We start from the raw sequence: 251,793 nt of genomic DNA on the forward strand, positions 1-251,793 counted from the left end.
TATATTAAAGTAATAGAAAGGGAGGAAGAGGCGAGAGCCTAATTTTTTATTTAGGATTTTTTTGCATTAATATCCTCATAAATATTGAATTTTGCATGAATATCTTTCCAAAATTAATATTTATATATATATCCTCGTAAATCACTTGTTTTGCTATTCTACTTTTTTTTTATTCATGTTTTTATATATGTATCCAGGCCATTTAAAGCCGTTAAAAAATTAACAGTTTCAAATTAAAATAACTAAAATATTCTTTAATGGAAGGCAAAATGGATCGTCCTACTCCAGTGTGGAACCACCCAATTCCTGTCGAGCAGGCTAAGCTCGGCCTCGCTAGTCGAGCCAACCTCGAAACCTATCGAAAGTTGAGCCGACCTCGGCTAGAGGCCAGGCCGACCTCAGACCTTGCTGAAGGCTGAGCCGACCTCGGCCTTGTCAACCTTGATCTTGTTGAAAATCCCGCGAATCCTCAGAACAAAAGGAATGGTTCATCGCTAAGGCCTTATATAGCCTATCTCAACGGCTCTAATCGGCCTGCCTGGGTGGCCGAGCAGCTAGATCATGCCATGTGGCAGAGTGAGAAGCTCCCTCAGCAGATCTTCCAGAATCGTGATGTTAAAGGCCGGTCATCATGATGGCCGCCTCGGAGAGCGGGGCATCGATGATTGATACCTCGCATACCATCAGGTAACGCCTCAAGAGGGAGTGTGCACACAACACATTGAAGAGCTTCTTCAACCACTTCCACTTGAAATGACATAGCGGATCCTCAAAATAGATCTGAAAAGATATCTCCTGAATCCTCCGCCCGCAGGATTGATCTTCGTGATTCATGCCGCTCCAGCTAATGGCCAGCTGATCACAAATCGGCTCGAGACTTCAGGTAACGGCTGAAACCCTCACCCTATAAAAAGGGGTAGGAAAAGGCCTTCGGTAAGGGAGGAGAAACAAAACAAAGCAATTCAAAATACTCAGAAACCTCTTCAAAAACACGGCTAACTTAGCCATCGGAGGGTCTTCGCTGGAATCCCTGGCCAAGGCGTTGTGCAGGTACCCCGAAGCGCAGGAAGTGGCTCCCCTTTCTCCGTCCTGGCTGCTGTCTTCTCGGCTCCCTCCAGTGTGGTCACCCTCGAGCCAATTTTCAACCACAACATCTGGCGCTGGAGGAGGGGACTGAGTCGTAATCATGAGGCTGAGGAGTCGAGGAGCTTTTAATGCATCGAGGCGCCGGGCACCAACTCCCGGCAACTCGCTCCAAAGCCACCTCCTGCGGCACCGGCGGATCAAATTCCTCATGTCATGTCAGACAGTTTAATCTACTCGTCCAGCAAGTCCAAACCTCACCGTGGCCGTTCAAGGCCTGCAGCAGGCGGGAGCCTAGCCTGCATCCCCTCCTCGCGGGCGCGAGTCCATAGGACGACACTCGCGACGTCATTCCCCGGCCAGGCAACGCACGATGGTCGACGAAAGGGAGCGTCACTACTACCGAAGCTCCCACCGAACTCGATCTCTAAGCCAGAAGGGCTTGTCGTGTGGCCATCACTCCGAGAGCCTGCGTCGAAGTCTGAAGCTGCGAGCACGGGAACAACCATCTGAGGCGGGGTCTACCCCATGTCGAGCTGCAACAAGAGCCCCGCCCGTAGCCGAATTTCAACCACAACATCTTTAAAGGGGTAGATGTGCGGAAAAAAATATTTATAAAGCGATCGCGATAGGGGGATAAAAAATAATTTCAAAATTTTATTCTATTTTTAATTAAAATAAATATAATTTTTATTAAAAGAAACCATTATATTAGGAGTATTTATGTACAAAAAATATTTTATGAAGGTACATAAATAAATATAAATTTGAAGAGGGTATTTACATAAATTTAAATTTTTAGAAGGGCTAATTGGCAAGATGTTTTAGAGTATGAAATACTCCATAATCAGCCTTAAATTTGAGTATTTCACACTCCACCAGGCTGACATTTCTTCTTGGATTCACATCTTCCAAGCCAACCGGCCACTCCATGCCCCATCATTGGCTTAATTATTCACCCCCTTTCACATACTTCTCATCTCCTTAAAATCCTAATCCATAGCTTCGCTAGTTTTCAGCCGAAGGTAAGCCCCCCCTTTCAGGCAATGAAAACTTTTGACCTTCAGATTTGCGGCATTTGCCTCTACTTCAGCCGAACCTCATCCCATACTTTTTATTAGGATCTTTGATTTTTTTTTTTTTTTAAAAAAATCAATGATAGTGATGAGATTCGGTGCAAGGTTTTGTATGGTTTTGATTCCTTTTTATTGATGGTGGTGCTGAGCTTTGGTGCAAGGTAGGGACACTATAGTTAAGAACGACCTGATTGATATATATTGCATTCAAACTTGAGCCATCGAGTCTAAAGTTCTTTGACTTCTACTAAAAGAAAGTAAGTCCCGTTCAAGTAAAAATCAATCTTCAAGTTTTGTGTTTTGATGTTCTTTAATGAAAACTCTTGTCATTACCGAAAAATTATATTTTTCAGTTCAATTCTATTAAATAGAAGGATGTTATAGAATCTCCCACACATAGCGATCTCTTTCATCTAATAAACTCCAGTATTTTTATAGGTTTGAACCTAAACATAATCCAACAACCCCACATCCCACTCTAATCAAGTATTAATTATAGAGATCATATTTTAGAAGCTAAAGTTTGGAAAGGTAAGAAGAAGAAAACAAAGGGAGCCTAGGTACCTTGAGATGCTGCAATTATATGGCTGCCACTTATGGGTCATATGGTCTATATATCCATTCTCCCATTAACCTCAACTAAATCCTTTGGACTTCTTTGGTATGCGGAAAAAAAAAAAGGAAAAAAAAAGTATGATTAATAGAAAAATAAAAAAATACTTTATATTTGATGGAAGTTAGAAAAAAAAAAGTGACTTTCTCATGAGAATAAAATTTGTATATTTTATAAAAAAAATTTGAAATATGAAAAAGTCCAATTATCATAGGTTAAAAATTGTCATTTTCCCCCAAAATACCCTTGGGTTTTAAATGAAATGGGATAAAATTTTTCTCTTTATTAAAATCATAGTATGCATTTTACATAATTTTTTTTAAAAATATAGATGCCCAATAAAATATAAACTTTATAAACTATGCTATTTTCTATTATATATATATATATATATATACACATATTCAAACCAAATAAATTTTTTATTGATCAATAAAGGGGCATGAATTGTTTGTGTGGAGATGATAACTCATCGAATACTAGCCTCTTTATTGCATGGAGATGGTATTTTGTTTTTAGATTTTATTAAGTGTATTCGTAGTGGTGACGCTGAGGGGCCCTTTGAAAAAAAAAAAAAAAACACACCAGTCTCTTTCGTCGAATCAACTCCAAAATATAATCCAGCAACCCGGATAAGTAGGTGCTGTCAGATTCAACAAGGGCGGCGGATTTTGTTTTTCCGTCAAGATCGAGAGGCGTGCGAGAGCGTCCATCCCTTCCTCTAAGGGCCCAAACAGCACCCATTTCCTCGTCGTTCAGAGCTCGACCGGCACCACTCGATCCTCGACGTCACGCCTTCCGGTCAAGGTACGGCCGCCGTCCATCCCTGCTCTCTCTCTATCTCTCTCTCTCTCTCAAGTGCCTTGACGGCCGCCGAGGCCTGACGGCCCTTCCGATCGGACGCTTAGCTCGCCGATTTTGTGATGATAAGGGTTTTCTTCTTTTGGTTGGGAAACAGGGGAGGGGAGGAGAGGAGAAGGAGGGAGTGAGAGTCTGGTGCTATTTGGAAGCAGGAAGAGTGAAGGGTATACAAACACGCACGCGCGCGCGCGCGCGCACAGAGAGAGATAGAGGGAGAGAGTTCTGATCATTTGTTCTATTATGCAGTCGATTCATACCATGAATCTAGAGGAATGAGAACGGCAATGAGTTCGACTTACATCCATTTTTTTTAGCTCATGCAAGATGGAAAAGTGAATTTTTAATATAAAAAGATTGAATTCATTCATCTAAGAAACTAGGGTTTGCAAGCTTCATTTTTCTCATTGTAAACGATCAATTATTGTTTTATTATTGGTAGCTGGGATTCTTTAGATATTCTGACCGTACTGCTTTTCTAGTTTCTCCTGCAAATACTTTGTTGCTTTGCCAAAAAAAACCCGGGAAAATTTCTTTCCAAGGCTTGGAACTTAATAATGGGGAACCTCAAGTTGTTGGATCAGAAGTTTGAGTATTTGAAATTACAAGCAAAGGGAAGGGGAGAGAGAGAAAGTAGAGTGGCTATGGAATTTGACAAACATAGGAAATGTGGCAGATCTCAGTAATGTGAGGCTGAACATTCTAGGAGTCACAGATTATTAAATGGGGAGGCATCGTCTCTAGAAATTGTATTGGTCATCAAATCTTTTTTTTTTTGAAAGAATATCCTGGTAACATTAGTCATAAAATATTGTATTCTATTATACAAACCTAACTTGATTGTTAAGGCATGCTTTCCTTTTGTGTGGCACTTTACTGTGGAAATGCTATTACTCTTCTTTTATATGACAAAGATTTAAAGGAATGACATAATATTATGCAATATATGTATGTATGTATGTATGTATGTATGTATGTATGTATGTATGTATGTATCAATGTATGTATGTTTCTGGCCGACAAATTTAACTGTATAGAATTACAATAATGCTAAATGATATTTATGTTGATAACTGTGTGAAGGAATTTATCTTTTGTATCCAGTATTTCTTGTAGAGAGGCCTCCTAGGATGTGCCAAAAATTCTCATAACCTTTGTTAGTTTATGGTTAGTTGGCAGAATACAGAATATACTTCTATTAAAAGAGAAAAAAGATGAAGAATGTAGTGGTGGATTAATGGCATAACATGACAAGATGCTTATTATTGGGTCAATTGAGGTTGTAGATTAGACCTAGTCACAATTGATGAATTCAACTCATGACAATCATTACAAAAATATAAATGAATTCACATGCATGCCAACCTTATTTGGTTTACTATTTGGTTTTATGATAAATAGTATCACCTGCTGAAGCTGATGGTATATAATTAGGCATTTGTATACCATATTAAAATAGTTTCTGTAAGTGTATGGTTGCGAGGAACCTGAGAACGCTGAACAAAGTTATGTATAATGGGACTCTCCTTTTAACTGTTGTATTGCTGACAGTTATTCAATTTTGACTAGATAATTGTATAATAAACTCCAATTCTTGTTTAACGACATTGTGCATTCCATCATTCCAGGATAATCACTGCTACTGCTGCAACCAAGAAGTTCAGGGTTAGAGGAGCTCACTCATGCCTAAATTCTCATGAGTGCTGAAACTGTAATTCATAGTGGTGGATGCCACTGCGGGCATGTCAGGTGGCAGGTTGAGGCATCACCAAGTGTTGTTGCATGGAGTTGCAACTGCTCTGACTGTTCCATGAGGGGCAACGTTCACTTTATTGTACCATCTGCCAAATTCAAGCTTATTGGAGATTCCGAGAAGTTTCTTACTACCTATACCTTTGGCACACACACAGCCAAGCATACTTTCTGCAGAGTCTGTGGCATAACCTCTTTCTACTTCCCAAGATCAAATCCTGACGGTGTTGCTGTGACATTTAAGTGTGTTGACTCTGGTACACTCAGACATATCGAAATCAGGTGTTTTGATGGAAGAAACTGGGAGAAGTCCTATGATCAAAGTTCCGTATCATCATTTTCCAAATTGAGTGGTGAAAGCCACCACCATCAGTAATTGGGTTTTGATGAACAAGCATGCTGATTGGGATCCTAGTTGGCTCTCGAGGATTTGAAATATCAGATCACTATTGTTTAATGTTTAGCTTGTCGAGAGTTCTTATGTCGTTTTGTGAAATTGAGAAAGATTATCATTAATCATGATTGTCGTACTCAGGTTTCCGTCTAATGTGTTCTCTGGTATTCTCACATATGTCAGCATTTGAATGGGAGAAACTGGGAGAGTAGTATGTTGTATTATGTTGTGTTTGCTTTTATAGTTTGATGATGAGAGCCTTTTTATTTTATAGTTGTGTATATTTGTCTTGATCTTTTAATAGGGCATCCAAACAGGCTGTACACCATTAGTGAATGCTCCGAGTATTTATTTCAAATCCTAAGCTTCCACTGCAGCACCGTTTCACTCTTTTCGATTATGCCATAAAGACTGCATCCAGATAATTGCCATTTAAATAGCTGTTTTCAACTGTTGCATAGGGAGTTGGCACTGTTACTTGGCAATTTGTCTCTCTCTCTCTCTCTCTGCGACTCAACATGGATATTCTCCAGCAATGGTGAACAGACCGAGATGATGAGGCTTAGAACTGAAAGATGATGCATAGGGATTTTTTTTAAAAAAAAGAAAAAATTGTTATTTGAGCTTCCCTTTCTACACAATAATTTTCAATTATTGATATGGTCCCTCAATTCTCATCAAAGATATTAGTTTACATGAGGTTTTTATTTCAGCCTGGATCTTGATTTGTATCAATATCAGGCATCCTATATGATATATACAAAATTCTTGACCATAATATCTTTTCTGATATTACCGGATAAAATTCAAGATTTTGACCTTTATGATGCATTCATATTGAATGATATTTCCTAAACAATTTTTTTACTTTATTTAGTTGTCTTTTTTAGTTAATAAATATCAAAATCCATACTTAAATATAGTCCTCAATCTTAGATTCTGTATGTTGGCTGAGATTTCAATGTCGCAGTTCGAAAATATCGGTCCGGATAGGTTGCCTCCAAATTCCCACTTACCATGCCAGTTGAGATAAACCGAGTTCTCGATTCATCTCAATCTTGGCTACTTACCAAGATAACTGATATACCAAAACTCAAGAACCTTGTTTGCATCAAAGAATTTTTGCAAGGCTGCCAAAACTTTTTATACTTTGTAAATTAGAAAATATGATGGATGGGTATTTGTAAAACATTTGAATTTTATGTATTGTTATAAACTCTTAATATGCCACATTGTGGGTCTTGCTAATGGAGTTTATATATTAGCACTTTAATCATTTTGAAATTGAGCTTAATATTAGACATATTCTACAAGAATTAAATATGTTATTTTGGACCTACTTCATGGAGATTAAATACAAATATTTTGGACTTACCCTGGGTTAAAATATGGTATATTGGCCATGTCGCAGAGATCATATGGCCGTAGTCTTGTAGATTGATTATATGGTCTTGCTCATTGGATGTGATAATAGAAGAGATAAAAATTAATAAGAATCACAAATTCACAATAATTGCAGCTCAGCATTTGCATTGCAAATGTAGCCATGGGCAAGTTCCAAACCAAGCATGTTTATAGATAGGCCAATAGGGCCACGGATTGAGTGGTCTCTTACGTGACTAGTTATTCAGGCGGTACTCTATGGACGCAGGGTGGAGAGCTGCCCAAGGCTCTCTGCAATATTTTGTTTTCAGATTTTATTAAGTGTGTCCGTACTCGAATACTATGAGGCGTCCATTTAAGCAAAAAAAATAAAATAAAGTAAATAAAAATAATATAGCTAAGGATAAGGAGGGAGGCACAATGAAGAAAATGGATGACTAAGACCACGTTGGGATCTCCGCCATGACTTGCCCTCATGATACACCACGTGTCCAAGTTGAACTACATGAACGCCGGCCCCGCCTCCTTTCGCTGCCGTCTCGCGCCAAAAGGGAAAGAGCTGCAACCGAGAAGAAAAACACTAAAATATCCACATTGGTTCTTCTCCCTCTCGTTCCCATCGCCGGCTTGCATCGATGCTCTTCTTTGACGCCCTTCGCTATGATCGCTTCCACCAGAACCACTTCTGGGCCTTAGGCCGAACCTCTCGCCACCAGCCATGGCCACCCCACGCCCGGATTTCTCGCAGGACTCAGAGGTACTCCCTCCCCCTTCGGTGTTTGCCTTCACTGAACTATTTTCTTAAGCAATTCTTTTTAACTTGTGATATCTGGGATTATGTTAGCGAGTTTAGATTTCGACGTCAGCGAAGGATTGATTCTTGTGGCATGTTGTGGCTGAATTTCTGATTTGAGGTTATTAGAGATGGGTTATATATTATTTTGGTATATGGAGAGGATGAGTCTTGGCCCGAAGGTCGGGTTCGGAGTCCGGATAAACAAATTAAATGGAGTTTACAAAAGGGAAGAGAAAGCAGTCAGGAGCTCCGTGTTTTATAATCTGTGCCTCAGAGATAAATGCAGTTGTTTGTATCCAAACTTGCTAACTTCCTTCTCCAAGTATACTCATTTAAATTTAAAAATTTGCTGGATGCTTTCTTGTTGCCTGAACTTTAAGAAAGGCTGCTCTCCTTGCCTGTTAATTGGATGTCATGGTTTCACCCTAATGTCCGTGAGGACCAAGAATTCAGGGCAAGATCTCAGAGTTGTATTAGGTTAACGATCGTCGTAAGAACCTAGTCGATCTTTCCTCCAAGTGGTCTTTTTTTTTAAAAATTTAGTCTGCAAATTTTTAGAAGCTTGGCCAGTCGACGAAATTCGCTTTTAAAGATGGCAATTTTATGTTGCCTGCCCACCCCCATGCGAGACTTTTAGGCATCGGAATTGTCATCCAAAGCTGTTTGTTTTACTGTTACAAAGAATCGAAATAGATTTACTTGTAGCGCATTGATGAACTAACTCCTTCTGGCTTCGCGAAAGCCAACTGCCCTGGTGGAGATTTTGGTTATTCATTAATTGGGGGTTTCTAATTCGTGGAGTTTGATCTAAATGAACACTAGAACTGGATAATGCTATGGGGCCCAAACCTATTACCAAAACTTTTCGCTGCTTCACTAGCATGCCATATGACCTGAGGGGAGCACCAATCTCCTCATGCCATGTGGCATTCCAAAGGAGCAGGGGAAAAATCTCTGAATCACCCAACTCTTTTTGAGCAAAGAAACTATCCATTTTAAGGAACATAGAATTCAGTTTATTAGATTTGAACACTAAAATATGTGTTATTCTCCTCAAGAGTCTAATCTTCTTGCTTTGCTTAGGATAATAAATCTCTGCACTCTTATCTTTATATATAATTGATTCCTTCTGCTTCATGCAGGTACATATGGATACGTGGAAGCACACACTGCTGCTATCGTTTCAAAGCCTTGGTGTAATTTATGGTCATCTGAGCATTGGTCCCCTATATGTGTTCTATACTGTTGCTCAACATGGTGTAGTATCTGAGGAGAACTTATATGGACTCATGTCCTTCATATTTTGGACTATGACTTTAATACCTTTGATTAAATATGTCCTTGTAGTTTTAAGGGCTGATGACAATGGAGAAGGTATATAGCTATATCTACAGTTTCAATACCTTTTGATCCATATCCCACGAAGAACTCTAATGCTATAATTGAATTAATGCGTCAATGAAGGTGGGACATTTGCTTTGTACTCACTCTTGTGTAGGCATGCCAAAGTTGGCCTGCTCCCTAATAATAAGGGTGATGATCATGAACTTCTTGCTTATGAAATGGGAAGCTTTTACAAGAGTAGTCTTGGATCCAAGGCTAAAAGGGCCATTGAAAATAATAAGAGTAGTCACTATCTGATGCTGCTCATGGCCTTGCTCGGCTCTTGCATGATCATTGGCAATGGAGTTCTAGTTCCAGCTATCTCTGGTCTGAAATCCTTTCAGAGATCACCTTGGTTTAAAAAATTATTGTTTTCTTTTTCCTAACTTGTGTGATAAATATATTTTCAGTGTTATCAGCTTCAATAAATCTGGAGAAATCTTTGGCATCAATTTCTTTCAAATGTAAGATTCTGTGGCGTACTTCTCTTGATTTTGTGATGCTACCAATATTACTTCATTTTATAATTTAAGTTCACTTGTTTGGTTTGCTCTTTCAATCTTTTTCTCCAGCTTCAAGATGGCAGTAAGAATTTAAAAATTTAAGGTTTCTGTTATACATCTTGCTCTTTGACTGAAAGTATGCAAGTAATTTGTAATATGTTTCCATTATTCATGTAATTGGGGGGATATCATCTTTACGTATTTGACATACTATCTGTGCAATTAGATGTATAAAATTAATTATCTAAAGCAGCGATAATTTATACATCAATGTTACAGAAAGCTTCAGCAATTAAACTAGAATTATGGCCTATATGTATTGTTTCTTGGAAATATTTTACAATTCCTTCATGTCTAGTATGGACTTATTTAAAGCCCTTTTGCTTATTTATTTACTGGCTGGGAATGTATATGGCATTCCTGAAAAATTAGTAGGTGCTTCAGCCATAAAAAATGACAGATAGAATCTGGAAGGAATATTTTCTTGTTTCAAAATCATTATTTTTTAACATATAATGCATGCGAGCATCATGGCAAATATTGCCTTTGGTTTGCTTTTGCAAGATAAGAGCGTGCACTTTGCATGCATAGTGGTGAGGTGAGCAGACAAGGTATGCGTGGAGACGCACCATGATAATTCGTTATACTGGACATGAGGTGGCCCTTTTTAAATATATTTTGTGGACAATCTTATATGTTAATTTTTGTGATCTTTATCATGTGGAAGGGGCTCATCTTCCAAATGGGTAACAAGTAGTAAATGACTACTAGCTCTGTTTTCTTTACATCTCTTGGTACCATTGACCCCCTGTTCATAGATGAGTTGAGGTTGAACAACTTAATCTAATACTTTATCTTCACTTATAATTGCACCTATTTTCAATTTTTTCTGTTTATAATGTTTTAGTTTATCTGGGACTTGTGTCATTATAAGCAAGATATTCTGAACTGGTACTGGGTACGTATTGGTGAGGAAGCAGGTCGATACGGTACACCATACCATGCTGTACCAACAGGTACTGGTCTATGAGAAACGAGAGACGAAAGACACCAGAATGACCTTCTTCTCTGTTTTAGCCCATGATAGGCCTGGTACAGGCAAGAACAGGTCAAACTGAGCTGACTTGAGCACAACCAGGTGGTTCCGCTCGATTTGGACCAGTTCCTGCCTTGTCCCGAATCGAAACCAGGAACTGTCCCAGTTCCAGTCCGGTTTGGTACGCCCTAGGTGCTTCATGACAGTTTCACCTCCTTGACTATAAATTCAACCCACCCTTTTTATGAAACTAGTTATTATTATGACAAAGTTTCTTAAAATAAATGAATTTATTTTGTCTTGACATTTTTCTTTACTTTATTACTTCATGTTTGCAGATATGTCCGTCAGCATTTCATGTCCCATTTTGGTAGGCCTCTTCGTGTTGCAACATTATGGGACACATAAAATTGGTTTTTTGTTCGCACCTGTAATGGTTGTGTGGCTTCTCTTCATCAGTGGAGTTGGTGTTTATAACATCTTTCACTGGAACACTGACATAATACGTGCTCTTTCACCTGAATACATGTACAAGTTTATAAAAAGTAAAGACATAAAAAGCTGGAGGTCATTAGGTGGTATCCTTTTATGTATAGCAGGTAATCTCCAGAACTTCTAACCTACTTTCGTTAGGATTCTACACTGAATAGCTACTAAAGGTATTTGTTGCAGGGTCTGAGGCAATGTTTGCTGATCTGGGTCATTTCTCTAAAAGGTCAATCAAGGTAAGCGCGCATGCCCAGGATCCATAACCCTAGAATCCAAGATATGCTCCTGTGTATTTTTGATTTTTTGATCTGTCATGATATATGTTTAATGAAGTTCTTGACTCTTTTGTTTAAACTTGACCTTTGAAGATTGCTTTTGGGCTTCTGGTATATCCTTCCCTTATATTCTGTTACATGGGTCAGACTGCATTCATATCTAAGAATTGGAATCCTACTAGAGAAGCATATGTTACTCACCTTGGAGCATCTGTACCTGGTAAGTCATTTTCTAATGCAAGCATAATTTTGTAAGCATGTTTATCGCTGTACTGCTTTTTAAATTCATGATATTTAGCTGTGGACTATTGCTAAAATAAGATATTTACTTGTGGACTGCAAAATGGAAGCGCAGGAAAACTTCATCACTTTTATGCATGGCTATCTCTGCTAGCTTCTGTTGTAGGAAGCCAAGCAACTATTACGGCTACCTTTTCAATTATAAATCAGTGCCAGGCTTTTGGTTGTTTTCCCAAAGTGAAAGTTGTTCGCACCTCTGATAAGATACATGGGCAGGTGTACATTCCAGACATCAACTGGATTTTAATGGTCCTTTGCCTCATTTTAACTATAGCCACCAAAAATGTTGCCCCTATTGGCAATGCTACTGGTAAATTGTTCAACATCCTGTGCTTTTAATAGCTTGAGGTACTGGAGTTAATGCTTACAATGAAAGCATTCGCCCAAACTGATCTTATAGTGGTTCAATGTCTGCAGGCCTTGCTATAATTACAAGTATGCTGATAACAACCTGCTTCATGTCACTGATCATTTCTCTATATTGGAATAGGCCACGGCTGTCAGCATTTTTTCTGATTTTCTTTGGGTCTATTGAGGTTACATATTTCTTGGCTTGTGTTCTAAATTTTCATTGGAGCGAGTGCTTACTCTTCGTGCCTATACAGATAACCTTGTTAATTATGCTGTCATGGCACTATGGCACCATGAAGAAGCATGAATTTGATTTGCACAATAAAGTTTCTATTGAATGGCTGACAAATCTAGGCCCAAGCCTCGGAGTTGCCCGAGTTCCTGGCATTGGGTTTATCTATACTGATGTAACCTCCGGAATTCCAGCTTTCTTCTCCCACTTTGTTACCAATCTTCCTGCTTTCCATCAAGTGCTTATCTTTGCATCCTTTAAATCAGTGCCAGTGCCATATGTTCCACCAAGCATGCGGTATATCATTGGAAGGCTGGGGCCAAAGGATTACAGGGTATATAGGTGCATTGTAAGATGTGGGTATCTTGATAGGATAAGAGACATAGATGACACTGAGGATGAAATTATTTGCGGGATCGGTGAGTTCATCTCAATGGACAATGGAAATTCTGAGACTTTGTCTTCACCAGAGGATAAATTGATTGTTACTGGAAGCTTGAAACAGGAGGGTAATGGCTGTATTACTCAGGATGCCACAGATTCAACTACCTGCTCACCAAATTCAGTGGATATAGAATATCCTACAATCAATAGTGAGCAATTGCAGATTGGGCAGCCTACGGGAAGGACAAAGAAGGTGCGGTTCGTTTTGCCTCCAGAAAGTCCTCAGATGACTTCATCAGTAAGGGAGGAGCTGCAAGAGCTGGTGGATGCAAGGGAACATGGTATGACATATATACTAGGTCATTCACATATCTCTTCTCACAAGGGGTCAAATTTTCTGAAAAGGTTTACGATCAAGGTCTACAGTTTCCTTGTCAAGAATTCCCAAGAGCACACAGTGGTGCTAAACATTCCTAATGCTGCTTATGTAGAGGTTGGCATGACATACTCAATATAAGCAATCATAAGATGACTTGCTTGTATCAGGAAATCCTTGACACTGATATGGGAATCTCCTGCATCCCCAAGAAAAAAGTGATGGTTCTATACATCAAACACCTAATATCTATGTGGCAAACATCTGTGTTTCTCTAGAATTTAGCATATGTCAGCATAAAGTAACAACGGTATGTTCTGTATTGTTGATGTCTGGGTTTTATAAATGGTGTTCTTGGTTGTTTTCTGATGCTGATTTAGTTTAAAATATCTTAGATTTTTGCTGATAAGTGTGAGTAAAACTAGGAGAAACCTACTGAATTATTTTTTAACTCAATTATTGGATCAATTAAGTGCTTCCTAATCCTATATTTTTGCGGAATTATAGGGTCTCTTGGGGCCCATAGACATCCATTGCAGTACAGTAAGTTGTTAAATATCTTGTAGTCACCATATCTTTCTACCTGGTTCTACTTTAATAACTGTTTCTGCCTCACTGTGGCCATCTAGTAGGAGCAAACAGATTTACTTTTTAAGGAATGAATCTGCGCTTGCCAAGATTTCCCTAAATTGCTGAGGAAACCTCTGTATGTTTAATCACTGTTTTTCATTATTCTTCTCTTTATTTGAAATGAACTATTGTTTTAAGTTCTAATAAGTATGTTTCAGATGAAAATTTCAAACTTTAACCAAATAAACATATGGTATAGCGTAGAAACTTTGCCTTAATGAACCAATTAAGATTTATTTTTTACAACTCCTAACTATCTCATCACATACTTTATCATAAAAGAGATGATTACATGCCTTTTGCACATGTGAGCAAAGCAATTTATCGAGCACTATATAGAGTTTGGCTAAATCTTTGCAAAGTAGTACATACAGCAATCATATTTTTCTCAAAAATAAAACTATTCTTTTGTAGGATCACAAAAAAAAAAAAAAAAAGTATCAAACCAAACATATTTTTTATCTCAAGTTCTATAATTTTATTTTAAAAAGAAAAAGAAAAATAGAAGCGATGCTAAATAGACCTAGGTGTTGTTCGGCATCATTTTTATTTTTTTATTTTTCAAAAATAAAAAACAAAAATTGCTGAATCGGTATTGGTCGGCGTACCGGTTGGCTACCGGACCGGTTCAACAGAAGTACTAAAGCGGCCAAAAAGATGCGCGGTGTGGCCAAAAAGGCCACAACCCCTATGGCTGTTGCATTTAATGCTACAGATCGAACCAATTAAAAATTGTTTTTTACAACTCCGAGACAACTCCATATCTATCTCATCATATACTTTATCATAAAAGATATGATTACATGCCTTTGCACATGTGAGTAGAGCAAATTATGGAGCACCATATAGAGTTTGGCTAAATCTTTACAAAGTAGTACACAAATTTTTCTCAAAAATAAAATTATTCTTTCGTAAGATCACAAATAGGAAATAAAAATAATAGTACCAAATCAAACATATTTTTTATATCAAGTCCCATAATTTTATTTTAAAAAGAAAAAGAGAAATAGAAGTGATGCCAGATGGACCTAGGTGCTATTTGGCATCATTTTTATTTTTCTTATTTTCAGAAATAAAAAATAAAATTTACATTTACATTTATATTTATATTTTAATAAATAAATGTATTTTTAAATAAAAATTTTAAAAAAAATAACCCTGATGACGGTGTCTGAAATGGTGATAATGTGGCGGAGATAATAAAACTATAATAGTGGTGGTGGTAATGATGGTGGCGATAGGAGGTACTAGCAATTTAGCAGTTGCGATAGTAGTGATAGGGGGCATCGATAATATGATGACGACGGGCAGTGATGTTGGTGGTGGTGTGGTAAGGGCTATAGTGGTAGTGTAGGTGATTGAGGTGGTGAAAATGACGACGGCAATGATAACGATGATAAAGACAAATGTAGTGGTGGCGTGGCAATTGTGACGGCAGAGGAGTGATAATGATAGTATTAGTGATGGCGGCGCCGATGAAGATGGTGCTAATGGTGGCAATAAAAGATATGATTTTCTTATTTTCAAAAACAGTGAAAGCAAAACTTTCTTGTTTTTATTTTTAGAAATAATCAAAATAACTTAATAAGAAAAAAAACAACAGTACCAAATATATATTTTTCTCGATTCTATGATTTTATTTTTAAAATAAAAAATAAAAAATAAATGCAATGTCAAAGGAGAGTTTTACTTTATCTTTGAAAGTTTTCTCTATTGTTTCAGAAGTTGTTTATAAATTCATGATGGTCCAACTCCATGCGTTTGTTCACAAGATTTGTGGTTATTTATTTTTGTAAAATAACTTATTATTCCTCAATTTCATATTATTATTATATAAAAATGTTAACTTATATATTTATTTATAATTATTAAGTAATGTATTTATTATAATATGATAGTGTCATGTTTCAATTCGGATTTATTATAACTTATTATAAGTCGGTCTTTGACCCACATATTTTTTTCAGTTCGATCACCAGTCGGATTTTCAGAACATCGGTAGTGTTATTTTAATTTCCCACCAGCCCTAACCAGATCCAGCTGCAACCCGACATTGACATGACCAGTAGTGCCGGCCTGGTTGGGTGCTCAAACATGCCGATGGTTGTAACTAAGGTAGTAGCCTGGTGGTAAGGGGGCGATAATTTCACCCAGTTGCCTGAGTTCGAAACGCATCGGGCGTCGATAAATTAGGGGACCGGATGCCCCACGTCCGGCTGGTTTGTTGGCGGTTATGCTTTTCTTCCTTCTGTACCAAGGTGGTGCTGGAGTGATGTACTCACATATGAGGCGGTGAGCCCATAGGTCGAAGAAGACACGCGAAACCTGCGATCTGTATCGAACATTTTCTGGTGGAAGGTGGGCCAGTAATAGGGCTGCTACGCGGGTGGGCTGGTCCCTCCCTCTCCCCTCCTATTATTTACCCAAAAAAAAAAAAAAACATGCCACACGGTCGCAATTCACACGGAACCTATTATGAAACAGCAGAGGTCAAAGATCCCCTGACGGCTGTTAGATTTGATCAGCATTAGGACATCACACTGGCGACGCTTGGAATTTTTGCTAGATCTCGTTGGTGATCGCTTGCCCACGCGATCCCGCGGGCCATTTTTTATTAGATCTCGTCGATTTATTCCCACTCCACCTGCCCACGCGATCCCGCGGGCCATTTTACCGCCTCCCACTGAGCGAATCAGGTACCAGAAGCCGACACACCGTAACGCGAAAGCGACTCCATTGGTCACCGGACACCTAAACTATTTATGTGGGCCCCACTCGAGTACAAGACAAACGCGCGCCTCATCTTCGCGTGACACGTGGATCCCTGTTTCGTGGACAATTACATTTGCATACAAATATCTCTGCGGGGTTGGATCGTACGAACGGTCCAGATGAATTTGTGGGGCGGAACCGATGGACGTGAGCGGGCCCCGACACGTGGCGTTTAGCAAGCACAACTCCTAAAGCAAAATCCAGCGCCCTAAGTCCTATGCGAGCGGATGCAATAAAGCATCGTCCGATCCAGCCTCGTTTCTTCCTCCGTCACTCCGACCCCAATAACTTCCGGTATTATTCCTTCCAACCTCCATCTCCTTGTTTGTCGGTGCTGTTCCCGCTGACCGCCGTTAATCGTCCCGACGACGACGCCTCCGTCCGCCGTCCACTGTCCGTCTCCGGCGGGCCTCAGCTGGTGAGTTCGTCTGATTAGAGTTCTGATCCATCGAAAGTCCTGATTGATTAAAATCTTAAAGATGTAATTTTGAAGTCATTGCACTCCCATTTTTGGATGATTTGTTATCATTTGGGGTTTTATTTTCTTGTGTTTTCCTTGAAATTTGTTCTGGGCGGGTGCGGTTTCGATACAGTATAAGTGATCCAAGATGAAAAGGTTGTGGCTTTAGGTTGCGTTCTGGTTCCGAGGCGACTCATTTGGATTCCTTTTTTACTTTTGATGAAAAAAGTGAGGCTTTGTTTAAAATTTTGGCTTGAATTTCAGGCGCTGTGTGTATATTTCTTTCTTTTCTGCCCCTATTTTAGGATTTGAAGGATGATTTTTTTGGTAACAACTGTTACCATTTTTTGCCTGAAGAAAAAAGAGTTGGGCTTGTTCTTGTTGGTATTCAAGGAATTTGCTTTGCTTATATAATTAAAGGTGTGGGTTTTAGACTGGTATGAGTATTTGTCAGGGATTTGATTATAGGTCTGCTGGTGGAGTGCTAAGGTAAAATACCCAGTTAGAAAATTCTGTGTTAAGGTTATTAGGATTTGAATCTTCTTGACTTTTTTGTTTCCTTTTCAATTTGTTTGGTTGATTTTGGATCTGAGAAATTTTGGTGAGTTTAGTGGTTATGATGCCGTATCGGGGAGCATTGGTAACGTTTGTGCTGGTGACCATGCTTGATCCAATGCCTCATCCTTTGGCTGCTGTCTTCCTTCTCTACTGGTACTCATGCTGTCTTTTGCCATTACTAGTTCGCCTATTTGCTAATTTTTGCATCCATCTTATTCTAAACAATAAATGCAGTTCAATTATATCATTAGGGCTGAAAACAGATCGAATATGGATTGGATATTGATATATTCATATTTGTATCCATAGTTTTCAACGAATATGGATACATGTACAAATACAGATATTAAACGGATATCAAAATTAGTATTCATATTTGTTCTAAATGGACATGGATACGAATCGGATGTTAAGCATATCCATATTTGTTGTAATTGGATACGGATACAAATCGGATACTAAGCATATCCATATTTGTTGTAAATGGATACGGATACAAATCGGATATTAAACATATCCGTATTTTCTTATCCGAATACGGATATAAATTGGATACTTTTTTAGATGGTAATCAAGTGTGAGCAAAATTCAATGATGAAAACTAGTAATAAAGACACGATCATAAAGAAAATATTCAATTAAAAAATATAATTTTAATAAGCATTTATCGATAATATAAACTAACAGTTTTATAAAGAATATACTGCTCAAGGTTGCTTGTCACCGAAGTAGATGGGATCTATGGTGCCTCCAAGGCATCTTACAGCTATAGTCGGTTGCAATCGCTGGGTGGAAACTAAGAGATGGACGAGACCTTTAAAACCTTGGTTGCTTGAAGACGACAAAGAGAAAAGAGGGACGAAATGGATGAACGAGAGGCTTAAGCCTTTTAGGCATGCGGGATGATTCAAAGAATTTTATTTGAATCAGATATTCCGTATTTGGGTTACTAAAGTGATGGTCATCCGATATCTAGATTTTTTTAGTTTAGGTTTGGTTAATCACTTAATTGATTTCTTAATTTAACTTAACTTAAACTTTTTCTTTTTACTTACTCTTGCTATACGGATATTCGGATCCGGATCCTAATTCGGAAAAATCATGTGTATCCGTATCCGTCTCCGTATTCGGAAGATTTTGAACTAACTATCCAAATCCATATTCGAATCTGATCGGACCAAAAAAACAGTATCCGAATTTAATCCGAATCGGACACGAAAACGGATACGGTTGGATATGATCCGACCTGCTTTCAGCCCTATATACCATGTATTTAGCCTTCCCCCTATTATGGTTCCACTTTGCTTCAATAAGAAATTTATTTTAGTTTGTCTGATCTCAAGTTTTGCTGAGTTTGCATTGTGCATCTCCATTCAATCCTTTCTATCCCTTGTCTTCCCATCCTGCACCCTTTCTTTTATTGGGGGTTCTTCCATTTTTTCCTTTCCATTTATACAATAAATAAATTTCTCCATATCATGGGTTTTGGAGAGTTTTCACTCTTCTTTTGGCCCTCTCAGTGATCCTCAGTTGCCTTGATGGATATGCCATCTATTAACATGCTTCTGAGCTGTTTAGGCTTACTCTATCATGATATTTAAAATTCTGGAAAGCTTTCTTCTTTTTTCCATCTTCACCCATGAAGGGACATGTTTTCTTGTTCAACCTTTAGATGTTCTGTTTGTGTTGGAGTATTTTTTTTTCTTTTTTTTTTTTTAATCTGGTGTTTCAGTCTAATTTCGTGGGAATCACTACTGTTGCATTCTTGGTTGTGACTACTTTTGCTTCATCTTTTATTTATTTATTTATGCAAATCCAAGGATGTAATCTGCATGGCCAAAATGGTGGCTTGATTTGAAGTTCTGGTTTTTTTGCTGTCTGCCTGTTCAAGAACAGGAGGAATATTGTAAGATTTTAACCTAAATTGGAATATTGATTGATTGCTCTCTTTTCCCTTACAATTGAAATTGTTTGAGGCTTTCTGCAGATACAGACTCACCTATCCAATCTTTTTATGAAGCGCAGTGTTCATTGTGAGCAAAGCTTCATAGTGACTTTTAGTCTGCTTGATGAGTTGAATCATCATCTTAAAACTTCTGCACTTTTTGTGTTTTCAGCAGCCAGGTCTAGTGAAAGCAGCAGTTGCTTCATCTTACTTGGTGGAGCACCAATGTTTAGTGCCTGGCAACTTTATCAAATCCAATTTAGCCTTTTCCCTAAATTTGTGCCACTTTGGTGTGAATTCATGAAAATCGTTTCCCCATTTTGAGTTTTCTACTTTCATGTTTGTTATCAAGGGTGCATTCGGATGAGTGGTGTTTCTGTCATGCCCCTGATCCGGAACATAACATGGCCCATAAAATGTCACACCCCAGAATCTGGGACATAACATGACCATGCTACCGAGAGGTACAACTCACGGTAACACGAAGCCAACCATTACATATTAGCTTCCAAATCCATCACAAATAAAATATAATAATTAAAAGTTCAATTTCATCAACCATTAAATAAAATCAATATTAGTTTAGAGCATCTAAATCTAAACTTAAATACCAAACCCATAATCCTCAATATTCAAAAAATTATTAACTACAAATTTCATAGTCAATTAAAATACTAAAATTCTTCTACAAAATCGCCAAGCTTGCTAGTGCGACCTCCAAGCCTGGACCATCCTTCGTTTCTCTCAACCCTATTCGTCTGGAGAGAGAAAAATAAAAATAGAAATATATAAGTGACACAACTTAGTAAGTAAAATCCTATTTTATCTTATCGGATCAAGCATAAGTTTTTTCATGTTAATGCATCATCTAAGAAAAAAAAATATTACAAAATAAAGCATTTCATAGTACAACATATTAAAATAGTCATAAAGCTAATCATGTATGCATAAATAATTTATATTTTATAAATATGTTTTCAAGTTTATTTTGCAAATAAATATCTAGCCATATCATAGTTCAAAATATTGCTCACAGATATTTGTACTACGTTTACTTTATACCCATGACAAGGCCTCTGTTCGTAATCGACAAAGATTCTTATTTTGTATGCCAATTTTATATTCATTGGCGGGGCCTGTGTTCGTATGGATGCTAGCTCCGGATGTCAACTTTTTCAATTCTAGGGATCATACATAGCTATCTGAGAGTTTTTAGAAAACTTATATCTTTTTCTTAAAAGATATACATAAATAGATGAAAAATACTAAATGGCATGATCAGATTCATATTTCATAATAAAGCTATTTTCATTAAAATATTCATGAACTATTTTTTATAAAACATGATTTTTATAATACATATGTTGATCCATAATTTTAAGAAAACATAACATCTTTGTTGGCACTATCATATGCACGAAAAACATGATAATTTGAAAAAAATAATAAGAAGTGTAAGATCTACTTACCTCGACTGCCTTGGACTGTCAAACATCACTAGGCAAATCTGCTAAATCTATTTAAAAATATTAAAAGCGAGATTTTAATTTCTATTCGGTGATTTTAATTGAATTAAAATAATAAGAAAAGGAGATAGTTGGTCGGATGACAGTGTTCAGCGGCTTCGGACAAGTCAGGTCTAAGCAACTCAATCAAGGAGTCATAGGGTATGGACTCGATCAGGATCAAGGTCATTCGACAGGGTTCATCATTAGTAGGTTTCAAGGATACTTAATATGGTTGGGGGGATCGGTCTAGCAAGCGGCTCGGGCACCGGAGCAGTTTAGGGACTCTTTCCAAGGGTCAACTCGGGTCTGTAGAATAGGTAGATGGGACCCTTAGGATCCATGAGTTCTGTTTAGAGAGAGAAACATGTAGATGAGAGAGAAAGAAGAGAGAGAATATAAGAGAGAGGAAGAGACCCTTCTCTTCTTCTTATCTTCTTCTTTCTTAGCAAAATAGAGGGGGAAGGGAGGCAGGTTGATGACTGTCATGTTGTGGTCCGGCGAGGTAGTAGCATGCAGCGGTGGCTGCTAGCAGAGAGCGGCCTATGGCGGCGGCCGACTGGTTGAATTCAACCAAAAAAAAACACGGCTGAGCAGGGGGTCTATAATCCAATCAATACCAAGCACCAGTCGACTTGCCGGCGGCTGGAGCTCCAACATCTGGTCAGGCATAACAGCCGAAAGCCTCGATGACGAACACCGGTGGAGGCGGTGGTCGGAAAAAGGAGAAGGCGGAACATAGCAAAACAAGGGATCCTTTTCTTCGAGCAATTTTCAGCCCGATTCCAAGACGTGGCAAGAACAAAGAAAGGATAAGAAGATGATAGTGTTATCTCGACTCCAGAGGCGTCGACGACCCTGATTTCTAGCGAGCACAGTGATAGGCAACCGTGAACTCAATGAAAAAAGGAAGGAGAGGGAAAGAAAGGATAGAGCTTGAGGTGAAGGGCTAAGGGGGGTGGGGATGTGGTTATATAGAGGAGGCAAACCTCCCTTGGCTCTCGAAAGTCGACTCCCACCGGGAGTCGGACGGAGAAGAAGACTCCCTCTGTTTTACTTTTTTTTTTTTGATGTGAGCTTGGGCTAGGCCAAGCTCAGGTCAAGCTGGTCAAGCGGACCGGGCCATCACAGTTTCATTGGGTCCTTATATATTCAATACTTGTTTCTCCTTGATCTAGAGCAGCTTCCTTGAATGGCCTTCACTAGCCTGTCTATTCTAAAATCTCAGGCCTCCACAAGTAAGGTTGCAGGAAACTGCCACATAATTATGCCTGTGCTCAGGGGCGGCCCAATGCATTTGGGGGCCTAAGGCGAACTTTTTAAGAGAGGCTTTTTTTTTAATAATAATAATAATAATAATAATAATAATAAATTTTAATAAGTGCAAAATACTTTAAAAATTTATTTAAAAATAATCCATCTAGCTTTTTGAGATGCAAAATTGCTAATCAAACTTTTGTACTCAAGATTCATTAAAATACTATTTTCAATCGATAATATAGCTAATCCATTTAATCTTTCTTGTGACATAGTTGACCGCAAATAAGATTTTATCAACTTTAATTTTAAAAAACTTCTTTCAGCAGAAGCAACTGTTACAGGTATTGTTAACAATATCTTGTAAGCAATGCATGCATTTGGAAAAGAATCTGTTTTTTTAATAAAACTTAAAGTATCAATAGGGGCACTAGTTTCTATTTGTAAAATTTCTTTTAAAACGTTTAATTTTGAAAACAGATTAAGACCATTAATATCAGAATATTCACCGTGCTTTAAATAGTTTTCAAGATTAAGACAACACCTTTTCAAATTTTCTTCATTCAAAGATTTTAATTTTCTAAAATTAAACAAAAAATTAAAAATATCTTCATATATGGTGAATTGTTCAAACCTACTTTGAATTGAAGAAATAACTTAATCTACTATATATAAAAAGTAATCAATTCTAAAAGATTCTTCAGCTGATCTTGGTGTCTCATCATCAGTATTTTCATCAAATTATTTTTTTCTACGGATCACACGTTTTTCACGAAATGTAGGTTCTATTTTCATTTTATTTGCAATTTCTTTAGATGAATTCAAAGCATTCATAAATCCATTTTCTCTATAACTTTTTAAATAAGAAAGAAGACCTTTTAATTGATCTATAGCAACATCAATATGCATATCTTCAGATTGTAAATTCTTACTAACTGAGTTAACAACAAACAATATATCGTACCAAATATTCATGCCTAATAAGAATTCAAAATTTTCAATCTCATATGTAGCTAAGCATATGGCTTCACTCTTTATTTTAGGATTTTCACTAGTTTTCGCTAATTGAACTAAGGCATCTCTTATTTTAGGAGCTTGATGTTTAATTGCTTTGACATTTTCAATACGACTTTTCCAACATGTCTGTGACAAAAATTTAAGAGTTAAAGTAGATACATTATCTTGTAAAATTTTTCATCGTTTTGTAGAAGAAGAAAATAAGATATAAATTCGTTGTATCACTCCAAAAAAAGATATGACCTTAGGACATGAGTTAGCAGTATTACATAATACTAAATTCAAGTTATGACATCCACATGATGTGTAAAATGCTCTAGGATTTATATCTAATAATCTTCTTTGTACACCTTGATGTTTTCCGTTCATATTAGTTCCATTGTCATACCCTTGTCCTCTTATATCATTAACCTCAAGTTTATGTTTTTCTATTATATTTATAAGTTCATTAAAAATGCCCTTTCCAGAGGTATCATCTACTTCTAAAAATTTCAAAAAATATTTTTCTACTTTTACTGGACTTGTTGAAGTATCTACACATCTTAAAACTAGGATCATTTGTTCCTGATGGCTTGCATCAGGAGTGCAATCAAGTATTACATAAAAGTATTTTGCTTCTTTAATCTTTTTAATTATTCTAGCTTTAATTTCAAACGCTAATATTTGAATCAATTCATTTTGAATATTATGACCTAAATAATGATTGTGAATTTCACCATGTTGAATGCGTCGAACATGTTTTTGCATTACGGGATCAAATTCTGCAATCATTTCAATAAAACTTAGAAAATTTCCGTTATTGCTTTGATAGATCTTTTCATTCTTTCCTCAAATGTTAAATTATTTTTTGCAAGATTTTTTACGACAGCAATAATTCTCAATAGAACTTTTTTCCAATGATCCTTCTCTTGGTTTATTTGTTCTTGGAGACTTTTATCAATTGTCTTATTTTTTAGCAATCTCACTTCTATATCAATCCACCTATTCATGCTAATGATATGTTCATTAGTTGTTTCATGACTTTTAAGCTTGATACCTATATTTTTTCAATCCCTACTTTCTTCATTGACTAATTGACTCGTGCTAGACTTTGAATCAAATAATTTACAACAAAAATAATATACCCTATCCAAATCCTTCGAATACACTAACCATCTTCTATCATATTTTTCGCCATAATCTCTAATTGGACCTCTTTCCACTAATAGATCTCTCATCTCTCAACTTTGTATCAATATTTTTCCATTGACTAGGATCATATATATTTATAGAAATAGAACTAGTTTCATTAAACTCTATACTATCCTTATTTATCCTATCTTCATCTAATTTCTTATTGTGTTCTTCACTATATATTGTTTCAGTAGATATTTGAATACTACTATAAATCTGGTTGTCAATCTCATTTTGTTTCATTCTTTTTATGTCATCTTCCAACTCTATTTCGTTCTGAGTTGAACTTGATGTAGTGTTTTGTTTATTTGTGACAATAAATCTATCTAAAGCACCTTTTTGAGATTGAATGAATTTTTCGATTTTTCTTTTCTTTTTGAGTTTTTCATACCCACATTCAAATTTTCTATTAGACATTTGAATCTAAAAATAATATTATTAAACAAAACAATTAAGACAATCACTACAAACAAATCAAAATAGAATAGAGTTGAAAATGATAAAACCCAATATGTCAATAGAAGCGGTGCCGGACTCGACGACGAACTCAAGTCCCAACAAGCGGTGCCGGACTCAACGATGAACTCAAGTCCCGACAAGCGGTGCCGAACTCAATGGCGAGAAGGGGTGCCGAAGCTACTGTCAACTTTAATGGAGACCCTAGACATGAAAAGCTATTATCAATTTTGAAGAATAGACATAAAAAATTTATTCTCAAGAATCCGACAATAAAAATTTTGATGGCATTGAAATGTAAATAGTAAAGTGGAAATGGGTGCAAAATGGAGCTCCGTAACAGAGAGTACATCATGATATTAAGTTCAAGAATGTTAATTGTAGTTTTTACATCATTAATTGTAACACTAAAAACAAGGTACTAAACTTTTCACCTATTGAAAGGGGGAAATTAGCTAGAAATTAGCTAACCTAGATATCCACATCCAATAAAAACCCAAGAGAATCTGACTAGGGAAAGAACACAAACAGACACCTCTGGATAGAAAAAGTTGGTGTAGAATTATGCTTTATTAATCATTATCTACCCTTTATAACTACTACTTATTTAAGTAGCATTAGCAGTATAATACCAGCTGCAATTTGATTATAAAAAAAGTCTCTTCATCCAATAAAAACCATCAATAAGAGACTTAAGAGTATAAGACCACATTGACACATGTACCAGATATAAAAATAATTTCTATTCTCTCTTCCTCCTGGCTCCTGCACAACTATCAGAAACAGGGAAAGCATCAAACCCCAACTATCATACTCTCAACTTTTCCCTCTATTTCTATGATTCTATCTATCGACAAAGAGGTAAAAGGGGGGAACTAATGATTCAACACAACAAAGCACCAACGATTACTCGAGTTAAAAACGAAAAAAAAGCCCCCGTTGCCCCATAATCAAATGATTCAAAATTTCAAACCACAGTTCCTGGGCCTCGGCAGCCGGCACATTCTGCCCAAAAATTAAAGCCCCCGTTCCCCAGTTTTAGCGAAATTTTCCAACAATCTTTAAAATTATAGTCTCTATTACTATCCATTTATCAACAAAGGGGTTAAAAAATCAGAAAGAATAATGAATTAGGGCTTGTAAGCAGTAAGCTATGTCTGGACTCTCAACTCTGGAATGACAAATTGAAAGTTGAAACAGGGGCGGAGGGCGGAACTGGAGGAGAACTCACCTAGTCCCCTGACACCTGGAGAGGGCGGAGGGCCGAGAAGGAGAACTGGAGAAGAGACGCCGTCAAGAACCGAGTTATCGAGGAACGGAAAGCCGGGAAGGAAGAACTCTTGAGTCAAGAACCGAAGAAGAGCTGAGCTGCTGAAGGAAGAACTCAAGGATGAAGAAGAAGACGCCGTCCTCTTTGGTTATTTGGGATTCTGGTGTCGGTGACTACGGGCTACGGCTAAGATTTAAGAAGTAAGAAGACGGTGGCGGTGCCAGGCGGATGGTTGGATGGAGAAGACGGGCTACGCTGGGGCCTGGGCAGCTGGAGAAGACGGGCTATGGACGGGGGATGGCTAAGATGTCTTGTCCCATTACTCCCGTAAGTGGTAGGCCGTAACTCGTAAGCCCTATCCCCGTTGCCCGTTGGCCTGGATGCCGGTTGCCGGGCCGTTGGTCGCTGCCCGTTGGTCACTGTCCGCTGGTCGCTGGAGGAGGAGCTCTCCCAGAGGCGGAGGCCGGAGGCCTTCCTATGGTCCAAGGCCCTAGGCGACCGCCTCGATCGCCTAGGGCTCAGGCCAGCACTGCCTGTGCTTAGAAGCCCTTCCATGTTGCTTCCACCCTTGAGGTGATTTCGAAGCTCCATGTTTTTGCTGTTGAGCTTGCAGCATTTAGTGACTATAACAAATACGACCGTTACTCTGGTTATTCTTCAAAAAACAAAGTGATACTCCTGTTATTATGTTTGCTGTCTGTTTTCAATGTCTGTCTTATTAGATGTTGGACTTAGGATTACTTATATTAGAAGCTTCTTTCCTATTCTTGGTGCCCTATATTCCCTTATGGATGTCGCGTTTTCCTAATTGTGTTATTCTTCCAAATGCTCTACATTTCTTTGCATGTCCAATAAATTCTTAATAGCTTCAAATTTCTACTATCAGCTTACTGCATCTAGTTTCAGTATCTCATTCAATTCTACTTGTTCTTTGTAGGATTCTTGTTAAGACCTAAAAACTCAAGACTGATCATAGGTGTGATGGTGTGTATCAGAGTCATTCTTTTAAATAATATGTGATTTACAAGTTATAACATGCATAGGTTATTTAAGAGCAAGTTATTGTGGTCAAGCTTTTCAGAACTATGCTTCATAGTGCAAACTCACTTTTTTGTACTAATAAACAAGGTTTTCAATCTTGGTACTGGACCCCTTTGTAGTACCTCATCAGTACCGGTTGGTACGGTCAACTCTTATATTACTTAGTATATGCTAGTGGAGTCAGCACAACAAATGGATCATATGTCTATATGGGGATGTATTGAATCCCCTTACTTATCGGTTCCATGGGTTGGTATCAAAAACTTTGTTTCTAAATGTGCATATAGGAACTTAGGAAGATATAAATGGGATCCATCCAGTCCAACAATGGAGAACTAGTCATGCCATCAGATTTCCCATGCATGGGGGCCTTTTGTATTTATAAATTTTAATAAAACATTTTGTATGTCTGATGGTTATAATTTATATTTGAGCTATTAAGCCTAAGGTTTTAAATCTCCTGGGATGGGAGTGCCCCGGTTTCTTAATGGAACGGACACCCCGTTGTCCTGCCTCGTCCCGACAACAGTCCTGATCAAGAGTCCTATACGTATCCTATGTCTCTCTCCCCTTTTTATCTTTCCTTCTTTTCTTTCTTTCCTTTTCTTGTTTCCTTCCTTTCTTCCTTCTTTCCTCCCTTTTCCCTTGCCTTTCTTTCTTTTCTTTTTCTTCTTATTTCTTTTTCTTATCCCTTCCTTTGCTTCTTTCTTTCTTTTCTTTTTCTTCCTCTTCTCTTTCCTTTCTTCCTTCTTTTCTTCCTTTATTTCTTTTTCTTCTCCCTTTTTCTTCTTCTTGCCTTTTACTTTTCTTTTTCTTTATCTTTCTTCCTTTCCTTTTTTTTTTTCCTTTTTGTTCTTCTTTCTATGCATGAACGGGTTTCAGAGTCCCGACCCTATCCCAGTCCCATTTTCTTATAAGAACAGGATGGGACAGCTAGGATGCTTGTTGTCCTGCTGGGACTTAAAACCTTGATTAAGCCATGATCAGTTGATCTATTTTCTACTGCTCTACGTAGGAAAAAGGTGGGGTTGAGTTCCTATTCAGAACTGCAGTATTAAAAGTAACATAGAAATGAAACAATTCTATACTGGAGTTCTATTTTAACAAGGTTGAAAGAATAAGAATGTACAGAGAGAGAGAGAATGATGGGCGTAGAAATGAGTGAGAAAGGTAAAGCTGGAGCTGCTGGCATAAGCAGTTTAAGATGATTCACAGGTTAGTCAAAATATATGGAAGAGAGGAGAAGAAAAAAGGAAAAAAGAAATGAAATGGTGCTCCTAATAAGATGTCCTTATCCTGATGTCCTTTCAGATTTGCTGTGGTTTAGTGTTACCAATCAGGTTCATTTATTGGCCTTGATATCCGATCATTCTGTTTTCTTTTTGCTGTTATCCTGCTTCTTTTATTCTCCCTGTGCCTTGTTGATAGATATTTATATACTTAATGTTTGGCCTATCGATCTTAACTCAAAAATCTGGTTTTATCTACTGTGAGAAGTTTGTGGGTGGTTGAGGTAATTTTAAGATTGTGTTTGTAGTCCTGATATATATTATAAATTCATGGGTAACATGTGGTACACATGTTCTTTTCCTTGTTAGCCCATTCTCATATTATAAGAGCCTACTACTGAGCTCCACTTGGTGTGATGCCTCGTTCATAGGGTTGTGTGACTTGTAAACTTATTTTATTTGCTCAGTGGCTTCTTAGGAATGTGCACTCACTCTGCTTTCAAATTTCACGTGCACACTCTAATTGTACTCTCTTTTTGTCTCATATAGTAGGTATAAAAGAAATTTTGCTCTCTCTCTATAATTTTAAGCTTGCTGTTGGTAAAGTTGAATTTTGAGTAGTGTACACTCAAAGTAAAGAGAAATTCCCCCTTTTTTGCTCTCTTTACTTTCGAGCTTTCTGTTGATACAGTTGGATTAATTTTATGCATATGGAGTTCCACCATTTTACTAAATTTAATGTAGTATAATTCAAGATTACATTAATAATATTTCATTCTCTCGCAGAGAGGAAATTGGATCAGTCCATGCACAATACTGTTGAGGTACCAAAAAACTCATATTAGTAGGCTAGTTTCTAGATTATCTTTGAAGGGATGAAAGGGGGGAATTTACATAAACTGAGAGGTAATAAACTCTCTCTCAGTCTTATTGCTCTCCTCTGCACGACCCTTGTTGTTTGGGTATGGGAGAAAACCCCAAACCTCTCTACTTTCCTTCCACCTCCAGAGCAGTTTGATATATTTTCTTCAGGTATCACTTTCCATGCCATATCCATCTCCCTTTCAACTTGTTTTGGTTTAGTTGGCACGTGTTCATTCCCCTTCCAAATTTTGTGTTGGGGCTTCTTTTGTAGCAACAGTGGTTCCTGCACGAACTCCAATATCTCTCTCAGAAAATAAAATTGAGACGCCATCTGCAAAGGAAGATTTGTCAGCCATACGCAGACCTGTAAATGCATTACCTGATGAAGGAGGGAAAGTTGTTGTTCTTCCACAAACAGGTTCCTCGATGAGGAGCTCATCGGAGAAGAAAGATAAGGGTAAAGAATCAAAAAACATGCCTGTCGAAAAAAAAGGTGATTATTGCTCTGTTCTTGTTGTTCCTTCTTTCGTTGGTATCTGATTTTTTTTGGATGTGTAATTATAATGATAATTTGCTTGCTAGGAATGTATACCGATTCTTCACTATCAGTTAAAGCTATGCCTATGTCTGTTCTGATTTTTTAATCAATTTTATTTTCTTGATATTGATCCACTCCCCAAGTTTCAATTTATTCATTAACACAGTTGGGCTGAGTATCTTGTTTATGTGTAATTATAATATATGCAGAAAGAAATGCATTTATACATATATACATTGAATTTGCATGTACGAATGTATATTTTACATAGTATTTAAGTACCTATCTGTGTGCGCCCCGGCGCCCATGTGCGTTATGGGTTCATGCAAGTTACTCAGAATGATTTTTTCTGTCGAAGTTTGTTTCTTCAGAATTGTGAGCATCATGCAAGAACCTTACAGACTGGATTTGTTTTTTTTTTAGTAGAGTGTAATTATGCAAAGGGAAAGTGGGTGGCAGACAAAAGACGACCATTATATTCTGGTTTTGGTTGCAAGCAGTGGCTTTCACAAATGTGGGCATGCCGGTTGATGCAACGACCTGATTTTGCCTACGAGAGCTTCCGCTGGCAACCACAAGGTTGTAATATGCCAGAGTTCACAGGATCTGAATTCTTGAGAAGGTATGTTTATCTAATAAGTATATTTTATAAAAATCATTTGCAATTTTTATTAAGCTAAATGGATTATTTGGTAGCCGTCGAGCATATTGTATGCATTGTTTTGCGACAGAATTTTATGCTATTAAAATTTGGTGTTTGATTTCCAGGATGCAGCACAAAACAATTGCTCTGGTTGGGGATTCATTGGGAAGGCAGCAGTTCCAATCCCTGATGTGTATGGTCACTGGTGGTAATTATAGCCCGGAAGTGTTAGATGTTGGAGAGGAATATGGCCTTGTTATAGCACCTGGGGCCATACGACCTAACGGTTGGGCATATCGATTTCCAAGCACCAATACAACCATTCTATTCTACTGGTCCGCTAGTTTATGCGAGTTGGAACCTTTGAAGGAACAGGATCCGGCTACTCATTATGCCATGCATCTTGACCGCCCTGCAATATTTTTAAAGCAGTATCTTCATAGGTTTGATGTTCTACTACTTAACACCGGGCACCATTGGAATAGAGGCAAGTTTACAGCAAACAGATGGGAAATGTATGTTGGTGGAAAACCCAACACCGATAGAAAACTTGCACGGATTTGGAACGCCAGAAATCTTACTGTCTATAGTGTTATCAAGTGGCTTGATGCGCAGCTTCCACAACATCGTCAATTGAAAGCCTTTTTTAGGACAATATCTCCAAGGCATTTTGTCAATGGAGATTGGAATACCGGGGGAAGCTGTGATAATACCATCCCGTTGGCAGGCGGAAGCGAGGTTCTGCAGGATGGTTCGAGTGATACCGTTGCTGAGGGTGCAGTAAGGGGAACGAGGGTGAAGCTCTTGGATATTACTGCTTTGTCACAGCTGAGAGATGAGGGACATATATCCAAATATAGCATTAAAGCCTCAACAGGGGTGCATGATTGCTTGCATTGGTGCCTTCCAGGTATACCTGATACATGGAATGAAATACTTTATGCACAGGTGTAGGCTCATTTTGGTGATGCATGCATATTGCAGCCACTCTCCTATGCTGGGTACCCAAAATATTTGCTATGTGGGGGGTACTCCTAATGAACACACTATCGAAAAAAGGCACCAAGGAAGATCTTGTGAGAAGCACTGTATTGCAACATTTTTCAAGGCCGAGCACCTATACTTCTGCGCTATCTTTTATCTTACATTTCATACTAGAAGATTCTTGATTGAAATCGCCTCCTAAAATTGTTAGTATTTTCTGGCTCAACTTTCCTGGAGGAAATGTTTTTGCCGTCAACGAAAAGCACAATATGTTTCTGAGAATGATGCAGAAGGCACTCTAGCAGTGGTGTATATTTTAGTTGTATAGTTCAGGTTTTTCAAATTATGAGGTCTCGCAAATTGAAAGCCTATTTGTGAGCCTGTATTTTAACTCTATCATCAGAGATTGGGACTAGATTGCTTGTATCACTGTCAACAGTTTGGTGCGAGATCCTTGCAGATTCTGTAAACATATGAAATTTATTGGGTTACCAACTTGTCTTAAGAAGCATCCTTTTTGTTTCTTTTGATCAGTGCATGCAAGACAATGCTAAATTTATTCATCTCAATTTTGCTAGATCATGTTGACAGGTTATGGCATTTCGTTACAGTGGAGGTTTAAATCTTGCAGTGTTTGTGGAAGCTTGTTTTTGCCTTCCAAACAACACTATGATGGCATATTTGTTGTGAGATACTATCATGTTATTAACTCTGAAATTATACTATTCAGATGCCTATACTATTTCTGTTTTTTGGACATTTGTCTGCCTTTTTGGCTCTGCAACATCTGTGCATTGTGACAATCCAGTTGTGGTTAGAACTTTATGTTGTCTTAGATCAGATAACATTGGTCTTTTGCTTGTCCTTTTTAAGCCATGGCCATATCAGCCTAACCACACCTTAGTGTTCCATTAGACCCATGTACATGAGCACAATATTAGTCTAGCATGAAAAGAATGGCAGTGAACACAACATTAAATCTGGATAACTACACCACAACCCAATGGTGGTCGGAAAGGTCTCAATCAAGCCGAGAACGAGAGCAGCAGCACCAGGGTGGAGAGATCGTGTAGGTGGGAAGAGGCTACTCGAGGAGAGGAGGAGCAAACAAGTAACAGGGCTGGATATTCTCTCCCTATTCTGCGGTATAACAATTCAGCTGGTTTGAAACCATGGAATAGAGATATACCATCGGCACGGATTTATCCCATGTCAGAAACTAATGGTATTCTCCCTCTCTTCCCATCCAAAATGGGTGTTTGGTAGTACAACCGGATAATAAGGGCCTTATTCCGCCCTTGCAACGCTGTGCAAACACACCATGGTATTTGGTTGCAGAATAAGTTGGGGGAGGGTTATCCCTGCATCGACGAACCAATTGGTTTATTTTATGGACGTTTTTCGGTATTTGGTTGAAGAATAAATATGAATAACTGCATTTAATACATATTGAACTTTGCAGAATTTGGATTCTATCACAAAGACTGAACCATATTCTCACTTTTTGTTGGAACGTCTATGGAATGGATAAGGGTGAAATAGTCATTGAAGGAAATTGGGATAATCTTATTCTGCATCGTAAGTCTATTTCACCATTTAGCTCGGGCCATGTTATAAGTTCCAAATCTTTGGTATTTGGCAAGAATTTGCAGGTATAACGTTCCCCAACTTATTCCGCAACCAAACACCTAGAACTCCAAAATTCTAACTTATTTATAATATATGCTTTCTTTGAACTAAGAACAGGTTTACAGTACTCCATGCAAATTTGCCAGGTATCCTTGATCCTCTATGAGATGAGGGGCTACATGGGAGCTTTCCAACCATAGTCATCGTTTTCATTTTACCGGCATATGTGAGGTTAAAAATGGTTGTTTAATGGGAGCTTGCATTAGTATTAATTTGCATCATAGAATAAGTGGAGAACAAAAATAACACATTGTACTCCTTCACTCCCCATAAAGCTTTAATTTTTTTTCCTCAAAAACTTGCATTAAATCAATATATCTGCTTCTTTAAGTTCCTTACAACTTTTTCCCTTGAAACTCACACTTTTTAGTATTCACCAGAAAAAAGAATGAGAAAAGAGATTTGATATCCTCCAATTAGTCTCAACTCCGTACAGTTTCAAGGTCAGGAAACAAAAAGTTAGCAGAGAGAACTTGACATGCTGCCCTATCCTAGCCTGCTTCTGGCCTGCATCAGCTATCCACTTATTCCCTTTACTTCATATAACCTATACAGGATGCTGACCACCACCATCACTTTCATCTGTCAAGGGGCAAGGTTCAGGTTCAGGTTGCTTCCAAAGAACCCCATCTTTCAGATATCACTCAAATGTGTTGCAAATCAGGAGCCATTTCTTCCCTCCCATGCATTTAGGGAAGGCTAATCAACCAGCCGACAAATTAGCTAGCAGAGGAGTTATTGAAGCTTACATCTCCCTTTCTTCCATGCCTCAAGATATAAAATTTCTGGTTCAGGCAGATGCAGTAGGAATCTGTTTCGTTAGAACATAATCAGAAAAATCTTCTTCAATGCAGTAAAGAGTGTGTGGACTGTGGAGGATCACATAAATTTGTTTTTCCAGACTTTGGTGCCTCCTAGATCTTATGTTTCGGGAGGATCATAGAATCACAATACACAAATTGACTTCGCCTAATAAATTCAGTTGCTTACAGCTACCTACAGTGACTTGTTTTGTTCCAGACAAACTTGTTGAACACAGTGCATAGATACAGGGGCATAACACCAATCCAACTAGTGTCTTCATTTCTCAGGAGTCCTACACTATGACACCAGCCTAAGAAATAGCAGAAGCCCTGAGTCAAACATCCAATACACCACCATATAGGATCTTTTGTATTGTTCTTCAGATTTTAGCTAAACAAAGACCTAATCATAAATGACCATTGCATTACCACTTCCTGGAGAAAAAGCAATCTCCCAGGATCAGCCTTAAAAAATCAAGGAGCCTAGCCAGTAGAGCAGTAGGCCAGATACAAGTAGCTCTATTGTAAGCACCCTCACCAGAGAGGAAGCTGGCATGCTAGCTCCCTTCACGGCGCACGAGTGGCCTGAAATCCACACAGATGGGAGACCCGATATCGGATATCAAGGAGGCAGGGTTGGTGCCAATCAGCCATAAGATGGCAGCAGCCATCGATTTTGATATTCAGCTAAGAGGGCGAGGAAGGCCGGTGCAGCCGGTGCTCCAGCGGAGAATGATAATTCGTAGCAATGCTGCAGTTCACTGAACTTGGAAGACATGGTGATTGGACAAAGTACAGAAAGTCTATACCAGAAAATCAACTAACAAGAAAAATGATGCTCACTAAAAGGAATAACCTACATCACTTTAGTGAACTCTTAAACCAGCTCCTTGATCCCCACTTTGGATGGGAAAATGTCAGTAGTAGTACATCGATTACAGTTGACATTCAAGTAGGTAAATCAGAAAGAACTGTTTCTGTATTCTTTTCGATTTTCTACTAAATAGTTTCGAATTCCAGCAGCCTCTTGAAAAGAGAATGCTAATAAAGTATATGAATCAAACTCTCCCCCCCACTAGCGCAAGATAGATAGATAGATAGAGAAAGAGTAAATGAGCCAAAGAATGGATGCAGGAAGCTGCTTGTGTCCATGCTTTCATTGAGCTTCTGTTAAACTATCAAATTTCATTAATTTTCAGGCTGTCAGTTCTATTTTGGGCTCATGAAACATAATTGGTTGTGTCAAAGCAACACAATTATGTGAAAGACGTAGAGACATTGTTAGCGAACACCAGCAGCACCAGCACAACAGTATCAGGAGAGGAATTCGCTCAACTAGTAGATCAAAAAAATATCCAAAATGATGCACAAGAGAACTTGGAGGGGGAAAACGACAAAGCTAAAAATTCCTCATGCTATTGCAGTCTAATTGGCATGAAGCCACAGAGCTCAGAGAGTGGAACGAAGCTGTAACTCCCATTCAAAGCATTAAACTACAAAAAAAAGTTGCCAAGAGAATTTGTCAGATAATAAGAAAATCTAAGCATATTGATAATAATAGAACCGAGTGTGGTTAGCTTTAAAACTACAGAAGCAGCACAACTTTGCAAGAAATGGCATCATCAAACTCTATTCACATGTTAATCAGATAGATATCAAGCACTATAAAGGTGCTCGGCAAGGCAATGGTCCCATAAGACTTATATACACCCTAATAAATAAAATAACAGGAAGAAAAGATGATTTGGTTGCAGTTTGCTAACAAGATTGCAACAAAAAGCTGATCAAGCAAGACACTATTCACCTTGCAGTCTTCATTTTGCAAGGCACTGGTTTAGATAGGAAGGGAACTCCCAGGGGCTTGTTGTGAAACAAAAGCCAGGCCTTGCATCAACCTAAAAATCTCTGCTGTATCATCAAGATAATATTTGGCTTTGCTCGGCTTACGACCAACTGTGCAAGCAAACACTTCGGCGTTAGGGGCGAGACATGGCCCAGTTGTAGCAGTGCTGATCACTTCAAACATATCCTCATCAGACCGGTCATCACCAATACAAAGAACGAAGTCCGCCAACAATCCTCTCTCCTGCATGGTGGAAAGCAGGCGCTCAGCTACAACGCCCTTGTTCACACCCTGTAACCATAATTAAATCATTAATTAATTCAATAATGTAGACCTCCGAGTTATGATGTCTAGGGATCTAGGCCCCAAACCTGTGGTTTCACCTCAACATTGTTTGTTCCACTCTTCACAGAAACAGGTTCATTGGCAAGGACACTTTCAAGATGGTCGAGAAGTTCCTTGGCTTGACAAGATCCAAAATCAGGATCGGCATCCTCATAACACCAGACAAGTGCAGTCTCTTTGTCTTCAATGGTTGAACCGTCAGTTGTTTCAGTGTACAGCCTCATAACAGGCTCTGCAATTTGTTTCCAGCTACAATCCGTCACAGGAACACATGTTTGCCAATCAGCATCTCTCCTTAGCCTGAAAATAGACATAAAAAATGGTTATTAACTCCATCAATTATAAAGTAAAATTCATGGTCTAAGTATTAACAAAATATTGCTGACTAAATACCTCAAAAAGTAGCCATGCTCTGCAGCCATTCCCAGATTCTCACAAGGAGAAAACCACTCACTTAGCTTGCCTCGACTTCTCGCACTAACCAGAAAAACGGTGTTGTTTTTGTCACGACACAAGGTGTTTAATATTTCAATAGACTTGGGGCATGGGCTCTTCTTGATGGATGCCTGTGGCATCAAAGTACCATCATAGTCTAAAAGAATGGCACGGGTTCTAGTTCTCCTGTATGCTGAAACAATATGCTCCATTGCAAGCTTCCTGAAGTTAGGATCGAGGGCCACAACTCTAAATCCCAACCCAAACCCAATACCCCAGCACCTCCTCCTGCTATGATCCCTACAGGTCCTTCGCAAGTCCTGCAGAAAACTGTTTGCCCAGTAGCCGACGTCATGCGTGCTTACATACCTGTAGTGCTTCTCGTGCCGCAACTGCTTCTCTCCCTCAGCCATTTCCAAGGCAGAGACCATTGAATCGGTCACTGCATCAATATTCCATGGGTTCACTCGGATGGCACCACTCAAAGAGGGCGAGCACCCTATGAACTCTGAAACCACCAACATGCTCTTCTTCAGGGTCGATGAGCTGATGTGCAAGACTTTATTCAAGTTTTCATTCCCCTGCCGAGCAATGACATACTCGTAAGGGATAAGATTCATACCATCCCTCACCGCTGTCACCAAACAGCACTCCGCCACCACATAGTAAGCCATTCTTTCGTAAAACTGGAGAGGCTTATCAATCAAGATAACTGGTTTGTACCCAGGCTGGCCAAAGGCCTCATTAATCCGTTTTACCATTGCATTGCTCTCTGTCTGGACTTCCTTCACGTCCTTCCCTCGCCCCCTCGCAGGATTGGCGATCTGCACCAAAACCACCCTGCCCCTCCACTCTTCATGCTGCATGAGGAGTTGCTCAAAAGCCAGCAGCTTTAAGCTAATCCCCTTAAATATATCCATGTCGTCAACTCCAAGCAGCATTATCCGATCTCGATCACAAAACTGCTTGATAAGCTCAGCAACCTTCACCTCAGTCTCCGGAAGGCTCAACACAGAACCGAGCTGGCCCATATGAATTCCAACTGGAAGTATCTTGATACTGACAGTCCGACCATAATACTCTAGCCCAATGTAACCCCGCTTCGATTCGTAGGTCAGACCAAGCATCCTACTACAGCATGACAAGAAATGGCGGGCATAATCGAAAGTGTGAAACCCGATTAGATCGGAATTCAGGAGGGATCTCAGGAGTTCTTCCCTTACAGGCAGCGTCCTGTAGATTTCGGACGAAGGAAAGGGACTGTGGAGGAAAAAGCCGAGCTTCACCCGATTGAAACGCTTCCTGAGGAAGGTGGGGAGGATCATGAGGTGGTAATCATGGACCCATACAAAATCATCATCTGGGTTGATCACCTCAAGGATCTTATCTGCAAAGATCTTGTTAACCGAAACATAAGCTTGCCATAGGCTACGGTCGAAGCGGCCGCCAAGGTCAGGGGAGAGGGGAAGCATGTAGTGGAAGAGGGGCCACAACTGCTGCTTGCAGAAGCCATGATAGAACCGGGATAGGAGGTCGGCAGGGAGGAAGGCTGGCACACAATTGAAGGTCTCGAGAAGGATTTTGGCAACCTCATCCTGCTCGGAAAGTGGGATCTCCTCCCGGAGGGAGCCGATATAGATGAATTCCATGTCATTATGGTCACCTATACTGTCCTTGACCTGGTGGAGGATGGAATCCTGGTCCCAGGTGAAGGACCAGCCCCCACCTTCGGGCTGGCGGGCAGCACGAATTGGGAGCTGATTGGCTACAATGATTGTGCGGTCACGGGGCGATGGGGAAGCCAGTTCCGACGACGAATTGGAAGCAGCGTCATCGGATTCATCTAGGTCGGGGACTATACCGGGGGCCGTCACAACCCGAGGGATGCGGCGGCCGATTCGGCCAAGGGATGGGGACTCGCCGGAGGCCACCTCCAGCAGATTGGTGTAGGATTTCGACACCATTGCTGCTGACGATCTAAGTCTATGAGATCGAAAGCCCAAATAAGGAATTCAGGAGAGTCAGGATTTATAAAAGGGGAGTTCCAAGATGGGTTTTTTCTTATCCAAAGCCTAGCAAAGCTCAACAAGGAAGCACCAAGTTCCCCTTTTTTCCTCTTTTTGTTACTAAAGTCAGTTGATACAAGCAAGAATTCCGGTCAGGAAAGCCCAGGTAGGGGGTTTTCATGATTTTTTGTGCTTTCTGAGACGGGAAAACCATAGGAAGAACAGGGGATAAGGATCCAAGAGGCGTTCCGTCTCGGAAGAGTTAGGGTTCAAAGAATCACGCAAGTAAGAAGGCCAAACTAAGAAAGGAAAGGATCAAGAGCAAGAAATCACAAAATGGATAAAATTTCGAGAATTTCGGCAAGGAATCGAATCAGAGCATGATAAAAAAAAAAAACCCCACCTTTTTCCAACAAAAGAACAAACCAGAAGGAACAGAAGAAATCAAACTCAAACCAACCATATACCTCCGATTGAAGACTAATCCACAGCTCTCGAAATCAAGAAAACTTAGGGGAAGTTCCAGAAGAAACTAAACGACTATTGAAATTCGAGACACCACCAGATCCTTCCCACCACGATCGAGAAGGAGAGAGAGAGAAAGAGTGGTCTGATCTCTTGCTGCGGGCCGCTGCGGTTTTATTCCGACAAGAAGCTGGGATTAGAATTCAAAAATATTATATTCTTAAATAACTTCACATTGGTTTACGGAACAACGCATACAACCTTATATGTGGACTACGAAGGATCTTCCGTCCTTTCATACTTCCAAACCAGGTATCCGTTCATCAGAAATGTCGAATTCGAATTTTTTTTTAAAAAAATGACGCCTATGCATGACGGCTGGCGCTAGGTTGTTGTCTCATATCCGCATATACAATTCTATGCGGACGTTTAGGAGGACGGTGGTGTCGCCTCGAAATATCCGCGGGCGAGCGGATTAGGCTTACGCGGGGCCCACCTGCGGGGCCCACCGCAGGTGCCTCCGCCTGATCGCCTCCCACCGAAACGTGTCTCTACCCTGACCGGCCACGGCGCGTGTGCACGTACAGCTGTCCGGTGCTCACGTGGCGGTGCCACCTCACTCTGGGCCCTTGTGGGGCCCGGCGCGAGAAGAGGCGTCACTGAGCCACGTGCACTGGTTAACTTGCTATGGATCCTCTGTTACTCCCAAACAGCAAATACACACACGAGCCTCGCAGTCCCTACTTGATGATGGGTACCGATGTGGGACCCGCACGTCAATGCACAGTGGAAGGCCCGCCCCGTCCCCACCGTCTCCTGCTTTTGTGTTGGGTGGAGGACAGCTGATCCCGGAATCCGGGGAAAGGACAAGAAAAGGGCGCTTCCACCACCCTCGGTGAAGGCGAGGGGAGAGAAAATGGGTTGGGAGTCAAACCGGATAAGGATGATGGAGTTATTATTATATCTATTATTTTTTTTAATTTGGAAAATTTTTAATATTATATATTATTTTTTAATCTCGTAACGATGGGGTTGCTAAGGATGGGAATGTGGGAGGGCTATCCGTAGCTGTGTCGGCTTCCTATTTGATAGCCTAGCCTATGGATAAGGCTCCAATCTTTTCCTGTTTGCCGATGGACTAATAAATTTTTAATAACTTTGTGGGGCTTTTGAGATAAGTTTGAGAGTAAAGTTAGCACTCGTTTGCATAAAAATAATGGACGGAATGTTATATATTTAATTGATGGAAAAAAATAAGTTTGTTCTTGGTCTTAGTTCTGGATTAAAGTAACAATTTCTGTCAGCAACTTCATTGTGTAGAGTTCTGCTTTAAGCCTTTTGTTATCATCTTATGTTTCCATGAAATTTGATATTGAATCTGTGGGTCGATTGTGTGCATAGCTATCTCATACTATGATTTTCCCACGGCTCTGCCCTGTCATCTTCCTATCAATGGATAATGATGCTTAAAATGAAATGATAACGATGCTATGGTGGTTGAGTGGGTTCGAGGCCGGTATATCTTGACGGACAGGCAGTTATTGCTTCGGAGACTTGCGAAAGGATGTGACTCCTTTTGGGCCACTCATGTTTATCAAAAGATGAACGGTGTGGCTGGCTGGATGGCCTCCTTTGCGGCGTATCACTTTATAGAATTCTTTTAGGAAAACCAAGCAAATGTTTCTCGTTGTTGGCTTCTTTTTTCTGTTTTTGTTGGCTACACGCATGCACGTTTCGTGTGAGGCGTTACTGTACCAAAAAAATTGATTATATTTATCATAGTCCTTAGTAACTAATGTTATAAATCTCTTAATAGTATTTTATTATTTTATATTAAATTTTAAATTAATGGTTTTCTATTTATTTTTATTATTATTTTTTTTTTTGGGGGGGGGGGGGGGGTAAAAAATAGGAGGGGAGAGAGGATAACCTCACCCGCATAGCAGCCCCTACTGCCCCTCCCTCTACCAGAAAATGTTCGATGCAGGCTGCAAATTTTCACGTACCCTCCCGACATATGGGCTCCACGTGTGAGTACATCACCCCAGTGCTACCTTAGTACCAGCAGACTAGTAGCGTTCCCATCGGCAGCGTCCAGGCATGGAGCATCCGGTCCTCGAATTTTAATTAACGTCCGCGCGTTTCGAACCTGGACCACCCTGGTGGAGGCCAACGCCCCGTTCAATCTGTGCTACCACCTTGGTGGCAATGGTTTTATGCTCTGGTGCAAACGGTCGATAGTGATTTATTTTCAAGATATCTCAATTTAGTTTTATAAAATCTTTTCTTCATGAGAATGCACTTTTTCATACCGAAAATCTAAATATTATCAATTTCGTTTTAAGAAAAATAAAGATAAAACTTAAAAATTATCTATTTAAAAAATTAATTTATTAAAAAGTCTAACATAAAATTTGATATTCAGATAGATTTATATTTAGTTAAATATTCAACATAAAATTATTTTAAAAATAATAAAATTTTGAATTAAATATTTTATTAATAGACCAACAACTTCAAAGTTGTCAAATCTTATTTCTATGTAACTCCCAGCATTACAACCTTGGCTGCGTCGCTTCTCGAGTTTTTGTAGCCTTTGGCACTTCTTGACGTACTATAAAATTGGCAGCAAACTAGATTGGTTTTCATTGGCATCTTCTGAGGTTGCATTAGATTTAAAAACTAACAAAACTTTTTTTTTAGTGCCAATAATTTGCATCTTTTAAGGTTGCATTAGATTTAAGAACCGACAAATCTTTTCTTGATGGCAGCTATCGACATCTTTTTATCCATGGATATTAAAGCACAATATGTCCAAGTTGAAATCCAAACTTAAAGCTCATGTGTATCAGGATCCAAGGTTTGCATAAAATCAGATCTTTGTTGAAAACTTTTAAAGCTCTTGGAGCAAATGAAAATAGCAGTACAAGAAATTGTGAGATAGCTAAAGACCTTAGTTGACAAGTTAAAATGATGACATGATTTCCCCATCATTGGGCCAAAAAAAAATGCAATCTTTCTATCTACAGGTCACAGCTCTGCACGACTAAAAGCATGAGTTAATTTCTGAAGGAGCGTTTTGCTGATCGTAGGTAGTCCGAAATGGATATTTGGAGTGACTTCAAACCATTCCTTGTCAAAGTCGCTTTTTAACACTTTGCTGAATTGGCATTTTCATTGACGATTTCTACTAAAACAAACACACAGAAGTTGATTTGTTGATTTGATGTCCTTCCAATCTTCGCAAACCAAACAAGCATGCGAAAAGTCGAAAACTAACTATGCTTGCCAAGAAATCTAAATGGAACAAAAGAGTCAGTTCCCATCATTGGCTAACAGATCTTCTCAACACATTAAATAGGGCACTTCACTATCAATTAGTAGTGTAGTGATCTGGTAGTCCCATATCTGAAGCCTTGAATTGATTGGATGGTATCTTATGCAGCACCGCACTGGATCTACCTCATGAGATTCTTCAACAAATATTCTAGTTTAGTTGCTAAAAGTTTTGTTTTCTAATTTATATGTGTTGAAATCATCACATGTCCTAAAAGCTTAAGCTAATAGAATGAGGTAGATTTATTTATATATTTTATATTTTCTTACACTCCCCCACATGTGGGTCGGACTTTTCTTTTAATGGGTGAACCCAACATGTGAAATTTTTAATAATGAAGTTAAAGAGTGCAGATCAAGGTTCGAACTCAGAACCTCTGCTCTGATACCATATTAAAATCACCACTTATTCTAAAAACTTAAGTTGATAGGATGAGGTCGATATATATATATATATATATATATATATATATATATATATATATATATAATTTTCTTACACTATGGATGTATCTATACATGAATGGTTTAATTTATCCAATTTATCCCAAAAAAATAAAAAAGCCTTGAATCAAGCTTGGATTGAATGCCCCAGGGATACTTATAGCAATGAAAGGAGGGTTGAATCAAGCCAAGACTCCTAACTTGTAGCAATGGCAAACCACACCTCCACCCTCCTCCTTTCTCATCACTTTCTATTAAACAAAAAATGATCCTAAGTACCAATTCAACACTTAGGGCTTGTTTGGTTCGCGGGAAAGAAAAGGAAAAATTGTGGTCAATGGAAAAGTAATGAGATGCCTCTTGTTTGGTTGGAGTTTTCAAAGGAGAGAAATGGAAAAATTGTATTCCCATGAAAATATGATTCCCACATTTCGGGCTCGTTTGGTTCGCGGGAAGCATTTTCCCTCCTAAGAATATGATTCCTGGGAAACAAATTTCTAGGAAGAGGATGCCTAGGAAAGTACTTTTGGCATGTTTGGTTGACCATGGAAAAGTGACAAATTTCCAAAGTGCTTATGTTTGGTTAGCTATCCACTTTTCTGGAAAAGTTATGTATAATTCGTATTATGCCCTTAATAAAAATTAGGTATTTAATGCCTCTTTAATGCTTCTTTAATGCTTAAGGGCCTTTTTGGAAAAAAATAAAAATAAAGTGATTCCCGCCTCATGGGAAAGTAACTTTCCCATGTTTCTTATGGGAAAGACTTTTTCATGAAATATGGGAATTATATTCCCATGAGAATACAACTTTCTTATCTTTCTCCTTTGAAAACTCGAACCAAACAAGAGGCATCTCATTACTTTCTCGTTGACCACACTTTCCCCCCTTATTTTCCCGCAAACCAAACGAGCTCGAAGGGGCATTAAAGTGATTCTCATGAGGCAGGAATCACTCCATCTTTATTTTTTTCTCAAAAGGCCCTTCAGCATTAAAGGGGTATTAAAGACCTAATTTTTATTAAGGGTATAATAGGAATTATACATAACTTTTTCAGGAAAGTGGATGGTCAACCAAACATAAGCATTTTGGAAATCTGTCACTTTTCCATGTTTAACCAAACATGTCAAAAGTACATTCCCAGGTATTCTCTTCCTAGGAATCTTCTTTCCAGAAATCATATTCCTAGGAGGAAAAATGCTTCCCACGAGCCAAACGAGCCCTCAAGGAAATGAAGACTTTCTTATACTACCTTACAAATTCCAACATCTTGATAGCTTAATTGTCTCCTCCCAACCATGCCGTTTTTCACATGCACCAGTACGCATGTCAAGAATTCAGCGAGACATAAAGATAACTTTAAAGGACATACTATCACTCATCATATCCATCAAAAATAGTGACGCAAACATGCTCATGTGTCAAGGTGCTGAGCTAAATATAAAACAATTCACCATCCATGCAGCCAATTGACCTGGACTCTAATATTGAAGTTGTCACAAACCATGAGATATCTTAAATGCGAATTAATGGATGATTGAAGTTGTTATAAACCATGCAGCCAATTGACTTAGATTCTAATATTCAAAAGATGCAATGGATACATGCTTGGTCACTATCATTGCATTGACTTGCAGATGATAATGTCTGTGGAGATGGATTTTGATTGGCCATCTGGTTGCATGATCCATGTTCATATTCAATTAATTCAAGGCAAAATCTCTCTCTCTCTCATCGCGTGTGGATAAGGCCAGGGTCGACCCATGATCTCAAGGAACTTTAAAATCCAAAATTAATTAAATTTTGATATTTTGGTCACTTTTGATTTTATTGCAACACTTTACCCTCAACCTAATCCAAATCACTATTTTGGACAAAAATCTTATACCCTCCCAAGAAATTTTCTTCCATGCTTAGGTGAGAGTCATATTTCCTCGTATCCTTCGCATCTTCTTCTTAGTCGAGGAGGGGGGGATAGGTTTTCTTTATTTATGATACCCAACATCATTCCACATCATTTTCCAAGTAGTCCACTATGCTAATAAACTAAGGATTATCTTGTTTCATTGCATGCTAATATACCACCCCTAGCCATCCACTTGCATTTGTAAATTCTTTGTTTAATATGGATGTGGAGACCCTTTTTAAAACAAGCTGTTCAATGATTATTGTTGATGTCAAATGCCAATAAATTAATGGTTTTATTTACCAAACCTAATTGGTTAAGATTGATGATAACTTTGGTAAGCCACTTTGTTTATGTGAATGTGTCAACTTAGCAGTCTTTTTCCAATGATTAGTTTATTCGCAACACTTGGAAATATTTGTTTTCTATTTCTTTGTTGGAGAAACGGTGGCAAGTTTGAGGAGGAACCAAGCTAGCAGGTAAAATTATAATAAAAGGACACCTTATCCATTAGGTAGATCAAAGGTTAGCACTTGGCATCATATTCTTCTGCATTACCCTTGTTTGATTGAAATAAAAGCCATTGAATGGAACCCACCCAATTGAAATGAGTCTTTGTCACCAACCTCCTCTGCCTCCACTACAAACTAGGAGTACACCTAGGTTTTCCACTTTATTCTGGCCATGCAAATTGGATTTCAGCTAAATTTAAAAGCAGAACAGCTTACAAAGTTGAGTTGTTGGAGGAGACTGCCAAGGAAAGCCAGAGAGGATATCCACCCTGGTTCACAGAAAAGGCAAAGGGCACATCCACCTTTTCCTTCAGTGGCTGACACTCTTGAGGCGTAGGGAAACCATTGTCACATTTCTATTTGACCAGAATCACTCTTTTTTTTTCTTTTTTTTTTGGTAGAAACAGCATCACTCTTTCGAGATGCTGCATTTCAGAAGAATGATGCCTAGGGACCTCGTAATTAATTAGTAGATAGATATATCAAGCACCTTAAAATGCTCTCATTGTTGGAATCATCCCATCATAAATAGTGATAAGCTTCTACCACCACATATAGATAAGATAATCATGGAGCCAACTATTTGATAGCTTGACAAATAATACAATCTTTAGATCTGTTACCACACCAAGGTTATTTTCTGTTGGGAAAAATATTGGGTACCTCGATCTACTCCTTTTACTTCGGACAAAATCTGAGGAGAACAACCTCGGCCCCAACCGAGCAACTAACTAGCTGAGGTGAGTACATTCGGTCCTAACCGAGGAGGAGCCATCAGCCAAGAAGAATAACCAACATGTGATGACAAGGGCTGATAGTTCCAATAATCGACAACTCTGGCAGCCTGCAGTCATGGTAGCACCACGACATGCACCCCACCCGTGCTGCTAGTCGTCCACGTGGACTGGTTCCCATGACACGGCCGTAACAGGCCGTTACCTGATCATTATTGCACATCACATCAGGACAGGTAACGACAATGTGGGCACCTGGGGCAGCCCAGGAGATCTCAGGTACGTATGCAATATTACTCATAGAAATCACACTCTGCTAAAATTCTCTTCTTTCTACGCTGTTGCCTCATTATTCTAAGTTAAGCCGCAGGAGATCCATCCTCCGTACCTCAGCGACCCTGCTCAGCTCGTCTCCAGCCAACCTCAGGATCCTCCGAGCCGCACTTCAACCTCAGCTCAAATTCGGCGGCAACACTTTCCAACCCATAAAGATCTCATAAGAGCGGGAACTTCTCTTTATTTTTCAATTGAATGTATTTTGATCGTTTTATCTTAAATTGGAATACCAAATTAGGTATAGTTGGGACTACCTCCCATGAATTGTTTGAATGCAACTGGAGTCTGTAGATCGGCTGGGTAGAGGCAACTTCCTTTTAGATTTCAGCTAGTGGAGAAGGGCCAATGGAGACAGGAGTTTATACTTTATGCCACGGATCCAAGTTCTTTGACCGCTTCCAACATCCTATGACTCCCACCGGGGCAAATGCAGCACCACTTGGCCCCAGGAAGTCCACGGTAGGTGTTGTGGAGAAGCAGGGCATTTCAAGAAGGAATGCACTTCTCTTGCAGAGGGATTGGACACTCATAGGGAGGGCAGGGCATGCTTCAATGAAGCACTCCGCACCGGAGTGGTTCAAGTTTTCACCACCAACAACAGGCAACTCTCCTCCACTTAGATCGCTAGGGGGCTAAAACCTCCATTGCAAGGATATATATAACAACCCAAGATCTCACTTAGAAAAAACTAATCAGAACGTATTATTATGTTCCTTCATTCTGTTTAAGTATCCAAAATTTGTTCCGTAAATAGCCAATGTAGAATTAAACATACATACGTCCGCACAGATCTTTACATACTCATCCCGTTTAAGCCCTAGCTTTCTCGTCAAACTAAGAGTTTAAATCCAATCAAATCTAATCACAAACACCATGATCAACTCATAGTCATCCCCAATAGACCCGTGCTGCATGGACTAAAATTTTAGGACTCTCTCTCAATCACAACTATCTCGTGTTAGACACTAATCCTTCTTCTCGTTTGATGTCGAGAAAAATATCATGGTCGCAATATGTCACACCCATTACTAAGACAATCTTCATGTGAGGGAGCATAAACAATGAGCTAATCCACTAACGTCACCATAGGATACCAATCATCACCAAGCTCCAAGTGTCTCCAAGCAACCATAACCACTGAACATAAAGATAATAATTTCAGTTATAGGAAGTCCTTGGATGATACCTGCTCATGCTGGAGCAGCAGAAAAAGGAAAAAAAAAGGGGAAAAAAACAACCTACAGATCACCTTTTTTTTTTTTCACAACATGATAATGCATGCTATTCATCATTCATCAAGTTTTCATTTCCATCAGTAGGGTGATATTGTGAAGTTTTTATTCATCCTTACTATTGCACATCAGTTGGACACCATGCTTTCAGTCTCTTTAACAAAACCATCCCCTGTCCAATCTTTGTCTGACTTCAAACCCTTTTTAACAGCTTTTCTTTGTCTGATAGCCTCTTGTTGCCGCTGCACTAGATCAGTATGTGTAGTGAAGTACTGAAGGGAGACCCTGAAATGAAGAGAGATGATTATTAGAAACTTAAATTATCAGAGAATTTCAAAACATAAAACTGTAACGTTAATGCACTCAGGAAGAGTGAGGAGAAGAGCTTGCAAATTTAATATTTTAAAATTATGCAATCTGAATATCGGTGCCTTCCGAATGTCGTCATGCCAAGTAAAATCATACCCTCGAAAATCTTCTATGGAAGTGAAGTTGTGCTTTCTCATGAAATCCTTCAGATCAGTACATAGTTTCTTCACAAGGCCATAACCATGCATCATTACTCCTGTGCATACCTGTAGTGAGAAAAAGCAGCACAGTGAGCAAACCACAAAGATGCATCCATGCAAATTGCAACAAATAAGGATACAGAGATAAATGGTGAAGAAATTGAATTGAGAGGTTGACAATATTACCACAATAAACTTTCTAAATATATCTATGCATGTATACATGCATGCGTATATGCAAAAATACATGATGCATACATCTATACACACACACACACACAGAGAGAGAGAGCATAAGTGACTGATTTTACCTAAATATATAATTTTATTGAACCCAACAAACATAAATGCGACCTGATTTGATCACATGAGTTAGCAATTCCATAGTACAGATTTCGGTCATCTTGTTCCCTATCATAAATGACAAAGATAAAGTTTGTATATCATAAAAATTATTTTTATAGGCTGGAAATAGTATCATATACTCCCGCAGGGACATTTTTGGTTATCAATATTCAAAACTTAATGGTTGCAAACCACATAATTTTGGTTTGGTAAAGGCCGATACCACTTCTGAAATCCTCACTAATACTAATCTTGCTGACAACTACATGTAAAAGAACCATCTTTAGGGTAAATGTGATACCGGTGATTAGAAAAGTAAGAAAAGGACTAAATGCTAAATTTCTCCATTCAAGAGAGAAGATGGCTGTAGTTATGCTGACAGAGAGCATTGGTCTTTTCACAGCACAGATAGATCTCTACAAGTGTGTGTACTAGTGTAAAAGCGAACGGAACGAGATATTTATTGAAGCCCTTACAAGTTAACATGATGAAGAATAATAGGGAAAAAATTACTGATTATTTTTCTGGAAAAATGATAGCTGACTTCAATAAGGAACCCAAACAGAATGGGAAACTTGCCTGAACAGTATTTGCACCAAGTAGAATAAATTCTGCAGCATCAGCACCGGTCTCAACCCCTCCAATTCCAGAAAGTGAATGGTCTTTATCACCAAATTCATCTTTCATCATTTTTGCAATCTGCATCACTTTTCCAAGTGCAATAGGATGGACTGCCTTTGCAGAATATCCACCTGGTGTGGAGTACCTACCCATAAAAAAAAAAGGAGAAGAAGAACCGACTCTTATTAATTTAATGTCTTTGTAACACGAAGCAAAGAGTTGTCCTGTTTAACGAGTAATGACAAACCCCTCAACACAAGGTTCCGGGTGTAAAGTGTTGAGATCGATCCCCATCACGCTCATGATTGTGTTTATTGCAGATACTCCCTCACATCCTGATTTCAGAGCCACCCTAGCCGGCTAAAGAGCATAAATTTGCAAGTACATGTAAATAATGAGGACAAGAAACAGAAGGTATACATATTTGACTTACAATGACATAAAAAGTCATAAATCATGAAATTACTAATGGCAAGGAACAAATGACTTGTTCCAAGGGAAATTTGCCATTGAAATTTTCAGATATACAACACACACAGTTCTAACAACATATCATGACTTTTAAGATCTAATGATTGGGTTTAAGATTCAAAAGATCACAGCCAACTTGAATTGAATGTCACTTTCAGATATAGAGCACCCTAAGAGAGTTCTAACAACATATCATGATTTTACAGTATAATAACTAATGACTTGGGTTGACCAAGTTGATTTAATTGAGGCATAGTATGACCAAATTAATGTAGAAGTTGTGTGCTCATTCAAAATTTTTAAATCTTCATCTACTCCCAAATTACTCTTTTTTCAACGGATTAGTATGATTTAGAAGCAACACCTTCAGAGTTTTCAACCTCTTTGGGGAAGAAAATCAGAAATCAAAATTTTGTTGCAAAATGATTGCAAACAGTTTGAATGTTAATGATGAAGTCAAGTTCATCCCCTAATTTTATCCCCCAATACAACTCAGATTAATAATTTCTTTTTCATGTCATAGTAACATATTAGCACAAGGCTTCACATGCTTCATGTAAAATTTGATCTAACATCCTATCTAAAGACAAATCTTTTAGCCCTTCCCAAATTTCTACTTATGAGATGCACTCAGAGAAAACAAAATCTGTAACACATAGGATAGAGAACACCCATTGCTGCACACGAGTAATGGAAGACAAGCTCACAAATAGACTTCCTAATGCATGTGTCCACCAAACAAATACCTTCAAGTTCATGCGTCCACCAAACAAATACTTCTGAGAAACAAGTCTGAGAGCATTGATAGGATAGAGATAAACGAGTAAGTCTCTGATGGAATACGTGCAGGACGCACAAAGGGGAGATGTCCCTTGTATCAATATGGGAGCATAAGACTTGACACTTGAACAGAAATTTATAAGGTAGTTGTAAGACAAACTTCAATGCATAAAACAAAATGTTAGCCTGGGGAGGGCCCATGAGCATAAGATGAGAAATCCGAAGTTCGAGATGGCTATCTCACTAACTCAGGAAATATAAAATTTGAAATGAGTAATCTGAAGAAGGTCAGTAGTACAATAGCAGAGAAAGACAAGGAGGATTAAACCATTCCGACTGAAAAGACGTTTTCACTGTTGATTAGGAGGAGTTATTTACCTTGGCCTTGAATAAAAATCATTTGGGAGATAGGGTTCATATGTTCAAACTCTAATTCAATAATAAAGCTTGTGATTTATGTTTTGACTAATCAAGTCAATAAAGATCACCCAACTTAATTAAGTGCTGAGAAGTAATAGCAAAGTTTGCATTTTTGCATCCGTGTTACCAAAAGGTCTTATTATCATGTAGTGCTATCATCTAATCTATCATATGTGCTTAGTGAAAGGCAATAAGTTTAACATATAGAGCCCATGGAAGATATTGGAACATGTTTCTAAGTAGTTGAACGGCATATTGAGTATAGTTCAGTTAGAGCTAAATGTCTCCATGAGTAACTCATCCCTTTCTAGCACATGTCGTTGCTCTATGAACTAAAAATAGCAAAAGGGTGTCTTGGATATCTGCACAATAATGATCAGCTAGTGAAAACGAAAGGGAATTGGGCAGGCAGAGTGATAGGCTGATATGGTTGGGTTTCACTTTTTTGGATTTTTAGCTCCTGAGGCTCAATATAAAAAATATGAATTGATCATTTACTACTCTTTAAATAGAACATTTGACATGCTTATCTATGGCATGGAAGTAAACATCCATTTTTAATTGTTGTGCTTATTTTTTTAAAGATTTAAAATTGTCAAAGATAAAGAAAAAACAAGCTAAATAAAAGCTTTTCCATTAAAGTATCTAATATACTATTGTCAATTGCATCTTATAAGAATCTTATCACATTTTTATACCAAGTTACCAACTGTTTACCTTTAAAAAAAATAATATGATGTACCAGCCTTAGGCTCACTGCATCATTCTTCAGAAAAAGAAGCTTTATATAACTCCAGATCATGCTATGCAGATAAACAATTTACTACAGGAACTACACAACTGCTATGTTTTATAGTATTACAGCAAGATATCATTTCCTGCATAACATAATACAAACATAATTGATCATGAAAGATATAGCATAACATATGCACCATCTAGATTTTTCCCTATTTAGTGCCAAAAATAAAGTGTGCATAAACATACCAATACAGGAGCGAAGCATAAACGTTATTGATGTAAGTTACTAACCTGGGTAATATCCGTTATATTTGGAGTCATCTTTGCCCAAACAGGTACAGTGGCTTTCTCATTTATCCACCCACATACCTCCTCTAAAAGTGCACAATCTTGGCCCACTGCAGCACCCATCTTTCGCTCCGGCATGCCATGAGGACATGAGAAGTTGATCTCGAGGGCATCCTAATTATGATATTGATTATCCACATGCATTATCTCTTGATGAAGGTTTAAACAGGTGGATCTTGAGAAATGGTTGGAAAAGAGAGAATCAAAAAGAAAATACCACTCCAGTTGCTTCAACTCGCTCAATAAGTTCCTGCCAAGCAGCTTCATTGTATTCCTCCATAATTGAAGCAATAAGTATCCTGTCTGGATACTCTTCTTTAAGTTGCTTAAACTCATTCAACATAGTTTCAAGAGGCCTGTCACTAATAAGTTCAATATTCTCCCACCCAATAATCGGTCCCTTGACTGAACCATTTGATCCTGCTCGGAGCCGAGCATAACGAGGAGTTACATTCACAACTTTAGCAGCATCCAAAGATACCTAGCATGCATAGATCCAGATTTTATTTTTTTAATTAACACAATGGGGAATAACAAAGTTTCTTTTTTTAAAAAAAAACTACTGCTATTAACATATATTGTTGACAATGTCAACAATGTTAGGAGCAAAGGGAGCAAAGAGTTGCAGCAAGTATCATTGAAGTAAAAATTACACTAGGATATGGAGGTGGAAGAAGTTTGGCAACTAATATGGTTTATGTGAAAGCAATCAACCATATGGAACATTTGTTGATTTATGAATGAAGGAAGAACTTACAGAGAAGTGAAGCAATGTCCCAATAGTAAATGAAAAAGTAACTAAATTATGAATAATAGCCCACTGAGCAAAAGTTATAACCAAACTTCTGTTAAAGTTTGCCACTTATATTAACATCCAAAAAAGTGAAAGATCACAAACATCACATGCTTGTAAACATCCATTTGATTATCGAAAATTCATAATTAATTGTTGGAACAAGATTAGTTATTCTGATTTATCAGACTCAAGATTTTGAGATATCAATTTTAGACTCAACAGATTTCGAAGGTCAGGTAGAAATTGTACAGTTTGTACAATTTTGCATGATACGAATCATATTGCCACCTCACTGACAAGATTGAAACCTTCATATTCTATCAGGTCATGTGTAGACCTGTATTCAGCAAGTACTCTAAGTATTGCTAAGTAATATAGAAGTGATGTAGAAGTGATGCACCAACATACATATCAATTTATTTCATCCATTTTATTTGTAATTATCACTTTCTAAAAGGTCTATGTTTCATCAGAGTTGTCCTTCCCAATGTAAATTGTTAAGCATCTGTGATTTTGATGTTTACACAACAACAGAGTATATTTTTGAAAGTTGAACATAAATCTGTAATTATTATATAACAATACTAAATAGTCAAAAAAAGTAAATAAATTTGAAAATCTTGACATAAACTTGATGTTGCTAATAATATATCAGTGTATCACCAATATATCAATGTGGGATAATTGTTGACACCTAACAACTAGGACTAGCATCCTCTGATGACACTAATTAAACACTTATAATATGCACATCAAAGACTTTGAAGTAAATTATATGAGATCTAACCAATATCTTGAACTTATGTTGACAAACTGTGACAAATATTAAAGTTAGGAAAAATTTACAAAGCATGCATATGCATCTATACTAAAATGAAGTCAATTTTTAGGTAAACACAGGATTTCATGAAAAGGACAACATCAAGTATGATGTACAGTTGCCAGAATTAGTGGCCTTTGAAACATCATGATATTATATTAGCAAATAAGATGCACCACATTAATAATTACGTTATGCCTAGCAGCAAAAAGAATCCATGACATCCTTTATATATCCCATTCGATTTCCTTTCACCTTTTAGTATCCATAACATTATAACTTGTGTATTCTTTTTACTACCCTACAAATCAAATTATATCATTTTCACTCAATATTTACTTTTTTAAAAAAAGATCGCAGATGCTTATATCCAAGGATCAAAAATATCTAATCAAATTTTTAGACAAAGTTCACAAAGAAAAAAGCTAACTGTCCACCATTAATTACCACCAGATTTAATGTTAAAGAATACAAAAATAGAAAACTATAGAAAGCAGAGAATTATAAAAAAGTAGGAATTTTGATACAGATTCCAAGAAGAAAAGAAAAAATAAATCTACTTTCAGGCGAAAAGGTTCCTCCTTGAAGCCACATGATATCTCAGTTCCAGAAATTAGAGAAAGGAGTGCCCTTTGGGCTTGTTTGATCCAAAAACGAAATTGTTAGAGGATATCCAACAAAAATAAAAGACTTGAAACGGAGAAGCAACTCAATATACTACTCTTTTAGCATGAAAAAAAGCGACATTTACGAATCTACATGACATCTCCGTCAAGAAAAACAGGAGAACGAGAAATAGATTTGCAGATAGAATCCAAAACGGATCTACGAAAGTCAAAGAACGGAACTCCCAACACCAAGAGTCAAACCATACTACTATCTTGACAAAATTTAATTCAAAAAAGCGATTTTTTTTCCAAGAAAACAGAGCAAGGAAGAGTTAGATCAGGGCAGAGTCGTGGATTCGATCCATACGGTTTTGGAGATGACGGCACCCCATCCCTCGTCGAAGGCTCGCTTCATGACGGTGTGGTTGGTCCCCGGCGGCCCCGATGCGATCACAAAAGGGTTGGGCATCTCCAGCCCGTTCACCCGGACCCTGAGGTCCGGCTCCGGAGCCCCTCCCTCGCCGGCCGCCGCGGCCGCCGAGGCCAAACTCAACCCGAGCCTTCGCGGCCGGAGATCAGGCCATGCGGGCCTCCTCGACTCCAAGAGCGGCCTCCCACCCATCGAACTCCTCAGAGATAGCGACTCCATAGCTATCGCCTCCTCTCTCTGTTTCTCTGTTCTCGTGGAACCTTCAAACAGAGACCAAAGGCTGGAAATCGGAGACGAGAGGGAGGAATCACAAGGCTTTGGACAAAGAAGAGAGAAATGGATGGGTTTGGTATTCTGATGAGTTGGCAGAGAATGGTCTACGTGGGAAAGAATCTTATTTTATAGTCGACAGCACGATGATAAATATCATTAAAAAAAAATCACGAGTATCTTACACGGATCCTAGATTCACCTACCCTCCTCATCCACTGATCGCTTTAGGATCTGTACAAAATAAATAATAGAATGCTTTGAGATCTATGTAGTAGGTGATCTACTGAATGGGTCCGAGCAGAGGATGCAACTACCAACCCTATTGCACTTAATTACTTTGGTAAGAAGGGTAATAGTAATGTAGATTGTATGGTGACATATGTAGTTTATCATGTGAGGACTATTTTGCAAATTGCTATATCATATTTTTTTTGAATTATTAGATATTTTATTTTTTGATTTTAATGAATATATTTACAATAAATTGGTTCAATAAATTCGATATTTCCGAAATATCGACGGCACATTTTATGGTAGCAATTGAGAGTACACTACACATAATTAGTTATATTAGTCGGTATCGTATCGTATCGAATATGCTCTACCGTATCAGTATATAGTCTCGTACAGTATCGATGCTCAGTATGTCTCATCATCTCATACTGTACTATATTTCAATACTATAATAAAATAGTATCGGCACAGAATTTGATACCAAAATGATGAATCTTGACATCATAACTATCGAGTAACATTTTTAGTAGTACCTTTAAGTTTAACAATTTTAGGAATGGATGTTCCTCCTTTTAACTCTTTTCCTTCGTTGTGGTTAAATTTTACGGGTCTGGAAGGGCTAAGACTTGCTCCATTTCCGATTTTTTTTATTTCAAGAATCCACCATACATTAGATTTTAAGAGCAAATACAAGCTAACGTGCATGCAATAATCGCTGTCAATTTTGAATACATTGGGTTGTATATATCTTCTACGCCCCTTATATTGATAGATTCGTAGGGTTTCTTCGAAATTGTGTGACTTAAATAACCTACAACGCAAAGCTTCTAGTCTAAATCCCACACCTTTGGAATGTTTCTGCATGCAAAAACCCTTATGATGATATGAACTACAGCATTAGAACAATCTTGCACCAATTATTATGAAGCCGGAACAATCTCGACCAAATTTGAATCGAGTACAAATAAAACCTAGACTAATATGGCATCAATTTATTGTTAGTTACCTTCTATCTTAGTAGCATCAGTTGACACAACATCTAGGACCTGAAAGCACTCACACAATTTCACTTTTTTGATCATATCTTTTTTATCAAGCTCCAATTAAAGTTTTTCAAGATTCATTGAAAAACTTAGCCGACTTCAAGTGCGGTAGAAGTAGTTTGAACATCAAATTAAATTTATGCTATACATGGTGAAGTCTTCTTTTTAGACAGCTATGCACAGGACTACTTCTAAGATCATGACTTTGACCTAGGATTTACTTATTTCACAAAATTTATAAACATTAGATACTTGTGAGTCACATATCACCTTATATCTTCTTTATTATTAATTTTGGAAGGGTCCGAAGGTTGCCCAAGGCTCTTACAACAGTGAAGAGTTTGGACTCGGCCTTTGGTCTTATTCCAGCACACCTTCCGATGCATACATGATAGTTCCTTCATCGTTGATAGTTTTTGACCTCTTACTTCAGTTCTTTGAGACCCTAAATCATAGAATTTGATATAACAAGATCTTGGATATATATTTTATGATTAAATCTATAGTCTTATTTTGGTGAAATTGATGGATGATTGAGGGTTCAGCCTAATATAATCCAATGAAACTATCTTAAACATTTTCCTGTCTTAAAATTTCTAGTCGATCTGATCTAACCTAATTAACATGTCTCAATGAACCATGTAAATTGAGTTTAAGTTAGGGTTGGATTGGATTGGGTTAGGGAAATACCTAGCCAATCTTGGATTGACTTAGGTTAGGATTAGGGGATTGAGAGATCAGGTTGGCTTATACTTTTTTTTTTTTTTTGGTACATCGGCGGCTCACACCTGACAAGTGTGAAGACGGCCAACAAAATCAGTAAACAAAATGCTGCGCAAAGGCATAGGCACAACCCCGTGGTCTATCCAGAAAAAGCCTCCCTAGTGATGAGCCGCGAAGAAAGCAACCCATCTACAGCATCGTTCGCCTCCCGATATACGTGCGTGGCGATATACGTGCGTGGCCTGGTAGAAGTCAGCCTCCCCCAAAACCCTGCGGATATTGTGAAGCAGCGGTCGGTCCTCAATTGAGCACTCCTCTTCCCGGATCCACTAGTTCACCCGATATACGTGCGTGGCGATATACGTGCGTGGCCTGGTAGAAGTCAGCCTCCCCCAAAGCCCTGCGGATATTGTGAAGCAGCGGTCGGTCCTCAATTGAGCACTCCTCTTCCCGGATCCACTAGTTCATCGTGATCGAGTCCCCTTCGAGAAGGATGCGACCCGCACCTAGTATCCGCCGCATAGGAGACACCCTTCCAGGCCGTCCGAAGCTCCGCGGTCACCACTGACGAATCAAAAATCCTCCGCTCACCTGCCGCTACAAGTCTGGCGTCATGATCCCTGATAATAAATCCCACACCTCCGCAGCTCCCGTCCGCTGCTACGCTGCCATCGAAGTTTACCTTGAGACAGCCAGAGGTGGGGGCACCCAGGATACCACTACTGCAAGAGCAGAATGGGGGCCCCAGATGTTCCTGACCAACCCAGTAGGTGAAGCTTCAATAGTGCCGGTGTTTTCTGCCACATGCCGTAGAGCTCAGTCCGCCACCATCCTCAGATGAAGGCTATCACCGTCGAAAATCCGTGTATTCCTCTCCAATCAGCAGTAATGAGCCAGATAGGCATCACGAGTCCCCCTCTCCTCTCGTACAGACCTCCGGACCGAGGCCTCCAAATATCGTAGGAACTCCTCAGTGGACGCCCACATCTGCCTCTGGTCAGGCTGAGCTGAAACACATCTCCATATCTGACTGGCTCTCGGGCACCCAAAGGTTGGCTTATACTTTGGTAAGCTGAGTTTGCCCTCTACTCGACCAAGCCCTCTACTCGACCAAGCCCTCTTTTAGAAGTAGACTAACTTGGCCGTATTTGATTAGAAATTATGCCTTGTCTAAGAAAATGCTATAGGACTCCACCCGATCACGTAGAAGGTTTCTCATGCCAACATGGCTCTTGCATGATATTTGCTGATTCTACCAACTTTCATGAGTTGCACCTATTCTATGAGCGAAGCCCCAAAAATTTACGCTTTGGGTTACAAGGCCAAAACCGGTCCACCCCAGCCCTTTATTTTCTTCCTTGTTTTATTGAGGAAAGGAGGAACCCAGCCTAAACTAGATGCGGCGAACTTGGTAATATCCTACTTGAATTATGTGTACTCTTTGTGAGGAATACTTAAAAGCTAGCCAATGCGAATGGAAGAGTCGAAAAAATGAGATACACCACCAGCGCATCGTGACTCTCATTGCAACAGAGGAAGCTTAGCATGCCTAAAATGATACATAGCCACATATCACATCAAAGTTAGCCATTTCGGTATCGAACTTCATACCGACACCAATATATTACAGTATCGATATGCTTAGTATAGAGACCAATTCAGCATTCCGAATATCAGTATACTCTATATACCGCATATCGGTTTGGTATAGTAAAGTCTTCCGTCAAGGTAGCATTTGCCTTCCCAGGAATCAATCCCTTTTGGAATCGGGTAAGGCTCCACTATCAACTGGCAAGGATCCAGGTCCAACAGCGCTTCCTGTCTTTTCAAAAATCTCCCCCGTAGCCTACCTAAATGGTCGAGCTTGGCTCCTTCCCTCTTCTGTTGGTCATCTATATCGGTACAGTATGGTATGATTGGTATGAATCGGTACCAATTTGTATTGCATATTTTACATCAGACCTCTGTATAGTGGTGCACTTAAGATTTACCCTATATATCTTATGTGTTGCCACGCACCCAAGTAGAGTACAAATAAAACTGCACCCTAGATTGAGGGCTAGGCCAAGTGGTGATTCTGAATCTCCTTATAAATTGTGAGATACCATATTAGAGCTTAACGAAGGAGCCATAACTTTCTTCTTAAAAATTTCCGATACGTCGCCACAGAAGGCCCCATGTCAGTGGCAAGTGACGAGGACCCCTTTGGAGGCGCACAGGCTTCCATGGATGCAACCTTCTTGAACTATTTACGTTCTCGCATTCCTTCTTTTGTTTATGTTTATCTTCTGAGGTGCATATGATTTAGAGTTGTCTGATAAGGGGAGAAAAAAGCCTTCAACTCATATTAGATCCATTAATAGCCGGCTTGAAAAGATTGAACACAGTTAACTAATTTATTTTCATACACAATCCATCAGTCCATTTAAGACTTCACTTGTCAGCTATATATCCTCAAAAATAAGAATAAAATAGGATCACCAAATGAGGATTTTAGGAGTGGGCATCATAGAATAAGTGGTTATGGGGTGTGGGGAATAAAGTGGAGAAAAAATATTCCAAGTCCATGATATTTTTTTTGTTCTATTTTGTAGCTATATATCATTTTTTATCTTTTGCTGAATCAGTAATTGAATATTGTCGCTAGTCTCTTGAACCAAGCTTTGACTAGTTCATGACTCACTGTATTACTACCACCAGATCCAATCCATTTATAATTGAGTTAATAAGATAATCCGTATCCAATCCAATTATATATATATATATATAAAGTCTTAAACCTGTCCTATATATTTCAAACAAATTAAGAGAGTTTGGTAGGTCTGAGCTAGAAATACTGACTCCTTGTCAGCACCAAGCTTGATTAGAATTAGTTTTAGTTGGTTCTCAGTATGTGAAACTGTAATTGAACGAATTAATATTGATGCCAGATTTTATCAATTCAATCAAAATCGGTCCAAGACTTCCACTAATCAAAATCGGTTTAAGACTTCCACTAATCAGATTTTATCACTTCTCCCTTATCATGCCTACTAACTAGCTGATATCCACTACCCATCCACACCCCACAACCCCAAAACCATTTTCTTTCTGAAGAACAGATTAGGATATCAAAGATCAGAGACAGAAAGCACTTGCCCATACTGTGACCTTAAAGAAAGCTTCTCTATGTTAGCTGTCATTCCTTTCTTTCTGAAAGGTTTACTTGGTTTGTTCCATTCAAATCCCTTTCCTCAAAAAGATTCCCTTATGACATGTTTGTCTCTGCCTACATGTCCACTTCTTTTTCTCCGGAATATTCATTCTCTACACGTGCTACATTCAGTAATAAGACCATGATCTGTCCTCGATAAGTACTGAAGCACTTTTTGTCACTGGGCTTTCTCATACACTAATGTACTCAATTAGTATCAAAGACTATTTTATCTTATATCCAAGATGGTTAGGTCTGTTCAAAGTTTGATATGAAACCACCATAAATATTCCTTCAACACATGCCAAAAAGGTCAAGACACTTTGGCTTACTCCTCTCTTCATTAATTCGGTGAGTGTGATCAGCAGATCCAAGAACAGGATAATTTTATTATAAAGCAGCAGTAAACAATATGCAACTCAAAAAGCCAAATCCTTTAAAAGTACAGTAACTTCACTTATTTAATCTCGCTTATGATAGTAGCTATCTTTTATAAGAAAAAAAACTGCAGCTTTCTGAAAGAAAACCTCATGTGTCCATACGCTGCTGCTGCTGCTGATGCTGATGCTGATGCACCACAGGAAGCAGTACATGAATCATTGAATGTGCTGGCCCTCATGCAGCTTGGAGAACTTTTGCCAAGGCGTAGGCAGCAGCAGAGGCAAGTGCTCCAATGAAGGCTGTTTGGATGGCACTTAGAACAGGGCGGTTGCCAGTGAAGTGGCCCTTGATGTAGCCAAAGAACAAGAGCGCAGTGAGGGTGACACCAATTGATGCCAGCATTGCTTTCTGAGCATTTGGGATGAAGACATAGGGCAAGAGGGGCACCACACCGCCTACTACGTATGCCATGGCAATTGTTAGTGCACTCTGCAGCGCTCTCCTTGGCTCGGGCTTCTCTAACCCTAGCTCAAACCTGAAAGACAAGATCAGTAACAGTCATGGTCATAGCGAATAACTGTTGTTTCATCTCCTTTAAGCTTGCTTCGAGATTTTTTGTTTGCCTTAGTTATCCAAGCATGAATATAAAGCAGACTGTTATTTGGAAAGAGGATTTATAATGCTGCATTTACTCTGATGATGTTCCTCTGGACTTGCCTTACCTATATTGTTTAGGAGGTCAAAAGAAGAGGATGACTGGATCATAAGGCATGGCAAGATTATATTAAACTTATAAGAAAAAATGGACAATTTAAGATTCTTTTTTGGAATGATTCTTCTATGAAATTTGACAAATGACATGAGCATATACCAGATAGAAAGATCTATAAACAGCATATGATTAACAGGTACCACTTTTTGCTCCAGTCATACCTAACTGGTCATGCAGCATTTTAGCATTAGGTATGAGCCTCACAAAAATCAAGAATATTTTTATTCACATGCCTATTGATACATCCGGTGTTTACTATGTATACATACAGTATAAATTGGAAGGACTACCACTCTTCAGTAAAATCTTCCTACTCACCCTTTTTTTTCATTGATATACTTATTATAATAAACGTACTTCCTATTTGCCAATCTCTCTGCAAGACCTGATTTACAGAGGAGGGTATGGTAATAATTTTCATTCATTGATCTTCCCTAGCATATTTTATCCATGGGAAACATTTAATATTTGATGTTTCTTGGCTTATATAGAATGTTCTTATACGAAAATCATATAAGATAGTAAGATACCCTCTGATAATGTGAATATCATGTGAAATTCACTTGCTCGAGATTTAAATATCACATTATCCTTGTTACAGTAATATAATGACAACGTAGTAAAATTATTAAACTAAATATATTGACTCATTATCACCATGTTTATACTGGAAAAATTCCATTTAAAGCACATAACAGAACGCATATACCTCACAAATTGTCCTTTAAACATTTCTTAAAACCTTAATGATATCCAAAAAAATTGAAAATAAAAAACTAGAGAATGTTAATAAGGTAGAGAGATGTAAAAGAAACAAAAGAAGTGTATTCATAAAAGAAGAGCTGTACTGCATATTTCTTGTTAATTTTTCAATGGTAGAACAAACAATTTTTCAACTATAATGTGCAAAAGATTGATACTTATATCAACTCTTAGAGCAGTTTGTGTGTCATTGCTAGTCATTCTACAAGGATCCAACTTGTGAGAACTAAAATCTATGCCCACCAGCAACTGTAAAGTTGTTAACTCTCAAAGATTTAGCAAGAAAGTTGGTAACATTTTTTCTATTAGCAGAAATAGTTAACTTTTTCTATTTGGACTTCATTAATCAATACACCCTGCTCTTAAATGAAGTGCATATTTAGTTAAACAAGGCACACATATTGATAATGGATACACATGCAATATAGGTTGATGTATATCCATAAACATTCTTGCAAACAATCATGAGGATAGGGATATAATGGTCCACTAAAGATCAAACAAAGCATTTCTCCAAAAAATAAAGTGTATTTTGCATAAAATACCTATTTAATTATTGATTTTGCAAGGCAAGATCGGACTTTTTTTCTTATAGAATGCTATACATTTAGAGATCACTTGATGATTTTTCCCTGGGATTTGAGTACGAGATATAGAGTAGACTAAAAGAGGATGAATCTTAGTGCAGCAACAGTAGTTACTTCATACAAGAAATAGTGTCTCTGCATGAATACAAGAATAACTCATGCACTGGGATATATAATAGTTCAAACAAATATGTATCACATATTTAAAATATATATGTCGGGCATTAAATAAATGTGTATCAAGTGCTCGATAAATATCTACCATCTATCTTCTACTTCAGAGCAAAATCATTTAAGAATCCTTAAATGTATATATTTCAGGAAAAGAATAACTCTGACCTTTTTTTTGCAAAATAAATATGCAAAATTTGTGTAAGTAAATAAATTATTTTGAGAGTTAAGTGGATCTCTGCAGTTCAGCCCCATTGTTGCTAATATGAAAATGTAGAGGGCTTTTCTTGCAAAATTCCCTCTCCACTGCAAAGTTCCGGTGTCCTTGCGGAAAAGAATAGTTTAACCGGTTCCACAAACGAAAAGGTCCACTTACTTCATCATGAACTCGAGCCATGCCTGCGGATTCTTCCGGAGGGCGTTGACCACCGGGCTGTAATCGTGCGGCTCCAGACCGTACTGCGACAGAATCTCTTCAATCTCCGCCGCCTCTGATCAAAATCCAACCATCAGATCATAATCAAATGGCCAGACCAAGCCCACGATAAATAATACGGTGTACACGCACTCACCGGTGTCCGGAACCGTGACGATTTCCTCCTGCTCCCGCTTCAACTCCCGCATGTAGTGGTCCGCCTCGCTCTTCGCCGCTAGATACCTGCCACGTGTGCAAATCAAACCGAAAGATCAGTGCATCCGGCAGATCTTGACCGTCGGTGGACCGCTCCGGGAACCTCCCGGTGAGATCTTCTTCACGGATGGAAAGAAGAGACAAAGGTTAATCTCGACTTTTTGATCCATCTTTCCATTTTTGGACGGGTCCGAGGGTGGGGGTAACCACACCGGAGACGAGGGATTCGCGATGGGATCAGGGGTAAAGGGGGAGAAAGGAATTATACCCGCCGAGGCCCATGGAGATGGCGCCGGCCGCGACCTCGGCGAGGCCGGCGGTGAGGATGAGGTAGGAGGGGGCGGAGGCGCCGGAGAGGCCGGCGGCGAGGGCGAAGGGGACGGTGAGGCCGTCGGAGACGCCCATGATGACGTCCCGGACCACATCGCCCGCCGTGAAATGGTTTTCCTTGTGGTGCAGCAGGAGCTTCTCCGTCGCCGACGACGACGCGGTTCTCGTCGCCGCCATACCGTCTTCGAGCGTCATTCCTCCCTTCGGTCTTCTTGGTCGCTTCGAGCCGCTTCCCTTTTTTTTTTTCCCCACACTCGGAGAGAGAGAGAGAGAGAGAGAGAGAGAGGCGCCCGGTGGTATATATAGGGGTGGTCGGATAAATCACCAGTCACGGACGGCTCTTGATCTTTTCCAATTAAAATATCGTAGGGAGCGTGGCGGCCACGAGTCCAACAAGAAAGTCTGGCAGCCGATCGCGCGTTCTTCTTTTTTTAAAAGAAGAAAGTTTTGTTTTTTTTGTTCTTTTTTTTACTAGAAGAAAGAATAAAGCAAAGGTCATACAGCTCATACGAGACATCATAAACCGGGCAATGGCAGCAAGATCATAGACAAAGATGGATCATGACAGATTTGTCCCCTCTGTTCTCAAATTGTATTTAATTCTTATTTTTTTAAAAAATATTCTTCTAAATATAGAGTTTTACATAAATATTCTTCCAAAATTGATATTTACATATATATCTTCGTAAAATACTTATTTTGCTATTTTTTATCCTTATTTTTGCATATGCAGTTAAAAAATTAACAGTTTCAAATTAAAATAACTAAAATATCATTAATGGATATACGTGCACAAAGAAATATTTATAAGATAATCGCAATGAAAAACAACCAAGTAATTTCAAAATTTTATTTTATTTTTAATTAAAATAAATATAGTTTTTATTAATAGTGTTAGAAAAATCATTATATTAGAAGTATTGGTGCAAAAACGGTGTTTTATAAGGGTACAAAATAAATATAAATTATAAGAGGGTATTCGCATAAATTTAAATTTTTAGAAGAATATTCATACAAAAAATTCTATTTTAATTAATACAAATGATAAAATCTCTAATTTATTTTTTTTTAGTATATCTGTCAAAACTTTTCTCTCAATTTTTTTAATCAAGTTAGGCATGAATATTAGAACAATTTCCAACAAAAACTGCAGTTGTTTTTTTTTCCCTCTCTCATATTTAAATTCTTCTGCTAACATAAAAAGTTTGATCTCTCCAACTGAAAGAGAAGGAAAGAATTCTATTCTACATGTGCTCAAGACAAAGTTTGATGGCTTCCAACAGCCAACAAAATGCTGAAGTGGAATTTTGTGAATGTCGTAGTGTTGCACTCCTGCCCTCATGCATTACACTAATCCCCTCTGGCCACATTGGAATGGATATCTGAATAAGCAATAGCAGTCCATGAAATGTTCATAGACTTATTTTGAATCTGTGCAAATATTATGAGCTGAAAATACAAAGGTTGTGAAATTTATGGGCTAAAAACTAAGTACAGGTTTATTTGAGCCTAATGCCTGCTCTGCCTCAAAATAAAGCTGATGTACTTTATTTTAAGACTCTAGAATTTGCACCAAATCAAAACAAAACTTTCTGCTTGTTTCAAGCTTGTATTATTAGCATCAGCTCAAATAAGCTCTTGTGCATTTTGAGCACATAATGTTTGGGGTGACTCAAAAGAAGCTTTTGTACAAATCAAGTTTTGCTATAGATTGCAACTCCCTCATTGATACACTTTACCTGTCTAAGGGTGCTAAAAGGACATTGATAAGATACATGGGTACATGTGTATCATGAAGGTGTCCATCTCCAGTGTCACATCAGAACTAGGTAAAGAAGTAGTAGCCCAAAGAACAATGAACCAGTTTTGATACCTAGGTCTCTCGCTTGAACAGGCTCTGAAAGAGAGGGGCACCAAGGACCAAAGTCTTGTTCTCAGTGAAGGGCTAATTGAACTTTTTTGTTAGTGGTGCAAAAGCACGATTTTTATCGAGAGATTGTGTGAAAGTATAGACTCGCGCTTGTTAAAAGCAAAGTTCCAGATAGGGTAATTTTAAAAGTTTTCTTGGGTCATATGTTAAGATAATTTTTATTTTTTTAGGGAGACAAGAACCTCAAAAAAAAATAAAGAGAATAAATACAAAAATTAAAAAAATAATTAATAAAAAAAAAATTATGTAAACCAAGGGTTGCTAGCAACCAAAGATTTTGGTTCAAGTCTGCGTCTCCAAAAATTTAAACTTGAATAATTATAATACGGATAGATCTCCCTCCCTTTCTCTCAAAAAATAGAAAAAAAAAACCCTACATTCCAAAAGAACTAACATGCAATATGCACTAAAAATAACAAATGTCAATGAGAGCAGCAGCATCCATTAAACAAGTGTGTGACCGAAGAACTAGCACACATAATCTTAGGCACCCTAGAAGAACACATTACAAAGTATCAATGCAAATAATCAAAGATCGTCAGGAGTCCTCGTTAATCAGCCAATGCAAAAGATTTTCAACAAATGCTAAGCAGAATCGAAAATCACAGCTTTATAGTTAGAAGAACACCACAAACATATATCAAGTTCTAATAGGTGTCCAAACTATTTCTCACCAGAACTAATTACTATAATGTGCACAAGCGGCCATAAATTTTGCACTATGAATCTAAAGTGGGCAGATCAATCCCATATACTAGTTTCAGTTATCTAATTTGAACATACAGATTCACTGCTAAGACAAAGGCTGAAAAGCTGAATGATACATATTTCGTTCCCTCCTAATGAAAATGTTTGTGTTAAAAAGATTATGGCAAAAGTTTCTAACTGATACACCATCTCTCTTGCATATCAAGATGGCACCGAGCTCCCACAAGCTCCCTTCTGTCCACAAAGGTGGAAAAATGTTTTTCACCAATACAAGAATCCCGGTGGCCAATGCAAATTCATGGGCAATTTTGTCAGAATGAACATTCCATGGCCAGTCCATGGAACCTGACAAGTGATGGCAAATCAATCATGCTTCAGAGCCTTTGAAAGGCATCCTCTGCTGACAACAATTGCAATGTAAGAGGCAACAGTAATGCCCACTCCAGCAACAAGAATAAGATGGTCATAAGTTGCGCTCTGCACTGTGTAAACTTGGAGACCAATAGCATTCCAAAAGCTTTCGGTCCATATGGGGTCCACTGATCCCATAGGATCAGAGGCATTGGCAGGCATGACATGCCATGAGTTGTCTTTAAATGTCAGCCGGGTGGAGTAAGCAGGAACATACCTGAAATGGTTGAAATATCACCAATATAAACTCCAACAGAAAACTAAGTGGGAGAAAGGCTCAAATAGATCACCAAGAATCAGGAAACACAAATTACCAGCTAATTGGCCATCATGTACAACATTTATGCAAATCAGTAAACCAAGCAATTACCTTGTTAACATATAAACAAATATCAGCATGGGTTGGTTGCATCATGCGTTCTATAGAATTTACTAAGGTTTAACCATGCACAGTGATGGGTGGCAGATATTATTATATCACTACTTCAGACAAAAACTAGCCACTCGGGACAATTATTTATCCTCCATGATCCTAACCTAAGAATTTCTGTCAATTCTTTCTGTGGAACGGCTTTATGTTACTCACAGAAAATATTCACGTGTAAATTTCAGTTACAAAAAGTCATACCGACTGTGAGAGAGAGAGAGAGAGAGAGAGAGAACCACCTGGTTGTAGATATCATGCATCTGCCCTTGCCCTCTATTTCTGCTCCAATGCAAATTTCACCTAAATTACTGCACCTACCAGTGCAGGAAATTGCATTGCCCTTTGGAGTAGATGTTCGATCTGCCAAAAAGTTCCAAACAAACCGAGAAGTATCATCGGCATATCCAGGGTACTGTGTGTCAGAAGGTTGATCAAGGAAGACACCAACATAGTGACTTGGGCAGTTATTGTTTGGAGAAATGAAACTTCTCACAATGCCACAAGAAAGACCAGGTTCACAAGTCAGAAGGCATTGCACTAATTCTTCAACAAGGGACACATTAACCTTTATTGAGTTCAATGCCATGAGATCTAATGTTAAGTCACCACTTGCAAGTATATATAAAGCCCGAGCAACCAGAGCAGCAGCTGCTGCTATTGACGAAGAATTGACATTTGCTGTAAACAAATTATAAGACTACATTATTGATAATATTCCAAGGCGATACATTGACCACATGCATGCTTGTTAAACTTACAAGAATTATCCAGATGACTATGATAAAATTGGTTGGTGAAAGAAGAATCAAAATCCTCCAAAACAACCCCAGAAGTTGAAGCATTCTGCAAAAAGAGAAGACCTATAATATCAGAAATGATGAGTTCTACTACACGTAAAATTGGCTGGAAGAATTAAAATGGTAGGTGATGTTTTAGTTGCAAAACTGCAAGTAGTCTTATGAGTCGGACGTGTGTGTAAAGATAAAAAAGGAGGGAAGCACAAGTGGACGGATAGGAGGAAATAGAGTCCTACCAGTATTACTGGAGCCTGAAACCTATTAGTGAAAATTACACAATGCAATATCTGAATTATATGTTACCTAGAATTTTCAATTTATCCTGCATACCAGTGCTCAACAATTTGATTTTTTTTATTGGGAGGAGGGGGGCAAGGGTGGTGCATGAAACTTGGGTATGAGTGCCCAAGAAGAAAACATTTGAGATTGGAACAACCCAGACAACTGGTTATAGTCTGCAATTTTTTTGATACCTAAAAAACAAAATTAAAATAATTTGGAGGTTTTCACCAATAAGCTGAGGGTTCATAACTAAAAATAAATAGTTAAGGCCAAAAAACAGACAATGATGCTATTGATGTAATCTAGTTTAACATGTGCAGATTCTGATCGAAGGACATGGATTATCAGTTGCTTCCAAGGCTTGAAAATTGGTTCTAGTTTTGGTTTTACTTGGGCTTGTAGAGTTCCAAATTTTCAATTGTAAAAAAAATCAAAAATAAATGAACCAGCAAAAGTTATTATACAATAATTATTTTGTCATATTTAATTTTTTTTATTTGTGTAGTTTTAAAAGGTTTAGGCTGAAGTTAGAACCACAATTAAGTAAAAATTTATAAAGTATGCTAGTATAACACATTATTATTCATTTCTTGAAATTCAATTGTTCGCAATTCAATATATTAGCAATTTTGAAGCTTTTCAATGTTTGCTGCATCAAATTTTTTTCATCAACATTTTTTTCAGTAGAGTTCATAAAAATACTGAATTTGGCATCTCTTTCACCTTTGTTTAAGATTAAGTAACTACTTAATTAACACATGCAGTTATATAGTGTTATATTTGTTTTAATATAAAAACAAATGTCATTACTATGAATGACGGTGCCTTATATTCAGTCCTTTAAATTAGTCTTTATAGAGTGTGGTAATAGGGGACTTTTCAAAGGCCTTGGCCTATCAAGTACCCAAAAAAAAAAAAGCACCAACATGATAGCAAACATTAGAAGTAAAACTTTTAAAAAGCATACATGGCTAATTCAATCTTTTTGGATAGAAATTGGTGGAAACCACTGGAACAAGACTGACACAGAAAACTTTCAGCCAAAACTAACCCAAAATACAGATACTGACCAAAACTTGAAACTAGGGATCAGTTTTCATTCAATCTTGAGTGAAAGTGATCCTTTTCAGCCGAAATGGATTGGTTCTTGCTTCATCGAATCGTAAGAAGCTCTACTGGCACCCTCAGATGTGAAGACATGCCAGAATTAGGTATAGAAGATGGTAGGGATCAAGGTTCGCCGTATCGGTATCGAACCCCGTACCGATGCCGCACTAGTATAGGCGTACCGAGTGTCGGTATGATACACTCGGTATGGTACAGTATGCGGTACGTCAGACGTACCGACATTGGCGTACCGATACCGGTACCCATCGGTACGGATACGGTATGCCCAGTACCGACCGGTACAGCATACCATGGTAGGGATGCTAAAATGGTCAGAGAAATGACTAGCTGTGCAGAAGTTTCATCGCATCAAAATATTAGGCAACAACACATATCTTTTAGTAGATCAGCTAATAGATGCAATAACAACAATCTTAAGACCAGATTAAGTAACAAATAAAAATGAGAGATTTTGACAGTCTAATTGATCACAGAACAAAATTCCATTGAAGAAAAAACAGAATCTATTCCAGTCCCATTACATAAGCATCAAGATCCCTAGGACAGGAGGTCCTTATGGGCAAGCTGGGTTTGCATTCATGACTTCAGAGTTGCAGAAAACCCTGTCAGGAAACTAAGCTACTGGCAAATACAAATTAGGAAATTCAGCTTTCAATTATACCGACCTTTCTTAAAAATGCCATCAATGAAGATGGTGGAATGCCAGGGTTCGATGCATTTGCTGTTTTGACCTTAACATTGTCTGAACCAAGCGAATCACTGGCAGCTTGGAAGGCATTCAACATTTCTTTTGTTACAGATGAAGCCTGCAGTGAACAGCAACTATAATTTTTTAGCAAGAAATAATGATCCACACTTCCAGTATTTCATCTAGTATAGTCTCCATCCTGTATGAAGTTCACAGGGATAGAGCAGTGCATCAAATGACTGTCCAGATTACAAGCTGACCAAAATGAGAAGAGACTAAGTAGCAAAGAAATGAAACGACCACAATCTTCTGCCATATTAATCTTGAACTATCCACAATAGGAACTTCGCGAAATGTCTCATTGTTTGCTACGCCATATATAATGAGGAGTGGAGGCATATTATATAGGCTACCATTCAGGTAAGCCTACATTGTTGCATTCAAACAAGAGAGAAAATTTATAGAATGGAGGATGTTACTGTTTTCATTATTGCATTTCATGCAAATATAAAGGTAAATCAAAAGAAATAATAACAGGCTAAATCAATTATATTTAGCTAAACTTTAAGAAGAAAAAAGATTTGTTGCTTGATTCTTTTCCATAGCATATATTCTTGTTTATTCCTTTTCCTACCATCTTTTTATCCATAAAAGTTCTAGTGCCTTTAATATTTGTTCTTTTTCTCGATAGGTCATCATTTTGTTTACGTCATCATTTTCGTACACTTTGTCAAAGTAACCAATTATCTGTCATTTGTGTTCACATATCTTTTAACTAAATGAGGGTGAGCCTTAGCGCAAGGTGAGGTTGCTCCCCTGTGACCTGGGTGTCACAAGTTCGAAGCACGGAAATAGTGTTGGACGAAATACTACATATGTGACCTTCCCAAAACCACACAGTGGCAGGAGCCTTTGCAGTGAGCCACACTCTTATATCTTTTATCTATAGCTTATTATGTCAAAAATTTCAAGACTAGGGTCAAGTATTCCACAGGTTTGAAATATCGAGGATGAAACACATATCAACCAAGAGTGGCTGCAGCACGTGCCTTGTCAAGGATCATACCAACAACAGGTATTGAATGGCATGTATAGATAAAACCCACATGCCAATGGTACAACTTCTGGTTTTGGCCTTTATATCATACTTTCATCTTAATTGTATCTTTTGCAAGAAATAAGGCATGAGCATCCATTTAAGCGCCTTAGGCATAGTCTTCCATGTGTGCTAACGTCAATGACATGCATATTATCACATAAAATCAAATAACTTGGAATCAAAATTTCATTTATAACATGTATGTGATGAAAATTTATAACATGCATATTTAAAACATAATGAGCTATTAGGAATACCATCAAGATTTTTAAAAGAGAATCATTTTATACGATAACATTATGTAGAAATATCCTAAAGATTTCAATTTTCTCCTCTTCTTGGATAAGCAATTGGTGAAAATCTCTAGATTAGCATGATTCCGCTTTTGTATTGAGTTCGACATCCAACAAAAGGCTGATTTCTACCTAATTCTGAAAGAAATTTCTTAAATTTATGTGCTTTACAACTAGATATTTTTACTTTCCTTGGACTCTAATTCAAACAAAAACATGCTTGTTCTGTCCCCAGAATTTGAAAATCCATGTTTGAATCATGTGAAGATTGGCATAGGATGCTCCTAGGATCATCATGTGCTTGTTCCACCTACAAATTGTGAAGAACAAGCTTTTTTCCCTCACTATTGGCCATTCCCAAGGATTACTAAGTAGTAATGCTCGGTTTGGGCACTGATTCGGCCTCGACACAGGGTGAACTGACCTCGATCTGCCTTGACTGCTAGAATCAGGATTGCTTTGAGTTGTTTGGGTGGTATTTTACTGAACTGAGACCTTCCGTACCATTTTAGGGTCGATGCAGTACATATCGGGCAGTAAATACCAAATCGACCTGTTTTTCAAACCTTGGTCTTCCATTCAAAATATTTAGTAATCTGGTCTTCTTTTCATAATAGAAATTACCATGCTCATCTCTCCTAACACTAAGACTGAGCATCATCATAAACAAGGACACTAAATTAAATAATTTTATACTTTTCTGCTGAAAAGAAAACTTCAAGTCCCTGTTGATATAGTAATGTTTACAACTTCTAATGAGATGCAATTTAATTGCCTCACACCAAATAAAGATTCAAAATAAGGCCATTGAACTACAATTACATATAGGTATACAAGGCCTCAGGGAATAATTGCAAATAATTGCCAACTCTAACATAACCTCAGAAGATGGCTATAAGAGTCTAATATTCACAAAACTCTAAGATATGCTCAAACCAATGCTTAGAACTAAAATAAAATCTTAAAGCATACTTGTACATATGAGCAGGTCATCTCATCTTTTTTGATCTTTTATCACAATTCCATGGCTCAACAAAACAATTGTAAAGCAACAAACAACAATAAGTTTGGAAAATATCCCACTCATGACTGAAAAGTGAAAGTGAAGACTAATGAAGAAATGAGAAGACAGGCATTCATGAATAAAACTAAATATACTGTACATCTGGAGTTGTTAATTATACAATATAATGAGAAAGAGAAGAACTACAAGAAAAATGTAAGGATGTGTTGGTCACAAAATTTGCAAAGTTTTGATTACGTCGTGTATTGGTGATTTTAGTAACAGAAATTAAATAGCAGCTTAGCTGGTGTTATGGCAAAAAGCACTTGGAATGCGTACGCAACGGTTAAACTTGTGTCCTCGAACAAACTTTATCATTGGACAATCTTTTTTCTTTTAACTTTTCAATCCATAGTTTAGTATGAAATAATTGAATTTTAACCTAACCCAAGCATCTGACATAATGGTATGAATGTGTAATATTTGTTAATAACCAAATAAAGAATATACCGTTGAAGGGATTGAAGGCATAATTTATCAATTTACAATAGGCATGTTTCTTTGCCACCCTACATTAAATAAATTAGCAGGAACTTTATCGTTCAGAGGAAACAGTTGCTCGAAGATGCAGAAGCAATATTCTTTGGAAGGAATCAAGAGTTCAAAACCTTCTAGTTACAAAAAAAAAAAAAAAAGTACCGCCCACACATAGTGTGTTAAATAGATCTATGATAAAATGGGTATATGTATGTATGTATGTAATTTATGTATATACATATTTCATTCATGTAATTTACTGAACTAACACCTTGTGCATGTATGTAATCATATTCTGAAACAATGAATTTACCAAAATGTCATTCATGTAATTTACCGAACTAACACCTCCTCTTGCAAATCCATCGGAGGCCACAAAAGGCTTCTGTAAAGCCTTAAATTACTATGGCTTTACATTACTATCAGAATTCATTTAAGGTAAAAAAAATTTGGCATAAGCTGCAGCCTTAATCTCAGTAACTCCATAATTAAATATCAAATAAGTTGCAAAATAGACAGTACAGATGAGAAATTGTCGAGAACAGGCAGAACCCCCTGAAGAAGAAAAATTATTAGTTATTTGCAAACTACAGGCTCAATCTCACCCCATCTGCATGTGCAAAGAAGGTTGTGGAACCTTGACCTAAGCCTTTCCCCACAGATCCAATCTCCAATACCTAAGATAAGACAGAGAAAAACAACTGAGTCGATGAACATAAGAAAATATGCAGTCGTAAAAATCAAAACAATATTGAATAATCACAAGACCAAACTATGAGGTGTACTAGTAGTAATTTGTAGTGCACACCACATCTCCATAACCACTATATTCATCAAGACTATACTAAGCTATAAAGTGTACTACTAGTAGTAGTTACTTGTAGCGATCACCACAGCTCAATAACCACTATATTTTTCAAGACTAGAAAAGTATCTAGCACTCAATTATGGCAAAGGTATTAACACATAAGAGGCTAATAAAAAAATAATTGTCAAGCTTTTGAATCTTAAATGTTATTTTTTTATCAATTAATTAGAAACGGGACAGTTCTCTGCCATAATTTTGCTGGAGAAAATTCATATCAGGAGTGAAGTTTCATTGTTCATAAAATGCCCTTTTCTTTTATTGTCAAAATAATTAAAACTCATGATAAAACTATCAGAAAATTGTAAGGAAAAAAGTCGAAAAGCATGAGCAGAAACACATTGGTTGCATCTAAACTCATTACCAAAATCATTAGCACTGATAATTTTAAGTTTTCTTATGGTTGTTGCACAACTACATCTAAATTAGTTGATATCATTAATATCAATGTGGCACCTTGCTTACAAGAAACTTCATTACTCTATGAACTAAAACTCACCCCACAGTTCTCATCAAGCATTGATGCATTCGTACCAGATAGCTGGAATCTAGCATAAGCGAGCACACTAGCTTCAGAATCTAATTAGTGCCTTGACACCTGTTTGGCTCTTTCTTGGCTATACAAAGGCTCCTTGTATAGCTATACAAAGGTTCTGAAGCTGAGAGATTGTCCAAAAGACTTTAGATATTGAAGACAACTCCACAAGTATGAGAAATACTTTCTACATGAAATTCAGAATATACATCTAGTTAGTGGAAATGCTTCTCCTGGTCATAAAAAACAAAAAGGGATGGGGGACTGGGATAGCAATGAATACTAATCAATTAAAAAGTTTGTTTGAAATGTAGAAAGCTAGGGCTCTGAGGCAAAAGAAAAGAAATAATGTCGCCTTTTGATGACTGGAGGAAATATTTTGACAAAAGTATCCATACTAATTGCATTTCTCCTAGTAATGCTAAGAGTGCATCTAATGAATCAATGGTTTACTCCAAAGAAAAAAGGGAGGTTTCTGCCAAAATGATTGCATCACTTTTGGCTAGGAAAGCATACAAAGCCATATGATTATAAACTTAGTGATACCAGACACTAGAAAGTTTGCTCTCTTCAATCATTCCAATTTATTTTTTGTCAAACTAACAACCGATCCTATTTGCATATAGAATTTAGAGTATGCAGAACTTTTTTAGACATATTGCATAAACCAGATAGTAAATGTTTTCATCTTATCATCTGTGATAATATAGATGATTTTGGGGCACTATGCCCAATAAGAAAGCAGGAAAGCTTGCTTAGGAAGTGGTTTAGGAGGAGGAACAAGGAGAGAGTGAACAATATTATTCACATAAACCTAACTAGGATATAACCCTGTGGAGGTCGAGGTGTCAAAGATTCGAGATTAAGGTCTCCACTCCATGGATTTTAAAATATTTGAGGTCAGAAATTGGTCAATAATATCAAAATATTTAGGTTTTGAGGCACAAGTAACCTAAAGCTGTACAAGAACTGAATTACATAAATGTCGTTAATATCTGAAGTGGAATTCAAATAATGAAAAAGCCTTTTAGGGTTTTAGCTTTTCTATTTCAATCCTAGTCAGCCAGGAAGACTTTGATGCATGATGCTTGAAGACAATTTTTTAAAAAATTGTTTAAAGATAGCTGCAAATCTGGTTCCTAAAAGTTTTTAAAGGATAGGGATCTTGGCAATGTCAGTGTACCAAATTCTTCAGGAATCTGAATAGCTGAGCGAAAAACTGCATAAGTTCCTGGCTATTCTAAGCTCAATCCATTGAGATATAGAAAAATTATATATCAAAGTTACGAGGAAACTTTTTTTCCCAGGGACGTTTCGATTTTTAGATGGCAGAAGTCTTTTAGGGAATATTGGACTTCACCCACTAAGATGCAGACTGCAGAGAAACTGGATGCTAGAGTTTCAAGGACCATTATTCTATAAAAACTTCTTCGAACAATGAGGAGTGTATGACAGCATAAGAATTTAGAATTCTGTTACACTCCAAAGGTGCAAGTCATGAAGTGGCCAATGAATCAGAAGACAACTCCAATCATGAAATTATTTTTAGTGTGAGGTGGAGGATAGACAAGAAATATGACTGCAAGGATTAGGAACTCTGTAAGCCATACGATGTAAGGCTTCCGGTTAACAAAAGAATACGGGTAATTTTGAAATCATAAACTTAATCTGAGTGGTAGGTGTTAAACAAGAAGAGCTGAATTTGAGAAATTGTGGATGAGACAGTGAAATTGCTAAATAACAATATCTCCTGCGCTTTTCTGCATGCTTATTTAGAAGAGAGAGTGTTCTGATCTGACAGGATCCGTTCCCACATCTTTTGACAGACTTTTTTTAGGAGAGGAGATGGAGACAAAAAGGATAAATAATAGACGTATCATTCTGCACACTTTGCTAGTGCATATAAAAGTTAAGGCTCTGGAAGGCATCACTACCTTGCTTTAATTGCAGAAGGGATAAAGAGAAAATTGTCATGAATGATGTTATATTTGCCGTTTCTTTTTTTAATATTATAGTGATTTTCCTTTTATGCTCTCTGCCTCTCTCAATCCTGCAGGATTCCTTGAAGGGGGTTTTAAATGTATGGCTTGATGTCACCGCCCGGTTCTTGCCACCTTAATTTTGTATATAAAATTGGAGGATACCAACTATTTGTCCTTCTAAAAGAATTTAGATTAGTTACTTCTGTGCACTCAGTTATATTATACTTATTAAGTTATATATAATCTTGGAGAATTAAAAGAACTAAAACCTATAAAGAAATGATGGCCACATACCAGGATTATAGCGCCAAATCATTAAGATGCTACAAGTTGACAGGAGAATGCATCAAGAGTGATGATGAATGCCAGACATATCAAAAATCTCAACAAGCTAATGAAAATCAAAATCCTTCATCTTATTTTTAGCCCTATAAAGGCTCTGCTTTAACACTTTGATATATGTTGCGAATCTAGCATGACAACATAGAATTATAAAGTAAATTTCTGCTGGATATTTTTTTTCGATGTCTAATTGCAAATGTCACATCTCTTCTTCATTCATTTTCATCATTCCTATTAAGCAGTATGTCTCCACTAATTTCTTGAAATTTCTAAGAGCATAGCTGTCGCTCCCACATTTTATTCTACTCATTTCACAAGTTTCTATGTTCCATAAAGATGGCAAATCCATGCTTAAACAAAACAAATTATTGTCAAACAAGAACAAAAATTAGAACAAAAACATCATTTCCAGGAGTGCTGATTCAAAGGGGTCAACCTGTTCAATCATTGTGCTGTTCAGTCCCTTCACAGCATCAGCACCAACATCTAATTCTAATAGAAATTTCCTACTACCAAGGTATCCCCATGCTTCTCCTGTGAAAACTACAAAAACAAGCTGCATGATGTATAAAACAGATATCAGAAACATAAAAGGTAAAACCCAACATAGACAGGCAGACCATGTGCAACTAATATGGTAGTTTCAGTGGAAAAAAGAACATGATTCAGAAATAACCATAGAAGAATAAACAACAAAACAGATCTTATAAGAACTGGAAACAGAACTATGCCAATCTCCTTTTTCATGGTTTTGAATATAGTCAATATAACTCAAGTATGAAGAAAGCAAAATAGTGCTCCACGCATCATTTCAGGTCAAGAAATAGCATATATACATATGTATGTATGCTGAACCGGCCCGTACCGGCCGGTTCAGCCCATACCAAACCAGCACCGGCTCTGACCGGTCCGATTCGGTGTTAAAAATCGGTAGCAGCCCGTACCGGTCGGCACCGGCCCGTACTGGCCAATCGTACCGGCCCATACCGGTTCCAAATTTTTTTAGAGCTTTTGGATGCATGAACCAAGCCAAACCAGTGATACCGGTTCGGTACTGATCCGTACCGGTACCAACATCCACCAGTACGTCAGTACGGTCAGTACGGCGGATCTTGGTTATGTGTGTGTGTGTGTATGCGTATATATATGTATGTATGTATATATATAAGTTTGCACCAATTGTTACACCTTAACATTAAAGGACCGAAGTTTACATTAGTATATAGAAGCCATAACATGAGACTTTAGAAATGGAATTGGGATAATCATAATTCACAATTTTTTCAGCCTAATATTTACTCAAGTATTGAACTTATCTGATTCATATCATGATTTAAAATGCTTTTTATGACTGGCCATCAACCTAATGTTAGCCCTCCACCTTTTTCACCTTGGCTTGTTACTTCCCACTGCAATATTTCTAGTCTGTCGTTTGACTGATGCATAACTTGGTTCCTCAAGGGAAAATTAAAATATAAAACAGCGATAATGTCCACAATTTCGTATGGCTTGAAATGTTAAGCTATAAACAGGATCCAAAAAAATATTAAATTAAACACAATTGAGAATGTTGACATGGACATGTAGCATAACTAAGAAGGATAGTGGTCTCAGCATTAAGGCTGCATAAGGCGGATATCTGCTGAAATAAATTTCAGATATGGGTAGTTCTGAATTTCTTTTGACAGTAAAAGAGGAGAAAAGAAAAGGCAAGAAAGTAAAATTGAGAAAAGAGAAGAAGGGTTAGAATATAAGTATAGAAAGAATAAAGGCAATAACAGAGGGCAAAATCTCCACAAAGGCCTTACTTCATTCAATAAAATCCACAAGTCACATAAAATTCGCCACTCTCCATCGGACATATTTATAGACACTTAAATAATCCTAAAACAATGTTTTCTAATCATATAAGGACCACCAACTTGCCTATAATGATCTAGAACTCTGACCTAGAACAGTTTGACTTAAAAACAGGGCTTCTAATCAACATAAAACTCAACCATAAAAAACTATTTACTTTCCTAATTAGAAACTCCATATTATCCAACATACAAGGCCATCAACATATTTCCATCTAATGAACTCAATTTTTTTCCAATCCAACCTGCACCCAAGTAGGACCATCAGATTATAAATATCCTCATAACCGTACTTCAAAACCATTTAAGAAATAGCTCTGAAAATTTATACAAAAACTGCAAGAAAAAAAGAAACTTGCAACCTGCTTACTAAAGACTTAAACAAGACTACTAAAGCTCGAGAGTAAATTAACTGAAAATAAAGATAAAAATAAAATAACTAAGGGCCTATTTGGTGTTGCCGTTGTTTTCTGTTTTTATTTTCAAAATCAAGAAGAAAATTGAACAAGGCTCAACAAATATGTATAGAGAAATCATTTTGTTTTTTATATTATTTGCAAAACCTTTAGAGCTTTTGATAGCAAAGATTTATTGTTTTTTTTTTTGGTGCAACGGCAGCTCACACACTACGGGTGTGAATGCGGCAATATTTATTGTTTTTAAAACAAAGTGAAATAAAAGCAAGGAATGGCATAAGTTCCACATAAATGCTGTCTCCAACATCATCTCCATACGGTATTTCACTAATTTGTAGGGAAAGGAAACAAAAAACAAAAACCAACAGCAGTCCCAAATAGGAAGAGAACCTAATTTAGACCTAAACTACATCAGAAGCTTCTGTTGCATGGATCTCATCCCCACGATCTTTTTATGATGTTTAGATACCCAATGCATCATTGGAACTCCATAATGCGATGATGATTCCCACAAAAGCTTTTCTTGAGATTGATCCATCACAAGATTGCTCTGGTGCATCTGGATCAGTGGGCCCAGGGCTTCTAATCAGACTACATATATATATCAAATAACATGGGCGCATGACCTCAATGTGAATCATCAAAGAAGCATCAAGCTTATTTTAAACAATCGAATTCCTAGTTGTTCAAAGGATACCTTGGCAACAACTAATTTTAGTGTATGCTAAACTGGTCATGGACAACCAACTTTCCAAGCTAGTGGATCTTCAAACAGAAGATTTCTTGAAGTTTGATCATCAACTTTTGGTCTTTGCCTTTGTCTGAAACTCTGAATCTTCAAATCTTTCTCTAGGTGCCTTAAGCATTCCATCTTGTTGTTGCATTGGGAAATGATTCTTCTATACTCCTTTTTAGGACATCAGTCTGCTTCATGCTATTTTCAGTTGCTCCTAATTTAATTTGAATACTACTGATAAGCCATTGGATTTCATTGGTCTCACAATAAAGCTTCTCAAGGTGCTCCTCATGATGTCATTGAAGCCCTTTATCATGATCAGCATTTATTTCCATGTCCACAGCATTTTTTCAAAGAAACTGTTGCATGAACGATCTTTGGATGCTCTAATATCAAAATGGTGAATCCTGTCAGAAGTAGGACAGCAAATAAAGCTGATATGTGCTGAAATAGATTTTACACCTGGGTAGATCTGAATATTCTTCTTTTATGACAGTGAAACAAAAAGGTGACAAAGAGAGTAAAAGTAGAAAAAAGAGAAGAAGGGATCAGAAGAAAAGAGGATAAGTATAGATAAAAGTAAGCAAACCTACAAATTTAATCAGGAACTGAAAAAAAGTTTAGATGATGATGATGATGGAAGATGAAAAAGTTTGATGTATGGAGCTGAATTTATCTCCATGGTGCATATATTAGTCTAAATGTTTTAGAACCCTAAAATACTACCAGGAAAACTTATACTTTGAAAAATCAGAACGTCAGCTACAATCTCAAATTGGCTGAAGTAAGCCAAAGGCTACTCATACTAAAGCATCAAAGCACATGGCACACTCAGTTTCACCATGTGAGGAAACACAAGAAATATACTATAGCCCCAAATTTGCAGAAATCTAATAGTAAAATCGATAATTACCCTTAAACAAAAGATTGACTGTGGTTTAAGTGGTTGAAAAGTGTAGGTTCAAGCCAAACTGCAAAAACAGAGAACATAATTGTTTCCTGCATGTGGCTAGGTCCTGAATTAGTAATTACACCAGAATGCTATCAATTTGGACAACTTATACATTGCCTCTCCTATGTGTGTTGATAGATCCAATTGAACTACTAAAGCAACTTAACAAGTGAATTTTGTGTTAAATTTTACAGATGAGCCCTTTGACAACAACCTGTTGTAGCTGCAAAGAGTATCCAATGGACAAGGATTTAAATATTTCAAATACTTATAGAAATAATGAATAATTTGAGGAAAATTTCCCTAAAAAAACTTCAATATATTTTGATAGTCAATGACATCATATGATTATGGAGAACAGCCTACAAAATTTTGAGTTTTCAATTTTCGCATGTCAGTGATGCAATATGTCAACACTTTCAACACATTAATTCATGTAACTGGATGAATACCTCATGAAAACAAAGAGATAATAAAGGAGCGACTGAGGTATTGCACCCCCCCCCAACACACACACACAAACACACAGAGTGAGACAGAAAGTATGATTTTTTTCCTTTGTGTTTGTCCTTTTATTTTTTTATTTATTTTTATGTTTGTGAATATGTATGTATTTTTCTTTTCTTTTCTTTTCTTTTTTCTCTTTTGGAGGGAGGGAAGGTGATAAGATACCTGTTTCTTAAGCTTGTCTAAACCATCAACATGAGAAAGAGCATCAACTGCAGTCAGCAATGCAATCAGCCCCTGAGCATTGTTCAAGAATTAATCCTTCGATTATCCAAATGATGTGTCAAAAGTAACAAATATATCAACCAAATAAAGAAAAAAAAACTACAAACTAACAGTTGAATGTGCACCTCTGGACAAATAACTTACAGATATGGGAGAATCAGCACCAAGACTTTGGTCGCGGAAAAATGATGCAGAATCCTGAGAGGCCACTGCCATTAAGATAGGTTTGGTTGGTTTGGTTGATGACACATTGATAGGCGGTAGTGAAGACCAGACACTGCCCTTCAGATGTCAGAATCATGCAACTGATGGTTAAAGATCAAAAGCAATCGACTCTTCAACATAATTTGCATGAATACTACAATTGTTACAACAATCTAACATTTTTGGAAGCAAAAACATAGAGGAGTATCATCAAGCTAGAAAACTTGAGTAAGGTAAGAGCTGTCATTCCGATGGAATTCAAAACCAGCAACATTTATTTTATTGCATACCATACCCTATTGGCACCGAATAGGTACGTGGCATTGTACCGTACCGACACTCAACACGATGAACCTTACTATACCATACCGCGTACCAACATTGTAATAGTATGGTATAGTACAGGGCCCAATACTGAGACAGTGAAACTTAGTTAATTTAAGGCATCTTATAGATTCCACTCCCATTTGACTCCTCCCCCCAAGCAAAAGAAAAAACCCTAGTGGACTGCTTTGCTTAAAAATGGGATGATAGAGCAACTTGAGTTTTACCATTTTGCCACCTAATGTTACCATTTAATGACCCCTTATATCTTCTAATCTCAATGATACATTATACAGACTCTGTTAGGAATCAAAATGAAGAGGAAACAGAAAAAAAAAAAAAGGTTAATTTCCAGCAAGTAAGATGTCTGGAATCAATTCTTAGAAATCAAGTTCCCCACAAATGGTGCCTGATGAAAACATGATGCCTCATAGCTCCCTCCTGCATCGATATACAAAATCTAAAAGGATTATCTGAGAAGATCTTCTGAAGAAAACCGTGGATTTTTGTGAAGTTGCTAGATGAACCTGTAGAGCTCACTGACTTCCAAAAACCAGCCATCTTTTTCTCCGGAGGATACATAGTGGGCTTGATGTTAAGTGGAAGGAAATATTGCATGGATGTACCAACAATAGTCGTAAGCTTTGACTTTTTCATCATATATATGTCTAGGCTTTTGGCTTGTGCCTTCTACATGTCAATGGAAACCACTTTCTGGCATCATCCCTCTACTTGGTTATGCATTACCAATGAAGGATGGGATCATAATGGATAAATGTGAACACAATATTAAAAAAGGAGAGACAAGATATCATCAAAGAATGTTGTAATCACTTGTGAGAGCCCAAGGAGCTACAAAAGAAGGCATTGTTCATTGTTTTGGTCTATGAATGCTCTATGAATGGTTAAACAAGAGTCTCCATATAATGGGGCACATAAGTAGCTAAAGTGGCCAAACATTGTATTAATATCTTGGTGTCTTAAGTTTTAACACAAGCTCTCTACAAAGTAAAAATATTTTCATACCATATAAGTCCTATATGAGAATATATAAGTTGAAGCGTTAAATAATATGAAACTAATAATTATTAGGTAATTTCAATTCCAAGTGCCTACCTAGCTGCCTAAGCATTCCATGTATGCATTCAAGGACACCACTGCCTAGGCAATTTAGCAACCTTGCAAATAATAAATCCTAAAACCTTTTTCTTAAGCACTTTTGGCATTAAAATTCTCAGAAATTTAAGCAAAATCTCTAAAACCGTGCATAGATCTAGGAAACCATGAAATCCCTTACATCTCCGTCATTACCTCTGCATCCTAAATCCTAACCCTTACAGAAACCTTGTGACAAATCCTAATCAATGCAGATCCTAGAAAATCCCTACAAACACTTCTTTTCTCCTCAAGACTGAAATCTGTCCTGATTCTGTTATAGACAACAAGACCAAAAGGTTATGTACCCAAGCAATCCCTGGTCCTCTAGGACAGCCAATGCTAGCATATGACATTCAGCAAGCTTCTTGCATCATCAAGTCCCATCAAATAAATATTGCAAATATTCAATCATGCACTATAACTAAAACTACTCAATTGATTTTTTAAAAAAAATCCTTATCGCATTTCCATTTTCAAGAAGGACCCTCTATAGATACTACCCCTACTATGACCAAGAATTGGTGGTACTCCATGAAAATTCGGGTCACCGTTTGTCACAATGTCTGCATTGATACTTCAGGCAATCCAGGAGTAAAATCTAGAGGAACTTTATATTGTATAAAATGGTGATTCGCTAGAAAATTTTGAAGAATATGCAACCATGGTAAACCAAGAGCATGACTGTGGAAATCCTTGAAGCGGAATGCATCATGACCATAGCACACTAAATCTTTCACAGTTCCTTTTCTGGAAAACCATTTGGCGACAAGTAACATACGAATCTCTTAACATCAAGATGTTCTGTATATCACTGTTCAATAAACTTAAAGTTCAAATGTCTACTGATAGCAAGGGAATACAGTACTGGAGCACCTTGCCTGTCCCAGTTAGTGACCAACATGATAGTGCTTTGTAAGACACTAGGATGATACGTAGCATTGGCATGGTATCATGCACGATACTGCTAATAGATACACAGGTGGTGCACTATAATATCGTATAAAAATGTAATTCTTTGCATCTATATATTTTTTTCAAACATGATTTCCTACCTGAATAAACAAATCCGACATTTTAAGGCATACTGAAAGCATATGGTGATTGCTAAAATTAGTTCTTAACATATCTATCACAAGTTATAAAGTAGTTTGATTAATAATTGTATATTAACTAGCATCAGGTAAGACCAAACGACGAAAGGACAATAAACTTGGGATAAGATGAGAGGTTTCAAAGAGGCAATCTAATACATAAAAGCATCCAAATAAAACAATCACTTGGTAAGTTCAACTTTATTTTATGCATGGGTTCATGGACAAATCCATCTATATAGCAGCAAAGTTTGGAAATCCTATTATATGGGCTGATACCAAGGTTCACCGTTTCGGTACCAGACCCCGTACCGGTGCTATATTAGCACAGTATCGGTACGGTACAGAATTTTTTTAACATACCGAATGTCAATATGCCACCTGTACCGGATACCGATACTGAACCAGTACGGTACGCCCCGTACCACCCGATTCAGGCTGGTACGACGTACCTTAGCTGATACAAATTTATCATAACATATACGCCACTACTAAATCTCTACATGATATCAACAACCGATCGATACCATACAGTATAGACAAGATGTAATGTTTGGTTGACCTAGTAAATGGTGATTAGCAACCATGAGTATGCGTGCTGGTAGTAGAGATTTAACTGTGTTGCCCTGATATGAGTGATGCCTTTAGAAAGAAAAACTCTCCATTCATCACTATGAGAAATTTTATGAAATGGTAACTATGAGACATTCTAGGCTTAGAATGTGCAAGATAAATTACTAACAGCTAAAAAGACCCCAAATATTGGGGTTAGGCTTTTCTGTACAATTGGTAGTGGTACACAAGGACAGAGGACATCAGTTTTCTGTTGTTCTAAGTAAATCAGTTTTCTGTTGCATGTGTAACCCAAGTTAGTTTCACACCCATGAAAAGGCATTTGATACTCACTATTTATGAATGAGGGGAGGGGGGCTGAAAACAAGAATCTTCAATATAAAGTCAATATCCTAAGTTCACTAACATCCTGAGATTACTTATATATTCAAATGTGTAACCTATAATCATGCAATATGCTGAATGGTCAGTAACATCTCTTCAGCAAAACAAAAAATGAAAAACTTAGAATAGGTATCAATCAAAAGGCCAAATGATGTCAATTACAAATAAATATTTTGTCCTTTAACAAACCATGCAGCACGTGTCATCTCAGATAATCAAATATATATGAATTTACCAAAACATAATAAGCATCACTAAAACATGCACATAGAAGAAAATTCACCTGTATCCACCTAAGGGTAGACAAGACGTCTCTCTGAGACAAGATTCTGAATCATGGGTACCGAATGTTGTTGTCTGGCATAAAGGATTGTTAAACAAGATACCTGTTATTTCAGTCTAAGCAATTTTGGACTTTATCAAAAGCCTTAGCCAGATTATACATATCAAGATAATCAAAGAACATCAAACCTGCATGACCAGGTCAAATTCAGCAACATTTACTGGATAAGCATCAGTGCTCCTTATATTCTTATTGGCAAGCTGCATTGACCACAGCAAACAATTTAGAAAAGGGAAACATGGTCATACATAAAGGGCAACAGAACCACCCATGAAATGTATGGTTTGATTTATTCAAGGAAAAAAGGGCAATATTCTTCACAGTGTTGTCAACTGAACACAGACCTCAGAGGCTTAAGCTATTAAGGAAGGGTTCAACAATGTATATCAGACATTAACAGCCCGCAACCCCCCCCCCCCCCCCCCTCCCCCTCACCCCCACCCCCAAAAAAAAAATGTGGCGCAGACCATGCATGTGAAGGCATAACAAGTCAAGAATTGACTCAAGATAATGAGTCAAGAATGACTCAAATAATAACTGCAGACGAGTCAAAAAAAGAAAGACTCAAGATAACAAACATGTGATATATAGAATAACTGGCCTGAATTGGGATTTCAACCGTTGGCCTTTGGCTGTGATAACCATGCTAACCTACCCCTAGACCCCAAATGCTGGTCAACAATGTATATCGAGCCTTAATATGTGCAAACACCATTACCTATCCAACTAGGGATTAACCACTAAACAATGATACTCTTTAGGTATAACAGTGAGCAAATAATATAATGATCCCTGTTCAAACTATATGAACATGATAAACTGCAGTTTTTTCCCCTCAAAGCAATAATTACCTCTTGAACAACTAATGTGCTCTCCCCAGAGAGCAAAAATACAGGAAAGTTGTAGTGATTCCACATAATACCAGAACCCTGCACAATGAGAAGTCATGATTAGAGCTTGCTCTACAAAACAATAAAAAGGGGAAAAAAATCATTCCTCAAGAAGGATGGTCACATCTGGAAATGCACCTCCTGTTCAGTAACTTACAGCAGGATTCCATTGATAATTTAAGTTTGTGTATGGCGCAAACTCAGCTTGAGGAAATTTTTCAACTGGTGAGAAACCTGTAAGGCAGAAAAGCCCATTTACTTTAAATATGAGAAACTTAAATCAAGTCCCAGCTCCAATACATTCAAAAACAAGATAAACGGAGATGCAAAGGACCTAAAGACTTGCTTTTGTATCCACTTGAATCAACCAAAACACCAGCTACGTTTTGGGCAAAATCTGGATTGCTGGAAACCCTGAAAAAGAAGATGCAGAAAATTGCATATTTCTGGCATATATTAGGCAATTTTACATATGATATGGAAAATTTGCGAAAAGAAATGGAGCATCAGAAGGGATCATGGATCATTCTCTGTTGTGTCATTTTATAGATTCTGATACCTTTATTAATCTGACATCATGGCATGCACATAGGGTTCCCTCATTAGCAAGCATGCATAAAATGACTATTAGTTTCTCGATTTCAAATAGAGAAGGTAAATGCACAAATATACTTATTAGAAATGATGCACTTGCCAAAACCCTTAAGTAACTGCTTTTTAAGGTTCAAATCTCATTAGACCCTCTGACTTCTTTGTCCATATCTGAATCCCAATTTTATCATCAAGTGGTACCTTATTAAAGCTCTGAGGGAAAAAATCTTCCGGGTTCTTATGGAAGTGGATCTGATTATTCAATCAGAAATTGCAACTATGGATATTTCTCTTTTATGATTCACATGTTCTATTTTTGAATATGCCATAGCAAGTGTTTTTGTTACATTTTCATGATAATAATAAAAGCAGTAACATGCCATTATACAGTTCCGCACAAACAAAATTGCTAGTTCATGCCTATTCCACATTTAGTTCCAAAAGTCAGATTGAAGAACATCAACGTGCAAAAACATGTGTCTTGGTATCAAACTCGATGGTAATGCAAGTCATAACTTAAGGCGTATGACCATTCTACGACCCAAATATGAAGGAATTGGAGCTGCAACTAAAGCCGATTATTTTACAGAAAAATAAGAATAGGATACGTGGTTCTGTGAATTTGTATATACACCTTTACTGACAGCAAAGAGAAGAAAGTTCAGCAATATGTCAATAAAAAGAAAAACCTTCACACCATGGTCTGTTGAACCGGTCGGTTCTACCTAAATAAGAAGGAATTGGAGCTGCAACTAAAGCTGATTATTTTACATAAAAATAAGAATAGGATACGTGGTTCTGTGAATTTGTATTTACACCTTTACTGACAGCAAAGAGAAGAAAGTTCAGCAATATGTCAATAAAAAGAAAAACCTTCACACCATGGTCTGCTGAACCGTCGGAACCGACCGGTTCAACCTGTACCGTACCGGTGCCGAAACTGAACGGCTTCTTACCGGTACCAGTGCGAACCGGTACGGTTCCCACTGGTTCGCACCGGTACAAGCCCGGTACCGGCACCGGAGAAGAAGAAGAGGAAAGAAGAGGAAGAAAGAGGAGGAAAGAAGAGGAAGAAGAAGAGGAAGAAGAAGAGAGAGGAGAAGAAGAAGCCTACCTCCTCCTTCGGGCCGATGAGGATCACCCGTTCTCCGGTGCGGTTCCGGCCCCTTCTTTGCTCGCAAGAGAAGAGGGAAAGAGAGGAGAAGAGAAGAGAAGAGAAGAAAGGAGAGGAGGAGACAGTTCGGAAAGGAGAGGAGGAGACCGTTCGGAAAGAAGAACAGGAGAAGGGGGAAAAAAGAGGAGAGCGGCCTGCGCGCGGGGGCAGTGCGCCCGCGCGCATGGGCGCAGGCACGAGTGGGGAAACGCGCCCCAACTCGCGCATGCGCGCGTTCCACGCGGTGCAAACCGCACGTCCACGTGCAGGGAATCGCGCCCGCGTAGGCTCTCCGCGCGGGGCAGCAAACCCACGCGAGGGGCTTTTAATGCCACAGAGTGGCCGAACGCATTTTTTTTTAAGCGGAACCGGTTCGGTACCGGTTCCAACCGGTACCGGTCTTCACCGGTACGTCGGTTCGGTCGGTTCCGCGTACCTTGCTTCACACTGATATTTACTGGCTTTAACTTATGGTTATATTCTGCATAAGTAGTAATATTTGTCATTTCTGAACACAACAAAATAACCGCACAGAGAATTAGTATTTAGCTGCTTGGAAACCACTAGATAGGGGTGGGGGGATTAGATAGATCACAAATATAAATTTGTATGGAAGTACAAAATTGGCATTAATAGGAAAACTAGAATGAACTACATAGTTACAAAAATAAAAAAGTCCAAAACAATAATTGATGTAAAAACCTACTTTTTTCGTAATAGTTTACATCAATATAGGTCCTAGAATGCAAAGTGTTTCCTTAATTTATTTTGCTTTTGTTCCTTTTAATTATGATGATTTACTTTAGATTTCTTAGTTTTTATTAGCTTTTCAGAATGCAATCAACCTGGCAACCCACTAAGCTCCTACCCCTTTTGCTTAAGCACTGCATCGTCCCCTTGCCACTCACACATTGTAGCTAGCTTTTAATATCAGGGAATGGTCGAATAAAAATTTGGAATTGGGCAATGTGGCGTTTTGTAACAATAGTATTAGAGTGACCATGTTTTGTAATGTATAGCCAATAAACTACTAGAAGAGTTTAATGTAAGTGATGCTAGGTTAAGACATAAATAAATGACCCCCTATACAACTCCAAATGAAACTGTTGAGTTGAGCCCATAACACAACAGTCGTTAGTTAGCTCCTTGTCAACAACTTTCTATACATTGTGACTGTATAAGACAAATGGTGTGACTCAACACCATTTTATACATAGTATTTGTATTAGACAAATGGTTCAACTATGCATTCTAATGTACTATCAATAATTAGCAGACAGAATGATGATGATGCTAGGTCAAGATATATAGTAACATGGTCGCCTTAGAAATTCAGCATGAAACTAATGAAGCTATATTTTGTAGAATTAGTGTGGTAAGTATTTGAAACTTCAAATCATAGCTTATATCATTCGACCAGTGCTGTAAAAAAGGGGATAAGTCATCCAAAAATAATAAAGAAATTTATGTAAATAATGAAGAGGATATATCATATATGGAGAAAACTATAAATAGAGTTGACCGGCCCCAAAAGGTTAAAAATAAAAAAGAATTGAGTAGAATAAGTATCATGCCTGAGAAAGAAATTTTGCATATCTTCCAAAGGAAGCAAAATTGCAGATAAGTGAGTCAGCTGATCATCAGTGTTCTTGAATTTCGTAATGGGTGCAACTACCTTTTCACGACCAGGATCTGATGACATACAGTAAGATTGATAAATTAATAAATTATCTACCATCATAAAATTTTTTGAGGTATAGAAAAGACAGACAGATGTCTATGCTATATGATGATATAATAGGAATGGATTGTCTGCGCAAATCATAAAAATGTATATTTATGTATATGCTTCTTTATCCAAAGCTTTATAACACCTGACAACAGTTAACATTTTTAAATAAGCAGCGAAATGACATTATGCAGACTTACTAGAACAACCAATTTCACCAGACAGATTCAAAAGCCGCACACAAGGATAATTTTCAACATTCAGGTACATTGCCCTCTCAAGATCTGGTACTGACTCCAGTATGTCAATGGCTCCTGATACATTCCAATAAAATTCAGCGAACTTTTCCAAAGAATCTAAAAAACTGCGAAAAGAATAAGGCAAAACAAGTATCGGTTCGATACAGATATGATACACTTCATACAAGACAGCACACACCACTATGGCGAACCTTGGATAGAACCTTTTGCGATATCATGTCCTTATGCATGAAATCAAGCAAGAATCAACATATTTCGAGGGATAAATGGGTTTCAAGAAACCCCAAAGTTTCTTATAATCCAGGAAAAGAAAAAAAATGCAAACTCACCCATGACCTCATGTAGTCAACTCGCTTGGCAATTGTTCATTTATCAATTATACCATTCATACACTCCCTCAGTTTGCATCATCTTAGTATGCCCAGGTAACTACGTGGCTTAACATAGGTTTTCTTAGAACATTGATCTTCTTTTCTTCGCAAACACATTTTATGTAATATATCACTTGTCAATTCTAGATTACATTTTAAAGTCTCTTAAATACTGCAGAAAGCATATTGTGGAAAAATTTTATCAGCAATCAACACGCCTTTTTAGATATGGTTTAGGGTACTAAAAAGTCAAAATGATTTCAGTTTCCGAAAAATTTTGCTTTGCAGACGAATAAATGTGCCCTAAGTGAGAAACATTGGCTTTCTGACATATCTTAAGATTTAGCAATATGTCTGTAATATTTTAATTGTTTTGAAACTATCAAATTTGTGTCTCGAACAAGCCAGTCCAAGGTCAAATATACTGTCCATCCACAAAATATTTTCATGTTACATTATCCTAACTCAAAGTTGATACACCATACATATGTTTTGCTTTAATTCCTTAAATGTGCAATTGATCTCACTAAGCAAAAACACTGCCTCAAAATTTAAGGACCTCAGCTCGAGCATCCGAATCTCCATGGACTACAAGAGCAATCCAGCTGAGAAATTCTTCAAGTCTAAAGTGGTTCATGAAAATCTAAAATATCCAACATCAGCCCATCCTCCAGATCTCGATGAAAATCCTTCTCATGTCAAAGTTCTTCATTCTCATTGCCAACTTTTAGCATGATAGAGAAGAAAATCATTTTTTCTCTTGCAATTTTTAGTTACTTTGCCTTGAATTTCAATAACTAGGTTGAAGATGACTAATCACAATTCTTTGCCTACTTAACAATGGCATAACAAAGTTAAGAAATACCATGCTAATAATTAGATTCAATATGCTTAAACGAAAAGGCACAAATAGTTAACAGATGATTGCTTGGAAAGAAGGAATTTGGATCAGCATAAAACACCAATATATAGGGCATGTTTCCTGTCTTACTACCTAGAGATTAGCAAATGCACAATTCTTCAGTTTAAGAAGTTTAATTGTTGCTGAAAGCTTTCCCTGCAGCTCACTGGGCCATTGAGTCCTAATAAGAAAACACATTCAGAAATTTCAAAAAACCTTCTTTTGCACAAACCGTTAGCTAGATCTTTCCACGGATACCAAAAGTTCTCCAATCTATGAAATTCAACTAAACACGAAACATGACCCAAATCACCACTTCCACAGCATTTGATGCATTCAACTGCCTTCAATTGATACCTTGCTAATCTAGTACATAACTGATGATCTTAGTGATTAATTTGAACCAGAATAGGAGCCTTTTTTTTAAGAACACGAGTCAGATTTTTCAGAAGAACGCTTTGTGATAATTACTTATCCCCATGTTCATTACCACGAACTTAACCGATACATGCTTCGATCCTAAACTAAAAAAGGTTTCACCTCTAATGCACGTACTGATGTCCCACCCAATTGTTTATAATTTCCCTAACATTCATATAAAAGTTCAGATCATCCGATTATACAAAGAAATCTCCATCTCTGAAAGCCTTTCGAGCCGGACAGACAAGGATGAAGAAATAGGTTTTGGTCCTGATGGAATCGGATAATCGATGAGAAAGTCTACGAAGAGAAGATCAAAAAGATTTCACGGAAGGAGCAGGGAGGGCTCACCGGCGGGCGGGAGGAGAGGAGAAGCGAGAAGAAGCGCGACGGCGGCGAGGAGAAGCCTGGGGGCCATGGCGGAGGGGCAGAACCAGCGCAGGAGGAGGAGGAGAAGGCCTGAGAGGTTGCAGGCGGCACTCGGTGTTCGACGACGGTCCTCTCTCTCCCCCCACCTCTACTTTGCCCGGTTTTGGTGACTTTCTGGAGCGTGGAGAAGACCCTATACTTTGGAAATCACCGTGCAAAGTGTCATTAAACCTGTCCCGATATCTAATTTTGCCATAACTTTAGTCGAATTTACCAAGGGAACGCTCGGCTAGGGCTGGAGGTGGGCTCGGGGAGGCCAAGGCCATCAGGTCGGGCCGACTTTAGGTCAGGCTATGGGCCAAGATCTAAGGCAATTGGATCAAATTTAGGTCTAAAATTAGGGCATCCAGAAATTTAGGGATGCACCCAGATCGATACTTAGCTTGACATTTTTTTTTGTTAGGGTTCAAGGTAAGAACCATTTTCCTTTGATAGTTCATCAGTATTTTTTGTAGTTATTATATCATTAAGTGCATGAGTTCGACAGCCCAACAAGCAATGTAACATTTTTTTCTAGATTTATCGGTAAATTATATAATATTTATGTCATTGAATTTTGAGTTATATTATTTATAATTTATGAATTTGAAGCATAGTGTTTATTTATTGAATATATTTTATTATGAAATGTTATTTTATGTATGATTTTGATGTCCGGTGCTTTATTATTGAATATGCTTTTATATCTGACTTATCCAAAAAAATGTTTTTATTTTGGAATATTATGATGATGCATGATTGAAAGAATTGATCTTCTTATGGATTATGCTTGAAATATCGCATAGTTCTTATATATTTTATCAAAGTAAAATATAAAACTGTATAATTGTTTTGAACTCTTAACATGATTATGTTAAGGACCTGCCAATGGAGAGTTAATATATTGGCACTTGATTAGTCCTAAAAGATTTATATCACAGAAAGATGTGCGGCATCTCGCAAACAGTTATGTGGTTCTAAAATACTTTTCCGCAATATGATGTGCGGCACACCGTAAGAAAATATGCGGCATCATGATCTTACCATAGGAAATATATGGTTATAGCTCATAGTTGATGAGATGAACTTGATGTTTCGAAAGAATTTGGATTTATGAATAAAAAATGATTTTGAGGAAGATTTAATTTGGCATGCACAATACTTTAATAATGCCACGTATCTGGATTCGATTTTGGATTAATGAATTCTATTTACTTGATTTTTATAAATAATTATTTAATTTATCGCTTGATTAATCTAGTTAAAATGTTCATTGCTTATTGGGTTATCTAGCTCTTTATTCCATATATTACTATTTACAGATTCTGAGAACTAAAATGGCACGGAGTTATAATCAAGAGAGTGACTAGAGGTAGATTTTGACATCTTTGATTTAGATCAGGATTTGACTAGAGTTTGATGTAAGAGCTTTTGAATATTGTTGCTTTCTTGAGATATTAAAATTTGATTATAGATATTTAAATTTAAGTTGGAACATTGATTATTTAAACTTATTTTGTTGTTTGCTTTATGATATTGTGATGAGTTGCCTTGCATGCTTGTAGGAAGAGTTTTCTACGGATATGCGGTGGTTGCCACGATTTCGGATCACGATCTTAGATCGGGGATGTGACAATTGATCATTACGAAAGCCCAACTCATAAAATACTATTTTCATTTTATTGTTCTCCAAGGAAGCAATAGCAAGTTTTACAGGAAAGTTGTTGCCAGCCAAGAAACCCTTAATTTGCTTGCTGATCTCTGCCATCCTCCACCACAAATTTGCTTGCTGTTTAATTTGTTCCTTTAAAATTATTTGAAAGCCACTTGCTCGATCTATTAAATCGAAGCCTATCATACAATTGTAAATGGCATGATAGCAGGTCATCAAGTAGTAATATTAGATCACTACAATGCTTAGGAGTAGAAATTATAGAGCAAAGCATTAATAATATTCGATGTTTTCACCAAATGAATAGACTAAGTGAGCATGACTGAGTGGATGAATATGGTAGGTCTAAACTTTCATTTTGAAACTATGGAATCCATTTAACTCCTTCCAAAAAAAAAACAAAAATCAAATTAGTACAAAAAGTAAAAACTATAATTCTAATCTATATGGTAGGAAGAAGAACTTGCAAGGCACCTCAACTTTCCCTACAATTTTTCTTAATAAATGCGATCATCAACCACACAACTTCACAAGGATACAACAACAAATGCCAACCATTAACATACAAATCTAATTTTCAATAAATAAAGAAAGATAAAATTATGCAAACAGAGATAAATTATCTTTTAATAAAATGGTGGTCTTATTTTTGCCTATGGCATGGCCGGTTATATACTAAAAAAATTCCACAATTTATAGAAAAAGAGCCTAAAATCTTAATGAGTCAATCTCGTCGCTGGATCAAGGAGGAGCTCCTGAAGCACCATTTTCGACTCAACCTGGTACCAGCCGACGATGAAGAGGTGGCCGAGGAGCTCGGCCCAAGGGGGCCGGCAGTGGCAGATTTTTTGTTTTTTTAGATACCACCATTGATTTTTTTTTTTCAAATTTTCCGAGGCCGGGCTATCTGCAAAAAGCATGTGATTATTATTATTATTTTTTTTTGGTACAGCGGCGCTTACATCATACGAATATGAGTAGAACCAATAAAATTAGAAAAAAGAAACTGGCTAAACGAGCAGGAAACGTTCGCCTAGTTCCTCTAAAGGAAGCTCCAGAGTGATGCGCTACATAGAAGACCACCCAATCCGTGACTGTGTTTGCCTTATGATAAATATGTACGGGATCAGAATAATTCATAATAGAATTGTTCTTCCTCCGGGTCTCTCTGATTAAAATCCAAACCCCGCCTGGTTACATAAATCCCTTTGTTAATCCAAACCCTGCCCGATTAAAACATAAGACCTTCGCTCAAAAGTCTCAAACCCGTTTGAGCTGCGTAGTTCGGCTTGGTTAGCGGGTTCGGGTTACAAAAATCCACCCGTACGGCCTTAACCCGTTCTCTTCTCTGCTTCTACCCCGATTCCCCCCGTCCCCACTCCTATTTACTCCTCCTCTCCGCCGCCGCCGCCGCCGCCCCTCCTCACCTCCGCCTCCTCCAGTCGCCGTTCGGGTCCTCTCTCTCTCTCTCTCTCTCGCCATGGCTCCTTCCGCGGGAGACGGATACGTGGAGGTGGAGCGGGTTTTCATCGGCGCAGGTTGCAATAGAATCGTGAACAACGTTTCTTGGGGCCCTTCGGGCATGGCCGCCTTCGGCGCTCAGAACGCAGTCGCCATCTTCTGCCCCAAGGTTTTCTTTCTTGTCTTCTTTAAGCGCTCTCATTTTCTCACTTAGTATAGATTTCTAGTACTTTTCCGAATCCTGAGCGTGGTTTTTTGTTGTGTTCTGGTGCAGAGTGCTCAGATTTTGACTACGCTTCCCGGGCACAAGGCCGTGGTCAATTGCACGCAGTGGCTTCCAAGCAGTAAAGATGCATCCAAAGGTGCCGCCTTTCTTCGTCTCATAATTTTGGGTTTATTTTTTCGGTATATAAGATCAGTATATGGTTGTAGTCGCTGTAGCATTCGAAACATAACACTGCGGCGACGCTCATGTTAATTAGGTAAGAATTTGAAGTATTATGCCTGATTTTTAGCAAGGAGGACTGATAAAAGTATTGTATTTTCCCCCTTAACCGTGCCATTAGTATTATCAGGTTTAATTGCTTTTGATTTTTTCTTTGTTGAGTTTGAGAGAATTAGTAAAGGTGTCAGCTTTTTGCTCGCAACCTGATAGATTGGATTTTTTTGGTATTGACTTTTTGGTCTTATTCTTTGATGGATCTCAGTAGAATGTGTAAGGGAAACAACTTTTTGCTTTTTGAACCTAATGCTCTAATGCTTTGGTGATTGACTACCGCATAGAAGGGAAAAGGAGGCTAAATTAATAGGTTTTGAATTTTAATAGCCTCTTCGGAACTTTTGCTAGGATGGAAAGACTAAGGGAGTTTGTGGAGATTTGAGGACACATGGTCAGCAGAAGTTTTCCGTTAGTTTCTATATATTATCTTAAGTTTGAGGGAGCTGTCATAATTTGAAGAAGAAGGTTTAGAACTCACTCATTGAGGGGCTGAAACCCTCAACACCTTTAAAGGCCTTTATGTCATTCAGAAATGAGAAACCACTCACTAAAATTGTATCCAAAAGCTGATAAGAAATCGAGATTTATGAAATCCAGCCCATTGTATTTGTTGAATATATGTATGTTACATTCATGAGCTTTGGAACAACATTTAGGCCCTTTTTGGAAGTTCAACACCTTGCCCGTTGGGTATTATCTGCAGAGCTGCAGACGGCTGAAAAAATGAGGTGGCATGGTGGCAAGATTGAAGGTAGGTGCAAGGTCAATGAATTCCACAATTCTGAAATTTTAGGGATTTGAGCCACCATTTTAATGCTTCACCTTATTTACAGATTCGAGAACTAAGTAATTAGGGGCTCAAGGCACCAAGCTTTCTTGGAGGGTGGCGCTTGTGCAAGACCCAATATATAAATATCTATGTATTTCCATACCAATGCCTTACGTATTTGTATAAATGTTTGTATATATCTACATGTATGTATATGTGTGTCTTTTTTGGTATAGTATATATATATGTATCTAGATTTTCATGCATGTCATATATGTTATATATCTATACATACATGTATGTAACATATATGCGTTCATGTGTGTGTAACGTGTATGTGTGCATGTATTTATTTACCTATAAGTACATGTGCGTTATACATGTGTATGTATGTACACACATATAAATATGTATATATGTAAAATACATGTTTATATCTTTAATGATTTGTCACAAGGTCCGCCGTACCAGTACCGGTCGGTGTACCGGTGGCGGCCCGGACCGGTACAAAACCGGTCCCATACCGGTCCGTACCGGTGGCGTACCGGTCCCGTACCGGTCCGTATCGGTCCCGTACCGGTCCGAACCGGTCCCGTACCGGTTCTTCAACAATAAACTACTGGTACCGGATTCCACGCTGATCCGGTACCGGCCGGTACGGACCGGTGCGGCAGACCATGATTTGTTATCTTTTTTTTTTTGAAGGGAGTTTCTTTAATGAATTCAAGATGTGCGAACATTTTTGAGAATAAAATGAACATAAACAAACACAGCACAATGACACACATACAAATACGTTCAAGCACCTAAATAATTTCAGCTACGTCCAAAGAAAATTATACAAACACACATTAGAATTCCCAAAATACACAACAAACTTGTAGCCACCCATGGTCACATTATCATGCAACACACAGTCACGTTTTTTTTGTCTATTGTGCACTTTTTAAGTGCGTTGATGGAGTTGCCTTGCCTTTGGGTAGATGAAATATTGGGTTTGTGCCTAGGCGTGCCTTGAGCCTTAGGCTTGCCTTGAACAACACTGTTTCAAGATTAATAAATTCGAAGACTCCTCTACTTTCTATAACTCTACTTAAGTATCATTACTTGGCAACTCCTACTGAATAGGATATCTCCAACAGGGTCATTTACCTAGTCTAACTCGTTAAGCATCACTATTCAGTACTCAGATTTATGCAATTTCCAGATTAATGGAAACAAACAGCAGGGCAGACACTAATAGACTGGAAAGAGGGTTAAATAGAGTAGATCACAGACAAAAAAATCAGAGGAGGAAGAATGTCTAGACCTTGGCTTCTTTTTTTTTTTTTAAACCCCTCTGTTCTCAGATTTATTTAGTCTCTTCTTCCAAAATAATCAAAGAGCCATCTAACCAACTGGTTAGATCTGCCATTTATATCTTGAAAACCAGCCCCTTTGTTTCCCACTTGAGTCCCTTTTGAAGTCCATGATGATAGGAATAACCCCACATCCAAGGTTCGCCGTACCGGTACCGAACCCCGTACCGGTGCCGCACTAGTATAGATGTACCGAGTGTCGGTACGGTACAGTATGCGGTACGCCAAGCGTACCGACATTGGTGTACCGATACCGGTACCCATCGATACGGGTACGGTACGCTCGGTACCGACCGGTACCGACCGGTACAGCAAACCTTGCCCACATCTTTGGTTGCCCAACCTGGTCCCTATGGGACATGCTGAACTTTTGGAAGAAGATACTAAATAAAGAAAAGAAAGCGATGCAATCTTTCCAAAAATATTCCTGAAGTACATTTAAGATTTTTCTAAATGGCATTGGCAGAAATCTTCAAACACAATGAGTGATTTGTGCCATATTTGATCCTAATGTGCACCATTAGGCCTCCATAGCCTGGATATGAACCAGCGTCCTGCCATGGTTTTCTGGTTGCTCATTTGGACCATATATAGGATGGAACAATGAGCTAATGGTCTCTTTCTTGCTCCACATGCTTTCGCAAGCGACTGCAACCTTCTTTGACAACTTACTCCTTTCACTAGTTGCATCAGCCTTTGTTCTTCATGAGTCAGTCCTTATTGATGACATTAGGAAGGCGTCACATCTCTGATATTGTTGGTATTAGTTGCTGGCAGTGTATTATATCATGTGTTACGTATCTCGTCTATAGAGTTTAGAGGTGTGCCATCATTTGATTATGTGCCGACAAAGTCTAATTTTCTGCAGACTTTATTCTGTAAGTACGAGTAGAAATGCTCGGTTGAAGCAGGTCCTTTCTAATTTTTCTTACAACTCACTTCCATGCTTTTCATCTTTCCAACCTTTTCACATAAATTCCTGTTCCCACTTCCCTCCTCCTTTTGGGGCCCCTGGTCTGCATCATGCATGACTTTATCATCCCAATTGGGACCTAACCCATTGTAAGCCTTTATCTTCATTAGTGTGTCCTGTTGCAATATTTTCACAATTGAAGATGATTCAGCTGACTGATTATGGGGTACAATAAATTTGTACCACAGAGCTGTATCACTGATAAAATGTTAGTAAAAATGACATGATATTTTTTTCCAGAAGAAGGATAAATTATCATCACGAGTAGTGTTACTAATTTATCTGTGAAGTCTATACATATCAGTTAATAATTTATCTGTATTTGTCTCAATGTCATGCTTAGTTAGTATTCAATCTGGTGTAATGATTTAACTGAGAAAATTCTTCTTCAACACAAGTTTTAACTGCTCATTTGTTGTATTAAAATTGTGTATGTGATGTATGCTATTTTGAAGTCCTGATTGATCTGGTAAATGCCTATTTGTATAGATTTCTTCGGTTTTAATGAATCATCCCACCTTGAAAAAAGAGTAAATATATGGAGAAAATTGTACAATAGTCATCATTGGTGTCGTTCTCATGACCCAGGCATACTAACTTATCTCTTATATGTATATAACAGTTAAAGATTTAGAGATGCATTATCTGCTCTCAGGAAGTGCTGATGGTGCTATCATGGTGTGGGAGGTACACCTCAAGCAAAGAGAGGTACAAATTTGAGTTTTTTTTTGTTACAATTGGACAATAATTCTAATTTCTGGAAGGTATTTTTTTGTCATTCTTGATGAATATGATATGTTGTATGTTCTTTTGTTTTTTCCATTTTTGTTTTTGATTGTTTCCTTTAAATCAAGAAATAAGAGGCCTATTTATTGACCATATTTGCGTAATTGAACTCTTCATCTGTCAATATGGAAGCCATCATTTTGCTTGAGTCCTTCAAAGGTAATAATAATTCTAGTTGCAAGACATGTGAAATTCTCTGTGAAGAAAAATCTGGAAATTAGATCACATTAACATGAGCAAAGAAAAACAATAAGCTACATTTCCAAATTCTGTTTTTTCTGAGAGGTGGAGACGAACATTGTAGACTTTTAACTGTTCGTAACATCTAATACTCAGTATGTGTATCAATGCATAAAATTTGGCAACTAGTGTGTGTTGTTTGGGTTCTTAATGTGATAAAGCAGTAGTCTGATGATGTAAGATAAAAATCTCATGGATTTTATTGTTGCAAAAAAGTAAATAGAAAAAGCTCTGCAAATTTATGCGATAATAGCTGGTTAAAGTATATTAATGTTGTGTATGGGCTCGGTTATCGAACGTTGGTGAATGAAGAACTGATTGCATTTGCAATGTAATCTTGAAAGAAATCTATCAAAATGAGCTTTCTGAGATTCAGTATAACTATGTATCTAGAATCATTAAAAAAAATGTAAAAGTTTTAAGAATAGATATTTCTGCATGAGATTTAGAATCCTTAGACAGGATCATCAAGAAAAATAAATGAAAGATCTGTTATTTCACTCTCATAGGGCAAAAAAGAACTCTCCTCTTTCTTTCTCTAGTAAATTTTATTCATACATCCCTAAGTGATGATAGGCTGTTGTTGAGGTTTCTTTTGAGGGATATTTTAGATCAGATCTGAATTATTTTTAGTTGTAGATCACTTCAATAGTCTGCCAAAAGATACAGGAATATTGCAGTAGAAGAGAGGAGAAAGAGGAAGAAGATGGAGAGACAAAGATTTAAAGGTGAATAAAAAGGGCACCTGTTGTTAAAAGAAGAAGAAGAAGAAAAGCTTTATTGTCTATTCTTAATCCTCAACCCTCATGCATGTAGTAAACTTATGATTTCCTCTTTAATGACAGGCCCTCACAAACTTTTCATATGGAGAACAAAATACCCATCTGAGTGGCTTTTTTGAGGGGAATAGGAGATTGAAGGACTTGGGTATTGAGGGGTTAAAAAGTTGTTTGTGGCACATAACTTAAGCTATGGCTACATAAGCACGCATCTAAACCTGCACATGCATCTTAGATCGTCTAATCTTCACCATGACACAAAAAAAGAAGAAGAAACACAATGATTTAAATGAAAACAAAATAATGGCTTGTGGGCTCTCTGAAATTGTTTGTGTCATCTGCTTTTCTTGTGCATCCTGTTGAACTTGTTCCAACCTACACACTGACCCAAAATTCCCTCTCCATGATAAAGTGCAGCCTTTCTAGATAAGCATGTCAATTTCCTCTCTCTTTTTCTCCCTTTTTTTTTGGTAGTTAAAAAGAAGAAGCTGCTGCGGCAGCTTCTTGTTGGTGGAAGAAATCATTGGTGGGATGAACTGTTAAGATTTGCTTGTGAAAACAAGTTTTACATGCTGGCTGGCATCATGCCAAAGAGTTTTATTTTGTAATCATGGCTACTGCAATGGCATGTGTGCAGCTGAAATGTGTACTGCTTAACCCCATTAGGTATCCTCATTGAAAACTGAACCATAGATTGAAATTTGATCATTCATCACATGTAGTCATTATACCATGCCTTCTAGAATGGTTAACCCTTGCATGTCATCCTCATATTCAATTTCTTGACTAATTTGGTGCAGACCTTGGTTCTATCTTTTGGCAAACTATTGATTTGTTATTTCACTCTCATTGCCAAAAGATTGGTTCCACATCCAGCCAGCCAATCTGCTGGTTGGTTCCCCTCTCTGATATTGTGTACAGCGGCAATTCATTTTTCTGCATTTTTTCTGGTTGCTTTCCTTATACATCATGAAAATTAGACTAGCCGTCATCCCATGAATATGGAGAAGGGATATCTGATTTACCTTGTTCTAGTAGCTTCAGGATTTCCATAATTTCATCAAATGGTTACTTAGGTTATTCACATGCAAAGTAGTTGCTCCTAAGTCATAACAAGCATTTTACATCACCAATATGTCACCAACATCTGTTGGAGGTCGCTGATTGAATGATCAACAGGCTCAAGGTGAAGCCTCCTGGGGCGCTTTGTGCAAGTCCCCACATTGTTTGATGTTGAAGATTCCTTCTTAGGATATGAAGCTCTATATAATGCCATCTGCTGCAACCCTAATTGATGATAGGGCTCATATCAAAATTTCTTCTTCTTTATTAAAATTTCATATTCAATATGAATTAATTTCAGCTGCAAGTTGCAGTTATGTTCTATCTAAATTCTAAAGAGAGAGGGTTATCGTAATAGAAGATGGAGGAAAGAGGACAAGGATGGAGAGTCGAAATTTAGAGGGGAAGAAGTGGGTACCTATGGTTTGAAAAAGAAGAGAAGCTTAAGTTTTATTCTTAACTTCATGCTCAGAATAGCAAAAATTCCCTTTTTGATAGCACACTGTAACAAAATCTGATTCAAAGAGAACAAATATATCTCTTTTAGTGGCTGGCAAGGAGAGAGGATGTGGTTGTGGACTGTGGAGGTGCTTATGGATGCCTCTCTTATAGGTCCCAACAACCTTACTAGTTGCTATATGCCTATATGGCCACAAGCCCCATATGGATCTTAGCTTGAAAAGCCCTACAAACACACACTCTTGTTTTTTTTTTTGGGCTGTGAAAAAGCTTTACGAAGTGTTAAAATAAAAGTAAAATATCTAATGTAAACTATAAATAATTAAAAAACAGTAAAGAGGCTTCTCGAATTCATGTGCATGATTTTCTTCTTCTTCTCTTCTGTTCTTTTTTTTTTGGGGTACAATATTGTTGAAACACTGAAAGGGAAACAACTGATCTGTTCATTTTGTTTTAAGAAACACAATTATGCAAATTTTCCTTCTCTTTTATTCAGATTTCTTGATTAGAAATGGTATGGACTCCACAAATTTGATCGCATCAGCTAGTAGAAAAAACTGGTGGAAGAACTTTCTTATAGTAGGAGATATGCTTATAAAAGGGGCTGTTTTCTTCTTCAGTCAATGTACTACCATGCAAGCTAATGCCGTATCTTTTTCTCCTTGCAGCTGAAGGAGCACTTTTTCCCTTCAAAGTTTTGCATTAACTTAGAAATTTCTATAGCACTACTAGGGTTCTTAAACTCATAATGTTTTTGATCATTGTTTATTCCAGATTTATTATCTCATATAAACTTAAATGCTCTTTCAATTGTTAGCTCATGGGACCTGCACAGTAAATAGCTTATCTTGAATTGTCTGGATTCATGGTTCTTTTGTTTATAGCACTACGAGGGTTCTTAAACTCATAATGTTTTTGACCATTGTTTATTCCAGATTTACTATCTCATAAAAACTTCAATGCTCTCTCATTTGTTAGCTCATGGGACCTGCACAGTAAATAGCTTATCTTGAATTGTCTGGATTCATGGTTCTTTTGAAATATGCTCTTATTTTGTTTCTCCAATATTTCCTTTCTTTTTCATTTTTCCTTCTGTATTCTGTGACCATATTGAGCAATGTGTGAGAGCCTGGTAGAACACACTATGGAAGGAACATCATCTGCCCTCCACATCAGCTTCTCTGTGAAAGGCATATACCTCTCACTTTAGTTTTCTTTTACTACTAGCTGGGTGACAGTTTAAACTTCTTGACCCAGGCCATTATTTTTCCACAGTATATACTAGATATTCTATTAGTTCTGCTCTTTTTAGACATTCATTTCAATAACTTGCTATCAGATCATATTTTTAATATTCAATTTTTAATCAATATATACTGATTAAAATGATAACTTCATCAGACTTTTCCAGCTTCTCAGATTTTCATTTAGATGCCATCATGCTCAACTTTATCATTATATGTAAATACACACATCATGGTTAACATTTTGTTGCAATGGTTATGGCATATTTAACAGTGGAGACGTGTTTTGCAAGTTCCAGAAATGCATAAGAAGGGTGTTACATGTCTTACTGGCATGATGATTTCTCATACTGTTGCTATATTTGCTTCCACCTCTTCGGATGGTATTGTTCTTGTGTGGAAAATGGTTCTTCCGTCTACTGCAGGGGGTAAGTTGATTTACAAAATGAATTTAAATTTTTTGTATGGTTTATAATAATCCTGTTTACGGGCTGAGTGGCCTGCCCGGCTTGCTCAAATCTCAAGTCTTTTGGGCGGGCTTGGGCCTGAAAAATTACGCTTGTTTGTTAAACGGGCCGGACTTGGGCTTGGGGTTTAAAGCCTGGCCTAGCTCAAAATTTTCTAACTGTCGATTTTGTTGATATAAACTTTATGGGAAAAGATCTAGAATTTTAGAGTACCTTATTTTAGTTATTGAGTATAGAAATTGCTGTTGGCAATATTTAACTATTCATATTTACCATTTGTTAAAACATTTTAAAGGTTTTGAAGCAATTTTTTAGAAGTTGGTAAAAATGGTTAGGAAGCGCGATGCCCGGCTTGGAGCCCAGAGCCCAAGTAAGGGCTGGGCTTGGGATTGGACAGTAGGCTCGAAGGCTGGGCCAGGTCAGCCCCGGGCCTAAGTACATTGTGTTAACCTTTGGGGAAAGCCCAACCTGAACCCAACCTAGCCTGACGCATCAACAACCCTAGTTTATAATTTCCACAATAAACTTGTATGCTTAACTATAGTAATTAAACATGATAAGTGCTATCACTTGTAAGTACTGCTTAGATGTGTGTGAAGGTCTATTACTTACATTTGACAGCGAAAATAATTGCCTAGATTATTTGGCTAGCTGCCATCAATGCTGCCTGACTTGTGATTTGCTATCCACTCTTTAAGTGTTTGCTAAGATGATGATTCACATAATGTACTCTTCCAAATTTTCTGTCTTGCTGTAAAATACTGGAAGTAATATAGTGTGTATGTGAATACACCATATCCTGGAGTCTTATTGAGCACTATATTTATTTTGTTTGTGACAGTTGACTGTAAAGTTTCTTGCCTGGAGTCTCTTTCTGTGGGTTCAAAACCTATGGTTGCATTGTCGTTAGCAGAACTACCAGGAAATACTGGGACCACAGAGGATTTGGTTTTGGCAATGGGAGGGTTAGACCAGAAGGTTCATCTTTACTGCAGTGATCAGACTGGGAAGGTTTGGAAAGTTGTGAACTTGGTTTTTCTTTTTGCATTCCCCTGTCTTCATAACTTCTTAATGTGATAACTAATAAGAGTTTTACACATCCAGTTTGTTCGTGCTTGTGAACTGAAAGGACACACAGACTGGATCAGAAGTTTGGACTTTTCATCACCTGTTTGTTTAGGGAGTGAAAATAAAAACCTTTTCCTTGTAAGTTCATCTCAGGACAGAAGCATACGCATATGGAAGATGGTGTCTCATGTTTCTTCTGCTAATTCTGAGCTGCCATCCAAGAGAGAAGATATCGGCTTGACATCATATATTGAAGGTCCTATATTTGTTATTGGTTCTACCTGCTATCAGGTTTCCCTTGAGTCTCTGCTTATTGGTCATGAAGATTGGGTGTATTCAGTTGAATGGCAACCTCCTTTGATGCTAAATGGGAGTGAGTATCGTCAGCCCATGAGCATTTTATCTGCATCTATGGACAAAACAATGATGATATGGAGACCTGAACGAACCACTGGTATCTGGATAAATGCGGTGACTGTTGGTGAATTAAGTCACTCTGCCTTGGGTTTTTATGGTGGCCATTGGGCCCCTGATGGTGAATCAATTCTTGCTCATGGTTATGGTGGATCTTTTCACATGTGGAGAAATATTGGCATGGATGCTGAAAATTGGCAACCACAGAAAGTTCCCTCTGGCCATTTTGCTTCTGTGTCTGATGTTGCATGGGCCAGATCTGGTGAATATCTACTGTCTGTTAGCTATGACCAGGTAAGATTTTCATTTCTAGTCTTTTAGCTTTCTTACTTATCCTTCTTCTTCTTCTTCTATGACCATTTTTGGCATCTACTCTCTTGACGATATGAATGCCATGTTAAGGTAATTCTGTCCGCGGTCCATTTTTCAAAAAATGTATTTTTAAAATTTTAAATTTAAAATCCTTGTCTTGATTTTTAGGAATATGATAAATTTGCAGACTACTCGTATTTTTGCACCATGGAGAAATGAAATATGGCTTGGGAATAAGGCTTCTTGGCATGAAATTGCCCGTCCACAAGTTCATGGACACGATATTAACTGTGTGGCCATTATACAAGGGACTGGAAACCACCGATTTGTTTGTGGTGCTGATGAAAAAGTTGCTAGAGTATTTGAAGCTCCTTTATCATTTTTGCAAACCCTTAACCATGCAAATTTCCAAAAGTCTAGCTGCATCAATGATTTTCCGGAAGGTGTACAGATCTTGGGTGCAAACATGTCTGCTCTTGGACTATCACAAAAGCCTATTTATGCCCATGGTAAGGTTTCTCTCTTCGCCTCAGTTCATAGATGCAATGAAAATGCTTTGGAAGTAGAACTGGACCAGCTCATGGAATTATCCAATCCGTGCCCAATCCCGCGTTCCTTGGTTCATTCTGGTCTAAATTGAGATCCATTTGAGAAAATGGTCAGGCATATTGACACAAGAATTGGCCTGAACTAATTCTGTTATATAATTTTAAAATCTAACTCAGTTGTTAAATGGGTCTAGCTTATGGTCTGCTGAACCGGTACCAATAGGCATGCCGGTGGCCTACTGGACCAGTTTGGTACTGGTTCGGACGGGTGCTAAACTGGTCTGCGCTGCCCACAGCACGTGTGGGCGCGGTGCCTTGCGGTTTCCAGGGCGGGCGCGCAGTTTCTAGTAGGCATGCGTACCGTGCGTACCGGTACGAACCGGTCCAGTTCCAACCGGTACGCCTCCGTACTTGTCGGTTCTGGTCCTTCTAGGACCGGAACCATTTTCCACCGCCATAATGTACCGGTCAGAAGTCGGACCGGTAGTACGGTATGTGCTGAACCAGCCGGTACGGGCTGGTTCAACATACCATGGTCTAGCTTATGATGAAATTTTAGAGCTGATTAATAATGTCAGACCTGAAGTGCATAGATCTTCACTTGACTATTCATTTGCAGATTGCTGCTCATCTCTTAGTAAGAGATTTTCATTATTTGCAAGAATGAACAAGAGCTTAAAATGTGTCAAATTGTGCGTTGTTCAAACTGCTTGCTTGAAGAACATTCTAGTTAATCTCTTTGGGATTCTATCATATAACATGGCCATTGGGGACTTGGATACCTTCATAGACATGAGCATGGAATACAATGAATTTCTAAGAAGGTTGAAATGCTACTACTCTAATGAATAACTAATGAGGTTTAATTTATTAATTTTATATATCTTGATACCTTATACTAGCTACATTCGCGAGGTTTGCGACTCAGGCTGTGCAAGTGATGTATCCAGACTGTGTAACATTGGCTCCATATTAAACCATTAAGTAACCCAAATGGTATTAGAGTTGAGCCCTATAATATAAAATACTATAAGACAAAAAGGAAAAAAAAAGGTCAAGTAATTAACAACTCAAGTAATTAAGTAATTAATTACTAAAATTAATTACTAATGCGCCAACTTGGTGTCCAACTTCTTATCAGCAAAGGATCTAACAGATATATACTTGAAACCTTTTCTGCACTCACTCGTCAATGCTTATAAAGTTTTCAGCAAGGATTTTAGGTGTAATATGCTAAGGTTTTTTTCCTCCTAGCTAGTTTGGACCTTTTTTTTTTTTGTTGGATGTTATTGCATGTTTACTACATTTGACATCTTTCTCGTTATTTTAATACGTGCAGCTGACAGTGAAGCCCCCAGCAGGCTCCATAATGATATGCCAGACTCTCTGGAGACAATTCCTGATGCAGTGCCTACTGTTTTGACTGAGCCTCCTGTCGAGGAAAAACTAGCATGGCATACATTGTGGCCTGAATCCCATAAGCTTTATGGCCATGGGAATGAGCTATTATCTCTATGTTGTGACCATGAGGGGAAGCTTGTCGCTTCGTCATGCAAGGTATAACTGGGAATTGATATGCTTCCCAATCATTATGTCAAAAAGTCTTTCAACACTGTCATTTTTCACTGCTATCTTCACTTTGTTAGCACCTACATTTCTAGGGGGATCATTAAGTAATTTGCTAATCGGTAGCTATTATTAGGTGTTTAAAATTTTTTATGTTGTTATTTAGGGTTCGCTGATAAGTGATTAGTGATTAAAGTAAGCATACCTGACCAATACTGCTGTAAAATTTGTGATATTTTGGCGCTGGTTATCTAAAAAGAGAAATGTATAAAATTGGACAGCAGAAGCATCATGCGGTTGGCTAGTTGAAAATAGTACAGCCCAAGGTCCACCGTACCGGGTCCGGTAGGCGTACCGGTTGCCTACCGGACCGGTACGGGCCGGTTCATACCGTGCTCCGGGCGGTACGAACCGGGAAGCTCTTCCCCGCCAGAACCGGGGAAGAAGAAGAGAACCAGAGAGAGCGCGGGGAAGAGAGGGAGAGAGCCCACCTTCGGCCGCCATCGGAGAGCCGCGGAGGGGCGTCGGAGGCCGGTGGGGGGCGGCGGAGGCCGGCGGGGGGCGGCGGAGCCCGCGGCCGTGTCACTGTTTCGAAAGAAACAGGGGACGCGGCCGCGTTTTTTAATATGGGGATTTTAAGTGAAGTCGGCAAATCGGTTGCCGACTTCACTTAAAAATTCCCAAATTTTTAAGTGAAGTCGGCCGCGGCCGCGGCCTCCGCAGCGCCCCCGCGGGCTCCCCCGTCCCCCGCCGGCCTCCGCCGCCCCCCACCGGCCTCCGACGCCCCTCCGCGGCTCTCCGATGGCGGCCGAAGGTGGGCTCCCTCCCTCTCTTCCCCGCGCTCCCTCTTTTTCTCCTCGTCTTCTTCGTCTCCGGCAAGGAACCGGCCTGTACCGGTACGGGCCGGTTCGGCATACGCTGGTACAGCCAATCCTAAGTTCAGATTTTTTTTTTTTTTAATGGTTAAGTCTTGATATCTCTTTAAATGATTGCTATTCAAAGTTCTATCATGGATATCATATAAGGGGGAACTGGGCATTTCATTGGTGGGAGTGGGAAAAATAATTCCTGATGCTTTTTAATGGAAAATCTGAAAGGAGAGAAATATCAGAACTTCTAGGGACAACCTAAACAATTGGAACAAGATATCGATGAGATGAATAATGTTAGTGGTCGCTAGGGCATGGGCCTTTAGGAATTTAAACAATTAACTTGGTAAACAAAATTAAATATTGTTTACCTTGATGAGGAAATCCAAGATAGATGCATTGTGATTTGGCTGCTAAAATATCACTTGTTCTGATATCGACTAGTTTTATGATATAATTTCAGTTTCATGATTACTTACATTTTCTCTGTGGTGCTGGTGATAAAATTGATGTCCTCTGCTCTCCTGTCTTATTGTACTGTTGTAAATTTTATGCTCCACCCTTCCTAAATGATAGGGATTTGATAATAATTAGGCAATATAATTAGATAGTTCATAACAATATTTTGTTTATGTTAAAATCGAACTTATTGTGCCATTATGTTTGACAAAGATGGAGGTGCATTGAGAGCTAAAATTATCTTTGTATAGTTAATTTTTTCATCAGCACATTTTAGCTTCTCCTTTGGTCATGTTGCATGGTAGGAGAACCTACATTGCATCATTTGCCCATTTCGGTCCATCCTAGCCATCCTTGATCAGAATAGTGAGAGTTTACTTTTCCACATAGGAGCATATTTGATAGACTTAGAGACCTTTTTCACTTTTTGTAATATAACATTGTTTCAACAGGTAAAAATGCTGAATCACCTCTACTTGTTGATTAGACTGTCATTCTTGACAAGACTGACAAAGCCTAAATGGTCAATTCAACTTGTATTAACTTGCTTCAATTATTCCTTTGTGTTTAACTTTACTCTTTGGCTTATTTGTGTTTAAATGTGGTTCTATTTTATTAATCTTACTTTTGCCGGCTTCTCCTCTTCATCTAGACTCAACCTAGGTCTGTGGTAACCTTGGTTTGTTGTTCTGAAATTATATAAGCTCAAACTAGTCAGACAAGAAATTATATCTCCTATAACTATCTCCCCACTTGTCTTCTCACAAATTTCTTTCTAGGTTTTGAGGAAGGTTGTCTTCTTGTCCAAACTTCATAGGTGTCAGGTTGAAATTCAATCATAAAACATTCTCAGCCTTTGATGGATTGTTCATTCATCCTAATAGCTGACTTGGTCAAATTAAACTTTATATCTGGCTTGAGAGTTACACTACCAATAACCAAGTCTCAAGCTGGAAGTCAACATATTTTGTCCAACAACTATGTGCAGTGATGGTGCTACAATCTTGTTATTCTTCCATGTATACATGTGATGGGGCTACAGTCTTGTTATTCTTCCATGTATACTTTTCATTATACTTCAAGATATGAAAATTTGTGTTAGGCCATTATAGTGTTCCCAGAGATTGGCTGGATAGAAAGCATTTTTATCCAGTTTGCTATTGCATGGCATCTCTTATTGCTTTGGGGCAGACATGAAGCTTCAGCACCTCTGTTAAGATCTGACTCTCGAGTTTTCATGTGATTTTCTACTCAAACTTGATAGCATCTTATATTTCCTGATAACAAGTGACTAATGAATACTTAGGATTGTTGTATAAATGACAGCAACATTCAATCAAGTATCAGGAATATGTCTGCATTTTGAGTTGTCCTAACATTTCTATCCAGATTTACTATATTTTTGTTGATCCATCTTGCAGTCACAGTCAGCAACAGTTGCAGAAATATGGCTATGGCTGGTCGGATCATGGAAGGCAGTTGGTCGCTTGCAATCTCACAGCCTAACAGTCACACAGATGGAGTTTTCTCATGATGACTCTTTTCTCCTGTCTGTTTCAAGGGATCGACAGTTCTCAGTCTTCTCGATCAAGAAATCTGGTGTGTAGATTTGTTCATAGACCAGCAAGTAAAATTTTTAGTTGTTAATGATGCATGACTATCTTATAATTACATTTAAATACCTCAATGATGATGGAGAACATAATAGGCAAAATAATCAAGTAATATTCGCAACCAAATAAACGTATAGGAAGAAAAGTGATCCTTGGAAACCTTTTAGATTATTTTGCTTTTAAATTTTGGCTTTCTTCAGGCATAATCATCAATTTCTGTAGGTAATGTGAATATTCGTCCTTAATGCATGACAAATGCTCTTGATAATACTGTGTAGTATTTGGTTCTCTGATCTTATCACCTCTGCAGGTTAGCACTTTTCCACCTAAAGCAATCATTTTTTTAATAATAAAAAATGGCTGTCCTGGCCTCCTAGGAACCTGCCTAAGTACTCACTTTGATGTTTTCCATCATATATATCTGTGAAGGATGAGATCAATTTATGTATTAACGATGAATGTTGGTATGTTGGTATTTCCCTTTAACTTGTTCATCTTATCAGATTAGTGATGTTTCATTTTCGGATTTTAACGTTTTCTTTTTAGATTTCTCCTTATGATTATTATTTGTTGGATTTATCATTTTTAGGCGACCCTGACCTTTACGCTGCCAGCCTAGGCACTTGTCTAGTGCCTAACTAAGCATCTCATAGTCACCTGTCTGCTACCTGCAGCTTTTCAGAAGTTAGAAAATATTGAAAGCAATCTGTACAGGTTGGACCATTTAAGCTGTGTTTTAATTGGATCCATTCATGACATAGCCATGTATTACATGAGTAGAAAATCATCGTTTTTATTGACAAGTCTGTTGATAAGAATTTTGCCCTTTTATTGCTTGTGCTGTTCATCTGATGGGGTCTTGGCAGTTGTAGAATAGCAGTTATCCTTGTTGCATTGTTTCATCATACAATTAAGGCTTAGTGATCAGGAAACATGTTTTCCACAAAATTGTTCCCATCAAATGTGTTGAAGAATCAGTTCTGATGCAGTTTCCAACATGAAATCTTGACCAGGAACCAAGGGAATCCAGGGGGAAAATCTTGTGTTTTTTTATAGCAATTCTAAAGAAACCAGTTGAAAACCCACCGCAGGCTAGTTTATTAGTGAATTGCTTATGGTCTCTATAATTTCATTTTCCAGTCTAATCTGATTGAAATGAGTACATGATAGATGTTTTTCATGACATCTATTTATTCACTTATATGATTCATGATTCATTTTTTGACATTTCAGTTTATACATACATATTATTTGTATGGTTTCGTTACCATCCTTTGTTATAATATGAGGAGAGGATTCTAGCTGTCAATGTAACATGATCAAACTCATTTTATGAGATCATTTTTCTCATTGTCTCTATACCAACTTTCCATACCAAACAAATATGATTAAGCCTGTAAATATACCAATCATGTCATTTCCTCACTTGAGATGATCTTCTTGCAATATCATATGGCTCGTCTATACATCTGGGAAAGGTTTAATTTATTGGAAAGTGATTAGTTGCAGTTTTACTTCTTCAAATGTCCTCTGCCATTCGCTCTCTATTGGATTTATTGCATCTGTGTTCACAGTGCAAACACTCACACAAAAGAAATAAAAAAGGAAAAAACAGAAGAAAGAAGAGAAAAGGTTCTGACCTTGTTTATGACTTCAGGGGAAGGAGCAAGCCATCAACTGATCGCCAAGCATGAGGCACACAAGAGAATCATATGGGCATGCTCATGGAACCCCTTTGGCCATGAATTTGCAACAGGGTCAAGGGACAAGACCGTCAAGATTTGGGCTATTGAGAATGGGTCTTCTGTCAAGCAGCTTATGACCTTGCCTCAGTTCCGAGACAGCGTTACAGCCTTATCTTGGGTTGGCCGTGACCCTGCCTGCAATGCTGGGCTTCTTGCTGTGGGGATGGACAATGGGCTTATAGAACTCTGGAGTCTCTCTGGTGGTAGACCTGCTACTGCTTGTGGCTCGGAGCTCTTACCATTTAGCGCTGTCCTTGCAGTTCGGTTTGATCCTTTCTTGTGCCACATTTCAACGGTGCGCCGCTTAGCATGGAGGAACTTCGACGATAGTGATTCAAGGGCGTTGCAGCTAGCTTCTTGTGGTGCAGATCACTGTGTTAGGGTGTTTGAGGTGCATTGCCGTTGAAGATACTTGTTAGATGGCCCATGTTATATTTGATCAAACAACGGATGATGAAGCTATCTTGAGAAAAGTTGGATTCGATCTTTAACAAAAAATGTTGTCACCAGTTGTCTGGATGGTTTAGGGCATCGACATTTTATCAGAGGGAGAGTAGAGGGAAAAGGTTTTATATTAATATATGTATATTTCTAAAAATTATTTTGGCACTATGTATCATATACACTGTCACTAATTCTAACTATCCAATTCGTCGTCCAAAGGAGTAGGCATGCTTATGCTGTAATTATGTTGGTAACTATTCGAGCCAATTAACACTCAAATAGCTGTTTAAAGTGTTATCAGCCATGAAACTGTTCTAGATGCTCTTGCATTCTTCTGCTGCTTATTTTCATTTGCTGCTTAAATTTTTTCTATCATTTTGCATGGACAGAAGGAGCTGCGTACGGAAAGTAAATAACACGTTTGCTGCGGTGTGGACTCCACTGGCTTTGCTGACCTATATACACAATGATGCCACCAATTTTTGGAGCAGGCTCTTGCTCTTTGCAATTTGAGTAGGGAGATGCTAATTTAGTGGCCAAGTTACCTCTTGAGGGCCGAACCACCTTAATGCTGTTTTTATAGATTCTGGATGTGGATCTGATGCTGTTTTTATAGATGCTGTTCTCATTCCTACCTTGGTCCAATGGTGTATTATCTGCATCCCAAGGCCCTCCTATAAAGAATATAAAAAAAGGAAAACTCAAGTCCAAATCATCTCAGAAACTTTATAAAACCCCTCCTGTCTGCCATATTTTTTCCAGAAAAGAAATAGCTAGGCATCATCATGTACATACATCACTACAGGTAAATGGAGACATTCCATGAGGATCACAGGGGGCAGGTGGAACACCAACATAGGAACTTCTATCCTGGAATCATATAAACAAAAGCAATACATAATTTTAAGGTCTTTGTTGATGTATTTTGACAGTACAATATGGTGCTTTGATTTGATCTATAATCTGGAAACATCCAAATTAGTAGTCTGTGTACCTCATTGAAATCTATGGTTTGAATCTTTCAACTTATAATCTACAACATTATTCCCAATTATGTATCTATAGATTTTCTCTTGGTTTTCTTAATCCTTTTCTGGTACTGGTACACAGTATGTACCCATAGTTAATAAGTATAAAATGATGCTGACATTGTAGATAACCTGATGTCAACATTGACTTCTGTATGGAAAACATTTGCTGCTGCTGTAAGCCATTGAAAATTCCAACCTAGTTTCTCCAGTCATCCAAGCAACCATGGGGATGGATACAAAATTAAGCCAAGTCCCTCCGATTCTTAGTTGCAGCTTTCATCCTGGGGTAGCAATTTTGTGCCAAAAAAAATACTAAAGATTAGACCTTTTCCATAACTGCATAATAGCCTTTTAATTTTTTTTTAATATAGTATAGAGTATTATCTTACACTCAAATAAGAAAATGAGTGGTTAGTTACATGTCATATTAGAAAACAAAGTTTGGCAATTGAAATGTTCAAAGTTCAAAAAATTGCACCCTGTCAATATCCCAACCATTTGTACTCTTCTCAGCTGGAACCTGTTGATGTAGTCCAATCTACTATGCATATTAGCAGCCCAAAAAGAAAGGAGTCTACATAAGTTTTGCAAGCCTTATAGTTTTCAACACGTTATTAGGTAAAGGAGAAGGAAAAAATGAAAAAAAAAAGCATTCTTTACATCTTATAAATAGGTAGGCATTCCTACTACTCAAACCAATCTCAAGAAAGTTCTCTATTGCTTTGCTTCTTGTTCACATTTCGCCATCAACAGGAAGGCTTTCTTTCTCTTTGATCCATCTCTAATTCACTTCCTCCATGTATCCACCAAAGCCAGATTACTACTCATCGCCGCAGCCGGGGGCAGCCATGCCGCCTCCGCCGATGGCTGCTGCTGCAAACCAGTACTACCCGTCGGCTCCGAATGCATTTGCAGTGACTCAGGGGCCTCAGCCATGGTCTACCGGACTCTGCGATTGCACCGATAACTGCGGCAACTGTAGGTTTTCTGTAATCTTTTTATCTAATTATCTCTATGGACATACAACTTCTGGTTTCAGTATCAAGGACTGATGAATTCTCTGTAAATTTTATCTGTTCTCTTGAAGGCTGCATGACTTGCTTCTGCCCGTGCGTCACGTTTGGCCGGATTGCAGAGATTGTGGACCAAGGAGCAACTTGTAAGTCCTCTTGTTCATGGCATATGTGTGCTATTTTTGAGACATGCATGCTTGTTAAATAATGGATTCTGAAACTTTAGCTACCATTTAGTTTTATTCTGCTATGGTAGCTAAGATCAGGACACATACGAGCCAATTATTTTGTGAGACAACAGGTGTACAGTATTTAAGTTAGCAGCTCAAATATTATATAATGGATTGCTAGGCCCAGCACAAGCAAAGCTTTAATAAGGTTCATTACAGGTATTAAATCCAAGAATATTGATAAACCTGGGCAATTAATTGCTGAGATCTAGTGCAGAAGCTAACCAACTTATTTGTATCAAAGATCTCAAGTCCACCATATTTATGGCGAAAAAAAAAAGATCAATTGAATCTGATCAAGGAAAGAAATCATAATTTTTTTTCCATTTTATTCTCTAAATTTGAATGAAAGGGCAATTAAAGTGTCGGAAACTTCTATTTGTCCTTGTCTATTTATCCTTTGAAAAGCCTTTTGTCTTTTCTGCATTCATCAAAGGATAATACATACAAGTACTCGATAAGATTTGGACAGTTCAATAATTTGAATGAGTAATGTGTAAACCTTGTCGGCCAGGACATTAACCTATGACAGATTCTGCTGACCATATAAATCTTCAAAATCATGTTTTTTTCTACATTTCTCCAAGAATAATACATACAAGTACTTGATAAGATTTGGACAGTTCAATAATTGAGCAATGTGCAAACCTTGTCGGCCAAGACATTAACCTATGATGGATTCTGTTGACCATATAAATCTTCAAAATCATGCAGCCAAATATCAGGTATTACAAAAGCATATTCAAGAGATTATCAAAAAAATATTCTTGAAATCTATTGTTGTATATTTTCATCCTTGTATCTATTATTACCGTAACTCCGTAAGCAATTATATATACAAAAATGCTATTTAACAATATACAAACCTCCTCATCGATCATACGTAGTAGGTTGAGAGAGGATTTTTTTTTCATAATTTTCCTTTGTATAGATTCAAGAACAAACTGAGATAAAATTTAGTGTTAGAATTTGGTTTAGTTTCTTGTGATGGGGCTAATTGTCTTGGTGTCATGGGTGCAGCATGTGGAACGAGCGGGGCACTGTACGCATTGCTTGAGTACTTCACATGCTGTCATTGGATATATTCGTGCATCTACCGGTCCAAGATGAGGACAGAGCTCAACCTTGCCGAGAGGCCATGCAACGACTGCCTTGTCCACTGCTGCTGTGAAGCTTGTGCTCTTTGCCAGGAATACCGAGAGCTCCAATACCGTGGCTTCGACATGGCCATAGGTATTTCACCTTTGCTAATTTCCATGTACCTATATATGTATATATTTTTTCGACAAAATATCTTTTAAGAAAAATATATCACTACAGGCATTGCTGATGCTTTTTAATGTATATACCGATATGAAAAAGCATCTATAATATTAGGGTTTTTTGTATGGATACCTTTCTAAATATCGAATTTTGCATGAATATCCTTCCAAAATTGATATTTGCATGTATACCCTCGTAAAACTCTGTTATTGTACAAATGCCCGTAATATAACGGTTGTTCTAACGGTGTTAAAAAAATCATATTTATATTAATTAAAAATAAAATAAAATTTTAAAATTACGCTATTGTCCCTATTTTCTTTTTCTGCTATCGGGATCGTGATCTATTTGCATGTCTACCTATTAAGGGTATTTTAGTCATTTTAATTTAAAACTATTAATTTTTTAACGTCGTTAGATAGCATGGGTACATATGCAAAAACAAAAATAAAAAAAAAGGGTAGAATGTCAAAACAAGTGTTTTACGAAGTTATACATGCAAATACCAATTTTGAAAGGGTATTCATGCAAAATCCGATATTTATGAGGGTATCTATGCAAAAAACCCATAATTTTATTTCCGACACTTTCTAAAGCACCACAAAAGCGTCGGCAATGCTACCGCCTTTACAGTGCCTTTTGAAAGCGTTGCTGATCACTGATGCTTTTAAAAAGCATCGACGATGAAGCATCTTATATCAACAATGCTTATTTGTGTCTTTAACTAATGACGCTTTAAAACTCTATGGATATTTATATACACCAAACATATACATAATAAAAATTATATGATAACCCATGTTACAATCAAACATGTGTGTGTGTGTATATATATATATAAACGTTTGCTGAAAGGGATGCTGTGCAACAAACGAATTTCCTACCTCTTTATTTTACTCTAAAGCATTTGTTTTCTATTTCAGATATCCAGTGTTATTTTTTTTTTTTTATAAAAAAGTAAGGAATTCTTATGGGTTGGAATTCTTGTGGTAGGGTGGCACGCCAACATGGAAAGACGAGCACAGGGAATGGCTGTACCACCGGTCATGCAAGGCGGCATGATGCGTTGAAGGGTCTTCGATCACACGGTCGTGGTGTGCAGAGCTTGTGATTCACATGACGATATGCCATTTGATTGCTTACGTGCATGGCGTACGTGCATGCCATGTTGCTTGTTACCAAACTCAGAACTTCTGTTGATATGCTGAAGCCATCGAGATATGATTTGTTGCTGTGGTGGTTGTTTTTTTTTTCCTCACTTGAAATAAAAGGATGTGATTCATCATTACATATATATTTAAAATACATTGATTCTTTTCCCCCTTGGGTTAGAAGTTGTGTTGAAGATGTGTATTGATGAAGCTAAGAGCTTGAAATATTTTTGTTTTTTTTTTTGGTACATCGGCATCTCATACTAAACGAAGATAGGTACAGCCAAAAAAAACAAACAAAAAAAAAAAGCGGTTAAGGAACATCCGTCTGGTTCCTCCAGATAAAATCTCCGGTGTGTTATGCCGCGTACGATGCCATCCAGTCAGCAGCTGAGTTGGCCTCCCAATATACATGCATAGCTCTAAAGGATCTACAGTTTCATGCCATTCGCCAAATATCACAGAGTAGGGAGTGTCCACCCATCCGTCAAAATATTCTTGTTAAAGACCTATGTTGAAGTTAAATATGGAGACAACCCCTGTATTCTTGGCCTTCAATCCGAAAGCTATCCTTGAGTCCCATTATAAGCTACAATCAAAAACAGAAAAGCTCCATCCTTTATCCAATGAGATACAATATGGAGCAGTATAATATTAATGTGATGTGTTGACATATCAGCTATCATCATACAAGCCTTTGAATTCGCTTTTGAGCTTTCTTCAGAATTAGGCTAACCTTTTTCAGTCATCCAGGTCTTTATACAGAGAAAATCAACAAAATAAGTAGCTTATTGCTTATAAATTCGCTCTGAAAGGAGATACCTGCTCATGGCTTTTGCCTAGGATCATCGCCAAACCATTGGAGATGCAAATACTTTTCAAGTTTCCATTTAAAATTGAGTTTTTTGAGTTTATTTGTTGGACTTATATAAGACCATTAATCAAATGGTGTTCCAGCCCTAAATTCTTAGGCTACTGTATTACTTGGTAATAGACATGAATACATTCATTATGAGTAAGGTGCAAGTGAGAGGACTAGACTGAAAACAACCCACTTAAAAAAAATTTTCTCACCTCAACTAAAAATTTAGAACTCCGAGTGCATCTTGTTCTCATTGCCCTTCAAGAGGAATGGAGAAATTAGGTATTTATAAAGATTTAGTATTAAATTAGGTATTTATTATTTTAAAATATTCTTTTATTTATCAACCACGTTTACAGCTATACTGCCTCGACGCATATCCCTCTCTCCCCATCGATTTTTTTGAAAAGAATCTGTCACTGCTCAAGTTTCTTATTCTTTTTTGTTTTACTTCCATCCCAAGCTCGCATACATACAATTCTATCAGCAGTTAAAAACTTTTCTAATTTAAAAAAGATAAGCACCACTAAAATTATGCATCACCGTCCGCGCAGTGCACGTGACATGTTTTATATTTAAGGCTGTAAATAAGCCAGTTGACTTATGATCTGACCCAGCCCAATCCGCTTAGATCCAATCTGACTCGATTTAAAGGACTCATGGAGCCGGATCGGATTTTAAAGTTGGACCTATTCTATTTTTCGGATTGGATCTAGGTTTGCTAAATTTTGACCCGACCTGATCTGATCCGACTCGGCCCGTTTAATTTTTGGAGGATTTCTTACCCTATAACCTAGCCTAACCCGAATTCGAAAAATCCATTAGGCCCGTAAGCGCAACCTGTGGGTCGTGACCCATCCGTGCGACCCGTCTACCTGCGAACCGTGACTTGCTCGCTTTCAGGCTCTCCCAAATCACAAATACGAAAGGAAAGATTGAAATCCCCCATTCATTCCCAATCGCCATCGACCATCTCTCTCTCTCTCTTTCTCATGTTAGAGCGCTTTCTTCCATCGGTGGTTGGCCATCGCGACCGTGACTACTTCTATTCATCACTGTCTCCGACATCCCTTCCTTCTCCCTCTTACGCGAACCTATTCATGAGCGGCGATGCCACCCCCAACGACGTGATGTGGGCCTTACCGGTGATGACGACAATAGCGAAGATGAAGACGACGATGAGGAGGAGTATGACTGGCGCGCGTCAAGCTCTATGGCGTCTTCATCATCAAGGGCAACACCAAGATGAGGGCCTCTCTAATTGAGGCCGAGATGCTCCCTACCTTCCGATTCAGTGTTTCTGCTTGGGGGTCTCCTCTAGGCCGCTAATGCCACCGATGAGTGCCTCCGGCGACTTAGCATTCAGGTCCATTTCCATTACTCTCAATGCGGCGCGCGCGCGGGGGGGGGGGGGGGGGGGGGGGTGGCGAGGGGGTTGAGGAGGAGGAGGGACTTGGTGCCGGGGTCATCGGAGAGGAAGCAGAGGAGGCCGGTGGGGGGAGAGGGGTAGTCAGAAGCAAGCGAGGGTGGAAGGATCGAGAAAGAGGTGGGCAGTGGGGGGAGGAGGGGGCCAGCATTGGAGGGGGCCTAGCATTGAATGGGTCTGGACTCTGGATCCAACTAGGATTTGAACCATATCCAATTTTTTTGGTTTGAAATTGGATTATACATAGACCCGACTCGATCTGAATGATCTGTTAGGTCAAAAATTATAGCAGTATATCTAACTCGATCCGACCGGTCTAGATATAAAACTAAAACCTAAATAAAAAATTAAATTAGATTGGAATCACTTGTGATCTGATCTAATCCGATACATTTGCACCCCGTTCACATTCCGCTTTACCAGCACTAACCGTCTCAAACCGAGCGATCCTTGCCTGCATGAATATTAAACCAGCAGCCAGAGCCCGAGATACATGGTCCAGATATCTCCCGATATGCTTTAAGATTCATCCGTGTCAGATCACACCCATTGGCCCGCCGTCCAAGTTTAGGATCCCGACGGCGTACGTCATGTCCCGTCCCATTCACCTTCAACAGACGCGACACGAATCCGATGTTCCCCTCGAACTCCTATCTTAAACTGCTCCAGACCGGTCTGCCAAAAAAAAAAATAACGTTAAGCCTCCCCCTACTCCCTCTTCCCTCAAACCGCTAAATCTATCCTGCTCCTCCTCAGAGATTAAAACTAGAACTCGGATTCGGTCGGGTATAAAATTGCTCTGGTGTCCGATATCAATCCAAAAAATTCACTGCTACGTGGCTCGAGATTATTGTTCTATGTACCGCAGTTTTGCACCAACTCTGTAAATTGATCCAATCAAATAGTACCATTTTATCGTGATTTCTTTTGGTAAATTGTTTGGGTCTCGTAGCATTTCCCTTCCGCAATTCCAAGTTCCGGTCATTCCTTGCGATCATTCCTTATTCCCTTTCGTAGTATTAAAGTACGGTTTAAATTTGTTTCGCTTCTCCATTCTCTCTTTCTCTCCCGATGGAGGACTCGAAGGAGAGCGGCGCTGGAGATAAGATTGCCGAGGAAAGCCCTAGCCCCAACCCTCCGCTGCCGGCGGAGGGGGAGGCCGAGCCTGCCGTGGGGGTGGCGCCGCCTCCCGCGATGCCGCCCTCCCGGATGCCGTTCACCAGCCTCAGCCAGGTGGACGCCGACCTCGCCCTCGCCCGCGCCCTCCAAGAGCAGGTGAGCCTCCTCGATCCTCTCTCCTGTCGCCGGATCTTTGTCTTCGGGTTCGCGCTAGGGTTTCTGAGGTTCTCGGGTTCGGGGAATTTTTGGTCCAGGAGCGGGCGTACATGATGCTGCGGATGAACGGTGGCCATGGAAGCGATTTCGAGAGTTCCGACGCTGGGAGCTACGAGTATGAGGACGGAGACGAACCGGAACACCCGATCGACGAGGGGGGGAGCGCCGAGGGGAGCGATTACGGCGAGGATGCGTTCGATGCCAACGATCGGTCTGTCGATCCTGCCGAATTTGAGAGCGACGAGGCCTTTGCGAGGGCGCTGCAGAATGCCGAGGAAGCAGAGGTGGCCGTCCGGTTGATGGCCCTTTCCGGATTGAATGATTGTGAGGGAGTCTTTGTTAAATTTTATGGCTTGCTGTCATCTGTTGGTTTCATTAGATCTTGAATTGATCTGAATTTTGTTATCTTTAGGGGCTGTAGAGGACCACGAGGACCATGACAGTCACTCTCAGGTGAGAGATCGGTAACTTTTTGTTATGTGATTGCTTCTGTTATTGATGACCATTGTATTTACTGAACTCCAAGAACAACAAAGTTGTTATTAGACCAGAACTACGAAAGTTAGATTTGTTTTATCAGTCATCATGAAAAATGGGGCTTGGAGTTTTTTGATCTATTTTTTTACAAATTTTAGCGTATTTTCATAGTTATGGATGAACAATCTTTGTTACTCGTTTTGTTTTTAGTATGTTTGAAATACTTATCAGGTATGTGGAGATGTATTTATCTATAAGAATTTAGAAGACTGGTTGTTGTGCAGTATCACCATGAGTAGTATGGAACCCCAAAGAGATAAGCATTACAAATCATTAGTATGATGCATTGAAGCATTTTGAGTTGTATGCTGCATGTTTTGTCATATCTTATGGGTATCATTAGATTCACATCCTTTATTGGAACCTCTGTTTGCTTAGCTTCTAGGTTAAAACAGGAAGGAACACCTCATCATGCTGGGGTTTCAGATTGCCTTTGTGTATGTAGAACCCAAGCGTATCATTAGTACTTGTTTTGTTGTAAAAGGAAAGGTCGGTAGGAAAAAGGCAGTGAGCAAAGTATCTTTTAAGGTCTGATTAAGTAACTTTTATGTGGCTCTTCGAGGAATACTGGGTTGGAATGGTTGAATAGGGGTATACATTTCAGCTAACCATGCTTACACTAAATGAGGTATTAAGGAAAGATGGGAATACTCTATCCTCAGGCCTCTACTTGAAGCCAAATAAATGTAGTGTGGATAAAGCTATCTTAGTTATGTAGGGAGGGTGGCTGAAAAAAAAATTAAGGGAGTTTTTTTTTTGTGTGTGTGTGTGTGTGTGTGTGTGTGTGTGTGTGTGTGTGTGTGGCAGTTTATAGCAGCATTTTATTATGAATGGGATTCTTTTAAGGATCTAAAACTGGGGTATATAAAGTGAAAGATATTTGGTAAAAGTTCAGTAGGTAGGTTCTCCATAACTCTGTAGGTGTTCTTGAATTCCAGAGCATCTGCAATTTTTGAATTGTGTAGAGAGCTATCTCTTGGAAACTATAAAGGTTTGGGGCCGATTCAATAATTTAGTATGATGTAAGACAATAAGAGTGAGTAATTTGTTAAAGAAGTGAAGTGGGTGGAAGAAAAGAGCTGCTGCAGGAGAAACTTGATGGTGATGGGCTGAGAGAAACATGAGCAACGAAGGGCTGAAGTAAGTATTTCCTTTTCTCTTCTTGATGGGGTAATGCTGCACTTAAACGGTTTGTATTATGTAGAATTAAGTTGGGCTTTAGGAATTTTATTGGAAAGTATAAAAAATTTAAGTAAATGCTAGAGCTGCATAAATAAATTTGGCTTTTACCGTTGGGGCTTGGAAGGATATTGGCTGGAACAATATCTTGCTTACAATGGGGTTACAAATTTATAGTAAATTGTATTGGAAGCTCCACCTTAATGGCGTTTTTATACACATGTAAAATTAGGTTTGATAACCTTTTGGATTGTTTGAGGTTGAGACATTCATGTTAATAGTTGTCTCAATTCAGATCTTTATCAATGGCAAATTGACAATGTCTTTCAGAGGGTGTTAGCTGCAAGTGTATTATGATGTCTGAGAGGTTATGATGTATATGTTTCTACACTTTTGAAGGTTAGTTTGCAAATCTTTATGGCTAAGAATGTTGACGACTATCACTTGAAACAGTTTAGTTTCAAATAAAGTTTCATACAAGTGGTGCAACAAAGAATCTGAAAGAAGGGAATCAAGTGATCATTGATTTACATTTAAATTTCATTCCCCTTGTGTAGTAAAAGATGTTAAATGGATGAATGACCAAAAGAAGGATTAACTAATATATCTGCTTTCTATCCGTTGTTTTCATTCATTTAATTTTAATATCTGTTATTTGAGTTCTTAGACTCATATGCTTTGCATGGAAATTAATGAGTTATTCTCTTAATATCAGAGACTCATAACCAATCCTGTGATGCACTTTTCAAGCTTACCTATTTGCCATCCATTATTATTTCAAACTTACTCTTTAATTATGTGATCGTGACACAACATGATTCTACAAAAGTCCATCCATTTCATCATGCTTGTCCATGTTGATAAGAACATCTATATTTCTTCTTATGTATTATTTGGCATGAAATAAATTTTAAGGTTTGGATTGCTTTTAGTTAATTCTAAGGTTCGAAGAGGGTTTATAATAGCTACTTAGCATATGGAGATGAGGTATATTTTAGATCTTCAACATGAATATACAGAAATCAAACTGAGTTGAACCATAAGGAGAAGTTAGAAGGAGAGCTTGTCTGTAAAATCTTATCCTTTTCATTAGGAGAAGCACAAATGTTTTGTTAAATATAGTTCTTCGTGCATAATCCAAATTATGTATTCCCCCAGCCTGCATACAGCCTAGACAAATTTAAACTCAGACAAGTCTAATTCTGTTGTAACCACATCAACATAACGGAATTCTCACATATTGTATAGAACTTACATTACTTGAAAAACAACCTCTTGCTACGTTACATTACATTTATCATATTACATGATTAATTTAATCTTGTCTTGGATAGTTTAATATAAAAAAATGTTCATGAAATTGTTTTGACAGCGACAATTGTCTTTAGTGCTGCCAATATGTCCTTTTTTAGGATGACTTACTTGGTGCATGTGATTGCATTTTTTCCAGATACTTCAAATGCTATCTTTAAGAAATAATAATCTGTGATGCAAAAAACTGAATTATGATTTCTGGGGTGTTTTTAATTATAACAAAGTAGAAGTTGCGTCAATCCTATACCTTGGGATGTTTTGCTTCCTTGGTGGAGGAAATTACATTTCTGAGATGCTCTATTTGTTATCTATAAGAAAATAAATTTAATTAATTTCATGGGATCCTGTCATCTGTATGTAATAACAGATATGAAATTAGCTATATAAGATTCCTTTTGCAAACAATTACTTATGCATTTCGGGTTAGTGTAATCAACACAAACTATGCTAATACCTTGTGATCGAAATCCTACCTATTTGGCTTGCCAGGGCTTGAGACTTGTAAATTTGCGGTCCTTACCCTTTTATATTCTATCTATCTCAGGATGCTTGGGAAGAGGTTGATCCAGATGACTATTCTTATGAGGTAAGCTAAGTTTTCAAGATGTTTCACAGTTAAACTTCCAATCTTCGATATGAATTGGTGTTTGAAAATTTTTTGTTAATTCAGGAACTAGTTGCATTGGGTGAGGTAGTTGGAACTGAGAACAGAGGCCTCTCTGCTGACACAATAGCCTCTCTGCCTTCAGTCAACTACAAGGCAGGAAGTGCGCAAGATGGCAACACTGATCAGTATGTGCAGACTCTTATAGACTTCTAGCATCCTTTATCAAGAGGATTGATAATATTCTAAATTTGATGATTATTTATATTTTTTAGATGTGTTATTTGTCGGCTGGAGTATGAGGATGGTGAATCTCTAGTTATGCTTTCATGCAAGCACACATATCATTCTGAGTGTATAAACAAGTGGCTTCTAATAAACAAGGTATGTTATTGTTAATACAAGACAGAGCTATAATTATACTTTTAGCTTTTCATGCTTTTCTGTATTTTTATTTGTTCGATTAAAACCAGTCACCTTTCTGTTGTCAAATCCACGATTACTGACGCGGTTAGACAATCAAAAATGTTCTGCACTCATGATTTTTGGAGAAATTGAATCAAGGTTCTATGCATATTAGTGTTTTATGATTATTCTTTGAAATTAGTATTTTGACGAACTCTCAGATGATAATGTGATTGTGAAAATAATATAATTTTAGTAATAATCAAACCACTTTATTTGGACTAGAAGTTAGTAGTAGTTAATTATTAAGCACAATGATTTTTACTAACTAAAAAGTATTGTTAGCTGACATAGTTTTAACATTATTATCAGCTCTAGGTGCGAATTGGGAACGTAAATAAGCATGAATAGATAAATCAGGGTTTTAAGACCCTCCTGGCCCATCTCCCATTAGTTTTTGGGGTTGAGTCAGGTGATAAACCATTTTTTGTGAAAACCACATGAATTGGATTTTAGTTGTTGACCCGGACAGTTCGACCTTTCCAACTGTTTGAGTAGATTGTCCATCTGACCTACTTGATTGTAAGGGGCGAAATATAAAATCCCAGGCTTTAACTGAGTAAAGACCTAAGGCCTAATCTGATGTTGTCCTCTCATATTACTCTTATTTTTCCTCTCTTTTTGTCCATGTTCTAGAAGCAAAAGGGATACCAGTCCTGTTGCTGCAAAAAGCCGAAAGCCAGCCACTGTAGCTCCCAACTGAAGCCCCAAATGCTCTCTACCTTGCACCTTTAATCTCTCTAACCTAGTGCTTGGGGAAAAGTTGTTTCCTTCTTCTTGCCTCTTCTTCCTTTCTTTTCCTTTTGGTTTTCTTTTCTTTTCCAGGTCTTCTTTAGAATGGCTTTGGGTATTGAGGGGTTGGAGGGTAGCCAGCTTCATTGCTTGCGGCAATGGGGATCTAGTGAGCATGCTTGTATGATTAGTTATCATCCTGATATTAACCCTTTAGAAAGTGGTTCAAAATTTGTGAAATACAGCTCTAAAGCACTAGGGAAATATCAAAAACTAAAAATTAAAATAAGTAGAAGATCAAATTAGACATTATTTGAAAATGAAATTGTTTGGGACTTTTTGGTGTCCAATAATTTATATCTTTTATATTGTGAAGAATTTATGTTTACAGTGTAGTATATCATTTTTGTGTTGGTTGCTAATCTAGCATAATGCCTTAAGAATTGAGTTTTAGATAAACAAATTTATGCTTTCTGGGTTGCAATTCTTCTGATTTCTTCTTGAAGCTTGTAAAATTAAGTTTAACGTTTAGAGGATGCCTTACTTCCTGATAATCAATGAGTGAATAAATAAACAAAAATTAACATGTGCCTCATTTGGCCCTGTAAGTTAGCTTTGGCTGAAAGCCAAGCCTTAATTTCTGAGAAGCTACAACTGAGACAAATTTTTTGATTTCGGTTTCTGTTTTTTGGTGACAATTGAAACTATGGTCAAAGCAGATGTTTAAAATTCCAGGAAGTCCAATTGTATGTGTTGTCTCCTGCTTTTCTTTGCTCTTTTTTATCGCAAAATGCTCAAAATTGTTACTTTGCTTCATCGCTGGCCTTTCTTGAATCTAGATCCACAAAAGTTTTAGCTTATGTACCATTTTTGTTGTTTTAGTCTTTGCTTGCACTGACCACATGATACCCCCTAGTCACATTTTTTGCTCATTGCTAGGATATCAGAATCTTTAGTATTATCGTCTGAGCTTGACTACCACTTATTCATTGCTTTGTCTTTTCTTGCAATATAACTTGGGAATTTTAATTTATAAGATTTTCACATGCCAACACCTTTGGGACATTTAAGCATGGCGCAGAAGTCCTTGGAATCCAAGAATTATGTGCTATTTAGTTAGGCGAGATGTGCATCGGCACTTTTGCATGGCTTCTTGGATTTTCTCGTCATGACACCAACTCTTGACCATTTCAAGTGCTAAACAGTGTTGTGTGAATGTGCTTGGAAGTTCTAGTATTATGTTATGACATTCTCTTTTTTTTTTCTGTTATTTGGCTTGAACTCCATGTTTTCCAACAAGAAGTACCATCAACCTTAGTGGATGGAAATTTGGTAGCAGGAAACTATTGTCTAGGGTAATATACTGTTTTCTGAAACTCCCTGCAAACTTGAACCTATATCCGCTTCCTAAGTGCCTTTTTGAAGTGTTTTTACTTTTCACAATATCCACTTCTACACCTGCCCTGATTCTAGCAACTAAGGATGGAAATTTCTACATAGTATTTTGCATCTACATTGAATTCTCGTTGGAGACTTGCTCTTGCTCTTGGTTCCCAAGTACTTCTGCTTGATTTATTTATTCTTTTTTGTCTTTTCGCCCCTAGAGAGATCTAACTTTGCAGCACCCAACCCAAATACTATCCCACTCCTATTTGATGTAATCAAACCACTAACCAGACAAAAAGCTTTGTCTGTTAGCAAATTTTGTTCTATTAAAAAAATTTATTTTGAAATTTTTCATTGTGCGGAAGTGTTCCCATGTGAGTTTCTAATGTTTAGAGTATAGGATTTTTTAGGAGATATGGACACTTGTAACGTTGTTTTGATATTTTTTATGCCTGTTTTAAACTTTATGGTCACCAATCTGCATGAGAAGTTTGTGGGAATTTTTTTTAAAGGAATTTGAAATAATAAATTAGTTTTAGTATGTTGATGGCTAAGGTGACTGAGAGTTAATCAAAAGGTGCAATTTTTTTTTCCTTTTTTTCTTTTGTTGAAAAGCTTGGGGAATATCATCTGAATGCAGATTTGCTGCACTGGAGACCTTTTAAGAAATAAACCTTTTTGGATCTTTTCCAGTTGCTATTTCACCCACACTATGATTTATATTAAGAACACTTTTGTGAAAATCTGACAATTGGGTTTTCAGGCACCACATGTGCCCTTCCTCTTCCAACTTGCTGTCTCCTTCCACCCTCTCACCTGAAAATATAACCAAAAATGATTTCCATTATCTCACAACCACCATTTTGGCATTAACCTCCACTTTTAAGGTTTTCTGTAGCATTCTGTCTCAGTTATTGCCCCTCAAGTCAGCAATCAATTGTAAGTCCCTAAATTTTTTTACCCAAGATTTGACCCAGGGATCAAAGGAATTTTGTTCTGTGAACAGTTTCCTCAAAGCTCGAGCTTACCTTGTGAGTTCAAACATATCATGAGCTTACTAGTAACAGATGACCAAAGTTTCCGCTTCTGCCTATAATTAGATCATGAGAAGATGCTTGCAGGATACATCTTAAAAATTGTGACAATACATGCTGAGATGATTAGAATTGGGTAGGAAAAACCATTTGGAAATTATACCAGTTTTCTATCTGATACATTGCTGTATTTATTATGACAGTAACTGTTCCGGATCAATCTTTTACTCTGATTTCTTTGCCCTAAAGTTTCAGCTGGAATTGACATATTACAATTTTTTGGTTTGGTGCAGGTATGTCCAGTCTGCAGCACCGAGGTTTCTACCTCCGGAACTAAGCAGGAATGACACCTGATAGAATTTGCCATTGCCTTATTTGAATGCTATAACGAGACAGCCCCTCTGGGAGTATTTGTCTGAAATACTGCGTCCACCAGTACTCATGGTCAAATGGAGGAGTTAGATGCTGTTAACTTATATGCATAAATTGCTAAAATTGCACAACGTGCTCCAATCTATAAATTCATTACCTCTTCAATTTATTGCACTTCTCTAGTCTTTGTCCTTACAGAGTTTGTTGGGTAAATTACCCTGCTTCATATTGATGCCTTCATAATTCTATTTTCAATGCATGACCACTCGTCTGAAATTATTCCTCCGTATAATATTTATCAACACTCGGTCATACTAAATCTGATAATTGCTAACCCGGTTTTCCCTTTTATGGTCCTTTAAAGAAGGTTCCCAGATAATTCAAACTGTTGGTAGGTGTATTTGTGCTACAGTTTGAATTGCTTATCTAAAAACGGAGTAGAGATATTTTGTCGAATACTAGCATCATTCATATTTGAATTCCCTTTATTGTTTAGATCATGCTATACTGATATTGTGTTCTCTGTTATCCTATTTCATGTCTATTGGCATCATATTACTCTTGAGCTTAGGAATCTGATGTAGCAGAGGATCTATTTACCACAAAAAGCTGTAAAATTCTTATACTTCCAGACCCATGAGTAGGGTTGTCGGGTTGGGCTATGTCCATACTCAAAGCTAAAATATATTTGTTAGATATAAATCCAAACCTAATTAAAACTCCACGCATGTACCAAGGTTGGACCCAAAAAAAAGTTGGGTAGGATAGAATTCGGGTATTAAGACTTGATTTCTTGCTAGAGAGCTTGCGGTACATGGTGAAACAAGTTGTAAATAAGTTTGGAGGAGATTTTTGCACTCACCGCTTAATACCTAGTTGGTTGCCGGTCATCCAAGCTTAGTTTGGCCGAAGGAGTTGACTTTGGGCGTTTGGGTTGTAACTTTTGTGCGAAAGAATTGGTTGATTTTTTTTCATGACGTTGATCATCAGGATTATGCTCTGCATAGATTTTTAAGGACTCCGAACTACTATATGTATCTATCTACACAGATCTTGAAGCAAATACTGCACGATCCAATGGTGGATCTTCTTGTTTCGTGTGAAAAATACAAGCCCTAACCCAGGGGAAGCCCAAGCACGGCCTCCCACTAGACCCACTTACGTTAAATCAAACAGGCTCGTTGGCATGGTTGCTAATTATTGGTCGGTACCTGAGTCGGAGTAGTTTCTCCATAATCCACATATATGATCTGTTGGCGGGTCGGGTTCTGACTATTAGCACTACACTAACTCTACATCCGAACCCGAATCCAAAACCCGACCAGCCTCGTCTGTAAGTAGCCACCCGCTCGTCTCTCGAACGGGACGCAAGGGGCGCGAGGAGGTGAGGAAGAAAGCGAAGGATGTCGGGAATGGAGGATGGGTACGCGTGCATGGCCCAGGACGTGATGAGGAGCGTCGCAAGATCCAGGAGCTCAAGAACAAGAGACAGCTCCGAGGTATTGATTCCATCTCTCTCTCTCTCTCTCTCTCTCTACCATTCCGTACTTATCTTGGTCTTTTATTTCTTCTACGATAGAGAAAGAATCCCCTGTCCTTCGACAAAGAAATTCCTAACTTCTGGGTTTTGCTTTTGGACTTAATTTCTTCCTTGACAAGGAGGGACAAGAAAAATCTTCTCCTTTTTCTGGAACTCAGCTGTGTTATGATTTTGTTTTATATGGGTTATTGATTTGTTGATAAATAATCACTAAATTTGACGAAAATTATAAGCCATCTATAAGATTGTTGGTGAATTTCGTGTAATACGAAGGAAAAAGATTGGAATTTATTGGACAAAAAAAATAATAGGACGATGAGTTGGTAATTGATGAATGAGTGCGTGTATTAGTCTTGATTTCTGTAATGTGCTTCCATCAAATGTACTCATCTGTTTGTACTTGTCACCTTTTTGAGAATGCTCATTGTGCCCCACATCATCATAGTTTTTGTCACGCCCCGAGCCCGGAGCGTACATCTTTGCCTTGCTCTTCTCATGATTTGTGCTTGTCACTGTTTTAGGTCAATCAATGGGAGTTATGGCTTTCTGGGGAATTTTTAACTCTCTTATAATTTTTCTACCAGCACCATTAAAACTGTGATCTTGTTTGTTGTTCACCACACATATGATCAAACAAAGAAGTGGGAGCGTTACATGATTCATGGCGATTACTAGAATACTGATTGTAGCCAAGATTTGACAGAGGCTTGCTAAGTCTAATGAGTCATATTTACGGTAGAAGGATACTTCCCTGTTCTCCTACTGAGGCCTGTTTATACTGGAGGACTCTGGGACTCTATAACTATATCATGCAGAGGATTACAATTAATCTTGTAAATTTGTTTTGCTGATGTTGGCCCTGTCAAATATTGGACATTCAATTCAAATGTGAGAGTAGTGATTCACTTAGCCATTCTACGGATTTTTCTATAAGGTAGCATTCTTATTTTTTCTGACGATTTCCATTCTGTTCTTGCAGTGGAATTCCTCGTTTATGCTCACCATGGATGCAAGGCCCTAAAATGCACAGGAATTGAGGCTGACCAAGTTTAGTTCTATGGGTGTCTGTGCTAGGTGCAATTTGTCACTGAGCATCACCAACACCATAAGCTTTGTCCATAAACACCATCTTTTCTGCAAACAACTTATGAGGAATCAGGGATCCATCTTTGCTTCTCAATGTAGCCAACCTGATAAATACTGCTTGCTGCCATGGAGCATGGAAGACATTAAAATGATGCATGGTACATGAATGTGTGTGGAATACCGGAACCAGAGCTTCACAAACGCTTAACAACTGTAGTTTCTGGTCAAGTTGGTCCAATGTGTAGTTACTAGGCTTGGATTTTGGATGATAAACCCAATTATAATTCTTATTACTGCGTACTTTATCCAAGCCAAGTCCATTTGCAGAGCTCCCAGCCGACCAACCCAAATCCATACTTTTACCATGGAGCTCCTAACCTGATCTAGCTTGACTCCAAACCTTTCTGTGTTCTGGTTGTAACTTTTTCGAGCTATCTTGTTAATTGTCAGGTGGGTTCGGGTTCGGTTGGATTCTTTTATTTGGATGTTTAGACACGGATGGATTCTTAAACCTGACCAAACCTGCTCAAGTTGCATCATGTGAAGCCTACTCATAACTTGCATGTTCTAGCAGAAGATCTAAGTCAATATTGACCTCTTTTTCCTGGTTCCACCCGTGCATGTTGAATTACGATGGGAGAACAGCAACCACATGGACAAAGGATGATGCAAATCTTCTAGTGTGCCTCATTCTTTCATTTTTCAGAAAGCAAAGTCTTTAAACACTCTTTTAGAATATAATTTATGTTATTAATCTCCTTTATCATCTAATCTCTAGCATGTAACATTATGTGCAGTAGTTGGTCGACTCCCATGACATTAACTCGAATCAACTTGATCTATAGGTTTTCTGATGATGCTGCCAAGACTTGGCAGCATACCGTGAGGTCCTATTCAATTTGTGAATATTTTTTTAAAGAAGCGCGAGTAGAAGCTACTAAACCTTCATTTTCTCAAGATTAACTTTAGCGATAGTGTTCTAAATAAAGATAATTTTGGCAGAGCTAGCTTTGTTGTTAGAAGCACAAGCAGCGCACTAGTGGTAGCAGGTGGAATTAGACTTTTTGAGATAATGATTCTAGTGGCTAACTTGCGTGCCACTTGGAAAAAATTGATGTATGCGATGAAGCATTTGAGGGTGACTAAATTATTCTAGAAGGGGACTCGTTGACAGTAGTTAGGTGGCTATCAAATCCACTAATTACTGAAACTAGTTCCCATCTATTGATTCAGGATTGCTGAAGAATAGCTTTCACTTTAGACTCTTTTGAGGTGTTATATGTTTGTAAAGAAGTTAATAGTGACGACTTATGTGGCTAATCATATGGAAACTATTTTATAAACTGCTGCGTTGGATATTCTTTCTGATTTTTTTTATTTTTGATTCACATAGATCTAAATTTTCCACTTTAAAATTTTTAAGCTAGGTTACACTAGACTTGGCCATATATATTATGTAAGCATGGTCATCTAGCTAGATCTTTACCGTATTTTTAGATTTATTAGTGCAACTATGTATATTCATGCACAAAAATACATACAATTGTATTTTTCGCCTGCTAGATGACTGGCTTTACTGGTCATCTTCAAAATCCAGAAGTTTCCATGTAGGAAATTAGGAAGATTTAGGAACCGTTGGATCGTTGACTCAGGTTGGGTCAAGCCCGGTCGAGTTTCCAGCTCATGCCCCAGTTTTCAATTCCTCCCCTCCTCCTTCGCTACTTCCCGGCTCACAACATCAAACGTTCAACGGTCAACATTCAAAAACAAACGTCTCGGCTCCCTCCTCTGAACTCTTGTACGTTTACAAAACGCCATTTTAGACAGCTCCAGTTCCCATTCTTCTCCAAAGTCCATATAAATACTCCTTTGCCTCTCCTCCTCCTCAAAAGTCTAAATTCCCTCGATCCATCTCCTTCTAGCTCTATCATGATATCTCTTTCCTTCTCTCACTGTTTCATTCCCTGAAATTCAGACATTTCCACAGGTAAGAGGGGATGTTAAGAATGACAAACCAACAAAAGAATGTTTTGATATATCAAGTGCAATAACTTAAGGGGAAAAGGGAATGAATGTCTCGACAGCTAAACTAATATCATCAAAATCCAAGTGCCGGGTGTCTGCACTTGACCAGCTGAAATGATGCAAACTGGAAGTCGCAAGAGCAGCTCCACCCCTCATGGAACTTGTCGATGCAATGCCGGGCAAATTCCTCAACCATCCACCATATACTATTAGTCCCACCTGTTAATGGTGGCTCTAAAAACAATCATCTAAGGCAAATACAGATACATGTTAGGCTATTTTATTGTATGTTTCAATCACATGGATGATGAAAACAATAGTGATGTTTCCTTACAATTGAACTTTGAGCAGCCACCAAGGCATAGATCAAACCATATGACCGAAAAAGAAAAAAAAAACATTATTTATCAAACTACAAACAGATGAGTGAACACATGCAGGAAACGATATCCTCCATACCATGCAATGGTGGAATCATGACTAAAGAAGGTGATGTCACCCATAATTGACATCAGTTTATGCACTGTGAATCACTGAAACACAACCCATCATTTTGAATTTTTGATTTGGACAAAACCTAATCATGAAGCAAAGTACCAAGCTTGTTTAAGTATCTTTTCTTACCATTAACTGAACTTAAAGAAGAAAAGAAAAAGGAATCAAGCTTATCATGGAGCAACAATTAAAATGTAAAAAATATAAATCAGAAACTATGTAAAGGAAGATAGGAAAAGAGACTTCCAAACTCAGAAGTATATGAGAGGCTAGCTAGGTGCTAGGAAATAGGGAATTAACATGCTACACTAAGAGCTTTTCTACTAGATCCTCTATTTCTGATCTATCTTGAATCTACTGAGGTGAAAGATTCAGTAAAGTCTGGGGATCTTGTATGAATGCTGCCCTGGTAGGTGTCCGTGCTAGGAATATACGATGACGATGCAGTGCCATCCATTTGGCTACCGTCCGTGGATTCCAGCCACTTCCTAAACACCTGCGGTGATCGAACTTCAAGGCCAATACCATAACCATCCTCCAATTCAACATCAGTTGGCTTCCAAATTCCAGCAAGTGATGACAGGACATTGACAGCATACCCCATGTCTGGCCTCCGGTAGGGATCCCTTACAGTGCAATAGCAAGACAAATCAGCAACTGTCTTTATGCTCTTGAAGGTCTCCTCATCAAAAATGATATTGGGGTCAACGGTCTTCTCGAAGGTCTCCTCATCGAGGTGCATCCTCCGAAACCAAGTCACCAAGTGCATGCTCTCCTCCGGCAGGTCTCTGTCGATTGCTTTCCTACCAGTGATCAGCTCCATGAGTATCACTCCAAAGCTAAAGACATCAGCTTTGGTGGTCAGACGCCCCATCACTGCTCAGAAGAAGAGAATTAGCATTGTGACTCGCATCAAACATATATTCATATCTGAATAACAATCGGATAGAGGCATAGATAGTTAGGAAACTTCTCCAATTTTGGTCTAGCCAAATAATTCATTCGTGTATGAAACCTAGAAACTAACAATACAGACCATAACTTCAAAATTGTTAAATTGATCAATGGTTTAGGATAATTATCAGGTAAAACTCAAAGGAAACAGTACATAAGCCTCTAAATCGAGATTGAAGATCACGTAAAAGTTACATGATTTCAAAATTTCAAGTTACTTTCATCCTACTACAGCTTGGTGGTTTATACTGTTTTTAATAGTCAATCATTATTCTAGGAAGAACTTAGTGCCACAGACAAATGAATATAGTGCTGAAAAGCAATCTCAGTCCATGCATATGCTGAATCCAAGATTTACTCTGAGAGCCAGTATGTTTTATAATCTGATAGAACTGCACAAAGAAAAAAGACTCAAAACTAAATGAAGTAGATTCATATTTGCAATAAATTATCAAATTCCTGAACTTTTCCTAGGTTTTTGTTTAATTTTGCAAAGTATTCATCAAGTGGAGATTTTTGTCACCATAACATAATATTTTCTGCACATTAAAGATGTTATCACGGCAATAACATCTTTCCTTAAAAGTGCGCAAACCTGTATTTCCGCCCAAATGAACAGTCCTGAATACGACTCTTTCGTTTAAACTGAATTTAAAACTACATGCCATCGGTAGTTGATGAACTAGAGATGATCCTACAACTACCATTTGGATTGATGATATATTGTCAATATCATGGATTAATTGAGCAAAACTTCAACTTTTATAAGCATTTCGTTGAAACAAAAATCATCTATCACATATGAATATTCCTCTCTAGCATGCATATATGGGGTACTAAGCAACAAGTAAATCTTCTTCTAAAAGCTGAATTGAATGTCTACATACTTAGAACAATCCAATTTTCTTTAACAGAGAATTAAGATACTTTATATTCAATCTCTGAGCACGAAACTATCTATTCTTTAAAAGTCTCCATACTTAGAACAATCCAATTTTCTTTAACAGAGAATTAAGATACTTTATATTCAACCACTGAGCATGAAACTGTCTATTCTTTAAAAGAACTCCATAAACAAAATAAGACACAAACAAGTAATACAATGAAAAACTTACCTGCATACTCTGGATCAAGGTACCCAAAGGTTCCAGCAAGCCTAGTTTCAATAGACTGGTTCCCTTCTTGCACAAGCCGAACTAATCCAAAATCAGCAACCTTAGCTCTCATATTATCTCCAAGCAGAATATTAGAGGGCTTCAGATCCCTGTGTATGAAACATCGATTAGCCAGACTGTGTAGATACTCTACACCACGAGCTACATCCAATGCAATGGTCAGTCTCCTTTTCCATTCCAGTGGCTTCAATCCTGCTTTCATCCAATCAAAAAGATGGCGACTGAGTTCACCCTGAGACATGTACTCATAAATCAGAATCGTCTCATTTTCTTCCAAGCAGTAGCCAAGGAGGGACACCAGATGCCGATGCCGGACGTTGGTGAGGACCGAAATCTCTGACTTAAACTGATGCAAACCCTTCGAACCCGTCGCCCTGGTCTCCATTCGCTTCACTGCGATCATGGAGCCATCATGGAGCTCCCCCTTATAAACTGTCCCAAACCCCCCACAGCCCAAGATATTATCCTAGCTGAAGTTATTCGTCACCTCCCGAAGTAATTGCATCGAAACAGCCATGCTCCCTGGCTCAGCTATATCGGGTTCAATGCTCTTGAGCCTGTTTGCACTGCTCTCATTGCTTGCAATTGTAGCCTTCAACAGCTTCATATCAGAACCAGAATGCTGATGGTGTATCACTATATTGTTAGCCCTCTGAAGTTTACTCTGCTTCCTTCTCTTGCAATAGCAGAAACCCAGCAAAATGCCAGCCAGGAGAACACCATAGAGCACAGCAACGATAGAGCCCACCATGACTGCTGTGGACTTCTTCCTTCCACCGTCATCAGCATAGCCAGAATTTGGAGGTGGAGGACCATCTCTTCCAATATCCGGATTCCCATCCGTGTTCACCGAAACATTCCCACCAAACCTTGGAACCTTCCCCCAGAGTGCATTGCGAGACACATCCAATACCTGGAGATACTTCAGATTAGTAAGCTCTGATGGGATAGTGCCAGTGAGATTATTACCAGAGAGAAGCAGCTTCTGCAGCTTAGGCAGCAACTGGAAGCCCTGCGAGATGGTACCGTTGAGGCCCAAGTTCTGCAAGACGACGAGGGTGATGTTGCCACTGGGATCGCACGTAATCCCCGTGAAACCTTGGCAGGGATCATTCCCTCTCCAATTGTCGGCAAGGTAAATAGGATAGCCAAAGGACTCGGCAATGGAGAGCAGCACATTCACCCGGGGATCGCAGTCGACGCCGACTTCGTCAACGCAGAATCTCTCTGTACGTGGGTCGAGGTCCACCTTCTTCATTGTCTTCGGGAACACGGGCACCGGCCCCTGCAGGAGATTATTGGTCAATATAACGTTCTCAAGAGACTTGAGCGAAGTCAGCGAGCTCGGCACGGGGCCGGTTAGCTTGTTATCGCGAAGATTCAAGTCATGAAGGTTTTCGAGGCGGGAGAGGTCGGGTATCGGGCCGGAGAAGGAATTGGATTGCAGCTGGAGCCGCTTGAGGTTGGTCATGTTCCGGATGACGTCGATGCTGCCGGAGAGACGGCGGCTTCCCTTCTGGTTGTTGAGCCAGAGGGAGCTCAGCGAGAAGCCGGAGAAGGTGGAGGGGAGCGGGCCTTCGAGGTAATTGTAGGCGAGGGCGAGGTGGTAGAAACTGGGGAAGCCGTCGGCGAGGAAGTCCGGGATGGTGCCGGTGAGGTTGGCAATGTTGGCGGAGAAGTTGAGGAGGCCGGAGGCGTCGCGGAGGGACGGTGGGATGCTCCAGCCGGCGAAAGGGTTGTTGTCGAGGTAGACGTTGGTAAGGGAGTAGAGGCCGGAGAAGAAGTCTCCGGGGATGGAGGAGAAGTTGTTGTTGGCGAGGAAGAGGGTCTCGAGGGTCGCGAGGCCGGTGAGGGAGGGGATGGGACCGGAGAGGCGGTTGCTCATGAGCTCGAGGCGGGTGAGGGCGGTGAGGTTGCGGATGTCCGGCGGGAGGACGCCGGAGAGGCCTCGGTTGCCGACTTGGATGGCGACGACGCGGTCTCCGGAGCAACGGACGCCGACCCAGTGATCGCAGGGGTCGGAGGAGTCCAACCAGCCAAGCTTGCTGGCTGGATCGAGGGACTTAGCGAGGGTCCTCATTGCGGCCGCGTCGCCGGCGGCAAGCTGGGCCGCCGCCAGGTCCGCGGCGGAGAAGAGGACGGCGGTGACGACGAGAACGAGGAGGTGCTGGTGGCAGGGAAAACGGGCCTTCTTCTCCATCGCAGGAAAGAGGCGAGAGGTTTTAGTCGAAGGAAGGGAAACTATCGAGTCTTAACGAGAGAGAACTGGTGGGGCCCGCCTTGATTGAGAAAACATGAAAACGATTGACCCAGTTTTGCACCCCACGCTGGGTGGCGGTGAAGGGAAGCGATGTCATGGCCGAATTACGGTGGGACCCGGTTGGCGACCATTGGGTGCCGTGGGTCTGCGGGTGTCAAATGGGAGATATTATTTGAGACTTTCCTGGAATTTGGACCGGCGACTGCGGAGGGTTTCGTTCTAAACGTGGAAACAGTTTTATTTTCATAAATATCCCTATTAGTTTCCATTTTTATTTTTTAACTCCTAAAATCTCCATTCCACATGGCAAAAGATCTTTTTTTGAGGATTGATACTTGACTTGCAAACAACCCCCTAACGATTCACACCAACTCCGGCTTATGATATCAATCCCTCTGCACCAAATGGAAAGATAAACTTTTAGATGCACATGATCATCTCCTTGTAGCATTACTCATTTGATTTTGTTTTATTTGAAGACCTTTATAAAAATTAAATTATTGGGAAACTTTAAAAAGAATAGAAAATCGATGTATATTTGCATAAATTTTCTAGTTTACCTTTTGGATTGTATTGGCAAGAAAATATTCTTGGTATTTTTTTGTGTATTTTAGATTGCATTTATAGATTTTATTTTAAAATATCATGATTTTGTTTTTTCTTGAATTGGAAATTTATATTTTAAAATTGTCATTTTCTTAGAAGATATTTGCTAGTCCAAAATAGAAAGTTTAAAAACGAAAAAGTTGAAGATAAGGGGATAAGAACATGAATTGAAAAAACTTACTTAAACAATAATATTCAATTTCATGATCAAAAGGTATTTTTCAAGATTTTACGGTACAGATAACACCCCATATTATAAAATCATTATTGATAATTTTAAAAAATATAACATATCAAAATTTTACGGCATATCCAAATTTGGACCGTCCGGATTGAGTAGCTTGAGATCGGCTTGCGAAAAGCTCGAATCAAGCTTTATTCAAAGCTAAATCAATTAAGCTTGAACTAATACAATGTGTATGAAATTAATTTCAAACTGGGTCAACTATTAGTTTCTGATAAAGGAGGAAGGCCTCAGCGCACCCAAATTTATTAGAGAGAATGAAGAAAGAAAAGCAGAAAGAGAAAGAGGAAGATAACAAAGGAAGAGTGAAGTAGGAGCAAAGCGAGAAAAAAAAAAGAAAAGAAAAGAGAGGACACAGATTCAAATACAATTATATTTATATAAGATGAACTATCTTTGAGAGGAGTGGATATCTACTGCATAGTGAGGCACATCCATAAGGGTTGAGGATGCAGTGCCCATAAGTTTATACAACTAGAATTATTTGTGGCGCACCACAAATTGCTGTGCAGCTTTTAATAGCTGCCATCAGAAGATGGATGGCTATCGAACAAACAGACGATATGTATGATACAATATGTGATCGTAGACTGTCTTATTTGATGGCCGCCCGTATTCTAAAGATGGTCATCAAAGTCTCCACTGTATGGTTCGCGCACTGCGGAGGATCTATGTTTATGGATTATAACTAGAGAGAGAAATCTTGGAGGGTTCAAGAAATGAGGTTAGCTAGTGTAAATTAACAACCATTGTTTTGACCCTCATAATTATCAATAATGATATTGGTGGGACCGTTATATAACAAGATAAAATTCTTCGGTATTTTAATACTGGAAGTGTGTAGCCACTAATGACGAGCAGAGCTGCATGCAAATGGTGATGCCGAGTTCCTACACAGCACATCATCCTCATCTCCATGCATGTAGACATGTAGGAGACAAGGTTAGAAGGATTCACTTTCTTTTGGGCGGATCTCCTGTTATTGAATTGTGTAGTGATTGCTTTAAGATCTATGCAGACAAATGTACGAAAAGTTTGGAATGCTTTCGAAATCTATGCAGAGCACGATTCAATAGGTGAGAAAGAAGAGTCATTCTTTCCCATGAAAGATACAATTTGAAACAGACTCGAGAGGTGTGCATCATGTGCGTTGTGCACGATATCACTATTGTGCCTAGGTTGCGCTCGCAATCGATGGCAAGCTACACCCATTAAAGACGAGTGAAAGGACTTGCTTCGGGTCGTATCTTTTGCATGAAACAATGATTCACTATTTTTTGTGATATGTGCCGTTGGGTTGTGCAATAGCTGCTATGTAATTTTGGAGTGCTTTGAGATCTATGCGAGATATGATTCAATAGCTAATGTCACAAAAAAAAAAAAGACCTATCATTCTTTTGTGTGAAGGAAACCGAACTAATTACAGATTCCCATATAAAATTAGCCAATTGCTTTATTCTTTTTCTATTTTTCCAATTTCCAGCTTTATAGTCTGATAGGATTCTTAATTTGTTGTCTGCTTTTATAATAAGTACAGGATTGCCAATGCATTGGGCCTAGGCATTGTTTCTTTTCTTAATTTTATTCCTGAAAGCTTTTATACAAGCAATTAATATGCACTTCATTTTCTCCGTGTGAAGAAGATAGATATATTTTTGGTAGCTCAATTAGAAAGGACAACATAGGCTGCTTTAATGTTTCATACTCTATAAAGAGAGGGTGGCATGTATCACACCTACAGTATATGTATATCTTTGCCTTCAAGATCACTCCTTTCTATTAACAATTAGCACTACCTTCTCAAATATATCTCAAATTAGTTCTAGTTGCCTCCACATGTTCTTATGTGCACATTATAGAGTGCAGCAAGTGCGTGGATAGCCTTAGGTTTGGTAAGAAGAAGCTTTGATGACTTCACATGGAGAAGACCAGACAAATAGGGCAGTTTATTTAACACCAAAGGTAGGCACGAACCAATAAAAGAAAATAATATTTTAATTGCATCGAGTACTGCTACTATCTAGAGCAGTATGAATCATCCATTATAGCAAAAAAAAAAAAAAAAAAAAAATAGATGCACGAATTTCTTTTGGTTTCATGGTGACCGGAGGCAGGTTAAATACATCAGCAAGCATAAAATCTACAAACTTTGAAACAATGTGCTATCAATTTATGCATGACATTGAAAGTAAAGATTGAAACGCAGAATGCAAAAACTTTCACAATAATGTAGATGTGAAATACATATAAATTGCAGCAATATCGAATAAAAGCTGTAGGCAAATCTCGAAATAATCCTCAAATTTCTCAAGATCCTTCTTTTAATATAACAAAAATTACCGTAGACATAATGACCTATGTTCTGACTAGCACGACCCCATTTTTTGCATATACTCGAACATTGCAGCAATGATCCCTTTCATTATCTCCTTTCATCAATGAACACATGTATTTTAAGTTTACCTCGTCAAACCTCTTAAAATTACATCTTAGCTACCTCTTATGTAGACATTCTTAGATCACATACCCTTCCCATGCTCTTCCTACCAAGCTAGCACATATATTGTGTTCTATATTGAAATAATACATTGCTTTGTGTGAGTATCACATCACACACGTATGTAATGTGTTGTCTATAACTATTTCACACTATAAAATCTATAATGGTTCCATCCCTTACTATTGAATTTTGCTAAAGGATCAAGCCCATCATGCATGTGGTTTCTAAGATGGGAGATGTAGTAGTAGATACTTTCTGTTCCATGGTCTATTTTGTTTACTAGAAGAGTGAATATGGTGTTCCGTTGATTTTGCCATTCAATTCCAACATTATTAGAAAACTAATGGAAAAAAAAATCCATATAACATTATTTTATAACTCTTCTACTTAGTTCAAACCTTATGTGTGTCTGTCTCTTTAATATGAACATGATATCATCATCAAATGACAAAAGGATCCTTTTTCTACAAGCTTAAAGAAAAAAAAAGATGCATGTCTAGCACTCAGCTTTAATTGTATTCATATAAAAGTATGTAGTACCAATTCCAATAAAATCCTTTTATAAATATAATTAACAAATAATAATTACTATATCTACCCCATATTGGGAGCAAAACAAATTTCTTTTTCTTTTTTGGTACGACTGCTCACCCTACTATAGTATAGGTGTAGCCAGCAGAATCAAGAGCGAGAACCTGACAAAACAGTAAAGGAGAGACCCTATGGTGTGTCTGGAGGATCTCTCTGGAGTGCTGTGCAGTATAGGAGACGACTTAGTCTGCGGCTCTGTTCATCTCCTGATGCACATGCATTGCATGAAAGGCACTGCAGTTTCCCATCATCCGACGAATGTCGCAGAGTAAAGGGCTCCCATCCTCCCCCCCACCCCTCCTCTCGTACGAGTCCCCTTCAAAGATGATGCGCTCCGTACTCAGCCTCCGTCTCACGTAGGTGATGCCTTTTCATGCTGTCTTGAGCTCCACCCCTATAACTATCAGCCCATCGATGCTTTGCCCTTCCGCAGCAATCATTCGTGAGTCGTGACTCTTGATCACAAAATCCCCACCTGCTCTGTTTCCATCGCCAGTAACATAACCATCGAAGTTTACCTTAAGATGGTCGAGGGATGTGAGCTCTCGAGAGGCAAGGACTGTCCTGGACACTATATCAGTAAAGTGGGGGTCCCAGATGAAGTCGCCGTAGTGGCCATGATAATCTCAGCAGCCTAAAGAATGACTCTCTCCAAATTTGTTTTTTTCTCATGCTCCTATTTGTTCCAAATAGAGCTTACTAAGGATCGAGCTTTGAGCCTAAACTATATTTATTTCTAATCGAGTTTCAGATCGAAATTTTTTAAAATTTGATATTTTCTGCCGCCGGCTCACGTTCCGCCCTAGCTCCAAAGTAACTCAAATCATCGGAAATTCATCTAAAAACTTATAAATCTCCAACATATCAAAAATTGCAACAAGACTTGGCATCTAAAAACATGAGAATAAACAAAATGTCTTTGAACCAAATATGTGTCGTGAGTTAAACCACAACAAGAGGCGAACTCAATCAGATTTAAAACCACCAGAGGAGGAGAACTCCATGAACTCCACAAAAAAATTGTCCATGAACAATAATTGGAGTCAAGCAGAGATTATTTAAAAATATGGCACAAACTACAAAGTATACGCACTACCATCTACCCGTCCAAGTGCTAATCCTTTCCGCCTCACAGCAACATTCAAAACATTTTGGACTCGTAGGCTGGCCCGATCTAACGGTCAGATTCTAACTACAAGAAACTAACGGCCAGTGTCACCACAAAGTCTTTCCATGTATCAACTCTCCATTTCTCACGTGGGAAACCCTTGTGAATCTCACCAAGTGTTCGCGTCCACGTGCGAAAGCGCTGACCGTTGGGCCGCAGCCTGTCGCCTGAAAACCCGAAGCAACTGCGCAAATAAGACTATATATGCAAGCTCAGGATCCACCGTCCGTTTCGAAAATGTACGACGGATCATACAAACTCGTACAACTTTTGTCCAAAAATTAAGATATAGAATTCCGCATGAAAGTAAGTATTGGATCTCTTGCTAATCTTCGTTCACAAGCATTAATACTCCTCTCATTATAACTACATGATTGTATTTATTGGTTGTTATAACGGAAGCAAGAGCCATTATATCCCCAATCTCGTCTTTAAATGAGTTTTGATTGGAATTAGATTTTATTTGATATCATCCTTCCAAGGGATCAAAATGAAGGATATTTTTTTTGTAATTATAACAAAATTAATAGTTTTTATCAAAAAATGTTTCTTTTGAAATCTAGTGATAAAGATTCCTAGAGTAAATTATTTTATTTCTTATCAATATCTATATATTTTATTATCAAGTACATATAATAAATTTAGATAAAATTATTTTTCCATCCATACAATGACTTTTATATTATTAAACTACAAGTGATATATATAGAGGAAATTAATTCTTCATCCTCGTGTGGTATAACAGAAAGTTCTTATTGACCGAAACTGCTATTTTCGATCCAAAAATTTCTGCTAATCCTAATTCTTAGTTCCTAATATATCTATAATATAGGTTAATGCGAGATCTAACAGTCAATTTTTTTTTTCATTATGATTTTTATTGATATTCTTATTTCGATCTATTGAAGTGAACATTATATTTGCGCATGAATATTAATATCCACGTGATTTAGTCTTCTTTATATCGCATGTTACAATTTTTTTTTGTATAATTAGAATCATGCCTGATAATAAGAAGAAGACCACATATCATGCATGGCCTCCCATCACATGAACCAATCGTTGGATGGACTCAAAAGAATACGAGTAGAACAGGCTATACAAATACCACAATGCAATTTTAATATATTCAAGGATAAAAGTGGGAGAAATTCGTAAAAAAATAATAAAGTGTGATATATATATATATATATATATATATATATATATATATATATATATATAAATGGGATTTTTTACATGAATATTCTCCTAAATATCGAATTTTGTATGAATATTCTTCTAAAATTTATATTTGCACTTATTCCCTTGTAAAACACTTGTTTTGCTGTTTTATTTTTTTGTTATCTTTGTTTTTGCGCATATACCCACGCCATCCAACATTATTAAAAAAATTAATGGTTTTAAATAAAAATAACTAAAATACCCTTAATCGGCAAGTGTGTAAAAAGAAACATTTATAAGACGATCATGATGGAGGACAAAAAAGTAATTTCAAAATTTTATTTTGTTTTTAATTAAAATAAATATAGCTTTTATTAATAATGTTAGAAGAACCGTTTTATTTGGGGCATTCGTGCAAAAACAGCATTTTATGAGGAAAAAAAATAAATATAAATTTTAAAAAAGTATTCACGTAAATTTAAATTTTTAAAAAGAATATATATAAAAAAATCCATATATATATATATATATATATGACGGTGGCTTTTACGTGCCATGCATTTAGAAAGAATATGACGGTGACTTCCCATCCCGTTATGACAGCCGTTACTTTAGACCGTAGTCCGGGAAACGATTCCGATTCCACCACCCCAACCTTCTCTCTCATTAAAGCAGCAGCGGAAGCAGGAGCTGCGGCAGCGAGGGAGACGCGTGCTCCCCAAGCCATCTCCCTCCTCCCCCCTCACAGTCCCTCCTACCCAAACCCTAGATCCCGTCTCCTTCCCCTTCTCCGCCATTCCGATCTCCCTCACCTCTCTCCCTTCGATTCCTCCTCCTCCTCCTCCGACGATCTGTTCTCCAATCGATCCAGATCTGCCGAATTCTCCTCCGTATCGATCAAATTCCATTCTCTATACGTAGATTTCTCCCCCCTTTCCAAGGATTTCTACTTCTTTTTGTCAAAAAATCTCGCGTTCCATCGTTTCAATCCGATCTCCAAGACTCATTGCTAGTTCTCAAGGTCTGATTCTGCGTTTCTTCTCTTGTTTGTTTTAAAGGATGGTTGGATCGATTTTAGAGGCCAAAATTTTACCTGCATTGCCACTAGCTGATATCTTTTCGATCACGAATTCCGATTTATGACGGTTGTTCGATCATTGCTTAAGAATTTTACGTTTTCTTGTTTGCCGGATTCTAAGCTCATTCTATTTTTATCCAATCTGGGAATGGGATCGGGGTAGTGGGAGTTGTTATGGCAGGGCAATCGGGCAATGCTATGATTTCCGAGAAGATGCAGTTTCCGGTCGGCGGCGGCGGCGGTGGCAGCGACCTGCAGCCGCACCAGCGGCTGTGGTTCCCGGATGAGCGGGATGGATTCATCTCGTGGATACGGGCGGAGTTCGCGGCGTCCAACGCCATTATCGACTCGCTGATACATCACCTTCGGGTCATCGGCGAACCTGGGGAGTACGATGCCGTGGTTGGGTTCATCCAGCAGCGGCGCTGCAGCTGGAACCCAGTCCTCCACCTTCAGCAGTACTTCTCGGTCGCCGAGGTCGCGTACAGTCTGCAGCAGGTCGCCTGGAGGAAGCAGCAGAGGCGCTTTGCCCAGCCGAATGTGGCGGGGAAAGAATTCAGGAAGCCTGCGTTTGGTTACAGACACAAGTTTGAGAGCGCGAGGGAGAATCGCAGCAGCTCAGCTTCATCTGCTGGTTTGGACGCAGAGGGTAAGGGGGAGGATAAGTTAGGAAAAGAGGGGGAGGATAAGTTAGGAAAAGAAGAAGATGACAGGCGAAAGGGCGAAGCCCAACTTCCAGACGGCAATTGCTCTGCAGTTGCAGCGGAGGAGGGTAAGAGTAGCTATTCTGGTATCGGTTATGAATTAACAAAATGTTAAATTTTTGGTGTTATCTGGTTGAGTTTTAGATTTTAGTATATATTTTCAGTTATTTCAACATTAATTCAGGTATGAAAGCAAATGCTGTAAAAAACTGTTCGCATCAGTAGTGATTATGTTCGTTTCATTGACATCATACTATTGAAGGAAAATATGAGAGCAGAGACACTGCATCGATACATCTATATGTGACTTAGAGTTTGTAGTTTGTATTTGTCAATAAATAAATCAAGAGTACACGGGGTTATTCAGTTCATCAATTATGTAGCAATATCGATTACATCCTTGGAAATGTTAAATGGCTTCAAGTGTTTGAAAATAAAACAGCTGGGAATTAACTCAATTACGTGGAACTATTGTTTTGATAATCGAGTTCTTTCTATTTTTTATATTTTTCTGAGCTTTCCAATTATTTTCATTTGATATAAATGGAGCAAAATAACTAAGAGACTGGAAGTATTGGAATTTACTTGTTTACTTGCTATTACATTGCATGCAGGGTTGGAAAATAATTGTAGTTCCATGACAGATTGCCAAAAGAAAGATGGAGAAAAGTCGCTTTTAGATGAGTGTGTTAAGTTGGCGCCTGCAGTCCCTAATGATTGCCAGACTTTGCAGACTAAAGGTATGAGTGATGCAGTTCACAACTTAGTTGCAGGAGACTTCTACATAGGGCAACGCATCCAGTCTGGAAACTCTCTGGAAACTCGAAACTGTACATGCTTCCTAAGCATTTCCTTATTTCAAGAGTTTTAAAATGTCTGCTTGCACACCCTTACACCCAATACCTGCTCCAGCACTGTCTCTTAGTTTTGGCAACTTCATAATAATTGCATCCAAGGATATGGATATTTTCCTGGGAAACATAAATGACTAGTCGATAGTTTATATTTTAAATTGAGTTTATCTAGTTGTCTTGGTAGATCAGGCGATAAAGGCTGCTGCCTTGTGACTTGAAGACTTAAATTTGTACTGAAAGCAAAAGAAAAAGTATTATAAGAAAGTAAGAAACAAAGAAAACACAGCACCAACAAACACTGATTAATATCCAATGGAATACCAAGTTATTTGATTACACTGGAGAAAAAATGAGTGGGTACAGCAGTACATCTACCATATTCCAGGCAGGTCGCATCCTTAACCTCTGCAGTCGGAACAATCTCCTACTCCTAGAATCTGTCCAAGAAGATGTTCAGCTTCAGTTGCTCCTTAGCTGTTATAGGTGATCAGAGAGAGATAGAGCCTTTCTTTGAAGTATCCTTTCATATCTAATCAGTTTTAGAAACTTCCTTCCAAACTGCTCCCATGGTCTATTCCAGCAACTTTATTACTCTATATCACACACTTCTGCATGTTCATTAACCCATGCATATCCCATGTTTGATCATAAAGCTCAACATGAGCAGACGCTTGGCTGTTGTTTATATATCAAAAATATACATGTATACAGATTAGGCTGTGATGTAAATGTTTCCTTCTATTCTTATAGTTGCATGTGAAGCAACAGCTTGTGCCCCTTACTCATTTCTTCCTGTTGGTCACTGGAAGTTTTTTTGGACCTGAAATATCATGAACTATTCCACTGTCAACTTGTAGCATTAGAATTCGATGAAGAAATTGTTTAGCAGTACCCTTTTTTTCACCAGAGAATTGCAACAGCATGCTTCTCTGGAGTGGTGAAGGTACAATGCCAAATCAAGATGAGAAACAGCAACCTATTGCAAACCCCAAAGTTTTTGTTAGTAATGAAATGTACGATGGAAAAATGGTAAGCTAATAGGAGGAAATATGTTGATTAGCTTCTTAAGTTATCATCAATGTTATTCTTTCCCTGCTATTTAAGACCATTGTCTTACTTTCATAGGTCAATGTTGTTGAAGGACTCAAGCTTTATGAAGAGTTATTTGACCGCATGGATATTACAAAACTTGGTTCATTGGCAAATGACTTGAGAGCTGCTGGTCATCGGGGAGAGTTTCAAGGCAAGTTGAACAATGTCAACTTACTTTTGCTTGAGTGAAACAAACATTACTCTTTTGGCTGTAAGCATGAATGTAAAAATGATTATGTTAGTCTTCGTGATACATGACATCTAACCTTGAGTATGAACTTAGTTTTTGGAAGGGCATGTATTAATTCTATGCATACCCACTTATTAATCTGTTGATGGGGGAAAGAATAAATAATCAGGGGCTTTGTTTTAAAATGTGGTGCATGCGGCCACATATGCACCCAAATATGCAGAAACGATCCCCTGACTGCACCGCATTTCCTATATGCAACGACCGTGTGCAGTTGGGTTGCATATGCATTGAAAGGGTAGTTTGCTTGGTACCATGCTGCCAGATATATGGCCCACTTGAGACTGACTGTATATGTGGGCTTCTAACATTTTATTGCTGCATATATGACCGTCTTCGTATTGTGTGACCACATATGTGGCTAATGCAAGAAGGATGCGTTTAGGTTAAATATTAAGCTGGTTGTGGGTTTTGGGCAGGCCAGATACATGTACATTAATATACTACTATTTTTTATTTTATATAATAATATATTATTTTCAATTTTAACATATACCAACTTCATGTATGGCTTGCGTTCTGCATGTGCGTTATGCGATTTCTTGACTGCCTTAGTATAGCAGCAGCCTTTTTTGAGCACTGACTACGGGCCAACAAGATAAATATACTTCGTCATATTGTACTGATTGTCGACATGCATTGGCATGGAAACTTTACCAATAGCTTTGACATGGACTGCATGTAATTTCTTTCCCTAGAAAAGTAGATATGCTCTTTGCACTCCAACAAAATGTGACATTTCATGTAAATTTTAAACACTTAATATTCCCATATCACAGAATCTAACTCATAAATTAATACAAATTAGAATTATGCTAAATTACGCAAGCCTAATGCAGAATTAATCAACTTGATACTTGTTGAGAAAATTTTAAGTCTACTCTATTCTTTTCAGTCAGACAATGCAATTATTAATATCAATTTGATGTAGGGGTGTGCACGGGTTGGATTGGGTTGGTTTGGAGTTTTACCTGAAATTGAACTGATTTAAATTACAATTGTTAACCATGTAACATTGTACGTGGTATTTAACCTTTGTTGCACTATGCTCATATGCAATGGTCAACAATTGAGGTTTCCCACTCAGATTCTGAAGCATTGACTCTATATATATTTTTTCATGGTCTTGGTATTCTGTGATGAGCTTCCTAGAAAATTACAATGAGATTATTGTTTGTAGTGCTGGTGATGGGTGGTAAAGCCTACAATCCAAATGCACTGTTATGATCAACTTCGGTGGTAGCATTTGGGTAATCTTGGTTTAGTTGGCATAAGGGAGTATCTGTGATCCTTAACTATGTTTGTAAGCCTTCTGAGCCTATGCAACATTGCATGATGCAAAGGTGAACAATCCTTTGTTAGATCCTTTGCTAGATCCTGTGTCACTTGGGAAGCGGAGGCTGGATAAATGAATCATAGAAAATATATCAGATTTTGTGAATTAAGTGTATCAGATGTTTAGAGATAGTATATTAAGTAGAATGGTGATTAGAGATAACATAAAGACATCACCAGGAAAAGAAAAAAGAGATACTATATAATAAGTGAGTCACACTTGCAGAAAATTGAATATATAGGTAGCAGTTAAGCAAATGTGCTGGCAAGAGTTCAATAGCAATATCATGATGGCCAGCGAAATATCTAAATAGTTCGATTACTTGTGCTTTGAGCAGTCTTGTGATCTTTCACATGGACGATAACTCTTCGATTATTCTTTCTTTTACTCTATGCAAATGAATTGCTGTTGCTTTTTGTTCATAGTAAAAAATATTTGGCTTCATAGGTTATATTTATTCAATTTTAAGTATCGGTTCTGGTTTTGTTATGGCAAATGATGGTTATAGTGACTTCAAATAAAATTATCCCTTGATGCTGTCAATTTATAATATTCTTGGAACTGATGAAAGCAGGGCAGACATTTGTGGTTTCGAAGAGACCTGCGAAAGGGCATGGAAGGGAAATGATTCAACTGGGCTTACCCATTATTGAAGGATCTCTAGAGGATGAAAATTCGGCTGGGACTTCTAGAGGCAAGTTCCTCCTAGAACAGCAAAACTTTAACTGCTGAATCTTTTATTACATATTTTTTCCGTGGTTTGATCATAAAGATTGGTGGACCTGTACTTACAGACTGGAAGGTGGAAGCAGTTCCTAGCTTGCTGCAAGATATTCTTGATTGCATTGTCCTGAAAGTTTTGACCGTCAAGCCTGATTATTGCATTATCGACTTCTTTAATGAGGTGACTGAAGCACTATAGATGTGGCTTGTAATGTAATGAACTAGCCTGAGTTGTGCACTTTTTCACAGGGCGATCATTCACACCCTCACATGTGGCCACCTTGGTATGGCAGGCCTGTTTGTAGTTTATTCTTGACAGAATGTGACATTGTCTTTGGACGAGTAGTTGGAGGAGACCGTGGGGATTACAGAGGTTCTCTTAAGCTTTCTCTCTCAGCAGGGTATATTTCATACTCTGGTTCCAATATTTGCATATTTTTCCATAATTTTCTTTTGATCTGTTTGGAGTAGACATCTTCAATGAACATCGGAATTATAGTAGTTTGGATCACCTTAGGAATTTGAAGTGCATGATGTATGGATATGCTGCTAATTTGATTTTGATGCCTAAATACTGCTGCTTTTGTCATATTACCAGTCCCAAAGACTTAACAAGTGCTCGCATAAAATGGGTCTCTGTAACATTCAAATTGTGTAGAAATTGAGAAGGACATGATGGGAGATCATTTTTCAGTTTACAAAAATCAGAATTGTCTCATGCATTTATATAGACTTAGGCTCGCTTGTCAAAGAATTGGCAACACTGCCACTGGAAGACCCGTTGAAGCCTTGGCCCATAGGAGTCCATGGTTAGGTTGCTTCTAACCAATCACCATATGCCTAAATTTGTAATCCCAGTTTCTGCATTTTCTGTGTAGCAGAGTTTGCAATGGGTACAACCAGAAAATATCAAATTAAATTGGTTTTTCTGCTTGATTGGGGGTTGTGCTCTGATTTGCTTCAGCTTATGATTTGTCCCAGATGGATAAATGCAGCTCCCCTTATTAAACCTTGCCTTTTTATATATGTTTAGACTCTTTCTTTTGTAGAGGAATCTTGAATGGTTGCTCCTCGATTACATGAGCATAAGCTGTGCAACCAATTTGGTCGGCCTCCCTATCAACCAGGTAGTTTATGATCTTTAATGGCAAGACCCTGTTGTCTGAAGTTAACTTCGGAATTCATCACTAATTTTGTAGTGAATTAGTGCCAAGTTGAGAACATTTTAATGTACAAAATTTGATATGAGAGAGAACACATAAAGTAAAGTTTGATGATTATTATGTAACTTGTAACCTTAATTTGGCTTGGTTTTGCTCTCGGTTACTCACAGGAAGGGAAGATACTCAAGATGGCATTGCTGTGCTAACTCACATGCTTGCTGCAATATACTTAGATTCTAAGGATAAACTTGAAAACATATGATTTCATTTTCTCAATGAAATGGTGCTGATTATGTCATTGTTCTCTTAAAAAAGATAAATTTGAAAACTAATGTAAACTGATGAGTCCTTGATGACATTCTTAGGATGTTAACAAAACTTGGCCTTTTATTATCCTAAATGCATGTCTTAGGGTATTTAGGCCTAGACAGAAACTATGAACCCATATCCAAGCTGGTTAATTTTCTATGAACTTTTAGTGTGTTAAAGGTTTATCTTCATCTCTCAATCTATCCAGTGCTAATCATCTAGTAATTTGTAATCCATAGCTTTCCGATCGAAATATTTGTCGGTGGCTATGCCTAGTTTGCGAACAATCATGGATAGCAATTATAAGCATGTACTAGGAGAGTCCTGTGAATCTTAATTTGCATATAAATTCGAAACCTAAATTATGCAACAGTCTTTAAATTATTCATTTGTCGAAAAATACAAGTTTCGAGGTAAAGCATTATCATGTATTACATCTTCATGAGTAGAATGAATCTTGAATTAAATGTTGGTTTATTATACACTGTAGATTATAAAAAGGAAAAAGGAATCCGTTTCTGTGCAGTAACTGGAATAGACATACAACACTTTCAATTTTGTCCCATCATGCTTGTAATCTCGCTTCTAGTGTAAAATAATAATCCTTCCACGATTTTTTAAACTCATCTGCTCTCTCTCTCTCTCCAACTATAGATCCCTCCTGGTGATGCAAGGCAAAAGCGCAGATCTAGCCAAGCATGCCATTCCCTCCCTCTGCAAGCAGCGTGTCCTTCTAACCTTTGGAAAATCGCAGCCAAAGAAGACATTTCCATCTGAAGGTATGCACTTCCCTTCCTCCGGTGCACCTCCACCCTCACATTGGGTCACGTCATCAGGTAGGCCCCCTAAGCATTGCGGAGTGAACCCCACTAGTGGTGTCCTACCGGCCCCTGCCATCTGTCACCAACACTTGCCTTCCAATGGAATACAGCAGCTGTTTATCGCGCCTGCTCCAGTGCCCCCTGCAGCTGTCCCCTACCCTGCGCCACTGCCTCCTGCATCTGCTGGATGGACAGTGGCTGCACCTCAAATGCACACTTCTCCTCGACTCCCTATTCCTGGTACCGGAGTCTTTCTCCCCCCACCTGGCTCAGACCAGCCTCCCCCATCATCACACCAGCTCTCAGTAGTGCCAATTCACACAGAAACTAGCACTCCTCTGCTCACTTGTTTGGCACCTGAGAATGAGAATGAGGTGGAGAAACCGAACTGTAATAGCAGTGCTTCTCCTAAGAAAATAACAGATGGAGTAGGACCAAGAATGGAGTGCAATGGCAGCTTGACTGTTGGTGCTGGTGTTGGTGGAAGTAAGGAAGAACATCAGGCTGTTAGTGCTAAGAAGGTAGGAAAAGGATGGAGTGCCAAATTCTGTTCTCTAAGTACTAGCATGAAGGGATAATCTGAGGAACTGCATGAGTTTGGGGCAAATGCAAAGAGCGGCAAACAAGTTGCTGAACTAGTAATTTTCCTTTGTTCACTTCTATAATTAGTACGGGTTCTTTTTAATTTTTGTGGCATCTCAGTTGACTGAAATATCAGGAATGATTTTTTTTTACCCATTTCATTTTTGCTGTGATTGCTGTCAAACTTACTCTGCATATTTTTCAGGAACTTCACTCAGCAAAAAAACAGGTTTGATACATATTTTTCGAAGTTTACTTTTTAATTTTCCAGCTTCCCAGTTTGACAGCATCGGTGATGGAGATGTATATGGTAATATCAGTTGCACTCTATGAGATGATTTTTGTTTTCCTCTCGGATCAATGATGCTACTAGAAAAATCAGCATTCTGCCACCACCACAAGATTGCTATGAGCTTCGTTGGTATGCGACACAGGATTTTAGACGGATTCTATGGTCAAGCTATGTTTGGCACTCAAGTCTAAAATGCAAAACCTGCTAATATGGAAGGAGCAGCAAAGTTTAATCATATAGTATATGAAAATTTTAGAGGATGCCTCTTGGGCTTTAGATGCTATGCAGGTAAGATGGTTAAAATGGAAATTGAAATCTGGGCAATCCAGGTATGATGGGCTATCTCATTTTTTATTTTTCTCCAAACTTCAGCATCTCTCTCTCAGTGTAAATACATTATCCCAAGGATTGTATCAAATTCCTTGGTTAAATTAAGAGTATATAAAAATTAGTTTTAAAATATTTAAAAGTTGATGCAGAATATTTTCAGTCTGCTGCTTAGTAAATATACAAGCAGATTTTGCAGCCATTTTTTTTTTTTATCAATTCCTTCTATGAATAACTACACTGGGAGGGACAGCCAAAATTCAGGAAAGCCAAATGTATCACTTTTTGACTCACAAAAAGACCAACCAACCAATATAAGATGATACTGAATTTTCTTAAATAAGCTGTATGAGATAGTAAATCAAAATGGTGCCTGGAATAATTCATCAAGTAGAAAGTCTGTGGCAATTCAAGCTATCAATAGCAATTTGCTCGGTGCCTGCAACATAATTGGCCACGCGAGGTTATAGCTAGGTCTTGCGTGATTAGCCTCGGCCTAACTAATGCAAAGTTTTATAACAAAAGTTATAACAATTATAAAGGCCAATATAATTAGAGGCATAAATGGGCTTGAGATCAAGCAAAATCCAAATCCAAACTCACTAAAAACAATTGAATTTGGATTTGGTTCTGGATTTACTTTTTGAAGCATATTTGTTTCGGTTTTTCTTTATTGGATTTGGTTTGGATCGAAATGCTTAATGAACGTCCAATAACTCTATAACAAATAATAATTTTACATTATGTCAATATTTTTTGACATCTTTGAGATATTTTCCTAAACAACTTTATACCTATGGTTCTATATTTTCAGTAACTAACATGTTCACAATTGCAATATCAATTATTTTTATGTCAAGTAATTTCACCTAATAGCAACCAATGATCAATGCCAGTTTGAAGTGCATATAATGACACACATGGCATTTTTTTTCATATTTATGCATGTAATTATCATGAGACTACCAATCAGATTACCGGTTTGAATATCTCACATCCAATACCAGCCCAACAAACTATCAGAGATCATTCGATCAGGTTCCCGGATATTAAGTTAGATTAATTTATCAAACTGTCAGGTATCATTTATTATCCTAGTTATAAAAATTGTTGCTAAAAAGAATATATGAAACTATTTATGGATATGCTGCTGCTCAAAGAAAAGACAATGTACTCGCACCTCTGACCTGAAACATATACTAGGATATTTTCTTAAAAAGCAACTATATCGACACGAATCACTTGTATTTTTTTTCCCTTCACTTGATGGCAGCCGTTGAAGTCTCTCTTATGATTTTTTCTTTAGAGTTTTTTTCTAACGTACTTCTTAACTGAATAAAATAAATAATACCTTGCCCATGTATTATGCATTTATATGTCACCTATTGTGATTGGACAAAAAAAAAAAAAAGAAATTAGTCTCAAGATGCGGTATTTTCTTAGTAATTCTTATTCTCGAACGAAGAAAAGAATCCAATAATGTTTTACCACATCAATATGAATTAAGAGAAGTGTAAAACTGTTTCTTGATAAAATGTTGGTAAAAGAAAATATGATATAGGCTTCCGGTATGCATACTATTTATTTTGACCTCGTCCAAAATATCTAGTCGAAAGGTATTATTTGAGTTCCTTACTCTTGTATAAGTACTCAAGATTTATCCAACAAATAACCGATGTGAAACTAAACATACGCTCGCATAAGCTTCGACATTCTCGTTGGGCTAAAAGTTTAAATCTATTCAAATCTAATTACAAGCACCACGGTCGGCCTGTGGTTAGCCCTAAATGAATATGTGTTGTAATCTTCTAGTCCACATACATTATGGGTTGGGTTTGTTTTGATACTATTTGTAACAACTTAGGACCTTACCCAAAAATGCCAATCGGAAGATATTTTTTATATTTTTTTATTTTTATATAAGTATCCAAAATTTTTTAAATGAATAATCGATATGAAACTAAATACATGTTCGCGGATCCTCACACATGACGTTCCACAATTTGAGTATGAGGCCATATCCAGGTCTGGTCCCAGCACCAGCTGAGCCGGCCGAACCGGTGCGTTATAAATGGACCGGACAGGTCTCGCGGGCGCCTACTCCTAATCTCGGCGGGGCGCCGAGAAAGGTCCCACGCCACCTTTTCCCTGTTTAAACGCTTTCATCGTATCACCACCTCGAAACGTTAAAGATAATCCGGAGACAAGAAAACTCAAAGAGAGATCTAGTGTTTCGCTCCCTCCCAGATTGATCGCCCTCTCCTCCTCGCCCTCTCCTCCTCCTCCTCCTCCTCCTCTCCATCTTCCTCTTGCCACCGGCCTTTGGGTAAACTCGGATCCCCTTGCATTGCGTTTTCCCTTTCGCATATCGTGATTCAGACCGCGTTTTTTTCTGTTCCTGGATCTTTTCAGTTTATTGTTGGAATTTTTTTTCTCATAATTGATTGATATGAACTGATTGTTTTCTGATTGTATCTCAGAGCAAACGCTGATTTCTATTTGATTTAGTGTAGAATCTTTATTTTGGCTAGCAATGAGATCCTGATCCTTGTCCTTTTTTTTCATCAAATATTTGCATTTTTTTTTACTTAAATACATGACTTCCAAAAAAAAAAAAGAGAGAAAGAAACAGAGATTGTTATATGTGAAAGTTGTAGGATGATCCCCAAGATAGTGAAACTGTCATGGAAAGCCAAATGACCGGCCCCCACACCTGTCACAGAAAAAAAATTATCACATTGACTAATTTTGGTATCTGAAGGTTTACTAGCAATGCCTGCCATGATGGGTTAACAACTTATGCACTCATATGATTGCATTGATAAATAAATTCTTTTACATCATTTGATAGTTCTATATGTGTGTCACTCTTGCGTAATCTAAGTAAATAAGGGAAACAAGTTTCTTGGGGGGGCAGGTGGTAATGCGTTATGCAATCACAATGTGATCGATCAGCATCCAAAGTGTTTCCTATGGTTTCATAGCTGTAGGGCTTCACCATCATTTCTTTCCTGTTTAATGCCAAGATGATATGTGGAGCTTGATTTCAATGTTGTTCTGGCCATTTATAGATAAGAGAAATTATATCAGCATAAAAAGCTGGGAGACGTCAAAGTTCAAAGAAGGCAGATTATGCTGTGGAGTGTGCGATTGTTTCGATAATTTTGGCTCACATCCATGCATATATCCAAACTCACTCACTTTAGGTGATCTCAGATTGCTTGTCACTTGGAAGCCGTGATCCTTAAGTACAGCACAAATGTGTTTTCTAATTGCTTGTTGCATTGTAGCATCTCAGTCCAGATTTCCTAGGCGAAATAATGTACAGTTGCTGCAATACGAGTAAAAATAATCAAATTCAAATTTACAGTGAAGTTTGAAGTTTGAACTATATCGACTTATAGTTGATTTGCTGTTTTGTGGTAACTGTGATCTCTGAGTTTGGGAATATGTTAACTATATTTGTTTTGATCTTAACTATAATCTCCCTTCTCTCATTTTGCATTTATTTAGAAGAGGAAGAGGGAAAGACAAGCACTTCAAATGAGGGGCATAAGGGCCTGAAACTTATTTTGAATTTTACTTGTAAAATTATTATTGTTATTTTTTAATGAGAATATGCTACTTATGGTTTCTGTTTAACGATGCTCTGCTTAATTTTATAATGCTGACTAGAATATGGCATGTGCAGTGCATGTTGCTGTGGAGATGCAGAGATGCAGGGCTTCATGAATGGAATATATTTCACATGATAATGCTCATTTTTGTTTTATATCTCCATGTATTTGTCCGACCATGCAGACACCCATATCGGTAGGCATATCTTACTGATATTAGTTTAAATTTAGCATGTCGATAAGTTTCATTGGAGGCTAGTTAAACACCAGGTTGATCAGTAGTCAGAAGATTTTCTAAGAGCAATGGTTTGGATACCTGATGGAACAAAGTTGACAAAGGTTATTTTTTCACCGAGGAAAAAAAATGTTTCATAAAATGTTCTGTTTGATAGCTGAAGCAGCAAGATGCCAGATATAATGACAAGATAGATGCTTTTGTTAGGAGCAAGCAAGATATCAAATGGAAAAAGGAGCCAGCTAAGGATGTCACCATTGTCTGTGGCTTTATTATGTGGGGAAGACAATGATAGAAGCATGGTACGTAAATAGTGGATAATTAAAAATGTAAAATTTGCAAAACAGAATGTGACTCATAGTATGATTATGAATTAATTAGTGTTTGGGGAAGAGATGATAAAATAGGTAGTCCATATTCTCATGTTGAACTGAATGCTATAACTGGGGAAGTTTGGACTAAATTAAATCTTTAAAATATGAAATACTGGAAGGTAAAAGGATATGAGGAAATCTAAATGGTAATCTATATTACAAGGACTTCTGTAAGAGTGTTTGTGCTGGTGTTTTTGGTCTTTCTAGTCCCTATAAATATCTCCTATTGGAACCAAGCAGATGTCATGCACGTCATGTCGAGTCATCGTGTTGACTTGGGTGTATTGGAGTAAACTGGAAAGTCTAGTAATATAAATGGGCATGCAGTGTAAATTAGCATTCATAGATTGCTAGAGATAAGTTATTCCTGAATTGATATAAAGGCACAACACCTATTCTCCTGCATCCACTATTGAATCTGCTGTTAAAAAGTATGATATCTTGTTTGGAAACTTTTTTCCTTCTTTTGACTTTAATAGACCAATATTTTAAGAAACCATGACCTTGCAAAAGGATTGACTCAACAAGCATTATCTGTTTGGACCAAATCAATTTATTGCATTTTCCTTCTTTCATTTGCTGAATTCTCTGCATCTTAAACTGGTACCTTTCTTTCCTCAGAAATAAAAGATGGCAGATGCTGAGGATTTTCAGCCTCTTGTATGTGACAATGGCACTGGAATGGTTAAGGTACACATTCTGGATTATTTTTTTTTTATTCTTCCTGAACTATTCCCATGTATGCATCTATTTTCCTAAATCCATGCAGGACTTGATGAATCCTTCATGATGTAGAACTTTTTCTAATGCGAACTGCCAAATATTTAATACTAACATTGAAGCTTGATGTTTTACACATTGTAATGTTAGGACTCCATGGCACTTTCTTTTTTTCTCTTTCCAATATGTAGTTTGGGTGCATAAAGGTATTAAAGAATTCCAACTTATTTTTTGATTACTTTCAAGGCTGGATTTGCTGGAGATGATGTTCCAAGGGTTGTTTTCCCTAGCATTGTGGGCCGTCCACGTCGCACCGGTGTGATGGTTGGCATGGGCCAGAAAGATGCATACATTGGGGATGAAGCCCAATCCAAGCGTGGTATTTTTAACTCTGAAATACCCTACTGAGCATGGCATTGTCAGTAATTGGGATGGCATGGAGAAGATCTGGCATCATACTTTCTACAATGAGCTTCGTGTGGCCCCAGAAGAACAGGCACCTCTTAACCCCAAGGCCAATCATGAGAAGGTGACCCAAACCAAATCATGTTTGAACCTTCAACACTCCAGCTATGTATGGTAGCCAACCAGGCTATTCTGTCTCTTTATGCTGGAGGTCGCACAGCAGGTGAGCAAGTCCACTACCTGTCTGTATCAGTCTCTCTGATGGTTCACTTTCTTGACTTACTGCACAATGTTTTCATTTGTATGACAGAAACAGCAGATGAAATACTAGATTGTATGTACTCCATGTTGACTCCAGACTATGAATAAGTCCAATTAGCAAATTGGGAGGATCTAGGTGAATTATGACATGGATTGGCATTATTGATAATTTCAGATAGTGGCAATTTAGCATACTTTTGACACCAGTAATTGCTTCATTGGAGCCATTTCATGATTATCTTTTTTTTTTTTTCCTCTTTACTTTATGTAAAATGTGTATCTGTCATTTCTTTTTTCTTCTTTGATGTAAGGGGTTCGTTCACCTTAAACCTTTTTAACTGTCTCACACACTGACCCTGTTTTCTGTAAAATAAATAGATCGTGTTCTCGATGATTTTATATATATATATATATATACTTTTGCAGTAGATGAGTTTCGATTGTCTTATGAAACAGCTATAATGACTAATAGCTTGAATTTTTCTGAATTTTGAATGTAATTAGTTCGATTTTGTTCATGTGATAACAGAGAATTACTATTTGTTACTTGAGATTACCTACAATTCCATCATGAAGTGCTACGTGGATATAAGGAAGGATTTGTATGGCAACATTGTTTTTGAGTGGTGGATCCACCATGTTCCCAGGCATTGCTGACAGGATGAGCAAGGAGATCACTGCACTAGCACAAGCAGCATGAAGATTAAAGTGGTGGCTCCCCCAGAAAGGAAGTAGAGTGTTCGCACTCGAAACATATACATTTTGAATTCCCATTCGCCATATCAATTGTAAGGACCCGTGCAGGTGTGTGTTTAGTCCTACATCGGTTATTCGCTGGGTAGATCTTGGGTACTTATACAGGATCAAGAAACCTAAATAATACCTTTCGGCTAGCTATTTTGGGTGAGGTCCTGGGTTATTACATCAATGACATAACACAAATCATTTCATTGATCATTATATTTGTGTGAATGATCTGGGAAACATGAATGCTTAATATATATTTGGGTTTCTTGTATCATGTTTTTTGGTGTGAATAACTTATGATGAGTTCTTATCTGTGGCAGATGTGGATTGCAGAGGCAGAGTATGATGAGCTTCTAAGTCTGCTACCATGGGAGGTGAGATGAAGAGGTTTGCCATCCCATTCATGGAGATGGTGCTAGCTCTCTTTTCTTTCTTCTGAACTTTTATATACCCGGCAGAGTGGACAATGACCTCATCAGTGCTGTTCCACGAGAAAGCATCCAAGTAACCCTTCATCTTAACGTTATTGTCCATCATGATGGTGAACCTTGTAAATTGAGGGGTGGTCAATAATGCTGCTTTAGATGGGGTTGATGAGCCTTTTTCCTTACATGTTTTCTCTAATAAGTTTATCTTGTATTAGATGTTGTTCGGTCGACATGATTTTGTTTGTTCTGATACAAATCTTGCTCTTGCTCAATAATGTTGCTTTAAATTGGGTCTAGTGAAGCTTTTACTTGTACATCTTTTGTTTTGTAAGTAGTTTCTTCTGCATGTATTTGTTCCATTTACTTTGGTTTTACCTTTAATATTAACGCGGTTTCGAGTGTTTTGGATGACCTGCTAACCATGGGATGACCCCATGTCTGGTGGTGTTTCTTCTGACACTAATCTTGTGCTTGAAATGATATGGATCATTTGATATACATTTCCTTTTATCCTGTCTGATGTCACCAGATCTCTTCATGAACACTTTAGCTTCAAGACTTCCTTTTTTCTCATCATCATTTCTTTAGGTATCTTCCAATCCTTGGATCTTGAGTAGATAAAATTTGTTCCTTGACCCCTTGCCTGCAAACAACATTAATAAGCTTCTGGAATTTTGATTCGAGAAGCTAATATATCTATTTTTTCCCCAAAATAAAATGTAAGTAAAATGTGAAGAATGTCAGCCATATTAAAGAACTTCATGAAAGCTGACAATAATGTCTGCATGAATCCTAGGCATTTCATCTACATTCTTAACCATTAGAGTGCAAGCTACTAGAGTTACTTTACCATCCATTTCGAAAAATGAATACAATCTGCTCAGTGTAATCTCCATCATCTTTTTCTGATTTGATTGTTTCACATCAAACCCCAAATAGTTGGGTTAAGGCTGCTGGTTATGTCTATGTTCTTCTGTGTCAAGACAAAAAAGAATACCCATCAACCAACTATTTTTCATCCCTGAACTGAAGAAGAGAAATAATCTTTCTGTTAGCTTAGATATATGTCTGCTTACCAATTTGATTGTTTCATTAGAAACCTATTTTTCGAGAAAATTGTTTATCAATATGTTATATGGTCTCGCAACATTTATATACTTTCATGCAAGATGTTAGCCAGTAAGTATCTCAACGAGCGAGCTAAACATCTATGCGAGGTTTCTATATTACTTCACCCAATTTTTATCGAGCTTAGCCACGAGGCAAATGATAGTAAAAATAGAATCAATTTGTCTTTGCTATTATCAATCTTTGCCTACCTATGTATATCATAAATTGGAATCCTGGGCTAAGAGACTGAATTATTACAAATGGGAGTACGTTATGAATTCCTACTAGCAACAAATAGCGATAAAAATGACAATAATAATTGATCTAATTTAAACTGAAATCTGTTCATAAACTTTTAGGTGTGGCATTCACTTTCTAACCAGTAATGAAAAGAAAAAGCTGGTAAAGCAAGCATTTGTCACAGTAAAAAGCTTCTCATTCCTCCCTTCCACTGCAAATGCCGGGCTGACCAGGTCTGGCCTGAGTGTTAGTACTCTGGACCCGGGCAGCTGCAATAGTATACAAGAAGTCATAGAAAACACTAGGCCTAGAATATTAGCTCTATGAGCTTGGTCATTTATGGCCTTATGGGTGACCACTCTTGAGCCAACAGAGACGCAAAAGAAAAAAAGAAAAAAAAAAAAAAGGGTACTCTGGGATGTGAAAGCACAGGGAAGTAAGAAGTCCTGTGTCCATGGGCCCCACTTGGTCATCCCTTCCAAGAGGAAGCAAATTTAAAAAAAGAGAGCGAGGGAGAGGGGGAGAGAGGGAGAGGAGAACAAAAGAATTGGGGGCATTGGAGGTTCTGCCCATCATAAGGCTATCATGACTTCTTTTGTGTCAGAAAAAAATAACCAAAGAGGAAAGAGAACACAACAAGAACGCAATCATAGAGCAATGGATTACAAAATCATTTCGAGGCATACTTTTCCTCTCACTGTCCCAGAATTAATATTTACTTTTTTTTTTATTGTTCTCTGTGTCTTGGGTTCAGTTCTCTGACAAAGAGTAATAACACTTGGGAGCACAAAAAAAAAAAATACTGTTGAAATCTGACCACCCTTTAATGCCCGTCCTCTTCTTAGGCCTGTCTTGGTATGAGGTTTATCTTGGGCTACGTTATTTTACTGTAGGTTATTTCTCCTTTTATTTTGGTTTATCTGAACTACTGGTTTATCTTGTCAACTTGTGTCGAAAAATTTCACAAGATGGTCACTCAGTGGGTGGGAGCAAGATCTTGTCACTTGTGACCCATGTCACTTGGTAATTGGTTTAAAGGGATGTGGAGTTTGTTGGAGATTGAGAATGAGATATTCCTTGCTCATCTTCCTCCTCCCCTGTTCTAAATGAAGTGGTCATTGGACAAATGCTCTTCCCACATAAATGCTTCTCAACTTCCATCTCTCCATGCCTTCTTTTGCCAGGACAGAAGGGTTGCCTCATTAAACACCAAGGGAACAAAAAAGGGAGAAAAATGTTACAAAAGGTTCTTCTTTCTTTGAGAACAGATTCTTTTTCTCTTTAAAATTATTTCCTAGTCCTTGTTTTGACTGTAATTCTAAGTTCTCATTCCACTTGAAATCTTGATTTATATCCAGTATCAAGATCCTCCAGTTGAAATCTGGATTTATCGTGATAGATATCAGCTGATAAGATATCATCATATTGGTCGAGATTTCCTGACCTTTTCTTCGCACATTTATATATATTTTTAACAACTAAATGCTGAAATGAATGCTATAAAATGGTAGACAACCATGGTTTGACTTAATCTACCAATATTCTAATAACTCAATTTCAATAATACTGACTAAGATCTTGGTTTTCTGAAAATAACTCATCTTTTGACTCGACAAAAATAAACCAAGATTTCATCGTCTTACTGCCAAGATGACTGATCTCCCAATTTTTGGTAATCTTGATGCCACTGGATGATTAGTTCGAAGTCATATTTTGTTTACATTCTATTGCTGATGTATAATTATGCATGTTTCTGTGAATTTCATACACCGTCACTTTTTTTTCACTTGTATTTAATTTTTACATGGTTATTCCTTGTTTTCTACATAGTCTACGAAAAGGTAAATGGCTACAAAAACAGGGGACCAGGAAGTAAATTTTTGTTGAATAGACCTTGATTTTTAAGTGGCAACCAAAAATTTTGGGCTGTAGAGCAATTAACTTCTTTCTAATTCTTTCCTCTTTATGCATTGGGAAATATTGCTGGTTTTGATTTGAAAATTTAAATGAGTAAAAGTCACTAGGTCAAGCTAATGGAACTTGGATCTGGCAGTTGCCATCTCTCTCTTCTCAATGCATATGCTAGAAAGAGATCTTGAATTCAACTCATAAGGTATCATTTCCATCAGAACTCCGAAGAAAATAAAATCGGCCTCGACTAAAGGATCTAAAGGACTGATTGATTATACTAGAACATTTTACAAACTCACAAATTGCTTGCACTTATAGAACCTATATTTAGATTGTAGTGTAGAAATGTGCTACATTAAAAGATTACAAAAATTAAGTCAGACATATGAGCTAGGATTGTGTTGTTGCATTGGTAAAGCAATTAATGGCTATCATGACATGGGAAATATTTATTCGCACCAAGTAAATGCACATGAATATAGAATGTGGGTGTAAAGATGAGCAGCTGATTTTTTGTGAATGGAGGGCATTCGATCACAGAATTCCTTGACAACTAACACAGAAGTACATCGAAAAGACTTGATTATTCTTTTTATAATCTCTTCTTTATGCACTTTACCCCTTTTTAGTTACCCCCTTGAAGTATCAACTAATGAAGGAAGATTTTCCATCACGTGCTTGCTTTTAAAGTGATTAACTAATTATCACTACTTAATTAGTGATACTAATTAAGTATCACTATCTGATGAGCAGAGGCATGCAAGGTCCACAATTCTCTCCTAGACATCGGACCTCCCACCGCAGAAATCCCATCCAAAAACTCCTCCAAGTCCTTCTCCTCGATCCCCTTGCATTTCATCCTCTGCCCGTCACTCCGGTGCGGTGGAAGTGGGGACGCACCGGAGTGACGGGCAGAGGATGAAATGCAAGGGGATCGAGGAGAAGGACTTGGAGGAGTTTTTGGATGGGATTTCTGCGGTGGGAGGTCCGATGTCTAGGAGAGAATTGTGGGCCTTGCATTTGGAAAGGGAGAAACTAATTTACAAGTCAAAAGGCAGTTTGAACTCTGTTCAAGTACATCTTCACTACATAATCCAAGTTCTTTAAATGTGACCTTGCATGAGGGTGTCTAATCATCCATGTTTCCTAGCCCTGCATTTCTTTATCATCCCATTCTTATTCTCATCTTGCATTCATTAGAGCATATAGTTGTTCGTTTGGAGGAGCTTGAGGGAGTGCACATCTTTTGTAGTTAGAGACACCTACTGTGAGATGAATGGAGTTGTCCTGATCATGCTTCACAATATTTTATTTTCTAATTTTCTTAGATATATTCATACTAAGCTTATATGATCTGTCTGCCTTATCAAAAAAAAAAAAAAAAAAAAAAAAGAGCATGTGGTTGTTAAGCATGAGGGAGAAGGTTAAAATCTTTGCTCTAGCATTTATATATTTAGATAAATCCTACTATTTAAAAATTAAAAATACGCATGCATTGCACATGCCATATACTAGTAGACATTTAAGCGCAATCCACATTATCATCTGCTCTAATATATTTTTGATTTATCATTTTCCAGTAAGTCCTCAAACATCCAACTAAATAGAATAAATACTAGTGTTATTTTGAGAGGATCAAATATACAACTAAAGATGTTACCTTCTAAATTAGAATCAAAAGTAAAGGCAATTTAATCATTTTCCTTAACTAGTTTCAAGGAAAAAAGTTGCCCTAACTTTAAATTAAAATAACATAATTTTTCTCAACTTACGAGTGGATGCATAAATACCGGCATATATACCTACATACATATATATGCATTTATAGAGGATTGATGTACATAATTAAAATTTAATCTTCATAATTGTTGCCCATGGTGACATCAATGGGGAGGGAGCAAGAGGATAATTTTGTTAGTTGATGGGGTATGTTACTTTAACCATACAATTGGTTTTATCCAAATTACATGAATGCTCTTAGCTTTAAATTAACAAAACTTTACCTAATAATGTTCCATTGAGATGCAACTACAATGTAGCTTTCTTTTATTGTTCTAAGAGTCGTACAACACAACTCACTCTCCAAGGAGAAATGCACAAAAAAAAAAGCTTGGTAACAAATCCAAATAACTAGGCAATGACATAACAATGGAAGACCAAATTAAGTACGGCTGGACTGGAACTCATTTATGGGACAATCTCTTCCCCATGTAACCTGCTTTTGGTTTTAGTTGGAGCACAGCCCTAGTGTAAATTTTAGGCAATACATCTCTCCCATTAATTGCCTAGCCACCTTAGGACATCATTAAAATATAAAATTTCATCATGCCTAGCCTCCTTAGGACACCATTAAAATATAAAATTTCATCATCAATTGCCATATTAACTAAGATTATGTTTGGTTCGGAATATCAAACACGGAAATTAAAATGAGTGATTTCTCAATCCGACTCTTCTCTTAGTATTCAAATCCTATTCCACTGAATTTACTTAAAAAATTAATTTTCTAAAAATAACTACTTGCTTAATTGATTTTGTAAAATTACTGTTTATTTAATTATTTTTTAATTCTGATTTTAATTTTTCTTACAAACGAAACATATCAGAGAATTTGATCAAACATACGCTAAGAACTCATTTTAAATATGTTAGAGAATAGTTAGACATCTATTTTTTAAAAAATATTATGTGAAATATTTATTGTAATCTAAAAAGAAATGATTGTTTAATGATAGTTTTGAAAGAAAAAAAAGAATCTCATAAAATATAAATCTTATTTTTATAAAAAAAATTATTTTTTTATTGTAAAAATTCTAATCAAAATTTTTTTTTCTTCTATTTTGCAAACCAAACGAGCCCTTGTATCTCGTCTTGACCTTTTAATTTTACTTTCGGAGAGGACCTGGGCATGTGAAAGGTATGGGTCATGGGAATGGAAACAAAGCGCAATGAAGGGATGAATGATACAAGTCATCGCCATTAAATGACCTGGGTGCCAAAAAATCACGTGAGCCGACCACCATCTGCCATATTAATATCCACTCCTCTCCACCCTCTCTTTTTTTTTTTTTTTTTTTTTTTTCAATTTTTCATACAGCAATTTTTTGAGAACATTTCTTTTACAATATATTTATTTATATATTTAACAGGATCATCGTATAATGCATATACGAATATACCGAATAAAATTAAAAATACAAGCTCACATAAGATATACTCTGAATAGTTAGCCGCATAAGCAGTCATCCAGTCAGCAGCTCCGTTGGCCTTTCTAAATACATGCTTGACCTAAAAGACCACTTCATCTCTTATCATCATCCGGATCATCCGGATGTTTCGGAGCAAAAGATAATCCATGCTCACATCCTTCGGATCTTCCTGAAATTCGTGTACCCTTCTCTTGCTCTTCCGGGCTCAACATTAAGTTTGGACTTTTAGTAAGATACCATGCCTACCCCAGCTTCCAGGCACATGCTTGCTTGGTACAATCTAAAACAAGCCCTGACCGTGTCTGGAATAACACTATTCCAGCTACCTCCTTCCTGGATTAAACTAGTTATACTAGGCCAAGTCCGTATAATTATAAATGTTAGCTCATGAAGCCATATTTTGATTGAAAAGGAGACAATGCACTCCACGCCATATTGTTACTCAAACAACTAATCCATATTGCCATTAGTACCAAATCCAATTGAGTGAAGGGACCATACATATGTCGGTAGGCCTATCATGGCCATCGGCCGGCCGATGGTCGGCCACCATCACAAACAGTTGAATGAATATGGAACATTTGTAGCCTCCTTTTATTTGGTCCCTTAAGAACGTTTGTGCTCGTCTCGATTGGCTTTGCCTTTCAATTTTCAGAGCATTACAATGTAGCACACTTTTTTCGGTATTTCGAATCCACTAGATCTTATCATGCCATGCCCAATTATGTTCTAAAGCCACAAGCTTATGTCCTTATAGTAAATACCTTTAAGGTACGATAATGCTAGAAGCCAAGGACTTGCATCCATTAGCAAAGTCTGTGCAACTTAGAATTATCTCTGATTCCTCGCAATGTCATGATAATGTTGCCCTTGTAGGTTTTGGAATGTTGGATGGATGCATTGACACGGCACTCCGTTTGAATTCTTTTGCTTTCAATCAAAGGTTGGACAAGGAGAGTAAAGAGAGGCGACGGACGCTACTGTGTCCATTTTGTTTAGGCACGGCCAAAATGATAGCGATCGCCTACAAGCAAGGAAAACAGTGGATACCTCTCTCACCTTATAATCCTAGATTTGGTAATAATACATACCCCTTCCAAAGAAATTTTGGCTTTTTTTTTTTTTTTTTTTTTGAGAAAACAAGCGAACATGAAATTTAATAGAAGTTCATCATGGTTCACTATCTTAACGGTTTTGGGGCCATACTCGGTGCATGTTGCGGGCTAGAGAAGTCATGCTTGAGAGTGATTCAGCTATGATGATTGGCTGGATCCAGGGGGCACGGGCGGCGTGGATGCGTACCACTCCTTTCTTCGAGATATCCGGACTATGGTTAGTGGCGATATGGCGTTTCAGGTCATATATGTTTATAGAGAGGTTAACAGGGCCGCGTATTTGGTGGCCTCGTATGTGGCCGGTCACTCCGAAGAAGTCCAGTAGATTTGGGAGAGGGAGTTGCCTAGAGCATTCTGTGATTTGCTATTCCTTGACTTTTTTATTTATCCATATTAAATACTGCATAAATTATCCATTTTAGCCCCAAAAAAATAAAATACTGGTCTTATAAGTAATTCAACAATTACCTATTATGGTAGAAAAAAGGGATCTAATCATTTTTTAAGACTTTTAGGCCCTTTCTACCTTGATAAGATTGGAGCATCAACCATTCAAATAAAAGGGATCTAACCATGTTTCTAAAAGCAACTAGCACAAAATCATGTACACTAGATTTAACCCAACCTAACATCCATGATAGGCCAACTGGCCCGCCAAGTAAATGGGCAGTGGGAATATCAACCTTCACTCTAGAAAGTGAAAGAGAAAATTTCAGATTAAGAACTAGAGGAATTTTGTTTTCTAATTAATTAAGTAAAAAATATTTTTATGATTTTTTGGATGCAAGAAAAATAAATTCTAAACTATGACAACTTGCTAGAAACTCACGAATCGATGTCCTCAATACAACTAGAGATGCACCAATTTTTACTCAGGCTTCTTATATCTCCATCTGTGCCGATCTATATTCAATGAGATGCTCTTCCAAACTTACCTAGAAGAACTTTTGAGCCGCACTGAGACTGTTATAGAATTTTTTTGAGAACAAAGGGACTAGAATTCATCAACACATCTAAAATTTGATTAAATTACTTATTAATATAAAAGACTTTTCTAACTAATTTCATGTCTAAACGACATCAACATACACTGCAAGATATCGATAACGATTAGGGCATCTTCCAATGCACCTAACTCGACTGTATATTAAAGTCAAATGCTAGGTTGGCTCAACCTTTTGGGTTCCAAATCTCGTTTCATCGACCCATTGAGCTGCTCGATTGTTTTGGGTGGAAATTCGAAATGTTGGATTTGAATTGAGCTAACCCCTACCTAATCCAAACCTGAGCCATTTTCAACCATAGGCCATTTGCAATGCTAGTGATAAGTTAAATGTTTAGTCCTGGTCCATTTTTAGGCTTGTTTTATTTGGGAGCTGGAAAAGATGGAGCATCTTTATGGCCTTAAGAAAAGGCCTTGATGTTTTGGGAGACGTGAAACAGAGAAAGTGCACTTAGGGAAAAGAAAGTGGAAACACTGAAAACAAGTCCCTCCATTTCTACGTATCAGAAGGGTTCAATAGAAAGCCTCAAAAGGGTCCTCCAAATCACAAAAGTGATGGCTTTATCTAAAGCATAGGATGCTTCCAAGAAACATCTTGGGTATCAGAAATTCTCTCCAAGATTTTCCCAAGTAAAAGGACATAATAGAACATACTTTTACAAAGAACTAGTTGTGATGTGGTACCCACCCAACCCAAGCAAATATATGGCTGTATCCCATATGAATTTAGGAATTTATATTCTAAATCGACGCAAGCTTTCGGAGCAATCCTGACGTTCCAAGTGATTCGAGTAGACCTAGTTTGGCGCATTGTTAATCTACTTCTAGGTCCAAAACTAAAACATTTTTTTCCCTATAATTTACTTGGGCATTAGGAGTATAAATTAGGTAGACGTTACTTACTAGTAGTCTCAAATGTTGAGCATCAGCTGCAAAAATTATACATACCAATCAAATTATATTCTAAATCAAGCCTACTAGCTGGATTGATACTAAAATCTTATGCTTGAATCTGACTTGGCTTATATACTTGTCATGCTAGACCTGGACTTGGGCTATGATCATGATGCTAATCAAGATATGTTGTACCAGCCGATATAGGGCATACCATACCATATCGGTTGGTACCTATACTGTGCTAGCGTGGCGTTGGTACGAGATTTGGTATCCAGACGGCGAACCTTAATGATAACAAATTTTGAATCTTAAGAGCCTTATATAGTAGGAGAAATTATATCCTACACAGCATGCACCATATGGTTGTGCACACCATTAATCATAGCTGCTTGTTTTTATAAGGTGCGTTCAGCTCGGTGCACTGCTATAGAAATGAATAGTTATGATTGATAACGTGCACCTTCGTGTGTGCACACTATGTAGGATATAATTCCTTCTGCGGTGGACTCCCATGAGGACCATCCTTGGGGAACGAACTCACATTCATGGGTGGCTTGGGAAGTGGTAAGGATGTTTTCTTTGGAGCCAGCAGGAAAGTTGGCAACATTTGATGGAGGGAGGGGGTCAAAGGTATGGGCAGAATCCACGGAACATTACACTCTCCCAAATGTTCCTTGGGTTGGATTTTTATTGGTCACAAGATGGCAATGGTTTAATTACGAGTCCATGTTGTACTTTGTTGTTATGGATTTCACTTCTCCCATGACAACGGATCTATTTAATATTTATTACTTCTTACACCATCAGGCCAGGTCATGTGACGACATCTATGTCTCACGTGAGTTCAGGAAATCTCTCTCTCTCTTCTCTCTCTCCACATCGGTCACAATTTTTTTTTTTTTTTTTGATAAAAACACCATTTCATACTGCTCTAACGTGAATACATCCTGCCAAATTAAAAAAAATAAAAAATACAAAAAGGAGTAGAACTGTCAATGTCGTTCAAATGACTTTCCAAAATGCCGGACTACAAATGAGGCGACCCAGTCCGCTGCTTTGTTCGTCTTCCGAAACACATGCGCTACCTAAAAGGAGGTAAACTTCAGTGCCAATCTGCGGATCTCACAAAGCAGTGGATGGTCAACCCCATTCCTGTTCACTCTCTGAACTCAGTCAATCACCGTGGAAGAGTCTTCTTCAAGGCACATTCTATCGGTACCGAAGACGTACCTTGCATATGAGATATCATTTCAGGCTGTCCATAACTCTACCCCAACAACAACGATCAGATCTAAGGTATGCCGACCCCGGCTGCAATCAGCCTACCAAATCACACTGCTCTCTTTCTCTCTATTATATTCTCAAGCCCCAGCAGTTTGACCTCCATTGTTAAAGGATATGCCCGCTCTTGGCAGATGGTATCCCATGATTGATTCCCACGAGGGACGTACATAATAACACTCAAATCTGCCGCAGCGTTGCACCTCCTTTTCAAGCAAACCTCCAAAAAAAAAAAGAAACAAGAAAGAATTTACAGAGACACCTTTCAAAATTGTTTGGAAAACCCTATTGGCTAGAAACTTTTAAATTTTTCCCAAGCAGTCCATGTATATAATTCTTGACACGAAGTGAGAAAAAAACTAAAATACTTTGTGACATCTCTATTCGTAAAAACATCTGTAATTTAGACGTGACATTAAGAAAATAATATATATAGTCTCAAGCAAATAATTTCAAAAAACACCATGGTGAGAAATAAAATCGGATAAGTAAAAGAAAAAAACAATGAGATGGTCATAAAAAAATAAAAAAAGGAGAAAGATATTAAAAAAAAAATGATATGCTGTTGGAGCACCAACTGATTGCTTCGAGATCTATGCAGAAAAATGATGATAAAGTTCAAAGCATTTTGAGATGAATGCAGGTCCAGTTGATCGAGGAGGTAGGGATCGAGGAAGGTTGGAGCTAAATTGGGGTGAGGTGGGTCATTGTCGGTAATTGAAGCTTGGTTAGAGAAAGGTTAGGGTCTTCGACCCTAGATATGGCGAAGAATAATTGGCCGAAAAGGAGGTAGGGATCAAGGGCAGATGTGGGGAAGGAGGGCTTTGTTGCAGAGAAAGGGAAGCTACTGTGAGTGGTAGGGTGGACGATTTGGAGTGACGGTAATCAAAGCTTGGCGGCCGGATGCTGAAGCCCTTGACCTTATATATGGCGAAGGAGAATTGATCGACAAGGAGGTGGATATCGAGGGTGGGTATTGGGGAGGAGGGGAAGTGGAGGTGGGTGGTGGGTTGGAGCATCTTAGCACTCAGTGGTGGGGTAGCAAAAGCTGGAGCATCACTGGGGAGGAGGTGGGGACCATGAGTGGGGAGAAGAGGAAGTGGCGGTATATGCATGGCAGCACAGAGCATCTAGGCGCTCAGGTCGTGGGGCGATGGACGCCTGAGCCTAGTTGGGGAGGAGGGCCTAGGGGGGATCATCGGTCGGGGCATGGGGTGTCACAACCCAGGACCTCAACCAAAATGGCTAGCCGAAACGTATTATTTGGATTTTTTAATCCTGTAAAAGTACCCAAGATCTATCCAGCGAATTACCGATGTGGGACTAAACACACGCCCGTACGAGTCCTCACATACTCCCCCCGTTCAAACCCTGATGTCCTCGTTAGACTAAGGGTTCAAATTCATTCAAATCTACTCACAAATACCATGATCGCCTCGTGGTTAGCCCCAATGGATCTGTGCTGTAGTGTCCCATAATCCACATAGGTTATGGGTCGGGTCCTCTCAGATATCATTTGTCACAACCTAGGACCTCACCCAAAATAGCTAGTCGGAAGGTATTATTTGGATTTCTTGATTCTGTATAATTACCCAAGATCTACCTAGCGAATAACCGATGTGGGACTAAAAACACGCCCGTACGGATCCTCACATGGAAGATATTGGGAGGAGCTCCCATCTCCTTTTGCTCCTCCCATGCCCCCCCCCCTACACGGGCGATGTTGTTGATTCCAATAGACACAGGGCTCGAGAAGATGAGATTTAAATATCACCCATTCTTCCTCTCAGTAAAATTGCAAAAGACAATGTAACTTTGAATCTTGAATGTTGAATTAGTGCCTATGAGTGTTAAATATGTCAATGTGTTTCACACATTTAGCAAGTACCAAATGTTGATCGGGTGGTCCTAATTTCCTAACTACAAAGATTTGGCCGATTTGGTCATTAATGTGCAAGTTTGAACCATTGGAAAAAGGTTGGTCCCTAGTGGAGTTTTAAGCAAGGTCAATTCACACATGTAATTAGGTGAGGACCACTATGTCCTTGAGGACAGTCCATACCATTTAACTTGGGTACATCCTCTAACCCTACAATTTCTCCAACCACCGAGGACCCATTTGGTTTGCAGAAAGAAGGGAAAAAGTATAGTCAACTAAAAAATAAAATATCTCATATTTAGTTAAAGCTTTCAAATAAGAGAAATAAAAAAATAACTTTCTCATAAAAATAAGATTCCTACATTTCGCAGTGTATGAAAAAATCTAATTCCTCCAATTGAAAATTAATTTTTTTTTAAAAAAAAATATATTCTTAAGCTTTTAAATATAGTAAAATTAGATCTTTTTCTTTATAAAGATCATAATGCATATTTTATATAATATCTACAGAAAAGTAGAAACTCAACTAAATATAAGTCATTATAAAATATGCCATTTTTTCATGATTAATCAAATATATAATTTTTTAAATATTATATTATTCAAGCATTAGTATTTAAAAAAAATATTTTTATCAGAAGGTTTTTTTTTTTTTTTTTTTACGAGCCAAATATGTTCCAAATTTCTGGCACGTAGGCAGACCATCTTTGTACTCCCGTATAATTTTTTTTTTTTTTTGGTACTATGGTGGCTCATATTATTGTCTGGTGTGAGTTCCACCGCGTCAAAAAAATTTCCGTGCAACTTTCAGTGGAGACCACCGTCACCGATACCAAATGAGTGCATAAAGAGACCACCCTCTACGACGCTGTTCTTAAATGACCGTTCCGAGGGAGTACGCTTTGCCAGCTTCCAAACAAAGTTCGTACCGCACCCTTGGGCCTCTTGGCACTTAAAAATTATTTCACTGAGGGGACACCAGGATCTGAAAGCCCCACACTTGTAGGCTGTGAACTACTATGAACTACTTTGGGACCATGATCGAGAGACCAAATGTTATGTATGTCCCATGCATAACTCGAAACTCAATGGAAGAATACGTGCATTGAAATGCTTGTATTGGATTGTCGAGCGCATTAATTCGAGAGCATGGTTTCAGATCTAGATTGGATATCACGTGGGTACCATCCTTAGTGTCGGAACAGGAGTGTCTCATCATTGTCGTAGCTATCAGTTTGGCATGTCGTCGGACTTTCCATGTCCTAAATGTCGGGATAGGGCAGAATAGTGGCATATTCCATGGAAAAATCGGGACGATGACCTTGAGTGCCCAAGATATTAAGATCTGACTAAGACTTTATTGTCATATGTATACTGTGGAATGGTATAGGTGGTTGAATATGTGTCGTGGAATGGTGCATATGATTTGATAGGCATGCCATGATTCTGCTATACATGGATTCCATTCAGTCTTACTTGCTAGGCTTCAAATTGCTAATCAATGCATATGAATGTGGATTCCATTCAGCAATGCTTAAATTTTTAGATATTAAAATGCTACGAACCAAACTCGCTAATTGAGGGACTTAGGTGAGTTTGTTTGCTTCAATCATACAATGTGACCTAGCTGATAGAACGTACACCAAGGATAAAAAGAGGCTAAACATTACAACTAAGCTACAAATGAAAGAAGATAAAAGTGTAGGATGTTTCGGTTGGCTCGCTCATGTTATGAGATTATTCAAGCATAGGCTAGCTAGTTGATTCTGCACTTAATCTCTCTCTCTCTCTCTCTCTCTCTCTCTTGTTTTTAATGACTCAAACTTTTTTTTTAAAAAAAATCAGCTTATTTATGTCTTAGTTTATCCTTTGATGGAAGGACATTAACAGACCATTTAACAAGCTATGAGTCTGAACTGCTTTCAGACTTGTAATCCTACTTGTAGCTTGCCTATGATCAAGGTGTCACACCTAAGTAGAGCCTGAAACAATTAACAGGAAATAGATTCAAAAAGAAGGTATTCTTGACATACACTTTCATGCAACATGTAAGCCAAGCAAAGATTAATTCGAAGGGAGGCACGTTTACCATTTCAAGTAGTAGCTTTTTTTTTGTTGTTGTTGTTGTTGTTGTTGTTTTTAATGGTCACAGAGGCCAACTGGTTTGGTGCCTTGTGCTTCTTTGCTTTGGGGGACCAGGATGTGACACTCTAGACCGCAGGCGATCAGAAAACGAATGGATCTTTTGCATGCTCCTTTGTTGGAGGGTAGCAGGCCACAACGCACAAACAAATTTGGATGATAAGAAAAAAGAGCATTAAAGAAGGAAGGGGCAGCCAAATGTAGGAGACCAACTGGATTGTTTTCTCTTTAGATTTAGGTAATCTAGGCGAACATATTGGCACATCCCATGGATGCTTTGATTCCCTCACAACTAAAGCTTATTGCCACCTGTCAGCTATTTCAAGTCTTCCATTTGGTGTGACTTTGTAAATAGTGAAAGATCTGGTCCAATGCAATCAAAAGTTTGCAGCTTGAACTTTAAAATAATAAAGTGTGTCAGAGTTCTGCTGTCATGGTGCATATTTTTTTGGGCTAAAGCTCTAGATTACCAGTGAGAGTCCAAATTAACTTTGGCATATCTTTTGGTTTAGTTATTTCTCTCTTCATGGAGAGAAACAAAGATGTACACTAAACAAAGTCATGATTATGCTAATCATGACATAACCTAGAAATTGTTGTATAAAATAATATAAATAATACAAATAAAATCAAGTAAATTAACCAAGATTTCATATGGTTTAGACAAAATCGAGGCTGAGTTTATTAGGGTAGTCCTATGTCGGCTAGGGAAATCAATGCAACCTCTCCAACTCCAAGAGAAAATAGAATTTTCTAATATAACATTAATAAATAATAAATAATAAAATAATAATTTTTGAATTTTATAATAACTATGGAAGCAAATAAAGATGAAGAGAAGAATAGAAATCTAATCTAAACTAGAAAGCTTGATCTAGAAACTAACATCAAAGCAAGAAAATAAAGTACTAGAAAGCTATCTAAACTAGAATAACTAGAGGCAAGATTTAAATAAGATAACAAGAAGGTAATTTAAGCTAGGATAACTAGTTGGAGTCTTACCAACCGAATCCTTTGATTCAACTAGAGTCGCTTCAACCATAACTCGAGCTTCCTATATCTCTATCAATATTGCTTTTGCTTTGTATAGGGTATTGCACTAGTAGAAGAACCTTCAAAGTCATTTGAAGGTTGCTATGAAGTCGCACTAGAATGAAACAAAATCATGTTGCCATGAACATCCATAAAAGAGAGCATTAAAAACTTTATTCAATTTACTATGATGTAAAAGAAGAGAGAATACAGGGTATGTATAGTGTTCCAAGGCCTTCCACCGGCAGTACTCAACTCAAACATGAAAATATCCACAATATATCTTTTATTACTATTCTTTCGTTACAAGGGTGCTTCAAGATGCAAAAATCCATGTGGCAATAACTTAGGTTGATTTAACTAAGGGTAGCCTAGGTGCCATCAGCTGAGCTCTACATAGACTTGGAGTCAAAAGTCCTTTGGTGGTATAGTGATTATGGTGATTGTGATTAGATTTAAATAGATTTAGATCCTTAACTTAGCAAGAATACCAGAGCTTAAACAGGAAAAGCATGTAAAAATGAAGGCATGTGTTTAGCCTTATATCGACTATGACTGAATAAATCTTGGATATTTATACAGAACCAAGAAATTCAAATAATATCTTTTCACTAGTTTTTTTGGGTGAACTCCTAGGTTGTGACAATTTTACCTATAAATTATTTGACTAATCTTTGATTGATGCAATGCCATTTACATTGGAAACCTAGGAGTTCACCCAAAATTTGACTAATCATTGTTATGAAAGTAGTTTCATCACAAAATTTTATGTTATTTTTAGTAATTTTTGAAATTAACGGTATCTTTAATTCATCATAATGTTTCAAATATTTAAGTTTTTGAGCACTTGTGCGCCAAGTACCATCATATGGTGATTCTCGGCCACCAACTATGGCTCTTTAGGGGCTCAAGAGACTTTGGTATTGTAATAGCATGAATCTTGGCAAAAATATTTTCAGGTTGTATCGAGATATCTTCAATTTCAAATTCATCAAAAATAGGACAGATATTTGAGATGAAGCTACCATCAGATCCATTATTGAGTAAGCTTTCCAATATAGCTTGAATTTGTCAATCAAAGGTCAGACGAAAATTATGGCTAAAAGATGAAAAGTTGTTCTGGTGGTGTCAGGTAGTCTATATATAATGACGATATAATCCACACAATTAGATAGTAATCTAATATCATAAACCCTTCCATTATATCAAAACCTCTCCTGTTTGAGTTTGTATAGGTCAAGAGTTGACTAACGATATCTCTATAATGTCAGATGGATTTGGACGGCAGTTATGTTACTATCAGATGTCTCAGAAGTCATGTTTTTGCCCCACTTCATGAGTAAGTCTAGTTTTTATTATAGTTTGTACTAATGGAGTCAAATTCTAAGGATGCCCACAAGTCCTATTTTATTATATACCTTAGAACACTATAAATAACTTAGATAGCCTTTTGTGCATGAAGTAGTGAACAAAATTAAAGCTTTGAAACTCTTGTAAATGTTCTTTAATGGTGTGACTTTACCTACATTATAGCGCAATTCTATTGCAACTACGTATGCCTCCAAGGTCTCTTTCTTTTTTTTTTTCCAGTGCAACTCTGAAAACCCTACACAAAGCTGGGATGTTGGAGGAAATCCAAATGACAATTAGTGCAACTCTGGCCGGATCGAAAGATTCCATTAGTGAGAGTCCAACTAGTTATCTTATTTAAATCTTGGTTTGTACTTATCCTAGCTTGTTTATTCTGTTTTCCCTTGCATCTAAAATATTATAAATATAAAAATAATTTATTATATTCTTGCTTACTAGATAACTCTTGTGTCCTTCCAGGGATAGGAGAGAGTCTTTGTTTGAATCCTATCAGGTTTATCCTAGCAGTATGCACTCTAGATTGTCATTTACTCATAAGCATCTCTAAACTATTGCTTCCACAACCCTATTGGGAAAATACTTTTGCTTCTACCTGCACACCCTGACCTCATGCAATTAGATCCTCAAGCATCATGGTCACAGGCCGGTGCTAGGGGAGGTTGATTAAGAGACTTGGATTCCAAAACTAATGGAGGAGTCTAACATATCAACAACTCTTTGTAACAACTCAGGATCTCACCCAAAATGGCAAGCCGGAAGTTACTATTTGGGTTCCTTGATCCTGTATAAATACCCAAGATCTACCCAGCGAATAACTAATGTGGGACTAAACACACGCCCGCACGGATCCTCACATACTCCTCCCGTTCAAGCCCTGACGTCTTCGTCAGGCTAAGGATTCAAATCCATTCAAATATAATCACAAACACCACGATCGACTCATGGTTAGCCCCAATGGATCCGTGCTGCAGTGTCCCCTAGTCCACATAGATTATGGGCCAGGTCCGCTCTGATACCATTTGTAACAACTCAGGATCTCACCCAAAATGTCTAGCCAGAAGTTACTATTTGGGTTCCTTGATCCTGTATAAATACCCAAGATCTACCCAGCGAAAAACTAATGTAGGACTAAACACACGCCCGCACGGATCCTCACACTCTTGGTCTAGGTTGGAGTTGGAGGAAAACAAACTAGGAACAAAGTTTGTCAAAGGGGGGATATCATCAAGCCATTTTTCCTTCCAAAAGTCGATATCCTTCGTATTGCCTAGAGAAAAACAGGTACCCAAGCAAATGGGATTAAGGCCTTTAATGTTACTTCTTTAGCTATGGAGCATATAAATTGAAAATGTTTCTTTAAGGTGATGAATTTTTTTTTTTTAAGATCCTATAATTTGTTCTATTTCAAGGAGTTAAAGTTGGATAATGAGTATCAACCCTATTTAACTAGCTGAGCTTGCTTAAATTCTTTAAGTTTCATCTCTGCTAGATTTCTTCCCCCTTGAACTTGCACACAACCTTCGATCTAGGTGGCTAAACATAGGGATTCATAAATGAAGAAATTGCATCTCAACCAAAAAGCTCGTTGTATTGTTCACCTTATTAAGAACCTGAGGGCAGCATATGAGTTGATGTTGCATAAGATAAACTTAAGATTAATTATCACTTGAATAGGGTTCTTTTTTTCTTTTTTTTTTCTTTTTTTTCTTTTTTTTTTTGCAGAAGCAATGAACATTGTTTGTATCGTGTACATCTTAGTTTTCTCCCACCACAAAATTATATCCCAAACTTCTAACCAGGTTACCTTCGGCTACATGAGCAAGGATTCAATTATGTCCATTAAAGGATGAGAAGATGAGAAAATTGTTTTCGCTACTTCGACATCTTTTATTAATTCATTCTCGTTGGATCCTGCTATGACGGACCACGGATATTTTATAGGCGATTAAAAACTGAATCCAATCTATCCATCCTCTGGTAAAACCCTGCTTGAACTGAAACACAATTAGTAATTTATAGCTCAATTAGATGGTTCTTTTCAAAACCTAGGCTGCATTGAATACCTCCCACTCCTTTATGTTTGACTTGAAAAGAGGGCATCTATTGAAGATGTACTCTTCTCTTCATCAAAAGCAGATTCACATTTATCACTGAGAAGAGAAGGACAGGAGATAGACTATTCTCTAGAATCTCAGGAACAACTATAAAAATGTACTATCGGGTAGACTGATTGGCCTATAATCAGTTGACCTAGCATTATCATACCTTGGCATAAACATGATACAAGCACAGTTTAGTTAATATCTATGGCCTCCAACCGTAAGAAGTGCAATTGCTAAGAAGTTGTAGCCCAAGATAACCAATTATCACAGAGAAGTAATAATTCATATAGTAAATGTGACTATAGAAGAAATGTATCATCCAAGTGCAATAACTTCGAGAACCACAAATGATGCAGTTGATGTACAATTCAAAGTTAAGTAAGGCAATCTTTTGCTAGGTGATGGACTAGATGAAGGACACAGCGATCGATCCTCCAATTGAGTTTGATTGCTTGCGATCAGGCACGATAGGTTGCTTAGTTTAACCGCTCTGCAATCTTGATCTATTGCTTTTAAGCCCACAAAAGAATCAATTCAGCTGAAAAATCTATAGATGAATACCGATCTTCCTTTTTTTTGTTTTTTCTTTTTTTCAATTGGAAGGGGCTAATTTCTACATGCTGCACCTACCCATCTCACCCCATAAAAATCGGAACTAGGGTTCTATTAATTAGGAATCGAAGCGAGAACAAAATGCCTCATGAAATCGAACCTCCATGGTGAGTGCTCAGTGTTATAGTAGCAATTCGATCTTACAAGCACTTGTTGGAATAATTCATTGTATTTGATTGCTTCTAATTACGTTTGATCTATGTCTCATTCATAGATCAAACATATCTCCCCCAGTTAACTACACATACGAGTTGTACCCCCGTTTTGAAGTAGGTAAGATGGACTTCTCATATCTCATAAATGCACCCTGCATAGGGTTCGGGTGACAAAGGGTAGTTGTAGGTGTTTTATACTCCAATGGTCCACACAAAACATTGGAAGCCGAGCTAGCTTCTTTTCTTACTACTTTCAACCCTTTATCTATGTGCAAAATAGGTGTTTTTTGGTGTGTGCATTGTTGGGGTGTTTTGAGGTCTTGAGCTTGGTGTCTCCAAAGCTTCGGAATTGGGACCTTTGGGAAAGGAGTTGAACACCCAATCATCCCTCAAGGCTCACTAGGGGGCCATGTTTATTAGCTCAAGTGAGAGGTATTAAAAAGAACTAATTGTACTTCCCAATGAGAAAGCCTTTTCTTTTTCCTTGCCTTGATGGAGCCTAGGGGTTTGGAAATCTTCTCATGAAGATAGAGTCAAGTGAGTCCGAGGGAGGTGAACATGTGGAGATGACATGATAATAATGCTAGACAAGGTTCTTGCAAGATTGGAAGGGAATATTTGGGGGTATGAGAAGGGAATTAGAACTTGGAAGGTCTGTGGGATAGAGGCTTTTACTAATGATTATGATGAAAATATGTACTTATTTTAAGCACGCAGAAAAGCCAAAATGCATCCTTTTGGTCAATGGGGCTAACTCTAGGCACCTTGCAGACCTAATTGATATTCCTGTCATGGACAAATTCAGAAAACTATTTATTTCAAACATGTATTTGGATGTCTTTCGTCGCAATCTCCAATGTCCTATCACAATTGGGTGGCATTTCCAACAAATAAGTATTATGGTCATATCAAATAGGACAGAGATTATATGTATATTATTCTACGTTTCTCTTCTTCATTTTCAATTAGGTTTCATTATATTGACAGACTTTTAAGTCATATGAAATAGGAAACACAACCCACTTGTGTTTACAGGATGGTTTAACCATTGCTAGCTCAATTGCCTTACCCATGCCAATTCTTTGTCCTTTCTGCATGCAAGATGAACCATCGCAGATAGAAAACCTAGGAAGCAAGATTCTTGTGCACCTGATAATTCAATATAAATTTCTAATCAATTTGCCTTTATTTATTTATTTTTTTAAAATACTACATCAAGCCAACAACTTGACTATTTGTGTTACATCAACATGGAATTCATGAAGAGAAAGAATGGACCATTCAGTTTTGTCATCCATCAGGTTATTTTTTCACTATCTCGAGAGAACATGGCCAAAAAAATGAAAACTCCATCATCCAGCAGTATGAAACTTGAATTGTCTGAGTTTGTAGCTACATCGGCAGACGTTGACTCCAAGCCCTATAGGCAACGAGCGTAAATCCTCCACTTCTAGTTTCACCCAACTCAATTACTTACAATTAGATTTCAATTTTGCTCCATAGTTTCGCCCAAATCCTAAACTTGTACGCCATCAAAAAAACCTACTACCTAGCAAGTTACCTTGCGCGTTAAGTAATTCAATTCGACCTGAATTCACCAGTGAAAAGTGGTAAGCTCGATTAGGTCCCTTCTAATATTAATCTACAGTGAATAGTATTCATGAACAGAATACCTATTGTATATCAATTATACATAACTAAAACCCCCTATTTCCATAGTAGGAATGAACACCACTCCTTGTGGACGTATGTGGTGAGCAAACCCATAGGGACACTGGAACCCACCCACATATCAAATCCAATTTATGAGAGAGAAAGGGATGGACAATAATACCCGCCTCTCTTTTCCCCATAAGAAGAAAAAAAGAAAGAAAGAAAGGAAAAAAAAAAAGGACGAGAGAGACAGAGCAAGACTTTCACAGTTCAAAACCGCAGGCAGTGGGGGAAAAGGAATCCCCGCACGAGCCTCAACTCTTTCTCCTTTTCTTTCCCTTCTCTCTCTCTCCCCCCCTCCCTCTAGAATTCATAATGGTAGCTTTGTAACCCGGCGTCTCCGGGGTTGCAGGTCCGAAAGGCCTCCGTTTCTTTAGTGTTTCGACCATTTGGATCTCTCTCTCTCTCTCTCTCTCTCTCTCTCCCTCTTATACTTTTCTCGAGTGTCATTTTCTCATATATACTTCCTTTCTCTAAGGGTAGACCTCAAATTCTTTCCAAGTGGGCTTCCTTTCTTCATGCCTCCCCCCATCCACTAATGCTATTCATTGAGCTTGATAACTCCTCCCTTCCTCTCTCACTCACCCTCCTTACCCTCTCCTAAAGCTCTCCTTTCAGTCCTTCCAGCAAAACAAGGCACCTAATTGGCCAAGTAAGCTCTTATTCTGGTTGCTCCTCTACTCTTTAATCCTAGTGTCACTACCAGACAGCAAGCTGAATCTAATTTCTCTCTCTCTAGATTGTGTTTGCTGGATCATGTCGTATAAGAGCGAAAGGAGGAGAGAACAAGTATAGCTTGAGCTTCCAAAACAAAATACCTTTACTACCTCCATTTCTTTCCAAGAAAGAAAAGCTTTACCATACTTGGCCTCTGTGGGAAATTAGTCTTTCTGCTGAAGAATAGAAGAGTCGGTCTACACCTCCTTCTCTTTCCCTTTATCCAGAGATCAAATGGAAAGCACAAAAAGGGAGATGAAGGAGAATTCCTATGAGAATTGCTAGCGTTCGTGTTATGGAAGCTGAATTGCAGAATAGGAAAGTGAGTTCAGTTGGCCAACAATTCACTTATTTGAGTGTGGAAGAGAAGGAGGAGAGGAGAGAGAATAGAATGCCACTTGAAGGTGTTCTCATGGAAGCCACCTCGATGCCGTCTCCTGACCTCTCCTTGCACATCAGCCCGCCGAGCAGCACCCCTTCCTCGACCTCCGCCACTGCCGCTGCAGCCGTCGAGCAAGACCGCGGCCACGACCGATGGCGGCGGGCCGACTCCCCGAAGTCCCGCCATGACGGCTCCCACGCCTCCACCGAGCTCTCGCTCTCGCACCCTTCGGCTGCCTTGGAGGCCGGATCGTCAGCTCCGCCGCCGCTGCTGAATGACCGCACCCACAGCTTCACCGTCGGAATTGGGTCGTCGGTCGACTCGTCCTCGGAGGGCTCGAGGCCAATTAAAGGGATCCCCATCTACAACAGCACCCCTTTCCCCTTCCTCCCCATGGACCACTCTAAGATAGGATTCTACCACCCCGTGTCCTCCTATCCTCCACCGTGGTCCACCTCGCTATGCTCCTCCTCGTCTTCGTCGTTGCCGCCGACCTCCTCATTCGCCGCGTCCTCCAATCCGGACCACGCGGCACCCTTTCTGCACCCTGCAGCCGGGGTTCCACCGCCAGTGGGCTCGTCGTACCACCACCAGATGGTGGCAGCGCCGGCAAGGTTCAATGGGTTCTCGTCGGAGTCATTCAAGGCAGCAGCACACCACCACCACCATCACCATCAGTATGGCATGGGCTCGTTGGGCGCCTCACACAGCATGATGAGGTCGCGGTTCATGTCGAAGCTCCCGGCTAAGAGGAGCGTGAGAGCCCCAAGAATGAGGTGGACTAGCACCCTCCATGCCCGCTTCGTCCATGCCGTTGAGCTCCTCGGCGGGCATGAGAGTATGTGTCCCCCACTTCCTCCTCTCTCAACCTATAATTTTCCTTTTCTTTTTTCTCTTTTCTCTTTTCCTGATGACCGTAGTTTGCTTCCTTAGTATTTTGGAATGCATTGTCTTCTTCTTCTTCTTGTTCTACGTATTTGTTTGTTTACTTGGTTCTACACGATATTTCTCAGGGGCTACTCCAAAGTCAGTTCTCGAGCTTATGGATGTGAAAGATCTCACTCTAGCCCATGTCAAGAGCCATTTGCAGGTATTTTTCCTAATAATCCTTCGCATTCTGCTCCTCTCTATCGTTCTCCTCCTCCTCCCTCCTCCCTCTCTCTCGGCACAAGAGCCAATGGATGCAGTAAATGAGTGAATGAGTGAATGAATGAATGAATGAATAGATGGGTCCGCTTCTCCAAGACAAGAGACTGCCATTCATAGTAAAGATAAGAGAGAGAGAGAGAGAGAGGATTGATAAGAAAAGTTGCCATCATTTCACAATAATACAACACCAAAGATACAAGCAAGCCCCAAATCTAAAGCATCAACCTCGTGGGTAAATGGGGAAACAGGAAGACCCCTCAAAAAGTAAGGATGCATCTGGATTGGAGTTGGGTTTTCCTCCATTAATGCTTTTCTTCTCTTTCCTTCTCCTTTCTAGTAACCTCGCTTCGCTTATTTTTTTTTTTTTTCCTTTCTTCTTATCTACCCACTTCTCCCTCTCTTTCTATCTTTCTTTACTGGTATTTGGTTTCTTTTCCTTTGCAGATGTATAGGACTGTGAAGACCACTGACAAGCCTGCAGCTTCCTCAGGTAATTCGTATTGCTTAGCCTTCTGTGCTCCCATCACTCACTCTCTCTCTTTTCCTCCTCTTCTCATTACTTACAAGCCTCAAAACTTAGTTGGAGATCCTCACTAAGACCATATTGTTTTGGTTGTCTCTAAATAAGCAGTTCCTTAACCCTTCCTCGGGATAGCATATTTCTAAGTGATATCTCTCACTGTATTCCCCCTTCTTGCTGCATTGTTTGAAGGTCAATCCGACGGCTCCGGCGAAGAAGATTTTGGCCCTGGAACCACTGATCTAAACTTCCGACGGTTGATCGAGCAGAGAGTGTCGGATAGGCCTGTCCAACCACATGATATGGACTATTCTTCCAACACTGCTACTAATACTCCTGGTGCTACTACAAGGTGGAACAACTCATCAAGGTAACCTCACCTCTCTTCTCCCTTGTGATCTTTTGGCAGAGATATGTACTTCTTTTGTTTGCATGGGATTAGGCTTTGGTTGGAAGATTGACGAGCACACATACCTGAGGAATAAAAGGAGCCTCATGGCAGCTTTTGCTTTTCTTTTCCTCTTTGTGTCTGAGGTTCACTACATGTGGGAATATAGTGCCCGAAAGAAAAGAAGAATGGCAATCTAAGTTTATTATAACCATGCTTAATTGCTTTTGGGCAAAAGATTTGGAATAACTAAGCTTATTATTACTATTAAGAAGACAAGATTATTCTTGGCCTTAGCTCCCTATTCATCATAGTCTATCATAGGAGCTAATGTTTTGTCACATAAGACCAAGAAGACTCCCTACACCCCATGAGGCCTTTACTTGAGTATACTTTTTCCTTTGGTTTTATTATATTAGAATAATGGGACGTCCTGTATGGGCTTAGGCCTTGCTTTGTCTTTTCCTGATCCTCTGGTGCATTTTCATCTTTCTTTCCAATGCATGGCTCTGATTCCAGGAATAAGTTTTGACCTGACATGCGCTAATTCCTAGAAATATGTTTTTGTTTCTGCTCTTTTTCCTCCTTTCTCTCTTTGCTTTAATTTTACTCGAACCAGTTTCAGCATTACACTTGGGGCTTCTTTGCCTTTATGTTACCGGTTTATGTCCTTTTCTTCTTTGCCTCACAAAGGTTCAATAGCTTGGAAGGTTGCATGGGATGAAATGTCTCCTGTATCTTCTACGGCTTACTTATAAGAGTGCTGTATTGTTTGCTCATCAGTGGCACTTTATATATGCAGCTTAATTAGTTGCATATCATTGTTTGCTTAGCATTAGTCACAATGCCTAAAGTATAGTGAATGGATTTTTAATGATTATCATGGCATTTCTCTTTGTACGGAGACAATTAGGTTGAAAGTTTGGACTTGTTGTTAGTATCATTTTTGCCTCTCAACAAGATATTGTTTTTATTGGGTATGTGACAAATATGTTTAATAGGGAAAATTATTTTTCCAAATAATCTTCTTTAAGTAATTATACATATTATGTATGTTAAATATTTGTTGTGTGAGTTAAACTTTTCCTTTTGTATGTTTTGAGCTGATCCATAATAAACATCGTAAACCTTTACAGTCAGTTGATAAAATATTAATAGAGAAGCGCAGGGTATAAATTATTTTTCGGTTTGAAGGTCATTACCATATAGTTGGAAGATGTTAATTAATTTTTCACTTGCAATAAAACTTAGCTGCTTATTAAGTTCCTCAGATTAATGTTACACTTTTCCCACAGATAATCTCTATGACTGAAAAAAGTTATATAATTAAATAGAATGAAAACTTGATAATGGGAGTTGCTAGGTCGTTTTGATCCGTAGGTATTTGAATGTAGTACTGAGACCCTTCAAATTCTTCAGCTTCTATAGCCTTATGACCATTATTTACTATCTAGTCTTTAAGAAACATGAGCAGTGGCCTTAAAGCAGGTTGGTGGCCCATCCATTAATTTTCGTTGTCCCATGGATATTTGTTTATAAAGACACATGCATCTTAGGGCTTCAAACTGAGAAGCAAAAGGCTTTTGACAAGAATAATATTTCTTCTTTTTTTTTTATGGAAGAGGAGGTCTAGGATACCCATCTATTGTTTTATTAAACACAAGAATAATATATGATGTAGTAAGCATTCAAAATTCTAGAAAAGGTCTTCCTTGAAAACAATTCTACAGAAGGCCAAGAAAAAAAGTTCAACGTTAACTCTAAAAATAGAATTTGGCTGCACGCACTTGGCTTTCAAGATCTTGCTTTCTTCTTTCCTAGAAAAAATTATAGAGTAATTCCAATCATGTTATTGCTTAAGATAGGTTTCCTCAGTGCATTTTACCTTAAATCTTAATTTATACAGTTATCAAATACAACTTCTGACAAAAAAATAGACTTTCTAATAGTAAGAAAAACAAGAAACTTTGTTTATCCTCTCTATTCTTATCATTTATTAAGTTTCATCGTACAGAAGATATAAAGCATCTAGTCTCATATCATCAAAAGTGCGTGCGCACGCTTTTGATGACACACACACACACACACACACACACACACACACACACACATATATATATCAATGTTTCCTTATATATATATCTCTCTATGTGTGTGTATTGAAACATTCTTGATGATTTATTATTTAACACAAAATTAAGGAAACTGGAAGTGCCAAATGTAAGCCACTCAGGCCGCCACATCTTATTAACAAGAAATTTTCTATTTAAGACCCTTGAGCAATGCAAATTTATCATGCTAGTAATGATAATAATGCATAAATAGAATCATGTTTGTTATATATCATATTAATGTGAGAAACAATGAAGGATGAAAAGAGAAGCTATACTCCGTGACTTGTTAGATTTTGGTTTTTTTGGATGTCTTCATACTAGGTTGGTAAAAGTCATCCAATGTAGCAAAAGAAAAAAAAAAAAAGAAGTTACAAGTATGTTGTTTCATATATATCCTTGCCACCATAAAAAAAGTTCCATATATAAGGGTGCTAATTGATTGAGTTGGTAAAGTCATAAGGCAATTAATCCCAATGATTTGATTGGGTACGATCCTATCTTCAACCTGATTTTGGTGAGACTTCCTCCTATCGTAGGTCTCAAAAATAAAGAAGAAAACTGAATATTTATCTCTAAGAGTATACGTATATCCTTATCCCTGCTATCAAATATTGATTCATTACCCTGCCATGAGTAATTGCATTTCCTATTTCCAATGAAACTCCTAACGAATCAAAGTGGTGCCTAACATTTTTGATTTAATAATAGTTGAAAGACTCTTTGTCTATATGAATCCTCAATAAGATGACAACTATATATTAGATTAGGTTCTTCAGTTCTCATTTCATTTCATAGATCTTGACAATATATATATATATATATATATATATATATATATATATATATATATATATTGAGTATTATTTATTTGAATATATATATAATATTGTTGACATGTCATATACAGTCTGACAGTGAAAGTTAGTTTCTTGAGATATAACAAATAAAAATTACTCATCAGGAACACTTCAATAACGAATACTTGAAGGCTCATATTGTGGCAAAAAGGAATGCATATCCCAACTAAGTCTTGCGATCTAATCTCAACTCTATTCATACTTGGAAATTGACTTAGCTTGTTTGTGCTAGCGTATATGTAGGCAGAATGAGATAGGCTATGGGCTGAAATGATGCTCAAGATTATTGTTATTGCTTCTCAAAGCAATTTAACATTAGGGAATCTGGTGAATATCATATAAATCTCAGTAAAAAGAAAAAAAATCATTTTTCCTTACTGAAATTTTATTGCAAAGTTATATATTCAAACATCACAAATTATTTAATGTAATAGTTCCTAAGCAATCCATTATGGTCCATCTATGATATGAAATGGGCATTTGAAAACTTTCTTTCTCTAAGCTAATAAATAGTTTTTGTTAAAAATAAAAGTTAAGCATAAGAAATTAGATCCAAATTTACCACTCATGATGAGAAGTACCACCCTCTTAGTGACAAAGAAATCAAGTTTGAAAAAAAGATAAAATTCTCAAACTGTATGTTAAAGAGAGTTTTATTTCATTGTGAAACCTAATTAAACATTGAAAACTTCAAGGTTTGTTACCACCCTTCCATTTATTGTAACAAATCTACACTAGAGATTTATTAGGAACTACATGAAAACTGCTTGAATAATGCCACCAAGTCTAGATGCATACACATGCATGCATGTATCATACATACGTGCATATATACATGTATACATACATAATACATACATACATACATACATACATACATACATACATACATACATACATACATACATACATATATATATATATATATATATATATAGAGAGAGAGAGAGAGAGAGAGAGAGAGATAGAGAGAGAGAGAGAGAGAGAGAGAGAGAGAGAGAGAGAGAGAGAGTAGTTACAATGCTTTTGAGAGTGTTGGGCCCAAACGCTTCCCAATGAAAAGCAATCATGGACTTCTAAAAATGGAAATACACACTATCGATCATGATCTACATGTATAAATTGCCTAGAGACTAAAATTCATTTGTCTTGGAAGTCTGTATTCGTACCCATCAAAGGAGAACAAAACAAATAGTTGCAATATATCTAGTGAGCAAGTATGTACCATAGATTATCTGGTTCTTAATATTTTAAAATTTATGAGATCAAATTTTGAGTGAAGCGGATGTCGCGTCTAGACTATTGATCAAGGGTATCTCACTGTTACAACCATTTTATTTTTTATCCATATGATATATGAATCGATAAAGACCTCAAAAATAAATGATTTTTAGTCTCTAGGAATTTTATACATTGTAGAGCATTATCAATGGCGTGAATTTTTATTTTAAGAGGCTTATTTATTTTCATTGGAAAGCATTTAGGAATAAATGCTCTCGAAGTATTCAAGCCTAACTATATACTGATAGACGGATGGATGGAGGAATAAATGTGAACCATTTGACAAGAAGCAGAGTTTATAATGTCATTTCTACTTGTAATCATTTAGAATAGAAAAGAATTAAGAGGGTTCTAAAGATGTCAACAAAAATCTAGAGGGTTTCAGATTTTTATGCAATGGTAAGGTAAGAGGAATGAATGAGGAATATATCTTCATGCCAGCTTTAAGGGTTTGAATGAGTGGCTAATGGAAGTTTGTGGATTATATGCCTAGATACTTGAAATAATTCTTCTTAGTTGTGATTATTGAAATTAAGAATGTAGTGAGATATTGGTCTCGGTTTCTAATGATCATGAGGATGGCCACAATCTTTATATATCCTTTCTTTTTGGAATTCTTAAAATGAGTGATTTCAACAAATTGGCTGAATTTTCATTCATTAAATAAATGGTCCGCTGTTTAATAATTAAATGATGAGGCTTCTAGATAGATATCCTATAGGAAAATTTTCAGAAGCATAACTCTTTATCATGGTTATCAAACGCATCATAGTTATCTGGTTGGTAATAGTTGTTATTGCCTCTCTAAATACTACAATAACATAGACTTTTAGCAACAAAAGAAATAACTGCTAAAAGTTATAGAAAAAAATCAGAGTAGTGGTAAAAAAAATAATAGTCTCTGATACTCCATCTTAAAAGTTTAGTGGTTTTATTTATATTTTGATGCAAAAAAATGTTTTTGCGGAAAAAAAATGCTTCTATAAAATAGAGATTCTTTTAGAGAACATATTTTATTGTGCTATAAATTTACATATTTTTTAGAGGTAATTACATTTCTGCTATGTATGTAAAATATTTTAGAGATAAATATCATATTTTGCTGCTACAAATGCTGTCACTAAAACCACATTTTCTTGTAGCGATGTGTCCATTACTTTGAGACTAAATTGATAATTTAACACGTTTGATAGGATGAAAAGGTCTCTGCATAAGAAGTGATGCAATGAAGGCATCATTGCGATTCTAACATTCCTTACCCTGCGTGCACTAAAGACAACTTGGCCACCTCTTAGCTTTCTTCAAAAGGCTTTAGAAAAAATAGTTATAATCATATCATCACATTATATATATTGTATTCCATGAACATCTTATGGCATATTTTTTTCTTGTACTATGCTAGATCTATTTGGGAACTATTGCTATATATCCTCTGAAATGATAGACCTTGTGCAGCAAGTAGGTTGTGCAGCAGAATACTGAAGCAGTATAGGGGTTATGGTTAAAACTTTTTTTTTGAAAAAAAAATCATCAGTCACAACCAAGAAATAGAAGTTGATTTTTTTGAATCTCTAATTCTCAGCATATGTATCTGTTGATTTATATGATTTATATGATTGACATGATGTGCTTGGTCTTTTTCGAAAAAAGAGCATGCTTTGGTTGAGAAAGGTTTCTTTTTTGATATACGTATTTCAAAGGATTTTGCATGACTAACGCTCCCTTAAAAAATTTCAGCAGAGGAACATGGCTGCAAACAAATTTAAGTGACATCGATGGGCTTAGATCAACAATGTTGTCATCTCAAGTTGAGGTATTAACTTACACGCAATGAGCTATTCGATTCTTATATGCCATGCATGCATTACAACTAATGGAGCCATTACTCTCTCTCTCTCTCTCTCTCTCTCATGTTTGTACGAAAAGCAAATGAATAAATGACATAAATACGATGTGTTGACTTGTACAGGATAGCAATCCTTGCCGATCCAATGGTTTGCATGTTTCTCAACAAGAGATAAAAAACCCTAGCTTGGAGTTCACCTTGGGAAGACCAGACTGGTGTGGTAGAGAACATGATTGATGCTAATAAAGCCTAATCCTGATGGTTTTGGCTCACTTGTATCAAAAATGGAGGAGAAGAGAGAAGACAACGAGCTTAATCCTTGCCTCACGATACCCTCATTGTCATCAAAGACGGGAGGAGAAAGAGGGAAGCCTATATTAATGAATTTGAGGGTATAGTGAGGCAACTTTGATTGTACTGGCCACTCTCTCCTTTTCTTTTCTTCTCTTTCTGTCTCTGAACTACAGGCATTGTGGAGTTAGGTGGCTAAAGCTGAAGTTGGAAGCTGTTATACACGATGGAAATGGGATAGAAGGAAAAGGAATATGTTCTAATGAAGGAATCTCGACAATATTACTTTTCCCTTCTGTTTCGTTTTCTCCTCGCCTTTTCTTCATGTCTCCCAAGTCAGGAGCTCCTTTCAGTCCTTGCCATTATTAAAGTGTAAAAGCCCTGACCTAGATCCATACCAAAGCCCTTAGGTTCAATAGAAGAATGGTTCAAGTAGAGGAATGCTGTCTACACTAACCTAACATGCAAGCAATGTGTCAAAATCAAGAGGAAACAAACAGTACATGAATAATAATGGGAGGAATACCATCCCACCATCAGAAGCTTTTCCTGACAGTGTCTTGCTGCCTTCTCCAGTGACAATGACCACCAAGGAGGCATCTATGGATCATGTTTTTCATACACAAGGACTAAGGAACGTAGTCATAATTAATATGGTTGGTGTATTATGCCTCCTAAGAGCTTAATGGTAGGGTCTTAAGAAAATGAGAGGCAAGAGACTTTCTGAGTGGGCCAATGACTCTATTTAAGTTGTGGGAATTGGAAATCCTGCAGTTCACATTCTTTCCTCTAACCATGGTGTTTGCTTCCAAAGGAATCAAGGGCCTACAAATAATGCTTGAATTTATTGGTCTTATAATCGTCGACTTACTTGTAGCTTAAGCTTTTGAGGCCAAGTGGTTAGTTAACATGGTGTCAAAGCCAAAGCTGGTGAAGTCATGATTTCATATTCCCTTTAGGTTGATTACTTATTTATTTCACCTGCTTGGAGCTTGACCCATAAACAAGAAAACCAGCTGGAGGAATAAACAATGAGCGTGGAGGAATAAACAAATAAATTCAACCAATACATTCGAGTCCTCGATTTCAAACCTAGGGAATAAAAAAATTTCATTAATTTCTCACAAAATTTAGAGAGAAACCAGCTGTAGTATGACATAATTTTCCAAAAGTATTTCATACCTATTTCCCACTCTTTGGAGACTGCTTCTAACCATCATTTTTTCACTTCCTTCTTCCATATTCTTTTCGTTCTAGTACAAATGCCTTCGACACTAATATCCAAGGTGTCACCCCAATGTAGCTCGACCAGAGCTCAATGGAAAACCTTAGCTCAGCTTATGCTTCCTATTTCCTATGTCTCCCAATAAACTAATATGTAGCAAATCTTGAAGTTTAAATCACAGTATTTCTCTTCCTACAAGGGATGGTTACAATGAAGACCAAGTCTGTTTTTGTTTTTGGTAGGCTTGATTGGAGATAAAGATTTTTTTTTTAAGAAAAGAAAAAAAAAGGAGTTCATTCCCTATCAAACCACCAGGGTGTTAAGTGAGATGTGGAAGAATATATTGATATTTAAATTTTCTAATTAATGGCCCCATCTCAATCGAAGCAGGAATATATTATTAGGCATGAAACAGCGATGCTTGAATGGATCCGTTATTGTTCCACGGCCACATGATTTGTCCTTTTTTTTTTTTTTTAGCTAGAGACATGATTTGTCCTTTGAGCAGCACACTTATATAATTGGTTCCACAAGCAAGGATTGGTCACCTTGTAGTTTTTCTAGTAGAAGGTTGGTCGTCTTGTTGTGGTACTACTTTTTAAAAGAGAGGAAAAGGAACAAAGGTAAAGGAAAAGGGCTGATGCGATCATGTAAAGCCATATGTCCTTGCTGATTTAATGAGAATGACATTCCATTGGAGTCAAATTGTGGGAATTCGAGAAGAGAAAGAGAGAGGTGGCGTGAAAAAAAATAAATAAATGGATTCCTGGAGCTCACGTCAGGCAAATATGTGCTAAAGTCACTTACCTTTAAATAAATTCCATAAAAGAAATATGACGTTGGGAGTAAAGAAAAGACCTAAAACTATCATGATATTGATATGATAAACTCCCCTCAAAATTTAGATTATTTTTTTAAAAAAGTATTACAACATGCACATATCCACCCATGATGTCATAGATTTCTTTCTCTCTCTCTCTCTCTCTCTCTCTCTCTCTCTATATATATATATATATATATATATATATATATATGTAATATCATTGAGATAAAGTCTATACTTGATAATATTCTGTTTATTTTCTAATTATTTTTATTACTAGTAAAATAAAAGTAAAAATTTTTTGATTTCATTATTTTCAAAATTAAGTTCATCTTTTTTATCATCATCATCAACACTATCTCCACCACTGTTACTATCGTTGCCATCGTTTGTAATACCCCAATCACTGTTCTCACCACCACTTTCACGACACATCCATCACTATGGTCTCAACCATGTCTATTGCACACCACCATCATGATTGGTATCGCCATCACATTATCAGGTATCCCCAGTATTACTTTTACCACTACTACTATTGCTATACTGCCACTACTATACGTTACTAGCGCCCTGCCTCTGCTACTATCACCATCATTATATTTGTATTATTAAAAATAATAGATTATACCAAATACATTAATATTATAAAATAAAAATTATTTTTTTTAAAAGAGAAAGATATGAGGACTGAGCTCAAGTCATTTTCAACTCTTGGACCTAAAGAAAGCGTGGGCCTTGTGCAGCATTGGACTATATGCCGTCAAGAGTTCCACCCAACTTTGCATCCCTATCAGGAATCGTGCAATTCTAAGCGTGACAAAAACAATGACAAGGAGTAATAGATATCCTTTCTTTGAAGAAAAAAAGAAGGAATTTAATGCATGACAGTGGCATGTCCAACCTTACGAAATCAAATTATTTGATGGATTACTTCGATCATTCATCAGTCCAACCAACTTTGACGCAGCAACCCATTTCACATGCAGTCTCTCTCTCTATAATATATGAATGGAATGCATGCATACATGTTTAAGGTCGCAGCTTCAAGATCTATGCAGTCCGATAAAAGAGCAGGATTCAGTAGTTGACATTGTAAAAGAAAACCAATTATTCTTTCATGCAAAAGATACGACTCAAATCTGAATATCTAACCCACCTTTATTTAGTTATGGGATATAAAGGATATGTATAGCTATTTGCAGGAGAGGGTTAAGAGTAGAGAGAGCGTTACATGAAGACTGAGAAGAACTTATTTGAGAGAGTTTCTTCTTAGTGAGTAAGATTAGAAGGGAAAAAGCCTGAGGAGGATGGGAACCTGATCACAGTTCCCATGAACCCCGGACTTCTTGAGAGTGATTAGATCTTGGAGCGGAGAGGGATTGCCCACCCCTTGCCCTGGCAAGACAAGGCGTGATGGAAAAGTTTAATAGGAAAATTTTAAAGCAGAAATGGTATAGGAGGAAAGAAACTTTGACTGCTGAATTCCAGCAGTGCAGCACCTTCCAGCCTTTCAAACAATGCCCACAAAATGTCCACTTCCAATGGCCCCTCCATGCACAGAAGGTCCACCTCCTTTTCACCATTATGAGTGCAAAATTTTGACGTAGAACTGGTCAAAGTAGACAACATACGTAACAAAGTAGAAGCCCGAGAGGACCAGATACCAACGCAGCTAGAAAGAGGAAGAGCATTAAATGGAAGTCAGATGTGGAGCAGGGTTTATCTTTCTTCTTTCTCATTGTCAGCAAAGAGAGAGGCATTGAGCTGACATTGATTCAGAGAAAGAGAGAGAGAGAGTGTTTGAAATGATTTTGTAATCCATTGCTTTGTGATTGAGTTGCGTCTTTCTCGGCCTTTTTCTTTTTCTCTGACAAAAAGGAAGGTACGATGGCCTCATCATAGGCACAATCCCGAACAGCCTTTTGTTTTGCTTCCTTCCCTTTGCGTTTTTTTTTTTTTGCTGCTCCACTAGCTTTTTTTTATTCCCTTCCCTTCTTTCCCACAACTTTTATGTGCTTAAATTATAGCTGACCAGATGGGGTCATGGTTTGGTTGTCATCTTACTTTCCTGTGCGATCGACGCCCAAGACCACCTTTTTCTTTCTCCTGTCTACTTTGTTAAATTTGTTTCATTTTTTTATTTTGAGCTTGCTTGTGAATTTAATCCTAATACTATTCCTGGCTTTGGGGCTGCCCGAGAGGCCTTAAAGCTCGCTGACAACCCCTCGATAGGACTCTGCCAAGGCCGGACGTTGAGCAGCAAGCATGACCGGCAATTACAACGGGAGAGAGAGAGAGAGACAGATAGAGAGGAAAAAGTAGGCATAACTGTAACTCTCTTGCATTTCAAGCTTTTCTTCCAATAAAATGTTAAGAGCTTTTCTTGTAGTTTGAATGGATGAAAGGCAACATGAATGAGAGATCTGACCATGTGGACCTCATAGATAAAGGAAATGGAGGAGAGTAACATGGCTGAGATATTAAAAGAAGATATATATGAAACTTATCATTGAAAGACTTTATTTTATTTTTGTTTCTAGAAGAATTATATTAGATGCCCAAATATTTTTTTACAGTTTAAACTATATACATTATAATGTTTTCATGTTTTAACATTCCAAAAATAAAGTGCAAAACACCATATAGTGAGCAGCAATTTAGAGTGTAGTAGTTCAATTTCTTAACAAGGTATACAAAATGGCATATTTTTGAAAATTGAGGCCTGACTCTTGGACTGATTGCCATTAAATGTTTAGGCCTTGTTAGCCTTTGATTTCAATGTATTTATTTAAAAAAATTATGCATTCCTCGATCGAGCAATGCATTGGACTCTTGTATCCTCTCTCAAGCATAAAGCCCATAAACTTGTGTTATGTTTAGTTAAATATATGTATAAATGCTAGTCAAAGCCAATTTTAACAAATCTTTCTCTTTCCAAGCAAACATATACATTTTAACCAAATGATAGAAGTGAAGTCGATGCCAATTCCAAGCAAAATTGCACATTTTGACCCAATAATAGAAATGAACTCAATGCTAACTGGAAAGCTTCTCCCTTATAAACCTATTTCTTAATAATAAAAAAGAAACCTTCTATACTAAGCTGCATTCATAGTATTTACTCATTTTAAAAAAGATTAAATGTTCTAAAGTTTTACAAAACTAAGTCTGAAAGTACAAATAAGGCAGAAAACTTAGACCAATGTCAATATTTTTTTCCATTAATATCATTCTCAATATCAAGCGAACATGCAGTCTTTTATATAGATAGTGAACTTAATGGAATTTTTTGATGCTCAAATTATATGTGCACTAACTTTTTCTTGAGTTGTTAAGATGAAAATTGACTGATGCACACATTCCCTCCTATCCTCTCCATTGAATTTTATTTCATTACTTGTTACAAGAGTTAGTTATTCTTTTGTATTTTGTTTCATTTGCTTTCCAGGCTTTATTTGATGAGGGTAATCCTGTTGCTTTAGTTTTCTTCGGATTGTAGGTAGAAATTGCATATATTTGTAGCAAAGGTATCAAACGGGACCAGTTGGGGACTAAGATAGTTTGGCTATTAATTTCATGATGGTCTCAATTCGCATATTAAACACCACTCCCAATCTTACTCGCTCATGATGAAAGCCTCATCCGATCGCGATTTCGAGAGATGCCCGCTCGTGAACAACCCCTAACCCCCAACGGCCACTCCCGATGGTCTGATAGGTGGTTTCCTCCCTCTCTCCCTCTCTCTCTCTATCACACGCATGCATGCACTTGGCTTGAGGTTAGGGTTTGCTAAGGCAGCCCTCTCTCTTCCTCTCTCTCCTTTTCTCCCAGCCCCCCTCTCCCTCTCGTCTTCTTTATTTTGGAATATAGGAGAGTGGAACAGGGGAGAACATTTTTATTTCCTAATTTAATTTTTTTTTTGAAATTTGAATTGAAGTCGCAAATCATATGCCGACTTCATTTCCAATTTTGAAAATAATAATAATAATACAAAAGTTCCAAAATAGATCAGAAATATATATGAACAGTACCATACCACAACTGATACACCTTTTGGTTTCCTCAAAAAAAGTTTTCTTACCTATAGTTTCTAAAAACTACTCGTGACTTATTTCACTTAGGAGCCTCCACCACATACTTCATCTACAAATTTTTTTTAACAAAATTTTGCCAAAGAAGTTCGACATTTCACATGCACTAGACATGCATTAAAACCTAAACATGCGAAATTGATCAGATATCCATCGAAATCCACCGAATAAACTCAAAAAAAAAGAAAGAAAAAACCAAACCCCGGCAAAAATAGCGAAAGCTAGAATCCATAATCTAGCAAATAGAATATAAGGCCCTGTTTGGAGGAGCTTTTGGAGGACCAAAAATTACATTCTGACCTTCCAAAAGTATTTTTAGATAAAATAGGAGTGTTTAGTAAAAATTTTGAAAAGATATTTTAGCTTTTTCAAAAAGCTAAAAACAGCTTTTTGGAAGAATCCCCATTTTGAAATTTTTTTCAGAAAAGCATTTTGAAGCCCGGTCGAGAAGTTATTTTTTTGATCAACATACCCATGATAAAATATAACAATTACACAAAATATTTCTTTATAATCCTAAAAATTTGTTAGAAAATTTATTACAGAGATAAATGATCATCAGGAGGATAAAAAATTAATTTATACTAATAATTATAATATTTTATATCTTTATTATTGTATTATACTATAAATATAATATTATATTACATTATATCATAATATAGTAATATATTATATTATATAATTTAATATTATATTATATTATATTATGAAAAATTAATTTATGTTAATAATTATAATATTTTATATCTTTATTATTGTATTATACTATAAATATAATGTTATATTACATTATATCATAATACATTAATATGTTATGTTAAATAATTTAATATTATATCAAATTATTATGATATAATATACGATATTATATTATTATATTATTACAATATTATATTACATTACAGTAATATTATACTATATTATATATTTATGTATTAATATATATATATATATATATATATATATATATATATATATATATATATATATATATATATATTATTATGCTTTGTTGTATAATACTATACAATATTTTTTATGGCCATTTTGTCATACCAAAAGTACTTTCTCAGTTTGTTTACCAAACACATGTTAAAATATCATAGCACTTTAGAAATGTAGTTACCAAACAGCAAACAACTTTTTATCAAAACTCTACTTCAAATAACTCTACTTCCAAAAGCTCTGCTTCTAAAAGCTCTACTGCCAATAGCTTTCCCAAATAAAATTTAAATCTACAACTAAAACAACCCCTTCCACACCACACATGGACACACACGCATACAACCACACACCTGCACATACACAAAAAGAAAAACATTTTTAGCAAACCCAGCAATCCAAACATAAAAAAAGAAAAAAAAAACCATAAAAATTCAGGAAAAAAGGAAGATGAGTAGGGACTTTGGGGGCTCACCTTAGAGTACTAGAAGAGAGCAAGAACCAGGAATCTATGGCTGGGAGATTCCTAGGGGCCTCTATCTCTCTCATTCTCTCTCTCTCTCTCTCTCTTTCACAGCGGGAATAGAAAGGGCTTTTCAAAAGAGAATATTGGTTTTTAAAAAAATATGGTGTTTCCGAAACATTACGTATCTTCGGAACCATCACGCCTCTTCAATTTTTTGAAGAGAGTCTATTAATCAAAAAAACAATCCAATCTCTCTCTTTCTCACTAGTACTCTATCTCTCGAGTGTTTCTTCTACATATAGAGAATTCTTCCACTGTTTGACTTCCTACTTTTTATTTTTTTTATTTATTGGGCATCTAAAGGAGTCAATCAGGTTAAGCTTCCTCAGCGATTGTGCTCATTAGAGGAAGATCGGATTGAGCCGGGTTGTTGTACCTTGGGGACAAGATTGCCGCAATTCTGTATGTAAAGGACGAATTAAGTTCTTAGGGCATATGTATACACGCCTCGATCTAGGCATGCTTTTTTCAATTTTCTGATTTTATTCTAGTAGATTATTTTTTTATAATACTTCTATAAAATAAAGATATAGAAGTTTCTAGGCAAATTTATTTTCCAACAACTTTTGTAATGGGTAGCCATCATATATATGATGACTTGAGGTTAATCTCCATTCAGAAAATTCCCCTCCCATGTAAACTTTATTTAATTATCATCAGTGTAATGTCCAATCTTCTGTTATTCTACGTCTCTCTTCAGATCTTTTCAGCTTTTCTGATTTTTCAAAGAAACTTCTGTTGGTTTTTATCATTTGATGGAATGACAAATTCGGCTAAAATGTTTAACAATTAACAGGTCGATGTCTCAAGTTACTTCATTTTTTCAGTCCTAAATTGAAAGTGTAAATGCATGTAGTCTTACAATTATTGCTTCTGCAGCTAGTAGATTCTGGTTGGGCATGTCCTCTTTTGAATCAAAGATTACATTCATATATATACATGCATGATTCAACTTGATCGATTGAGCTCTGTGTGCATGGTGCGGATACAAGCATCCTGACAATGCAGATTGGTCAAGTTTTTTATTTTGTACATATTAGTTCATGGATAACTGCATGCATCCATTAATGGATATTTGTTTGTCATTGAGAACCCATGCTTAATTCCAAGCAATAACCATCCAACTTTGAGTAGAGCATTGATAAGCCCTCCTGATCCTAGATGTTAGGGGCATAATGGTTTTTGAAGGGGGTTTACACTGGACTGTTTGCTAATATAAAAACCTAGCTTCATGTTGTTTGCACTTTCATAATTACTTTTATGGTGGGATGGCCAACACACATCATCTGAAACTAAGATCCATCTTCCTGAAAAGTCAGTCTCCTCCATGGATTAGTACTTTTTTCTTGGGTCTGTATTTATGTATGTGTTTGTGAAAGAACTCCTTAGTGGTTTTACTAAGTTTCCATAAGCAAAATACTTATATCAGTGTAACGAATTACCATCAGCTAGATATGCTCATTAGAGAGCCGAATTTCTAAGTTACCAAATTATTGAAACAAACCTACTTGGTGGAGATGAGTTTGAAGATAGAACAAGTCTCAAGCACTCATGTTCAGTTATATATATGCATTGATGGTAGTTAAAGTTATATTAGACCTAATATTACATGATTTCCTGATGCTCTTGGTGCAATCTATCTTAGCTAATAATATTTGTTAAGCTCGCTGGTTAATGATAAAACCCAATTTCTACAGGCCCAAATCATCTCCATATTAATATACAACTTCACCTCAAAGATTTACACCAACAGATGGTATAAATAATTCACTGCCAAACTGTACTGCCACAACTTTAATTTATACTTACTGTGAGTCACTTGTAATAGATAACATGAAATATTTCGAGCTGCTGCAAAGACAAGAAACTAATTACTTTTTTTTTGGGTATGTGTGTGTGTGTTATGGTAGGTTGGGGAGGAGGTATAGCATTTTTAGATTCTTCTCTTCCTACCAAATTTTTGGGTAACATCACACTCATTACAAAGGTTATTAGGGGGAAATTACATTTAAGACTACCGCAGAACAAGGTGCGGCGGCATTTCCAGATAATGTATCAATTTTCACTATAAGGAGATACTATGTACTCTGTTCCATGCTAAATGCCGGCCAGAGGTGAAACATCAATGCTTCTTTTCCTTAATTCAGTAGTTAAGCAGATCTCACATGCCAAGTATGTAGTCAAATTAGAGCATGTTGTTGCCCAGATAGACAACCCAAGAGGGGGGGGGGGGGGTGAATTGGGTTTTTTAAAATAATTTGGCTAATTAAAACTTTGTGGATGATTAATTAAAAACTATAGCAAGTTATTTAATTAAAGCCTAGTGCTGTGAGTAATGTGCGGGGAAGAAGATGAGAGACAATGCACTACAAACACAAAGTTTTATAGTGGTTCGGAGCTAACCCTTGCTCCTACGTCCACTCCCCAAGTCTCACTTGGGAATTTCACTATAACCCCCTTGGATTACAGCCGGTTGTTTTGCAAGCTCACAACCAAACTTGTTGTTTTACGAGCTCACAACGAACTCGGTCGGTTTTCCCAGGCTCACCGACTAGAACCAACCCCGATTGTTTTCCCGGGCTCACAATCAAACCCTTACACACGTTTGTTTTAACTTGGCTCACCAACCAACCTTAAACCCCTTGATTCAATCCCCCGATTGAATCAAGTAAATACAAGAGATAGAAGAAAACAGAAAATAGCTTCTCAAAAAGCAGATTTAAAACAATATAATCGTAAAGGAGTTAGAAGCCCTCAAACGCTTTTAAGCTGGTGAAGAGGTATGGCTTCTGGAACTCCGGTCTCCTCTTGAAAGAGTGGTCGACTTGAATGCAGGAGGAGGAAGCTTTGATTGTTGGGAAGAAGTTGTTGGAGCAGTAAATGCAGATCTTCCCTTTTTCGTTTAAGAGCACTTGGAGAGCTTGAAAACTTGAATGCTTGGAGTGGAATATCTGTTCTCTACCTTGCTACAGTCCTCTGTGGCTATTTAAGCCAACCCCCACGAAAACTAGCCGTTACTCTGCTTTTTCTGGCCGTTCTGCACACTCTGCGCAGCCTGACAATATGACCGTTGGTGGGTTGGAGTCGACTCGCGCGATCAGGAGTCGACTCGGCTATAGCAGGAGTCGACTCACGCTTTTCCGGAGTCGACTCGGTAACTGTTCCAAATTTGAATTAAAGTTGCCGTCTTGACTGGGAGTCGACTCGTCTTGACCTGGAGTCGACTCGCCAACTTCTGGAGCTGACCTGGCAATTTTGGAGTCGGCTCATCCACTGAAGTCCGTGGATCCAATTTTGAATTTTGTCCACTCGAGTCGACTCGACTGTCCTGGGAGTCGACTCGAATCTCAGAGCCCGAACTCCCGATTCTCTGTCTTTTGGCTCATCCAGTCTTGGAGTCGACTCGAACTTCCTTGGAGTCGACTCGGCTCTCAGTTTCCGAAAGTTGGTCTTCTGCCTTTTGACGTGAAGCTTGTCTCGGAGTCGACTCGAGCTGTCTGTGAGTCGACTCGAATCTCAGAGGCAGTAATATGGTCTTCTGTCTGTTGATGGTCGCTCAGTCTCGGAGTCGACTCGCGTACTGCGGGAGTCGACTCGAATCTCAGAGTCCGAAAATCGTTCTCTGACTTTTCTTTGTGTTTCTCTTGGAGTCGACTCTTACTACCCTGGAGTCGACTCGTTGAACATTGGAGTCGACTCGCGCACTTCGGGAGTCGACTCGTTGACAGTTTCTGAGTTGAAGCTTTCTGTCCTTCTGTCTGTTCTCAGTCGGAGTCGACTCGTACTGATCTGGAGTCGACTCGAGCTCGTGCCAGTGAACTTGATACGCTTGGAGTCGACTCGTGATACTCGGGAGTCGACTCGAGTCTCAGACTTTGGTTCAGCAGACTTCTTACCTTATCCAAAATACTATGAACCAAATCTAGAGACACTTGGACAGGATTTTCACTGAAACACTCAATTGAATTCATTAGTAATCACAAGATATACTCAAATGCTTTGAGCTCATTAAAATCAAATGGGGTTTTAATCAATCACTCCACAATCTCCTCCTTTTTGATGATGACAAAACTTTGAGTATATGTAAAATGAATTGCTCATAAAACAATGAAGTAAAATCCATAAATGAATTCAAATGTCTGATAATTTAATTTATCCAAGTTTGAAAGGAGTGAAACATTAAATTTCGGAGTTAAAGCTCCCCCTTTCATTTGGAATTATATAAGCCTTCATATTATGCAATCAATTGTTTGGCTTATATGTCATTAATGATTTAGCCTGATTAAGATTCAGATTCTTCCCCTCAACATATGCATTCAACTATGTTTTGATTCTCTGAATTTCTTTTTAATGCTTTGAAGTTTTTGAACTGAATTTTATCTTTTTAGAGGAAAAATCTGTCAATTTGTTCTTGAGTAGGATTCAGCTAATCTCCGAATATCCCTTGAATAGATTCTGGAGATTACTCCATTAGGAGCCCCAAAAGAGAGATAATGAGCCTCGAGGTACCGAATCTACTTAGAGCAAATTTGAGTGTGTTTTTAAGAGTTTATCTTTTTATTTATTTCCATTGATTTCTTTTACATATTTTTTTCATATTTCTCCCCTTTTACACATTTTATACATATTTTTCCCCCTTTTTGTCATCATACCAAAAAGGAGGTAATCACACACAATCAATCATAAAGCAAAGCACATAATTGAAGGTAAAATGTCTACTCATTGTATTGATATGAATGTGAATACATGTGAGAATACAATAAGTAAAGCAAAGCAAGACAAAACACAACTCAAACACATCTATGTCCTCCTCGAGGATGAAGCTCCCCCTCTCGAGGATGCATCTCCTCCTCTGGAGGATGTGGCACCTCCTCTCGAGGATGGTGCTCCTCCTCTCAATCGGCTCTGCTCCATGAGGAGGGTGACTGCATCTGTCACATGTCCGAGCTGCGTGATAATAGACGTGGTGGCTCTGCTATGTGTAGTGGAGAGCTCTGTCACCGACGCCTGAAGCCCAGTCACCGATGTCTGAAGTGCGTCCAGCTTGTCGATGAGTACATTCGCCAAGCGCTCGGCCCCCTCGGTGGCGGTGTGCATGTCACGACCTATCTCCTCTCGCATCTGTCGAGTGGAGCTCGTGACCTCACTCATGCTGTGGAACTGCCTGGACCAAACTCCGAATATTGTAGATCTCTTCCCGTACATGAGCCGTCATGTCAGTCACGGCTGTCAAGGAAGGGACCAACTGAGAAGATACGGGTGCAGGAGTGGGGGCAGGCACCGCACCTCGGAGCTCCCGAAGCAGCTCATCCCTCAGATCTCGGACGATCTCCTGCCGCAGCTCCCGGAGCTGCTCTGTATCAATACGGACCTCCATAGATGGTGGAACTGAGGAGGAAGGTCCGGCAGAGGTGGTAGGAGCAGGAGGAGTGGATGGGAGGTCTGGATGGTCTGGAAGGTCTGGGTAGTCTGAATCTGGCTCAGGACTGGGTGATGGTCTGGTGGTCTGAGCAGTGAGAGTGGACTTCCTAACCCAGATCCCTTCTCTCTTCCGAAACCCCATCCTGTGCATAGTCCCCGTACATAAGCGATCAGTCCATCGCAAGGCACGAGAGGGTTCCCTCTCAGGAATGGGAATCTCGTACTGCCTAAAAAGAAGAGTGAATAACATCCCGTATGGGAGTGAGAGCCTAGGTCTATCTAGGGGCTCACACATATACCTATAAATGAGCTTTGGGAAGTTGATCGGGGTGTCCTGAAGGATATAAGACATAATAGCTAAGTCCCTCTCATTCACAAAATCAAATCTCCCTGTCTTAGGGAAGATGGACCTGGACAGAATGCTCAAAAGGATTCTCACTTCAATAGGAAGTGAGCTAGCAGATACCTCATCTAGGGGGGACTGAGGTGGATGCCCTAAGACGACCGTAAGGGCCGCAACTCTATCCTCAGGGTGTGCGGGAGCCACCCCTACTAATGGAAGGTGAAGGATATGGGCAATGAGGTCCTCTGTGACACGCAACGGGACACCTACTACCGTGCCCTCGATACCTCCATCTCCCCGATGGACGGTACTGTAAAACTCTTGAACTAGGCCAGGATAGGTGGAAAAGTCCAAGGTGAGGAAGTACTCTAGGCTCTGGGCTCTAAGCCTATCGCCTATGGTGAACCCCTCCCGGAAGAGATAGTCGAAATCGACAAACCTCCCGGAGGTGACGGCCTTCCCGGCCAACGGCCTAACGAGAACCACCCTAGGCGGGGAACGATCCGGAGGTGGTTGCCTCGCGGGATCGTGCCGCGCCTTGGAGCGCCGCTCGGGACCGGCCTCGGGACGAGACCTCTTCCTAACGACGGTCTTACGAGGCATCTTGACCTAAACGGGAAGAAAAATACCTAGAGGACGGTGAAGGACCGACAGAGGAAGCTCGGGACGGACCGGAAATGACTTAGGAACGGACGGAAACTCAATGTCCGGCAAAAAATCGACGGGAAAAGGGCTTGGAGACGATCGGGGATGACCTAGGAGTCGGCTCTAGGGCTTTGTGAACAGTGGCGGCTTGAGGAAAAGTGTTTGCGAAACGACAAACCTAGGGTTAAAAAGTCGAATCCCGACTGCGAGTCGACTCCCCTGAGTCGCGAGTCGACTCGACCTCGAGTCGACTCCAGAATATGCGCGAGTCGACTCCCGACAGTGTGCGAGTCGACTCCCCCTCAGCTGCCAACTTTGCGAGTCGACTCCCGCAAATGCGCGAGTCGACTCCCCCTTAGGAGCCGGCTCTGAAACTTACTCGAGTCGTCTCTAACCTTGGCACGCACCTAAAAACAATGCCATAATCGTGCCAAATGAGGGAAAATCACCTAATTAAGGACTGATTTGATGATCACTGCATAGAAACTCTATTTTAACCTCATTCTAATCATCAAAATCAATTAATCTAGTGAAAAACCCACTAGGATGGATCAATCACTCCTAATCCCCTCCTAAGCACGCTAAACCTCTCTTCACTTAGGGGTTTTGTAAAAATATCTGCTAATTGATTATCAGTGCAAACAAATTGGAGTGACACATCACCATTCAATACATGATCTCTTATGAAGTGATGTCTTATCTCAATGTGTTTAGTTCTTGAGTGTTGAATTGGATTTTTAGTGAGATTTATGGCACTTGTGTTATCACAATTAATGGGAATTTTATCTTGTTTAATGCCATAATCTTCTAATTGTTGTTTAATCCATAAGATTTGAGCACAACAACTCCCGGCTGCAACATATTCAGCTTCTGCAGTGGATAATGCAACCGAGTTTTGTTTCTTGCTAAACCATGAGATTAGGTTTTCTCCTAGAAATTGACAGGACCCGCTGGTACTTTTTCTATCAAGCTTACATCCAGCGAAGTCTGAATCTGTGTACCCTATTAAGTTTAGGCTAGATTCTTTAGAGTACCACAGCCCTATGTTCTTAGTTCCAATTAAGTATTTAAAGATTCTCTTAACTGCAGCTAGGTGTGATTCTTTAGGATTAGCCTGATATCTAGCACACATGCACACACTAAACATAATATCAGGCCTACTTGCAGTAAGATACAGTAAAGAACCTATCATACCTCTATAAAGTTTTTGATTTACAGATTTACCTGATTCATCTTGGTCTAACTTACATGATGAGCTCATGGGGGTGCTGATTGACTTGTTTCCCTCCATATCAAACTTCTTGAGCATCTCCTTGATATATTTTGCTTGATTGATGAAGATGCCTCCTTCAGATTGTTTGATTTGAAGCCCGAGGAAGTAGTTCAGCTCTCCCATCATGCTCATCTCAAACTCACTCTGCATCAAATCAGCAAATTCCTCGCAGAGGCGATTGTTAGTAGCACCGAAAATGATATCATCAACATAAATCTGTACTAATAACATATCCTTATTTTTCTTTTTCAGAAATAATGTTGTATCTACATTTTCCCTAGAGAATTCATGTTCTAATAGGAATTTACTAAGTCTCTCATACCATGCTCTAGGTGCTTGTTTTAGTCCATAAAGTGCTTTGTTCAGTTTATACACATGATTAGGGTATTGATGATTTTCAAAACCAGGAGGTTGTTCTACATACACCTCCTCATTAATAAACCCATTTAGAAAATCACTCTTTACATCCATTTGATATAGTTTGAAGTCCTTAGAGCATGCATATGCTAATAGAAGTCTAATTGCCTCAAGTCTAGCTACGGGAGCAAAGGTTTCATCAAAATCTATGCCTTCTTCTTGATTATAACCCTTTGCTACTAGTCTAGCCTTATTCCTTATAACAATTCCATTTTCATCTAGCTTATTTTTATATATCCATTTAGTACCTATAATTGGATATTCAGAAGGTCTCTCCACTAGATCCCAAACCTTGTTTCTAGTAAATTGATTTAGTTCTTCTTGCATTGCATTTATCCAATTTACATCATTTTCGGCTTCTTCTATATGTTTGGGCTCAAAGTGTGAAACAAAAGCTAGATGATTATTCAAATTCCTAAGGGATGCTCTAGTCCTAACCGGTTGTGATGGATCATCTAGAATTAGTTCCTTAGGATGCCCGTGAGCATACCTCCAAGCTTTAGCTAGCCCATGATCCACTATAGGCTCTTGGTTTGACGATTCTCCTTCAATCAACTTTTGATTATCATCTTGTAATCCCATCTCATCTATCTTTTCTTCAAGTATTTCAATATCATCATCAAAATTAACCTTCTTACTAGATGAGATGTCACTAGAGTCATCAAAAACAACATGTATAGATTCTTCTATAACTAGGATTCTTTTATTAAAGATTCTATAAACTTTACTAGTTGTAGAATAACCTAGGAATATTCCTTCATCAGATTTAGGATCAAATTTTCCTAGATTATCTTTCCCATTATTATGTACAAAACACCTACATCCAAAAACATGAAAATAGTTAACTTTTGGTTTTCTGTTTTTCCACAGTTCATAAGGTGTTTTCTTTATAATGGGTCTTAATAAAACTCTATTTAATATATGGCAAGAAGTATTAATGGCTTCTCCCCAAAAGTACTTAGGGAGGTTACTTTCACATAACATCGTTCTAGCCATTTCCTTTAGAGTTCTATTCTTCCTTTCCACAACTCCATTTTGTTGTGGTGTCCTAGGTGCAGAAAAATTATGGGTTATCCCCTTTTTACTACAAAATTCATCAAATAATTGATTTTCGAATTCGGTACCATGGTCACTTCTAATGGCTATGACTGAAGACTCTCTAGCATTTGTTACTTCCTTATGGAACTTTTTAAACATTGAAAATGCTTGGTCCTTATGTGCTAGAAACATGACCCATGTATACCTAGAGTAATCATCTACTATGACTAGACCATATTTATTTCCACCTAGGCTTGTTGTTCTCGTTGGACCAAATAGGTCCATGTGTAATAATTCTAGAGGCCTAGAGGTAGAGACACATTTTATGGATTTAAAAGAGTTCCTAGATTGTTTGCCAAATTGACATGCTTCACATATTTTGTTCTTTTCAAATTTTAATTTTGGCAAACCTATCACGGAGTCTCTTTTAACTAATTTAGTTATTGTGTCCATGCTTGCATGACCTAACTTACGGTGCCATAACCAACTAGCATCATTATCTTTAGTTTTATTTACAACTAGACATTGGTTATATTTTGCAAGATCTTCTAGGTCTACAACATATACATTTCCACGTCTAATCCCTTTAAAAACTAAGCTATTATCATTAGGATTTGTTATAATACATAGTGATGGTTTAAACATAACATCATATCCTTTATCACATAATTGACTGATGCTTAACAAGTTATGCTTAAGACCATCAACATATCTAACATTATCTATAAAAGTAGAAGGGGTGATTTGAACTTTACCAATACCAATGATGTGACCTTGGTTGTTGTCTCCAAACGTCACAGCACCTCCCTTCTTAGCTTCAAGGGTGAAAAATTGGTCTTTATCACCCGTCATGTGCCTTGAGCAGCCACTATCCAAATACCAGCAATTTTTGTTGACCTTGGCTGCAAGACACTCCTACACAAGCAAATCATGTCATCTTAGGTACCCAAGTTTTCTTGGGTCCTTCATGGTTAGTCAAGTTGGTTCCTTTTGGAACCCATACCCTTGTAATTTTTCTTTTAGTTTTACTTTTCCTAAAATTACATACATTTGCTTTATGGCCTACTGTACCACAACAAAAGCAGGTTATTTTCTTAGTTTTTGTTTCCCCAGCTTTAACAAAGAAGTTACTAAGAAGTTTTTGCTTATTCCTTGGTTTATATCCTAAACCGGCTTTATTAAACACTGCACGTTGACTATTTAGTATCATGTTTAATTTTTCAGAACTATAGGTAAATCTTTCAACTAAGGGTTTGTATTTGTTAAGTTCTTTAGTTAGTGTCTGATTTTCGGCTTTTAGATCATTAAGTTCTTTAGTAAGATCCTTATCTAAGGTTTGTTTATATTTTTTAAGTTCTGAAAATTCATTAGTTAGTTTTTCATTTTCTTTAGTTAAGGTGTTGGTCTTTTGAGTTAAAAGTTGGTTGCTTGTTTTAAGTTCTATATTTTCTTTGGTGATTAAATCCTTATCCTTAACTAATTTATCGTATTTATGTAGGTATGATTGATTAGTTATTTTCAGTTCTTTATTCTTAAGATTTATAGCCTTATATTCTGCCATTAATTCATTAAATGCATCATAAAGTTCATCAAAAGAAAAATCAGGATGCGTGTCGGAAGTTACCTCGTTTTCGTTGGCCATGAAACAGAAATTGGCCTTCTCTTCTTGTTCATCATCTGATGAGGAGGATGATGAGTCGGAGTCCGATAGGGTAGTGACAAGTGCCTTTTTCTTCTTGTACTTACTCCCCTTCTTCAGTAAGGGGCACTCCGCTCTTATGTGACCCGGATTCTTGCACTCGTAACAACCAATCCCCTCATTTTCCCTTTCCTTACCTTTGTCTTTGCGGTAGGAATTTGAGGGGCCTCTCCTTTGATGATAGGACTTCTTGTGGTTGATGAATTTCTTGAACTTGCGCACAAGAAGAGCCTCACCACCATCTTCCTCATCTTCTTCTTCTTCACTGCTGCTGCTGCAAGACAAGTCCTTGTTAGAAGATGTAGATTTAAGGGCTATTACCTTTTTCTTATGGGAGGACTCTTCCTCGTTGTGTTGTTTCATGGTGAGCTCGTGCGTCATGAGGGATCCAAGAAGCTCCTCAAGTGGTAGCTTGTTCAAGTCCTTGGCTTCTTGGATTGCTGTCACTTTAGCTTCCCACGACCTCGGTAGACACCGAAGGATTTTCCTGACAAGCTCACTGTTAGTATAGTTCTTGCCAAGGCTTTTTAGACCATTGACAATATCAGTAAACCTAGTGAACATGGATGTGATTGTTTCATTTGAATCCATTTTAAATAGTTCATATTTATGAACCAAGATGTTTATTTTGGATTCCTTGACTTGATTCGTGCCCTCATGGGTCACTTCAAGTCTGTTCCAAATTTCTTTTGCTGAATTACAAGTTGAAATCCTATTGAATTCATTACGGTCTAAGGCACAATAGAAGACATTCATTGCTTTAGAGTTTAATTATGCCTTCCTCATGTCATGTTCATCCCAGTCCATTTCTAGTTTAGGTACCTTAACACCATCTACGTAAATGGATGGGATGTATGGCCCATTTACTACAATGGACCACATCTCATAGTCTTGGGCTTGGATGAATATTCTCATCCTAGCCTTCCAGTATGAGTAGTCAGATCCATTGAAAAAAGGGGGTCTTTGGGTGGACTGACCCTCAATGTGAGAAGATCCAAATGGGGTTGTCATTTTGATCTTTTAACTCTTGAGTGGAAGAGTTTTTGGCTCTGATACCACTTGTTGCCCAGATAGACAACCCAAGAGGGGGGGGTGAATTGGGTTTTTTAAAATAATTTGGCTAATTAAAACTTTGTGGATGATTAATTAAAAACTATAGCAAGTTATTTAATTAAAACCTAGTGCTGTGAGTAATGTGCGGGGAAGAAGATGAGAGACAATGCACTACAAACACAAAGTTTTATAGTGGTTCGGAGCTAACCCTTGCTCCTACGTCCACTCCCCAAGTCTCACTTGGGAATTTCACTATAACCCCCTTGGATTACAGCCGGTTGTTTTGCAAGCTCACAACCAAACTTGTTGTTTTACGAGCTCACAACGAACTCGGTCGGTTTTCCCAGGCTCACCGACTAGAACCAACCCCGATTGTTTTCCCGGGCTCACAATCAAACCCTTACACACGTTTGTTTTAACTTGGCTCACCAACCAACCTTAAACCCCTTGATTCAATCCCCCGATTGAATCAAGTAAATACAAGAGATAGAAGAAAACAGAAAATAGCTTCTCAAAAAGCAGATTTAAAACAATATAATCGTAAAGGAGTTAGAAGCCCTCAAACGCTTTTAAGCTGGTGAAGAGGTATGGCTTCTGGAACTCCGGTCTCCTCTTGAAAGAGTGGTCGACTTGAATGCAGGAGGAGGAAGCTTTGATTGTTGGGAAGAAGTTGTTGGAGCAGTAAATGCAGATCTTCCCTTTTTCGTTTAAGAGCACTTGGAGAGCTTGAAAACTTGAATGCTTGGAGTGGAATATCTGTTCTCTACCTTGCTACAGTCCTCTGTGGCTATTTAAGCCAACCCCCACGGAAACTAGCCGTTACTCTGCTTTTTCTGGCCGTTCTGCACACTCTGCGCAGCCTGACAATATGACCGTTGGTGGGTTGGAGTCGACTCGCGCGATCAGGAGTCGACTCGGCTGTAGCAGGAGTCGACTCACGCTTTTCCGGAGTCGACTCGGTAACTGTTCCAAATTTGAATTAAAGTTGCCGTCTTGACTGGGAGTCGACTCGTCTTGACCTGGAGTCGACTCGCCAACTTCTGGAGCTGACCTGGCAATTTTGGAGTCGGCTCATCCACTGAAGTCCGTGGATCCAATTTTGAATTTTGTCCACTCGAGTCGACTCGACTGTCCTGGGAGTCGACTCGAATCTCAGAGCCCGAACTCCCGATTCTCTGTCTTTTGGCTCATCCAGTCTTGGAGTCGACTCGAACTTCCTTGGAGTCGACTCGGCTCTCAGTTTCCGAAAGTTGGTCTTCTGCCTTTTGACGTGAAGCTTGTCTCGGAGTCGACTCGAGCTGTCTGTGAGTCGACTCGAATCTCAGAGGCAGTAACATGGTCTTCTGTCTGTTGATGGTCGCTCAGTCTCGGAGTCGACTCGCGTACTGCGGGAGTCGACTCGAATCTCAGAGTCCGAAAATCGTTCTCTGACTTTTCTTTGTGTTTCTCTTGGAGTCGACTCTTACTACCCTGGAGTCGACTCGTTGAACATTGGAGTCGACTCGCGCACTTCGGGAGTCGACTCGTTGACAGTTTCTGAGTTGAAGCTTTCTGTCCTTCTGTCTGTTCTCAGTCGGAGTCGACTCGTACTGATCTGGAGTCGACTCGAGCTCGTGCCAGTGAACTTGATACGCTTGGAGTCGACTCGTGATACTCGGGAGTCGACTCGAGTCTCAGACTTTGGTTCAGCAGACTTCTTACCTTATCCAAAATACTATGAACCAAATCTAGAGACACTTGGACAGGATTTTCACTGAAACACTCAATTGAATTCATTAGTAATCACAAGATATACTCAAATGCTTTGAGCTCATTAAAATCAAATGGGGTTTTAATCAATCACTCCACACATGTTAATCAAACATGAACTTTTTTCAAGTATACAATCAGAAATCTTTAGCAAAGCATAGAAAACAATTTTATCAATCATTAGTAAAACAATAAGTTCCATACAAGTTTGGAAAAGGAGCACAGGTGACACGCCAAGTTATTGAGCAATACATTGGACTCTTGTATCCTCTCTCTCAAGCATAAAGCCCATAAACTTGTGTTATGTTTGGTTAAATATATGCATAAATGCTAGTCAAAGCCAATTTTAACAAATCTTTCTCTTTCCAAGCAAACATATACATTTTAACCAAATGATAGAAGTGAAGTCGATGCCAATTCCAAACAAAATTGCACATTTTGATATCCAACAATAGAAATGAACTCAATGCTAACTGGAAAGCTTCTCCCTTATAAACCTATTTCTTAATAACAAAAAAGAAACCTTCTATACTAAGCTGCATTCATAGTATTTACTCATTTTAAAAAGATTAAATGTTCTAAAGTTTTACAAAACTAAGTCTGAAAGTACAAATAAAGCAGAAAACTTAGACCAATGTCAATATTTTTTTCCATTAATATCATTCTCAATATCAAGCGAACATGCAGTCTTTTATATAGATAGTGAACTTAATGGAATTTTTTGATGCTCAAATTATATGTGCACTAACTTTTTCTTGAGTTGTTAAGATGAAAATTGACTGATGCGCACATTCCCTCCTTTCCTCTCCATTGGATTTTGTTTCATTACTGGTTAGAAGAGTTAGTTATTCTTTTGTGTTTTGTTTCATTTACTTTCCAAGCTTTATTTGATGAGGGTAATCCTGTTGCTTTAGTTTTCTTCAGATTGTAGGTAGAAATTGCATATATTTGTAGCAAAGATATCAAACAGGGCCAGTTGAGGACTAAGATAGTTTGGCTATTAATTTCATGATGGTCCCAATTCGGAAATTAAACACCACTCTTAATCTCACTCGCTCATGATGCAAGCCTCATCCGATCGCGATTTCGAGAGATGCTCACTCATGAACAACCCCTAACCCCCAATGACCACTCCCGATGGTCTGGCAAGTGGTTTCCTCCCTCCCTCCCTCTCTCTCTCTCTCTCTCTCTCTCTCTCTCTCTCTCTTTCTCTATCGCGTGTGTGCACGCACTCGATTTAGGGTTAGGGTTTGCAAGGCGGCACTCTTTCTTCCTCTCTCCTTTTCTCCCAGCCCCTCTCTCCCTTCCGTCTTCTTCATTTTGGAATATAGGAGAGTGGAACAGGGGAGACCATTTTCATTTCCTATTTCAAAGTTTTTTTTTTGAAATTTGAATTAAAGTCAGCAAATCATATGCCGACTTCATTTCCAACTTTGAAAACAATAATAATACAAAAGTTCCAAAATAGACCAGAAATATAGTTATCGGTATCGTACCGCAACTGATACACCTTTCTGTTTCCTCAAGAAAAGTTTCTTTACTTGTAGTTTCTACAACTACTCGTGACTTATTTCACTTAGGAGCCTCCACCACTTACTCGATCTACAAACCCTTTTGACAAAATTTTGCCAAAAAAATTCGACATTTCACATTCACTAGGCATGCATTGAAACTTAAAAATGCGAAATTGACCAGATATCCATCGAAATCCACCGAATAAACTCAAAAAAAAAGAAAGAAAAAACCAAACCCTGGCAAACACAGAGAAAGCTAGAATTTATAATCTAGCAAATAAAATAAATCTACAACCAAGACAACCCCTTCCACACCACACACGGACACACACATGCATACAACCACACACCTACACATACATGAAAAGAAAAACATTTTTAGCAAACCCAGCGATCCAAACACCAAAAAAGCACCAAAAAACCATAAAAATTCAGGAAAAAAGGAGGACAAGTAGGGACTTTGGGGGCTTACCTTAGAGTACTAGAAGAGAGCAAGAACCAGGAATCTATGGCCGGGAGATTCCTAGGGGCCTCTATCTCTCTCATTCTCTCTCTCTCTCTCTCTCTCACACACACACACACACACAGCGGGAATAGAAAGGGATTAATATCCAAAATGGAAGAGGAGAACAGAGTTGGGGATTGGAATTGGGCCTTGTAGGCAATGAGCAACAACCAGCCCACCACGTTGGAGAAGTGGGCCTTGGTGCCAAATGGGAATGAAGATGTTGGGCTGCTATGCAACGGGCAGGCTGCAACATCACTGCACAATTTGGAACATACATTGAATTTTTAAAAAATAAAAAATTATATATATATATGCGCGCGCGCGAGTGAATTTTAGAAAGGAAATGACAATAAGTAAATATAGAAGATTTGCTGGCATTTTGAGGATAGTCGAAATTTGGGTGCCTGAAAGAAAGATCTACTGGGACTTCCTGCTTAGAAAGTGTTTTATGGTGAAATTTATTTAGTTGTACGAAGCACGGATTCTAAATTTTACTAATATTTTCCATCACATATATATGTATGTGTACATATATGCATATGTGTGTATATATATTATATTATAAGATCTGTTGGCGACCACTGAAGATTGGAGTTGGTAAAAGTCTAAAATCATTGAACTCAACCAACCTTTAGATGCGGTTTCATTGAATTTGAACGTCCAATTATTAGCTTCGTACATAGATTTTGTAAGATAACAAGATTTGGAAATATAAGAACAATGCTCTTTTTCTTGATATGGTCTTACATATGGTGTGAAATCTATTAGCAAATACTGGATTGGAGTTCAATGAAGTCTAAAATCATGGAGCTTAATGAATATTTCATATTTTTGGCGCACTTTTATTGAAAATGGGCCTCCAATCTTTTGCTTTGTAAATATATTATGTAAATTATGAGGAACCAGAAATACAATAAATATTTCTTGTTATGTTTCTATACATGGCGATGAAATTTGTTAACAAATACTAGAGTTTTTGAAGTCTAGAACCATGGATATATATATATATATATATATATATATATATATTCAAATTAAAATAAATATGAAAAAGGAGATGGTTGGTCGGGTAACAGTGTTTGGTGGTTTTGGGTGGGTCAGGCCTGAGCAATTTGATCAATAAATTATAGAGCATGGACTTGATGAGGGCTAAGATTAATCAATGTAGTTCATCAATGAGGGTTTCAAAGATATTCAACAAGGTTTGGGTGATCGGTCCAATAGACAACCCGAGCACTAGAGCGGAATTAGGGCCCTTTACAAGAGTCAACTCGAATTCGAGTCAACAGAACCCAATACTAAATTCTTTGGATATTCTAGAGAGAGAAAGTAGAGAGAGAATGTGGAGAGAGGAGAGAGAAATGAGAGAGAGAAGAGTAGAATAAGAGAGAGAAAGAGAGGAACGATTCTCTCTCTTCTCTTCTTCTTTTCTTCGTTCTTCTTCTTCTTTTCTTTCTTCCTTGGTAAAATAGAGGAGGAAGGGGAATGACCGGTGGCTGGGATCAAGGTGGCCTGGCAAGGTGGCAGCCGGCAGTGGTGATGGGTAGCCGGTAGCGGTAGTTGAAAAAGGGAGAGAAGAAGACCAAAAACATGGGCAAAATAGAGGTGTTTTTGGCTTGAATTTCATGTCCCAGTCTACTCACTGGTGGCTAGAGCTTCGATGGAGGCCAGGGGCCAATATAAGAAAGAGAATGAGTCTCTCGGAGATGAACTCTAGCGGCGGAGGCTGCCAAAAAAAGAAAAAAAATAGGGGGCGTGAACAAGAATTTCTTCTGATCATTGATTTCGGTAGATTTCCTCAACCAGCGGTGAGCTCCATCATAAGGAGAGATTAGGAGAAGGATAAGGGACGAGATCAAGCCTCTTACCTTGACTCTGACGAGCACCACAACTTGAAATTCCGATGGGCACGGTAACTGGATGCTGCAATTTTGAAGGAAGAAAAGAGAGAGAAGGAGGTGCAATCGTCGTTGGTGGAGGGCTATAGAGGGGAGGGGAGTACTTTTATAGAGGAGGCACTTCTCTGTTGTCTCACGAAAGTCGACTCCCACTAGGAGTCGGATGAAGAGGAAGAAGACTCCCATCAAGAGTCTTCCTCTTTGTTTTACTTTTTTTTATGTGAGCTTGGGCTGGGCCAAGCTCGGGTTAGATCGGTCAAGCGGACTGGGCCTTGATCGGGCCATCACAATTGGAATAGAGGCTACTCTGAAAAGATGGATTAGTAAATCATAATTGTACTTTCTAGAAACATTAAGCTTATCAAACATTATTTTTTCGTATTTATTAATTTTAGAACTTCGTTCATTCACCTGAGACATGGCTTATCAAAACTAGGTCAAATAAGATTTTGCTAATGAAGACGCACCGAAATAAAACATAAAATGCCTTTGTTATATAAATCCAAAAGGCAACAAAATAATTAAGGTTTAGAGTTCTAAGGTAGTCAAAAGAGCCACCTGTCTAAACAGTTTGGATTATATAGGCGATATCATAAATTAAAAATTGAAAAATCAAAACAAAAGAAAGAAAGTCATAGTTAAGTCAAACTAAAAATTGAAATTAAAAAGACTGAATATGGGAAGACTTCCTAGCATTTCTATGAAAGCCAAAGTCCAAGTGTTAGGGGAAAAAAAAAAGAAGAATCCAGGTATTCTAGTGCATATTGATTAGAAAGTGTCGTACGGAAGAAATTTAGATGATCATTAAAATTTAGAAATATGGTTATGGAGCTTTGTTGTCGAATAATGGAATGGAGTTCATGAAACTCTAGAATTATACCATGTCATGCACAACACTCAAAACATGTTGCTTTGTAAGATCTCTGTTGATCTTTGTTAATTTCATTTAAGTATTGCTCCAATTACTTCAGAAATTCTATTCATCAATAACCTTCTCAGAAGAATCACAACATCATAGTTTCAGCAACTCACTTGAAGGCTTTGCTCTTGTCCTGGCCAACCATGTCCCACAACTCCTATTCCAGGGCATTGATTCAAAGAACATCATAATTCAACTGCAGCCTTAAGCTTGTCTGCTTGTATATTCCTAAAACCATACTTCCTTTAAATTCTATTCATGCAATAATGACAAAACGTATCATTAATCGGGAAAAATAGACAAGCTGACAAGCCTTGCATGGCCTAGATCTGCAGGACTTGTTCGTTAAATCTCCCAAGATTTAAGACTTTAATAGCCTCATGTGAGCTCATCTTGCATAAAGCTAAGGGCTCGTTTGGTTCGCGGAAAGCATTTTCCCTCCTATTGGGAAACAAATTCCTAGAAAGAAGATGCCTAGGAAAGTACTTTTGGTATGTTTGGTTGACTATAGGAAAGTGACAAATTTCCTAATAAGTGCTTATGTTTGGTTGGTCATCCACTTTCCTTAGAAAGTTATGTATAATTCCTATTATGCTCTTAATAAAAATTAGGTCTTTAATGCCTCTTTAATGCTTCTTTCATACTGATGGTCCTTTTTGGGAAAAAGTAAAAATGAAGTGATTCTCGCCATGAAATATGGGAATCATATTTCTATGTGAATACAACTTTCCCGTTTCTCTCATTTGAAAACTCCAATCAAATAAGAGGTATCTCATTACTTTGCCGTTGACCACTTTTTTTTTTTTTCTTTTCCCACGAACCAAATCAGCCCTAAAGGAACTCCCAGACAAACAAGATAGAAACTAGCTTTAGATTATAATATTGTCCGAGTTACTTGACGTGCCTTCATTCACATGAAGCCCACGAGATTTTTTTAGCTGACAAGGCCTCTCTGATTGGTCTAACTTGTGCTGCTCCAATCAATGCAAGGTGACATAGACTACTCACCTCCCAAGGCCCATCTAGAATAGCTGATCGATTCTTTATAGCTATCCAATAATAGCAGCCTGTTATCTCACCTGGTGCATAATGACAAGCTTCAATCTATTTAGATTAAATGGTAAAAATCTCCTATCAATAATTTAAACTATTTATATATTAAAAATTATATAATATCTTAAAATATATACTATCTAAATAATATTAAATTATATATATTTTTTTCAATCGCTTGATATATATAAAAAAATCTGTTATATAAGTAACTTAAAGATAGCAGATCACATCCAATAGTTCGGATCATTGATGTGGGATCTTTATTATCTAATATAGATCAGAGAAAAGATTCAATTATATATATATATATATATATATATATATATATATATATATTATATTATTTAATCTTGTTGCAAGGAGACATAAAAGTTCAGACGAGGTCTTATAACTGTGAAATGGCAATGGGTACGACCCTACCAAAGATGCCCTGTCTTTACCTATATGAACAGTCCGCACTGACCCGGCTATGTTCGTGAACAAGAACTTTCTTATCTCGCGGTCTTCCATGGTATCCTATTTATACTCTGTCTTTCTCTCTCTCAGCACATGGTTTTAGTTCCATCAATCTATGGATTTTTTAGCGGGCAGGTCCTCCGATTGTAGGCAATTCTAACCAAATAGTTTATAAACCAAGGAGATGCCAAAAGAGGACCTCTTTTTCATCTATGAACTCAGAAACCCCAATGCCCCCCCCCCCCCAATCTAGCATTACCAAAATGACCTTTAGTAGAACAGCAACTTGGATAACTTGATTATATTGATTTGCACTTCAATTCTTTGAAAAGATTTGCAGGCATGGAGAGCTGGACAGTTGGACTGGTTCTTCCGTATGTGTTATGTCCTTGATGAATGCCAGAAGCCAAATTCTCTGAAAAATGGTGCATAAGGCTTCAGCCATTGTGGAGTCTGAGGAGGGTCGGATACATGCGGTCTAATCTTTATATTTGGAGAGGTTGTTTTTATATTTCGAATCGGAGGTCTTTAAATTACAATGGAGCAACTTTATCGTTGTACCTAGGCTTATCTTTTAGAAGTCAAATTCTATTTGAAAAGAAAAAGAAAAAGAGAGAAGTTTTATAAGGTTAGGTTTTGGCAACTTCATTTTGTCAACTTGCTCAGGAAAATCTTTATTTTGTTAAAGACTGAAAACATAATCAGACCTAAAGTTGGAGGAGTCACTCAATTTTTCATTACGCGATGCAGAAACAAAGTGTAGGGGAAAGAATTATGTGACAAATAGCATACAAGTTCTCATGGGTGATCCACCAAAAGAGGGAACAGGATGAGTGCCATTACTCTATAAAGCTACCGAACTGGTTTTGACACTCATTCAAGATGCAAGTTAAATTTGTATCTAACGTATTCAATTCAATTGAATACGTTAGATACAAAATTTTAGTTAGGTAGGGGCAAGACTGGTACTTCATCCCAGCCGGAGAAAGTCCATGGTTACCCATGTAGAAACAAAAGAAACCCATGAGCGAAGACAAAGGCAATACAACGCATAAAGACACTCCCCTTCCTTTAATATTCTAATGGTACTCAGCAGCATAGAGAAAAGCAATCCGCCTATGCATAAAATGCCAAGAAGAAGTTGTTATCTCCTGATAATAAAAACAATTACTAAGTTACTTATCTAGAATCTTGACTGAGGGACTTGAAGTTACTATAAGTGAGGCTAGTACTTGGAAATATGAACCCTCAACACCTCATGGTAACTGAGACCAGTGGTAGTTTCCACATTGGCAATAGAAGGAAAGGATAAGAATAAAGAGGAGGAGAAGAGATGACCATGGAGAGCAATGAAGTGGTGGAGGTGGCAAAGTGTGGGTGCTGTGGCATGAGGGAGGAGTGCACGTTGGACTACATTGGATGGGTGAAGGAGAGGTTTGGGGGTGTATGGGTCTGTGGCCTCTGCCAAGAGGCAATCAAGGATGAGCAGGCGAGGCTTGGGGTCGGCGTCGAGGCGGCAATGCTCGTCCACTCCAAGTTCAGAGAGACTACCGATGTCGATCCCACAGTCTGCATTGCTCGATCTCTTCTCCACTTGCTCAAGAAGGTCATCTCTTCCACCAACACCACAGCCACCACCCCCTCTTCTCAGCCTTGACAAGTTTTGTTTCCTCTGCTGCACTCAATGTTTACCATGTACCTTTGACTAACTAATGTAGTGAAATGTTCTAGCTCATCATTCTATTCAGTGACTGGTTCATAAGCTCATCAATCCCAGCTTCTTAATCACTCGGCTGCTTCATCGATCTCCTACTGCAATGATCGATGTCGTTAAGAGAACAGTGGTTGGATCATTTTTACCTCAGACTTGAGAGTCAAACTGTCCGAGAGTTCATTGTCATGGAGAAAAGAGAATATGGAGCAATTTAACAAGTATCATGTCATCTTTTCTGTAAGAATAGGTGCAGTTATGTTCTAGTGAATAAACAGTGAGCTTGGTATGAGCTTAGAAGTAGAGGCTTCTAGTGAAAGGCTTTTATGCTAATGAAGGCTTTGTCCTTGTCCATTAAGTGCATGCATGGTTTACCATCTTTAGATCATTTTAACTGAACATAAGTTTCGGATATCCAAGATGTCCTTTGACGAAAAGACTATCCAAGATGTTATATTTCATAAATGAATACTGACTCATGAAAGCATCTAAATATAGTGTCTTTTGTTTTGATAACTCCTTTGGCAAGCGATGCTCTAGTCCCTTTATATTGACTGTATCATTTATTTAGCTGCAGCTCTTTGTGATTTGATGGAAGCTTTAGTTTTATAACAGCAAGGAGAGCATACCATTTAAATTTCTTTCCCATCACCTATGTGACTATAACAAAGATAACGTATTTAAATGCCGGCAGGTTGGTGAGATCTTCACATATGGATTTTTAATATTAAAAAAATGTTAATATCCCTATGTTCGATCTTTGTTTATTTTTTTTCATTTCTTCTGAAACATACATGGGCATGATTCTTTTTCCGAGTCCAACTCAGACCTCTCCAACCGGATGGGACAAGAAGGTTTTTTCGAGGAAACAGGGGAAGAACTCCACCACTTATCTCAAACAAGAAGGTGAGACATGGATACAGAGGAAAGAGAGTGGAATTAAACCACAATCAAGGAACACAGAAGGGAGAGGTCACTACCACAACACCAAATCAAATCACCTGGAGAAACGGCTTGAAGTTGGGCTTAGTTGGGTTTGGAATTGGTAGGGGAAATTTGATTGGGTTGGGGTGCAGTACGGCTACGGCTAGTCAAGTACAGGAAGGAGCCATAGTTCCAATCCCTTGCTTAGATACAAACAAAAGCATTCATCAGAAACAAACTGTGGTGAAGTATTTGCAAGGGATAAAGGAAAACCTTGAAGTACAAATCAGGGGCATTGCCTAGCAAAAACAAAATTACAGATAATGATTTGGAAACAGGACTTTGTAAGTTGACAGATTCCTCGTGATGGCAACTGAATTTAAAGGGCGCATATCTGCTGTAAATGAGAGGATCATGCTAACTGAATTTGTGAAGAATTGATTTCAAAGGCACAAGATGATGATCTCATGATATTATGATGCAAATGTTGAAATAAATCTTCTAGTTTCATCAAGGTGTTGGAGCCAAACTATGCAATTAGATGCGATGAGATTACATCAAAGGGTTGTATAGATTATGATATGAAAACAATACCAAGAGATCATTCATCCACCTGTATCAAGATAACCAAAGACATGGCATCCAAGCCACCGAGAAATAAAAGTTTTGTGCTAATGGTAATGGTATAACAAATGTCAAAGATCAGCACATTTCTGAACAACCAACCAAACTTCTACCATCACAAGCAGACCATAGCAGTTGGTGCAACCAGCAACAATAAAATGTGAACCTATTTTCACACACCATGATCAAATACACAAACATAAAATAATGCCAGACATTCTGGTAAGAACACCAAATTTTACAATTACAGTATATATACAAAGATGAGGATCATGTATGCAGGATACCACTGTCCATTCTTCCCTAGTGACTCACCGCCCCACCATGTATCAAACTCATAACCTCTCTTATCAAGGGAGGAAAGTGATTCAACACAGGCTGATGGTAGACCAAGATGACAGCAAAGAGCGCCTGCATTGAAAGTTCTATGCAGTCTTACACATATGACTATAACCCTAATTTAACTTCAATATGTACAGAACTTTTAGTTTACATACCTAATTGTTGGGACCCACAAGAGAGAGAAGAAAAGTTCGATAATGGCCTGATGTCTCTGAATGGATTGCATCCCTCAATGGTTTGTTGTATTTCTTATGGTATTCTGCCTTTATATATTGCATATCAATCTCAGTCCTGGAGACTACAATCCTTATGAGTGTCGTATCATTAGTTCCTAGGCCTTTCATTGCCTTGCGCAACACCTGAAAAATTATAAATTAAAATCATCAGCATGCCATGGTTAGGACACCAAACTATCAGAGTTTACCTTTTATAACAAGAGATTCTCAAACCATTTGAATGGTTGCTCCGCAGCTAAAAGAACCGTACTTATAAATTATGATGTTTCCAACAGAGTATGTCAGGGGTCAATGAAGTAGAAATATTCATCTAAAGAATTGGGTCAAATGACACTACTGTAACAATGTACACACTAATCCTAAATGGGTCTGTACATTGTACCCTTTTTTTGTTTGGACATAAAGTCTGTACTAAAAGAAAATGTGCCATATGTTTTGGATGAGCAATAATAAAATATGACAGTGGTTAAGGAGCTAGGGTGAGTGCAGATCAGGAGACGCTAAAGAGAAGCATGGGCAACGATACAACAATAGGCAACAGGGACCAAAACAAAAGCCCGCTCAAGTGAAAAGCACAGTTTAAAATAAATAATCTGCAAGGAGAACAGAAAGACCTTAAATGGTGACAGGTTTGGCATCAGATAGAATTAAACGGTGATATAAGTAATGTATAGCCAGGTCAGAATATCCAACTATAGCTAAATGTTTATGATTGTGGCTTTTCTTACAAGATATGTTTAAGTTATTCTAATAAAAAAAGAGAAGCTTGGAGGATCTTTGAGGGAACAAAAATAAGTATTTGGAACAACTACAACAATAAACACAGTTCAACAAGCAGGTCTAGCTTTATAATAAATAAAGAAATCCAGATGATCCATCTCCTATACTGTTTAATGTTAGTTCTACAAACATGTCAGTGTTAGCAACAAAGATTATTATGTAAACCAGAAATGGAAATATGTGTCAATTTCCAATATGAATTCAGAATGTTTATATGATCTGTAATAAAGTAATAATGTTATTTCACAATTCCTCACCATCATCTAAGTCATGAGATCAATTTCCATTCAAGATACACAAGCACAAAGTAATTAGACATACAAGATTCTAATGTGGGTGAATTTCCAACTTTTTCAATGATTATGCTGTATGTCACAAGGAGATACCTTGGCAAAATACTTGGCAGGATTCTCAGCACATCTGAGGATTGTAAGAAGAGCAACTTCAAAATTTCCAGATGTCTCACTCTTCACAGCCTGGAAAGGGCATTATTTCTTAACAATCTGCCATGGATAAATGCTGGCACGAGAAGGAATGAGCAAAGAAAGCATTACCTTTTCAAGGGAGCTACCATAGGTATGAAAGTAGGAAGAAGAAACAGCTGCTAAATGTGCAGCGCTTCTTTCACTGAAGATGCGAATGAAAATCTTTTCATCTGTTCCTAATCGCTTCTCACCAGCTTTAAAGAGGGCTTTTGCATCATTAGCCACCATTATATGATCAACCTCAGGGCCTTCATAACGTGGTGTACCGACGTATGCAAGGAGCAACTACCAGACAAAATGAAAATTACCATTTTAGAAAGTTGCATTTCTTTTCCATTTCAGTGGAGAGGAAAATGCTGGTGATCTCAGATACATTTTGACACTTGCTTTTAATTCATAGTCACAACAGCCATAAAAGAATCAGAAGAAATTTAATGCTGCATTAATTTTTTAATCTAAAGAATGCGAGAGATTCAGCATGTGGAGCTAACCGTGCATTATAGTTGATTGTTGTATGCAATTCCAAGACAGCAGATATCAGGTGATATCACAGTCCTTGCAGAAATATGTTATACTTCACAATAATACCTCTCATTTAAGAGTCGGCAAACTGATCAAAGAGAAGTGGCAGGAATAGTAACCCTGCAATACTTGAAAATTCATTCTAAGAAGTAAATGTGAAGACTTCTGAGAACACTTTGCCTTTCTCATTTACTGCATTGAAATGATCTGATGATTTCACATAATATATTCTACATTTATTGCATGCTCAGTTTTCCAACTAGAATTAAGTCTTGAATAACCTTAGATCACATCATTAGAATCACAAAAAGATAATCCCATGAAGGCAGTGTGCTTGCTTGAATATATACAGACATTTTTTAAACCCACAAATAGTTTAGAAATATAGTTTCATGACATCCTTGAAATCATATAGATGGAGACATCATAAATGATTTAGAATGCCATCAGACCAAAGATTTGGAACTTTCAAAAACCCAGTAGCATGCATTGTATGGTTTTTTTATTAACTAATTCAATTCTTGTGGAGCAAAAGCTTCCACACAGTGCAAATAAACAACTAATAACGCAGATTTCCCCTAGACATAGATAAACAGCATCCAAATGGGCATTTAACCAATAGATCAGTCATTCTAATTTGTGCTAAATGTATGCAAGAACTCAAAATAAGGGAAAAGCAGCGTCAAAGAAATATGTTCAAGTTAGAGTCCCATACAGTATAAGCATGCATGTATCTGGAAATAAATAACCATGCTTCTCCAGGTTGCAATGCATTAATGTCTACCTTCAGGATGCACTTCAACCTCTCTAAGTCCTAATAAATTAGCATACTTGGATCTTACTTGAAGGACAGTAAGATGCCACAATAATTAGGTAAGTTGGCTAGACATTTTATATTTTACTATAATGCCTGCATTTCCAAAAGATTATAATAATACCCACAGATCTAAGTAAAAATTCAAAGCATTTTTTTTTGGTGCATTAAAAATTTAAAGCATTAGTAGCCATGTCTTAAAGGTAATTTGAGTCTGGCCAGCCACTACTAAGAAAAGCTAATACTTCGAAGAGTTGCAATAGTTGCTTTCCACTCTTCAATTACACACCAGAAATGTGAAAAACATGAGTCAATGAATGCATGGAACATCAAAAACAAAATTTACAGATGCCAGCATGAGGCCAGCAGCTTAACTTTTTCAAATTGAAGAAAAGAGTAATTGAACATTTCTGATCAAACTCATAAATGTTGAACAGCTTATGCAAGAAACCACAGAACATGAAAAATAAATTATGAATGAATGATTTTTGATTAAGACAAAAAATTCCAATTTCATAATTTTAAATCAAACATGCAGCAAAAACCGTATACAGTATTTGGCAAGGTAAGAAATAACCTTTTGGTGATCTCCAGATGTTTGACGATGTATGTCATGCTCAAGATAAGCACCAAATTTTGCATAGTATGTTTGTTTAATTATCTGTATCATTGATGGTGTACGAGAGCATATTACTTCAGTGGCTGCTTGCAAGTCAATGACATCTCCACTAAGTGCCTGCCTTAATACAGTTGTGTCACGTCCTGGTGGATCAAGAACCCATAGGAGCATTGCTTTCTGAGATGGAATTCAGTAAACAACCGTAAGCCACAACCTTCATCATAGCTTTAGATGCAATTATATTGTATACTCTAATCACTTATGATTAGCACTTTTGATTCTATTTTTTATATCTAATTAAAATATTGAGAGCTCATTGCACCTTGAGGTTTCCACTGAGCTCAGAAGATAAGCGATTGATGAGCTCAGAAGAATACATGGCTCGGTATTCCTGTTGAATAAGTGCACGTTGTGTAGCATCACGGTGAGCAAGAATGTTTACAACTGCTGCACTGTCACAGCCGAATCCTAAATCATCACCAAGACAAAAGCTGATTATAATGAGGAAATTTTAAGACAAGGAATATCCTAACCTGAAAAAAAAAGGTGAAGAGCTGATTGATAATTTGCATAAGAGCAGAGAGTGAATTATTGAGATCAAGAAAAGCTGAATTTGAGAAATTGAAGTCAAAATGCTCTGCTGCTAGAACCAACAAGCAGAAGCATTCAAAACTTTACCAAAGGCATGTTCGGTGTTGCTATTGCTTCTAGAGAAGTGCTTTTTAAAGAGCAATTAATCTAAAGTACTTGTAAGAATTGGCTTATGCTTACTTCCAACATATGGTAATCTCAAGTTACAAAAGAAGCACTTGTGTGTTTATTAGATGTCTAGCAAGGTTGTTAGAATAAATTCATATATATCAAATTCTGGCTGTTTCAAAGACTAGAAGTTATACTTTTTACTATGCATGGTGATAAAAAAATGAATAAAATAATTACATCACTTTGATACAACTGAAAAGTTTCGAAAAATTATGTTAGTAGGTTGCATAGAAAGGAAGAGTTGTACAACTTTGTGATTTTTCTTGATATTTATGATTAATAAGAAGATTAATTTGTTTAAGGTAAGTTATCACCAAAAGCTGATCCCTAATAGTTGGGATAGAGCTTGATGGTTATGTCTATGGTCAAGGTTATCACCAGTTTGTTATTGATAGAAATACATAAGATAATATCAGAACATGTGTTTTATCAGATTGTAGTTTGGCAACACATTTAAATCTTGAACCCAGGGATGACTGGATGCAAATCATCAGTTTTAAGAGAGCCTCCTTGGGGTATTTTTTTTTCTTTCCTTTTTTTGTTGGTGGGGGACTCAGTTGCCTCCCGGAATCCAGCATGAAGAAGCCCTCTAACACACGGGATCATATGCATCTTAGATACCATATTTTATAAGGAAGTACTTTTCCAATGGTGCATCAATTTTGACTTCTGCTCCAATATAGAGTTAACTAACAAATCAATATTCAAAGGTTGAAGCCATCTATCCATTATTCTTGTTTTAGATGCTCATCTGTCAGCCAGTTACTCCATTCATCCCTTTTAGCTTTTCTTGTTTTCCCTTTTCCACCCATTAATAACAGCGAAATTAAAGTGGATGATAACATTGTAGATACGAAACCTGTAGCAAAAGGAATAGCTGCTTTGTGAATTGCCTGAGAGGAAAGATATGAGAAGAAACCTGATAGTTAATAAGTTGCACGAGTTGGGGAGCATGGCATATAAGAGTGGTATGTTGAAGTCTAACAGGCAGGCCATTGGTACTTCACATTTAAATCTGTGTGGAGAACATATGGGATCACTATGCCATGCTGTCCACCATGCTTGACCATTGGGGCTGCTAGACACAAGGCTCAATGCCTACTTCTTGGACCGATTTATTTGCCAAGGAAAAGGAAATGGTATAGCCTGATCAATGATTCATAATGGCAGATGCAAACATTTAAGGGGATTTGCACATAATTGTGGATTAGAATGGCAGTGAAACCATGGAGATGCCTGTCTTTTAATGTTTGTGAAATGGCAAAAAGTAACAAAGAAGGGAATGGGCTGGGTTCGAGATAGTTGCTGGACCAGTTACCGTCTAAAATAAGGACACTTTTACTACCAAAAAAAGGACATTTAAACATCAGATAGTTAATCTTTTAGAATTGATAAACTAGATCCAAACTCCATGAAAGTGGACCCAGTTTAGGCTGAATGTGGACATGGCACCCAAAGGCACTTGCACACCGCGGTAAGGCGGCACATGTGCATTCAGATGCTGTACAAGAAGAGAGGAATAAAACATCTACCTCCAACTCTAAAGCTAGAAAAAACTAACTAAAAGCATACAAGATGTAAAATTTAATAACAAGAACCAAGATCAAAGAAAACGGGCAGAAAAGATAACAAAACAAGCACCAAAAAACCATATAGATGATGACACTGCCCCATGCCCTTCCACCAGACAGATATTCTATATACATTTTAAACAAAAAGTGGTCATAGTCCATTCATAGTTTATCTGCTGATTTTATAATAATTATGTCAATTGGCTCAAACTTCCTCCCAGTATCATCATTGTTCTACCTTTTCCCATAGAAGAAAATATATACTATTTCATTAAATATATACTTCCTCCCAGCATAATCATTGTTTGGGAAATCTCCGATACATTCACCTTACAGTAATACACATCCTTAATGAATCACTAGGAAGCCTACAAAAATTCTTAACAAAAAAGATACAAATAGCGTACATTAGTCCTAGTCAGAAATCAAATATAGCATGAAAATAACACATATCAACAGTCATGAGAAACTTGGTATAAGTAGGGAACATAGTGGAAAAAATTTGTTTTGTGCCCTAGGATCAACAGCCACAGACGAGAATAATACTGAGCAACAGGAAGTAACAAGGAGAGAAAGGAGTCAAACCGACCAAAGGATCCAGTTCTTTGTTTCCTTTTTTACATCTACTTTTCTTTCTCTCTTTCTAGCCAAGGCAGACCCTGATGCGTGTGTGCATAAAACCACAAAGCAACATGCGCATGGGACAAGTCAGTCGACATCAATCAATCCCAGCTGGTGAATTGATCCCCTAAATATCCTTCCCAAACAAAAGTTCAACCCAGGCTGACCTAAACCAGAACCCAAACTCAATCCATCTACACCAAAATTTGCAGATGACACAGCTTCAGTAAAAGCAGAAAGCTGGTAAAAAGATTCTCTTTTTTGTGGTAAACTCTAAATTAAAATGTTCATTAGCCAAATCCCAGGATGGAATTTTTTAAACTTGCCAACAGGCTAAGAAGAAGAACAAGATTTGATCCTCACAATCCAAAACATACTCCTCAATTTCCAAATTCCAACAGAGCACGAAGGTAAAGAACAAATAGCAGAACAACCCGCCTCCTAAAACCCACAAAAAAAATTAAAAAGGCCCCCTTTTCCCCCAAAAGAAACCCTTGTTTCCTTTTTTACCAGCTCCAAATCGCAGGATCCCTAAATCCAAACAGACACAGAATCCAAACCCCCATAAAATCCCCCAACAACGAACAATCATTCAACCATCTCGTAATCTTCAATGCCATAAAACCACATCAAACGCTCAATTTTATGCCAAAGCAACGACAGAGATCACAGAACGAACAGCACTACGATCCGAACCCAACAAAAAGGCTTCAAAAGAGGGGTTAAATCAACACAGGAATACCTTTGAAGGCTTTGTAGAGATCAATGGCGTCTTGGCGAGGGGAAGAGAGAACCGGCGGAACGCTCAGTGTCGACATCTTCGCGTTCTCTCCCCGATCCAAATGCCCTCGAGCTCTCACTTATCTTCTCCCCACCAAATACACGCGCTCTTCCGCCGCGCAACGAAGCGCGTGTCGTGTGGAAGGCCGACACGTTCTCTCTACAAAAAGCCTGCGCGTCAGATATCAGCGGCTCGTTTCTCAATAAACAGGTAGGATACGACGGTTGGTTATGACAGCTAAGAGAAAAAAACAGAGGCAGGTTTAACCACCAGTTTGCACGAAGAATAGCAAAAACTGGGGAGAAAAAAAAAAAAACTCGAGGCCATCTACTATATCACAACTGGCCTCTCGGAGAACAAAGGTGGCCCCTCTTTATAAGGTATAATTCTTTTTGCTACTCTTTCAACATGGGACTAAAGTCTCGGATCCCCCATCCGCCCCTAACATTGCCTTCAGCGGAAAGAATTCATGCGGAGAAGTTTCGGCAAGGCTCTTCCTCTAGCGTCATCTGTTAGAGCGAAAAAGTGACTGCGTCCCGACCAAAGGTATTGTTGATTTTGGGGTATCATGTGCAGCTCTTAATGGGCAATATTCTCCTCACGACTTTGTCTTTTTTAAAAAAGCCCTCTGGAAGAAAAAGGTAGCCCCTCCTCATAAGGTACTTTTTCAATAGTCCCGAATCCCCCATCCGCCCTCCAACAATACCAATAATGACTTTTCATGTATCGCACCAATCCCTAACTACAGCATTGGCTTGGTAAATTAAATTACGATGTAGCAAGTGATCGTGCGGTCAGTGGAAGAGTTTCAAAATTTGGTTTGCCTTTGTGAAAAATATATCTTTAAATTTTAATAAAAATTGAAGAAATTTGATGAATTGTTTAGTTGTTCTTGATTAAGTATTTGTTTTGCTGAGAGCTATTTTTAGACATATATAAATCGAGAAGAAGGCATTATATTTTTCTTTAATTACGGTAAAAAAGGAGGAATACCTTTAAATGGCTGGTCCCAGTTTTGCAGTAACAAAGATAACTCTGGATCAAGAAAAAAAAGAAATTTTTTGCATGCTCATCTCATGATTACCAACCTAATCCTGTTATGTTAGTCATAAATAAAATTCCATCGGCATCAATGGGCTCTCTGTCTCTCTCTCTCACACACTCTCACATTCAATGGGCCCTCGTGAATCACATGAATGCCTCGTGTTTCACGCTCATGCACTGGTCGGCTAGCTTTTTCCTTGGCTGGTTGAGTGTGGGGTAAGTAGATAAGAACCTGATTATATTATATTCTCTTGTATTCCTCATCATCTAGTCTTGAATCATACGTAAGAGACTTTAGTTTTGGATAGGTTTGACTTGGCAATGAAGTGACTTGCCAGCGACTTGTTTCCTTGCTTTCCCTGCGAAATACCTCGGACATCAAAAGCAAACCTAGCCACCGACTTCTAAGCACAGATTAAGAATCCAGACTAGGTGTGGGTCCACGGGTAATTAGAGGTTCTAGGTTTTCCTTCCTTCTTCACGTTTGCTTGAAAAGTAGTGCTGTAAAGTGATATCATTTACCACCCATTTGGGGTGGGGGGGGGGGGGGGGGGGGGGGGGGGGGGGGGTGGGTTTAAAATTAGTACTTCATCATGTCCACCATCAATCAATATCAATAACATGTCGTGATGATGCCGGTTTTAAAAATTAGTATTTATGTAACTCTCTCCCCCTTCATCATGTCCACCATTTTTTGAAGCAAAATTAGAAAAGTTCAAACATTTCAGCACGGAGCTTCTTACTGGGCCGGCCCGAGCCTTAGGCGGCCGAGACCGAGGGGAAAAAAAAAGGCTAGATGATTAAAAATTAGTATTTATGTAGCTCTCTCCCTCTTCATTATGTCCACCATTTCTCCAACGATAATAATTTCATACAAGCAAAATTAGAAAAGTTCAAACATTTCAGCGTGGAGCTCCTTGACCTGTAGAAGGCTCACAATTAGTTGATTCTTTTCTTGTACTAACTGATCTTTCACTAAAAGAAAAAAAATCTCCTTTTAAAATAGCAAGTCATCTCCTAACTCAAGATGGTAAAGCTGAAGTAAACCTAACTATCCTCTAGCCGAAGCCAGCCAAAAAAAAAGCTTGCTGAAGCAGGATTATAGTCATGGTGTTGATAATGGGCTCACTCAAGACCCTAACAATCAAATTAGTTCGAAACCTTTAATCCTGCTGTGGAAGCCTGAATGCACTGCTGATATCATTACTTATTATAACTACAAAAAATTTTAATAATCTATTTATCTGTTTTATCTAGTCAATATTATTTATTAAAAAGTTCATAGGAATCTTGAACTACTTTGATTAGAAATAGAATTTAGTAGGACCAACCAAAGTCCTTCTGCTCCTTGTGGGTCGCCAGTCATCAACACTTGTTTTGTGGTCAATTGACTATCAATACAACTACGGTCCTTAACCAACTAAATCATTTTTATGAAAAATGGACTTTGGAATCCAATCCTCATATGAAGGGAAATAGATGGATGATGAGCTCAATGAAAGCTAATAGGACTGGTCGTGTTAATTAGTAGATAGAGAAAGCTCTGCTAGCTGAACTCATTTACGTGATTAAAATAACGACGTCTAATGTGGCCAGCTTATATGGAATGACCTGAATGCCATATGAATGTTTTGATTAAACCTTCACAGCTTGCATCTCTTGCAGAAAGCTAAGAGAGAAACCCATGGGAGTTCCAGTAGAGAGAACCTCCTAACATTGCATTATGGGAATCCAGAAATAAGTCTCGAGGCTTTTAATTGATCGGGCTAGCCTTAATCATGTTATATTATTGTATGGAACATGCAATGCATGCATCAGGGAGAGCCATGGAAATGTGAAGCTTCATCAACACTTCACCCTCTACCCTGGGTTAGATGGAAATACATTTATACTTGAGTTCAAGGCTAGAATTAACCAGGCACCGGATACTAACAAAATTGTTTAATCCATTTCTTGTTATAAATGATTTAACTATAATGATCCTAAAAGCATGTAATTTGGTATGATTATTGATGGGGGGCGAAATGGATCGTCTAGCCCACAACAAAAAGGGCCACCCGATTTCGGCCCAACAAACACCAACGCCGACCGGACATGTTCTCGGTCTGGCCCAGAATCAGCTCCACCTCGGACTCCGCTGAAAGCTCCTCCGACCTCGGATATTCGCCGACCAAGCTCGGGGCGCCTTCTTTATTCGCCGACGCGCCCCGGCCAAGCTCGGGGCACCCTCCTTATTTGCTGATGTGCCCCGACCGAGCTCGGAGCGCCCTCCTTATTCGCTGATGCACCTCGATCGAGCTCGGGGCGCCCTCTCCAATTATATGCCCCGACCCCTGAGCTCGGGGCGCTTCGCCGGACATAGCTCGGCACCCGTCAAGCTGACCTCGCCAAAAATATGATGCGATCTCTCAACGAGTTCGGCCTTACCGATAGCCGCACCCATGTGCATGCCCATGCCCTCCTACGTGGCCTTACATTATGACGCCACCATGATGTACTACTTCGGACATACCCTGCCAACGCCTTTCCGTTCCCAAGAATGGACTCCACCGCGCACCACAATCAAACCCTGGCTACGCGCCACCCCACTCATGATGGGGATGAGCCATGCCCTGCCACGGCTGTTAACGTCTTACCGTTTCCAAGAACGGACTCTACCACGCGCCACAACCAAACTCTGGCTGCACGCCACTCTCACTCATGATGGGAACGAGCCATACCTCTGCCACCTAAGTACCCTTATCGGGACTATATATAAAAACCAACAGGTAACACATGGGGGGAACTTTTTGCTGGACCTACAAAGCTCCACTCTAACTTGATCGTCGGAGGGCCCTCACCGGAGATACCGGTGAGGTTTTATGCAGGTACACCGTCGGTCGCAGAAGGTGACTCTCTCCGTCTTCCTCCGCTCTCCGGCAGCTCTCCCGACTCCTCCGGCGTGGTCACCCTCGAGCCAGATTTGAACCACAACAATTATTAATTATGCCAAAGATAAATCTCATACGTTCACCACCTAGCAAATTAGGTTGATTCACCGTCCTAACTCAATCGATCGATCCATAAATAGTTTACAGAATTAGGAAATGTACCTCTCTTTTCTATCTTTGTGACACTGTTAATTAAGCAATTCTTCATGAGAATGGGAACACTAAGACTGGTGACTCGGCTAATTTCATTGAACTGCTTAGCTAACCATCACACTAGATGAACCACTTAAATCGTATCAACATCTTTCGTTCGCATGCCTACTCGAAACAATCTTCAATGAGTAATTGCATAACCTTTTCGTCCCAGCATGATGCATTTCTTAGGAAGAAAAGAAGGTAAGAGTGATATTAGGTGGGAAGAAGACAACATATATAATGGCATCTACCATTCAAGATATGGTTTCTCTATATGGTGCCGGTTTACATTGTTGGTGACATATGTTTCTAAGATGATGGTTTTCTATGGGGAAAAGAGTTCCATGATCATGTTGAATGTACATGCTTGGTCAAAAAATTTTGAAGTCAGGTTAGGTTGAAGTTTAGGATGGTTCAGCTTGTCATCGCATCGGTTAATATGGATAAGATCAGATACCTACTTCCTCATATTGGTCTCTGGCTGGCTCTTAAATCAACCCAAACTGCACAAATAAACAGACTTACCATATTTAGTTTGCCTTTCTGTTGTTTCCTAATCATAGGATAGGAAGGCATAAGGATATCATGGACTTTTCCTTGTAAGATCATAGTCGAATTAGACCCTCACATCACTACTTATGTAAGTACAGCTCATAAAATCAAAAAAAAAAGTAGATAATGCAGTGAGGATGGAACTGACACGTAGTTCCCCCAAATGAACCTTTTCGAGTGCTGCGCCGCATAGGTTGCTGCCATCAAATTCACATTACTATTGGCTTCTCTGTAGATATGGAAAGTCCGGTAGGAGCTCACTCACTCAACAAGCTGCAAATGTTGTAGAGCAGGTGCATTCCGTTAGCGGCGCGCCTCCAACTCTGAATCCACTCGATCACTATAGCTGAGTTCTTCTTTAGGTTCATATAATTCGTGCCCAAACACCGAACACAAACTAAATGGGAGTCTAGAGTCACTGCTTTGACTAGACGGACCCGGACCAGCCCCCCACAACTGACTATTTCTCAATTCGTCGGATTAAACTTAGCTCGTAATTGACCAAGCCCAAAACGTCCTCTTAGAGACAGCATCCATTCTTCCATGCTGATGTGTCGAGCTATAATTGGAAGAGACGTGTTTGGGGTCCCACTTCCACCAGTTGCTAACCTACCGATGAGGTTCAAAGCTGTCAAATTCCGGACAGCTGATCCTCTCCCTTCTAGATTAGTCAAATCAGAGGGCCGTTCAGAAAACAAACGAAACAGAACTGTGGTTGACCAGACTAGACCGGACCGGACCGGTCCAACATAAAACGGCTCGAACCGGACCCTTAACACGAGATTCAGTTCTAGCTTCAAAATTCCAATCCCAACTAAACCGGTCCGGTCCAACCGTACGCCGTCGATCCTACGCGAAGCCCCCCAAATCTGGGGCCCACGATAGCGATGGAATAAAACGTGTCGCACATCCACGGGAGGAGACAAAGCAAACCCAAAGACAACCGACACCACGCTGCCGGGCGCCGCACCCGGCCACGTATCAAATCTATCTGACACGTGGCGCTCTCTTCGCCCTCCGTTCAGATCACGACGAAGAGAACAGGGGAGCCCGAGCTTTTTTCCCCCTACCTCTCGTCATCTCGTTGGCAAAACGTCCAAAAAAAAATCACCTTCTCGCCTTATTTCATTTCTCGCCCCCTTCCGCCATAAAAGCAAGGACGAGGGATCCAATCCTCTTATCTCAAACCATAATCTTAATTCCTCATTGATAGCTATTGAAATTTTGGGCGGTCTTCCATTCTTGCGAAATCATCGCATTTCCTCGGACGGATTCAGTGAAAAAGATTAGATTTTTACCTCTACATCGGCGTATATGCTCTGTATCGGGACGGGCGTTCCGGTGACGAAGATCCCGCACCAGAAGCGCCTGTTCCACAAGGTGAGGAGCAGGAGCTCGGGGAGTCAGCGGCGGCGATCATCGATCGAAATGGATCCCGCGATCAAGCCCGCCGCGATCGCGGCGCCGCGGCCGCTGGTCCTGACGTCGAGGCCAAGCGGGCGCGTGAACGCGCTGCTGTCGCTCGTCTCGCTCCGCGCCCTTCGGAGCCTACTGCTGCTCCTGAACGGGTTCATCCTGCTTCTGCTTCTTCCGTTCCGGCGGCGGACGGTGGTGGTGTCGGCGGCAGAGGGGGAGGAAGCGGAGGGGGTGAGGGGGGCGAGGAAGGGGGCGGGCAGAAGGGGAGGGGCGATGGTGGTGAGGGTGCCGACGGGGATGGTACCGCGGAGGCCGAGGGACTTCCAGGAGGGGGAGGCGGAGGCGAGGCGGGCGATGGCGATCCGGCGGATGGGGGTGGAGAAGGAGGAGGAGGAGGAGGACGGCCGGAGGAGCGAGCGGGCGTGCGAGCTATTCGCGACGGCCAGAGGGGATACGCTCTTCACCCAGTCGTGGGCGCCCGTTTCCGTTCAAACCAAGTACTCTCTCTCCCTAATCTCTCTCTAAAAAAAAAATTACTTAAAATTCAAATTTAGCATAGAAATTATTATATTCTTATTTATTTATTTTAAAGTAGATTGCTTGTTAGGTTGGAGAAAGTTAGAAGAAGAAATATTATGTTTCCTCAAAAAATATATTATTAACAAAAGGGGAAGAATTAGAATTTAGAAAGCGGGTATTTCTATTTTATGCATTTTTTTTTTTTCTTTTTGGCAAATGTAATTGTAAAAAAAGGCCAGGGAAATGTACTTGACTCACAGCCTGGGCCAATTGGATCCCTTGGCAGTTGGAGGTTCCTTTTGCGGGTTCGTTTGTGGGTGTTCTTTGTCCTCTACGGAAAAACTATTTCTAGCACGAGAAGGCAAATGATGCGGCGAATGGAAGGCGAACCGCGATGGTCCTGTTCTTGGTGTCACGTTTTGGGTCCTACTAAATTTCTCTTTCTTTCATTTATATAATTTTTTTTGACAACGGTAAACGTAAGACGCGGTCTGAGCACCACGTATAATATATTAAACGAAATTCTGATTTTAAATTCCTCGTTTCTTTCTTGATTTTAATTCTAAGCGGTAAGCTCACTTAGAGTCAGTAGATCGTCTTGCGAAGCAATCCCGTCCAAGTTACTGTCGACGGCCCCCTTGGTAGCTAAGAATGTTCTTGGACCGTTATGGCTACAAAACGCATAAATTTTTAAAAGGAGACCGTCCTTTTGGTTTTTCTAGTTGTGCATCAAATAATCTCTAGTGCCGAAAGAACATTCTCTTGTTGGCAGAGTATAAGTGAATAACTAAAGCTGTGATCTTTTTTTTTTTTTTTGAGAAAAAATGATAGAAGATCAAAAGCTATGAGGGGTAGCCTTTTCCTGGCTATCTTGCAGTTGATGTTATAAACGTTGTAGTTTGGGGAACTACGTTTGGAAGGCATGAAAGCTGGTTATTATTAATAATTATAGGAGTGGGGTGATTCCTTGTGGCTTTTTTTATGCCAATCATCTACGTAGGAAGGATTGACTTGGGGAAAAAGTGGATGCCAGGCATATGGCATCAATATTTAGTCATTTTGAATAAAGTAATCAATCGCTATGAGCATTGTTGGTTATAATAGTGTTTAGTTATTCTCTCTGGTATGGTTTGCAAGTTGGAGATTCTACTACATCATATGCCCCATGAGCAGGCCAAGAGATTGGTGGTAGTTATTTGTGAAGGGATGCAGTTATAATAGTTACTGTCAACGGCTTTCTTGGTAGCTAAGAATGTTCTTGGACCGTTATGGCTACAAAACGCATAAATTTTTAAAAGGAGACCATCCTTTTAGTTTTTCTAGTTGTGCATTAAATAATCTCTAGTGCCGAAAGAGCATTCTCTTGTTGGCAGAGTATAAGTGAATAACAAAAGCTGTAATCTTTTTTTTTTTTTTGAGAAAATGATAGAAGATCAAAACCTATGAGGGGGTAGCCTTTTCTGGCTATCTAGCAGTTGATGTTATAAACATTGTAGTTTGGGGAACTACGTTTGGGAGGCATGAGAGCTGGTGGTTATTAATAATTATAGGAGTGGGGTGATTCCTTGTGGTTTTTTTTATGCCAATTGTCTACATAGGAATGATTGACTTGGGGAAAAAGTGGATGCCAGGCATATGGCATCAACATTTAGTCGTTTTGAATAAAGTAATCAATCGCTATGAGCATTGTTGGTTATAATAGTGTTTAGTTATTCTCTCTGGTATCGTTTGCAAGTTGGAGATTCTACTACATCATATGCCCCATGAGCAGGCCAAGAGATTGGTGGTAGTTATTTGTGAAGGGATGCGGTTTACCTTGTTTATAACTGTTTTCACAGGTTACATGTACCATGTGATGCATGTCATGTGGGTCGTGGAGTGTCCAATGGCCCCGGTGAATCATGCACCCTAAATCAGCATGCAAGTTGAGTGCTTCAATACTTATGAGCCACCTGAGTAATGGTGAATAACCACCATATATTCTCAAAAAAGAAAAAAAAAATACCTTATGAGGCCATTGGATTTGCTTCATGGTCCATGAGGCATGCATTGATGGAACCTTAAACTGTGCCCCAGGGGAAATTGTATGTTGTCATGAGCTTGCTCTTATGTTTATGGACATATCAGTATTCACAAGTGCAATGCAGGTGAGTGCAAATATAGATGGTTCTGATTTTTCCAATTGGGCACTCGAAATGGACACAAGGCTTTTGCACAGGTTCCGTAGGAATGTGTGCTCAATGCCCATAGATTTATACTGAAACAGAATGTCACAGTAGATATACTTTTTCCAATCAAATAGGTGTAGGACAAGCAAGGTTCTTATTGGTAAAAAAAATGAAAAGACAAGCCTCTTCATGCCACAGGCTTTGAGGCTTGCCTTGCATGCTGGACTCTGAGCCTTTCATGTTATTACTAGTACTTAATAGTAAATGTATATAACCCACTCTTATCATATTAATACAATATTGGAGCGCCACATCTCATCAGAACTTGATTCTAAACTACTTGAAATAAAACAAAATGAAGATCAATATCCTAATTTGAAAAAACAATGGCTGTAATAAGCAACTTTTGCTTTTCTTGCAACACAATCTGTCAAAAAATGATTTCCATGTGGTACTTACATGACTTTAATGAGTAGGTATTTGCATACTTGGATAACCTTTATGTATTTGCTATCTGTGTGTGTATGGAAAGTCTCACACGTATCTTAGATGGGCATCCACTATCCAAGTATCTTGGAAATATCGCAGAACATGATATCATGTGCCATTCATTGGGTATGTCTTGCTTGGACTTGTTGTGATGTAGAGTATGTTAAGTATCAAGCAAGGCATCTTTTTGTATTTTATCCTTAGGATGCTAAGACTTTTACAAAGAGCATCGATGCAAGAGAAAATGGATTCTGACTTCCAAGTTGCATAAGTAGGATTGTTATTTTAATCCCTTGTCATGCTGATCCTTGATTTATATCCCTATGCCAGTTGAATTGGCAAGGATGTAACAACTTCAGACTACAGGAACTACACTGTATCTCCTAGAAATTACTAAACCATATAATCTTTTTCAGAGAATATGTCATGTTGATGCTAAAACTTTACAAGATGCAACAGTGCATGGTTTGTTAGCTTGCTACGAGTTCTGGAAGTTGTGCTGACATTTAGTCCTTGTATTTAAAGTTCTCGATGTAAATAACCATCATCATTGAATTTTTATGGCGCTGAATCATGGAGGATGTACGATCTAGAATCCTTGTATATGCCCATTGTGTCTTGCACTAATAGTTGTGCAGGGCTGTATGGTTTGCCTTTTGTCACCCTATCTAAATTACTGAATTCAGGATTTCTTAAATCTCTCAATTCAAGACACCTGCTGATTTTTGTTTACCTGGTGCAGGGGACTGGTGGTTCTTTTGCATGGCTTGAATGAGCACAGGTGTGTTAACATCTCATTCCACTAAAATTTATTAAGGCAACTGCAGGAGCTTATGCATAAATTTTGAAATGCTGCTGAAGGAAACTGTTTTGTGGTCTGCAGTGGAAGATATAATTATTTTGCGAAGCAACTGAATGATAATGGATTTAAAGTGTATGCAATGGATTGGATTGGTAAGTTATCAACTGAGCATCATCTTCAGAAAGATCATTTGCTTTCTGTTTGACAAAAGCAAGTGGAAGGCATAAATGTTTGCATGCTGGCTTTACTGCTAGCCAAGAAAAAATAAATCTATTAGTTAAAAGTTGAATATAAATTTGCATTGTTGCTTCTTCATCATGAAAAGAAATCTCATGTTTTCATCCCCTTCAGTAAACTTTTCCTTTTAATAAGCAAAATAGCACTACATTGCAGTTTGATAAATTTCCTATTGGGTCATGTTCAAATTGCATCCTACCCATGCTTGGGGCAAACAGGATCTTGGCTTCTCCTTTGAGAGTGTCATGTTTGAGGTTGACTCTTACTGCATTTTCTTCCATTTGCAAAACACAATTTATCTTGTCTGCCAGACTTGAAACCCGCATGAATACTTACTAATGATTTCCATTAGGCTCTCTTTGGTTGAACTGATTTTTTTTTAATAAAGCATCATCGATAAGAATATATGTCTAATATATGTCTACTTGTTATACGATCATGAGAAACTCATCTATTTGTGGATCAGTTCCTGAATTCTATTTTGTCTAGATTACTGCATTTGGGATGATATCTGGGGAGAACAGAAAAAGAATGTCTGGGATGGAAAAAAAATCCTGAATATTTTGTTTAATGTAGCAAAATTTTGCCAATGGGCTGGTAATTCTTATTTACAAAATAAACTGATTCAGTAAGTAAATGTAATATATTTTTTTCTTTAAGGATCTTTCATTTGAACTTGCAATCTGCACATCCTTTGATATTGGCGATTGTAATCTTTGGTATAGCTTTCTGCTAGATCTTAATGCCTAGTTATTTAAATTTATTTTAGCGGTTCAGCATTGAAAGTGTTGTGCTGCAGACAATTATATGCACAAATATTAGTCATAGATGCACCTTACTGAGCTTTAAATATGTAGATGCAAGGCTTGAGTTTCCTGTAAATATGGAGTTAGTCTTGATTCTCTTGAAAGCTAGCTCTATTTTAGGGCTTCCCTGTGAATGTTGCACAGCTGACAACAGTAGAAGTGCTGTTGCGACTTGCTGCTGCACAAAATTGAAATAGATCACTCTACTCCAAATGCATGTAAACTAGGTTTGTGTGCATTGATACCTGCTACCACATAATGAGTCCTGGATGCACCAGTACAAGTTACAGATGCATGCCATTTGTTTTGCTCTGTTATAGGGCCACCGTTCAAAAACTTGGTAGGAAACTACTTCACCACACATGATGAGCACTAAGACAATAGAGAAATTGTAGCAATGCAAGAATGGCAACATGGATAAATTGCATAGACTTATATGGTTAAACCAAATTAACAACTTGCATCCATGGGAGGGCAACACAAAGAAGCTTTTCACTATAGATGGAAAATTACATGTTTAAAGGAAGATATCACTTCTGATGTCAAGTTTAAACATGCATAAAGCCCAAATATCTTCTAGGAAAACTGAGCATAGTATGAACTCCTAGGGATGATATCATCTCATTCTTGAACAATGCCCAAAAGCTTAATAATACCCGAGTTCAACCCATATACTTAAAGCGAAAAACAAAGGGCAAGACCTTAGATGGAACTACAACCCAATAGCTCAAAATAGATTCTGTAAGTGCCTTAAGTTAAAAGTGAAGTGAGATGATTTAGCTTCGTATATTCACATGTTATAACATGCTACCAATACCTGGAGAGGGTAAACCAGAATTTAGGGTGATTCGTTCTACCCCTCATCCTCTTCTTCCTCCTTCTTCTTTACCCTTACACCATATAGATTTATTACCCTTATATGATATATATTTTAGGTAGGTTTCGTATCATACGATATAGTTTTTGGGTAGGTCCTATTTTATAAAATCTTTTCAGCTTACCAAAAAACCCAGAAAAGCTGCAGATGCTTCTAATGACCATTTGGATTTTTTTTTTGTTTCGGAGGGTTGCGAGGGTTCTGTTCCTCTCGTTGTTCCCAATATTGTATTCATATTCACAATACCTATTGTTAATACCTTTCTGGGTAGTCCAATTTTACATGATCTGGAGAGAGGTGTATAAGATAAAGTTTTTCAGATAGTGTTCCATTTTTCTTTTGCTAAGAAATTTTGAAATGCAGGGGCATTTTAGCAAACATTTATGCATCACTTTGTTTATGCAAATGTCAAGCAATCAGATAGACAGTTAGCTCCTTTTGCATGCCTGTGGACCAAGCATTCAAGTGTTTAGTCTTCCTCTCGGTATTAGAAATCCTCTCTCTCTCCTCCCAAACAGAATTTGTTTCATCTTGAGATCAGCCAAGTGGCAATTTTGCACTGCCAATAGGACCTGGGTCAGCAAGGTGGCACCTCTCCAGATGGGAAGAGATCCCAGGTTCAAATAAGGATGGTGGTATTCGAACTATGTATAGAGAGAGAGTAAGGAAGTCTTGCATCATATTAAATTGGGTGAGTTGTATAGATTACTAAATGACAGCTAGCATATAAATTCTCCGGCAACTTACAAGTATAAGCTTCCTCTGTGATATCTCACAAGAAGATTTATACCGAACGTTATCCAGCATCGTTTCTACCATTTGGGGTCAGCTTTGTGAATCCTCATTAACCAAATGTTCTTATTTGGCGCTACCTATGGTGTTATTTCAAGTTCTTCTATATTTTTTTTTTTTAACAACTTTGTTCAAGTTACCATAGTTCTTCCCATTCTTTTTCTCCACCCTTCAACACAGACTAAACTACCCTTTCTTACTAGAGTCCCATCTGATCTTCGATGCTAAAGTGGAATTTCATTTATAACCATTTCAATAGAATTTTTGTTACAAGGATATATTGAATATCTTCAGTCTTTATGATCCTTGGACTTAGAACAATTAAAGGGTGGTGAAGGAGTAAGTGCTTCTTTCATGAACTCCCCACTATGAGGTCAACTTTTTTTACTTTATGTTTGAAACATTGTAATTAATTGTTATATTATTAATGCTTGATATACATTGTTGATCTCTTCCTTAATAGCTTATATTGTTAATGCTTGATATACATGGTTGGCCTCTTCCCTTGCAGCTTAAGCTTTTGGTGTCAATTGGTAAGTTAACATGATATCAGAGCCAACCGAATCCCGATTTAGGCCAATTTTTTATTATACCACTTGTGTTATCATGAGTCCTTTCTTCTCTTGATTCGTTCCTGGTTAAATTATTCCTGACTTAGTCTTATCCGGAGTTCCTTCTTGACTTGTATATGCCTTCACTAGCATGGTTTGGGCCACGAGGGGGGATGTTAAGGCCCGAAATACACTGTTGACCCCTTTCCCAAAAGCTTAAGTTTTGGGGCTCAATTGGTAGTTAACATGTATTTCATTTGCATCATATCCTAATTAAGCATAAACTTTTGTGTCCAAATATTATTATTTTGTCATTTCAAGGCTTGTCAGAAATTAGTATTCATGGTAATTTAGGATGCCCGTCACCATGAAGGACTGTTGTTTGGAAATTTGATCTGCAATCCTTTATTCATAGAGATCAAATATTACATTCATGCTTATCTTTTAAGAAACTCCTGTCCTATTTTTGCAAAGTATCATTTTCACAATTTCTTCATGGCTGATGGATGGCAAACATTTGTTGAGGGATGGGACTGTCTTACAATTCCACAGATTAGTGCATATCTTACTTAGTTTGAAGCTCCCCTGGTTTTCAGGAAGTTGTGGTTGTAGAATACCCTGGTAGATGTGTTTGATATGACGTTGTTTGTACGGGATCATGCGTGAATGAAGATGAAAGTTAGCCTCCTGCCAGTTTGTGCCCGATCCATGTGGCCATTTTCGGAGAAGGCTGTCCATATTGTGTAGCTCATACTAGCCTATGTGCTGTCTTACAATTTCACACTGAATAGAAACTTTGATGGGCCACTAAGGACTTGCAAGTTGGAAATATTAAATTCAAAATTTCAAACTGTTTGCTCCAGTAAAAACTATTTCAGAGATGAATATCTGAGCCTAGGAAGCACATTTTGGAAATGAGTTTGTCTGATGACTACTGTATTCCAGCATTTCAGTTTTCTAGAGACTAGCCTTCAAGTAGAACAAGAGTTCCCAATGATGTGTAGCTGCCATGCATGTTTTCTTTTTAATTGTAGGGCAATCATGATGTTTAATTGATCCAATGTCAAGGTCATCTGCATTTAATTTGCAATTTCTATCTTTTTATGACTCACCTTCTAAATATGTCTTATTTTCTATTCTTCCTATATTTCTTTTTTGTTAAATGCTACCTCATTAAAAACTGGACTTTTGAATCATTCAAGTCCCTGCAGGACTTACACTCACTTGATTCTGTGATGATCTGAAACTCTTGTTTGAGTTATACTGTTGATTAACTTTCACGAGTATTCAATTCAATTTTTTTCAGGTTTTGAAAGTACTATATCACCCCATGACTTGGCTCTAGATTCTGTATCTTGATTGAGACAAGTCAGGTCAGCTAGTCATTTGTGAATGCAGTTGAATATACAAGTTTGCCAGTATATAATCAAAACTTATAGCTAGTGTCACTTGTTCTTTCCACACGTTTTAACAAGAAGATTGGAAGCTCAAACTTATAAATGTATTCTGACCTTTTATTTCATGATCTGACATATATGGACCGAACAGATTACTAACCATGACTGAATATTGGCCTTGATCTTGATTGAGACAAGGCAGGGAAACTTGTTATTTGCATTTTACTGAGTTTTGAAAAAGTTCTATGACATGAACTTCTTGCTTTCTTAGCTGCTTTTTTTTTTAGTATGTAAGTTAGGAAAAATGTTGTTGTATTCCGTGAGACTGCTTGTTCGTTTTCTTTTTCTGATCATCCTCCTTGTGCTGTCCCGCCATTCTGGACCACTTAGTTTAGGACTCCGTCAGATTGGACATCACTAAGAAATAATACAAGAAGTTTTTGACCATCCCATCGGAGAGTTTTCTGTTGTTGTTGACAAATACTCCCTCTATGATGGTTTTGAAACTTCTGCTAATGAGCCCAACCTAGGTGCCATATTAAATTGGTCAGATGTGAGATGTTCTTCACTGGTTTTATGGAATCAAATCTGAAGTATGTAACTATGGATGCTGTAACCATTCATTTGGGCAGAGCAGAAAAGCAGAATTAGTTGGGTCCAGAAAAAAGAAAAAGGAAAAAGAGAAAAGACAATTATTAGTTTTAATAACAAATTTAGTTTTGACTGTGTGTGTAAAGCCTTCCGCGGTTCTAAATATCATTTTTCATTCTATGCTCTCTCTTCAGGACATGGTGGAAGTGATGGGTTGCACGGTTACGTCCATTCTCTCGATTATGCTGTTGATGATTTGGTATTAATACTTGACTCAAATTTGACAATGAATCACAGAATACATTTATACTGTATGAATTCTCCTGCTGATACTTGTATATACAGAAAGCATTTTTGGAAAAGGTGTTATCAGAGAATCCTGGGTTGCCATGCTTTTGCTTTGGCCATTCAACTGGTGCTGCTATTGTTCTGAAGGTATGATACATTCAGAGTTATTATACTGGGTTAGCATTCAGATTCTTTCTGCTAGGTTTTGCGGCTAGTTATAATACCTCATGTTGTCCTGAATGCTGTGTTTACTTTGAGCTGCTTTGCTATTTTTCATGAATATTTGAAGGCAGTATTGGATCCAAAGGTAGAGGTTCATGTTGAAGGTGTGGTCTTGACATCACCTGCCATAGGCGTTCAGCCATCTCATCCGATTGTTGCCGTAAGTATATTGCTTTGTTTGGACATTAAAAAGTCAAATAAACAAGATCATAGATTGTGCTATCTTTAAATGTCTGATGGACTAGCTTAGTGGGTTCGGCACCATTATGCTTGTTAGTGCAATAGATGCTAACAGCGTGCCTTCCAGAGTTTTCATTATAGAAAGCTAAATTAGCTTTTATTTACCAGTAAACTCTTATATTGTTACTAATATGGAATATCAAGCTTTTTATAGTTGAGTCTCTTCAATTGGTTCCAACTTCAACTTCATTTAATTGTCACAGTTTTAGTGTAAAGAATATTTTGTTGCTATACCTCAGGCTTTTGAGGTTTTCTTTTATCAAATTTTCAGAGGTTGTTCTATGGGTTTCTAAACTATTTAACATTAATAAATAAATGAATTACAGATTGCTTCTGTGAACAACATTAACCAGATAAAGTTTTGCAATTTTACTCTTTGCTACGTTCGAGTTTTAATCTTTAAATATGTTCTTAATATTAGCTATGAATTCATGAAAAGATATACTTGGTAAGATTGCCACAAAAGTAATATTTCATATTCCCCATTTTGTGATTATGTGAATAGAAAAAATAGACTTTTTAGGAAAAACTAATATGATGTTTAATGCCTGTATTAATTTTTGAATCTGCAGTTCCTTTCCAGTTAGCTGGACATGGTAATATGTTTCTTGGACATTTTGGGCTTTTCTTTTCGCCTAGTTCTGCGGATTAGCAGTGATGCCTTATTATTGTTATGCCATGTTCAAGATTAGAACAAATCACTTATCGGCCATGTGGATGCTCAACTTTCCTCTAATGTGATATCCCTGGGGTGCAAAGGGCTGGGAATCAGGAGAAAGTTGGCAGAACCAAGGAGGCCACCCTTTCCATACTTCCTCTTCCAAGATTCCTATGGTACCAAAAATCACATTTTGAAGTTCTCATATTCCTGACGTCCCGGGATTGCGGGACCAGCTATCTCCCTGATTCTGTCCATTTCCAGGTCCTTTCCATCATTTTAGGATATCACCCAAATATAAAATCTGAGCATCCAAGCAGGCCCTTCAGGATTATGAAATAATGCATCATGATTCTGCATGCCTCTTACCGTAAGAGTGTGACTAATGTCTTTGAACCCACAAAATAGTTATACGAGCCTGGGGAATGCCTAGTATGTTATTTGTTTGTGTCGTTATTGGTAATTTATTAGTAATCATGAGTCAGGAGCGCAGAGCATATCTTCAAGTAATATAAATCCACAAATGCTACTGGTGATGTAGATTACCAGATAAGTAGAGAAAATGCTGCGTCTTCAACAGTATGGTAATATATGAATGTAACACAACTGATGAAGAACAAAGAGAATCAAATGCATAATTTTTGGACAGTAAAGCTTATAGTTGTTTATTTTGATTTGGATGTTAAAATATCTCATTCATAATAATATTTTCATTTGGCCATCACATCTGCTGTTGCTGCTGCAAATGAAAGATTGTATCTACTTGTATGACGTGATTTTTATTTTTGGTTTTGTTTTGCTTCTCAATGGCAGGTTGTTGCACCAATATTCTCCCTTTTAATTCCAAGATACCAATTTAGTGCTTCCTATAGGAGCGGACCACCCGTTTCTCGTGATCCTGAGGCCTTGAGGGCTAAGTATTCCGATCCCCTCGTGTTCACTGGTTCTGTCAGAGTCAGGACTGGTCATGAGATTCTCCGCATATCATCCTACTTGCAGCAGAACCTGAGCAAAGTTACGGTCCCATTTCTAGTCCTCCATGGCACAGCTGATACAGTAACTGATCCGGAAGGCTCCCAAAGACTCTACGATGAAGCCTCCTCAACAAATAAATCCATCAAACTATACGAATGCTTCTTACACGATCTCCTCTTCGAACCTGAAAGGGATGACATCGCAAAAGATATCATCGATTGGTTGTGCTCCCGACTTGATGATCTAAACAGAGCCCAGAAATAAAACCAAGACTGTTGGCAATGGCAAAACCATCCAGATAGAAAACATCCAGCTATTAAATCTCATATCGCAAGGTTTCTCCCCTGGGGGATTCCACTTTCTGAGCTGGAGGTTGATGTTGTATTGTGCATCTGCTTCCTGTATGTCATGCCGAGAGCCAGAGCATGGCAGCACAGCCATATTGTATTGAGACTTGAATTGTTTGGGGGTTTCCCTGATGTATTTATTTGAATTTAATGAAACTTTTTAGTTAAAGTCTCTGATGGTTTCCTGCTTCTGGGTATCAGCAACTTTTTCTTTTTTCCTTGCTGTTTGAATGAGAAATATGGCGGGAATGCTACTACGAGGCTTCTAACCTGGACCTCTCCGCCAACTAATGGACCCATTAACTCTCTGAAATGAGGTCACAAGAAGCAAATCACCATTTCTGGCCACCCTTCAAAGATGTGGGCAAAGAAAGATTATTTGCGCAACCAGGATGTTACATGAACAATGGATTATATCTTCCTTATGAGCATATTATTGTTCTCCAATATTCCCTCTTTCTGATCATGTTAACTTACATGGAATACAAAAATAAGAATTTCTTTCAAAAGAACATGTTGGAAAAAAAGTACTCCTGTTGCCGCTTGTGCCTTTCTCATGAACAACTATTACGTGCTTTACTGCTATATGCCTCATCTAATGGTTATTCCAGTTTAGTCTCCAGATTCTGTGTCTTTTACTTGGGAAGTGCCTCCTACCTGTTACAAGAAAATATGGTTGTACCATTTTAACGACGGCCATTATGTGACAAAATAATATTTTGTCTCTAAAAGTTTTTCACATCTAGTGACAAAAATAATTGCCTCTAAGAAAATATGGAGACTTATATCAGCAAAAAAAAAAAGCGAACTTCGGAACTTGATGGATTCATCTGAACAAGAAAGGAAGCGCTTTGGAAGACTAACTTGCATCATCGGATCACCAGAACAGGACATTACAATATTCTGGTTTGCTTTTACAATATTCTATGGAAGACCACTTTTTGGGCGGCCAGAAGGATCACTGTTATATTCTTGACCGACAGAAGCTGTAGTAGAAACGCTGAAAAAACTAGAAGCCAGCAGAATGAAAGAACTCATTCTGAAGAAAAGGTCAGAACTAGAAGAGGAATGCAGAGGAGCACACATTGAGCCTGACATGAGGACAGCACCTGAGAAAACTAACGCGTTTGACAGACTCGGGTATGATTCTTGTGCTGCTTGCATCTGCTTTATAGAAAGCATTGTCGCATTTTTCTGTCCATTATCTATCTTCTGCATGCAAGTTTTGTAGATCCTTCTGAAATTCTGGCCAATATCGAGGCACAAATACTGAAGGTAAATGAAGAATCTATAAGCAGGAAAAAGAGAAGGGATAGGATAAGCAAATGGCCTGCTGCTTGTGACTTGGCTTGAAGAATACAACCAAGTAGGCCGGTTTTCCCTGATATTGTTATTCTATAACAAATGCTCTCTAGTTTTTGCTAAGAAATACTTGATCTTATTATTGAGTTTATGCTTGTTGCAAAGCTAAAGTTGTCACTTCCAACTGGGATACAGGATCAGAACAGGGACAGTGCCAGAAAGAGGTGCCTGAATCTAGAACAGGCGGGGAAGGCACGGATCACTGTGAGGAAAATTCCAGGTACTTTTTTTTCACCCCAAACCATGTACGGATGTACCATCCTAGTAACTTACAGTTAAGCCAGAGCTGACTAGAGAGATTATTCCCAGACATTGTGGATAATCTGATAAACAGAACTTTCGCCTGGGTAGATGAGAGCAATGTGCCATTCATGTATGATGGGGTGAGTTAATTTTTTCTCTGGTTTTCGTATCGATGTATGAAATTTATCCATTTTTCCCCTGGGTCATCCATTGGGTTAACTGTTATGTCATTTAACATTTTCAGGTTTGTTTAGTCTCTATTCTAGAGGAGCATAAGCTTACTCTACAACAGAAAGAAGTTGAAAAAAAGGCGATGTCCGATCGATTTTACTTGCCAATATTCCATTGTCGATCCATCCTGATTACTTTAGACAAGCAACTAAACGAGCATTCATCTTTGTTTCAGGATCAGAAAAAGCTACAAAATATTCTTCTTACAGAGAACGAAGCAATATTTGGATCCAAACCAAGCCCGAAATGGAGCATCAGTTTTGATAGAAAGCCATACGTGTGTCATGCAAATGGAAATGGGAATGCATTCATGACCCCTACTCCACGGCGGCTTTCTGTTGGTAGTGCCACCCCTGAGAACTCCTTGCACTATGCTTCTATTCTGGTCATCGCGATGGATGCTTTAGGGAGACGAGATGGTTGCCAACCACACCATTGAACTTTGTTGCTTTATCAAAGGAGGATACTATGTTATCCTTTACTTCTATCAGTAGTTCAGAACCAGAATCTCCACAAGTAGTCTAAATCTGGATGCTGGTATTCCCGCCCTAATATCTCTTTTTTCATTATCTACAGGAGAAAATCTTATGATAGATTCAGCAGTGGAACAGAAACATATCAGGAATGAGGAGGTGCAAGCATCCTAAGTTGTGAGGAGGAATCTATACTAGCATTTTACCAACGTTGTTATCTTAGAACTTAGATTGCTGAGCAAAATTCACCGCCTCGGTACTGGACTTCATACCGGTGCCACAATAGCACAATATCGGTATGGTACAGTACGGAGTTTTTTTAGCATACTGAATGTCGGTATGCCATCTGTACTGAATATCGATACCAAACCGATTCGGGCCGATATAGTGTATGTTGCTGGTGAGTGTTTACAAATGAGAGATACTGCTGCTTTATAAGCTTAGGGTGTAGATACCAAGACTAACGAGGAGGTGCTGACCGGGTTGCATCAAAGATTGGTTCCTTGGCTGATAAATACCATGGTGAAACACTTGGGTGCTGGTTCTTCATGTACATAAAGCCTGGTGCTTGTGTGAACTACCTGTCTAC

At 38.2% G+C, this 251,793-nt stretch overlaps 17 protein-coding genes, 1 long non-coding RNA gene and 2 pseudogenes across 43 annotated transcripts; 12 read left to right on the forward strand and 8 right to left on the reverse strand.

Annotated features, from left to right (window-relative positions):
• The first annotated feature begins 3,438 nt into the window (after nucleotides 1-3,438).
• Nucleotides 3,439-6,047, forward strand: LOC103706806 (carbon-sulfur lyase). Its single transcript, XM_008791052.6, has 2 exons — nucleotides 3,439-3,579; nucleotides 5,259-6,047. Exon 2 carries the CDS (start codon nucleotides 5,327-5,329, stop codon nucleotides 5,756-5,758), a length of 432 nt encoding a protein of 143 aa, XP_008789274.4. The 5' UTR covers nucleotides 3,439-3,579; nucleotides 5,259-5,326; the 3' UTR covers nucleotides 5,759-6,047.
• A 1,642-nt stretch (nucleotides 6,048-7,689) lies between these two features.
• On the forward strand, nucleotides 7,690-13,772 carry LOC103706804 (potassium transporter 25-like). Its single transcript, XM_039131459.3, has 9 exons — nucleotides 7,690-7,916; nucleotides 9,098-9,329; nucleotides 9,420-9,665; nucleotides 9,749-9,802; nucleotides 11,216-11,476; nucleotides 11,550-11,602; nucleotides 11,735-11,861; nucleotides 11,997-12,251; nucleotides 12,359-13,772. The coding sequence occupies exons 1-9, from the start codon at nucleotides 7,878-7,880 to the stop codon at nucleotides 13,423-13,425; spliced, it is 2,334 nt and encodes a 777-aa protein (XP_038987387.3). The 5' UTR covers nucleotides 7,690-7,877; the 3' UTR covers nucleotides 13,426-13,772.
• Nucleotides 13,773-16,903: 3,131 nt separating this feature from the next.
• Nucleotides 16,904-32,203, forward strand: LOC103706805 (protein trichome birefringence-like 14). 11 transcript variants are annotated; one of them, XM_088714235.2, is made up of 6 exons: nucleotides 16,904-17,104; nucleotides 17,758-17,857; nucleotides 29,384-29,629; nucleotides 29,733-29,954; nucleotides 30,423-30,621; nucleotides 30,768-32,203. In XM_088714235.2, the coding sequence occupies exons 3-6, from the start codon at nucleotides 29,473-29,475 to the stop codon at nucleotides 31,594-31,596; spliced, it is 1,407 nt and encodes a 468-aa protein (XP_088570361.1). In that variant the 5' UTR covers nucleotides 16,904-17,104; nucleotides 17,758-17,857; nucleotides 29,384-29,472; the 3' UTR covers nucleotides 31,597-32,203. The 11 variants fall into 11 exon arrangements, with proteins under 11 accessions (XP_088570361.1, XP_088570368.1, XP_088570362.1 ...); XM_088714242.2 differs by having other exon boundaries at nucleotides 29,739-29,954; nucleotides 30,426-30,621; XM_088714236.2 differs by lacking the exon at nucleotides 17,758-17,857 and adding an exon at nucleotides 27,265-27,311.
• Nucleotides 32,204-33,587: 1,384 nt separating this feature from the next.
• On the reverse strand, nucleotides 33,588-39,486 carry LOC103706802 (alpha,alpha-trehalose-phosphate synthase [UDP-forming] 6-like). Of its 4 annotated transcripts, none has more exons than XM_008791042.6 (4): nucleotides 36,700-39,486; nucleotides 36,333-36,606; nucleotides 35,923-36,252; nucleotides 33,588-34,100 (listed from the first exon to the last, which is right to left on the reverse strand). In XM_008791042.6, the coding sequence occupies exons 1-3, from the start codon at nucleotides 38,703-38,705 to the stop codon at nucleotides 35,953-35,955; spliced, it is 2,580 nt and encodes an 859-aa protein (XP_008789264.1). In that variant the 5' UTR covers nucleotides 38,706-39,486; the 3' UTR covers nucleotides 33,588-34,100; nucleotides 35,923-35,952. The 4 variants fall into 4 exon arrangements, with proteins under 4 accessions (XP_008789264.1, XP_008789263.1, XP_008789262.1 ...); XM_008791041.6 differs by having other exon boundaries at nucleotides 33,588-34,126; XM_008791040.6 differs by having other exon boundaries at nucleotides 33,588-35,611.
• An 8,107-nt stretch (nucleotides 39,487-47,593) lies between these two features.
• On the reverse strand, nucleotides 47,594-54,969 carry LOC103706801 (dihydropyrimidine dehydrogenase (NADP(+)), chloroplastic-like). Its single transcript, XM_008791037.6, has 7 exons — nucleotides 54,537-54,969; nucleotides 52,163-52,426; nucleotides 51,889-52,059; nucleotides 49,433-49,545; nucleotides 49,144-49,330; nucleotides 48,176-48,285; nucleotides 47,594-47,995 (listed from the first exon to the last, which is right to left on the reverse strand). Exons 1-7 carry the CDS (start codon nucleotides 54,816-54,818, stop codon nucleotides 47,839-47,841), a joined length of 1,284 nt encoding a protein of 427 aa, XP_008789259.2. The 5' UTR covers nucleotides 54,819-54,969; the 3' UTR covers nucleotides 47,594-47,838.
• A 5,465-nt stretch (nucleotides 54,970-60,434) lies between these two features.
• VIT1 (vacuolar iron transporter 1) lies at nucleotides 60,435-63,993 on the reverse strand. Its single transcript, XM_008791036.6, has 4 exons — nucleotides 63,638-63,993; nucleotides 63,311-63,396; nucleotides 63,115-63,229; nucleotides 60,435-60,981 (listed from the first exon to the last, which is right to left on the reverse strand). Exons 1-4 carry the CDS (start codon nucleotides 63,892-63,894, stop codon nucleotides 60,681-60,683), a joined length of 759 nt encoding a protein of 252 aa, XP_008789258.2. The 5' UTR covers nucleotides 63,895-63,993; the 3' UTR covers nucleotides 60,435-60,680.
• Nucleotides 63,994-66,221: 2,228 nt separating this feature from the next.
• Nucleotides 66,222-92,420, reverse strand: LOC103706799 (Zn-dependent exopeptidases superfamily protein). Of its 4 annotated transcripts, none has more exons than XM_088714403.2 (17): nucleotides 92,165-92,420; nucleotides 91,487-91,574; nucleotides 90,062-90,175; nucleotides 89,707-89,824; nucleotides 86,723-86,802; nucleotides 86,546-86,622; nucleotides 86,350-86,427; nucleotides 85,627-85,698; nucleotides 85,439-85,512; nucleotides 81,566-81,698; nucleotides 81,362-81,433; nucleotides 77,163-77,282; nucleotides 73,608-73,679; nucleotides 70,048-70,188; nucleotides 67,934-68,018; nucleotides 67,415-67,853; nucleotides 66,222-66,965 (listed from the first exon to the last, which is right to left on the reverse strand). In XM_088714403.2, exons 3-17 carry the CDS (start codon nucleotides 90,129-90,131, stop codon nucleotides 66,701-66,703), a joined length of 1,896 nt encoding a protein of 631 aa, XP_088570529.1. In that variant the 5' UTR covers nucleotides 90,132-90,175; nucleotides 91,487-91,574; nucleotides 92,165-92,420; the 3' UTR covers nucleotides 66,222-66,700. The 4 variants fall into 4 exon arrangements, with proteins under 4 accessions (XP_088570529.1, XP_088570530.1, XP_008789257.2 ...); XM_088714404.2 differs by having other exon boundaries at nucleotides 86,735-86,802; nucleotides 92,165-92,398; XM_008791035.6 differs by lacking the exon at nucleotides 91,487-91,574 and having other exon boundaries at nucleotides 86,735-86,802; nucleotides 92,165-92,415.
• A 2,746-nt stretch (nucleotides 92,421-95,166) lies between these two features.
• On the forward strand, nucleotides 95,167-113,347 carry ELP2 (elongator protein 2). Of its 3 annotated transcripts, none has more exons than XM_039131467.2 (10): nucleotides 95,167-95,523; nucleotides 95,629-95,716; nucleotides 99,576-99,661; nucleotides 103,798-103,951; nucleotides 104,832-105,001; nucleotides 105,095-105,766; nucleotides 105,972-106,293; nucleotides 107,672-107,889; nucleotides 110,648-110,825; nucleotides 112,497-113,347. In XM_039131467.2, the coding sequence occupies exons 1-10, from the start codon at nucleotides 95,374-95,376 to the stop codon at nucleotides 112,988-112,990; spliced, it is 2,532 nt and encodes an 843-aa protein (XP_038987395.1). In that variant the 5' UTR covers nucleotides 95,167-95,373; the 3' UTR covers nucleotides 112,991-113,347. The 3 variants fall into 3 exon arrangements, with proteins under 3 accessions (XP_038987395.1, XP_088570184.1, XP_038987396.1); XM_088714058.2 differs by having other exon boundaries at nucleotides 111,429-112,520; XM_039131468.3 differs by lacking the exons at nucleotides 95,167-95,523; nucleotides 95,629-95,716; nucleotides 99,576-99,661 and adding an exon at nucleotides 99,678-103,469.
• A 1,360-nt stretch (nucleotides 113,348-114,707) lies between these two features.
• Nucleotides 114,708-117,954, forward strand: LOC103706797 (cell number regulator 10-like). The gene is made up of 4 exons (XM_008791032.6): nucleotides 114,708-115,037; nucleotides 115,147-115,218; nucleotides 116,323-116,535; nucleotides 117,559-117,954. The coding sequence occupies exons 1-4, from the start codon at nucleotides 114,857-114,859 to the stop codon at nucleotides 117,633-117,635; spliced, it is 543 nt and encodes a 180-aa protein (XP_008789254.1). The 5' UTR covers nucleotides 114,708-114,856; the 3' UTR covers nucleotides 117,636-117,954.
• A 3,081-nt stretch (nucleotides 117,955-121,035) lies between these two features.
• LOC103706795 (E3 ubiquitin ligase BIG BROTHER-related) lies at nucleotides 121,036-129,217 on the forward strand. The gene is made up of 7 exons (XM_008791031.6): nucleotides 121,036-121,279; nucleotides 121,378-121,663; nucleotides 121,752-121,792; nucleotides 124,914-124,955; nucleotides 125,040-125,161; nucleotides 125,249-125,357; nucleotides 128,884-129,217. Exons 1-7 carry the CDS (start codon nucleotides 121,076-121,078, stop codon nucleotides 128,935-128,937), a joined length of 858 nt encoding a protein of 285 aa, XP_008789253.2. The 5' UTR covers nucleotides 121,036-121,075; the 3' UTR covers nucleotides 128,938-129,217.
• Nucleotides 129,218-134,366: 5,149 nt separating this feature from the next.
• On the reverse strand, nucleotides 134,367-137,242 carry LOC103706833 (receptor protein kinase TMK1-like). The gene is made up of 2 exons (XM_008791079.5): nucleotides 136,178-137,242; nucleotides 134,367-134,984 (listed from the first exon to the last, which is right to left on the reverse strand). Exons 1-2 carry the CDS (start codon nucleotides 136,638-136,640, stop codon nucleotides 134,452-134,454), a joined length of 996 nt encoding a protein of 331 aa, XP_008789301.4. The 5' UTR covers nucleotides 136,641-137,242; the 3' UTR covers nucleotides 134,367-134,451.
• On the reverse strand, nucleotides 136,667-138,437 carry LOC148699521 (receptor protein kinase TMK1 pseudogene; annotated as a pseudogene).
• A 6,963-nt stretch (nucleotides 138,438-145,400) lies between these two features.
• On the forward strand, nucleotides 145,401-153,921 carry LOC103706794 (RNA demethylase ALKBH10B-like). 4 transcript variants are annotated; one of them, XR_005513858.3, is made up of 9 exons: nucleotides 145,401-146,620; nucleotides 147,167-147,292; nucleotides 148,314-148,435; nucleotides 148,532-148,649; nucleotides 150,659-150,778; nucleotides 150,879-150,988; nucleotides 151,057-151,208; nucleotides 152,934-153,738; nucleotides 153,888-153,921. XR_005513858.3 is itself a non-coding variant. In XM_008791028.6 (9 exons), the coding sequence occupies exons 2-9, from the start codon at nucleotides 146,023-146,025 to the stop codon at nucleotides 153,676-153,678; spliced, it is 2,091 nt and encodes a 696-aa protein (XP_008789250.4). In that variant the 5' UTR covers nucleotides 145,401-145,791; nucleotides 146,012-146,022; the 3' UTR covers nucleotides 153,679-153,921. The 4 variants fall into 4 exon arrangements, 2 of the variants coding, with proteins under 2 accessions (XP_008789250.4, XP_008789249.4); XM_008791028.6 differs by having other exon boundaries at nucleotides 145,401-145,791; nucleotides 146,012-146,620; nucleotides 152,934-153,921; XR_015974555.2 differs by having other exon boundaries at nucleotides 151,101-151,208; nucleotides 152,934-153,921.
• A 2,651-nt stretch (nucleotides 153,922-156,572) lies between these two features.
• Nucleotides 156,573-161,363, forward strand: LOC103706793 (actin-7-like; annotated as a pseudogene). Its single transcript, XR_016398963.1, has 5 exons — nucleotides 156,573-159,217; nucleotides 159,494-160,018; nucleotides 160,418-160,651; nucleotides 160,981-161,034; nucleotides 161,304-161,363. The product of XR_016398963.1 is annotated as an actin-7-like (transcript).
• A 21,662-nt stretch (nucleotides 161,364-183,025) lies between these two features.
• On the forward strand, nucleotides 183,026-192,696 carry LOC103706792 (uncharacterized). Of its 2 annotated transcripts, none has more exons than XM_008791026.6 (6): nucleotides 183,026-184,797; nucleotides 184,973-185,049; nucleotides 185,553-185,598; nucleotides 185,821-185,998; nucleotides 192,009-192,081; nucleotides 192,238-192,696. In XM_008791026.6, exons 1-6 carry the CDS (start codon nucleotides 183,849-183,851, stop codon nucleotides 192,349-192,351), a joined length of 1,437 nt encoding a protein of 478 aa, XP_008789248.1. In that variant the 5' UTR covers nucleotides 183,026-183,848; the 3' UTR covers nucleotides 192,352-192,696. The 2 variants fall into 2 exon arrangements, with proteins under 2 accessions (XP_008789248.1, XP_008789246.1); XM_008791024.6 differs by having other exon boundaries at nucleotides 183,028-184,797; nucleotides 192,006-192,081.
• Nucleotides 192,697-215,413: 22,717 nt separating this feature from the next.
• Nucleotides 215,414-218,028, reverse strand: LOC120112358 (uncharacterized). The gene is made up of 2 exons (XR_005513859.3): nucleotides 217,547-218,028; nucleotides 215,414-215,933 (listed from the first exon to the last, which is right to left on the reverse strand). It is a non-coding gene; the product is annotated as an uncharacterized LOC120112358 (long non-coding RNA).
• A 3,177-nt stretch (nucleotides 218,029-221,205) lies between these two features.
• Nucleotides 221,206-223,156, forward strand: LOC103706791 (uncharacterized). The gene has a single exon (XM_088714111.2). The coding sequence runs from the start codon at nucleotides 221,341-221,343 to the stop codon at nucleotides 221,662-221,664; it is 324 nt and encodes a 107-aa protein (XP_088570237.2). The 5' UTR covers nucleotides 221,206-221,340; the 3' UTR covers nucleotides 221,665-223,156.
• Nucleotides 223,157-223,306: 150 nt separating this feature from the next.
• ANN5 (annexin 5) lies at nucleotides 223,307-231,142 on the reverse strand. 2 transcript variants are annotated; one of them, XM_008791022.6, is made up of 7 exons: nucleotides 230,761-231,142; nucleotides 227,387-227,532; nucleotides 227,023-227,241; nucleotides 225,179-225,394; nucleotides 225,011-225,100; nucleotides 223,764-223,967; nucleotides 223,307-223,677 (listed from the first exon to the last, which is right to left on the reverse strand). In XM_008791022.6, exons 1-6 carry the CDS (start codon nucleotides 230,834-230,836, stop codon nucleotides 223,764-223,766), a joined length of 951 nt encoding a protein of 316 aa, XP_008789244.3. In that variant the 5' UTR covers nucleotides 230,837-231,142; the 3' UTR covers nucleotides 223,307-223,677. The 2 variants fall into 2 exon arrangements, with proteins under 2 accessions (XP_008789244.3, XP_088570236.2); XM_088714110.2 differs by having other exon boundaries at nucleotides 227,387-227,597; nucleotides 230,761-230,975.
• Nucleotides 231,143-236,601: 5,459 nt separating this feature from the next.
• LOC103706789 (uncharacterized) lies at nucleotides 236,602-249,067 on the forward strand. Of its 2 annotated transcripts, XM_008791021.5 has the most exons (7): nucleotides 236,603-237,433; nucleotides 240,855-240,893; nucleotides 240,996-241,066; nucleotides 246,360-246,424; nucleotides 246,511-246,600; nucleotides 246,743-246,835; nucleotides 248,387-249,067. In XM_008791021.5, exons 1-7 carry the CDS (start codon nucleotides 236,835-236,837, stop codon nucleotides 248,810-248,812), a joined length of 1,383 nt encoding a protein of 460 aa, XP_008789243.4. In that variant the 5' UTR covers nucleotides 236,603-236,834; the 3' UTR covers nucleotides 248,813-249,067. The 2 variants fall into 2 exon arrangements, with proteins under 2 accessions (XP_088570240.2, XP_008789243.4); XM_088714114.2 differs by lacking the exon at nucleotides 246,743-246,835 and having other exon boundaries at nucleotides 236,602-237,433.
• Nucleotides 249,068-249,188: 121 nt separating this feature from the next.
• Nucleotides 249,189-251,329, forward strand: LOC148699522 (65-kDa microtubule-associated protein 6-like). The gene is made up of 3 exons (XM_088714115.2): nucleotides 249,189-250,477; nucleotides 250,567-250,640; nucleotides 250,745-251,329. Exons 1-3 carry the CDS (start codon nucleotides 250,348-250,350, stop codon nucleotides 251,168-251,170), a joined length of 630 nt encoding a protein of 209 aa, XP_088570241.2. The 5' UTR covers nucleotides 249,189-250,347; the 3' UTR covers nucleotides 251,171-251,329.
• Nucleotides 251,330-251,793: the final 464 nt, after the last annotated feature.

This window comes from Phoenix dactylifera, chromosome 18 (assembly GCF_051530095.1).
Source record: "Phoenix dactylifera cultivar Ajwa chromosome 18, Ajwa_hap1_PhDact_Kaust_v1.1, whole genome shotgun sequence".
NCBI classification, from domain to species: Eukaryota; Viridiplantae; Streptophyta; class Magnoliopsida; order Arecales; family Arecaceae; genus Phoenix; species Phoenix dactylifera.

Bases quoted from the DNA above. Each gene is read 5' to 3' on its own strand.
- LOC103706806 (XM_008791052.6), top strand. From the start codon at position 5,327: ATGAGTGCTGAAACTGTAATTCATAGTGGTGGATGCCACTGCGGGCAT.
- LOC103706804 (XM_039131459.3), top strand. From the start codon at position 7,878: ATGGCCACCCCACGCCCGGATTTCTCGCAGGACTCAGAG. The intron at 9,803-11,215 runs GTAAGATTCTGT...TCATGTTTGCAG, and splicing joins GGCATCAATTTCTTTCAAAT to ATATGTCCGTCAGCATTTCA. The intron at 11,603-11,734 runs GTAAGCGCGCAT...TGACCTTTGAAG, and splicing joins TCTCTAAAAGGTCAATCAAG to ATTGCTTTTGGGCTTCTGGT.
- LOC103706805 (XM_088714235.2), top strand. From the start codon at position 29,473: ATGAAAGGGGGGAATTTACATAAACTGAGAGGTAATAAACTCTCTCTC. The intron at 29,630-29,732 runs GTATCACTTTCC...CTTCTTTTGTAG, and splicing joins GTTTGATATATTTTCTTCAG to CAACAGTGGTTCCTGCACGA. The intron at 29,955-30,422 runs GTGATTATTGCT...TTTTTTTTTTAG, and splicing joins CATGCCTGTCGAAAAAAAAG to TAGAGTGTAATTATGCAAAG.
- LOC103706802 (XM_008791042.6), bottom strand. From the start codon at position 38,705: ATGGTGTCGAAATCCTACACCAATCTGCTGGAGGTGGCCTCCGGCGAG. The intron at 36,607-36,699 runs GTATTTAGTCAG...GTCTATTTTCAG, and splicing joins GAGCATGGCTACTTTTTGAG to GCTAAGGAGAGATGCTGATT. The intron at 36,253-36,332 runs GTTTGGGGCCTA...TTATGGTTACAG, and splicing joins ATGTTGAGGTGAAACCACAG to GGTGTGAACAAGGGCGTTGT.
- LOC103706801 (XM_008791037.6), bottom strand. From the start codon at position 54,818: ATGGAGTCGCTATCTCTGAGGAGTTCGATGGGTGGGAGGCCGCTCTTG. The intron at 49,546-51,888 runs GTTAGTAACTTA...TATGCTCTTTAG, and splicing joins ATATAACGGATATTACCCAG to CCGGCTAGGGTGGCTCTGAA. The intron at 49,331-49,432 runs GTTTGTCATTAC...TTTTATGGGTAG, and splicing joins CCGGAACCTTGTGTTGAGGG to GTACTCCACACCAGGTGGAT.
- VIT1 (XM_008791036.6), bottom strand. From the start codon at position 63,894: ATGACGCTCGAAGACGGTATGGCGGCGACGAGAACCGCGTCGTCGTCG. The intron at 63,397-63,637 runs GTATAATTCCTT...CACACGTGGCAG, and splicing joins ATCTCCATGGGCCTCGGCGG to GTATCTAGCGGCGAAGAGCG. The intron at 63,230-63,310 runs GTGAGTGCGTGT...GATTTTGATCAG, and splicing joins CGTCACGGTTCCGGACACCG to AGGCGGCGGAGATTGAAGAG.
- LOC103706799 (XM_008791034.6), bottom strand. From the start codon at position 92,231: ATGGCCCCCAGGCTTCTCCTCGCCGCCGTCGCGCTTCTTCTCGCTTCT. The intron at 77,283-81,361 runs GTATCTTATCAC...TACATCATGCAG, and splicing joins TAGACAAGCTTAAGAAACAG to CTTGTTTTTGTAGTTTTCAC. The intron at 73,680-77,162 runs GTTGACCCCTTT...GTCTTATCTTAG, and splicing joins ACAGCACAATGATTGAACAG to GTATTGGAGATTGGATCTGT.
- ELP2 (XM_039131467.2), top strand. From the start codon at position 95,374: ATGGCTCCTTCCGCGGGAGACGGATACGTGGAGGTGGAGCGGGTTTTC. The intron at 99,662-103,797 runs GTACAAATTTGA...CATATTTAACAG, and splicing joins TACACCTCAAGCAAAGAGAG to TGGAGACGTGTTTTGCAAGT. The intron at 110,826-112,496 runs GTGTGTAGATTT...TTATGACTTCAG, and splicing joins CTTCTCGATCAAGAAATCTG to GGGAAGGAGCAAGCCATCAA.
- LOC103706797 (XM_008791032.6), top strand. From the start codon at position 114,857: ATGTATCCACCAAAGCCAGATTACTACTCATCGCCGCAGCCGGGGGCA. The intron at 115,038-115,146 runs GTAGGTTTTCTG...GTTCTCTTGAAG, and splicing joins CACCGATAACTGCGGCAACT to GCTGCATGACTTGCTTCTGC. The intron at 115,219-116,322 runs GTAAGTCCTCTT...TCATGGGTGCAG, and splicing joins TGTGGACCAAGGAGCAACTT to CATGTGGAACGAGCGGGGCA.
- LOC103706795 (XM_008791031.6), top strand. From the start codon at position 121,076: ATGGAGGACTCGAAGGAGAGCGGCGCTGGAGATAAGATTGCCGAGGAA. The intron at 121,664-121,751 runs GTGAGGGAGTCT...TGTTATCTTTAG, and splicing joins CCTTTCCGGATTGAATGATT to GGGCTGTAGAGGACCACGAG. The intron at 124,956-125,039 runs GTAAGCTAAGTT...TTGTTAATTCAG, and splicing joins CAGATGACTATTCTTATGAG to GAACTAGTTGCATTGGGTGA.
- LOC103706833 (XM_008791079.5), bottom strand. From the start codon at position 136,640: ATGATCGCAGTGAAGCGAATGGAGACCAGGGCGACGGGTTCGAAGGGT. The intron at 134,985-136,177 runs GTAAGTTTTTCA...TCTTCTGAGCAG, and splicing joins CCTTGATCCAGAGTATGCAG to TGATGGGGCGTCTGACCACC.
- LOC103706794 (XM_008791027.6), top strand. From the start codon at position 146,023: ATGGCAGGGCAATCGGGCAATGCTATGATTTCCGAGAAGATGCAGTTT. The intron at 148,650-150,658 runs GCAAGTTGAACA...TGATGAAAGCAG, and splicing joins TCATCGGGGAGAGTTTCAAG to GGCAGACATTTGTGGTTTCG. The intron at 150,779-150,878 runs GCAAGTTCCTCC...CTGTACTTACAG, and splicing joins TTCGGCTGGGACTTCTAGAG to ACTGGAAGGTGGAAGCAGTT.
- LOC103706792 (XM_008791024.6), top strand. From the start codon at position 183,849: ATGAGAATTGCTAGCGTTCGTGTTATGGAAGCTGAATTGCAGAATAGG. The intron at 184,798-184,972 runs GTATGTGTCCCC...GATATTTCTCAG, and splicing joins GCTCCTCGGCGGGCATGAGA to GGGCTACTCCAAAGTCAGTT. The intron at 185,050-185,552 runs GTATTTTTCCTA...TTTCCTTTGCAG, and splicing joins ATGTCAAGAGCCATTTGCAG to ATGTATAGGACTGTGAAGAC.
- LOC103706791 (XM_088714111.2), top strand. From the start codon at position 221,341: ATGACCATGGAGAGCAATGAAGTGGTGGAGGTGGCAAAGTGTGGGTGC.
- ANN5 (XM_008791022.6), bottom strand. From the start codon at position 230,836: ATGTCGACACTGAGCGTTCCGCCGGTTCTCTCTTCCCCTCGCCAAGAC. The intron at 227,533-230,760 runs GTATTCCTGTGT...GTGATGATTTAG, and splicing joins TCTCTACAAAGCCTTCAAAG to GATTCGGCTGTGACAGTGCA. The intron at 223,968-225,010 runs GTATCTCCTTGT...ATAATTTTTCAG, and splicing joins CTGCCAAGTATTTTGCCAAG to GTGTTGCGCAAGGCAATGAA.
- LOC103706789 (XM_008791021.5), top strand. From the start codon at position 236,835: ATGCTCTGTATCGGGACGGGCGTTCCGGTGACGAAGATCCCGCACCAG. The intron at 237,434-240,854 runs GTACTCTCTCTC...TACCTGGTGCAG, and splicing joins CCCGTTTCCGTTCAAACCAA to GGGACTGGTGGTTCTTTTGC. The intron at 240,894-240,995 runs GTGTGTTAACAT...TGTGGTCTGCAG, and splicing joins CATGGCTTGAATGAGCACAG to TGGAAGATATAATTATTTTG.
- LOC148699522 (XM_088714115.2), top strand. From the start codon at position 250,348: ATGCTTGTTGCAAAGCTAAAGTTGTCACTTCCAACTGGGATACAGGAT. The intron at 250,478-250,566 runs GTACTTTTTTTT...GATTATTCCCAG, and splicing joins CACTGTGAGGAAAATTCCAG to ACATTGTGGATAATCTGATA. The intron at 250,641-250,744 runs GTGAGTTAATTT...TAACATTTTCAG, and splicing joins TGCCATTCATGTATGATGGG to GTTTGTTTAGTCTCTATTCT.